We start from the raw sequence: 287,164 nt of genomic DNA, 5'->3' as shown, positions 1-287,164 counted from the left end.
CTCTTCACCCCTCTCTTGTCAGGCGGAAGATACAAAAGCCTGAAAGCATCTACTACCCAGGCTCAAGGACAACTTCTATTCTGTTATCAGACTATCGATCAGTTCCCTGGTATGAGATTTGGATTCCTGACCTGACAATCTCCCTCATCCTGGTCCTTGCATTTTATCGTCTGCCTGCTCTGTAATTTTCTCTGAAACGGCAACACTCTGCTGCGCTCTCTGGTAGTTTTCTCTTGTGCTACCCCGATGGATGGCATGCAACACAGTGTCTTCCAGTAACACGAGAGATGCTGCAAGTCCAGAGCGACACACACGGAATGCTGGAGGAACTCAGCAGGTCAGGCAGCGTCTATGTGAAGTCGATGTTTCAGGCTGAGACCTTTCACTAGTGGACATGATGGTAAGAAACGATTTACCAGTTTAAATTGTCATCTTCCAAAACCTCTCTCTCCTGGCTGATCTCTGATTTCACCAGCACCTCAGCCCACACCATTCCATAAAGTGAAAGTGAAGTTTATTTCATATACACAGGGTGATGAAAATCTTTCTTACACATAACACCAGATAAACAGCATTCATAAGAAAAACATATACACAAATTTTTACAAGACAGAACACAATCAGAACATTTATATTTTAATACAAAGTGCTAGGATGGAAGGGTTAGACTGATCTTAGAGTAAATTGAAAGGTCAGCACCACATTGTGGGCTGAAGGGCCTCTACTGTGCTGTCCTGTTCACAAGGTCCAAGATTGTTTAGTGTCATTTCGGTGCACAGGTTAAATGAGAACAAAATAATTGTTACTCCAGATCTCATGCAACACAAAAAACCCCCACAATAACTATAAATACATAAGATAGCTTATATACAGAGATAGATTGTATGTACATAAAGTGATGCTAGGCACAGGTGTGTCTCTACTGCCTGAAAATGATAAACCTGGTTCTAGGTTCAATGTTCTGTGTGAAACTGAGGTAGTGATTGGGAAAGTTCCACTTGGTTCAGGAACCTAATGGTTGAGGGGAAGTAGCTGTTCCTGATTCTGGTGCAGTGACTTCTGTGTCTCCTGCCCCTTGGCCACTGCGAGAAGGCATTCAAAGTCAAAGTAAAGTTATTATCAAAGTAATAATAACATTTACTACTTTGAGGTTTATGCTCTTGCAAGCACTTACAGGAGAAAAAGAAATACAAATTTACAGGAACGACTTGCGTACACAGACAAAGACTGACAAACAACCAGTGTGCAGAAGAAGACAGACAGTGCAAATGAAAAAAAACTGAGAACATGAGTTGTAAGAGTGTTTGAAAGTGAGTCTGCAGGTTGTGGAATCAGCTCAGAGTTGTGGTGAGTGTGGTTCGGGAGCTTGGTGATTGCAGGGTGATAACTGTTCCCAACTTGATGGCGTGGTACCTAAGGCCACCAGGTACCACCTCCTGCCCAATGGAGTGTTGGTGATTGCAGGGTGATAACTGTTCCCAACTTGATGGCGTGGTACCTAAGGCCACCAGGTACCACCTCCTGCCCAATGGAGTGAAGTGCATGGCCCGGGCGGTGGAGATCTTTGATGATGGGTGCTGCCTTCTTGAGCAGGCACCACCTGTACATACTTCTGATGCTCTGGGAAAGGGGTCGTGACTGTTGTGGAAACCATTAACTCCATCCCCTCCAAATTCTGGACCCTGGTTCTCCACACACCCATGGATCCTCTGCACCACGCCAGTCCATCTTGACCCAAAACATCTGCAATTCCACCACACACACAGTGGCTGATTTTGTCCAGATTCCAGTGTCTGTCATCTTTGCTGTCTCACCCCTCCCTCCCCCACCTCGGCTAATCTGTAGAGACCCTCAACTTGTGAGGCCATAAGAAATAAGAGCAGAGTTAGCCATTTGGCCCGTCGAACCTACCCCTCCATTCCACCATGGCTGACTTATTACTGTATGTCTCTTAACCCCATTCTCCGGCCTTCTCCCTATTGCCCTTACTAATTCAGAGCCTATCAAACTCCACTTTAACTATACTCACGTGACTTACTGTCCATAGAATCTGTGGTTTAAAAAAAAACACGGATTCACCACCTTCTGGCTAAATAAATTACTCCTCATTTCTGTTCTAAAGGCATTTCCCTCTGCTCTGGTCTGTTCTCTCTAGACTCACCCACTTTTAGATATATCCTCTTCACACCCACTCAACACAGAAGTACAGCATAGAAACAGCCCTTCGGCCCATCTAGTCCCATGCCAAAATTGTTTAAACTGCCTACTCCCATTGCCCTGCACCAGTAACATCCATATACCTATCAAAACTTCTCCTAAATGTTGAAATCGAACCTGGATCCACCACTTGTACTGGCGGCTCATTCCACCCTCTCACCTCCCTCTGAGTGAAGAAGTTTCCCCTCATGTTCCCCTCAAGCATTTCACCTTTCACCCTTAACCCATGACCTCTAATTGTAGTCCCACCCAACCTCAGTGGAAAAAGCCTGCTTGCATTTACCCTATCTATCCCCCTCACAATTTTGTATACCGATATCAAATCTCCCCCCAGTCTTCTACATTCTAAAGACTACTGTTCAATCTTCCTTGTTACTCAGGTCCTCCAGACTGGAAACATCCTTGTGAATTTTCTCTGAACTATTTCAACCTTGTTTGTTTAGAGAAAGTTTTAACTGCCCCGGCTCGTCCCGTTATGTTAAATTATGGGAAATCAGCCCCGTGTTGACAGCGTGCTCTTTGAGAGCGCCTAGTCTGTGATGGGTTAACGTGAACTTCCTCTGAGAATGAGGTATTGAAGATCCGGTCTCTACAAAGTGGTTTTTTTCCCAGTAAGATGTATTAGAAGCGGAGACTGACAGCCGGAGTGAATACGAAGAAATGAATTAGTTTGGATGTGTGGGGGGAAGAGAGAGAGAATCGGAGCAGTGGTCACAGAGGGATAGAGAGAGCGGAGCTGCGGGGAGAGATACAGAGCGAGAGACGACGCGGGGTGGGAGGTGGGGATCCGCAGTGCAAAGGGGGAGCCCTCCCCCCCCCCTCCCCGGGTTGCAGGGCAAGGCAAGAGGGAGCTCCGTGCGAGGGAGGGAGTCGGACACCGCACCGCCGGTGGGGCCGGAGCTATCTACAGCCGCGTCGCGGGAGCCCGGGCTGAGAAACCATGAGGAAGACGGCGGCGCCCAGCAAGCGGGGTGAGTGTGGAGCGGCGGCAGCCGGGTGGATAGAGCGGGGATCTCCCGAGGCCCCGGCGCAGGCGGATGCCGTCTGCGAGGCTCGGCGTCCGTCGTCTGGGCTGCAGCCTGGTGTCTGGAGGCTAGATTCTGAGGTCCAGTGTCGGCGGTTGTCTGAAGCCCAGGCTGGTGACCAAGCGTTTGGGGTCCGGTGTCTGGGACTGATCTCGAGGTGTCTGGCGTCTGAGGTTTGAGTGCCGGCTGAGGATCCGGTGTCTGGGCCCTGGGGTCCGGTGCATGAGCCCGCTGGTCCACTATTCGGTGCCTAAGTCCCTGGGCAGGGTGTCTGAGAGTATGGAGCCTTGGGAGTCCAGTGTCTGAGCTCCTGGGTCCGATGTCTGACTGTCCGGAGCCCAGGATCCAGAGTCTGATTGTCTAGACTCCTAGTTCTGCGTCTGGGGCAGGGTCGGGAACGGGAGGTCTGGAGTCTGAGACGGGATGTCTGGGTGTAGATGCAGCACCCTCGGTGGTTGTGTGGTCCTGGGGCTTGGGAACTGGACACAGATCCCGGTGGTCTGTCCCATCTGGAACTGGTATGCGGGGTTAAGCTCAGCTCCTCCCGTCCGTGCGTGGGTTTCCCAGGTTTACGATGTCTGTCTTTGGAGGGTAAGGTCCATGTGTGGGGTCCAGAAGTCTGGGATGTTGCGGGGTGGGGGGGGGGGGGTGTCAAAGATAGGTTGGGTGAGCTCGGTATTTTCTCTTTGAAAGGAGGGGGATGAGAGGTGACTTCTTACAAGTGTTCAAGTAGGACATGATAAGAGGCACCGATACAGAATTCCCCACCCCCAGGAAAGACATAGATGATACAAGGGGGAATAATTTTAAAGTGATTAGAGGAACGTCTGAGGTAGTTTTTTCCCCACAGAGGAACACACTGCCAAGGGTGTTGGTAGAGGCATTAGGGGCATCTTAGATAGATAGAAAAATGGAGGGACTATGTGGGAGGGAAGGGGTTAGACTGATTGTGGAGTAGGTTAAAGGGTCAGCACAACATTGTGGGCCGAATGGCCTGTATTGTACTCTTCTATTTCTGTGTCAGTATCCCAGAACTGTCCAGGGTCCTGGGACAGGCTCATCCACTGGCAGGGTGAATCCAGCGGGGCTGGAGTTGGAGGAGGTGCGATTGTCTGGGATTGATCCTTGTCCAGCGATCTGTGAAGAAGATTCCGGCGGGAACGGCCCCCTGGGGATCTGACTGTCTGGAGCAGGAGGCCAAGGAGCCAGTTTTTGGGACTTGTGGTCTGGGTCAGGAGCTGGTGGTCTTATGTTCCGGTGTCCAGTTCTAGTGAGCACTAGGGTCCGACTTCACCACCCCTCGGTCCACTCCCCTGAAAATGACCCCTTAAGAAAAGATTTGGATTTTATTTTTGAGGGATCAGATGGGAAAAGACTTTAGGAAAATACTAGGAATTCCTCTTGGTTCTTACCCTGAAGTCCTCCGAGTGGACAGCAGGGCAGTGAAGGTGCTGCTTGGCACTCTGGTGGTCTTCATTGGTCAAAGCACGGAGTTGTCTGTTACGTTGCAGTTGTACGAGATGTTGGTAAGACCACATTTGTGTTCTGTGTTGGTCACTCCACTCTGCTACAGGAATTATGTCTTTAGGATGGAGAGAGGGCAGGATTGATTTTCAAGACTTGAGGGACTAAGTTAGGGAGAGAGAGGGTAAGCACGTTGAGACTTTATTCCTTGGAGAATGAGGGGTGACCTTGCAGAGGAGTTTCAAATCTCGAGGGGGTGAATGCACACAGTCTGTTTCCAGGGTTGGGGAATCAAGAGCTAAAGGCCAGAGGTTTAAGGTGAGAGGGGAAAGATTTAATAGGAACCTGAGGAACAAGTTCTTCACCCAGAGGGTGGTCTGTGTGTGGACGGGCTGCCAGAGGAAGTGGTCAAAGCAGCTGCATTAACAACATTTACAAGGTACTCGGGAAAGTACATTGATGGGAAAGGTTATTAAGATTAGCTTGATTTGTCACACGTACATCGAAACATACACTGAAATGTGTCGCTTGCTGTCGGAGGGTGTGCTGGGGCAGCCCGCAGTGTCACATGCTTCCGGTACCAACGCAACAGACGCACAACTCACTAACCCTAACCCTTACATCACTGCAATGCGGGAGGGAACCGGAGCACCCGGAGGAAACCCACGTGGTCATGGGGAGAACGTACAAACTCCCTACAGACAGCAGCGGGATCTGGCATTACCTAACCACTGCGCTATATATGTGGGGCCGAACGTGGGCATATAGTAACGCGGGCTGGCATGCTCCAGTTGGGCTGAAAGGCCTGTTTTTGTGCCGTGTGACCCTATGTCCTGGATGTCTGGTCTGACAGGGAACACAAGAAGGGAACCAACCCCCTGCCCAGCTGGAGAAGAGCGGCTGGATCCGGAAGTACTGTGGGAGGGGGATATTCCGGGACGTATGGAAGAGCCGCTACTTGATGCTGAAGCTGGATCAGGTGTACATTTCGGAGAAGGAGGTAGGGCACAGGCTCGGAGTCCTGGGACCAGTGCAAAAGCTGGAGACGGTCGGGACTAATGCAGACTTTACCCCACGGTAGGGGGGTGGTGAACTGTCCTAGGGTGGGGAGTAGGACCTTGGCTGTATTGTCCACCCTCCCCAACCCTGCCTGGACTTGCCTGCCTTCCCTGGGTTCCTGGGCTCGACCACTCCACAGTGAGCAGGATCTGTGATGGGCTTCCTGAAGAGAGGCTGTAACTGACGAGCTCAGTCTCGGGCTGGGGCCAAGCTCAGATTTACAGGCACTCCCTCTCACTCAACTCTCCCTCGTTCACTCCTACGTTCTTTCTCCCTCCATCACTCTCAACCCTCTCTTCGTTCCCTCTTTCCATCCCTCCTCTCTCCTCCGCTCACCCTTTCCCTCCCTTATCCCCACAACCCCTCTCCCAGCCCCTCCTTCCCCTTGCCCCACGCCATCTCTCTCCCTCTCCCAGCCCTTCCCCTCCTTCCCCCTCCCTCTCTCCACCTCCCCAGCCTTCCCCTTTTTGTTTCTAACCCCCCCCCCCACAGAGGAGCCCGGATGTTGTTGTCACCCTGAGTCCTTCTGTTACTGGGCCCCCTTGTCAGCATTCGTCCCCTATCCCGACTGCCCCTAGTGGGGGTGAGCCACCTGCTGTCCGTGTGGGGAAGGTGCTCCGGCTTCGGTCAGATCAGGCCAGGCGGGGGTACGGACCCAGTGACAAGGGTAGGAACCTCTGTGTCCCCTATTCCTCAGTGGCCTGCACCCAGCGGAGACACCAAACCCACCGGCCCTGGTCAGGAAGGACAAGGAAGCCAGTCAAGATGGGCAGAGATTGTCGGCTCTACCAGGCACACACCAAAACACACAGAAGCAAGAACATACATATTTGTACACATACACAAAAGTGAAGTCATGCACAAACCTTTTACAGCAAGAGTGTCTCTCTTTCACACGTACATGCAACATGCAGTGAAATGTGCCACTCGTGTCAGCGGCCAACTGGGGCAGCCCGCGAGTGTGGCCAGTGCAGCATGCCCCCCCCGACCTGTACGTCTCTGGACGAGAGAAGCCCACACAGTCTCGGGGAGAGCGTACAGACAGCCCTGAGAATTCAACCCCAGTCACTGCTGCTGCCAAGCCTTGTGCACAGAAACACACGCGTGTACACACGTATCTGCATCCACACGCACACACAAACCGGGCAGATCTGCAAATGTACACAAAATGTGTACACACATTGACCTACACCCCCAGCCAGTAACCCACCCCCCCCCCCCAGATTTATCATTTCCTGTCAGCCACCTTCTGTACAGACACTCCTGTGTCCAGTGTCATTTCGTGGACATACAATCTTATTTATTTCAATATGTATTTATATTTACTGTGTTTTTATTATTGTTGTGTTCTTTATCTCATTGTGGTTTTATTGCATTTTGTGTTACAGTTACTTTGTTCTCCTTTACACTTGTTTACTGGATATCACATGAAACCAATCTTGAATCACACACGCAAACAGATGCAGTCACCAGGTAAACACAGACACAAACACAGATAGAGGCACATGTACAGATGCAGGCAGTCACACGGAAACATTACAGGCACACGCAGACACTACAGGCACACACGCACCCTCACACAAACACCCACACGACACAGAAATACTGAGTTCACACGCACCAGAATGCTACAGCCGACTATAATGAGCAGAAGGGCCGACAAACTCGAACTGCTCGTGAGTCAAGATTTATTTTTACAACGCAGCTTGCGCCTCTGAGGTTTTGCTGCGAGACGGAGAGCGGCCGCCAGGAAGTGAGCAGCTCTAGCCTCTGAAACCGCATCTCGTTCAACAGCTAAATATAACGGAGAGGGACGTGTGTGGGCAGCAGCGCGCCCCGTCGCGGAACACCCCCGCACCTGAGACACACTCTCCAACCCCTCCTCCCTCCACTGTCAGCGCCCTTACCTAAAGCAAGGTATCCCGATCACTCGCCGTTACCTCGGGTTTTGACCACCACATCAGCGGCCGGAGTCCGTAGAGTTTGTTACTGTTAGATTTAACACCCCTCCCTCCCGTACAACCCTCCTTGCCTCCGTAACCCCCTCCTTCCCTTACAGTTTTCCTTGTCTAGCCCCTACACCACTCCCCGTCTCTGTGACCCCCCTCCGCCCCTATAAACCCTTCCTGTATCTGTAACACCCCCTTGGCCCCTCCCCCGTCTCTGTGACCCCCTATGGCACCTCCACATCTGGACCTTATATCCCGCCTCCTTCTCTATGCCCTCCTTTTTGCCCCTATATACCCTCCCTGTATCTGTAACCCCACCCCCATAAATCTTCTGGTCTCTGTAAATTCCTCCGGTCCACTCCTCCCCATCCCTTTATTTCTCTATGGCTCCTAGACCCCACTCCAGCTCCTCCAACCCTCCCCCACCCCTCCAACTCTCCCCGTCTCTGTAACCCCCGCCCTCCTATACTTCCTTCTCTTAGTGACCCCCTCCGGTACCCTATACCCTTCCCCGTCTCTGTGACCCCCTCCGGTTCCCTATACCCTTTCGCATCTCTGTGACCCCTTCCATCCCCTAAACCCCTCCCCGCCTCTACATCATTCTACTATCGCTACCCCCAACCGTACATAGTGGATATCCCGCCCTAGTTTTGATTTGGGGTTGAATTTTAGGCCGGGGGGGATTGGTAATTTTTGGAGGGAGGAGGGAGTGGGCATTTTTCAGGGGAGGGGGAGTGGGTAATTTTCGGGGGAGAGGGTGAGGGGTGTTTTTCGGGAGAGAGGGTGAGTGGGTGATTTTCGGGGGGGAGGGGGAGTGGGTAATTTTCCGGGGGAGAGGGGGAGTGGGTAATTTTCAGAAGGAGAGGGTGAGTGGGGTGATTTTCAGGGGAGAAGGGGAGTGGGTGATTTTCGGAAGGAGAGGGGGAGTGGGTGATTTTCGGGGGAGAGGGGAGTGGGTAATTTTCAGGGGAGAGGGTGAGTGGGTGATTTTCGGGGGAGAAGGGAAGGGGTGATTTTCGGAAGGAGAGGGTGAGTGGGTGATTTTCGGGAGGGAGATAGGGGAGTGGGTGATTTTCGGAAGGAGGGGAGTGGGTGATTTTCGGGGGAGAAGGGGAGTGGGTAATTTTCAGAAGGAGAGGGTGAGTGGGTGATTTTCGGGGGAGAAGGGGAGTGGGGTGATTTTCGGAAGGAGAGGGGGAGTGGGTGATTTTCGGAAGGAGGGGGAGTGGGAGATTTTCGGGGGAGAAGGGGAGTGGGTAATTTTCAGGGGGAGAGCGTGAGTGGGTGATTTTCGGGGAGAAGGGGAGTGGGTGATTTTCGGGAAGGAGAGGGTGAGTGGGTGATTTCGGGGGGGAGGGTGAGTGGGTGATTTTCGGGGGAGAAGGGGAGTGGGTAATTTTCAGAAGGAGAGGGTGAGTGGGTGATTTTCGGGGGAGAAGGGGAGTGGGTGATTTTCGGAAGGAGAGGGGGAGTGGGTGATTTTCGGAAGGAGGGGGAGTGGGTGATTTTCGGGGGAAAGGGGAGTGGGTAATTTTCAGAAGGAGGAGGGTGAGTGGGTGATTTTTGGGGGAGAAGGGGAGTGGGTAATTTTCAGAAGGAGAGGGTGAGTGGGTGATTTTCGGGGAGAAGGGAGTGGGTGATTTTTGGAAGGAGAGGGGGAGTGGGTGATTTTCGGAAGGAGGGGTAGTGGGTGATTTTCGGGGGAGAAGGGGAGTGGGTAATTTTCAGAAGGAGAGGGTGAGTGGGTGATTTTCGGGGGAGAAGGGGAGTGGGTGATTTTCGGAAGGAGAGGGGGAGTGGGTGATTTTCGGAAGGAGGGGGAGTGGGTGATTTTCGGGGGAGAAGGGGAGTGGGTGATTTTCGGAAGGAGAGGGGGAGTGGGTGATTTTCGGGGGAGAAGGGGAGTGGGTAATTTCAGAAGGAGAGGGTGAGTGGGTGATTTTCGGAAGGAGAGGGGGAGTGGGTGATTTTCGGGGGAGAAGGGGAGTGGGTAATTTTCAGGGGAGAGGGGGGAGTGGGTGATTTTCGGAAGGAGAGGGGGAGTGGGTAATTTTCCAGGGGAGAGGGGGAGTGGGTGATTTTTGGAAGGAGAGGGGGAGTGGGTGATTTTCGGGGGAGAAGGGGAGTGGGTAATTTTCAGGGGAGAGGGTAAGTGGGTGATTTTCGGGGGAGAAGGGGAGTGGGTGATTTTCGGAAGGAGAGGGGGAGTGGGTGATTTTCAGGGGGAGAGGGTGAGTGGGTGATTTTCGGGGGAGAAGGGGAGTGGGTGATTTTTGGAAGGAGAGGGGGAGTGGGTGATTTTCGGGGAGAAGGGGAGTGGGTAATTTTCAGGGGGAGAGGGTGAGCGGGTGATTTTCGGGGGAGAAGGGGGGTGGGTGATTTTCGGAAGGAGAGGGAGAGTGGGTGATTTTCGGGGGAGAAGGGGAGTGGGTAATTTTCAGGGGGAGAGGGTGAGTGGGTGATTTTCGGGGGAGAAGGGGAGTGGGTAATTTTCAGGGGGAGAGGGTGAGTGGGTGATTTTCGGGGGAGAAGGGGAGTGGCTGATTTTCGGAAGGAGAGGGGGAGTGGGTGATTTTCGGGGGAGAAGGGGAGTGGGTAATTTTCAGAAGGAGAGGGTGAGTGGGTGATTTTCGGGGGAGAAGGGGAGTGGGTGATTTTCGAAGGAGAGGGGGAGTGGGTGATTTCGGAAGGAGAAGGGGAGTGGGTGATTTTCGGAAGGAGAGGGGGAGTGGGTGATTTTCGGAAGCAGAAGGGGAGTGGGTAATTTTCAGGGGAGAGGGGGAGTGGGTGATTTTCGGAAGGAGAGGGGGAGTGGGTAATTTTCCAGGGGAGAGGGGGAGTGGGTGATTTTCGGAAGGAGAGGGGGAGTGGGTGATTTTCGGGGGAGAAGGGGAGTGGGTGATTTTCGGAAGGAGAGGGGGAGTGGGTGATTTTCGGAAGGAGGGGGAGTGGGAGATTTTCGGGGGAGAAGGGAGTGGGTAATTTTCAGGGGGGAGAGCGTGAGTGGGTGATTTTCGGGGGAGAAGGGGAGTGGGTGATTTTTGGAAGGAGAGGGTGAGTGGGTGATTTTCGGGGGGGAGGGTGAGTGGGTGATTTTCGGGGGAGAAGGGGAGTGGGTAATTTTCAGAAGGAGAGGGTGAGTGGGTGATTTTCGGGGGAGAAGGGGAGTGGGTGATTTTCGGAAGGAGAGGGGAGTGGGTGATTTTCGGAAGGAGGGGGAGTGGGTGATTTTCGGGGGAAAGGGGAGTGGGTAATTTTCAGAAGGAGAGGGTGAGTGGGTGATTTTTGGGGGAGAAGGGGAGTGGGTAATTTTCAGAAGGAGAGGGTGAGTGGGTGATTTTCGGGGGGAGAAGGGGGAGTGGGTGATTTTTGGAAGGAGAGGGGGAGTGGGTGATTTTCGGAAGGAGGGGTAGTGGGTGATTTTCGGGGGAGAAGGGGAGTGGGTAATTTCAGAAGGAGAGGGTGAGTGGGTGATTTTCGGGGGAGAAGGGGAGTGGGTGATTTTCGGAAGGAGAGGGGGAGTGGGTGATTTTCGGAAGGAGGGGGAGTGGGTGATTTTCGGGGGAGAAGGGGAGTGGGTGATTTTCGGAAGGAGAGGGGGAGTGGGTGATTTTCGGGGGAGAAGGGGAGTGGGTAATTTTCAGAAGGAGAGGGTGAGTGGGTGATTTTCGGAAGGAGAGGGGGAGTGGGTGATTTTCGGGGGAGAAGGGGAGTGGGTAATTTTCAGGGGAGAGGGGAGTGGGTGATTTTCGGAAGGAGAGGGGGAGTGGGTAATTTCCAGGGGAGAGGGGGAGTGGGTGATTTTTGGAAGGAGAGGGGGAGTGGGTGATTTTCGGGGGAGAAGGGGAGTGGGTAATTTTCAGGGGAGAGGGTAAGTGGGTGATTTTCGGGGGAGAAGGGGAGTGGGTGATTTTCGGAAGGAGAGGGGGAGTGGGTGATTTTCAGGGGGAGAGGGTGAGTGGGTGATTTTCGGGGGAGAAGGGGAGTGGGTGATTTTTGGAAGGAGAGGGGAGTGGGTGATTTTCGGGGGAGAAGGGGAGTGGGTAATTTTCAGGGGGAGAGGGTGAGCGGGTGATTTTCGGGGGAGAAGGGGGGTGGGTGATTTTCGGAAGGAGAGGGAGAGTGGGTGATTTTCGGGGGAGAAGGGGAGTGGGTAATTTTCAGGGGGAGAGGGTGAGTGGGTGATTTTCGGGGGAGAAGGGGAGTGGGTAATTTTCAGGGGGAGAGGGTGAGTGGGTGATTTTCGGGGGAGAAGGGGAGTGGCTGATTTTCGGAAGGAGAGGGGAGTGGGTGATTTTCGGGGGAGAAGGGGAGTGGGTAATTTCAGAAGGAGAGGGTGAGTGGGTGATTTTCGGGGGAGAAGGGGAGTGGGTGATTTTCGGAAGGAGAGGGGAGTGGGTGATTTTCGGAAGGAGAAGGGGGAGTGGGGTGATTTTCGGAAGGAGAGGGGGAGTGGGTGATTTTCGGAAGCAGAAGGGGAGTGGGTAATTTTCAGGGGGAGAGGGTCAGTGGGTGATTTTCGGGGGAGAAGGGGAGTGGGTGATTTTCGGAAGGAGAGGGGGAGTGGGTGATTTTCGGGGGAGAAGGGGAGTGGGTGATTTTCAGGGGGGGAGGGTGAGTGGGTGATTTTCGAGGGAGAAGGGGAGTGGGGTGATTTTCGGGGAGAACGGGAGTGGGTAATTTTCAGGGGAGAGGGTCAGTGGGTGATTTTCGGGGGAGAAGGGGAGTGGGTAATTTTCAGGGGGAGAGGGTGAGTGGGTGATTTTCGGGGGAGAGGGTGAGTGGGTGATTTTCGGAAGGAGAGGGTGAGTGGGTGATTTTCGGAAGGAGAGGGGGAGTGGGTGATTTTCGGAAGGAGGGGGAGTGGGTGATTTTCGGGGGAAAGGGGAGTGGGTAATTTTCAGAAGGAGAGGGTGAGTGGGTGATTTTTGGGGGAGAAGGGGAGTGGGTAATTTTCAGAAGGAGAGGGTGAGTGGGTGATTTTCGGGGGGAGAAGGGGAGTGGGTGATTTTTGGAAGGAGAGGGGGAGTGGGTGATTTTCGGAAGGAGGGGTAGTGGGTGATTTTCGGGGGAGAAGGGGAGTGGGTAATTTTCAGAAGGAGAGGGTGAGTGGGTGATTTTCGGGGGAGAAGGGGAGTGGGTGATTTTCGGAAGGAGAGGGGGAGTGGGTGATTTTCGGAAGGAGGGGGAGTGGGTGATTTTCGGGGGAGAAGGGGAGTGGGTGATTTTCGGAAGGAGAGGGGGAGTGGGTGATTTTCGGGGGAGAAGGGGAGTGGGTAATTTTCAGAAGGAGAGGGTGAGTGGGTGATTTTCGGAAGGAGAGGGGGAGTGGGTGATTTTCGGGGGAGAAGGGGAGTGGGTAATTTTCAGGGGAGAGGGTGGAGTGGGTGATTTTCGGGGGAGAAGGGGAGTGGGTGATTTTCGGAAGGAGAGGGGGAGTGGGTGATTTTCGGGGGAGAAGGGGAGTGGGTAATTTTCAGAAGGAGAGGGTGAGTGGGTGATTTTCGGAAGGAGAGGGGGAGTGGGTGATTTTCGGGGGAGAAGGGGAGTGGGTAATTTTCAGGGGAGAGGGGGAGTGGGTGATTTTCGGAAGGAGAGGGGGAGTGGGTAATTTTCCAGGGGAGAGGGGGAGTGGGTGATTTTCGGAAGGAGAGGGGGAGTGGGTGATTTTCGGGGGAGAAGGGGAGTGGGTAATTTTCAGGGGGAGAGGGTAAGTGGGTGATTTTCGGGGGAGAAGGGGAGTGGGTGATTTTCGGAAGGAGAGGGGGAGTGGGTGATTTTCAGGGGGAGAGGGTGAGTGGGTGATTTTCGGGGGAGAAGGGGAGTGGGTGATTTTTGGAAGGAGAGGGGGAGTGGGTGATTTTCGGGGGAGAAGGGGAGTGGGTAATTTTCAGGGGGAGAGGGTGAGCGGGTGATTTTCGGGGGAGAAGGGGGGTGGGTGATTTTTGGAAGGAGAGGGAGAGTGGGTGATTTTCGGGGGAGAAGGGGAGTGGGTAATTTTCAGGGGGAGAGGGTGAGTGGGTGATTTTCGGGGGAGAAGGGGAGTGGGTAATTTTCAGGGGGAGAGGGTGAGTGGGTGATTTTCGGGGGAGAAGGGGAGTGGCTGATTTTCGGAAGGAGAGGGGGAGTGGGTGATTTTCGGGGGAGAAGGGGAGTGGGTAATTTTCAGAAGGAGAGGGTGAGTGGGTGATTTTCGGGGGAGAAGGGGAGTGGGTGATTTTCGGAAGGAGAGGGGGAGTGGGTGATTTTCGGAAGGAGAAGGGGAGTGGGTGATTTTCGGAAGGAGAGGGGGAGTGGGTGATTTTCGGAAGGAGAAGGGGAGTGGGTAATTTTCAGGGGGAGAGGGTCAGTGGGTGATTTTCGGGGGAGAAGGAGTGGGTGATTTTCGGAAGGAGAGGGGGAGTGGGTGATTTTCGGGGGAGAAGGGGAGTGGGTGATTTTCAGGGGGGGAGGGTGAGTGGGTGATTTTCGAGGGAGAAGGGGAGTGGGTGATTTTCGGGGGAGAACGGGAGTGGGTAATTTTCAGGGGGAGAGGGTCAGTGGGTGATTTTCGGGGGAGAAGGGGAGTGGGTAATTTTCAGGGGGAGAGGGTGAGTGGGTGATTTTCGGGGGAGAGGGTGAGTGGGTGATTTTCGGAAGGAGAGGGTGAGTGGGTGATTTTCGGAAGGAGAGGGGGGAGTGGGTGATTTTCGGAAGGAGAGGGGGGTGTGGGTGATTTTCGGGGGAGAAGGGGAGTGGGTGATTTTCGGGGGAGAGGGTGAGTGGGTGATTTTCAGGGGGAGAGGGTGAGTGGGTGATTTTCAGAATGAGAGGGTGAGTGGGTGATTTTCGGGGGAGAAGGGGAGTGGGTGATTTTCGGGGGAGAAGGGGAGTGGGTGATTTTCGGAAGGAGAGGGTGAGTGGGTGATTTTCAGAAGGAGAGGGGGAGTGGGTGATTTTCGGAAGGAGAGGGTGAGTGGGTGATTTTCAGGGGGAGAGGGTGAGTGGGTGATTTTCAGAATGAGAGGGTGAGTGGGTGATTTTCGGGGGAGAAGGGGAGTGGGTGATTTTCGGGGGAGAAGGGGAGTGGGTGATTTTCGGAAGGAGAGGGTGAGTGGGTGATTTTCAGAAGGAGAGGGTGAGTGGGTGATTTTCGGAAGGAGAGGGGGAGTGGGTGATTTTCGGGGGAGAAGGGGAGTGGGTAATTTTCAGGGGAGAGGGGGAGTGGGTGATTTTCGGGGGAGAAGGGGAGTGGGTGATTTTCGGAAGGAGAGGGGGAGTGGGTGATTTTCGGGGGAGAAGGGGAGTGGGTAATTTTCAGAAGGAGAGGGTGAGTGGGTGATTTTCGGAAGGAGAGGGGGAGTGGGTGATTTTCGGGGGAGAAGGGGAGTGGGTAATTTTCAGGGGAGAGGGGGAGTGGGTGATTTTCGGAAGGAGAGGGGGAGTGGGTAATTTTCCAGGGGAGAGGGGGAGTGGGTGATTTTCGGAAGGAGAGGGGGAGTGGGTGATTTTCGGGGGAGAAGGGGAGTGGGTAATTTTCAGGGGGAGAGGGTAAGTGGGTGATTTTCGGGGGAGAAGGGGAGTGGGTGATTTTCGGAAGGAGAGGGGGAGTGGGTGATTTTCAGGGGGAGAGGGTGAGTGGGTGATTTTCGGGGGAGAAGGGGAGTGGGTGATTTTTGGAAGGAGAGGGGGAGTGGGTGATTTTCGGGGGAGAAGGGGAGTGGGTAATTTTCAGGGGGAGAGGGTGAGCGGGTGATTTTCGGGGGAGAAGGGGGGTGGGTGATTTTTGGAAGGAGAGGGAGAGTGGGTGATTTTCGGGGGAGAAGGGGAGTGGGTAATTTTCAGGGGGAGAGGGTGAGTGGGTGATTTTCGGGGGAGAAGGGGAGTGGGTAATTTTCAGGGGGAGAGGGTGAGTGGGTGATTTTCGGGGGAGAAGGGGAGTGGCTGATTTTCGGAAGGAGAGGGGGAGTGGGTGATTTTCGGGGGAGAAGGGGAGTGGGTAATTTTCAGAAGGAGAGGGTGAGTGGGTGATTTTCGGGGGAGAAGGGGAGTGGGTGATTTTCGGAAGGAGAGGGGGAGTGGGTGATTTTCGGAAGGAGAAGGGGAGTGGGTGATTTTCGGAAGGAGAGGGGGAGTGGGTGATTTTCGGAAGGAGAAGGGGAGTGGGTAATTTTCAGGGGGAGAGGGTCAGTGGGTGATTTTCGGGGGAGAAGGAGTGGGTGATTTTCGGAAGGAGAGGGGGAGTGGGTGATTTTCGGGGGAGAAGGGGAGTGGGTGATTTTCAGGGGGGGAGGGTGAGTGGGTGATTTTCGAGGGAGAAGGGGAGTGGGTGATTTTCGGGGGAGAACGGGAGTGGGTAATTTTCAGGGGGAGAGGGTCAGTGGGTGATTTTCGGGGGAGAAGGGGAGTGGGTAATTTTCAGGGGGAGAGGGTGAGTGGGTGATTTTCGGGGGAGAGGGTGAGTGGGTGATTTTCGGAAGGAGAGGGTGAGTGGGTGATTTTCGGAAGGAGAGGGGGAGTGGGTGATTTTCGGAAGGAGAGGGGGTGTGGGTGATTTTCGGGGGAGAAGGGGAGTGGGTGATTTTCGGGGGAGAGGGTGAGTGGGTGATTTTCAGGGGGAGAGGGTGAGTGGGTGATTTTCAGAATGAGAGGGTGAGTGGGTGATTTTCGGGGGAGAAGGGGAGTGGGTGATTTTCGGGGGAGAAGGGGAGTGGGTGATTTTCGGAAGGAGAGGGTGAGTGGGTGATTTTCAGAAGGAGAGGGGGAGTGGGTGATTTTCGGAAGGAGAGGGTGAGTGGGTGATTTTCAGAAGGAGAGGGGGAGTGGGTGATTTTCGGAAGGAGAGGGGGAGTGGGTGATTTTCGGGGGAGAAGGGGAGTGGGTGATTTTCAGGGGGGAGGGTGAGTGGGTGATTTTCGAGGGAGAAGGGGAGTGGGTGATTTTCGGGGGAGAACGGGAGTGGGTAATTTTCAGGGGGAGAGGGTCAGTGGGTGATTTTCGGGGGAGAAGGGGAGTGGGTAATTTTCAGGGGGAGAGGGTGAGTGGGTGATTTTCGGGGGAGAGGGTGAGTGGGTGATTTTCGGAAGGAGAGGGTGAGTGGGTGATTTTCGGAAGGAGAGGGGGAGTGGGTGATTTTCGGAAGGAGAGGGGGTGTGGGTGATTTTCGGGGGAGAAGGGGAGTGAGTGATTTTCGGGGGAGAGGGTGAGTGGGTGATTTTCAGGGGGAGAGGGTGAGTGGGTGATTTTCGGAATGAGAGGGTGAGTGGGTGATTTTCGGGGGAGAAGGGGAGTGGGTGATTTTCGGGGGAGAAGGGGAGTGGGTGATTTTCGGAAGGAGAGGGTGAGTGGGTGATTTTCAGAAGGAGAGGGGGAGTGGGTGATTTTCGGAAGGAGAGGGGGAGTGGGTGATTTTCGGAAGGAGAGGGTGAGTGGGTGATTTTCGGGGAGAAGGGGAGTGGGTGATTTTCGGGGGAGAAGGGGAGTGGGTAATTTTCAGGGGGAGAGGGTGAGTGGGTGATTTTCGGGGGAGAAGGGGAGTGGGTGATTTTCGGGGGAGAAGGGGAGTGGGTGATTTTCGGGGGAGAGGGGGAGTGGGTGATTTTCGGGGGAGAGGGTGAGTGGGTGATTTTCGGGGGAGAAGGGGAGTGAGTGATTTTCGGGGGAGAGGGGGAGTGGGTGATTTTTGGGGGAGAGGGTGAGTGGGTGATTTTCGGGGGGAGAGGGTGAGTGGGTGATTTTCAGGGGGAGAGGGTGAGTGGGTGATTTTCGGGGGGAGAGGGGGAGTGGGTGATTTTCTGGGGAGAGGGTGAGTGGGTGATTTTCGGGGGAGAAGGGGAGTGGGTGATTTTCGGGGGAGAGGGGGAGTGGGTGATTTTCAGGGGGAGAGGGGGAGTGGGTGATTTTCGGGGGAGAGGGTGAGTGGGTGATTTTCGGGGGAGAAGGGGAGTGGGTGATTTTCGGTGGAGAAGGGGAGTGGGTGATTTTCGGGGGAGAAGGGGAGTGGGTGATTTTCGGGGGAGAAGGGGAGTGGGTGATTTTCGGGGGGGAGGGGGAGTGGGTAATTTTCCGGGGGAGAGGGGGAGTGGGTAATTTTCAGAAGGAGAGTGTGAGTGGGTGATTTTCAGGGGAGAAGGGGAGTGGGTGATTTTCGGGGAGTGGGTGATTTTCGGGGGAGAAGGGGAGTGGGTGATTTTCGGGGGGGAGGGGGAGTGGGTAATTTTTCGGGGGAGAGGGGGAGTGGGTAATTTTCAGAAGGAGAGGGTGAGTGGGTGATTTTCGGGGGAGAAGTGGAGTGGGTAATTTTCAGAAGGAGAAGGGGAGTGGGTAATTTTCAGGGGGAGAGGGTGAGTGGGTGATTTTCGGGGGAGAAGGGGAGTGGGTAATTTTCAGGGGGAGAGGGTGAGTGGGTGATTTTCGGGGGAGAAGGGGAGTGGGTAATTTTCAGGGGGAGAGGGTGAGTGGGTGATTTTCGGGGGAGAAGGGGAGTGGGTGATTTTCGGAAGGAGAGGGGGAGTGGGTGATTTTCGGGGGAGAAGGGGAGTGGGTAATTTTCCAGGGGAGAGGGGGAGTGGGTAATTTTCGGGGGAGAAGGGGAGTGGGCAGCCTCTGGGTGTGACGGTGACCGATGTTCCCCCTAGCTGAAGGACGAGAAGGCGGCGCTAGAGAGGTTTGACCTGGCCGACTACGAGAAATGCGAGGAGCTACGCAAATCGAAGAGTCGCAGCAAGAAAAACCACAGCAAATTCACGCTGATCCGCAGCCGGCATCCTGGGAACACGGTGAGATCCCCGCACCGGTCCGGACGGCCTCTGACCTCGGTCTCGGTGCCTGTCCCTATGGGAGGGGCGGTGGGGACAGGCAGTACGATAGGGTGGGTAGTGTTGGTGCGGTGGGAGGGTGTGATGCGGGGGAAACGCGTGCCTTGGGAGTAGCTTTTGTGATATAGGGCTGTACTGTACTTCCAATGACTCCCCACCCTCTCGGTCTCGCTACAGGCGCCCAACCTCATTTTTCTGGCGCTAAGTCCCGAGGAGAAAGAGTCCTGGATTAACGCCATCAGCACCGCCCTCAGCCGGGCCAAGAATCGCATCCTCGATGAGGTAATCTGTTCCCTGTATTGAAAGCATGATGTGAGCTTCACTCTGTGTCTGACCCTGGGAGTGTGTGATGGGACGGTGTGGAGGGAGTTTCACTCTGTGTCTGACCCCGGGAGTGTGTGATGGGACGGTGTGGAGGGAGTTTCACTCTATGTCTGACCCCGGGAGTGTGTGATGGGACGGTGTAGAGGAAGCTTCACTCTGTGTCTGACCCCGGGAGTGTGTGATGGGACGGTGTGGAGGGAGTTTCACTCTGTGTCTGACCCGGGAGTGTGTGATGGGACGGTGTGGAGGGGGCTTCACTCTGTGTCTGACCCCGGGAGTGTGTGATGGGACGGTGTGGAGGGAGTTTCACTCTGTGTCTGACCCCGGGAGTGTGTGATGGGACGGTGCGGAGGGAGCTTCACTCTGTGTCTGACCCCGGGAGTGTGTGATGGGACGGTGCGGAGGGAGCTTCACTCTGTGTCTGACCCCGGGAGTGTGTGATGGGACGGTGCGGAGGGAGCTTCACTCTGTGTCTGACCCCGGGAGAGTGTGATGGGACGGTGCGGAGGGAGCTTCACTCTGTGTCTGACCCCGGGAGTGTGTGATGGGACGGTGCGGAGGGAGCTTCACTCTGTGTCTGACCCCGGGAGTGTGTGATGGGACGGTGCGGAGGGAGCTTCACTCTGTGTCTGACCCCGGGAGTGTGTGATGGGACGGTGCGGAGGGAGCTTCACTCTGTGTCTGACCCCGGGAGTGTGTGATGGGACGGTGCGGAGGGAGTTTCACTCTGTGTCTGACCCCGGGAGTGTGTGATGGGACGGTGCGGAGGGAGATTCACTCTGTGTCTGACCCCGGGAGTGTGTGATGGGACGGTGCGGAGGGAGCTTCACTCTGTGTCTGACCCCGGGAGTGTGTGATGGGACGGTGCGGAGGGAGCTTCACTCTGTGTCTGACCCCGGGAGTGTGTGATGGGACGGTGCGGAGGGAGCTTCACTCTGTGTCTGACCCCGGGAGTGTGTGATGGGACGGTGCGGAGGGAGCTTCACTCTGTGTCTGACCCCGGGAGTGTGTGATGGGACGGTGCGGAGGGAGCTTCACTCTGTGTCTGACCCCGGGAGTGTGTGATGGGACGGTGCGGAGGGAGTTTCACTCTGTGTCTGACCCCGGGAGTGTGTGATGGGACGGTGCGGAGGGAGTTTCACTCTGTGTCTGACCCCGGGAGTGTGTGATGGGACGGTGCGGAGGGAGTTTCACTCTGTGTCTGACCCCGGGAGTGTGTGATGGGACGGTGCGGAGGGAGCTTCACTCTGTGTCTGACCCCGGGAGTGTGTGATGGGACGGTGCGGAGGGAGCTTCACTCTGTGTCTGACCCCGGGAGTGTGTGATGGGACGGTGCGGAGGGAGCTTCACTCTGTGTCTGACCCCGGGAGTGTGTGATGGGACGGTGCGGAGGGAGCTTCACTCTGTGTCTGACCCCGGGAGTGTGTGATGGGACGGTGCGGAGGGAGCTTCACTCTGTGTCTGACCCCGGGAGTGTGTGATGGGACGGTGCGGAGGGAGCTTCACTCTGTGTCTGACCCCGGGAGTGTGTGATGGGACGGTGCGGAGGGAGCTTCACTCTGTGTCTGACCCCGGGAGTGTGTGATGGGACGGTGCGGAGGGAGCTTCACTCTGTGTCTGACCCCGGGAGTGTGTGATGGGACGGTGTAGAGGGAGTTTCACTCTGTGTCTGACCCCGGGAGTGTGTGATGGGACGGTGTAGAGAGAGTTTCACTCTGTGTCTGACCCCGGGAGTGTGTGATGGGACGGTGTGGAGGGAGCTTCACTCTGTGTCTGACCCCGGGAGTGTGTGATGGGACGGTGTGGAGGGAGCTTCACTCTGTGTCTGACCCTGGGAGTGTGTGATGGGACGGTGTAGAGGGAGTTTCACTCTGTGTCTGACCCCGGGAGTGTGTGATGGGACGGTGTAGAGAGAGTTTCACTCTGTGTCTGACCCCGGGAGTGTGTGATGGGACGGTGTGGAGGGAGCTTCACTCTGTGTCTGACCCCGGGAGTGTGTGATGGGACGGTGTGGAGGGAGTTTCACTCTGTGTCTGACCCTGGGAGTGTGTGATGGGACGGTGTGGAGGGAGTTTCACTCTGTGTCTGACCCTGGGAGCACGCCATGTTGGTGTCGGAAGCAAGCCGACACTTGCGGGCTGCCCCCAGCATGTCCTTGGACTGTGATGCATTTATTTTGATGGACATGTGACAAAATATTTATAATTGCACACATCAGGGTTAAAGTTCAAAGTTATATATACAGCGGCATGCAGAAGTTTGGGCACCCCTGGTCAAAATTTCTGTTACTGTGAATAGTTAAGTGAGTGGAAGATGAACTGATCTCCAAAAGTCATAAAGTTAAAGATGAAACGTTCTTTTCAACATTTTAAGCAAGATTAGTGTATTACTTTTGTTTTGTACAATTTTAGAGTGGAAAAAAAGGAAAGGAGCACCTTGCAAAAGTTTGGGCACCCCAAGAGATTTGAGCTCTCAGATAACTTTTACCAAGGTCTCAGACCTTAATTAGCTTGTTAGGGCTGTGGCTTGTTCACAGTCATCATTAGGAAAGGCCAGGTGATGCAAATTTCAAAGCTTTATAAATATCCTGACTCCTCAAACCTTGTCCCAACAATCAGCAGCCATGGGCACCTCTAAGCAGCTGCCTAACACTCTGAAAATTAAAATAAATGATGCCCACAAAGTAGGAGAAGGCTAGAAGAAGATAGCAAAGCGTTTTCAGGTAGCCGTTTCCTCAGTTTGCAATGTAATTAAGAAATGGCAGTTAACAGGAATGGTGGAGGTCCAGTTGAGGTCTGGAAGACCAAGAAAACTTTCCGAGAGAACTGCTTGTAGGATTGCTAGAACGGCAAATCAAAACCCCCGTTTGAGTGCAAAAGACCTTCAGGAAGATTTAGCAGACTCTGGAGTGGTGGTGCACTGTTCTACTGTGCAGCGACACCTGCACAAATATGACCTTCATGGAAGAGTCATCAGAAGAAAACCTTTCCTGCATCCTCACCACAAAATTCAGCGTCAGAAGTTTGCAAAGGAACATCTAAACAAGCCTGACGTATTTTGGAAACAAGTCCTGTGGACTGATGAAGTTAAAATAGAACTTTTTGGCTGCAATGTTTGTATGTTTGGAGAAAAAAGGGTGCAGAATTTCATGAAAAGAACACTTCTCCAACTGTTAATCACGGGGGCGGATCGATCACACATTGGGTTTGTGTTGCAGCCAGTGACACAGGGAACATTTCACTGATAGAGGGAAGAATGAATTCAATTAAATACCAGCAAATTCTGGAAGCAAACATCACACCGTCTGTGAAAAAGCTGAAGATGAAGAGAGGATGGTTTCCACAACAGGATAATGATCCTAAACACACCTCAAATGGACTACCTCAAGTGAGGCCATTGCCCTCACAGTCCCCCAACCTAAACATCATCGAAAATCTGTGGGTAGACCTCAAAAGAGCAGTGTATGCAAGACTGCCCAAGAATCTCACAGAACTAGAAGCCTTTCACAAGGAAGAATGGGCGAAAGTCCCCCAAACAAGAATTGAAAGACTCTTAGCTGGCTACAGAAAGTGTTTACAAGCTGTGATACTTGCTAAAGGTGGTGACCATGCAGGGTGCCCAAACTTTTGCTTTGGGCCCTTTTCCTTTTTTGTTATTTTGAAACTGTAAAAGATGGAAATAAAAAAAAAAGTAAACTTGCTTAAAACATTAAATAAATGTTTCATCTTTAACTTTATGCCTTTTTAAATCAGTTCATCTTTTACTCGCTTAGCTATTCACAGTAACAGAAATTCTGACCAGGGGTGCCCAGGCATTTGCATGCCACTGTACCTATCAAACATTATGTACTGCCGAGATTCATTTTCTCGTGAGCCATTCGCAATACAACGTAAAACTACATACAAGGATGGACAAGCAACCAACATGCAAATGAAAACAAACTGCAAATTCACAAAGAAATGATAATAGTCAGTAAACAACACCACAAGAACATGTTTTGGGCAGCAAAGCTCCTCCATCTCTGGTGTTTTCAGGGCTTCCCTCACCGTGTCAGGAGCTTCCTCTCGGTTTTCACTGCTGTCGGTCGTGCAAGTCCCAGTGGAGACTCAGGAATACCGTCTCACTCTGTTGTAGGATTCTTCATTGCTGTTTCCGTAACAATTTTGTTTCACCAGCCCTGAGCTGAACCCCCGAACCTGGAGGACCGGTGGGCCACTCCTAGTCTGACCTCTACCCTTTGACCTGTTTGGCATGGGTGACTCTACCAAGAGCCAAAGCGTAAGGTCCTGACTCCAGCCAACATAGCTCTTGGGGTCATTGAGGCACGAAAGCCTCTAAACCCTACGAGGTGGAGGTCCTGTTGGAGGAACACAAGCTGTAGGGCTGCTGAAAGCGAGTCCATGCAGAGAGCTGGAGTGAGTGAAGGAGCCCAAACCTGGTGGTGGGGGTCCTGAGGCTCCTGTACCTCCTTCCCGATGGTTGAGGGGTAATAACTGCTCCTGGAGCTGCCGGTGTGGGTCCTGAGGCTCCTGTACCTCCTTCCCGATGGTTGAGGGGTAATAACGGCTCCTGGAGCTGCCGGTGTGGGTCCTGAGGCTCCTGTACCTCCTTCCTGATGGTTGAGGGGTAATAACGGCTCCTGGAGCTGCCGGTGTGGGTCCTGAGGCTCCTGTACCTCCTTCCTGATGGTTGAGGGGTAATAACGGCTCCTGGAGCTGCCGGTGTGGGTCCTGAGGCTCCTGTACCTCCTTCCCGATTTCAGTGGCGAGGAGAGAGCGTGGCCTGGGTGGCGTGAGTCCTTGAGGGACGATCATCATCATCAGAAAACATTCCCTCCGGATGTGGAGACACGAGCCCTCGACTGTCACAGAGGGACAGGGACACACACGACCGCTCAGAGACACAGACCCACCACACACCGCCGAGCGCAGCCCTAACCCTCTGTGCTTGTGATTGTCAGGTGACCGTCGACGAAGAGAGTTTCTTAGCTCATCCGACGCGGGACAGAGCGAAGATCCAGCACTCGCGGCGCCCACCCACCCGTGGGCACCTGACAGCAGTGGTGAGTGGGCCGAGGTGTGGGCGTGGCTATGGCTTGGGTTTAGTGGGTGGGGAGGAGGATTGGGCCTCGGGTCACTCAACATCCCCCCCACGGGGCACCCCCAGGCCTAATCCTCAGAGCAACAAGATCGGACGTGATTGACAGGTGTCCCCGGCACTCGCCGGGTCACATGATCACAGCCCCACCTCGTCATTGGTTACCCATTCAGGGCTGTGGCGGCTCGCAGGGTTCCTGAGCACTGCTGTCGTTTCCCATGCGGCGCTCCCTCAGACGGCCCGCTTTCCTCTGCCCGCCTTCCGACTCCGCAATCCTCGCTCCCTCATCCCTGCACACTGCAATCCTGCGTGGTCCTCGCTCCCTCGATCCGCACCTTCCTCCTGCAGTACGCTCCCTCGTCCTCTCACCCTCCTCTGCACTACAGTCCCTCATCCCCTCACCCTCCTCTGCACTACACTCCCTCGTCCCCTCACCCTCCTCTGCACTACACTCCCTCATCCCCTCACCCTCCTCTGCACTACACTCCCTCGTCCCCTCACCCTCCTCTGCACTACACTCCCTCATCCCCTCACCCTCCTCTGCCTGGCACTCCACAGATCTGACCAGCCACTATCTTGGGCCCTTCCACCCAGCCAGTCATCCCAAACTCCTGCTCCCCACCCCCCCCCCCCCCCATGCTGTCCTCGCAGTGGGAAGTTCGGCCACTGACGAAGCCGCTCTCTGCAGGCCTCCACCTCCACGTCGGACGGGATGCTGACCCTTGACCTAATCCAGGAGGATGACGCCGGGCAGCGGCTGGACACCGACCCCGAGGCGCCGTCCCCCGCGGGCCTCGGGCGCCAGCGGCACTCGGCCGCCTCGCTGGACCGGGACGCCCTCCCTTCGCCGCGGAGCCCGGGCATGGCCAAGCGGAGCAAGTGCGCGTCGGAGGAGACCCTGCTGGGCCCCGGAGCCGGCGGTGCCCGCACGGGCCCTGCGGCGTCTCGGGGCAGCACGGAGGGCGAGCGGCTCGCCCGGATCCGGGACCTCGTCGCCCTCAAGTTGCAGAGGACTCAGATGCTGCTGCTGGAGTCGGGGCCTCGGCGGCACGGCCTGGGCTCCGAGCCCGACGCCCTGCGGCAGGCCCAGGGGCTGCTGGCCGAGGCCTTGTCCAACTGGAGCCAGGCCAAGCGGGTGCTGGAGGAGATCAAGGAACTGAGGCAGCTATGCGGGGAGACGGAGCTCAGCACGGCCGGCCGCCCGGCCTGATGTGGACGGAGCGAGTGGGGGAGGAGGCCCCGGTCCTGTGGGCGGGGCCTGCCTCCACAGGGGCGGGGCTTTCATATCGAGGGCGGTCCCATTGGCCGGGGGCGGGGCCTGTGACTGGGGGCGGGGACCTCATGTGGGTGGGTGGTCCCATCTCTGTGGAGGCAGGGCCCCTGAATTGGGGCGTGGTCTATCTCCAGCAGGCGGGGCTTTCGCGGTGACGTGTGTGAAGGGGCGTGGCCTGTGGGCAGGGGCGAGACCTCAGAGTAAAAGCAGGGTCTTTGTGAAGTGGAATCAGTGAGGGTGCACAGGAGCTGATGGGCAGAGTGGCCTCTTCCTCTCTCTTCCTGTTTTCTACCCTCTTCCTCATCCTCCATAGACTGTAAAATGTGACACTGCCCAGGACAGTAAACTCCTTCCCCTAATACCCCCTACCCAATATTACCTCCCATCCCCTCGCCCACTGGAACGGGCTCTAGCAGAGCTGGTGCTTACTGGACTGGCTGGCCAGGAGAAATGGAAACTTGCTTTAATTTCATCGGGAGGGTATTTGGTGAAGGTTGGAGTGGGGTTAGAGGGTGGTAGGGTGCAACCCCTGCCCCATATTGCCGACCCTTTTGAACTGTGGGAGCAGCATCTCTCTCAGATACCTATCGAGTCTTTTCTCAACCTCCTTTGCAAGAACCCCGCTGCTCCGCAGGGAATCCTGCCCCAGAAACACTGCAGTTAGAATTAGCGCTTCATCTCTCAGGGACACGAATGCCCTCTCTGTAGTTAAGCATTTTGGCCCAGCCCTCCAGGATTTTGTGCAGGCAATCACTGACAGTTCTGCAAGCCCACCTCGCATGCCTCCAGCCCCCTGCCTCTGCACACCCTCGTGGTTTCAGGAGCCCTGAACAATGGGTCACTCTCCAAAATAACCCCTCCCCAACCTTCCTTCTCACGCAGGTCCTGCGCTCAGTGAGCATGTTCCTCCCTCCCCAGCTCCCCTCTTCAACCAGCCTCCAGATCCCTGCATCGTTGTGAGGGAGTCTGTGGGAAGTGAGTGTTGGAGAGGGGCTGGTTGCTTCTTTGGGACGGGGGAGCACAGTACTGAAGCACTCTCTACTCTGAAGTTGTGCAGCAGTACTCTCTTCCCCCTCACAGAATGGAAACGTGGGTATTGAGTTAAGAGTCCCACCAAAAGATAAGTATGACTGACCCTGTTACCTACATGAAACTCCACCTGGTCTCCCCTTCACCCCCTCACCCCTCCCCACTACGGACGTTTCCAACTATTGCTCCCTCCTGCTCTCTGTACACAACACAGATATGCCACACTCAGGGGTAGCTGGGGGCAGTGACAAAACAGACAGTCCAGGGCAATAAGTTGTGAAACAGAATGGAAGGTGGGGGGAGAATTGGCGTGCTGTGAAAATGTTGTCTGGGGCAGGAGGAGAACATTTAAAACAGGGGCTACTGAGGGGAAAGGCCCCTACCCTTCCATTGCTAAAACAAAAAGCCGTTCAGTGTTAGTGTGGTGCTATTAATGCTCTGGGCTTTGTTTGAAGCCTGCTGGATCTGGCTGCACTGAACTCTCTGTCGGGTACCAGTGAACCCTGGTGCATTCCCGAAGAAAGAAAGACGGACTGGACAAATACGAGAGAGAAAGAGAGCAGCCAATACTGCCGGGCCAACTAAAACCCAGTGTTATGAGCTCATGAAGCAACCTTCTGCGCAGATATTTTTGGTTTGAAGTTGTGGTTTTAATACGAGTAAATTAAAAACTGAATTTAAAAGGAAAAACAAAGCAGTTTTTACCCTGTCTTGGGTTGAAAGAAGGCGTTTGCACAATCTTTCAATTAACTTGCAGTGCGTAATGAGTTAGTCTGTATGAACAGAATGCAGGATGAACTTTTCACTGTACAATAATAAACTCGTTCCAATGTCTCTTCGTCAGTAACTGGAGGAACTCAACAGGTCAAGCAGCATCTCGGAAGAAAGAGTCAACGTTTCGGGCTGAGACCCTTTATCAATCTGTTGTTAGGTTGAGGGTGTAGTTACAGATACTGGCCTGTAGGGGGAGGACGAGCTGGAGTGCCTCTGCTGGTAGGAGGGTGTAATTACAACGTGACATGTTTACATAGAACTTCACCATTATAAGTGAAGCTGAATTCAATTTAAATCACTTTATTGTTATCATGTGTACAGTGAAAGATTGTTTTACAAGCCATCTCTATGGATCACTTTATCACAACGGTGCATTCAGGCGGTACAAGGGAAAACAGTAACAGTGCAGAGCAGTTAGCTCGACGTTATTACAGCTGGGGGCTTTCCAGAGTTCGGAATTCATTCCTGTTTCGTTCTGCATGGAGTTTCTGTGGAATGTATGGGTTTCCTCTGGGTGCTCCAGTTTCCTCCCACAGTCCACAGGTCAATCGGTCACTGTAAATTGTCCCGCGATTAGGTTAGGGTTAATCAGATCTGTCGGGGGGGGGGGGGGGGGTGTCATGGCTTGAAGGGATGGAAGGGCCTGCCCTGCATTGTATCGCTACAGTAAAATAACAATCCGTATTGGTGTTGCAACTGCAGGCAGGCAGTAAAGAGGAAGGGCAAGACAAGGTAGAACGCACAAGCGAGTCTATGCAGCAGCATTCATAAAAAGACATAAATTAACACAACTTTTACAATTAGAACAAAAAAAGGTCAATTTTAGGGAAAAGTGGTCATAGTGTCGCCCACTCCCCCGCCTTCTCACCATAACCTTTGATGCCCTGGCTACTCAGATACCGATCAATCTCTGCCTTAAATACACCCAATGACTTGTCCTCCACTGCCACCTGTGCAGTATCTAGGGTTGTGCCAATTGGTTCAAGAACCGAATGGTTGCTGTTCCTGATCCTGGTGGTGTGGGACCTCCGGCTTCTGTACCTCCTGCCCGATGGGAGAGGATGGCCTGGCCTGGATGGTGGGGATCTTTGACGATGGACGTTGCCTTTGTGAGGCAGCACCTCCTGTAGACACGACCGATGGTGAGGAGGGATGTGCCCCTGATGTAGTGGGCTGAGTCCGTGACTCTCCGCAGCTTCTTGTGTTCCTGCACATTCGAATTAACAGAGCATGATCTGACCAGCCGGGATATTTTCAACCGGGCATCTCTTAAAGTTTGTTAGTGTTTGGGTGAAAAGCCAAACCTCCTTAACCTCCTGAGGAAGTAAGATGCCGTCGTGCCTTCCATGTGATTGGTTCAAAGTACATATAATAAATCCCCATATACAACCCCGAGATCTGTTTCCTTGCAGGCATACTCAGTAAATCCAAGAACCACAATAGAATGGATGAAAGACCACACTCAGCAGGATGGACAAACAACCGATGTGCAAATACAAAACAAAAAAAAAAACAATAAATAAATAAACAATAAATATCAAGAACACGCGATGAAGAGCCCTTGGAAGTGAGTCCATAGGTTGTGGGAACAGTTCAGTGATGGAACGAGTGAAGCTGAGTGATGTTATCCCCTCGGGTCCAAGTCCCAGAAATTTCCAAAGTCAAGTTTATTGTCATATTCACAGGTCCATGTAAAGACAGGTGCAATAAAAACACCCCCAAGGTCTGTGTGTCCTTGGCTGGAGCCTGGAGGCAGCCTATCCTGAGGAGTGAGTGAGTGTGTGTGTGTGTTTACGCATTTCTCTTCACGCAGATGGGGGGGGGGGTAAAGCTGTTAGTTTTGCTGAACATTATGGGAATGCTACATTGGTGCTGGAACGTGTTCTCACTGTGACCATGTGAGTTTCCTCCCACACTCCAAAGACGTACCAGTTAGTGAGTTGTGGGCATGCTGTGATGGTGACCCTCAGCACATCCTCGGACTGTGCTGGTTGTCAATGCAAACGGTGCGTTTCGCTGCCCGTTGCAATGTAGATGTGATAGATATCGAATCTGAGTCTGAAAGCATCGCAAAGCCGTACCGTCAGACTCACAACACTCACAAGAAAAAGACACAAATTAACAACTTAAATAATACAAGAAAGAATTCAATTAGAATCAAGCTCTATGCTTAAATGTGGAACCCTATTGTAATTAATTTTCAGGATTCACCCAGTAACACTCGATTGTTTAATATCATTTCCAGTACACAAGTGTAAAGGGGAATGAAATAATTGTCACTCCAGATATGATGTAGCACAAAAAAAATCAGATAAAGAAAACAACAATAATAAAAAACACAATAAATATAAATATATAAGATAGCTCAAACACGTTGATTGATTGTTTGTCCATAAAGTGTTGCTAGGTGCAGGAGTGTCTGTACACAAGGTGACTGACAGGAAATTATCGATAAAGTAGTGGGGGTAGGGTGTGTGGAGGGGAGGGTTAGTGGGTGGAGGTGTTGATCAGCCTCACTGCTTGGGGAAAGTAACTGTTTTTGAGTCTGGTGGTCCTGGTGTGGATGCTACACAGACTCCTCCCCGATGGGAGTGGGACAAACAGTCCATGAGCAGGGAGGGTGGGATCCTTCCTGATGTTACCGGCACCTTTCTGTATATATTCCTGTGCTTGAGAGCGGGTAGGCTGGTGCATTGGGCAGTTTTGATAACTCTTTGTAGAGCCTTCCTGTCCACCACAGTGCGGTTTCTGTACCAAGCAGCTTGTCTTACTCGTTCTGCAACTGTGCATAAGAGAACCAAAAAACAGCTGTGAACGCATTCATTGCAGTAACTCGATCTTTAGAGGCACTGACACATCTCCGCTTCGAGGCCGCAGCTTGGCTCTCAGCTGCATATTGTGCATATGGAAATCAAAATAATCTGGAAATCTGAAATAAAAACAAAATGCTGGAAGTACTCGGCAGACCAGGCAGCACCCGTAGAGGGAGAAACATATCAGGTGAAGGCCAGTTATTAGTACTGGGAAGGAGACAAAAACATTAGAATGAGGCTGCAGGAAGGGATAGGTGCAGAGGAGATTCACAAGGATGTTGCCTGGATTGGGGAGCATGCCTTATGAGAATAGGTTGAGTGAACTCGGCCTTTTCTCCTTGGAGCAACGGAGGATGAGAGGTGACCTGATAGAGGTGTACAAGATGATGAGAGGCGTCGATTGTGTGGATAGTCAGAGGCTTTTTCCCAGAGCTGAAATGGCTAGCATGAGAGGGCATAGTTTTAAGGTGCTGGGGAGTAGGTACAGAGGAGATGTCAGGGGTAAGGTTTTTTTACACAGAGAGTGGTGAGTGCGTGGAATGGACTGCCAGCAGTGGTGGTGGAGGTGGATACGATAGGGTCTTTTAAGAGACTCCTGGATGGATACATGGAGCTTAGAAAAATTGAAGGTTATGGGTAAGCCCAGGTAGTTCTAAGGAAAAGATATGTTCGGCACAGCTTTGTGGACCGAAGGGCCTGTATTGTGCTGTAGGTTTTCTATGTTTCTTAAGATGACAACAGAATCCAGGTCAGCTGGGAAAGTTGGCATGGAATGGAATTTGGTTTAGACGAGTGGAAGGTGTTGCGTTTTGGGAAGTGAAATCAAGCCAAGACCCACATGGTAAATGCAAGTGCTGTACAAGAGAGACACATGGGCCATTAACACATACACTCATTCAGAATTATACAGCCCCACAACAGAGAAATAGGCCCTTCAGCCCATCTAGTCCATGCAAAGCTGTCATTCTGCCTAGTCCTATCTACCTGCGTTTGGACCATATCCCTCTAAACCTCTCCTATCCATGTACTTATCCAAAGATGCATTGAACCCCTATCCACCACTTCTGCTTGCAGCTCGATCTCACCACCCTCTGAGTGAAGAAGTTCCCCCTTATGTTCTTCTTAAACATTTCACCTTTCACCCTTAACCCACGACCTCTATTTGTAGTCTCAGGGCAAAGACCTTGCTTGCATTTACCCTTTCCATAACCGTATAATGCTTGAGTTGCGTTGTTCTCTGATACTGACGGTCCGTTTGCAAACGTTTCATCACCATATGAGGCCAGAGTCTTGGAGACAGCATCGTAGGGTGATTTTTGTACACCTCCACCAGATCCTCCCTCATTTCCCTATGCTCTAGGTGGATGCAGGTTTGATTGCAATATTTAACAGGTACATGGATGGGAGGGATATGGTCAACAGCTTATACCGTTCAGTTGACCATAGTTCTCCAATTCTTCTATACCAACAGAAGACAATTTAAAAAGCCATAAGGGGGGAGAAGATGAAATATGAAGGTAAGCTAGCCAATAATATTAAAAAGGATACTAAAGATTTTTTAGATATATCAGGAGTAAAGGAGAGGTGAGAGTAGATATCGGACCACTGGAGAATGATGTTGGAGAGGTAGTAATGGGGAGAAGGAAATTGCCAATGAACTCGTTAAGTATTTTGCATCAGTCTTCACTGTGGAAGATGCTAGAGCAGTATGAAGTTCCAGAGTGTCAGAGGGCAGAAGTGAGTGCAGTTGCTATTACTAGGGAGAAGGTGCTCGGGAAACGGAAAGTAGGTAAGTCACCTGGACCAGACAGACTACCCTCTTCAGAAGCTGAAGAGATTGTGGAGGCATTAGTAATGATCTTTCAAGAATCACTAGATTCTGGCATGGGTCCGGAGGTCTGAAAAATTGCAAATGAAACTCCACTCTTCAGGAAGGGAGGGAGGCAGAAGAAAGGAAATTATAGGCCTATTAGTCTGACCTCAGTGGTTGGGAAGATGTTGGAGTCAGTTATTAAGGATGTGGTTTCAGGGTTCTTGGAGACAGATGATAAAATAGGCTGTAGACAGCATAGTTTCCTCAAGTGAGAAATCTTGCCTGACAAACCGATGGAATTCTTTGAGAAAACACAGATGGTAGTTTGCCTCCCAGGTGCCAGGGTCTGTGATGTTTCTGAACGCATCTACAGTATCCTGAAAAGGGAGGGTGAGCAGCCAGGATTCATGGTACATATTGGTACCAATGACGTAATTAGAAAAAGGGGGGAGGTCCTGAAAAAAATATATAGGGAGTTAAGAAAGAAGCTAAAAAGCAGGACTCTAGGGATTGCTGCCTGTGCCACGCGACGGTGAAGACAGGAATAGAATGAGGAGGCAGGTAAACGTGTGGCTGAAGAATTCGATCGGGGACAGGGATTCAGATTTCTGGATAATTGAGATCTCTTTGAGAGCAGGTGTGACCTGGACAAAGGAGATGGGTTACACTTGAATCCCAGAGGGACCAATATTCCTGTGAGCAGGTTTACTGGAGCTGTTGGGAGTGGTTTAAACTAATAGACAATAGACAGTAGGTGCAGGAGTAGGCCATTCAGCCCTTCTAGCCAGCAGCGCCATTCACTGTGATCATGGCTGATCATACACAATCAGTACCCCGTTCCTGCCCTCTCCCCATATCCCTTGACCCCGCTATCTATAAGAGCTCTATCTAACTCTCTCTTGGATGCATCCAGAGACTTGGCCTCCACTGCCTTCTGGGGCAGAGCATTCCACATATCCACCACTCTGGGTGAAAAAGTTTTTCCGCATCTCTGTTCTAAATGGCCTACCCCTTATTCTTAAACTGTGGCCTCTAGTTCTGGACTCACCCATCAGCGAAAACATGCTTCCTGCCTCCAGTGTGTCCAATCCCTTAATAATCTTATATGTTTCAATCAGATCCCCTCTCATCCTTCTAAATTCCAGTGTATACAAGCCCAGTCGCTCCAATCTTTCAACATATGACAGTCCCGCCATTCCGGGAATTAACCTTGTGAACCTACGCTGCACTCCCTCAATAGCAAGAATGTCCTTCCTCAAATTTGGAGACCAAAACTGCACACAATACTCCAGGTGGGGTCTCACCAGGGCCCTGTACAGCTGCAGAAGGACCTCTTTACTCCTATACTCAATTCCTCTTGTTATAAAGGCCAGCATGCCATTAGCTTTCTTCACTGCCTGCTGTACCTGCATGCTTGCTTTCATTGACTGATGTACAAGAACACCTAGATCTCGTTGTGCTTCCCCTTTTCCTAACTTGACTCCATTTAGATAGTAATCTGCCTTCCTGTTCTTGCCACCAAAGTGGATAACCTCACATTTATCCACATTAAACTGCATCTGCCATACATTTGCCCACTCACCCAACCTGTCCAAGTCACCCTGCATTCTCATAACATCTTCCTGACATTTTACACTGCCACCCAGCTTTGTGTCATCAGCAAATTTGCTAATGTTACTTTTAATCCCTTCATCTAAATCATTAATGTATATTGTAAACAGCTGCGGTCCCAGCACCGAACCTTGCGGTACCCCACTGGTCACAGTCTGCCATTTCGAAAGGGACCCGTTAATCGCTACTCTTTGTTCCCCATCAGCCAGCCAATTTTCAATCCATGTCAGTACTCTGCCCCCAATACCATGTGCCCTAATTTTGCCCACTAATCTCCTATGTGGGACTTTATCAAAAGTTTTCTGGAAGTCCAGGTACACAACATCCACTGGTTCTCCCTTGTCCATTTTCATAGTTACATCCTCAAAAAACTCCAGAAGATTAGTCAAGCATGATTTTTCCTTCATAAATCCATGCTGACTCGGACTGATCCTTCTACTGCTATCCAAATGTGTCATAATTTCCTCTTTTATAATTGACTCCAGCATCTTTCCCACCACTGACATCAGGCTAACTGGTCTATAATTCCCTGTTTTCTCTCTCCCTCCTTTCTTGAAAAGTGAGACAACATTAGCCACCCTCCAATCAGCAGGAACTGTTCCTGAATCTATAGAACATTGGAAAATGATTACCAATGCATCCACAATTTCTAGAGCCACCTCTTTAAGTACCCTGGGACGCAGACCATCAGGTCCCGGGGACTTATCAGCCTTCAGACTCAACAGTCTATCCAACACCGTTTCTTGCCTAATATAAATTTCCTTCAGTTCATCCTTTACCCTAGTTCCTTTGGCCACTATTACATCTGGGAGATTGTTTGTGTCTTCCCTAGTGAAGACAGATCCAAAGTACCTGTTCAACTCAGCTCCCATTTCCTTGTTCCCCATAATAAATTCACCCGTTTCTGTCTTCAATGGCCCAATTTTGGTCTTAACTATTTTTTTGCTATTCACATACCTAAAGAAGCTTTTACTATCCTCCTTTATATTCTTGGCTAGTTTACCTTCGTACCTCATTTTTTCTTGGCGTATTGCCTTTTTTGTTATCTTCTGTTGCTCTTTAAAAGCTTCCCAGTCCTCCGGTTTCCCGCTCATCTTTGCTATGTTATACTTCTCTTTTATTTTTATACTGCCCTTTACTTCCCTCGTCAGCCACGACCGCCCCTTACTCCCCTTAGGATCTTTCTTCCTCTTTGGAATGAACCGATCCTGCACCTTCTGCATTATTCCCAGAAATACCTGCCATTTTTGTTCCACTGTCTTCCCTGCTAGGGTATTGTTCCATTGAACTTTGGCCAGCTCCTCCCTCATAGCTCCATAGTTCCCTTTGTTCAACTGTAATACTGACACATCCGATTTTCCCTTCTCCTTCTCAAATTGTAGGTTAAAACATATCATATTATGGTCACTACCTCCTAATGGCTCCTTTACCTCGAGGTCCCTGATCAAATCCGGTTCATTGCACAGCACTAAATCTGGAATTGCCTTCTCCCTGGTAGGCTCCAGTACAAGCTGCTCTAAGAATCCATCTCGGAGGCACTCCACAAACTCCCTTTCTTGGGGTCCAGTACCATCCTGATTCTCCCAGTCTACCTGCATGTTGAAATCCCCCATGACAACTGTATCATTACCTTTGCGACATGCCAATTTTAACTCTTCATTCAACTTACACCCTACATCCAGACTGCTGTTTGGGGGCCTGTAGATAACTCCCATTAGGGTCTTTCTACCCTTAGAATTTCTCAGTTCTATCCATACTGACTCTACGCCCCCTGTTTCTATGTCCCCCCTCGCAAGGGACTGAATATCATTCCTCACCAACAGAGCCACCCCACCCCCTCTGCCAGTCAGTCTGTCCTTTTGATAAGATGTATATCCTTGAATATTCATTTCCCAGGCCCTGTCCGCTGGAAGCCATGTCTCAGTTATTCCCACAACGTCGTAGTTGCCAATTTCCAACTGAGCCTCAAGCTCATCTACTTTATTCCTTATAATATGGCAGCTGGATGGGAACCAGGATGATAGAGCTGAGGGTGAGCCAGTAGGTTTACAAGGAAATGATGTGATATGAATGTAAGGAAGGACAAGCCAATGATTGGGTACAACGGCAGACAGAGCAAAGAGTTAAATTGTACCACAGAAGCAAAATTCAAAAGGGCGAAGAATGCAGGACTGAAGGAGTGGTGTTTAAATGCGCGTAGCATTGGGAATACGGTGGACAAACTCATGGCGTGACGAGAGATCGGTCGGTATGACGTGGGCATCACTGAGCCATGGCTGAAAGAAAGCCGTAGCTAGGTGCTTAGCATCAAAGGATATACTTTATATCGGACGGACCGGCAGGAAGGCATCGCCGGTGGTGGTGAGGCTCTGTTGGTAAAAGATGGAATTACATCTTCAGAAAGAAGTGACGTAGGGTCAGAGAATGTTGAATCTTTGTGGGTGGAGTTAAGAAACTGCAAGGTGAGAAAAACCATTATGGGAATAATCATTTATAGGCCTCCACATACTAGTTAAGATGCGAGGTTGCGATTGCAAAGGGAGCTAGAAAAAGCGTGTAATAAGAGTAATGATACATTGAGACTTCAATATTTAAGGGGATTGGGAAAATCAGGTTAGCGTTGGATTTTAAGAGAGGGAATTTGTTGAATGCCTATGAGATGGCTTTTTTAAAAAATATTATTTATTTATTGAATTTTAGAAATTACAAAGAATAAATGTGATAATAAAATAGTAAGAAAAATGATATTAACCCTCCCCCCTCCCCTTAACCCTCCCCCCCTTAACCCTTATCTAAAGAAAGAGAAAAAAAAAGAAAGAAAAGAGAAGAAAGATTGCCTGGATATCGGAGGATCCCCACATGCTCCATGGAGTTCAAAATAATTTTGATATTTATTTTCACTTTCCCCAATTACTATAATTTTATCTTCAAAGGACCTATGTATCTAATCCTATCTTTTGTAAGTATGGTGACCAAATTTTCAAAAATAGCTCATATTCATTTCTTAAATTATACGTAATTTTTTCAAGTGGAATACAACTATGTATTTCATTATTCCAACAATCCATAGTTAAATTTAAATCAGATTTCCAAGTAACTGCGATAACTTTTTTGGCTACTGCCAAAGCAATTTTTATAAATTTTTTCTGATACTTATTCAATTTAAATTTTGTTATTGTCCCTTCAATGTCTCCTAGTAAAAATAATAATGGACTATGTGGAAGTTGTACTCCAATAATTTGTTCCAATAAAAGTCTTAAATTAATCCAAAATGGTTGAATTTTAGAACAAGACCAAGTAGAATGTAAAAAAGTACCAATTTCTTGTTTACATCGAAAACATTGGTCAGACATATTTGAATTTAATCTATTGTGAAATTTTACCCCTTACCAATGGAATGTAACCCCTGGGTCGCCTCAGGCATCGCTCAGCTCGTTCTCGTCTAGGGGGAGCAGCCTTCGGCCCCGCCAAACTGGGTAATCAGCTGGTGTGGATGCTGTGTGATGTCCCCGCCTCGCCCAACAAACAGACAGTACACCTTATGCGATTAAATGAGTACAATTTATAAAGATGACTATAACTAAGCGATTACTAATGATACAGTATATATGAATAAGAGAAAAAAAAGAAAAGGCGCCAAACTTATCAAAGTCCAAACCACTTCGTGCACAACCGTTGGAGCTCAATTACTGAAGTCTTCTGGCATTCGATCCCCTCCGACTTCCTCGACCCGCCTCCTGGGACCCCCACGGTGGTCGACCAGTCGCTCCACACTCCTCTGTCTCCGTCTCCTCTCCTCACCGAAAACCTTGGGCCGGGGACCCCCCGCTCGGGGTCCGTACCGTCGCCCAGCTTCCAGCACCCCGTCCTCTCTCTCTCACTCCATCGCGCCGACTCCCCAAAATCCCCACCAACAATCAGTTTACAGTCCCAAACAAGCTTCCAGCACTTATCATAACAAAGACGCTAGCATTCCTACTATTAACACAGGTGCCAGCATTCCTACTTTTAAAAAACAAAGACGCCATTTTGATTACATACACAGTAACAAAGAAAAAGAAAAAAACCCCCGTTACAGTACCAATTTCTTGTTTACATCGAAAACATTGGTCAGACATATTTGAATTTAATCTATTGTGAAATTTTACCCCTTACCAATGGAAATTATAATCAATGTCGATTAGCAACTCAATTTTGACGGTCAATAAATGGGATAAAATATTTAGGTATTAGAGTTAATAATGATGTTAAAAATTTATATAAACAAAATTATTTGCCATTATTAAAAAGAAATAAAAGAGGATCTTGATAAATGGATGATGTTACCAATAACATTAATAGGTAGAGTTAATGTTGTAAAAATGAATATATTTCCTAGATTGCAATATTTATTTCAAACTTTACCAATTTAATTACCTCAGAAGTTTTTTCAAGAACTGAATAAATATGTAAGGAAATTTCTTTGGAAAGGAAAGATGTCAAGAATGTCATTAGAAAAATTGACATGTAAATTTGATTTAGGAGGGTTACAACTTCCAAACTTTAAGAATTATTATAAAGCAAATCAACTTAGATTTATTGCGTCTTTTTTTGATGAAGAAAAACCGGCATGGATTAGAATAGAATTAGATAAGATATGAGAAAACATACCAGAAGATTTTATATATAAATGGGAATCCAAATGGATACGGGAAAAAAAAGAATCTCCTATATTAAGACATTTGATTGATTTATGGAATAAGGTAAATATGGACGATGAGATAAAGAAATCTTTATTAGCAAAAAGGACCTTAATTCAAAATAGGCTTATTCCTTTTACAATGGATAATAAACTTTTACATAATTGGTTTCAAAAGGGGATTAAATATATAGGTGACTGTTTTGAAGGAGGTATATTGATGTCGTTTGATCAATTAAAAAATAAATATCAAATATCAAATAACACTCTTTTCTGTTATTTTCAATTAAAAGCCTATTTACGAGAAAAGCTGGGACAAACAATGTTGATGCCAAAACCTAGTGAAATAGAAATATTAATTCAGAAAGGAAAAATTTAAAAATTTACATCTTGTATGTATAATTTGATTCAAAAGCAGACAATTAAATTAGGAATTCATAAATCAAGACAAAAATGGGAATCTGATCTGAATGTTAAAATTGATGGAAAAAATTGGTCAAGATTATGTTCTGATAGTATGAGAAATACAATAAATGTTCGACTTAGATTAATACAATATAATTTTTTACATCAATTATATATAACACCCCAGAAAATAAATGAGATGGCTTTTTAAAGCAGCTTGTGCTTGAGCCTACTCGGGGAAGGTTATCTTAGATTGGGTGTTGTGTAATAACCCAGATCTTATTAGGGAGCTTAATGTAAAGGATCCCTTAGCAGACAGTGATCATAATATGATTTAAATCATGCTGCAATTTGAGAGGGAGAAGCATGATTAAGGGAATGGAATAAAGGGAATCACAGAGACATGAGAGAGGGGCTTGCCCTGGTGGACTGGAGGAGGATACTGACGGGGATGACGGCAGAGCAGAGATGGCTGAAGTTTCTGGGAATAGTTCACAAGGTGCAGGATAGGTATGTCCCGCAGAAGTTGTTCTCAAGTGGCAGGGCCAGGCAACCATGGCCTAAAGGGAAGTTGAGGACTGCATAAAGGCCAAGGAAAGGGCATATAAGGTAGCAAAAATGAGTGGGAAGTGGAATGATTGGGAAAGTTTTAAAATCCAACTAAAAAAAAGACAACTAAAAAAAAGCTATAAGAAGGCAGAAGATTAAATATGAGGGCAGACTAGCCAATAATAGAAAGCAGGGTACTTTGCATCAGTCTTCACTGTGGAAGACACTAGCAGTGTGCCAGAGGTCTGTGAGTGTCAGGGAGCAGGAATGAGAGCCATTGCTATTACAAAGGAAAAAGTGCAAGGCAAACTGAAAGGTCTTACGGTGGATAAATCACTTGGACCAGATGGACTGCAGCCCAGAGTCCTGAGAGAGGTTGCTGGAGAGATAACTGATGCGTTGGTCATGATCTTTCAAGAATCACTTGATTCTGGCATGGTCCCAGAGGACTGGAAAATTGCAAATGTCACTCCAATCTTTAAGAAGCGAGGAAGGCAAAAGAAAGGAAATTATAGGCCAGTTAGCCTGACCTCAGTGGTTGGGAAAGTGTTGGAGTCTATTATTCAGAATGAGGTTTCGGGGTACTTGGAGACCAATGATAAAATAAGTCAAAATCAGCCTGGTTTGTGTAAAAGGAAATCCTGCCTGACGAATCTGTTAAGAGTTCTTTGAGGAAGTAACAAGCAGGGCGGACAAAGGAGAGGCAGTGGATGTCACTTAACGTGGATTTTCAGAAGGCGTTTGATAAGGTGCCACACATGAGGCTGCCTAACAAGACAAGATCCTGTGGCATTATGGGAAAGTTACTGGCAGTGACAGAGGAAGGGCCGACAGGCAGGAGGCAGCCAGTGGGGACAAAGGGGACTTTCTCTGGTGGGCTGTTGGTGTTCCACAGGGGTCCGTGTTGGGACCGATTCTTTTTATGCTGTATGTCAATGATATAGATGACTGAATTGATGACTTTGTGGCCAAGTTCATGGACGATAAGAAGATCGGTGGAGGGGCAGGTAGTTTTGAGGAAGTAGGAGGCTACAGAAGGACTTGGACGGAGAAGTGGGCAAAGAAGTGGCAGTTGGATTACAGCCAGAAGGAAAAAAAAACATAAACTATTTTCTAAATGTGCAGATAATTCAAAAATCTGAGGTGCAAAGGGACCTGGCAGTCCTGGTGCAGGATTCCCTGAAGGTTACCTTGCAGGTGGTGAGGAAGGCAAATGCAATGTCATTTCAGGAGGACTGGAATATAAAAGCAGGGATGTAACGCTGAGGTTTTAAAACAGACTGGCGAGGCCTCACTTGGGAGTGTTGTGAGCAGTTTTGGTGACCTTATCTACTAAAGGATGTGCTGACACTGGAGAGGGTTCAGAGGAGGTTCACAACAATGAGAGGGTTACCCTTTGATGGCTCTGGGCCTGTACTTGCTGGAATTCGGAAGAATTGGAGGGACCTCATTGAAAGAGTGGATGTAGAAAGTCTATTTCCTTCAGTGGGTGAGCCCGACAGCAGAGGGCACAGCCTCAGAACAGAGGGATCCATGTAGAACGGAGATGAAGAGGGATTTCTTTATCCAGAGGGTGGTAAATGTGTTGTCAAGGACGGCTGTGGAGGCCAGGACATTGAGTGTATTCGTTCAAGGTGGTAGCTGATAGGTTCCTGATTAGTTAGGCCATGAAAGGTTACGGGGAGAGGGCAGGAGAATGCGGTTGAAAGAGAAATGGATCAGCCATAATGAAGTGGCAGAGAAGACACAAGTAGAGAAAGCTTGTAGACAGTGTGAGAGGGAGGATAGGCAGGTGATGGAGAAGGGACGCACTCAGACTGAAGGCTTGAGGTGTGTCTATTTTAATGCAAGGAATATTATGAACAAAGAGGATGAGCTTAGAGCGTGGATCAGCACTTGGAGCTGTGATGTTGTGGCCATTACAGAGACTTGGATGGCTCAGGGGCAGGAATGGTTACTTCGAGTGCCAAGCTTTAGATGTTTCAGAGAGGACAGGGAGGGAGGCAAAAGAGGTGGGGGTGTGGCACTGCTGATCAGAGATAGTGTCACAGCTGCAGAAAAGGAGGAAGTAATGGAAAGATTGTCTACAGACTCTCTGTGGGTGGAAGTTAGGAACAGAAAGGGGTCAATAACTCTACTGGGTGTTTTTATAGACCACCCAATAGTAACAGGGCATCGAGGAACAGATAGGGAGACAGATTCTGGAAAGGTGTAATGATAACAGGGTTGTCGTGGTGGGAGATTTTAATTTCCCAAATATCGATTGGCATGTTCCTAGCGTGAGGGGTTTAGATGGGGTGGAGTTTGTTATGTGTGTTCAAGAAGGTTTCTTGACACAATATGTAGATAAGCCTACAAGAGGAGGGGCTGTACTTGATCTGGTATTGGGAAATGAACCTGGTCAGGTGTCAGATCTCTCAGTGGGAGAGCATTTTGGAGATAGTGATCACAAGTCTATCTCCTTTACAATAGCATTGGAGAGGGATAGGAACAGACAAGTTAGAAAAGCGTTTAATTGGAGTAAGGGGAATTATGAGGCTATCAGGCAGGAACTTGGAAGCTTAAACTGGGAACAGATGTTCTCAGGGAAATGTACGGAAGAAATGTGACAAATGTGGTTTTTTTTGGTGTTCTCTCGCTGTGCAGCATCTGATTGGCCTCTTTGGGAACTAGTTCTCTTTGGGAACTAGTTGACTTGATCAGCATTTCTGATCTGGCTATTGTTCACGATTCCCCTTAATAAAAAAATAAATGTTCAGGGGATATTTGCATGGGGCTCTGAGACAGAGACAGGATGGTAGGGTACAGGAACCATGGAGTGCAAAGGCTGTTGTAAATCTAGTCAAGAAGAAAAGAAGAACTTATGAAAGGTTCAAAAAACTAGGTAATGATAGAGATCTAGAAGATTATAAGGCAAACAGGAAGGAGCTTAAGAATGAAATTAGGAGAGCCAGAAGGAGCCATGAGAAGGCCTTGGCGGACAGGATTAAGGAAAACCTCAAGGCATTCTACAAGTATGTGAAGAGAAAGAGGATAAGACATGAGAGAATAGGACCAATCAAGTGTGACAGTGGGAAAGTGTGTATGGAACCAGAGGAGATAGCAGAGGTACTTAGTGAATACTTGCTTCAGTATTCACTATGGAAAAGCACCTTGGTGATTGTAGTGCTGACTTGCAGCAGACTGAAAAGCTTGAGCATGTAGATATTAAGGAAGAGGATGTGCTGGAGCTTTTGGAAAGCATCAAGCTGGATAAGTCACTGGGACTGGACGAGATGTACCCCAGGCTACTGTGGGAGGTGATGGAGGAGATTGCTGAGCCTCTGGCAATGACCTTTGCATCATCAACGGGGACGGGAGAGGTTCCGGAGGATTGGAGGGTTGTGGATGTTGTTCCCTTATTCAAGAAAGGGAGTAGAGATAGCCCAGGAAATTATAGGCCAGTGAGTCTTACTTCAGTGGTTGGTAAGATGATGGAGAAGATCCTGAGAGGCAGGATTTATGAACATTTGGAGAGGTATAATATGATTAGGAATAGTCAGCACGGCTTTGTCAAGGGTAGGTCGTGCCTTACGAGCCTGATAGAATTTTTTGAGGTTGTGACTAAACACATTGATGAAGGAAGAGCAGTAGATGTAGTGTATATGGATTTCAGCAAGGCATTTGATAAGCTACTCCATGCAAAGCTTATTAAGAAAGTAAGGAGGCATGGGATCCAAGGGGACATTGCTTTGTGGATCCAGAACTGGCTTGCCCACAGAAGGCAAAGAGTGGTTGTAGACGGGTCATATTCTGCATGGAGGCCGGTGACCAGTGGAGTACCTCAGGGATCTGTTCTAGGACCTTTACTCTTTGAAATTTTTATAAATGACCTGGATGAGGAAGTGGAGGGATGGGTTAGTAAATTTGCTGATGACACAAAGGTTGGAGGTGTTGTGGATAGCGTGAAGGGCTGTCAGAGGTTACAGTGGGACATTGATAGGATGCAAAACTGGGCTGAGAAGTGGCAGATGAAGTTCAACCCAGATAAGTGTGAAGTAGGTCAAATATGATGGCAGAATATAGCATTAATGGTAAGACTCTTGGCAGTGTGGAGGATCAGAGGGATCTTGAGGCCCGAGTCCATAGGACATTCAAAGCAGCTGTGCAGGTTGAAGGCAGACAGTGCATTGGCCTTCATCAATCATGGGATTGAGTTTAGGAGCCGAGAGGTGATGTTGCAGCTATTTAGGACCCTGGTCAGACCCCACTTGGAGTACTGTGCTCAGTTCTGGTCGCCTCACTATAGGAAGGATGTGGAAACCATAGAAAGTGTGTAGAGGAGATTTACAAGGATGTTGCCTGGATTGGGGAGCATGCCTTATGAGAATAGGTTGAGTGAACTCGGCCTTTTCTCCTTGGAGCGACGGAGGATGAGAGGTGACCTGATAGAGGCGTACAGGATAATGAGAGGCATTGATCGTGTGGACAGTCAGAGGCTTTTTCCCAGGGCTGAAATGGCTAGCACAAGAGGACACAGTTTTAAGGTGCTTGGAAGTAGGTACAGAGGAGATGTCAGGGTAAATTTTTTTACACAGAGAGTGGTGAGTGTGTGGAATGGGCTGTTGGTGGAGCGGATAGGGTCCTTTAAGAGACTCCTGGGTAGGAACTTAGAGCTAAGAAAAATAGAGGGCTATGGGTAATTTTTAAGGTTAGGACATGTTCGGCACAGCTTTGTGGGCCAAAGGGCCTGTAATGTGTTTTTTACATTTCTAAGACTCAATGAGCCCAATGGCCTAATTCTGCTACTGACAATATGATCTTATGCTCTCAGTGCAGGTTAAAAGGACTAGGCAGAATAGACTAGATGGGCCAAAGTGCCTGGTTCTGTGCTGTAGCATTCTATGACTATAAGGAAAGCCTGGATAATCTAGAATCGTTTCCCCTGGAGTGAAGGAGGCTGAGGGCTGACCTTGTAGAAATGAGGAGGGCTGTAGATAAGGTGAATGGTCAGTTCTAACTCCCCCAGGGTGGGAGAGATGAAATCAGAGGGCAAAGTTTAAGATTTAAAATTTTAAGGTTTTTAAGTCACTTTTATTATCATTTCAACCATAACTGCTGGTACAGTACACAGTAAAAACAAAACAACGTTCCTCCAGGACCCTGGTGCTACAGGAACACTACACTAGACTATATGAGACAGCACAGAACTACGTTAGACTTCAGACCTACACGGGACTACATAAAGTGCACAAAACAGCGAAAGACAGTACAATAATTAATAAACAAGACTATAGGCGCAGTAAAGGGTAAATTACAATATAATAATAAATGATGTCAATGTAAACACAATATAAACAATGTTTTAGCAGGAATTGAGAAAGAAATGAGCAAAAATTGCAAAGGGAGTGGAGTGGTGTGTGTGTGTGTGCGTGCATGCGTGTGTAAGGTTTAGAGGGCGACGTAGGCATTAGCTCAGGTAGATATCTTGGATAGCATCGACTATTTGGGCCGAATGGCCTGTTTCCGTGCTGTATTACTCTGTGACAAAGGGAGTATCCCTGGAAGGTAATACAAACAAGTTTATCGGCTGATAGGTTATGGAGAGAGGGAAGCTCCCCACAGATGCGTCCCAGGCAAACCGTTCCACTGGCAGCGCAGTGCTCCTCTTCCTTGTCCCCTCCACGGAGTGGCGCTTCCTGCTCACGCCTCACTGCCCCTCCCGCAATGTGGGGCTCACTCAACAAACTCCTTCAAGCACCTACACTCCATCCACAAGAAGCATTTCCCGGGGGCCTTCCATTTAAATTCCTGTTCCGACATGACGGCCACTCTCAGGATGGAAGCAACACCTCATATTCTGCCTGGGTAGCCTCCAACCTGCATGAACACAGATTTACGCCCCATTCTCATTTTCCATTCCCCTCTCTGCCCCCTTATTCCTTTCCCTTTTCCTCCTTCCGTTTCTTCCACGATCCATTCCCCTGTCCTATCAAATTCCTTCTTCAGCCCTTAGCTCTTCCAACTATCACCCGACTTCATACCCTCCCGCACCTGCCAGCTTGTCTTAACCCCACTTTCTCCCCCACCATCTTATTCTGGCTTCTTCCCCCTTCCTTTCCAGTCCTGATGAAGGGCCTCGGCCCGAAACGTCGACTTTTTTATTCCTCTCCATAGATGCTGCCTGACCTTGTGTGTCCATGATTTCCAGCACCTACAGAATCTCTTGTGCGACTATCCCTCTATTTTCGACCCTGCAACAGAGCGGTGCTCCCTCAATCTATTAGCCGGGGATTCCTCACTGGAGAAGACCCCACACAGTACAGAGGAAGATTTCTGTTTCCTTGAAGAGCAGCCCGCCGAGGAAGGGGTTAACCCCTAACCTGTGGGGCGGAGCCGGTTGTACTCTCCTCTCCTTATATGGCGTGAAGCTCCCCGGCGCATGTGATTGGAGCAGAATGGGTGAATGGCAGCAGGGTGGGCGGAGTAAATGAAACGTCATCCGCCTCTGGACCATGTCTGGAGGCGAGCATCCGGGGGAGGGGGGTAATTCACGAAAAATGCCCCCAGATAGCCCAGCGTGCGGCGTTCCCTCTGTACGGCCCCTTTCACACTGCAGAGCTCCTTCCCTACCGTAGCGCCCTCCGAACACCCCTACTGTTGCCTCACTCCCTCATCAGTCCCTCTCACACTGCAGCGCTCCCACAGTACAGCTCTCCCTCGGTATTTACCACCCATTGTGTTCCGCTCCCTCTTCACCACCCCTCCCACTGCGTGGCGCTCCCTCATTCCCCCCCCCCCCACACAGCACGGCGATCCCTCCCCACTACAGCCGCGGTGCCCTCACCCCGCCGCTCCTCCCAAGGGTTTTGACTGGAGGTGGGGCAGTGGATATTGACTCCATTAAAGCATTTGACTGGTATCTTCAAGAAGGGCCGATTCCGTTTATTGAGAGCGCGAACCAGGCTTCCCCGGCCCCCTGAGCCACACCGCCCGGTCACCCACGGGTTACCCCTAGCCTAAAAGGACTGCGGGAGGCAACCCCCACATATGGAGGGAACTCTCTTACAGAGGGCGCCGGAATCGAGCTCCGAGCGGTATTAACTGTTCCGCTACCGTAGCGCCCCAAGACGCTTGGTCATCCGGATTCAGCTCTGGGTAGTGGTGTTATTCTGAAGTGAAGTCCGTGGTCAGTTCTGCAGGGATCCGCGCTGAGATCCCTGTTATTTGTGATGTATCTACCGCACGGTAGCCGGTTCGATTCCCGCGACCGTGTAGGTTTCCGCCGGGAGCCCCGGTTTCCTCTCACGGTCCAAAGACGTACGAGTTCGCGGGTTAATTGGTCACGTGGGTGTAATTGGGCCTGTTACCCTGCTGTTTCTCTACGTAAATTTGGACAAATAAATTGGTAGAAAACGGAGGCGGTTACACACAAAATGCTGAAGAAACTCAACAGGTCAGGCAGCACCTATGGAGGGAGTTAAACACGTGTCCCCGCTTTACACCACTTCGCTTTTACAAAAGACCTACATTAGTAACCAGTTTTCGCATTACAAAGAGGATTTTCGCTTTTACGAAAATTTTTCCCATATTAATTAATGGTTATTCACTTTACGCCATTTCGGCTTAAGAAACGTTTCATGGGAATGCTCCACCTTTGTAAAGGGGGGACACCTGCAAACGGTTAATGTTTCTGCCCGAGACCCTTCATCTTGGACTGAAAGTCACTCTATTCCCCTCTGTAGATGCTGCCTGACCTGCTGAGTTCGTCCAGCATTCTGTGCATGTTGCTCTGGATGTAGGCGGGCGGGTCAGTGACACAAAAATTGCCGGAGCTGGACAGTCCCGGGAAATACTGTAGATCAGTTGCAAATATGGATAGAGAATTGGCAGCAGGAGGTTAATATGAGGCGTTGCACTTTGGGAGGTCAAATGTAGGAGGAAAGTGGCAGGACCCTGAAGGTGTGCCTCTCCCTCCCCTCTGGCCTCTTACCTCTTGCCTTACCTGCCTATCCACTCCCCTAGATGCTGCCTGACCTGCTGAGTTCCTCCAGCATTTTGTGTGTGTGTGTTGCTCTGGACTGTTGGCCTGCGAGTCCAGTGCTCTCTGAAAGTGCCCACACAGATATATGGAGCAACGTTGCCTGGGGTTGAGTACAAGAGTCAGAAAGTTTTGTTTCAGCTGTATAAAACTTTGGTTAGGCCATACTTGGAACACAAGAGATTCTGCAGATGTTGGCAATCCAGAGCAACACACACACACACACACACACACACACACACACACACACACACACACACACACACACACACACACACACACACACACACACACACACACACACACACACAACTCTGCAGGTCAGGCAGCATCTATGGAGATGAATAAACAGTCGACATTTCAGGCCGAGACCTAATTGGAAAGGAAGGGGGAAGACAACAGAATAAGAAAGTGGGTGGGGGAGAGGAGGGAGGACAAGCTAGAAGGTGATAGATGAAGGAACACGTGGTCGAAGAGTTGGAGGGCAGCTGAGATCAGGGAAAGTGAGAGAGGGTCTCACTGCAGTCCCATCAAAGGGAAGATCTATACTTTTTTCAGGGTAGGCATCCCTCAAAGAGAATTCACAGTGAAGCAGAAAATCACAAGCACAAGAGTTTCTGCAGATGTTTTAAATTCAAAGCAGCACACACAAAATGCTGGAGGAACTCAGCAGGTCAGGCAGCATCTGTGGAGATGAACAAACAGTCACCGTTTCGGGCCAGATCTGGTCACCCCGCCATGGGAGAGGGTGTAGAAATGGTTCAGCAGGACACTGGTTGGGTTTGAAGGCTTGAGCTACAAGGACAGGTTGGACAAAACAGGCTTGTTTTCTCTGGAAAGGTGGAGGCTGAGGGCAGATCCAATTTAATCAAAGTAAACTTTATTGATAATAAAAAAATATTTTCAAGAATAAACCGTACAATGCCTTTCCATTGATAGACAATGTGTTGAAGAAGGGTCTCGGCCTGAAACGTTGACTGTTTATTCATTTCCATGGACGCTGCCTGACCTGCTGAGTTCCTCCAGCATTTTGTGTGTTACTCTAGATTACCAGCATCCGCAGAATCTCTTGTTTTTACAATGTGTTTAGTGCAGTATTACTTTCCTTAAAACCAATAGGAGTGTTGGCACTCAAGTGCCCCCTGGGGGTGGTACACCACTACAATGATTTGGGGGCTTCCTTACCCAATGTGACCCCTTCCTCTCAGTTGTGGTCCTGCCCCTCCGAGCCCTTGAGGTGGCTGAATCAAGCTTCAGGATATTCCTCAGCACTGAGCACATCTATGTGAAATGCTGTCGCAGGAAAGTGACATTGATCATCAGGTACCCTCACCACCCAGGACATGCTCTCTTCTCATCTCTGCCATCAGGAAGAAGGTACTGGAGCCTCGGGACTCACATCACCAGGTTCAGGAACAGTTATTACCCCTCAACCATCAGGCTCTTGAACCAGAGGGGATAACTTCACTCATCATCACTTACCCCATCATTGAAATGTTCCCACAACCTATAGACTCATTTTCAAGGACTCTTCATGCCGCGTTCTCGATTTATTGCTTATTTATTTATTTTATTTATTTATTTTTTTGTTTGCCCAGTTTGTTGTCTTTCGCAAGTTGGTTGAATGCCCAAGTTGGTGTGGTCCTGTTATTACTGAGTACGCCCACAAGACAATGAATCTCAGGGTTGTGTAGATAGATAGATAGATAGATAGATACTTTATTCATCCCCATGGGGAAATTCAACTTTTTTTCCAATGTGTACGAGGACATGTATGCACTCTGATAATGAATTTACTTTGAACTTGGAGCGTAGTCACGCAGCCTGGAGCGCACTGGTCAACAGCTTTCTATTGACATCTCGCTATTAGACATACCCAAGGGCACCTTTCACAGGTTATAGATCTGGGCGCTACGGTGGTCATGTGACACTATCACAGCTCCGTCGTAAGAGTTCAGAGTTCAGTCCCGGCATCCTCTGTACGTTCTCCACATGGAATGCGTGGGCCTTCTCCCGGGTGACCCACTTCCCTCCCACAGTCCAAAGGCGTACTGGGCAGGTGAATTGGCCGTTGTAAGTTGTCCTGTGATTAGGTTGGGGTTAAATCGGGGTTTTGGGGGGTTGCTGGGGTGGGATAGCTCAAAGGGCTGGAAGGGCCTACTCTGCACTGTATCACTAAATAAATTATTAGTCTTGTGAGAGAAATTGATGAAGTATCTGTTCAGAGTCTGTTTTCCAGGTAGAAATGTCAAGCACTGAAGGTGAGAGGGTGAAAGGTCGAGTAGTGGGTGCCTGGGACAGGCTGGTACTGGGGCTGGACACCATACTGGTGCAAAGAGTCATTTGGACAAGTGCATGAAATGGATTATGCCCAGCTTCCAGAATGTACCTTCTTCTCTTTGCTACCATCATGGCGGAGGGACAGGAGCCTGAAGACACAACACAATGATTCAGGAACAGCTTCTTCCCCTCCACCATCAGATCTCTGAATGAACATTGAACCCATGTCCTCCAAGAGGACCACACCCTTGTTGTAGGGTTTGGAGGCTTGCATACCTCAACGACCCAGAGAGCAATGCTGGCTGGAGTCAGGGCCTTGTGCTTTGGCTCTTGGGAGGGTCACCCATGCCAAAGAGGTCAAAGGGTAGAGGCCAGACTTAGAGTGGCCCACTGTTTTGGGGGGTCAGCTGAGGGCTAACAACCCTGACTGGCAAAACAAAATTGTTGTGGAAACAGCAATGGAGAATTCTACATCTGAGTGTGACGGTATTCGAGTCTCCACCCGGGACTTGCATGTCTGACAGTGGTGAAAACCGAGAGGAAGCTCCTGACACAATGAAGACACCAGAGATGGAGGAGCTTTGCTGCCCGAAACACCAGCAGTGTAACAGGCAGTAAGTAAATATGTAACTAATGAACACCACCTCAGTATTATTCACTCTCTTTCTGCTCTAATTTTATTTAATTTTCTTTTTTATATATACTTATTGTAACTTACAGTTTTTACTGCAATGTACTGCTGCCACAAAACAACAAGTTTCATTACAAACATTAACAGTTTGCTTGCATCTTTGGAAACAGCTCTATTTCCATCTTTAATATCTCTATTTTTCCCTTTCGGAGTTCTTTTGATGACCCTGACCTGGAGTTACACGCTGAATTTGGTTCTTTGCAGGAATGGGACCCGTTCTCTGGGTTTCAGGACTGGCCATTGTTTAGCACACCAAGGGTTCGGCCTGAGAGTCCAGCTCGGATTCGGAAGCCTAGGATCTCGGGGCTCTGGAGCCAGGCGGTTCGAGAGATGGTGTCACGTCAAGAGAGTCAGACGGGAGAGTCGGGGTATCTGCTGTGGGGCCATGGAGACCCGGGATCTTTGCGATCTTCAGGCACAGAGCTCGAAAAAAGCAATGTAATGGACTTTTAACATCGTAAACCAGGGAGCTGTTTGTTATGTCTCCCTGCTCGCTGGGAGAATGGAGACTCCTCTTTCTCGCTTACTAGGGAGAGAGAGGATCTGTGGTATGTCGAATGCCGGGTGAAATGTGAAGTCTTTGGGGTAGCTGCAAGTCTGTGTCTTTGCTGTTGCTCACGCTGAGTGCTCGGTGACGGACGCCGATGCTTTCTTTTGCTGGTGAGGGGAAGGGGTATTGTTCCTTGCTGCCACTTATGCGTGGGAGGGAGGGGAGCTGGGGTTCTAACATTCAGCTGTCGTTCATTCTTTGGGGGAACTCCCCTGTTTTCGTGGATGTTTGTGAAGAAAAAGAATTTCAGAATGTATATTGCATACATTTCTCTGACATTAAATGTACCTTTGAAATGCCAGTGATATTAAACCTAATTCTGATTCCAATGCCATTGTGGTTGGCACCTTCACTGTGAGCTGAAGGGCCTGCTCCTGGACCCTCTCGTCCGAGATTCCCCTGAGACTGGGAGTGTGTACGCGCAGCTGAGCAGAGTGGAATGGCCTTGTGGTCAGTGGGCCGCAGGACCTGTTCCAAGACCCACCATCTAACTTATGTACAGCCCTCATGACCTTCTCTACCTCTCAGCCTCTGACTCCTCAGGAGCGAAGGTCCGTGTGGATGTGGGCCGGCGACTCCCCCAGTGAGTCTGGAGTTCCAGGCCTTCCATTTCGTTGAGTCTGGAGTCAATGTCAAAGGTCAGAGCCTGAAGCTCAGTTGGAAGTCAGGGGCTGATGGCCTAGGCTGTGGGCCTGCCAATTCACTGGAGGGTGGAGGCCCACAGGAGGCCTGACTGTGTGGGTGTGGGTGGGAGGGAGGGACAGAGAGGGAAAAGGTGGTTGTTTCAATGTTATTTTGTTGTGGCTTCTATCGTTCTGCTGAACACTGTTGGCCTGTTAATATTGGCACCAGAATGTGTGGCAGGCAACTCTTGTAGGCTGCCCCCTTGGGTTGTGTTCAAAGTTCGAAGTAAATTAATTATCCAAGCACATAATCTGTAGGTCACCATATACACTCCGAGATTGGCTCATTGGAAACTAAAAAGGAACACAACGGAATCAATGTAAAACCACAGACGTCAAAGACGGACAAACAACCAATGTGTAAAAGACAATAAACTGTGCAAATACAGAAAGAGAAAAAGACAAAATAACAACAATAAACAAGCAATAAATATTGAGAACGTGAATTGAACGGTCCTGGAAAGTGAGTACTTGGGTTATGGAATCGGTTCAGAGTTGAGGTGAGTGAAGTGATCCACGCTGGTTCAGAAGCCTGATGGTTGCAGGGTAATAACTGCTCCTGAACATGGTGGTGTGCGAGCTAAGGACCGTAATAAAATGAAAGACCACACCCAACGGGACCTAACAACCAGTGTGCAAAGGTCAACAGACTATGCAAATACAAAGGAAAAAATACACAAACAGTAAATAATCAGCAGTAAATATCGAGAAGATGAGTTGAAGGTTCTTTGAGAGTGAGTCTGTAGGTTGTGGGATTAGCTCAGTGATGCAAGTAAGTCAGAAGTAAAAGAGGTGCTTCTGTGAACTGCCTGGAGGACATCACCACTGGTCTCATTGTTCACTGGTGTTACCCCGAAGCCCTTGCCCAGTTCAGCCTTTCCCTGTAACTCAGAGCCTCAAGTCCTGGCAACATCCTTGTAAATTTTCTCTGAACACTTTCAATTTTATTGACATCTTTCCCACAGGTAGGCAACCAGAATTACACAATACTCCAAACTAGGCCTCACTAAATCTTATATAATGTCAACATAACATCCTAAGGCCTGTACTCAATACTCTGATTTACAATTTACTTGTAAACTTTCATCTCTCTGTTCTGTAACACCCGCCAGCCAATCAAGAGACCCACTTGTAATCTTGGACAGACCTCAGCACTGTGCACCACGCCACCAATTGTGGAGTCTCTCACAAACTTATCAGCCAGACCTTGTACGCTCTCGTCCGGATCGGAATCACAGGATGTTAAAAAGCTGCAGGAATTTGCCAACTCAGCATCAAAGTCATCTTCAAAAGGTGATGCCTCAGAAAGGCAGCCTCCATCATTAAGACTCCCAGCGCCCAGGACGAGCCCTCTTCTCATTGCTACTGTCAAGGAGGTGGCACAGGAGCCTGAAGACAATGAATAAGAACACCTTCTTCCCCTGCATCATCAGATTTCTGAATGGACAATGAACCCATGTACACTACCTCACTATTTTCTCTCTTTTTTTATACCTATTTAACATCAGTGCCGGACTCCGGAGCGAAGGTTCCCGAGTTCGAATCCAATCGGGCCGCTCCCGGCTTTCCATCAGTGCCGGACTCCGGAGCGAAGGTTCCCGAGTTCGAATCCAATCGGGCCGCTCCCGGCTTTCCATCTGTGCCGGACTCCGGAGCGAAGGTTCCCGAGTTCGAATCCAATCGGGCCGCTCCCGGCTTTCCATCTGTGCCGGACTCCGGAGCGAAGGTTCCCGAGTTCGAATCCAATCGGGCCGCTCCCGGCTTTCCATCAGTGCCGGACTCTGGAGCGAAGGTTCCCGAGTTCGAATCCAATCAGGCCGCTCCCGGCTTTCCATCTGTGCCGGACTCTGGAGTGAAGGTTCCCGAGTTCGAATCCAATCGGGCCGCTCCCGGCTTTCCATCTGTGCCGGACTCTGGAGTGAAGGTTCCCGAGTTCGAATCCAATCGGGCCGCTCCCGGCTTTCCATCTGTGCCGGGTTGAGTGTTGAGCTTGCAGCTCGATCTCGTAAGAAAAAAACTGTGAAAAAGGATGTGGGGGACCACTCACAGAATCTCTCCTCCAAGACACCCACTTGAAAAGCTGAGGCTCTGGCAGAGTATGGCACACAAAAAAATTATATATATTTCTTATTGTATTGTACAGTTTTTAAAGTTATCATGCATTGCAATGTGTTGGTTGTCCGCCGATTTCAATGACGACGATAAAGTTTTGAGTAAGAATGACTGCGCTATAGAACCCGCGTGGGGAAACATTTGACGTGGAAAAGCCGTGGCCCTGGGGCAGTTCCGTTTTCTCGACCTCAGAAGCCCTGTTCCAGTGATACGAATGATCATCACCACTGGACACCTTGTTTACACTGGATGACTGTGATGTCTTCAGTGCCTCGCCACGCTCTTTGCTCTCCCCGAAGCACTGAAGAACCGCTTTCTCACTCTCGGTCTCATCCGCCCAGAGCACCGGAGCTGACTTCGCACGCCAGGAAAGGCACGACCCTATCTCACCGGGGCACGAAGCCAGCCCAGATACCCTCACCCGCTCTAGCCCGCCTGTCGAAGCAGTGTGGCTGCTGTCTCACACAAGCAGCTACTTGGAGCCACAGGTGAGGGCTGAGAGTCCGGTGAGGACCACAGGCCGATAAGCTGTCCCGAGGGGGACACGACAAACCCTTTCACCAGAGGTGCTACCCCTTTCTGGACACCTCATACACCCCAATGTACCGCTGCTGCAAAACAACAAACACTACAACATATTCCAGTGATAATAAACCTGATTCTGATTTCTAATGAAGATGGCATTAGTGGACCTAGCACTGATCCCTGCTGGATATCACTGGTCACAGGTCTCCAGCCTGAGAAACACATCTATCCTATCCCCTCTCTGACTCCTGCCAACACAGAATACTTTATTGTGCCCATTACCTGTATATTGTGCTGACCTTCTAACCTACTCGCAGATCAACCTTCTAACCCTTCCCTGCCAGGATTGTCGAGCATCCTTCGGTGATTCAAGCTTAGTCTGTGCTGTATTCCTTTGTATTTACTGTAGGCTCCCGCAAGAAAATGAATCTCAGGGTAGTACATGGTGGCATATATGTACTTTGACGGTAAATTTATCTTGAACTTTGAACTTTAAACGCCGGCCGAGGGCTGCAGTGCAGCCAGTGACCGCCAGGCGGCAGCGGACACCACAAACCAAAGGGGCCGAACAGTGAAGTCATTTTACTTTGAGGCGTCGCTTTCGCCTTTCACTCTCGCCGACCAAGTGCCGCCCCCTCGAACAGAGTGCCTGCCGGCTCAGGATGAGCCGCCCCCGCCCCACTCTGAGGTCCAGCAGCCTTTCTCATAACTCATTCCAGGATACGGGCGTCACCAGCATTGTGTTGCCCGTTCACCATTGTCTTCCTCTTGGAGCAGGCGCTGGAGAGGGGGCAGCAGGAATTGCACCCAGTCTGCGATAATAGTTCCAGCTTCGCAATGTGAGCGGCTGGGGGGCGGGGGAGTAATGCCCCTTTCCCCCTTGTCCTTCCCGCCCATGAGCACTGCTATTCCTCTGCGGCAGTTTATTTTTCTAGATTATGGTAGTTTTTATATGTTTTGCACTGTACTGCTGCCGCAAAACAATACACTTCACGACATTTGTCAGTGATAATAAGCCATCGGGCACATCCTACAAGAGTCGCGGCCACAAGAAAGTACTGTATCATCCAGTCCTGCCAACTGTGACCGAGCTCTCTTCTCGCTGCTGCCATCGGGAAGGGGGTTCAGGGGCCTCAGGACCCACACCACCAGGTCCAGGAACAGTTATTACCCCTCAACCATTGGGCTCTTGAACTAAGGGGGAGGGGGGGGGGGAAACCGTGACCACGTGGGTTTCCTCCGAGTGTTTAAGTTTCCTCCCACAGGACAAAGACATACCGGTTGGTAGGCTAATTGGTCATTGTAAATTGTTCTGTGATTAGGCCAAGGTTAAAACGGGGGTGGGGGGGGGGGTTGCTAGGTAGCGCAGCTCGAAGGATCGCCCTGTGTCTCAATAGATAAAGTTTGTTCTTTTTTTTTGTATTTGCACAATTTGTCCTCTTTTGCACCTTGTCAGTCTTTGTGAAGAGTTTCTCGTGAATTCTGTTGTATTTCTCTGTTCCCTGTGAATGCCTGCAAGAAAATGAATCTCACAGTTGTATATGGCGACACACACGTATTTTGAAAATTAATCTCAGGGTTGTAAATAATGACATACACATATTTTGATAATAAGTTTACTTTGGACTCTGAAATGTCCGTGACTGTTTACGTTGGAGAATTGAGGTAGACACACTCCAGGGAGATGCCCGTTGGCCAGATAGTACAACTGGGTGTGACTGTTTACATAGGAAAAATAGTGCAAGGAATTGTACAGGCCCTTTGGCCCACTATGTCTGACCTGATCCCAAAGTCAATCCAGACTAATGCTATCATCCTGCACATATTCTCTATCCCTCCGTTTCCTGTATGCTTGTGTGTCTTTCTAAATCCTTCTTAAATATCGACATTGGATCTGCCCCCACCACCTTTCCAGGAAGTGTGTTCAAGGCAGCCACCACTCTCCAATAAACAACTTGCCTTATACACATTATTTAAGCTTCCCCCTTCTCACTGTAAAGCTGAGCCCTCTAGTATGTAACATTTCTACCCCAGAAAAAATACTCTGACCCTCCACTCTATCTCCATACAGGATCAAAGTCATACGTGTCGTGAGATTTGTTTTGTGACAGCAGTACAAAGCGATACACAATACTGAAAACCTATACATTACATAGGTGTACAAGATAATGAGAGGCATCAATCGTGTGGATAGTCAGAGGCTTTTCCCAGGGCTGAAATGGCTAGCATGAGAGGGCATAGTTTTAAGTAGGTACAGAGGAGATGTCAGGGGTAAGTTTTTTACACAGAGAGTGGTGAGTGCGTGGAATGGGCTGCCGGCAACGGTGGTGGAGGTGGATACGATAGGGTCTTTTAAGAGACTCCTGGATGGATACATGGAGCTTAGAAAAATAGAGGGCTATGGGTAAGCCTAGGTAGTTCTCAGGTAAGGACATGTCCAGCACAGCTTTGTAGGCCGAAGGGCCTGTATATTGTGCTGTAGGTTTTCTATGTTTCTATTACAATTGTACATATTGTTAGGGCATATTCTGGAGTTAGGGTATATAACAAATATTAAATTCAATAGCGGCCATTCTTCAGACATGGATTGTAGATTAAATTTAAAATGCAGCGCTGGACAATAGTTTTCCTGGAGCTGTGGACACCAGTTAATTGAAAACCTGGACAATGCTGATTAATATTCATTTTGGGTGTCTGCAGTGTGGGTGCGGAGGAGGTCAGTGAAAACTACATGTAGTTCAAAGGAAGCATTGTAGGTACATTGTAACTACAGAGTTGTCCCACTGTTACCTTTCAGCTTTAGCATATAAAAATATCACGTAATATTGGGTCAAGAGGCCTTATCCTCCAAGAGTCTCATTTTGTTGAATAAAACACTTCTATATCCACTAGCTTCAGGGTCTCTCTGGTGACTTTGTTCATGTTACAAATATATATATATATAAATTAAATAAGAAGTGCAAAAAAGAAAAAGTGAGCTAGTGTAAATGGGTTGATTGTCCATTCAGAAATCTAATGGTGAATGGCTGTTCCTGAAACATTGAGTGTGTGTCTTCAGGCTCCTGTACCTCCTCCTTGATGGTAGTAATGAGAAGAAGGCTTACCTTTCATAACTTTTTAAACTTCTATCAGGTCTTCGCTCAGCTTCTGGCGCTCCTGGGAAAACAACCCATATTTATCCAACCTCTCTCTAGACAAAACTCATTCAACGTCCTAGTGAACCTCTTCTCCACCCTCTCCAAAGCCTCCAGCTCCTTCCTAATAATGGGGTAGCTAGAACTTCGCTAAGAGTGGCCTAATGAAAGGTTTATACAGCTGCCTCATAGCTTATAAACCCAAAAGACATATTTATGTATTTGGCTTCTCAGTGGAATGAGCCTTCGAGCCACACTGCCCAGCAACCCCACAACCCCAATTCACCCTAACCTAATCATCGGACAGATTACAGTGACCAATTAGCCTACCCAGCACATCTTTGGACTGCAGGAGGAAACCAGAGCACCAGGGAAACAGAAACCCAGGGAAATCTCACACATTCTGTGGGGAGGACGTACAGAGACTCCTTACAGAGGTCGCTGGAATTGAACTCTGAACCCTGGAACACTCCAAGCTGAAATAGTGTTGTACTAACCGCTGCGTTACCATGGCACCCATAGGAGAAGAATCAGGCCATTTGGCCCATCGAGCATTTATTTTCCCTCTCAACCCCATTCTCCTGCCTTCTCCCAGTAGCCTTTGATGCCCCGATTAATCAAGAACCTATCAACCAAATGGCTTGGCCTTCACGGCTGTCTGTGGCAATGAATTCCACACATTCGCCACCCTCTGGCTAAAGAAATTCCTCCTCACCTTTGGAATTTTGTTCGTATGTGTAGTTCTCTGACCCACGCAGCATCCTGGTGAAACTCTTCTGCACTCTTTCCAAAGCCTCCACACCCTATAATGGGGCACTTGGTGCTCTATGGAAGTTTTATACAGCAGCAACCTTGCTTTCTGTCCTTTACACTCAACATACATGCCTCAGCCTCCTTTACCCTCCTGCCCACTGGATCCCCCCTTTCGGGATGCTGTGGACTTGTACCCTGAAGACTCTTTTATACATCAATTTTCACCTTTCACCTGTGCACTCTCCTCTCATGTTTGACCTCCCAAAGTGCAACACCTCACACTTGTCTGGATCAAACTCCACCTGCCCAGGTTTCCAACTAACAATGCTGGAGGAACTCAGCATCGATGGAAATGAATAAACAGTCAACTTTTCGGGCGGAGACCCTTCATCAGGGCTGGAGAGAAGGGGGGGGGGGGTGACCAGAATATGAAGGTGGGGGAAGGGGAGAAATATCAGCTGGAAGGTGATAGGTGAGAGGGAAGGTGGGAGGGTGAGGCAAGGAGGATGAAGGAAGAAACTGGGAGGTGATGGAAGAGGTAAAACGGACAGAGTCAGAATTGGGTTTAATGTCACCGGCATATGTCATGAAATTTGTTAACTTTGTGGCAGCAGTTCAATGTGATACATGATAAATAAATATAAGAAAAAAACAGTTACATTAAGTATATATAAATAAGTGGGAAAAAAACAGAAATTAAAAAGTAGTGAAATGGTGTTTATGGGTTCATTGTCCATTTAGGAATCGGATGGCAGAGGGGAAGAAGCTGTTCCTGAATTGCTGAGCCTTCAGGCTCCTGTACCTCCTACCTGATGGTAACAAAATGAAGAGGGCATGTCCCGGGTGGCAGGGAACCTGAATGATGGATGTGGCCTTGCTAAGGCACTGCTCCTTGACGATGTCTTGGATACCATGGGAGAAGAAGAAGAAGGTATCTGATAGGAGAGGGGAGTGGACCGTGGGAGACAGGGAAAGAGGAGGGGAACTAGAGGAAGGTGGTGGTGAGGAGACGAGAAGAGTAAGAGTGTGGAGCCAGAATGGGGAATGGGAAAAAAGAGAAGAGGGAAGGTGAGAGACTCCAGGAAGCTGGAGAAATCGATGTTCATGCCATCAGGTTGGAGGCTACTCTGACGGAATATGAGGTGTTGCCCCTCCAGCCTGACTGTGGCCTCAGTAGAGGAGACATGGACAGACGTGCAGGAATGGGAAGTCAAACTGAAGTAGGTCTTGCATTTTGCGGTGGACAGAGTGAGGGTGCTTGATGAAGTGCCCCCCCCCCCCCCCCCCCCCATGCTCTGTCAGGTCTCACTGATGTAGAGAAGGCTGTAACGGAAGCACCAGGTAGAGCTGAGGACCTGATAGATTGCAGGTGAAGTGTCGCCTCACTTCACCAACATTTCATTCATCCTGAGCGGGGCACTTTGGTCAGATTGGTGACCGGTAATCCCCAGACCAGAGTTTCAAGTCCACCGTGAAATGTAATTCAAGGCAATTTCCAGACAGTAGTTATTGATTAGTGTTGGTGAGTACAGAAAGTTCACTCCTTAACCGTTAACTTGTCATAAAAACATAAACATGAGAGGGAAGCAGGTTCATGATTGGGTACAGTGACCCTTCCTCAGGACTGCGGGATCCAGGAGAGGGGAGGGGTCACACTGTGAAATGCGGAGCTGGAATACGGTGGCAGGAATAGGTAGATCTCCCTCCCTGCCTCCGCCACCTCTCCTCCTCCTACCAAGCTATCTTCCCTCATATCCCTAGGTCCTCCAACCCCTATTCTCTCCCATCTCTACCCTAACTCATCTCTTCTACCCTCTACCTCACACCTCCCTTCCCCTCCCACCCTCCTTATCTCACTCCTTTTCCTCCCCATCCTTTCCTTCCCCTCCCCTCCTCCTGCACCCCTCCCACTTCCATTCCCCTGTTCCTCCCCCTCCCCTCAGCTCCATTCCTGTCCTCCCTCTTCTTGCACTTTCCATCCCTCCTTATTCCACTACTCACTCCCTCTCCATTCCCTATTCCCCTCCTCTTCCTCACTCCAGCTGCTCGCTTTCCTCCCCCTCTCTACCTCACTCACTCCTCCTCCTCCTCCCTCCCTCCCAATGACAGAGTCGGAGGCAGACACCAGACTCTCAGCGGCCTCGCCCCGTCCGTCCGGCTCCCGGTACCAGCCGACGGAGACGGGAGACGAGTGGCAGGCGGATCATGGAGGCGGCGGTGATCGGGGATGCGGCTTGTGGGTCTCAGCGTTTTCCCCTTCATCACTGGGGTGGGAGAGCGGGGAGAGGGTATTGGCAGGCGCGATAGCAACCGAAGGTTAATCCGATTTTACTCAACGCGGCGGTGCTTGTCTGGCCTGAATCTGCGAGAGGAAATTACTGTCTCAACCTGACTTCAATTGGGCAAAGGATAAATATTTGTACAGGGAGCGTCTGTCTGTGTCTGACCCTGGGAGTGTGTGCTGGGATGGTGAAGAGGTGGTTTCACTTTGTGTCTGACCCGAGGAATCTGTGATGGGACGGTGTGGAGGGTTTTCACTGTGTCTGACTCTGGGACGGTGTGGAGGGGGTTTCACTGTGTCTGACTCTGGGACGGTGTGGAGGGGGATTCACTGTGTCTGACTCTGGGACGGTGTGGAGGGGGATTCACTGTGTCTGACTCTGGGACGGTGTGGAGGGTTTTCACTGTGTCTGACTCTGGGACGGTGTGGAGGGGGATTCACTGTGTCTGACTCTGGGATGGTGTGGAGGGGGATTCACTGTGTCTGACCATGGGACCGTGTGGAGGGGTTTCACTGTGTCTGACTCTGGGACGGTGTGGAGGGTTTTCACTGTGTCTGACCATGGGATGGTGTGGAGGGGGATTCACTGTGTCTGACCATGGGACGGTGTGGAGGGGTTTCACTGTGTCTGACTCTGGGATGGTGTGGAGGGGGATTCACTGTGTCTGACTCTGGGACGGTGTGGAGGGGGTTTCACTGTGTCTGACTCTGGGACGGTGTGGAGGGTTTTGACTGTGTCTGACTCTGGGACGGTGTGGAGGGGGATTCACTGTGTCTGACCATGGGACCGTGTGGAGGGGTTTCACTGTATCTGACTCTGGGACGGTGTGGAGGGGTTTCACTGTGTCTGACTCTGGGACGGTGTGGAGGGGGATTCACTGTGTCTGACTCTGGGACGGTGTGGAGGGTTTTCACTGTGTCTGACTCTGGGACGGTGTGGAGGGGGATTCACTGTGTCTGACTCTGGGATGGTGTGGAGGGGGATTCACTGTGTCTGACCATGGGATGGTGTGGAGGGGGATTCACTGTGTCTGACCATGGGACGGTGTGGAGGGGTTTCACTGTGTCTGACTCTGGGATGGTGTGGAGGGGGATTCACTGTGTCTGACTCTGGGACGGTGTGGAGGGTTTCACTGTGTCTGACTCTGGGACGGTGTGGAGGGGGATTCACTGTGTCTGACTCTGGGATGGTGTGGAGGGGGATTCACTGTTTCTGACTCTGGGATGGTGTGGAGGGGGATTCACTGTGTCTGACTCTGGGATGGTGTGGAGGGGGATTCACTGTGTCTGACTCTGGGATGGTGTGGAGGGTTTTCACTGTGTCTGACTCTGGGACGGTGTGGAGGGTTTTCACTGTGTCTGACTCTGGGACGGTGTGGAGGGGGTTTCACTGTGTCTGACTCTGGGACGGTGTGGAGGGTTTCACTGTGTCTGACTCTGGGACGGTGTGGAGGGGGATTCACTGTGTCTGACTCTGGGATGGTGTGGAGGGTTTTCACTGTGTCTGACTCTGGGACGGTGTGGAGGGGGATTCACTGTGTCTGACTCTGGGATGGTGTGGAGGGGGATTCACTGTGTCTGACTCTGGGATGGTGTGGAGGGTTTTCACTGTGTCTGACTCTGGGACGGTGTGGAGGGTTTTCACTGTGTCTGACTCTGGGACGGTGTGGAGGGGGTTTCACTGTGTCTGACTCTGGGATGGTGTGGAGGGGGTTTCACTGTGTCTGACTCTGGGATGGTGTGGAGGGGGTTTCACTGTGTCTGACTTTGGGACGGTGTGGAGGGGTTTCACTGTGTCTGACTGGGACGGTGTGGAGGGTTTCACTGTGTCTGACTCTGGGACGGTGTGGAGGGGGTTTCACTGTGTCTGACTCTGGGAGAGTGTGGAGGGGTTTCACTGTGTCTGACTGGGACGGTGTGGAGGGTTTTCACTGTGTCTGACTCTGGGACGGTGTGGAGGGTTTTCACTGTGTCTGACCCTGGGATGGTGTGGAGGGTTTTCACTGTGTCTGACTCTGGGACGGTGTGGAGGGTTTTCACTGTGTCTGACTCTGGGACGGTGTGGAGGGTTTTCACTGTGTCTGACTCTGGGACGGTGTGGAGGGGGATTCACTGTGTCTGACCATGGGACGGTGTGGAGGGAGTTTCACTGTGTCTGACCCTGGGAGAGTGTGGAGGAAGTTTCACTGTGTCTGACCCTGGGAGAGTGTGGAGGAAGTTTCACTGTGTCTGATTCTGGGAGAGTGTGGAGGGAGTTTCACTGTGTCTGATTCTGGGAGAGTGTGGAGGGAGTTTCACTGTGTCTGACTCTGGGACGATGTGGAGGGAGTTTCAGTGTGTCTGACCCTGGGACGATGTGGAGGGAGTTTCACTGTGTCTGACCCTGGGAGAGTGTGGAGGAAGTTTCACTGTGTCTGACCCTGGGAGAGTGTGGAGGGAGTTTCACTGTGTCTGATTCTGGGAGAGTGTGGAGGGAGTTTCACTGTGTCTGACTCTGGGACGATGTGGAGGGAGTTTCAGTGTGTCTGACCCTGGGACGATGTGGAGGGAGTTTCAGTGTGTGTCTGACTCTGGGATGTTGTGGAGGGAGTTTCACTGTGTCTGATTCTGGGAGAGTGTGGAGGGAGTTTCAGTGTGTCTGACCCTGGGACGATGTGGAGGGGGATTCACTGTGTCTGACTCTGGGACGGTGTGGAGGGGGATTCACTGTGTCTGACTCTGGGATGGTGTGGAGGGGGATTCACTGTGTCTGACTCTGGGATGGTGTGGAGGGTTTTCACTGTGTCTGACTCTGGGACGGTGTGGAGGGTTTTCACTGTGTCTGACTCTGGGACGGTGTGGAGGGGGTTTCACTGTGTCTGACTCTGGGATGGTGTGGAGGGGGTTTCACTGTGTCTGACTTTGGGACGGTGTGGAGGGGTTTCACTGTGTCTGACTCTGGGACGGTGTGGAGGGTTTCACTGTGTCTGACTCTGGGACGGTGTGGAGGGGGATTCACTGTGTCTGACTCTGGGACGGTGTGGAGGGTTTTCACTGTGTCTGATTCTGGGAGAGTGTGGAGGGGGTTTCACTGTGTCTGACTCTGGGACGATGTGGAGGGAGTTTCAGTGTGTCTGACCCTGGGACGATGTGGAGGGAGTTTCACTGTGTCTGACCCTGGGAGAGTGTGGAGGAAGTTTCACTGTGTCTGACCCTGGGAGAGTGTGGAGGGAGTTTCATTGTGTCTGATTCTGGGAGAGTGTGGAGGGAGTTTCAGTGTGTGTCTGACTCTGGGATGTTGTGGAGGGAGTTTCACTGTGTCTGATTCTGGGAGAGTGTGGAGGGAGTTTCAGTGTGTCTGACCCTGGGACGATGTGGAAGGAGTTTCACTGTGTCTGACTCTGGGAGAGTGTGGAGGGAGTTTCACACTGTGTCTGACTCTGGGACGATGTGGAGGGAGTTTCAGTGTGTCTGACCCTGGGATGATGTGGAGGGAGTTTCACTGTTTCTGATTCTGGGATGATGTGGAGGGAGTTTCAGTGTTTCTGATTCTGGGATGATATGGAGGGAGTTTCACTGTTTCTGATTCTGGGAGAATGTGGAGGGAGTTTCACTGTTTCTGATTCTGGGAGAGTGTGGAGTGGGTTTCACTCTGTGTCTGACCCTGGGACGATGTGGAGGGAGTTTCACTGTTTCTGATTCTGGGATGATGTGGAGGGAGTTTCACTGTTTCTGATTCTGGGAGAATGTGGAGGGAGTTTCACTGTTTCTGATTCTGGGAGAGTGTGGAGGGGGTTTCACTCTGTGTCTGACTCTGGGAGAATGTGGAGGGAGTTTCACTGTGTCTGACTCTGGGAGAGTGTGGAGGGAGTTTCACTGTGTCTTACTCTGGGACGATGCGGAGGGAGTTTCAGTGTGTCTGACCCTGGGACGATGTGGAGGGAGTTTCACTGTGTCTGACCCTGGGAGAGTGTGGAGGGAGTTTCACTGTGTCTGATTCTGGGAGAGTGTGGAGGGAGTTTCACTGTGTCTGACCCTGGGAGAGTGTGGAGGGAGTTTTACTGTGTCTGACTCTGGGACGGTGTGGAGGGGGATTCACTGTGTCTGACTCTGGGACGGTGTGGAGGGGGATTCACTGTGTCTGACTCTGGGACGGTGTGGAGGGTTTTCACTGTGTCTGACTCTGGGATGGTGTGGAGGGGGATTCACTGTGTCTGACTCTGGGATGGTGTGGAGGGTTTTCACTGTGTCTGACTCTGGGATGGTGTGGAGGGTTTTCACTGTGTCTGACTCTGGGATGGTGTGGAGGGGGATTCACTGTGTCTGACTCTGGGATGGTGTGGAGGGTTTTCACTGTGTCTGACTCTGGGATGGTGTGGAGGGGGATTCACTGTGTCTGACTCTGGGATGGTGTGGAGGGTTTTCACTGTGTCTGACTCTGGGATGGTGTGGAGGGTTTTCACTGTGTCTGACTCTGGGATGGTGTGGAGGGGGATTCACTGTGTCTGACTCTGGGATGGTGTGGAGGGTTTTCACTGTGTCTGACTCTGGGATGGTGTGGAGGGTTTTCACTGTGTCTGACTCTGGGACGGTGTGGAGGGGGTTTCACTGTGTCTGACTCTGGGACGGTGTGGAGGGTTTCACTGTGTCTGACTCTGGGACGGTGTGGAGGGGGATTCACTGTGTCTGACTCTGGGATGGTGTGGAGGGTTTTCACTGTGTCTGACTCTGGGACGGTGTGGAGGGGGATTCACTGTGTCTGACTCTGGGATGGTGTGGAGGGGGATTCACTGTGTCTGACTCTGGGATGGTGTGGAGGGTTTTCACTGTGTCTGACTCTGGGACGGTGTGGAGGGTTTTCACTGTGTCTGACTCTGGGACGGTGTGGAGGGGGTTTCACTGTGTCTGACTCTGGGATGGTGTGGAGGGGGTTTCACTGTGTCTGACTCTGGGATGGTGTGGAGGGGGTTTCACTGTGTCTGACTTTGGGACGGTGTGGAGGGGTTTCACTGTGTCTGACTGGGACGGTGTGGAGGGTTTCACTGTGTCTGACTCTGGGACGGTGTGGAGGGGGTTTCACTGTGTCTGACTCTGGGAGAGTGTGGAGGGGTTTCACTGTGTCTGACTGGGACGGTGTGGAGGGTTTTCACTGTGTCTGACTCTGGGACGGTGTGGAGGGTTTTCACTGTGTCTGACTCTGGGACGGTGTGGAGGGGGATTCACTGTGTCTGACCATGGGACGGTGTGGAGGGAGTTTCACTGTGTCTGACCCTGGGAGAGTGTGGAGGAAGTTTCACTGTGTCTGACCCTGGGAGAGTGTGGAGGAAGTTTCACTGTGTCTGATTCTGGGAGAGTGTGGAGGGAGTTTCACTGTGTCTGATTCTGGGAGAGTGTGGAGGGAGTTTCACTGTGTCTGACTCTGGGACGATGTGGAGGGAGTTTCAGTGTGTCTGACCCTGGGACGATGTGGAGGGAGTTTCACTGTGTCTGACCCTGGGAGAGTGTGGAGGAAGTTTCACTGTGTCTGACCCTGGGAGAGTGTGGAGGGAGTTTCACTGTGTCTGATTCTGGGAGAGTGTGGAGGGAGTTTCACTGTGTCTGACTCTGGGACGATGTGGAGGGAGTTTCAGTGTGTCTGACCCTGGGACGATGTGGAGGGAGTTTCAGTGTGTGTCTGACTCTGGGATGTTGTGGAGGGAGTTTCACTGTGTCTGATTCTGGGAGAGTGTGGAGGGAGTTTCAGTGTGTCTGACCCTGGGACGATGTGGAGGGGGATTCACTGTGTCTGACTCTGGGACGGTGTGGAGGGGGATTCACTGTGTCTGACTCTGGGATGGTGTGGAGGGGGATTCACTGTGTCTGACTCTGGGATGGTGTGGAGGGTTTTCACTGTGTCTGACTCTGGGACGGTGTGGAGGGTTTTCACTGTGTCTGACTCTGGGACGGTGTGGAGGGGGTTTCACTGTGTCTGACTCTGGGATGGTGTGGAGGGGGTTTCACTGTGTCTGACTTTGGGACGGTGTGGAGGGGTTTCACTGTGTCTGACTCTGGGACGGTGTGGAGGGTTTCACTGTGTCTGACTCTGGGACGGTGTGGAGGGGGATTCACTGTGTCTGACTCTGGGACGGTGTGGAGGGTTTTCACTGTGTCTGATTCTGGGAGAGTGTGGAGGGGGTTTCACTGTGTCTGACTCTGGGACGATGTGGAGGGAGTTTCAGTGTGTCTGACCCTGGGACGATGTGGAGGGAGTTTCACTGTGTCTGACCCTGGGAGAGTGTGGAGGAAGTTTCACTGTGTCTGACCCTGGGAGAGTGTGGAGGGAGTTTCATTGTGTCTGATTCTGGGAGAGTGTGGAGGGAGTTTCACTGTGTCTGACTCTGGGACGATGTGGAGGGAGTTTCAGTGTGTCTGACCCTGGGACGATGTGGAGGGAGTTTCAGTGTGTGTCTGACTCTGGGATGTTGTGGAGGGAGTTTCACTGTGTCTGATTCTGGGAGAGTGTGGAGGGAGTTTCACTGTGTCTGACTCTGGGGCGCTGTGGAGGGAGTTTCAGTGTGTCTGACCCTGGGACGATGTGGAAGGAGTTTCACTGTGTCTGACTCTGGGAGAGTGTGGAGGGAGTTTCACTCTGTGTCTGACTCTGGGACGATGTGGAGGGAGTTTCAGTGTGTCTGACCCTGGGATGATGTGGAGGGAGTTTCACTGTTTCTGATTCTGGGATGATGTGGAGGGAGTTTCAGTGTTTCTGATTCTGGGATGATATGGAGGGAGTTTCACTGTTTCTGATTCTGGGAGAATGTGGAGGGAGTTTCACTGTTTCTGATTCTGGGAGAGTGTGGAGTGGGTTTCACTCTGTGTCTGACCCTGGGACGATGTGGAGGGAGTTTCACTGTTTCTGATTCTGGGATGATGTGGAGGGAGTTTCACTGTTTCTGATTCTGGGAGAATGTGGAGGGAGTTTCACTGTTTCTGATTCTGGGAGAGTGTGGAGGGGGTTTCACTCTGTGTCTGACTCTGGGAGAATGTGGAGGGAGTTTCACTGTGTCTGACTCTGGGAGAGTGTGGAGGGAGTTTCACTGTGTCTTACTCTGGGACGATGCGGAGGGAGTTTCAGTGTGTCTGACCCTGGGACGATGTGGAGGGAGTTTCACTGTGTCTGACCCTGGGAGAGTGTGGAGGGAGTTTCACTGTGTCTGATTCTGGGAGAGTGTGGAGGGAGTTTCACTGTGTCTGACCCTGGGAGAGTGTGGAGGGAGTTTTACTGTGTCTGACTCTGGGACGGTGTGGAGGGGGATTCACTGTGTCTGACTCTGGGACGGTGTGGAGGGGGATTCACTGTGTCTGACTCTGGGACGGTGTGGAGGGTTTTCACTGTGTCTGACTCTGGGATGGTGTGGAGGGGGATTCACTGTGTCTGACTCTGGGATGGTGTGGAGGGTTTTCACTGTGTCTGACTCTGGGATGGTGTGGAGGGTTTTCACTGTGTCTGACTCTGGGATGGTGTGGAGGGGGATTCACTGTGTCTGACTCTGGGATGGTGTGGAGGGTTTTCACTGTGTCTGACTCTGGGACGGTGTGGAGGGGTTTTCACTGTGTCTGACTCTGGGACGGTGTGGAGGGTTTTCACTGTGTCTGACTCTGGGACGGTGTGGAGGGGGATTCACTGTGTCTGACCATGGGACGGTGTGGAGGGAGTTTCACTGTGTCTGACCCTGGGAGAGTGTGGAGGAAGTTTCACTGTGTCTGACCCTGGGAGAGTGTGGAGGAAGTTTCACTGTGTCTGATTCTGGGAGAGTGTGGAGGGAGTTTCACTGTGTCTGATTCTGGGAGAGTGTGGAGGGAGTTTCACTGTGTCTGACTCTGGGACGATGTGGAGGGAGTTTCAGTGTGTCTGACCCTGGGACGATGTGGAGGGAGTTTCACTGTGTCTGACCCTGGGAGTGTGTGGAGGAAGTTTCACTGTGTCTGACCCTGGGAGAGTGTGGAGGGAGTTTCATTGTGTCTGATTCTGGGAGAGTGTGGAGGGAGTTTCACTGTGTCTGACTCTGGGACGATGTGGAGGGAGTTTCAGTGTGTCTGACCCTGGGACGATGTGGAGGGAGTTTCAGTGTGTGTCTGACTCTGGGATGTTGTGGAGGGAGTTTCACTGTGTCTGATTCTGGGAGAGTGTGGAGGGAGTTTCACTGTGTCTGACTCTGGGGCGCTGTGGAGGGAGTTTCAGTGTGTCTGACCCTGGGACGATGTGGAAGGAGTTTCACTGTGTCTGACTCTGGGAGAGTGTGGAGGGAGTTTCACTCTGTGTCTGACTCTGGGACGATGTGGAGGGAGTTTCAGTGAGTCTGACCCTGGGATGATGTGGAGGGAGTTTCACTGTTTCTGATTCTGGGATGATGTGGAGGGAGTTTCAGTGTTTCTGATTCTGGGATGATGTGGAGGGAGTTTCACTGTTTCTGATTCTGGGAGAATGTGGAGGGAGTTTCACTGTTTCTGATTCTGGGAGAGTGTGGAGTGGGTTTCACTCTGTGTCTGACCCTGGGACGATGTGGAGGGAGTTTCACTGTTTCTGATTCTGGGATGATGTGGAGGGAGTTTCACTGTTTCTGATTCTGGGAGAATGTGGAGGGAGTTTCACTGTTTCTGATTCTGGGAGAGTGTGGAGGGGGTTTCACTCTGTGTCTGACTCTGGGAGAATGTGGAGGGAGTTTCACTGTGTCTGACTCTGGGAGAGTGTGGAGGGAGTTTCACTGTGTCTTACTCTGGGACGATGTGGAGGGAGTTTCAGTGTGTCTGACCCTGGGACGATGTGGAGGGAGTTTCACTGTGTCTGACCCTGGGAGAGTGTGGAGGGAGTTTCACTGTGTCTGATTCTGGGAGAGTGTGGAGGGAGTTTCACTGTGTCTGACCCTGGGAGAGTGTGGAGGGAGTTTTACTGTGTCTGACTCTGGGAGAGTGTGGAGGAATTTCTCTGCTGTAGTGATAGGGCAATCTCTCTCCGATTCCAGTGTTCCACTCGGAGCAGAGGCTACAGCAGGCTGCCAAGGTCAATGACACAGCGACGATCAGGGAGCTGATTCTGGGCAAGGTGAACATCAATGCCAGGAACTCGGTGAGTGAGTGGTCACTATTGCACACGCCAGGGTCGGACCCTGTTTTCCGGAGCCACAAAGCGGCATTCCCTTATGGAATGGTGGTGGCTTTGAGGAGATGAGGGGAGAGAGGATACAACGAGGTGGATTACAAGGGGACTGTGAGTAGGAGGCCCAAGGGCCTGTCAGTTTTGCATACCGAGAGTTCGAGGTCTCGTCATTGACCAGTCTCCTCCTAAAGGACCACGAGCTTGTCATAGGATCTGGAGGCTTGCGTGCCTCAATGACCTGGAGAGCTGTGTTGGCTGGAGTCAGGGCTTCGTGCTTTGGCTCTTGGTCGGGTCACCCATTCCAAACAGGTCAAAGGGTAGAGGCCAGACCAACAGTGGCCCACTGGTCCTCCAGCTTTGGGCTAACAACCCTGGCTGGTCAAACAAAACTGTTATGGAGCCAGCAATGAAGAATCCTATGTCTGTGTGTGACACTGTTGCTGAGCTTGCATGCCACATCTGGGGTACAATAGAGAAGATGGCCAAGGACAGGCAGAACAGAGCACCTTCACTGCTTGCGTAAGGAAAGAGATTTGTTTTATTCGTGTTCTATGGACGATGGTGGGCACACTATGTTGGCACCGGAATGTGTGGCAACCTTTGCGGGCTGCCCCCACGCGCCCTTGGGTTGCATTGGTTGTTAACACAAGCAAGACATTTCTCTGTATGTGTCGATGTGGAGGGACATCTCCTTAGAGCAGAGGTGAGGAGGAATTTCTTTAGCCAGAGGGTGGTGAATCTGTGGAATTCATTGCCACAGAGAGCTGTGGAGGACGTCACTGGGTATATTTAAAGCAGAGGTCGATACGTTCTTGATTAGTCAGGGTGATAAAGGTTACAGGATGAAGACAGGAGTTGAGAGGGGTAATAAATCAGCTGTGGTGGAGCAGATTCGATGGGCCAAGTGGCCTAATTCTACTCCTATGTCTTATGAGGGGCATAAGACAGGGTGAGTGCACACAGGCTTTACCCCAGGGTGGTGGAATCAAGAATTAGAGGCTGTAAGTTTAAGGTGAGAGAGGAGAGATTTAATAGTCACCTGAGTGGCAAATATGTTCAGACAAAGGGTGACTCGTGCATGGAATGAGGTGGCAGAGGAAGTAACCGAGGCAGCTTCAACGATGACACTTGGATAGGCTCGTGATTGGAAAAGCTTAGAAGTGATAGATCAAATAAAGGCAAATGGGACCAGCACAGATAGGGGTCATGGGGTCACACCACTAACGACAGAAGCAGCCCCATCGGCTCGTCTAGTCCACGCTGGTCTGTTCCTGTCTCCCTGCACCCAGACCATAGCCCTCCAAACGTCTCTTAAATGTTCCAACCACCCTCTCCGTTCACACTCTCACCACCCTCTGAGTGAAGATGATCCCCCTCAGGTTTCCCTTAAATATTTCACCTTTCATCCTTAACCTATGACCTCCAGTTCTAGTCTTACCCAAGCTAAGGAGATAAACCTGCAGACCACTGTAACTAAACCCCTCATAATTCTGTATACCTCTGTAAGATTTCCTCTCATTCCCGTGCTCCAGGGAATAAGCCCTTACCTATTACACAGACCCTCAAGTCCCAGCAATGTCCTTGTAAATTTTCTCTCCGCTCTTTCAATCTTATTTACATCTCTCCTGTAGGTAGGTGACCAAAACTGCACACAATACTTCAAATTAGGCCTCACCAACGTCTTGTACAACTTCAACACAGCACCCCAACTCCTGTACTCAATAATTCGATTTAAAAAGCTTTCTTTGTGACGCCGCTTTCAAGGAATTATGGACCGGTATTCCCAGATTCCTCTGTTCCACCACACTCCTCAGTGCCCCACCGTTCACTGTGTAAGACCTGGTCCTCCCAAAGTGCACTTGTCAGCAGTAAATCCCATCCGCCATTTTGCAGCTACTTTCCCGGCTGGTCCAGATGACTTTGCAAGTTTTGATACAATTCCTTGCTGTCCACTGCACCCCCCACTCCAGATGGGCTGAATGGTTTTTTTCTGTGCTCCAGTGAGAAGGGCTGCCCTCTGATACAGGGTGTGTGAAGGGAGTAGCTTGGTGGAGAATGTAGGTAGGGGTAAGAAGGTGGGTGGGGGGGGGGGGGAGATGCTGAGGCATTGTGTTTGGATATTGTGGGATGGCTGGCCCAATCAATCATAGTGAGCTTTCTGTTCCTGCCCCTTTCACCCCCCCCACACCCTTCCCCCACAGATGAATCAGACGGCCTTGCACTGGGCTGTTCTGGCCGGACACGAGGAGGCAGCCAGCCTGCTCCTAGACTACAATGCGTTGGTAGATGCTGAAGACAAGGTAAGCAGAGACCCCAGCGTGGTTTGAGGAAGGGTCCCAGAGCGTGGAGCGTCCCACGTACTCTCCTCACACAGATCTCCGCTTCCTCCTGCAGTTCGGGATGACGCCAGTGCTTCTAGCTGCCAGCCACGGCTACCTGACCATCCTGCAGACACTGGTGAAAGCTGGAGCGACGGTGACGGCCAGGAACAGGGTCAGTGTCTCCTCGGAGAGCTCAACGCTGCGTGCAGGGGATGAACGTCTGTGGCACGGCGCTGGGGGAGTGGGTCACTGAGGGACGGTGTGAGGGAGCTGGATTAACGTCAGTGGGGACAGTCAGTGAGAGAGAGTTGGGGGCGAGGAATCACTAGGGACTGTGTGGGGGAGCCGGATTATTACCTGTGGGGTTACAGGCAGTGACAGGGTCCTGGGGGAGAGGGGTCACTGAGGGACAGTGTGAGGGAGCTGGATTAATGTCAGTGCAAATATAGTCAGTAACAGAGGCCGCTGGGGGAAGGGGGGGGTTTGTGAAGGGACTGGATTAATGTTTCAGTTAAACCTATTGAATATTGAAAGACCTAGATATAGTGGGACATTTAAGACAATGTTTCCAATAACGGGGGAGTCTTGGACCAGAGGGCACAGCCTCAGAATGGAAGGACATCCCTTTCGAATAGAGATGGGGAGGAATTACTTTAGCTAGAGGGCAGTGAATCTGTGGAATTCATTGCCATGGGTAGCTGTGGAGGCCAAGTTACTGTATACTGTATACAGACAGGAAAGTGAGATTGAGAGAGGAAATAAATCAGCCATGTTGGAATTACAGGACAGACTCAATGGGCTGAGTGGCCTAATTCTGCCCCTCAGTCTTTTGGTCATGACACTGGGGGAGAGAGCTCAGCGAGGGATGGTATGAGGAAACTGGGGTAACGTCAGTGCTGTGCTCCAGAGCAGGGGAGTGTTGGTCTGATGGGGTCTTGTTCTGTACCTCTGCAGCTGGGACAGACTTTGCTCCACTGCGCTGCCCTGCAAGGACACCCCAGCATCATCCGGTATGTTGTTGAGGACCTCGAGGGGATCCCTATAGATGATCCGGACCAGGTCAGTCTCTCACCCCCATGGCCCTCATCTGTAACATATCCAGACCTCCACCCCGCCTCTGTATTAGGGAGCTCCCTCTTTCTCTTCCTCCCGTAGTCAAGGTGCTCCCTTTAACTCCACCCTCTAACCCCTCGATCTGTCCCTCCACTTTGACCTCCCACTAACCCCTCTCTGTAGTATGTGGGCAGCTCCCTCTTGTACCCAGCAGGAGCCCTCTATCCTCTCATTCCCCAAACAGGGAGCTCCTTCAACCCTCACTCATGTATTTGGGGCCTCCCCTCATACCTCTCTCCTCTTGCCATAGGAGCTCCCCCTAATCCCTCCCTATCCCCATCCTTCCAGGGGAGCTCCCTCTAACCACTCTCCACTCCCTCACAGACTCGGGAGATCCCTCTAACCACTCTCTCCCCTCCCTCACGGATCTGGAGAGCTCTCTCTAACCCATTCTGTACGGAATGAGATCCCCAGTCTAACCCTCTCCTTCCCCAGCTGGGGAGCTCCCTCATCCCTCCCACCCGAACCTGGGAAGCTCCCTCATCCCTCCCACAGGAATCTGGGGAGCTCCCTCATCCCTCCCACCCGAACCTGGGAAGCTCCCTCATCCCTCCCACCCGAACCTGGGAAGCTCCCTCATCCCTCCCACCCGAACCTGGGATGCTCCCTCATCCCTCCCACCCGAACCTGGGAAGCTCCCTCATCCCTCCCACAGGAACCTGGGAAGCTCCCTCATCCCTCCCACCCGAACCTGGGATGCTCCCTCATCCCTCCCACCCGAACCTGGGAAGCTCCCTCATCCCTCCCACAGGAATCTGGGGAGCTCCCTCATCCCTCCCACCCGAACCTGGGAAGCTCCCTCATCCCTCCCACAGGAACCTGGGAAGCTCCCTCATCCCTCCCACAGGAATCTGGGGAGCTCCCTCATCCCTCCCACCCGAACCTGGGAAGCTCCCTCATCCCTCCCACAGGAATCTGGGGAGCTTCCTCATCCCTCCCACCCGAACCTGGGAAGCTCCCTCATCCCTCCCACCCGAACCTGGGAAGCTCCCTCATCCCTCCCACCCGAACCTGGGATGCTCCCTCATCCCTCCCACCCGAACCTGGGAAGCTCCCTCATCCCTCCCACAGGAACCTGGGAAGCTCCCTCATCCCTCCCACCCGAACCTGGGAAGCTCCCTCATCCCTCCCACAGGAATCTGGGGAGCTCCCTCATCCCTCCCACCCGAACCTGGGAAGCTCCCTCATCCCTCCCACAGGAACCTGGGAAGCTCCCTCATCCCTCCCACAGGAATCTGGGGAGCTCCCTCATCCCTCCCACAGGAACCTGGGAAGCTCCCTCATCCCTCCCACAGGAATCTGAGGAGCTCCCTCATCCCTCCCACCTGAACCTGGGAAGCTCCCTCATCCCTCCCACCTGAACCTGGGAAGCTCCCTCATCCCTCCCACCTGAACCTGGGAAGCTCCCTCATCCCTCCCACCTGAACCTGGGCGTTCCCTCGTCCCTCTCTCTCAAACCCCTCCCGTGGCCGGCGCCCCACGCCTCCTCACGGGATCTTGCTTTGCAGAATGGGAAGACGCCCCTGCTGCTGGCAGCCGAGAGCGGCCACTTGGACGTGCTGAGGCTTCTCTGCGACCTGGGCTGCGATCTTCAGGCCGTCGACAAGGTACGAGGAACGTGTGGGGCGGGGCGTCGCTGTCCGCGCAGCCGCAGTGGGGGGGCGGGCCGGTGTGTCTGTGCAGCCGCACTGTGTGGGGGGGGTGGGAACTGGCGGGTCTGCGCAGCCGCACTATGTGGGGGGGGGAGGGGGGTGGGAACTGGCGGGTCTGCGCAGCCGCACTGGGGGGGGGCGGGGTGGACCTGCGGGTCTGCGCAGCCGCACGGGGGGTGGTGGACCGGCGTGTCTGCGCAGCCGCACTGTGTGGGGGGGTGGGAACTGGCGGGTCTGCGCAGCCGCACTGGGGGGTGGACCGGCGTGTCTGCGCAGCCGCAGCGCGGGAATGGCCGTTCACCGCCTCCGGTTCTTTCTCGCCCCAGGAGACCAACAGCGCCCTGCACCTGGCGACGAGACGAGGCCATGCGGAGCTGCTGCCCTACCTGATGCCGGCGATCTGCTCCGATGCACAGAATCAGGTCAGTCCGTGCTTGCTCGGTCCGCCGCTGTTTGCCTGGAAGCCACACGATCCCTCCACATCTACCCTTCAACATCTGAACCATCAGAGATGTCTTACTGATCTCACACACTCGCTCTCTTCAGAAAACACGTCGAATTCCTTTAGCTTGTGGTGCCTGAAATAGATGTTGGCACCCTGGAACTTGAAGCTGCTCACTCTTTCCAGAAAATACTGAGGTGGTGTCCATGGGTTCATTGTCTCCAGAAATCTGATGGCAGAGGGGAAGAAGCTGATCCTGAATGTGTGCCTTCTGTACCTCCTCCTTGCTGGCAGCCATGGGAAGAGGGCATGGCCTGGGTGGTGAGGGGCCCTAATGATGGACATCGCCTTTTGATGGCGGGGGGGGGGGGGCGAGTGGTAGAGGTGGGTACAGTTGTAATGTTTAAAAGATATTGGATAGTTACGTCAATTATAAAGCTTTAGAAGGATGTGGACCAAGTGCAGGCAAATGGGGCTAGTCCCGGTAAGGATGCATTGGGCCGAATGGCCTGTTTGCTGGCTGTATTACTCTATTATGACTGTACACTGTATATTGTTGAGATGCTCACTAAAGTGGAAAAGCTCAGTGGGTCAGGCAGCATCTGTGGAGGGAGAAGCAGCTTGTGATCCGGGAACTTTCCTCTCAGCTCAGCAAGAGAGGGAACAAGCCAGCTTTAAGTTGCCAAGAAATTGGGGGAGGATGGGTAGGGCAAAGGGAATATCTCCGATAGGCACTGAGTCAGGAAGGCTGCCAGGTGGCCAGGTAGAATGTAGGCTGCTGTTTCTCAGGCTGCCTCGCTGCAGCAGTGTGGGAGGCCAAGGCCGGTGGGTCAGAGTGGGAGCAGGATGGGGGATTAATGTTCTTCACCTACCCCTCTGCACCTCATAATTAATAGGATTTTATTTCTTTTCTTGTTCTGAGGGAGGACCCCAGACCCAAATTGTTAATGGGCTCTCCTCTCCTCTCCCCTCTGCTCTCCCCACCCCTTTCCCCTCCCCTTCCCCTCCCACTATCTATCAGTCTTATCATCTCTCTCTCTCTCTCTCTCTCTCTCTCTCTCTCTCTCTCTCTCTCTCTCTCTCTCTCTCTCTCTCTCTCTCTCTCTCTCCTCTCTCTCTCTCTCTCCCTCTCTCCCTCTCCCCCTCCCTCCCTCCTTCTATTCCTCTGTCTCTCCCCCTCCCCAGAAGCTGCCTGAATGCTCTCATATCTGTCCCTCAGCTGGGACTGTGTACAGTGGGACAGGGATTTTGGGAATGGTGGTATTGCTGGGGCAGAGTGGTGCTACTGAGTGTGACTGCAGTGGATGGATGGTAAGAGAAGGTGGGAGGGGTGGGAATGGTGTAGGATGGAGGGGGGAGGTGGGGTTGGGTTGGGAGATGATGAAGATCATTGGGGACGGTGGGAGTAAATGATGTTTGGTGGGGGTGTGGTGGACACTGGGGTCGTGGGTAGGAGATGCAGATCATTGGAGACAGTGGGGGTGAGGGGCAATGAAAGGGATGATGGTGGGTGGGGTGGTGGGGGTTGCAAGACAGGTGGGGTATTTGACGTTGGGTGAAGAACGGGGTGTGGTTGATAGTGGGATCATGGGTCAGTATGGGGGTAGGACGTGTGGGTTGTTGTAGACAGTGAGAGAGACGGTGGGGGTGAGGGACATTGGGGTGGAAGTAGAGTTGGAGGAACAACGGGCGAGATGATGTTGGGTAGAAAAGATGATGGACCGTGTGGGTATGGTGGACAATGGGGTGCTGGGGGACTGTGGGAATAGGAAATGTGAATTGTTGTAGACAGTGGGAGAGACTGAGAGGGTGCGGGACAGTGTTGGGGACGGTGGTGTGGACGGTTGTGGTCAGTCAGGTTGTGTGGTCGGTGGGGACTTATGAGGGGTGAACAGTGGGGTGGTGTAGACGGTGGGGGTCAGTGGGGTGGTGTAGACGGTGGGGGTCAGTGGGGTGGTGTGGACAGTGGGGGTCAGTGGGGTGGTATGGATGGTGGGGGTCAGTGGGGTGGTGTGGACAGTGGAGGTCAGTGGGGTGTTGGGGATGGTGGGGGTCATTGGGGTGGTGTGGACGGTGGGGTCATTGGGGTGGTGGACATTGGGGTCAGTGGGGTGGTGTGGACGGTGGGGGTCAATGGGGTGGTGTGGACGGTGGGGGTCATTGGGGTGGTGTGGACAGTGGGGGTCAGTGGGGTGATGTGGATGGTGGGGTCAGTAGGGTGATGTGGACGGTGGGGGTCAGTGGGGTGATGTGGACGTTGGGGTCAGTGGGGTGATGTGGACGGTGGGGGTCAGTGGGGTGGTGGGGTCGGGGGGGTCAGTGGGGTGGTGTGGACGGTGGGGGTCAGTGGGGTGATGTGGACGGTGGGGTCAGTGGGGTGATGTGGACGGTGGGGGTCAGTGGGGTGGTGTGGATGATGGGGGTCAGTGCGGTGGTGGGGGTCAGTGGGTCAGTGGGGTGGTGTGGACAGTGGGGTCAGTGGGGTGGTGTGGACGGTGGGGGTCAGTGGGGTGATGTGGACGGTGGGGGTCAGTGGGGTGGTGGGGTCGGGGGGTCAGTGGGGTGGTGGGGTCGGGGGGTCAGTGGGGTGGTGTGGACGGTGGGGGTCAGTGGGGTGGTGTGGATGGTGGGGGTCAGTGGGGTGATGTGGACGGTGGGGGTCAGTGGGGTGATGTGGACGGTGGGGTCAGTGGGGTGATGTGGATGGTGGGGGTCAGTGGGGTGGTGGGGTCGGGGGGGTCAGTGGGGTGATGTGGACGGTGGGGGTCAGTGGGGTGGTGGGGTCGGTGGGGGTCAGTGGGGTGATGTGGACGGTGGGGGTCAGTGGGGTGGTGGGGACGGGGGGGTCAGTGGGGTGGTGTGGACGGTGGGGTGGTGGGGTCGGGGGGTCAGTGGGGTGGTGTAGACGGTGGGGGTCAGTGGGGTGATGTGGACGGTGGGGTCAGTGGGGTGATGTGGACGGTGGGGGTCAGTGGGGTGATGTGGACGGTGGGGGTCAGTGGGGTGGTGTGGATGATGGGGGTCAGTGCGGTGGTGGGGGTCAGTGGGGTGGTGTGGACAGTGGGGTCAGTGGGGTGGTGTGGATGGTGGGGGTCAGTGGGGTGATGTGGACGGTGGGGGTCAGTGGGGTGGTGGGGTCGGGGGGTCAGTGGGGTGGTGTGGACGGTGGGGGTCAGTGGGGTGGTGTGGACGGTGGGGGTCAGTGGGGTGGTGGGGTCGGGGGGGTCAGTGGGGTGATGTGGACGGTGGGGTCAGTGGGGTGGTGTGGACGGTGGGGGTCAGTGGGGTGATGTGGACGGTGGCGTCAGTGGGGTGATGTGGACGGTGGGGGTCAGTGGGGTGATGTGGACGGTGGGGTCAGTGGGGTGGTGGGGTCGGGGGGTCAGTGGGGTGGTGTGGACGGTGGGGTCAGTGGGGTGATGTGGACGGTGGGGGTCAGTGGGGTGGTGGGGTCAGTGGGGTGGTGGGGTCGGGGGGTCAGTGGGGTGATGTGGACGGTGGCGTCAGTGGGGTGATGTGGACGGTGGGGGTCAGTGGGGTGATGTGGACGGTGGGTTCAGTGGGGTGATGTGGACGGTGGGGGTCAGTGGGGTGGTGGGGTCGGGGGGTCAGTGGGGTGGTGTGGACGGTGGGGTCAGTGGGGTGATGTGGATGGTGGGGGTCAGTGGGGTGATGTGGACGGTGGGGGTCAGTGGGGTGGTGGGGTCGGGGGGTCAGTGGGGTGGTGTGGACGGTGGGGTCAGTGGGGTGATGTGGATGGTGGGGGTCAGTGGGGTGATGTGGACGGTGGGGTCAGTGGGGTGATGTGGACGGTGGGGTTCAGTGGGTTGGTGGGGTCAGTGGGGTGATGTGGATGGTGGGGGTCAGTGGGGTGGTGGGGTCGGGGGGTCAGTGGGGTGGTGTGGACGGTGGGGGTCAGTGGGGTGATGTGGACGGTGGGGGTCAGTGGGGTGGTGTGGATGATGGGGGTCATTGCGGTGGTGGGGGTCAGTGGGGTGGTGTGGACAGTGGGGTCAGTGGGGTGGTGTGGATGGTGGGGGTCAGTGGGGTGATGTGGACGGTGGGGGTCAGTGGGGTGGTGGGGTCGGGGGGTCAGTGGGGTGATGTGGACGGTGGGGGTCAGTGGGGTGGTGGGGTCGGGGGGTCAGTGGGGTGATGTGGACGGTGGGGGTCAGTGGGGTGATGTGGATGGTGGGGGTCAGTGGGGTGGTGTGGACGGTGGGGTCAGTGGGGTGATGTGGATGGTGGGGGTCAGTGGGGTGATGTGGACGGTGGGGTCAGTGGGGTGGTGTGGACGGTGGGGGTCAGTGGGGTGATGTGGACGGTGGGGGTCAGTGGGGTGATGTGGACGGTGGGGGTCAGTGGGGTGGTGGGGTCGGGGGGTCAGTGGGGTGGTGTGGACGGTGGGGGTCAGTGGGGTGGTGGGGTCGGGGGGTCAGTGGGGTGATGTGGACGGTGGGGGTCAGTGGGGTGATGTGGACGGTGGGGGTCAGTGGGGTGGTGGGGTCGGGGGGTCAGTGGGGTGGTGTGGACGGTGGGGTCAGTGGGGTGATGTGGATGGTGGGGGTCAGTGGGGTGATGTGGACGGTGGGGTCAGTGGGGTGGTGTGGACGGTGGGGGTCAGTGGGGTGATGTGGACGGTGGGGGTCAGTGGGGTGATGTGGACGGTGGGGGTCAGTGGGGTGGTGTGGACGGTGGGGTCAGTGGGGTGATGTGGATGGTGGGGGTCAGTGGGGTGATGTGGACGGTGGGGGTCAGTGGGGTGGTGGGGTCGGGGGGTCAGTGGGGTGGTGTGGACGGTGGGGTCAGTGGGGTGGTGTGGACGGTGGGGTCAGTGGGGTGGTGGGGTCGGGGGGTCAGTGGGGTGGTGGGGTCGGGGGGTCAGTGGGGTGATGTGGACGGTGGCGTCAGTGGGGTGATGTGGACGGTGGGGGTCAGTGGGGTGATGTGGACGGTGGGGTCAGTGGGGTGGTGGGGTCGGGGGGTCAGTGGGGTGGTGTGGACGGTGGGGTCAGTGGGGTGATGTGGACGGTGGGGGTCAGTGGGGTGGTGGGGTCGGGGGGTCAGTGGGGTGGTGTGGACGGTGGGGGTCAGTGGGGTGATGTGGACGGTGGGGGTCAGTGGGGTGGTGTGGATGATGGGGGTCATTGCGGTGGTGGGGGTCAGTGGGGTGGTGTGGACAGTGGGGTCAGTGGGGTGGTGTGGATGGTGGGGGTCAGTGGGGTGGTGGGGGTCAGTGGGGTGGTGTGGATGGTGGGGGTCAGTGGGGTGGTGGGGACGTTGGGGTCAGTGGGGTGGTGTGGACGATGGGGACGTGTGAGTGGTGGACGATGGGGGTGTGTGAGTGGTGGACGATGGGGGTGTGTGAGGGTGGGACGATGGGGGTGTGAGTGGTGGACGATGGGGGTGTGTGAGGGTGTGGACGATGGGGACGTGTGAGTGGTGGACGATGGGGGTGTGTGAGGGTTGGACAGTGGGGACGTGTGAGTGGTGGACGATGGGGGTGTGTGAGGGTTGGACGATGGGGGTGTGAGTGGTGGACGATGGGGGTGTGTGAGGGTTGGACGGTGGGGACGTGTGAGTGGTGGACGATGGGGGTGTGTGAGTGGTGGGGATGGGGGTGTGTGAGTGGTGGACGATGGGGGTGTGTGAGGGTTGGACGATGGGGGTGTGTGATGGTGGACGATGGGGGTGTGTGAGTGGTGGACGATGGGGGTGTGTGAGGGTTGGATGGTGGGGACGTGTGAGTGGTGGACGATGGGGGTGTGTGAGTGGTGGGGATGGGGGTGTGTGAGTGGTGGACGATGGGGGTGTGTGAGGGTTGGACGATGGGGGTGTGTGAGGGTGGGATGGTGGGGACGTGTGAGTGGTGGACGATGGGGACGTGTGAGTGGTGGATGATGGGGGTGTGTGAGGGTTGGACGATGGGGACGTGTGAGTGGTGGACGATGGGGACGTGTGAGTGGTGGACGATGGGGGTGTGTGAGTGGTGGATGATGGGGGTGTGTGAGGGTTGGACGATGGGGGTGTGTGAGGGTGGGATGGTGGGGACGTGTGAGTGGTGGACGATGGGGACGTGTGAGTGGTGGATGATGGGGGTGTGTGAGTGGTGGATGATGGGGGTGTGTGAGGGTTGGACGATGGGGGTGTGTGAGTGGTGGATGATGGGGGTGTGTGAGGGTTGGACGATGGGGGTGTGTGAGGGTGGGATGGTGGGGACGTGTGAGTGGTGGACGATGGGGACGTGTGAGTGGTGGACGATGGGGGTGTGTGAGTGGTGGATGATGGGGGTGTGTGAGGGTTGGACGATGGGGGTGTGTGAGGGTGGGATGGTGGGGACGTGTGAGTGGTGGACGATGGGGACGTGTGAGTGGTGGACGATGGGGATGTGTGAGTGGTGGACGATGGGGGTGTGTGAGTGGTGGACGATGGGGGTGTGTGAGTGGTGGACGATGGGGGTGTGTGAGGGTTGGACGATGGGGGTGTGTGATGGTGGACGATGGGGGTGTGTGAGTGGTGGACGATGGGGGTGTGTGAGTGGTGGACGATGGGGATGTGTGAGTGGTGGACGATGGGGGTGTGTGAGTGGTGGACGATGGGGGTGTGTGAGGGTTGGATGATGGGGGTGTGTGAGTGGTGGATGATGGGGGTGTGTGAGTGGTGGACGATGGGGGTGTGTGAGTGGTGGACGATGGGGGTGTGTGAGGGTTGGACGATGGGGGTGTGTGATGGTGGACGATGGGGGTGTGTGAGGGTTGGACGATGGGGGTGTGTGAGTGGTGGACGATGGGGGTGTGTGAGGGTTGGACGTTGGGGACGTGTGAGTGGTGGACGATGGGGACGTGTGAGTGGTGGACGATGGGGGTGTGTGAGGGTGGGATGGTGAGGACGTGTGAGTGGTGGACGATGGGGACGTGTGAGTGGTGGACGATGGGGACGTGTGAGTGGTGGACGATGGGGGTGTGTGAGTGGTGGACGATGGGGGTGTGTGAGGGTTGGACGATGGGGGTGTGTGAGGGTTGGATGGTGTGGGTGTGTGAGGGTTGGACGATGGGGGTGTGTGAGTGGTGGACGATGGGGGTGTGTGAGTGGTGGACGATGGGGACGTGTGAGTGGTGGACGATGGGGGTGTGTGAGGGTGGGATGGTGAGGACGTGTGAGTGGTGGACGATGGAGGTGTGTGAGTGGTGGACGGTGGGGACGTGTGAGGGTTGGACGATGGGGGTGTGTGAGGGTTGGACGATGGGGGTGTGTGAGTGGTGGACGATGGGGGTGTGTGAGTGGTGGACGATGGGGACGTGTGAGTGGTGGACGATGGGGGTGTGTGAGGGTGGGATGGTGAGGACGTGTGAGTGGTGGACGATGGGGGTGTGTGAGGGTGGGATGGTGAGGACGTGTGAGTGGTGGACGATGGAGGTGTGTGAGTGGTGGACGGTGGGGACGTGTGAGGGTTGGACGATGGGGGTGTGTGAGGGTTGGACGATGGGGGTGTGTGAGTGGTGGACGATGGGGGTGTGTGAGTGGTGGACGGTGGGGACGTGTGAGGGTTGGACGATGGGGACGTGTGAGTGGTGGACGATGGGGGTGTGTGAGTGGTGGACGATGGGGGTGTGTGAGGGTTGGACGATGGGGGTGTGTGAGTGGTGGACGATGGGGGTGTGTGAGTGGTGGACGGTGGGGACGTGTGAGGGTTGGACGGTGGGGACGTGTGAGTGGTGGACGATGGGGGTGTGTGAGTGGTGGACGATGGGGGTGTGTGAGTGGTGGACGGTGGGGGTGTGTGATGGTGGGATGGTGAGGACGTGTGAGTGGTGGACGATGGGGGTGTGTGAGGGTGGGATGGTGAGGACGTGTGAGTGGTGGACGATGGGGGTGTGTGAGGGTTGGACGATGGGGGTGTGTGAGTGGTGGACGATGGGGGTGTGTGAGGGTGGGATGGTGAGGACGTGTGAGTGGTGGACGATGGGGGTGTGTGAGGGTTGGACGATGGGGGTGTGTGAGTGGTGGACGATGGGGGTGTGTGAGGGTGGGATGGTGAGGACGTGTGAGTGGTGGACGATGGGGGTGTGTGAGGGTGGGATGGTGAGGACGTGTGAGTGGTGGACGATGGGGGTGTGTGAGGGTGGGATGGTGAGGACGTGTGAGTGGTGGACGATGGGGGTGTGTGAGGGTGGGATGGTGAGGACGTGTGAGTGGTGGACGATGGGGGTGTGTGAGTGGTGGACGATGGGGGTGTGTGAGTGGTGGACGATGGGGACGTGTGAGTGGTGGACGATGGGGACGTGTGAGTGGTGGACGATGGGGGTGTGTGAGGGTGGGAGGGTGGGGACGTGTGAGTGGTGGACGATGGGGGTGTGTGAGGGTGGGATGGTGAGGACGTGTGAGTGGTGGACGATGGGGTGTGTGAGTGGTGGACGATGGGGGTGTGTGAGTGGTGGACGATGGGGACGTGTGAGTGGTGGACGATGGGGACGTGTGAGTGGTGGACGATGGGGACGTGTGAGTGGTGGACGATGGGGGTGTGTGAGTGGTGGACGATGGGGGTGTGTGAGTGGTGGACGATGGGGGTGTGTGAGGGTGGGATGGTGAGGACGTGTGAGTGGTGGACGATGGGGGTGTGTGAGTGGTGGACGATGGGGGTGTGTGAGGGTTGGATGGTGGGGACGTGTGAGTGGTGGACGATGGGGGTGTGTGAGTGGTGGACGATGGGGGTGTGTGAGTGGTGGACGATGGGGACGTGTGAGTGGTGGATGATGGGGGTGTGTGAGTGGTGGACGATGGGGACGTGTGAGTGGTGGATGATGGGGGTGTGTGAGGGTTGGACGATGGGGGTGTGTGAGTGGTGGACGATGGGGGTGTGTGAGGGTTGGATGGTGAGGACGTGTGAGTGGTGGACGATGGGGGTGTGTGAGGGTTGGATGGTGAGGACGTGTGAGTGGTGGACGATGGGGGTGTGTGAGGGTTGGATGGTGAGGACGTGTGAGTGGTGGATGATGGGGGTGTGTGAGGGTTGGACGATGGGGCTGTGTGAGTGGTGGACGATGGGGGTGTGTGAGGGTTGGATGGTGAGGACGTGTGAGTGGTGGACGATGGGGGTGTGTGAGGGTTGGATGGTGAGGACGTGTGAGTGGTGGACGATGGGGGTGTGTGAGGGTTGGACGATGGGGGTGTGTGAGTGGTGGACGATGGGGGTGTGTGAGGGTTGGATGGTGGGGACGTGTGAGTGGTGGACGATGGGGGTGTGTGAGTGGTGGACGATGGGGGTGTGTGAGTGGTGGACGATGGGGATGTGTGATGGTGGGATGGTGAGGACGTGTGAGTGGTGGACGATGGGGGTGTGTGAGTGGTGGACGATGGGGACGTGTGAGTGGTGGACGATGGGGGTGTGTGAGTGGTGGACGATGGGGACGTGTGAGTGGTGGATGATGGGGGTGTGTGAGGGTTGGACGATGGGGGTGTGTGAGTGGTGGACGATGGGGGTGTGTGAGTGGTGGACGATGGGGGTGTGTGAGGGTTGGACAGTGGGGGTGTGTGAGTGGTGGACGATGGGGGTGTGTGAGGGTGGGATGGTGAGGACGTGTGAGCGGTGGACGATGGGGACGTGTGAGTGGTGGACGATGGGGACGTGTGAGTGGTGGACGATGGGGGTGTGTGAGGGTTGGACGATGGGGGTGTGTGAGGGTTGGACGATGGGGGTGTGTGAGTGGTGGACGATGGGGGTGTGTGAGTGGTGGACGATGGGGGTGTGTGAGGGTTGGACGATGGGGGTGTGTGAGGGTTGGACGGTGGGGACGTGTGAGTGGTGGACGATGGGGGTGTGTGAGGGTTGGACGATGGGGGTGTGTGAGTGGTGGACGATGGGGGTGTGTGAGGGTTGGACGATGGGGGTGTGTGAGTGGTGGACGATGGGGGTGTGTGAGTGGTGGACGATGGGGGTGTGTGAGGGTTGGACGATGGGGATGTGTGAGGGTTGGACGGTGGGGACGTGTGAGTGGTGGACGATGGGGGTGTGTGAGGGTTGGATGGTGAGGACGTGTGAGTGGTGGATGATGGGGGTGTGTGAGGGTTGGACGATGGGGGTGTGTGAGTGGTGGACGATGGGGGTGTGTGAGGGTTGGATGGTGGGGACGTGTGAGGGTGGGATGGTGGGGACGTGTGAGGGTGGGATGGTGGGGACGTGTGAGTGGTGGACGATGGGGACGTGTGAGTGGTGGACGATGGGGGTGTGTGAGTGGTGGATGATGGGGGTGTGTGAGGGTTGGACGATGGGGGTGTGTGAGGGTGGGATGGTGGGGACGTGTGAGTGGTGGACGATGGGGACGTGTGAGTGGTGGACGATGGGGGTGTGTGAGTGGTGGACGATGGGGGGGTGTGTGAGGGTTGGACGATGGGGGTGTGTGAGTGGTGGACGATGGGGGTGTGTGAGGGTTGGACGATGGGGGTGTGTGAGGGTTGGACGATGGGGACGTGTGAGTGGTGGACGATGGGGACGTGTGAGTGGTGGACGATGGGGGTGTGTGAGTGGTGGACGATGGGGGTGTGTGAGTGGTGGACGATGGGGATGTGTGAGTGGTGGACGATGGGGGTGTGTGAGTGGTGGACGATGGGGGTGTGTGAGGGTTGGACGATGGGGGTGTGTGAGTGGTGGACGATGGGGGTGTGTGAGTGGTGGACGATGGGGATGTGTGAGTGGTGGACGATGGGGGTGTGTGAGTGGTGGACGATGGGGATGTGTGAGTGGTGGACGATGGGGGTGTGTGAGTGGTGGACGATGGGGGTGTGTGAGGGTTGGACGATGGGGGTGTGTGAGTGGTGGATGATGGGGGTGTGTGAGTGGTGGACGATGGGGGTGTGTGAGGGTTGGACGATGGGGGTGTGTGATGGTGGACGATGGGGGTGTGTGAGTGGTGGACGATGGGGGTGTGTGAGTGGTGGAGTGAGGGTTGGACGATGGGGGTGTGTGAGTGGTGGATGATGGGGGTGTGTGAGTGGTGGATGATGGGGGTGTGTGAGTGGTGGACGATGGGGGTGTGTGAGGGTTGGATGTTGGGGACGTGTGAGTGGTGGACGATGGGGACGTGTGAGTGGTGGACGATGGGGGGTGTGTGAGGGTGGGATGGTGAGGACGTGTGAGTGGTGGACGATGGGGGTGTGTGAGTGGTGGACGATGGGGGGTGTGTGAGTGGTGGACGATGGGGGGTGTGTGAGGGTTGGACGATGGGGGTGTGTGAGGGTTGGATGGTGGGGGTGTGTGAGGGTTGGACGATGGGGGTGTGTGAGTGGTGGACGATGGGGGTGTGTGAGTGGTGGACGATGGGGGTGTGTGAGTGGTGGACGATGGGGACGTGTGAGTGGTGGACGATGGGGGTGTGTGAGTGGTGGACGATGGGGGTGTGTGAGGGTGGGATGGTGAGGACGTGTGAGTGTGGTGGACGATGGGGTGTGTGAGTGGTGGACGATGGGGTGTGTGAGTGGTGACGATGGGGGGTGTGTGAGGGTTGGACGATGGGGGGTGTGTGAGTGGTGGACGATGGGGGTGTGTGAGTGGTGGACGATGGGGGTGTGTGAGGGTGGGATGGTGAGGACGTGTGAGTGGTGGACGATGGGGGTGTGTGAGGGTGGGATGGTGAGGACGTGTGAGTGGTGGACGATGGGGGTGTGTGAGTGGTGGACGATGGGGGGTGTGTGAGTGGTGGACGATGGGGGTGTGTGAGGGTGGGATGGTGAGGACGTGTGAGTGGTGGACGATGGGGGTGTGTGAGGGTGGGATGGTGAGGACGTGTGAGTGGTGGACGATGGGGACGTGTGAGTGGTGGACGATGGGGGTGGTGTGAGGGTTGGACGATGGGGGTGTGTGAGGGTTGGATGGTGGGGACGTGTGAGTGGTGGACGATGGGGGTGTGTGAGGGTGGGATGGTGAGGACGTGTGAGTGGTGGACGATGGGGGTGTGTGAGTGGTGGACGATGGGGGTGTGTGAGGGTGGGATGGTGAGGACGTGTGAGTGGTGGACGATGGGGGTGTGTGAGGGTTGGATGGTGGGGACGTGTGAGTGGTGGACGATGGGGGTGTGTGAGTGGTGGACGATGGGGGTGTGTGAGTGGTGGACGATGGGGACGTGTGAGTGGTGGATGATGGGGGGTGTGTGAGTGGTGGACGATGGGGACGTGTGAGTGGTGGATGATGGGGGTGTGTGAGGGTTGGACGATGGGGGTGTGTGAGTGGTGGACGATGGGGGTGTGTGAGGGTTGGATGGTGAGGACGTGTGAGTGGTGGACGATGGGGGTGTGTGAGGGTTGGATGGTGAGGACGTGTGAGTGGTGGATGATGGGGGTTGTGTGAGGGTTGGACGATGGGGGTGTGTGAGTGGTGGACGATGGGGGTGTGTGAGGGTTGGATGGTGAGGACGTGTGAGTGGTGGACGATGGGGGGTGTGTGAGGGTTGGATGGTGAGGACGTGTGAGTGGTGGACGATGGGGGTGTGTGAGGGTTGGACGATGGGGGTGTGTGAGTGGTGGACGATGGGGGTGTGTGAGGGTTGGATGGTGGGGACGTGTGAGTGGTGGACGATGGGGGGGTGTGTGAGTGGTGGACGATGGGGGTGTGTGAGTGGTGGGGATGGGGGTGTGTGAGTGGTGGACGATAGGGGTGTGTGAGTGGTGGACGATGGGGATGTGTGATGGTGGGATGGTGAGGACGTGTGAGTGGTGGACGATGGGGACGTGTGAGTGGTGGACGATGGGGACGTGTGAGTGGTGGACGATGGGGGTGTGTGAGTGGTGGACGATGGGGACGTGTGAGTGGTGGATGATGGGGGGTGTGTGAGTGGTGGACGATGGGGACGTGTGAGTGGTGGATGATGGGGGTGTGTGAGGGTTGGACGATGGGGGTGTGTGAGTGGTGGACGATGGGGGTGTGTGAGTGGTGGACGATGGGGGTGTGTGAGGGTTGGACAGTGGGGGGTGTGTGAGTGGTGGACGATGGGGGTGTGTGAGGGTGGGATGGTGAGGACGTGTGAGCGGTGGACGATGGGGGTGTGTGATGGTGGACGATGGGGACGTGTGATGGTGGACGATGGGGGACGTGTGAGTGGTGGACGATGGGGACGTGTGAGTGGTGGACGATGGGGGTGTGTGAGGGTTGGACGATGGGGGTGTGTGAGGGTTGGACGATGGGGGTGTGTGAGTGGTGGACGATGGGGGTATGTGAGGGTTGGACGATGGGGGGTGTGTGAGGGTTGGACGGTGGGGACGTGTGAGTGGTGGACGATGGGGGTGTGTGAGGGGTTGGACGATGGGGGGTGTGTGAGTGGTGGACGATGGGGGTGTGTGAGGGTTGGACGATGGGGGTGTGTGAGGGTTGGACGGTGGGGACGTGTGAGTGGTGGACGATGGGGGGTGTGTGAGTGGTGGACGATGGGGACGTGTGAGTGGTGGACGATGGGGGTGTGTGAGTGGTGGACGATGGGGACGTGTGAGGGTTGGACGATGGGGACGTGTGAGTGGTGGACGATGGGGGGTGTGTGAGTGGTGGACGATGGGGGTGTGTGAGTGGTGGACGATGGGGGGTGTGTGAGGGTTGGACGATGGGGGTGTGTGAGTGGTGGACGATGGGGGTGTGTGAGGGTTGGACGATGGGGGTGTGTGAGTGGGTGGACGATGGGGGTGGTGTGAGTGGTGGACGATGGGGGTGTGTGAGGGTTGGACGATGGGGGGTGTGTGAGGGTTTGGACGGTGGGGGACGTGTGAGTGGTGGACGATGGGGGTGTGTGAGTGGTGGACGATGGGGGTGTGTGAGGGTTGGACGATGGGGGTGTGTGAGTGGTGGACGATGGGGGGTGTGTGAGGGTTGGACGATGGGGGTGTGTGAGGGTTGGACGATGGGGACGTGTGAGTGGTGGACGATGGGGGGTGTGTGAGTGGTGGACGATGGGGGGTGTGTGAGGGTTGGATGGTGGGGACGTGTGAGTGGTGGACGATGGGGGTGTGTGAGTGGTGGACGATGGGGGTGTGTGAGGGTTGGACGGTGGGGACGTGTGAGTGGTGGACGATGGGGACGTGTGAGGGGTTGGATGGTGAGGACGGTGTGAGTGGTGGACGATGGGGACGTGTGAGTGGTGGACGATGGGGGTGTGTGAGTGGTGGACGATGGGGACGTGTGAGTGGTGGACGATGGGGGTGTGTGAGTGGTGGACGATGGGGGTGTGTGAGTGGTGGACGATGGGGACGTGTGAGTGGTGGACGATGGGGGTGTGTGAGTGGTGGACGATGGGGGTGTGTGAGTGGTGGACGATGGGGACGTGTGAGGGTGGGATGGTGAGGACGTGTGAGTGGTGGACGATGGGGGTGTGTGATGGTGGGATGGTGAGGACGTGTGAGTGGTGGACGATGGGGGTGTGTGAGTGGTGGACGATGGGGGGTGTGTGAGGGTTGGACGATGGGGGTGTGTGAGGGTTGGACGGTGGGGGACGTGTGAGTGGTGGACGATGGGGGTGTGTGAGTGGTGGACGATGGGGGGTGTGTGAGGGTTGGACGATGGGGGTGTGTGAGGGTTGGACGATGGGGGTGTGTGAGTGGTGGACGATGGGGACGTGTGAGGGTTGGACGATGGGGGTGTGTGAGGGTTGGACGATGGGGACGTGTGAGTGGTGGACGATGGGGGTGTGTGAGTGGTGGACGATGGGGGTGTGTGAGGGTTGGACGATGGGGACGTGTGAGGGTGGGATGGTGAGGACGTGTGAGTGGTGGACGATGGGGGTGTGTGATGGTGGGATGGTGAGGACGTGTGAGTGGTGGACGATGGGGGTGTGTGAGTGGTGGACGATGGGGGTGTGTGAGGGTTGGACGATGGGGGTGTGTGAGGGTTGGACGATGGGGGTGTGTGAGTGGTGGACGATGGGGGTGTGTGAGGGTTGGACGATGGGGGTGTGTGAGGGTTGGACGATGGGGGTGTGTGAGTGGTGGACGATGGGGGTGTGTGAGGGTGGGATGGTGAGGACGTGTGAGTGGTGGACGATGGGGGTGTGTGATGGTGGGATGGTGGAGGGACGTGTGAGTGGTGGACGATGGGGGTGTGTGAGTGGTGGACGATGGGGGTGTGTGAGGGTGGGATGGTGAGGACGTGTGAGTGGTGGACGATGGGGGTGTGTGATGGTGGGATGGTGAGGACGTGTGAGTGGTGGACGATGGGGGTGTGTGAGTGGTGGACGATGGGGGTGTGTGAGGGTTGGACGATGGGGGTGTGTGAGGGTTGGACGATGGGGGGTGTGTGAGGGTTGGACGATGGGGGTGTGTGAGTGGTGGGACGATGGGGGTGTGTGAGGGTTGGACGATGGGGGTGTGTGAGGGTTGGACGATGGGGGTGTGTGAGTGGTGGACGATGGGGGTGTGTGAGGGTGGGATGGTGAGGACGTGTGAGTGGTGGACGATGGGGGTGTGTGATGGTGGGATGGTGAGGGACGTGTGAGTGGTGGACGATGGGGGTGTGTGAGTGGTGGACGATGGGGGTGTGTGTGAGGGTTGGACGATGGGGACGTGTGAGTGGTGGACGATGGGGGTGTGTGAGTGGTGGACGATGGGGGTGTGTGAGTGGTGGACGATGGGGGTGTGTGAGGGTTGGACGATGGGGGTGTGTGAGGGTTGGACGATGGGGGTGTGTGAGTGGTGGACGATGGGGGTGTGTGAGTGGTGGACGATGGGGGTGTGTGAGGGTTGGACGATGGGGGTGTGTGAGGGTTGGACGATGGGGGTGTGTGAGTGGTGGACGATGGGGGTGTGTGAGGGTGGGATGGTGAGGACGTGTGAGTGGTGGACGATGGGGGTGTGTGATGGTGGGATGGTGAGGACGTGTGAGTGGTGGACGATGGGGGTGTGTGAGTGGTGGACGATGGGGGTGTGTGAGGGGTTGGACGATGGGGACGTGTGAGTGGTGGACGATGGGGGTGTGTGAGTGGTGGACGATGGGGGTGTGTGAGGGGTTGGACGATGGGGGTGTGTGTGAGTGGTGGACGATGGGGACGTGTGAGTGGTGGACGATGGGGGTGTGTGAGGGTTGGACGATGGGGACGTGTGAGTGGTGGACGATGGGGGGTGTGTGAGTGGTGGACGATGGGGGTGTGTGAGGGTTGGACGATGGGGGTGTGTGAGGGTTGGACGATGGGGGTGTGTGAGTGGTGGACGATGGGGGGTGTGTGAGGGTTGGACGATGGGGGTGTGTGAGTGGTGGACGATGGGGGTGTGTGAGTGGTGGACGATGGGGGTGTGTGAGGGTTGGACGATGGGGGTGTGTGAGTGGTGGACGATGGGGGGTGTGTGAGTGGTGGACGATGGGGACGTGTGAGTGGTGGACGATGGGGGGTGTGTGATGGTGGACGATGGTGACGTGTGAGTGGTGGACGATGGGGACGTGTGAGTGGTGGACGATGGGGGGTGTGTGAGTGGTGGACGATGGGGGTGTGTGAGGGTGGGATGGTGAGGACGTGTGAGTGGTGGACGATGGGGACGTGTGAGTGGTGGACGATGGGGGTGTGTGAGTGGTGGACGATGGGGGGTGTGTGAGGGTGGGATGGTGAGGACGTGTGAGTGGTGGACGATGGGGACGTGTGAGTGGTGGACGATGGGGGTGTGTGAGTGGTGGGACGATGGGGGTGTGTGAGGGTGGGATGGTGAGGACGTGTGAGTGGTGGACGATGGGGACGTGTGAGTGGTGGACGATGGGGGGTGTGTGAGTGGTGGACGATGGGGGTGTGTGAGGGTTGGATGGTGAGGACGTGTGAGTGGTGGATGATGGGGGTGTGTGAGGGTTGGACGATGGGGGTGTGTGATGGTGGACGATGGGGGGTGTGTGAGGGTTGGATGGTGAGGACGTGTGAGTGGTGGACGATGGGGGTGTGTGAGTGGTGGACGATGGGGGTGTGTGATGGTGGGATGGTGAGGACGTGTGAGTGGTGGACGATGGGGGTGTGTGAGTGGTGGACGATGGGGGTGTGTGAGGGTTGGACGATGGGGACGTGTGAGTGGTGGACGATGGGGGTGTGTGAGTGGTGGACGATGGGGGTGTGTGAGTGGTGGACGATGGGGGTGTGTGAGGGTGGGATGGTGAGGACGTGTGAGTGGTGGACGATGGGGATGTGTGAGTGGTGGACGATGGGGGTGTGTGAGTGGTGGACGATGGGGGTGTGTGAGGGTTGGACGATGGGGGTGTGTGAGTGGTGGACGATGGGGGTGTGTGAGGGTGGGATGGTGAGGACGTGTGAGTGGTGGACGATGGGGGTGTGTGAGTGGTGGACGATGGGGGTGTGTGAGGGGTTGGACGATGGGGGTGTGTGAGGGTTGGACGATGGGGGTGTGTGAGTGGTGGACGATGGGGGTGTGTGAGTGGTGGACGATGGGGGGTGTGTGAGGGTTGGACGATGGGGGTGTGTGAGGGTTGGACGATGGGGGTGTGTGAGTGGTGGACGATGGGGGTGTGTGAGGGTTTGGACGATGGGGGGTGTGTGAGTGGTGGACGATGGGGGGTGTGTGAGTGGTGGACGATGGGGGTGTGTGATGGTAGGATGGTGAGGACGTGTGAGTGGTGGACGATGGGTGTGTGTCAGTGGTGGACGATGGGGGGTGTGTGAGGGTTGGACGATGGGGGTGTGTGAGTGGTGGACGATGGGGGTGTGTGAGTGGTGGACGATGGGGGTGTGTGAGGGTTGGACGATGGGGACGTGTGAGTGGTGGACGATGGGGGGTTGTGTGAGTGGTGGACGATGGGGGTGTGTGAGGGTTGGACGATGGGGGTGTGTGAGGGTTGGACGATGGGGGTGTGTGAGTGGTGGACGATGGGGGTGTGTGAGGGTTGGACGATGGGGGTGTGTGAGTGGTGGACGATGGGGGTGTGTGAGTGGTGGACGATGGGGGTGTGTGAGGGTTGGACGATGGGGGTGTGTGAGTGGTGGACGATGGGGGTGTGTGAGTGGTGGACGATGGGGACGTGTGAGTGGGTGGACGATGGGGGTGTGTGATGGTGGACGATGGTGACGTGTGAGTGGTGGACGATGGGGACGTGTGAGTGGTGGACGATGGGGGTGTGTGAGTGGTGGACGATGGGGGGTGTGTGAGGGTGGGATGGTGAGGACGTGTGAGTGGTGGACGATGGGGACGTGTGAGTGGTGGACGATGGGGGTGTGTGAGTGGTTGACGATGGGGGGTGTGTGAGGGTGGGATGGTGAGGACGTGTGAGTGGTGGACGATGGGGACGTGTGAGTGGTGGACGATGGGGGTGTGTGAGTGGTGGACGATGGGGGTGTGTGAGGGTGGGATGGTGAGGACGTGTGAGTGGTGGACGATGGGGGTGTGTGAGTGGTGGACGATGGGGGTGTGTGATGGTGGGATGGTGAGGACGTGTGAGTGGTGGACGATGGGGGTGTGTGAGTGGTGGACGATGGGGGTGTGTGAGGGTTGGACGATGGGGACGTGTGAGTGGTGGACGATGGGGGTGTGTGAGTGGTGGACGATGGGGGTGTGTGAGTGGTGGACGATGGGGGTGTGTGAGGGTGGGATGGTGAGGACGTGTGAGTGGTGGACGATGGGGATGTGTGAGTGGTGGACGATGGGGGTGTGTGAGTGGTGGACGATGGGGGTGTGTGAGTGGTGGACGGTGGGGACGTGTGAGTGGTGGACGATGGGGGTGTGTGAGGGTTGGACGATGGGGGTGTGTGAGTGGTGGACGATGGGGGTGTGTGAGGGTTGGACGATGGGGGTGTGTGAGTGGTGGACGATGGGGGTGTGTGAGGGTGGGATGGTGAGGACGTGTGAGTGGTGGACGATGGGGGTGTTGTGAGTGGTGGACGATGGGGGGTGTGTGAGGGTTGGACGATGGGGGTGTGTGAGGGTTGGACGATGGGGGTGTGTGAGTGGTGGACGATGGGGGTGGTGTGTGAGTGGTGGACGATGGGGGTGTGTGAGTGGTGGACGATGGGGGTGTGTGAGGGTGGACGATGGGGTGTGTGAGTGGTGGACGATGGGGGTGTGTGAGGGTTGGACGATGGGGGTGTGTGAGTGGTGGACGATGGGGGTGTGTGAGTGGTGGACGATGGGGGTGTGTGAGGTGGGATGGTGAGGACGTGTGAGTGGTGGACGATGGGGGTGTGTGAGTGGTGGACGATGGGGGTGTGTGAGGGTGTGGACGATGGGGGTGTGTGAGTGGTGGGACGATGGGGGTGTGTGAGTGGTGGACGATGGGGGAGTGTGATGGTGAGGTGAGTGGACGATGGGGGTGACGTGTGAGTGGTGGACGATGGGGGTGTGTGAGTGGTGGACGATGGGTGACGTGTGAGTGGTGGACGATGGGGGGTGTGTGAGGGTGGGATGGTGAGGACGTGTGAGTGGTGGACGATGGGGACGTGTGAGTGGTGGACGATGGGGGTGTGTGAGTGGTGACGATGGGGGTGTGAGGGTGGACGTTGGGGACGTGTGAGTGGTGGACGATGGGGGTGTGTGAGGGTTGGACGATGGGGGGTGTGTGAGTGGGTGGACGATGGGGGTGTGTGAGTGGTGGACGATGGGGGTGTGTGAGTGGTGGACGATGGGGGTGTGTGAGGGTGGGATGGTGAGGACGTGTGAGTGGTGGACGATGGGGTGTGTGAGTGGTGGACGATGGGGGTGTTGTGAGGGTTGGACGATGGGGGTGTGTGAGGGTTGGACGATGGGGGTGTGTGAGTGGTGGACGATGGGGGTGTGTGAGGGTTGTTGGACGATGGGGGTGTGTGAGGGTTGGACGATGGGGTTGTGTGTGAGTGGTGGACGATGGGGGTGTGTGAGGGTTGGACGATGGGGGTGTGTGAGTGGTGGACGATGGGGGTGTGTGAGTGGTGGACGATGGGGGTGTGTGAGTGGTGGACGATGGGGGTGTGTGATGGTGGGATGGTGGAGGACGTGTGAGTGGTGGACGATGGGTGTGTGTGAGTGGTGGACGATGGGGGTGTGTGAGGGTTGGACGATGGGGGTGTGTGAGTGGTGGACGATGGGGGTGTGTGAGTGGTGGACGATGGGGGTGTGTGAGTGGTGTGGACGATGGGGACGTGTGAGTGGTGGACGATGGGGTGTGTGATGGTGGACGATGGTGACGTGTGAGTGGTGGACGATGGGGGTGTGTGAGGGTGGGATGGTGAGGACGTGTGAGTGGTGGACGATGGGGACGTTGTGAGTGGTGGACGATGGGGGTGTGTGAGTGGTGGACGATGGGGGTGTGTGAGTGGTGGGACGATGGGGACGTGTGAGTGGTGGACGATGGGGGTGTGTGATGGTGGGATGGTGAGGACGTGTGAGTGGTGGACGATGGGGACGTGTGAGTGGTGGACGATGGGGGTGTCGGTGAGTGGTGGACGATGGGGGACGTGTGAGTGGTGGACGATGGGGGTGTGTGAGGGTTGGACGATGGGGGTGTGTGAGTGGTGGACGATGGGGGTGTGTGAGTGGTGGACGATGGGGGTGTGTGAGTGGTGGACGATGGGGACGTGTGAGTGGTGGACGATGGGGGTGTGTGATGGTGGACGATGGGGACGTGTGAGGTTGGATGATGGGGACGTGTGAGTGGTGGACGATGGGGGTGTGTGTGAGTGGTGGACGATGGGGGTGTGTGAGTGGTGGACGATGGGGGTGTGTGAGTGGTGGACGATGGGGACGTGTGAGGGTTGGACGATGGGGTGTGTGTGTGGTGACGATGGGGGTGTGTGAGTGGTGGACGAGGGGGGGTTGGGACGGTGTGTGAGTGGTGGACGATGGGGGTGTGTGAGGGTTGGACGATGGGGGTGTGTGAGGGTTGGACGATGGGGACGTTGTGAGTGGTGGATGATGGGGGTGTGTGAGGGTTGGACGATGGGGACGTGTGAGTGGTGGACGATGGGGGTGTGTGAGTGGTGGACGATGGGGACGTGTGAGTGGTGGACGATGGGGACGTGTGAGGGTTGGATGGTGGGGATGGGGGTGTGTGAGTGGTGGACGATGGGGGGTGTGTGATGGTTGGATGGTGGGGATGTGTGAGTGGTGGACGATGGGGGTGTGTGAGGGTGGGATGGTGAGGACGTGTGAGGGTTGGACGATGGGGGTGTTTGAGGGTGGGATGGTGAGGACGTTGTGAGTGGTGGACGATGGGGGTGTGTGAGTGGTGGACGATGGGGGTGTGTGAGGGTGGGATGGTGAGGACGTGTGAGTGGTGGACGATGGGGGTGTGTGAGGGTTGGATGGTGGGGACGTGTGAGTGGTGGACGATGGGGGTGTGTGAGTGGTGGACGATGGGGGTGTGTGAGTGGTGGACGATGGGGACGTGTGAGTGGTGGATGATGGGGGTGTGTGAGTGGTGGACGATGGGGACGTGTGAGTGGTGGACGATGGGGGTGTGTGAGGGTTGGACGATGGGGTGTGTGAGTGGTGGACGATGGGGGTGTGTGAGGGTTGGATGGTGAGGACGTGTGAGTGGTGGACGATGGGGTTGTGTGAGGGTTGGATGGTGAGGACGTGTGAGTGGTGGATGATGGGGGTGTGTGAGGGTTGGACGATGGGGGTGTGTGAGTGGTGGACGATGGGGGTGTGTGAGTGGTGGATGATGGGGGTGTGTGAGTGGTGGACGATGGGGACGTGTGAGTGGTGGATGATGGGGGTGTGTGAGGGTTGGACGATGGGGGTGTGTGAGTGGTGGACGATGGGGGTGTGTGAGGGTTGGATGGTGAGGACGTGTGTGAGTGGTGGACGATGGGGTTGTGTGAGGGTTGGATGGTGAGGACGTGTGAGTGGTGGATGATGGGGGTGTGTGAGGGTTGGACGATGGGGCTGTGTGAGTGGTGGACGATGGGGGTGTGTGAGGGTTGGATGGTGAGGACGTGTGAGTGGTGGACGATGGGGGTGTGTGAGGGTTGGATGGTGAGGACGTGTGAGTGGTGGACGATGGGGGTGTGTGAGGGTTGGACGATGGGGGTGTGTGAGTGGTGGACGATGGGGGTGTGTGAGGGTTGGATGGTGGGGACGTGTGAGTGGTGGACGATGGGGTGTGTGAGTGGTGGACGATGGGGGTGTGTGAGTGGTGGACGATGGGGATGTGTGATGGTGGGATGGTGAGGACGTGTGAGTGGTGGACGATGGGGTGTGTGAGTGGTGGACGATGGGGACGTGTGAGTGGTGGACGATGGGGGTGTGTGAGTGGTGGACGATGGGGACGTGTGAGTGGTGGATGATGGGGGTGTGTGAGGGTTGGACGATGGGGGTGTGTGAGTGGTGGACGATGGGGGTGTGTGAGTGGTGGACGATGGGGGTGTGTGAGGGTTGGACAGTGGGGGTGTGTGAGTGGTGGACGATGGGGGTGTGTGAGGGTGGGATGGTGAGGACGTGTGAGCGGTGGACCGATGGGGACGTGTGAGTGGTGGACGATGGGGACGTGTGAGTGGTTGGACGATGGGGGTGTGTGAGGGTTGGACGATGGGGGTGTGTGAGGGTTGGACGATGGGGGTGTGTGAGTGGTGGACGATGGGGGTGTGTGAGTGGTGGACGATGGGGGTGTGTGAGGGTTGGACGATGGGGGTGTGTGAGGGTTGGACGGTGGGGACGTGTGAGTGGTGGACGATGGGGGTGTGTGAGGGTTGGACGATGGGGGTGTGTGAGTGGTGGACGATGGGGGTGTGTGAGGGTTGGACGATGGGGGTGTGTGAGTGGTGGACGATGGGGGTGTGTGAGTGGTGGACGATGGGGGTGTGTGAGGGTTGGACGATGGGGGTGTGTGAGGGTTGGACGGTGGGGACGTGTGAGTGGTGGACGATGGGGGTGTGTGAGGGTTGGATGGTGAGGACGTGTGAGTGGTGGATGATGGGGGTGTGTGAGGGTTGGACGATGGGGGTGTGTGAGTGGTGGACGATGGGGGTGTGTGAGGGTTGGATGGTGGGGACGTGTGAGGTGGGGATGGTGGGGACGTGTGAGGGTGGGATGGTGGGGACGTGTGAGTGGTGGACGATGGGGACGTGTGAGTGGTGGACGATGGGGGTGTGTGAGTGGTGGATGATGGGGGTGTGTGAGGGTTGGACGATGGGGGTGTGTGAGGGTGGGATGGTGGGGACGTGTGAGTGGTGGACGATGGGGACGTGTGAGTGGTGGACGATGGGGGTGTGTGAGTGGTGGACGATGGGGGTGTGTGAGGGTTGGACGATGGGGGTGTGTGAGTGGTGGACGATGGGGGTGTGTGAGGGTTGGACGATGGGGGTGTGTGAGGGTTGGACGATGGGGACGTGTGAGTGGTGGACGATGGGGACGTGTGAGTGGTGGACGATGGGGACGTGTGAGTGGTGGACGATGGGGGTGTGTGAGTGGTGGACGATGGGGGTGTGTGAGTGGTGGACGATGGGGGTGTGTGAGGGTTGGACGATGGGGGTGTGTGAGTGGTGGACGATGGGGGTGTGTGAGTGGTGGACGATGGGGATGTGTGAGTGGTGGACGATGGGGGTGTGTGAGTGGTGGACGATGGGGGTGTGTGAGTGGTGGACGATGGGGATGTGTGAGTGGTGGACGATGGGGGTGTGTGAGTGGTGGACGATGGGGGTGTGTGAGGGGTTGACGATGGGGGTGTGTGAGTGGTGGATGATGGGGGTGTGTGAGTGGTGGACGATGGGGGTGTGTGAGGGTTGGACGATGGGGGTGTGTGATGGTGGACGATGGGGGTGTGTGATGTGGTGGACGATGGGGGTGTGTGAGTGGTGGACGATGGGGATGTGTGAGTGGTGGACGATGGGGGTGTGTGAGTGGTGGACGATGGGGTGTGTGAGGGTTGGACGATGGGGGTGTGTGAGTGGTGGATGATGGGGGTGTGTGAGTGGTGGATGATGGGGGTGTGTGAGTGGTGGACGATGGGGGTGTGTGAGGGTTGGATGTTGGGGACGTGTGAGTGGTGGACGATGGGGACGTGTGAGTGGTGGACGATGGGGGTGTGTGAGGGTGGGATGGTGAGGACGTGTGAGTGGTGGACGATGGGGGTGTGTGAGTGGTGGACGATGGGGGTGTGTGAGTGGTGGACGATGGGGGTGTGTGAGGGTTGGACGATGGGGGTGTGTGAGGGTTGGATGGTGGGGGTGTGTGAGGGTTGGACGATGGGGGTGTGTGAGTGGTGGACGATGGGGGTGTGTGAGTGGTGGACGATGGGGGTGTGTGAGTGGTGGACGATGGGGACGTGTGAGTGGTGGACGATGGGGGTGTGTGAGTGGTGGACGATGGGGGTGTGTGAGGGTGGGATGGTGAGGACGTGTGAGTGGTGGGACGATGGGGGTGTGTGAGTGGTGGACGATGGGGGTGTGTGAGTGGTGGACGATGGGGGTGTGTGAGGGTTGGACGATGGGGGTGTGTGAGTGGTGGACGATGGGGGTGTGTGAGTGGTGGACGATGGGGGTGTGTGAGGGTGGGATGGTGAGGACGTGTGAGTGGTGGACGATGGGGGTGTGTGAGGGTGGGATGGTGAGGACGTGTGAGTGGTGGACGATGGGGGTGTGTGAGTGGTGGACGATGGGGGTGTGTGAGTGGTGGACGATGGGGGTGTGTGAGGGTGGGATGGTGAGGACGTGTGAGTGGTGGACGATGGGGTGTGTGAGGGTGGGATGGTGAGGACGTGTGAGTGGTGGACGATGGGGACGTGTGAGTGGTGGACGATGGGGGTGTGTGAGGGTTGGACGATGGGGGTGTGTGAGGGTTGGATGGTGGGGACGTGTGAGTGGTGGACGATGGGGGTGTGTGAGGGTGGGATGGTGAGGACGTGTGAGTGGTGGACGATGGGGGTGTGTGAGTGGTGGACGATGGGGGTGTGTGAGGGTGGGATGGTGAGGACGTGTGAGTGGTGGACGATGGGGGTGTGTGAGGGTTGGATGGTGGGGACGTGTGAGTGGTGGACGATGGGGGTGTGTGAGTGGTGGACGATGGGGGTGTGTGAGTGGTGGACGATGGGGACGTGTGAGTGGTGGATGATGGGGGTGTGTGAGTGGTGGACGATGGGGACGTGTGAGTGGTGGATGATGGGGGGTGTGTGAGGGTTGGACGATGGGGGTGTGTGAGTGGTGGACGATGGGGGTGTGTGAGGGTTGGATGGTGAGGACGTGTGAGTGGTGGACGATGGGGGTGTGTGAGGGTTGGATGGTGAGGACGTGTGAGTGGTGGATGATGGGGGTGTGTGAGGGTTGGACGATGGGGGTGTGTGAGTGGTGGACGATGGGGGTGTGTGAGGGTTGGATGGTGAGGACGTGTGAGTGGTGGACGATGGGGGTGTGTGAGGGTTGGATGGTGAGGACGTGTGAGTGGTGGACGATGGGGGTGTGTGAGGGTTGGACGATGGGGGTGTGTGAGTGGTGGACGATGGGGGTGTGTGAGGGTTGGATGGTGGGGACGTGTGAGTGGTGGACGATGGGGGTGTGTGAGTGGTGGACGATGGGGGTGTGTGAGTGGTGGGGATGGGGGTGTGTGAGTGGTGGACGATAGGGGTGTGTGAGTGGTGGACGATGGGGATGTGTGATGGTGGGATGGTGAGGACGTGTGAGTGGTGGACGATGGGGACGTGTGAGTGGTGGACGATGGGGACGTGTGAGTGGTGGACGATGGGGGTGTGTGAGTGGTGGACGATGGGGACGTGTGAGTGGTGGATGATGGGGGTGTGTGAGTGGTGGACGATGGGGACGTGTGAGTGGTGGATGATGGGGGTGTGTGAGGGTTGGACGATGGGGGTGTGTGAGGGTTGGACGATGGGGGTGTGTGATGGTGGACGATGGGGGTGTGTGAGGGTTGGATGGTGAGGACGTGTGAGTGGTGGACGATGGGGGTGTGTGAGTGGTGGACGATGGGGGTGTGTGATGGTGGGATGGTGAGGACGTGTGAGTGGTGGACGATGGGGGTGTGTGAGTGGTGGACGATGGGGGTGTGTGAGGGTTGGACGATGGGGACGTGTGAGTGGTGGACGATGGGGGTGTGTGAGTGGTGGACGATGGGGGTGTGTGAGTGGTGGACGATGGGGGTGTGTGAGGGTGGGATGGTGAGGACGTGTGAGTGGTGGACGATGGGGATGTGTGAGTGGTGGACGATGGGGGTGTGTGAGTGGTGGACGATGGGGGTGTGTGAGTGGTGGACGATGGGGGTGTGTGAGTGGTGGACGATGGGGACGTGTGAGTGGTGGACGATGGGGGTGTGTGAGTGGTGGACGATGGGGGTGTGTGAGGGTGGGATGGTGAGGACGTGTGAGTGGTGGACGATGGGGGTGTGTGAGTGGTGGACGATGGGGGTGTGTGAGTGGTGGACGATGGGGGTGTGTGAGGCGTTGGACGATGGGGGTGTGTGAGTGGTGGACGATGGGGGTGTGTGAGTGGTGGACGATGGGGGTGTGTGAGGGTGGGATGGTGAGGACGTGTGAGTGGTGGACGATGGGGGTGTGTGAGGGTGGGATGGTGAGGACGTGTGAGTGGTGGACGATGGGGGTGTGTGAGTGGTGGACGATGGGGGTGTGTGAGTGGTGGACGATGGGGGTGTGTGAGGTGGGATGGTGAGGACGTGTGAGTGGTGGACGATGGGGGTGTGTGAGGGTGGGATGGTGAGGACGTGTGAGTGGTGGACGATGGGGACGTGTGAGTGGTGGACGATGGGGGTGTGTGAGGGTTGGACGATGGGGGTGTGTGAGGGTTGGATGGTGGGGACGTGTGAGTGGTGGACGATGGGGGTGTGTGAGGGTGGGATGGTGAGGACGTGTGAGTGGTGGACGATGGGGGTGTGTGAGTGGTGGACGATGGGGGTGTGTGAGGGTGGGATGGTGAGGACGTGTGAGTGGTGGACGATGGGGGTGTGTGAGGGTTGGATGGTGGGGACGTGTGAGTGGTGGACGATGGGGGTGTGTGAGTGGTGGACGATGGGGGTGTGTGAGTGGTGGACGATGGGGACGTGTGAGTGGTGGATGATGGGGGTGTGTGAGTGGTGGACGATGGGGACGTGTGAGTGGTGGATGATGGGGGTGTGTGAGGGTTGGACGATGGGGGTGTGTGAGTGGTGGACGATGGGGGTGTGTGAGGGTTGGATGGTGAGGACGTGTGAGTGGTGGACGATGGGGGTGTGTGAGGGTTGGATGGTGAGGACGTGTGAGTGGTGGATGATGGGGGTGTGTGAGGGTTGGACGATGGGGGTGTGTGAGTGGTGGACGATGGGGGTGTGTGAGGGTTGGATGGTGAGGACGTGTGAGTGGTGGACGATGGGGGTGTGTGAGGGTTGGATGGTGAGGACGTGTGAGTGGTGGACGATGGGGGGTGTGTGAGGGTTGGACGATGGGGGTGTGTGAGTGGTGGACGATGGGGGTGTGTGAGGGTTGGATGGTGGGGGACGTGTGAGTGGTGGACGATGGGGGTGTGTGAGTGGTGGACGATGGGGGGTGTGTGAGTGGTGGGGATGGGGGTGTGTGAGTGGTGGACGATAGGGGTGTGTGAGTGGTGGACGATGGGGATGTGTGATGGTGGGATGGTGAGGACGTGTGAGTGGTGGACGATGGGGACGTGTGAGTGGTGGACGATGGGGACGTGTGAGTGGTGGACGATGGGGGTGTGTGAGTGGTGGACGATGGGGACGTGTGAGTGGTGGATGATGGGGGTGTGTGAGTGGTGGACGATGGGACGTGTGAGTGGTGGATGATGGGGGTGTGTGAGGGTTGGACGATGGGGGTGTGTGAGGGTTGGACGATGGGGTGTGTGATGGTGGACGATGGGGGTGTGTGAGGGTTGGATGGTGAGGACGTGTGAGTGGTGGACGATGGGGGTGTGTGAGTGGTGGACGATGGGGGTGTGTGATGGTGGGATGGTGAGGACGTGTGAGTGGTGGACGATGGGGGTGTGTGAGTGGTGGACGATGGGGGGTGTGTGAGGGTTGGACGATGGGGAACGTGTGAGTGGTGGACGATGGGGGTGTGTGAGTGGTGGACGATGGGGGTGTGTGAGTGGTGGACGATGGGGGTGTGTGAGGGTGGGATGGTGAGGACGTGTGAGTGGTGGACGATGGGGATGTGTGAGTGGTGGACGATGGGGGTGTGTGAGTGGTGGACGATGGGGGTGTGTGAGGGTTGGACGATGGGGTGTGTGAGTGGTGGACGATGGGGGTGTGTGAGGGTGGGATGGTGAGGACGTGTGAGTGGTGGACGATGGGGGTGTGTGAGTGGTGGACGATGGGGGTGTGTGAGGGTTGGACGATGGGGGTGTGTGAGGGTTGGACGATGGGGGTGTGTGAGTGGTGGACGATGGGGGTGTGTGAGGGTTGGACGATGGGGGTGTGTGAGGGTTGGACGATGGGTGTGTGAGTGTGGACGATGGGGGTGTGTGAGGGTTGGACGATGGGGGTGTGTGAGTGGTGGACGATGGGGGTGTGTGAGTGGTGGACGATGGGGGTGTGTGATGGTGGGATGGTGAGGACGTGTGAGTGGTGGACGATGGGTGTGTGTGAGTGGTGGACGATGGGGGTGTGTGAGGGTTGGACGATGGGCGTGTGTGAGTGGTGGACGATGGGGGTGTGTGAGTGGTGGACGATGGGGGTGTGTGAGGGTTGGACGATGGGGACGTGTGAGTGGTGACGATGGGGGTGTGTGAGTGGTGGACGATGGGGGTGTGTGAGGGTTGGACGATGGGGGTGTGTGAGGGTTGGACGATGGGGGTGTGTGAGTGGTGGACGATGGGGGTGTGTGAGGGTTGGACGATGGGGGTGTGTGAGTGGTGGACGATGGGGGTGTGTGAGTGGTGGACGATGGGGGTGTGTGAGTGGTGGACGATGGGGGTGTGTGAGGGTTGGACGATGGGGGTGTGTGAGTGGTGGACGATGGGGGTGTGTGAGTGGTGGACGATGGGGACGTGTGAGTGGTGGACGATGGGGGTGTGTGATGGTGGACGATGGTGACGTGTGAGTGGTGGACGATGGGGACGTGTGAGTGGTGGAACGATGGGGGTGTGTGAGTGGTGGACGATGGGGGTGTGTGAGGGTGGGATGGTGAGGACGTGTGAGTGGTGGACGATGGGGACGTGTGAGTGGTGGACGATGGGGGTGTGTGAGTGGTGGACGATGGGGGTGTGTGAGGGTGGGATGGTGAGGACGTGTGAGTGGTGGACGATGGGGACGTGTGAGTGGTGGACGATGGGGGTGTGTGAGTGGTGGACGATGGGGGTGTGTGAGGGTGGGATGGTGAGGACGTGTGAGTGGTGGACGATGGGGGTGTGTGAGTGGTGGACGATGGGGGTGTGTGATGGTGGGATGGTGAGGACGTGTGAGTGGTGGACGATGGGGGTGTGTGAGTGGTGGACGATGGGGGTGTGTGAGGGTTGGACGATGGGGACGTGTGAGTGGTGGACGATGGGGGTGTGTGAGTGGTGGACGATGGGGGTGTGTGAGTGGTGGACAATGGGGGTGTGTGAGGGTGGGATGGTGAGGACGTGTGAGTGGTGGACGATGGGGATGTGTGAGTGGTGGACGATGGGGGTGTGTGAGTGGTGGACGATGGGGGTGTGTGAGTGGTGGACGGTGGGGACGTGTGAGTGGTGGACGATGGGGGTGGGACGATGGGGGTGTGTGAGTGGTGGACGATGGGGGTGTGTGAGGGTTGGACGATGGGGGTGTGTGAGTGGTGGACGATGGGGGTGTGTGTGAGGGTGGGATGGTGAGGACGTGTGAGTGGTGGACGATGGGGGTGTGTGAGTGGTGGACGATGGGGGTGTGTGAGTGGTGGACGATGGGGGTGTGTGAGGGTTGGACGATGGGGGTGTGTGAGGGTTGGACGATGGGGGTGTGTGAGTGGTGGACGATGGGGGTGTGTGAGGGTTGGACGATGGGGGTGAGTGAGGGTTGGACGATGGGGGTGTGTGAGTGGTGGACGATGGGGGTGTGTGAGGGTTGGACGATGGGGAGTGTGTGAGTGGTGGACGATGGGGTGTGTGAGTGGTGGACGATGGGGGTGTGTGATGGTGGGACGATGGGGGTGTGTGAGTGGTGGACGATGGGGGTGTGTGAGGGTTGGACGATGGGGGTGTGTGAGTGGTGGACGATGGGGGTGTGTGAGTGGTGGACGATGGGGGTGTGTGATGGTGGGATGGTGCGGACGTGTGAGTGGTGGACGATGGGGGTGTGTGAGTGGTGGACGATGGGGGTGTGTGAGGGTTGGACGATGGGGGTGTGTGAGTGGTGGACGATGGGGGTGTGTGAGTGGTGGACGATGGGGGTGTGTGAGTGGTGGACGATGGGGGTGTGTGAGGGTTGGACGATGGGGGTGTGTGAGTGGTGGACGATGGGGGTGTGTGAGTGGTGGACGATGGGGACGTGTGAGTGGTGGACGATGGGGGTGTGTGATGGTGGACGATGGTGACGTGTGAGTGGTGGACGATGGGGACGTGTGAGTGGTGGACGATGGGGGTGTGTGAGTGGTGGACGATGGGGACGTGTGAGTGGTGGACGATGGGGGTGTGTGAGGGTTGGACGATGGGGGTGTGTGAGTGGTGGACGATGGGGGTGTGTGAGGGTTGGACGATGGGGGTGTGTGAGTGGTGGACGATGGGGGTGTGTGAGGGTGGGACGGTGAGGACGTGTGAGTGGTGGACGATGGGGGTGTGTGAGTGGTGGACGATGGGGGTGTGTGAGGGTTGGACGATGGGGGTGTGTGAGGGTTGGACGATGGGGGTGTGTGAGTGGTGGACGATGGGGGTGTGTGAGGGTTGGACGATGGGGGTGTGTGAGGGTTGGATGATGGGGGGTGTGTGAGTGGTGGACGATGGGGGTGTCTGAGGGTTGGACGATGGGGGTGTGTGAGTGGTGGACGATGGGGGTGTGTGAGTGGTGGACGATGGGGGTGTGTGATGGTGGGATGGTGAGGACGTGTGAGTGGGTGGACGATGGGTGTGTGTGAGTGGTGGACGATGGGGGTGTGTGAGGGTTGGACGATGGGGGTGTGTGAGTGGTGGACGATGGGGGTGTGTGAGTGGTGGACGATGGGGGTGTGTGAGTGGTGGACGATGGGGACGTGTGAGTGGTGGACGATGGGGGTGTGTGATGGTGGACGATGGTGACGTGTGAGTGGTGGACGATGGGGGTGTGTGAGGGTGGGATGGTGAGGACGTGTGAGTGGTGGACGATGGGGACGTGTGAGTGGTGGACGATGGGGGTGTGTGAGTGGTGGACGATGGGGGTGTGTGAGTGGTGGACGATGGGGGACGTGTGAGTGGTGGACGATGGGGGTGTGTGATGGTGGGATGGTGAGGACGTGTGAGTGGTGGACGATGGGGACGTGTGAGTGGTGGACGATGGGGGTGTGTGAGTGGTGGACGATGGGGACGTGTGAGTGGTGGACGATGGGGGTGTGTGAGGGTTGGACGATGGGGGTGTGTGTGAGTGGTGGACGATGGGGGTGTGTGAGTGGTGGACGATGGGGGTGTGTGAGTGGTGGACGATGGGGACGTGTGAGTGGGTGGACGATGGGGGTGTGTGATGGTGGACGATGGGGACGTGTGAGGGTTGGATGATGGGGACGTGTGAGTGGTGGACGATGGGGGTGTGTGAGTGGTGGACGATGGGGGTGTGTGAGTGGTGGACGATGGGGGTGTGTGAGTGGTGGACGATGGGGACGTGTGAGGGTTGGACGATGGGGACGTGTGTGTGGTGGACGATGGGGGTGTGTGAGTGGTGGACGATGGGGGTGTGTGAGTGGTGGACGATGGGGGTGTGTGAGGGTTGGACGATGGGGGTGTGTGAGGGTTGGACGATGGGGACGTGTGAGTGGTGGATGATGGGGGTGTGTGAGGGTTGGACGATGGGGACGTGTGAGTGGTGGACGATGGGGGTGTGTGAGTGGTGGACGATGGGGACGTGTGAGTGGTGGACGATGGGGACGTGTGAGGGTTGGATGGTGGGGATGGGGGTGTGTGAGTGGTGGACGATGGGGGTGTGTGATGGTTGGATGGTGGGGATGTGTGAGTGGTGGACGATGGGGGTGTGTGAGGGTGGGATGGTGAGGACGTGTGAGGGTTGGACGATGGGGGTGTTTGAGGGTGGGATGGTGAGGACGTGTGAGTGGTGGACGATGGGGGTGTGTGAGTGGTGGACGATGGGGGTGTGTGAGGGTGGGATGGTGAGGACGTGTGAGTGGTGGACGATGGGGGTGTGTGAGGGTTGGATGGTGGGGACGTGTGAGTGGTGGACGATGGGGGTGTGTGAGTGGTGGACGATGGGGGTGTGTGAGTGGTGGACGATGGGGACGTGTGAGTGGTGGATGATGGGGGTGTGTGAGTGGTGGACGATGGGGACGTGTGAGTGGTGGATGATGGGGGTGTGTGAGGGTTGGACGATGGGGGTGTGTGAGTGGTGGACGATGGGGGTGTGTGAGGGTTGGATGGTGAGGACGTGTGAGTGGTGGACGATGGGGTTGTGTGAGCGTTGGATGGTGAGGACGTGTGAGTGGTGGATGATGGGGGTGTGTGAGGGTTGGACGATGGGGGTGTGTGAGTGGTGGACGATGGGGGGTGTGTGAGGGTTGGATGGTGAGGACGTGTGAGTGGTGGACGATGGGGGTGTGTGAGGGTTGGATGGTGAGGACGTGTGAGTGGTGGACGATGGGGGTGTGTGAGGGTTGGACGATGGGGGTGTGTGAGTGGTGGACGATGGGGGTGTGTGAGGGTTGGATGGTGGGGACGTGTGAGTGGTGGACGATGGGGGTGTGTGAGTGGTGGACGATGGGGGTGTGTGAGTGGTGGGGATGGGCGTGTGTGAGTGGTGGACGATAGGGGTGTGTGAGTGGTGGACGATGGGGATGTGTGATGGTGGGATGGTGAGGACGTGTGAGTGGTGGACGATGGGGACGTGTGAGTGGTGGACGATGGGGACGTGTGAGTGGTGGACGATGGGGGTGTGTGAGTGGTGGACGATGGGGACGTGTGAGTGGTGGATGATGGGGGTGTGTGAGTGGTGGACGATGGGGACGTGTGAGTGGTGGATGATGGGGGTGTGTGAGGGTTGGACGATGGGGGTGTGTGAGTGGTGGACGATGGGGGTGTGTGAGTGGTGGACGATGGGGGTGTGTGAGTGGTGGACGATGGGGGTGTGTGAGGGTTGGACAGTGGGGGTGTGTGAGTGGTGGACGATGGGGGGTGTGTGAGGGTGGGATGGTGAGGACGTGTGAGCGGTGGACGATGGGGGTGTGTGATGGTGGACGATGGGGACGTGTGATGGTGGACGATGGGGACGTGTGAATGGTGGACGATGGGGACGTGTGAGTGGTGGACGATGGGGGTGTGTGAGGGTTGGACGATGGGGGTGTGTGAGGGTTGGACGATGGGGGTGTGTGAGTGGTGGACGATGGGGGTGTGTGAGGGTTGGACGATGGGGGTGTGTGAGGGTTGGACGGTGGGGACGTTGTGAGTGGTGGACGATGGGGGTGTGTGAGGGTTGGACGATGGGGGTGTGTGAGTGGTGGACGATGGGGGTGTGTGAGGGTTGGACGATGGGGGTGTGTGAGGGTTGGACGGTGGGGACGTGTGAGTGGTGGACGATGGGGGTGTGTGAGTGGTGGACGATGGGGACGTGTGAGTGGTGGACGATGGGGGTGTGTGTGAGTGGTGGACGATGGGGACGTGTGAGGGTTGGACGATGGGGACGTGTGAGTGGTGGACGATGGGGGTGTGTGAGTGGTGGACGATGGGGGTGTGTGAGTGGTGGACGATGGGGGTGTGTGAGGGTTGGACGATGGGGGTGTGTGAGTGGTGGACGATGGGGGTGTGTGAGGGTTGGACGATGGGGGTGTGTGAGTGGTGGACGATGGGGGTGTGTGAGGGTTGGACGATGGGGGTGTGTGAGGGTTGGACGGTGGGGACGTGTGAGTGGTGGACGATGGGGGTGTGTGAGTGGTGGACGATGGGGGTGTGTGAGGGTTGGACGATGGGGGTGTGTGAGTGGTGGACGATGGGGGTGTGTGAGGGTTGGACGATGGGGGTGTGTGAGGGTTGGACGATGGGGACGTGTGAGTGGTGGACGATGGGGGGTGTGTGAGTGGTGGACGATGGGGGTGTGTGAGGGTTGGATGGTGGGGACGTGTGAGTGGTGGACGATGGGGGTGTGTGAGTGGTGGACGAATGGGGTGTGTGAGGGGTTGGACGGTGGGGACGTGTGAGTGGTGGACGATGGGGACGTGTGAGGGTTGGATGGTGAGGACGTGTGAGTGGTGGACGATGGGGACGTGTGAGTGGTGGACGATGGGGGTGTGTGAGTGGTGGACGATGGGGACGTGTGAGTGGTGGACGATGGGGGTGTGTGAGTGGTGGACGATGGGGGTGTGTGAGTGGTGGACGATGGGGACGTGTGAGTGGTGGACGATGGGGGTGTGTGAGTGGTGGACGATGGGGGTGTGTGAGTGGTGGACGATGGGGACGTGTGAGGGTGGGATGGTGAGGACGTGTGAGTGGTGGACGATGGGGGTGTGTGATGGTGGGATGGTGAGGACGTGTGAGTGGTGGACGATGGGGGTGTGTGAGTGGTGGACGATGGGGGTGTGTGAGGGTTGGACGATGGGGGTGTGTGAGGGTTGGACGGTGGGGACTGTGTGAGTGGTGGACGATGGGGGTGTGTGAGTGGTGGACGATGGGGGTGTGTGAGGGTTGGACGATGGGGGTGTGTGAGGGTTGGACGATGGGGGTGTGTGAGTGGTGGACGATGGGGGTGTGTGAGTGGTGGACGATGGGGACGTGTGAGGGTTGGACGATGGGGGTGTGTGAGGGTTGGACGATGGGGACGTGTGAGTGGTGGACGATGGGGGTGTGTGAGTGGTGGACGATGGGGGTGTGTGAGGGTTGGACGATGGGGACGTGTGAGGGTGGGATGGTGAGGACGTGTGAGTGGTGGACGATGGGGGTGTGTGATGGTGGGATGGTGAGGACGTGTGAGTGGTGGACGATGGGGGTGTGTGAGTGGTGGACGATGGGGGTGTGTGAGGGTTGGACGATGGGGGTGTGTGAGTGGTGGACGATGGGGTTGTGTGAGGGTTGGACGATGGGGGTGTGTGAGGGTTGGACGATGGGGGTGTGTGAGTGGTGGACGATGGGGGGTGTGTGAGGGTGGGATGGTGAGGACGTGTGAGTGGTGGACGATGGGGGTGTGTGATGGTGGGATGGTGAGGACGTGTGAGTGGTGGACGATGGGGGTGTGTGAGTGGTGGACGATGGGGGTGTGTGAGGGTTGGACGATGGGGGTGTGTGAGGGTTGGACGATGGGGGTGTGTGAGTGGTGGACGATGGGGGTGTGTGAGGGTGGGATGGTGAGGACGTGTGAGTGGTGGACGATGGGGGTGTGTGATGGTGGGATGGTGAGGACGTGTGAGTGGTGGACGATGGGGGTGTGTGAGTGGTGGACGATGGGGGTGTGTGAGGGTTGGACGATGGGGACGTGTGGAGTGGTGGACGATGGGGGTGTGTGAGTGGTGGACGATGGGGGTGTGTGAGGGTTGGACGATGGGGGTGTGTGAGTGGTGGACGATGGGGACGTGTGAGTGGTGGGACGATGGGGGTGTGTGAGGGTTGGACGATGGGGACGTGTGAGTGGTGGACGATGGGGGGTGTGTGAGTGGTGGACGATGGGGGTGTGTGAGGGTTGGACGATGGGGGTGTGTGAGGGTTGGACGATGGGGGTGTGTGAGTGGTGGACGATGGGGGTGTGTGAGGGTTGGACGATGGGGGTGTGTGAGTGGTGGACGATGGGGGTGTGTGAGTGGTGGACGATGGGGGTGTGTGAGGGTTGGACGATGGGGGTGTGTGAGTGGTGGACGATGGGGGTGTGTGAGTGGTGGACGATGGGGACGTGTGAGTGGTGGACGATGGGGGTGTGTGATGGTGGACGATGGTGACGTGTGAGTGGTGGACGATGGGGACGTGTGAGTGGTGGACGATGGGGGTGTGTGAGTGGTGGACGATGGGGGTGTGTGAGGGTGGGATGGTGAGGACGTGTGAGTGGTGGACGATGGGGACGTGTGAGTGGTGGACGATGGGGGTGTGTGAGTGGTGGACGATGGGGGTGTGTGAGTGGTGGACGATGGGGGTGTGTGAGGGTGGGATGGTGAGGACGTGTGAGTGGTGGACGATGGGGACGTGTGAGTGGTGGACGATGGGGGTGTGTGAGTGGTGGACGATGGGGGTGTGTGAGGGTGGGATGGTGAGGACGTGTGAGTGGTGGACGATGGGGACGTGTGAGTGGTGGACGATGGGGGTGTGTGAGTGGTGGACGATGGGGGTGTGTGAGGGTTGGATGGTGAGGACGTGTGAGTGGTGGATGATGGGGGTGTGTGAGGGTTGGACGATGGGGGTGTGTGATGGTGGACGATGGGGGTGTGTGAGGGTTGGATGGTGAGGACGTGTGAGTGGTGGACGATGGGGGTGTGTGAGTGGTGGACGATGGGGGTGTGTGATGGTGGGATGGTGAGGACGTGTGAGTGGTGGACGATGGGGGTGTGTGAGTGGTGGACGATGGGGGTGTGTGAGGGTTGGACGATGGGGACGTGTGAGTGGTGGACGATGGGGGTGTGTGAGTGGTGGACGATGGGGGTGTGTGAGTGGTGGACGATGGGGGTGTGTGAGGGTGGGATGGTGAGGACGTGTGAGTGGTGGACGATGGGGATGTGTGAGTGGTGGACGATGGGGGTGTGTGAGTGGTGGACGATGGGGGTGTGTGAGTGGTGGACGGTGGGGACGTGTGAGTGGTGGACGATGGGGGTGTGTGAGGGTTGGACGATGGGGGTGTGTGAGTGGTGGACGATGGGGGTGTGTGAGGGTTGGACGATGGGGGTGTGTGAGTGGTGGACGATGGGGGTGTGTGAGGGTGGGATGGTGAGGACGTGTGAGTGGTGGACGATGGGGGTGTGTGAGTGGTGGACGATGGGGGTGTGTGAGGGTTGGACGATGGGGGTGTGTGAGGGTTGGACGATGGGGGTGTGTGAGTGGTGGACGATGGGGGTGTGTGAGGGTTGGACGATGGGGGTGTGTGAGGGTTGGACGATGGGGGTGTGTGAGTGGTGGACGATGGGGGTGTGTGAGGGTTGGACGATGGGGGTGTGTGAGTGGTGGACGATGGGGGTGTGTGAGTGGTGGACGATGGGGGTGTGTGAGTGGTGGACGATGGGGGTGTGTGATGGTGGGATGGTGAGGACGTGTGAGTGGTGGACGATGGGTGTGTGTGAGTGGTGGACGATGGGGGTGTGTGAGGGTTGGACGATGGGGGTGTGTGAGTGGTGGACGATGGGGGTGTGTGAGTGGTGGACGATGGGGGTGTGTGAGTGGTGGACGATGGGGACGTGTGAGTGGTGGACGATGGGGGTGTGTGATGGTGGACGATGGTGACGTGTGAGTGGTGGACGATGGGGGTGTGTGAGGGTGGGATGGTGAGGACGTGTGAGTGGTGGACGATGGGGACGTGTGAGTGGTGGACGATGGGGGTGTGTGAGTGGTGGACGATGGGGGTGTGTGAGTGGTGGACGATGGGGACGTGTGAGTGGTGGACGATGGGGGTGTGTGATGGTGGGATGGTGAGGACGTGTGAGTGGTGGACGATGGGGACGTGTGAGTGGTGGACGATGGGGGTGTGTGAGTGGTGGACGATGGGGACGTGTGAGTGGTGGACGATGGGGGTGTGTGAGGGTTGGACGATGGGGGTGTGTGAGTGGTGGACGATGGGGGTGTGTGAGTGGTGGACGATGGGGGTGTGTGAGTGGTGGACGATGGGGACGTGTGAGTGGTGGACGATGGGGGTGTGTGATGGTGGACGATGGGGACGTGTGAGGGTTGGATGATGGGGACGTGTGAGTGGTGGACGATGGGGGTGTGTGAGTGGTGGACGATGGGGGTGTGTGAGTGGTGGACGATGGGGGTGTGTGAGTGGTGGACGATGGGGACGTGTGAGGGTTGGACGATGGGGACGTGTGTGTGGTGGACGATGGGGGTGTGTGAGTGGTGGACGATGGGGGTGTGTGAGGGTTGGACGATGGGGGTGTGTGAGGGTTGGACGATGGGGACGTGTGAGTGGTGGATGATGGGGGTGTGTGAGGGTTGGACGATGGGGACGTGTGAGTGGTGGACGATGGGGGTGTGTGAGTGGTGGACGATGGGGACGTGTGAGTGGTGGACGATGGGGACGTGTGAGGGTTGGATGGTGGGGATGGGGGTGTGTGAGTGGTGGACGATGGGGGTGTGTGATGGTTGGATGGTGGGGATGTGTGAGTGGTGGACGATGGGGGTGTGTGAGGGTGGGATGGTGAGGACGTGTGAGGGTTGGACGATGGGGGTGTTTGAGGGTGGGATGGTGAGGACGTGTGAGGGTTGGACGATGGGGGTGTGTGAGTGGTGGACGATGGGGACGTGTGAGTGGTGGACGATGGGGGTGTGTGAGTGGTGGACGATGGGGGTGTGTGAGGGTGGGATGGTGAGGACGTGTGAGCGGTGGACGATGGGGGTGTGTGATGGTGGACGATGGGGACGTGTGAGTGGTGGACGATGGGGACGTGTGAGGGTTGGATGGTGGGGATGGGGGTGTGTGAGTGGTGGACGATGGGGGTGTGTGAGGGTGGGATGGTGAGGACGTGTGAGGGTTGGACGATGGGGGTGTGTGAGGGTGGGATGGTGAGGACGTGTGAGGGTTGGACGATGGGGGTGTGTGAGGGTTGGATGGTGAGGACGTGTGAGTGGTGGACGATGGGGGTGTGTGAGGGTTGGATGGTGGGGATGGGGGTGTGTGAGTGGTGGACGATGGGGGTGTGTGAGGGTTGGATGGTGAGGACGTGTGAGTGGTGGACGATGGGGGTGTGTGAGGGTGGGATGGTGAGGACGTGTGAGGGTTGGACGATGGGGGTGTGTGAGGGTGGGATGGTGAGGACGTGTGAGGGTTGGACGATGGGGGTGTGTGAGGGTTGGATGGTGAGGACGTGTGAGTGGTGGACGATGGGGACGTGTGAGTGGTGGACGATGGGGGTGTGTGAGTGGTGGACGATGGGGGTGTGTGAGTGGTGGACGATGGGGACGTGTGAGTGGTGGACGATGGGGGTGTGTGAGTGGTGGACGATGGGGACGTGTGAGTGGTGGACGATGGGGGTGTGTGAGTGGTGGATGATGGGGACGTGTGAGTGGTGGACGATGGGGACGTGTGAGTGGTGGACGATGGGGGTGTGTGAGTGGTGGACGATGGGGGTGTGTGAGGTTGGGATGGTGAGGACGTGTGAGTGGTGGACGATGGGGGTGTGTGAGTGGTGGACGATGGGGGTGTGTGAGGGTTGGACGATGGGGGTGTGTGAGTGGTGGACGATGGGGGTGTGTGAGTGGTGGACGATGGGGGTGTGTGAGTGGTGGACGATGGGGACGTGTGAGTTGTGGACGATGGGGGTGTGTGAGTGGTGGACGATGGGGGTGTGTGAGGGTGGGATGGTGAGGACGTGTGAGGGTTGGACGATGGGGACGTGTGAGTGGTGGACGATGGGGGTGTGTGAGTGGTGGACGATGGGGGTGTGTGAGGGTTGGACGATGGGGGTGTGTGAGTGGTGGACGATGGGGGTGTGTGAGTGGTGGACGATGGGGACGTGTGAGTGGTGGACGATGGGGGTGTGTGAGTGGTGGACGATGGGGACGTGTGAGTGGTGGACGATGGGGGTGTGTGAGTGGTGGACGATGGGGGTGTGTGAGGGTTGGACGATGGGGACGTGTGAGTGGTGGACGATGGGGACGTGTGAGTCGTGGACGATGGGGGTGTGTGAGTGGTGGACGATGGGGGTGTGTGAGGGTGGACGATGGGGGTGTGTGAGTGGTGGACGATGGGGACGTGTGAGTGGTGGACGATGGGGGTGTGTGAGTGGTGGACGATGGGGACGTGTGAGTGGTGGACGATGGGGGTGTGTGAGTGGTGGACGATGGGGACGTGTGAGTGGTGGACGATGGGGGTGTGTGAGGGTGGACGATGGGGGTGTGTGAGTGGTGGACGATGGGGGTGTGTGAGTGGTGGACGATGGGGGTGTGTGAGGGTGGACGATGGGGTTGTGTGAGTGGTGGACGATGGGGACGTGTGAGTGGTGGACGATGGGGACGTGTGAGTGGTGGACGATGGGGACGTGTGAGTGGTGGACGATGGGGGTGTGTGAGTGGTGGACGATGGGGGTGTGTGAGGGTTGGACGATGGGGGTGTGTGAGGGTTGGACGATGGGGGTGTGTGAGTGGTGGACGATGGGGGTGTGTGAGTGGTGGACGATGGGGACGTGTGAGTGGTGGACGATGGGGACGTGTGAGTGGTGGACGATGGGGTTGTGTGAGTGGTGGACGATGGGGGTGTGTGAGTGGTGGACGATGGGGTTGTGTGAGTGGTGGACGATGGGGACGTGTGAGTGGTGGACGATGGGGACGTGTGAGTGGTGGACGATGGGGGTGTGTGAGTGGTGGACGATGGGGACGTGTGAGTGGTGGACGATGGGGGTGTGTGAGTGGTGGACGATGGGGGTGTGTGAGTGGTGGACGATGGGGGTGTGTGAGTGGTGGACGATGGGGATGTGTGAGTGGTGGACGATGGGGATGTGTGAGTGGTGGACGATGGGGGTGTGTGAGTGGTGGATGATGGGGGTGTGTGAGGGTGGGACGATGGGGATGTGTGAGTGGTGGACGATGGGGGTGTGTGAGTGGTGGACGATGGGGACGTGTGAGGGTTGGACGATGGTGGTGTGTGAGGGTTGGACGATGGGGGTGTGTGAGTGGTGGACGATGGGGGTGTGTGAGTGGTGGACGATGGGGACGTGTGAGTGGTGGACGATGGGGGTGTGTGAGTGGTGGACGATGGGGACGTGTGAGTGGTGGACGATGGGGGTGTGTGAGTGGTGGACGATATGGACGTGTGAGTGGTGGACGATATGGACGTGTGAGTGGTGGACGATGGGGGTGTGTGATGGTGGGATGGTGAGGACGTGTGAGTGGTGGACGATGGGGGTGTGTGAGTGGTGGACGATGGGGGTGTGTGAGGGTTGGACGATGGGGGTGTGTGAGGGTTGGACGGTGGGGACGTGTGAGTGGTGGACGATGGGGGTGTGTGAGTGGTGGACGATGGGGGTGTGTGAGGGTTGGACGATGGGGGTGTGTGAGGGTTGGACGATGGGGGTGTGTGAGTGGTGGACGATGGGGGTGTGTGAGTGGTGGACGATGGGGACGTGTGAGGGTTGGACGATGGGGGTGTGTGAGGGTTGGACGATGGGGACGTGTGAGTGGTGGACGATGGGGGTGTGTGAGTGGTGGACGATGGGGGTGTGTGAGGGTTGGACGATGGGGACGTGTGAGGGTGGGATGGTGAGGACGTGTGAGTGGTGGACGATGGGGGTGTGTGATGGTGGGATGGTGAGGACGTGTGAGTGGTGGACGATGGGGGTGTGTGAGTGGTGGACGATGGGGGTGTGTGAGGGTTGGACGATGGGGGTGTGTGAGTGGTGGACGATGGGGTTGTGTGAGGGTTGGACGATGGGGGTGTGTGAGGGTTGGACGATGGGGGTGTGTGAGTGGTGGACGATGGGGGTGTGTGAGGGTGGGATGGTGAGGACGTGTGAGTGGTGGACGATGGGGGTGTGTGATGGTGGGATGGTGAGGACGTGTGAGTGGTGGACGATGGGGGTGTGTGAGTGGTGGACGATGGGGGTGTGTGAGGGTTGGACGATGGGGGTGTGTGAGGGTTGGACGATGGGGGTGTGTGAGTGGTGGACGATGGGGGTGTGTGAGGGTGGGATGGTGAGGACGTGTGAGTGGTGGACGATGGGGGTGTGTGATGGTGGGATGGTGAGGACGTGTGAGTGGTGGACGATGGGGGTGTGTGAGTGGTGGACGATGGGGGTGTGTGAGGGTTGGACGATGGGGACGTGTGAGTGGTGGACGATGGGGGTGTGTGAGTGGTGGACGATGGGGGTGTGTGAGGGTTGGACGATGGGGGTGTGTGAGTGGTGGACGATGGGGACGTGTGAGTGGTGGACGATGGGGGTGTGTGAGGGTTGGACGATGGGGACGTGTGAGTGGTGGACGATGGGGGTGTGTGAGTGGTGGACGATGGGGGTGTGTGAGGGTTGGACGATGGGGGTGTGTGAGGGTTGGACGATGGGGGTGTGTGAGTGGTGGACGATGGGGGTGTGTGAGGGTTGGACGATGGGGGTGTGTGAGTGGTGGACGATGGGGGTGTGTGAGTGGTGGACGATGGGGGTGTGTGAGGGTTGGACGATGGGGGTGTGTGAGTGGTGGACGATGGGGGTGTGTGAGTGGTGGACGATGGGGACGTGTGAGTGGTGGACGATGGGGGTGTGTGATGGTGGACGATGGTGACGTGTGAGTGGTGGACGATGGGGACGTGTGAGTGGTGGACGATGGGGCTGTGTGAGTGGTGGACGATGGGGGTGTGTGAGGGTGGGATGGTGAGGACGTGTGAGTGGTGGACGATGGGGACGTGTGAGTGGTGGACGATGGGGGTGTGTGAGTGGTGGACGATGGGGGTGTGTGAGTGGTGGACGATGGGGGTGTGTGAGGGTGGGATGGTGAGGACGTGTGAGTGGTGGACGATGGGGACGTGTGAGTGGTGGACGATGGGGGTGTGTGAGTGGTGGACGATGGGGGTGTGTGAGGGTGGGATGGTGAGGACGTGTGAGTGGTGGACGATGGGGACGTGTGAGTGGTGGACGATGGGGGTGTGTGAGTGGTGGACGATGGGGGTGTGTGAGGGTTGGATGGTGAGGACGTGTGAGTGGTGGATGATGGGGGTGTGTGAGGGTTGGACGATGGGGGTGTGTGATGGTGGACGATGGGGGTGTGTGAGGGTTGGATGGTGAGGACGTGTGAGTGGTGGACGATGGGGGTGTGTGAGTGGTGGACGATGGGGGTGTGTGATGGTGGGATGGTGAGGACGTGTGAGTGGTGGACGATGGGGGTGTGTGAGTGGTGGACGATGGGGGTGTGTGAGGGTTGGACGATGGGGACGTGTGAGTGGTGGACGATGGGGGTGTGTGAGTGGTGGACGATGGGGGTGTGTGAGTGGTGGACGATGGGGGTGTGTGAGGGTGGGATGGTGAGGACGTGTGAGTGGTGGACGATGGGGATGTGTGAGTGGTGGACGATGGGGGTGTGTGAGTGGTGGACGATGGGGGTGTGTGAGTGGTGGACGGTGGGGACGTGTGAGTGGTGGACGATGGGGGTGTGTGAGGGTTGGACGATGGGGGTGTGTGAGTGGTGGACGATGGGGGTGTGTGAGGGTTGGACGATGGGGGTGTGTGAGTGGTGGACGATGGGGGTGTGTGAGGGTGGGATGGTGAGGACGTGTGAGTGGTGGACGATGGGGGTGTGTGAGTGGTGGACGATGGGGGTGTGTGAGGGTTGGACGATGGGGGTGTGTGAGGGTTGGACGATGGGGGTGTGTGAGTGGTGGACGATGGGGGTGTGTGAGGGTTGGACGATGGGGGTGTGTGAGGGTTGGACGATGGGGGTGTGTGAGTGGTGGACGATGGGGGTGTGTGAGGGTTGGACGATGGGGGTGTGTGAGTGGTGGACGATGGGGGTGTGTGAGTGGTGGACGATGGGGGTGTGTGAGTGGTGGACGATGGGGGTGTGTGATGGTGGGATGGTGAGGACGTGTGAGTGGTGGACGATGGGTGTGTGTGAGTGGTGGACGATGGGGGTGTGTGAGGGTTGGACGATGGGGGTGTGTGAGTGGTGGACGATGGGGGTGTGTGAGTGGTGGACGATGGGGGTGTGTGAGTGGTGGACGATGGGGACGTGTGAGTGGTGGACGATGGGGGTGTGTGATGGTGGACGATGGTGACGTGTGAGTGGTGGACGATGGGGGTGTGTGAGGGTGGGATGGTGAGGACGTGTGAGTGGTGGACGATGGGGACGTGTGAGTGGTGGACGATGGGGGTGTGTGAGTGGTGGACGATGGGGGTGTGTGAGTGGTGGACGATGGGGACGTGTGAGTGGTGGACGATGGGGGTGTGTGATGGTGGGATGGTGAGGACGTGTGAGTGGTGGACGATGGGGACGTGTGAGTGGTGGACGATGGGGGTGTGTGAGTGGTGGACGATGGGGACGTGTGAGTGGTGGACGATGGGGGTGTGTGAGGGTTGGACGATGGGGGTGTGTGAGTGGTGGACGATGGGGGTGTGTGAGTGGTGGACGATGGGGGTGTGTGAGTGGTGGACGATGGGGACGTGTGAGTGGTGGACGATGGGGGTGTGTGATGGTGGACGATGGGGACGTGTGAGGGTTGGATGATGGGGACGTGTGAGTGGTGGACGATGGGGGTGTGTGAGTGGTGGACGATGGGGGTGTGTGAGTGGTGGACGATGGGGGTGTGTGAGTGGTGGACGATGGGGACGTGTGAGGGTTGGACGATGGGGACGTGTGTGTGGTGGACGATGGGGGTGTGTGAGTGGTGGACGATGGGGGTGTGTGAGGGTTGGACGATGGGGGTGTGTGAGGGTTGGACGATGGGGACGTGTGAGTGGTGGATGATGGGGGTGTGTGAGGGTTGGACGATGGGGACGTGTGAGTGGTGGACGATGGGGGTGTGTGAGTGGTGGACGATGGGGACGTGTGAGTGGTGGACGATGGGGACGTGTGAGGGTTGGATGGTGGGGATGGGGGTGTGTGAGTGGTGGACGATGGGGGTGTGTGATGGTTGGATGGTGGGGATGTGTGAGTGGTGGACGATGGGGGTGTGTGAGGGTGGGATGGTGAGGACGTGTGAGGGTTGGACGATGGGGGTGTTTGAGGGTGGGATGGTGAGGACGTGTGAGGGTTGGACGATGGGGGTGTGTGAGTGGTGGACGATGGGGACGTGTGAGTGGTGGACGATGGGGGTGTGTGAGTGGTGGACGATGGGGGTGTGTGAGGGTGGGATGGTGAGGACGTGTGAGCGGTGGACGATGGGGGTGTGTGATGGTGGACGATGGGGACGTGTGAGTGGTGGACGATGGGGACGTGTGAGGGTTGGATGGTGGGGATGGGGGTGTGTGAGTGGTGGACGATGGGGGTGTGTGAGGGTGGGATGGTGAGGACGTGTGAGGGTTGGACGATGGGGGTGTGTGAGGGTGGGATGGTGAGGACGTGTGAGGGTTGGACGATGGGGGTGTGTGAGGGTTGGATGGTGAGGACGTGTGAGTGGTGGACGATGGGGGTGTGTGAGGGTTGGATGGTGGGGATGGGGGTGTGTGAGTGGTGGACGATGGGGGTGTGTGAGGGTTGGATGGTGAGGACGTGTGAGTGGTGGACGATGGGGGTGTGTGAGGGTGGGATGGTGAGGACGTGTGAGGGTTGGACGATGGGGGTGTGTGAGGGTGGGATGGTGAGGACGTGTGAGGGTTGGACGATGGGGGTGTGTGAGGGTTGGATGGTGAGGACGTGTGAGTGGTGGACGATGGGGACGTGTGAGTGGTGGACGATGGGGGTGTGTGAGTGGTGGACGATGGGGGTGTGTGAGTGGTGGACGATGGGGACGTGTGAGTGGTGGACGATGGGGGTGTGTGAGTGGTGGACGATGGGGACGTGTGAGTGGTGGACGATGGGGGTGTGTGAGTGGTGGATGATGGGGACGTGTGAGTGGTGGACGATGGGGACGTGTGAGTGGTGGACGATGGGGGTGTGTGAGTGGTGGACGATGGGGGTGTGTGAGGTTGGGATGGTGAGGACGTGTGAGTGGTGGACGATGGGGGTGTGTGAGTGGTGGACGATGGGGGTGTGTGAGGGTTGGACGATGGGGGTGTGTGAGTGGTGGACGATGGGGGTGTGTGAGTGGTGGACGATGGGGGTGTGTGAGTGGTGGACGATGGGGACGTGTGAGTTGTGGACGATGGGGGTGTGTGAGTGGTGGACGATGGGGGTGTGTGAGGGTGGGATGGTGAGGACGTGTGAGGGTTGGACGATGGGGACGTGTGAGTGGTGGACGATGGGGGTGTGTGAGTGGTGGACGATGGGGGTGTGTGAGGGTTGGACGATGGGGGTGTGTGAGTGGTGGACGATGGGGGTGTGTGAGTGGTGGACGATGGGGACGTGTGAGTGGTGGACGATGGGGGTGTGTGAGTGGTGGACGATGGGGACGTGTGAGTGGTGGACGATGGGGGTGTGTGAGTGGTGGACGATGGGGGTGTGTGAGGGTTGGACGATGGGGACGTGTGAGTGGTGGACGATGGGGACGTGTGAGTCGTGGACGATGGGGGTGTGTGAGTGGTGGACGATGGGGGTGTGTGAGGGTGGACGATGGGGGTGTGTGAGTGGTGGACGATGGGGACGTGTGAGTGGTGGACGATGGGGGTGTGTGAGTGGTGGACGATGGGGACGTGTGAGTGGTGGACGATGGGGGTGTGTGAGTGGTGGACGATGGGGACGTGTGAGTGGTGGACGATGGGGGTGTGTGAGGGTGGACGATGGGGGTGTGTGAGTGGTGGACGATGGGGGTGTGTGAGTGGTGGACGATGGGGGTGTGTGAGGGTGGACGATGGGGTTGTGTGAGTGGTGGACGATGGGGACGTGTGAGTGGTGGACGATGGGGACGTGTGAGTGGTGGACGATGGGGACGTGTGAGTGGTGGACGATGGGGGTGTGTGAGTGGTGGACGATGGGGGTGTGTGAGGGTTGGACGATGGGGGTGTGTGAGGGTTGGACGATGGGGGTGTGTGAGTGGTGGACGATGGGGGTGTGTGAGTGGTGGACGATGGGGACGTGTGAGTGGTGGACGATGGGGACGTGTGAGTGGTGGACGATGGGGTTGTGTGAGTGGTGGACGATGGGGGTGTGTGAGTGGTGGACGATGGGGTTGTGTGAGTGGTGGACGATGGGGACGTGTGAGTGGTGGACGATGGGGACGTGTGAGTGGTGGACGATGGGGGTGTGTGAGTGGTGGACGATGGGGACGTGTGAGTGGTGGACGATGGGGGTGTGTGAGTGGTGGACGATGGGGGTGTGTGAGTGGTGGACGATGGGGGTGTGTGAGTGGTGGACGATGGGGATGTGTGAGTGGTGGACGATGGGGATGTGTGAGTGGTGGACGATGGGGGTGTGTGAGTGGTGGATGATGGGGGTGTGTGAGGGTGGGACGATGGGGATGTGTGAGTGGTGGACGATGGGGGTGTGTGAGTGGTGGACGATGGGGACGTGTGAGGGTTGGACGATGGTGGTGTGTGAGGGTTGGACGATGGGGGTGTGTGAGTGGTGGACGATGGGGGTGTGTGAGTGGTGGACGATGGGGACGTGTGAGTGGTGGACGATGGGGGTGTGTGAGTGGTGGACGATGGGGACGTGTGAGTGGTGGACGATGGGGGTGTGTGAGTGGTGGACGATATGGACGTGTGAGTGGTGGACGATATGGACGTGTGAGTGGTGGACGATGGGGGTGTGTGAGTGGTGGACGATGGGGGTGTGTGAGTGGTGGACGATGGGGACGTGTGAGTGGTGGACGATGGGGGTGTGTGAGTGGTGGACGATGGGGGTGTGTGAGTGGTGGACGATGGGGGTGTGTGAGGGTGGGATGGTGAAGACGTGTGAGTGGTGGACGATGGGGGTGTGTGAGTGGTGGACGATGGGGGTGTGTGAGGGTTGGACGATGGGGGTGTGTGAGGGTTGGATGGTGAGGACGTGTGAGTGGTGGACGATGGGGATGTGTGAGTGGTGGACGATGGGGGTGTGTGAGTGGTGGACGGTGGGGACGTGTGAGTGGTGGACGATGGGGGTGTGTGATGGTGGGATGGTGAAGACGTGTGAGTGGTGGACGATGGGGGTGTGGGAGTGGTGGACGATGGGGACGTGTGAGTGGTGGACGATGGGGGTGTGTGAGTGGTGGACGATGGGGACGTGTGAGTGGTGGACGATGGGGGTGTGTGAGTGGTGGACGATGGGGGTGTGTGAGGGTGGGATGGTGAGGACGTGTGAGTGGTGGACGATGGGGGTGTGTGAGGGTTGGACGATGGGGGTGTGTGAGGGTTGGACGATGGGGACGTGTGAGTGGTGGACGATGGGGACGTGTGAGTGGTGGACGATGGGGGTGTGTGAGTGGTGGACGATGGGGACGTGTGAGTGGTGGACGATGGGGGTGTGTGAGTGGTGGACGATGGGGGTGTGTGAGTGGTGGACGATGGGGGTGTGTGAGGGTTGGACGATGGGGGTGTGTGAGGGTTGGACGATGGGGACGTGTGAGTGGTGGACGATGGGGACGTGTGAGTGGTGGACGATGGGGGTGTGTGAGTGGTGGACTATGGGGGTGTGTGAGGTTTGGACGATGGGGGTGTGTGAGGGTTGGACGATGGGGGTGTGTGAGGGTGGGATGGTGAGGACGTGTGAGTGGTGGACGATGGGGGTGTGTGAGTGGTGGACGATGGGGGTGTGTGAGTGGTGGACGATGGGGGTGTGTGAGGGTGGACGATGGTGACGTGTGAGTGGTGGACGATGGGGGTGTGTGAGGGTTGGATGGTGAGGACGTGTGAGTGGTGGACGGTGGGGACGTGTGAGTGGTGGACGATGGGGGTGTATGAGTGGTGGACGATGGGGGTGTGTGAGGGTGGGATGGTGAGGACGTGTGAGTGGTGGACGATGGGGGTGTGTGAGTGGTGGGGATGGGGGTGTGTGAGTGGTGGACGATAGGGGTGTGTGAGTGGTGGACGATGGGGATGTGTGATGGTGGGATGGTGAGGACGTGTGAGTGGTGGACGATGGGGACGTGTGAGTGGTGGACGATGGGGACGTGTGAGTGGTGGACGATGGGGGTGTGTGAGTGGTGGACGATGGGGACGTGTGAGTGGTGGATGATGGGGGTGTGTGAGTGGTGGACGATGGGGACGTGTGAGTGGTGGATGATGGGGGTGTGTGAGGGTTGGACGATGGGGGTGTGTGAGTGGTGGACGATGGGGGTGTGTGAGTGGTGGACGATGGGGGTGTGTGAGGGTTGGACAGTGGGGGTGTGTGAGTGGTGGACGATGGGGGTGTGTGAGGGTGGGATGGTGAGGACGTGTGAGCGGTGGACGATGGGGGTGTGTGATGGTGGACGATGGGGACGTGTGATGGTGGACGATGGGGACGTGTGAATGGTGGACGATGGGGACGTGTGAGTGGTGGACGATGGGGGTGTGTGAGGGTTGGACGATGGGGGTGTGTGAGGGTTGGACGATGGGGGTGTGTGAGTGGTGGACGATGGGGGTGTGTGAGGGTTGGACGATGGGGGTGTGTGAGGGTTGGACGGTGGGGACGTGTGAGTGGTGGACGATGGGGGTGTGTGAGGGTTGGACGATGGGGGTGTGTGAGTGGTGGACGATGGGGGTGTGTGAGGGTTGGACGATGGGGGTGTGTGAGGGTTGGACGGTGGGGACGTGTGAGTGGTGGACGATGGGGGTGTGTGAGTGGTGGACGATGGGGACGTGTGAGTGGTGGACGATGGGGGTGTGTGAGTGGTGGACGATGGGGACGTGTGAGGGTTGGACGATGGGGACGTGTGAGTGGTGGACGATGGGGGTGTGTGAGTGGTGGACGATGGGGGTGTGTGAGTGGTGGACGATGGGGGTGTGTGAGTGGTGGACGATGGGGGTGTGTGAGGGTTGGACGATGGGGGTGTGTGAGTGGTGGACGATGGGGGTGTGTGAGGGTTGGACGATGGGGGTGTGTGAGTGGTGGACGATGGGGGTGTGTGAGGGTTGGACGATGGGGGTGTGTGAGGGTTGGACGGTGGGGACGTGTGAGTGGTGGACGATGGGGGTGTGTGAGTGGTGGACGATGGGGGTGTGTGAGGGTTGGACGATGGGGGTGTGTGAGTGGTGGACGATGGGGGTGTGTGAGGGTTGGACGATGGGGGTGTGTGAGGGTTGGACGATGGGGACGTGTGAGTGGTGGACGATGGGGGTGTGTGAGTGGTGGACGATGGGGGTGTGTGAGGGTTGGATGGTGGGGACGTGTGAGTGGTGGACGATGGGGGTGTGTGAGTGGTGGACGAATGGGGTGTGTGAGGGTTGGACGGTGGGGACGTGTGAGTGGTGGACGATGGGGACGTGTGAGGGTTGGATGGTGAGGACGTGTGAGTGGTGGACGATGGGGACGTGTGAGTGGTGGACGATGGGGGTGTGTGAGTGGTGGACGATGGGGACGTGTGAGTGGTGGACGATGGGGGTGTGTGAGTGGTGGACGATGGGGGTGTGTGAGTGGTGGACGATGGGGACGTGTGAGTGGTGGACGATGGGGGTGTGTGAGTGGTGGACGATGGGGGTGTGTGAGTGGTGGACGATGGGGACGTGTGAGGGTGGGATGGTGAGGACGTGTGAGTGGTGGACGATGGGGGTGTGTGATGGTGGGATGGTGAGGACGTGTGAGTGGTGGACGATGGGGGTGTGTGAGTGGTGGACGATGGGGGTGTGTGAGGGTTGGACGATGGGGGTGTGTGAGGGTTGGACGATGGGGGTGTGTGAGTGGTGGACGATGGGGGTGTGTGAGTGGTGGACGATGGGGACGTGTGAGGGTTGGACGATGGGGGTGTGTGAGGGTTGGACGATGGGGACGTGTGAGTGGTGGACGATGGGGGTGTGTGAGTGGTGGACGATGGGGGTGTGTGAGGGTTGGACGATGGGGACGTGTGAGGGTGGGATGGTGAGGACGTGTGAGTGGTGGACGATGGGGGTGTGTGATGGTGGGATGGTGAGGACGTGTGAGTGGTGGACGATGGGGGTGTGTGAGTGGTGGACGATGGGGGTGTGTGAGGGTTGGACGATGGGGGTGTGTGAGTGGTGGACGATGGGGTTGTGTGAGGGTTGGACGATGGGGGTGTGTGAGGGTTGGACGATGGGGGTGTGTGAGTGGTGGACGATGGGGGTGTGTGAGGGTGGGATGGTGAGGACGTGTGAGTGGTGGACGATGGGGGTGTGTGATGGTGGGATGGTGAGGACGTGTGAGTGGTGGACGATGGGGGTGTGTGAGTGGTGGACGATGGGGGTGTGTGAGGGTTGGACGATGGGGGTGTGTGAGGGTTGGACGATGGGGGTGTGTGAGGGTTGGACGATGGGGGTGTGTGAGTGGTGGACGATGGGGGTGTGTGAGGGTGGGATGGTGAGGACGTGTGAGTGGTGGACGATGGGGGTGTGTGATGGTGGGATGGTGAGGACGTGTGAGTGGTGGACGATGGGGGTGTGTGAGTGGTGGACGATGGGGGTGTGTGAGGGTTGGACGATGGGGACGTGTGAGTGGTGGACGATGGGGGTGTGTGAGTGGTGGACGATGGGGGTGTGTGAGGGTTGGACGATGGGGGTGTGTGAGTGGTGGACGATGGGGACGTGTGAGTGGTGGACGATGGGGGTGTGTGAGGGTTGGACGATGGGGACGTGTGAGTGGTGGACGATGGGGGTGTGTGAGTGGTGGACGATGGGGGTGTGTGAGGGTTGGACGATGGGGGTGTGTGAGGGCTGGACGATGGGGGTGTGTGAGTGGTGGAAGATGGGGGTGTGTGAGGGTTGGACGATGGGGGTGTGTGAGTGGTGGACGATGGGGGTGTGTGAGTGGTGGACGATGGGGGTGTGTGAGGGTTGGACGATGGGGGTGTGTGAGTGGTGGACGATGGGGGTGTGTGAGTGGTGGACGATGGGGACGTGTGAGTGGTGGACGATGGGGGTGTGTGATGGTGGACGATGGTGACGTGTGAGTGGTGGACGATGGGGACGTGTGAGTGGTGGACGATGGGGGTGTGTGAGTGGTGGACGATGGGGGTGTGTGAGGGTGGGATGGTGAGGACGTGTGAGTGGTGGACGATGGGGACGTGTGAGTGGTGGACGATGGGGGTGTGTGAGTGGTGGACGATGGGGGTGTGTGAGTGGTGGACGATGGGGGTGTGTGAGGGTGGGATGGTGAGGACGTGTGAGTGGTGGACGATGGGGACGTGTGAGTGGTGGACGATGGGGGTGTGTGAGTGGTGGACGATGGGGGTGTGTGAGGGTGGGATGGTGAGGACGTGTGAGTGGTGGACGATGGGGACGTGTGAGTGGTGGACGATGGGGGTGTGTGAGTGGTGGACGATGGGGGTGTGTGAGGGTTGGATGGTGAGGACGTGTGAGTGGTGGATGATGGGGGTGTGTGAGGGTTGGACGATGGGGGTGTGTGATGGTGGACGATGGGGGTGTGTGAGGGTTGGATGGTGAGGACGTGTGAGTGGTGGACGATGGGGGTGTGTGAGTGGTGGACGATGGGGGTGTGTGATGGTGGGATGGTGAGGACGTGTGAGTGGTGGACGATGGGGGTGTGTGAGTGGTGGACGATGGGGGTGTGTGAGGGTTGGACGATGGGGACGTGTGAGTGGTGGACGATGGGGGTGTGTGAGTGGTGGACGATGGGGGTGTGTGAGTGGTGGACGATGGGGGTGTGTGAGGGTGGGATGGTGAGGACGTGTGAGTGGTGGACGATGGGGATGTGTGAGTGGTGGACGATGGGGGTGTGTGAGTGGTGGACGGTGGGGGTGTGTGAGTGGTGGACGGTGGGGACGTGTGAGTGGTGGACGATGGGGGTGTGTGAGGGTTGGACGATGGGGGTGTGTGAGTGGTGGACGATGGGGGTGTGTGAGGGTTGGACGATGGGGGTGTGTGAGTGGTGGACGATGGGGGTGTGTGAGGGTGGGATGGTGAGGACGTGTGAGTGGTGGACGATGGGGGTGTGTGAGTGGTGGACGATGGGGGTGTGTGAGGGTTGGACGATGGGGGTGTGTGAGGGTTGGACGATGGGGGTGTGTGAGTGGTGGACGATGGGGGTGTGTGAGGGTTGGACGATGGGGGTGTGTGAGGGTTGGACGATGGGGGTGTGTGAGTGGTGGACGATGGGGGTGTGTGAGGGTTGGACGATGGGGGTGTGTGAGTGGTGGACGATGGGGGTGTGTGAGTGGTGGACGATGGGGGTGTGTGAGTGGTGGACGATGGGGGTGTGTGATGGTGGGATGGTGAGGACGTGTGAGTGGTGGACGATGGGTGTGTGTGAGTGGTGGACGATGGGGGTGTGTGAGGGTTGGACGATGGGGGTGTGTGAGTGGTGGACGATGGGGGTGTGTGAGTGGTGGACGATGGGGACGTGTGAGTGGTGGACGATGGGGGTGTGTGATGGTGGACGATGGTGACGTGTGAGTGGTGGACGATGGGGGTGTGTGAGGGTGGGATGGTGAGGACGTGTGAGTGGTGGACGATGGGGACGTGTGAGTGGTGGACGATGGGGGTGTGTGAGTGGTGGACGATGGGGGTGTGTGAGTGGTGGACGATGGGGACGTGTGAGTGGTGGACGATGGGGGTGTGTGATGGTGGGATGGTGAGGACGTGTGAGTGGTGGACGATGGGGACGTGTGAGTGGTGGACGATGGGGGTGTGTGAGTGGTGGACGATGGGGACGTGTGAGTGGTGGACGATGGGGGTGTGTGAGGGTTGGACGATGGGGGTGTGTGAGTGGTGGACGATGGGGGTGTGTGAGTGGTGGACGATGGGGGTGTGTGAGTGGTGGACGATGGGGACGTGTGAGTGGTGGACGATGGGGGTGTGTGATGGTGGACGATGGGGACGTGTGAGGGTTGGATGATGGGGACGTGTGAGTGGTGGACGATGGGGGTGTGTGAGTCGTGGACGATGGGGGTGTGTGAGTGGTGGACGATGGGGGTGTGTGAGTGGTGGACGATGGGGACGTGTGAGGGTTGGACGATGGGGACGTGTGTGTGGTGGACGATGGGGGTGTGTGAGTGGTGGACGATGGGGGTGTGTGAGTGGTGGACGATGGGGGTGTGTGAGGGTTGGACGATGGGGGTGTGTGAGGGTTGGACGATGGGGACGTGTGAGTGGTGGATGATGGGGGTGTGTGAGGGTTGGACGATGGGGACGTGTGAGTGGTGGACGATGGGGGTGTGTGAGTGGTGGACGATGGGGACGTGTGAGTGGTGGACGATGGGGACGTGTGAGTGGTGGACGATGGGGACGTGTGAGGGTTGGATGGTGGGGATGGGGGTGTGTGAGTGGTGGACGATGGGGGTGTGTGATGGTTGGATGGTGGGGATGTGTGAGTGGTGGACGATGGGGGTGTGTGAGGGTGGGATGGTGAGGACGTGTGAGGGTTGGACGATGGGGGTGTTTGAGGGTGGGATGGTGAGGACGTGTGAGGGTTGGACGATGGGGGTGTGTGAGTGGTGGACGATGGGGACGTGTGAGTGGTGGACGATGGGGGTGTGTGAGTGGTGGACGATGGGGGTGTGTGAGGGTGGGATGGTGAGGACGTGTGAGCGGTGGACGATGGGGGTGTGTGATGGTGGACGATGGGGACGTGTGAGTGGTGGACGATGGGGACGTGTGAGGGTTGGATGGTGGGGATGGGGGTGTGTGAGTGGTGGACGATGGGGGTGTGTGAGGGTGGGATGGTGAGGACGTGTGAGGGTTGGACGATGGGGGTGTGTGAGGGTGGGATGGTGAGGACGTGTGAGGGTTGGACGATGGGGGTGTGTGAGGGTTGGATGGTGAGGACGTGTGAGTGGTGGACGATGGGGGTGTGTGAGGGTTGGATGGTGGGGATGGGGGTGTGTGAGTGGTGGACGATGGGGGTGTGTGAGGGTTGGATGGTGAGGACGTGTGAGTGGTGGACGATGGGGGTGTGTGAGGGTGGGATGGTGAGGACGTGTGAGGGTTGGACGATGGGGGTGTGTGAGGGTGGGATGGTGAGGACGTGTGAGGGTTGGACGATGGGGGTGTGTGAGGGTTGGATGGTGAGGACGTGTGAGTGGTGGACGATGGGGACGTGTGAGTGGTGGACGATGGGGGTGTGTGAGTGGTGGACGATGGGGGTGTGTGAGTGGTGGACGATGGGGACGTGTGAGTGGTGGACGATGGGGGTGTGTGAGTGGTGGACGATGGGGACGTGTGAGTGGTGGACGATGGGGGTGTGTGAGTGGTGGATGATGGGGACGTGTGAGTGGTGGACGATGGGGACGTGTGAGTGGTGGACGATGGGGGTGTGTGAGTGGTGGACGATGGGGGTGTGTGAGGTTGGGATGGTGAGGACGTGTGAGTGGTGGACGATGGGGGTGTGTGAGTGGTGGACGATGGGGGTGTGTGAGGGTTGGACGATGGGGGTGTGTGAGTGGTGGACGATGGGGGTGTGTGAGTGGTGGACGATGGGGACGTGTGAGTTGTGGACGATGGGGGTGTGTGAGTGGTGGACGATGGGGGTGTGTGAGGGTGGGATGGTGAGGACGTGTGAGGGTTGGACGATGGGGACGTGTGAGTGGTGGACGATGGGGGTGTGTGAGTGGTGGACGATGGGGGTGTGTGAGGGTTGGACGATGGGGGTGTGTGAGTGGTGGACGATGGGGGTGTGTGAGTGGTGGACGATGGGGACGTGTGAGTGGTGGACGATGGGGGTGTGTGAGTGGTGGACGATGGGGACGTGTGAGTGGTGGACGATGGGGGTGTGTGAGTGGTGGACGATGGGGGTGTGTGAGGGTTGGACGATGGGGACGTGTGAGTGGTGGACGATGGGGACGTGTGAGTCGTGGACGATGGGGGTGTGTGAGTGGTGGACGATGGGGGTGTGTGAGGGTGGACGATGGGGGTGTGTGAGTGGTGGACGATGGGGACGTGTGAGTGGTGGACGATGGGGGTGTGTGAGTGGTGGACGATGGGGACGTGTGAGTGGTGGACGATGGGGGTGTGTGAGTGGTGGACGATGGGGACGTGTGAGTGGTGGACGATGGGGGTGTGTGAGGGTGGACGATGGGGGTGTGTGAGTGGTGGACGATGGGGGTGTGTGAGTGGTGGACGATGGGGGTGTGTGAGGGTGGACGATGGGGTTGTGTGAGTGGTGGACGATGGGGACGTGTGAGTGGTGGACGATGGGGACGTGTGAGTGGTGGACGATGGGGGTGTGTGAGTGGTGGACGATGGGGGTGTGTGAGGGTTGGACGATGGGGGTGTGTGAGGGTTGGACGATGGGGACGTGTGAGTGGTGGACGATGGGGGTGTGTGAGTGGTGGACGATGGGGGTGTGTGAGTGGTGGACGATGGGGACGTGTGAGTGGTGGACGATGGGGACGTGTGAGTGGTGGACGATGGGGTTGTGTGAGTGGTGGACGATGGGGGTGTGTGAGTGGTGGACGATGGGGTTGTGTGAGTGGTGGACGATGGGGGTGTGTGAGTGGTGGACGATGGGGACGTGTGAGTGGTGGACGATGGGGACGTGTGAGTGGTGGACGATGGGGGTGTGTGAGTGGTGGACGATGGGGACGTGTGAGTGGTGGATGATGGGGGTGTGTGAGTGGTGGACGATGGGGGTGTGTGAGTGGTGGACGATGGGGATGTGTGAGTGGTGGACGATGGGGATGTGTGAGTGGTGGACGATGGGGGTGTGTGAGTGGTGGATGATGGGGGTGTGTGAGGGTGGGACGATGGGGATGTGTGAGTGGTGGACGATGGGGGTGTGTGAGTGGTGGACGATGGGGACGTGTGAGGGTTGGACGATGGTGGTGTGTGAGGGTTGGACGATGGGGGTGTGTGAGTGGTGGACGATGGGGGTGTGTGAGTGGTGGACGATGGGGACGTGTGAGTGGTGGACGATGGGGGTGTGTGAGTGGTGGACGATGGGGACGTGTGAGTGGTGGACGATGGGGGTGTGTGAGTGGTGGACGATATGGACGTGTGAGTGGTGGACGATATGGACGTGTGAGTGGTGGACGATGGGGGTGTGTGAGTGGTGGACGATGGGGGTGTGTGAGTGGTGGACGATGGGGACGTGTGAGTGGTGGACGATGGGGGTGTGTGAGTGGTGGACGATGGGGGTGTGTGAGGGTGGGATGGTGAAGACGTGTGAGTGGTGGACGATGGGGGTGTGTGAGTGGTGGACGATGGGGGTGTGTGAGGGTTGGACGATGGGGGTGTGTGAGGGTTGGATGGTGAGGACGTGTGAGTGGTGGACGATGGGGATGTGTGAGTGGTGGACGATGGGGGTGTGTGAGTGGTGGACGGTGGGGACGTGTGAGTGGTGGACGATGGGGGTGTGTGATGGTGGGATGGTGAAGACGTGTGAGTGGTGGACGATGGGGGTGTGGGAGTGGTGGACGATGGGGACGTGTGAGTGGTGGACGATGGGGGTGTGTGAGTGGTGGACGATGGGGACGTGTGAGTGGTGGACGATGGGGGTGTGTGAGTGGTGGACGATGGGGGTGTGTGAGGGTGGGATGGTGAGGACGTGTGAGTGGTGGACGATGGGGGTGTGTGAGGGTTGGACGATGGGGGTGTGTGAGGGTTGGACGATGGGGACGTGTGAGTGGTGGACGATGGGGACGTGTGAGTGGTGGACGATGGGGGTGTGTGAGTGGTGGACGATGGGGACGTGTGAGTGGTGGACGATGGGGGTGTGTGAGTGGTGGACGATGGGGGTGTGTGAGTGGTGGACGATGGGGGTGTGTGAGGGTTGGACGATGGGGGTGTGTGAGGGTTGGACGATGGGGGTGTGTGAGGGTTGGACGATGGGGACGTGTGAGTGGTGGACGATGGGGACGTGTGAGTGGTGGACGATGGGGGTGTGTGAGGGTGGGATGGTGAGGACGTGTGAGTGGTGGACGATGGGGACGTGTGAGTGGTGGACAATGGGGGTGTGTGAGTGGTGGACAATGGGGGTGTGTGAGGTTTGGACGATGGGGGTGTGTGAGGGTTGGACGATGGGGGTGTGTGAGGGTGGGATGGTGAGGACGTGTGAGTGGTGGACGATGGGGGTGTGTGAGTGGTGGACGATGGGGGTGTGTGAGTGGTGGACGATGGGGGTGTGTGAGGGTGGACGATGGTGACGTGTGAGTGGTGGACGATGGGGGTGTGTGAGGGTTGGATGGTGAGGACGTGTGAGTGGTGGACGGTGGGGACGTGTGAGTGGTGGACGATGGGGGTGTATGAGTGGTGGACGATGGGGGTGTGTGAGGGTGGGATGGTGAGGACGTGTGAGTGGTGGACGATGGGGGTGTGTGAGTGGTGGACGATGGGGACGTGTGAGTGGTGGACGATGGGGGTGTGTGAGTGGTGGACGGTGGGGACGTGTGAGTGGTGGACGATGGGGGTGTGTGAGTGGTGGACGATGGGGGTGTGTGAGTGGTGGACGATGGGGGTGTGTGAGGGGTGGACGATGGGGACGTGTGAGTGGTGGACGATGGGGACGTGTGAGTGGTGGACGATGGGGGTGTGTGAGTGGTGGACGATGGGGACGTGTGAGGGTTGGATGGTGGGGACGTGTGAGTGGTGGACGATGGGGGTGTGTGAGGGTTGGACGATGGGGACGTGTGAGTGGTGGACGATGGGGGTGTGTGAGTGGTGGACGATGGGGACGTGTGAGGGTTGGACGATGGGGGTGTGTGAGTGGTGGACGATGGGGATGTGTGAGTGGTGGACGATGGGGATGTGTGAGTGGTGGACGATGGGGGTGTGTGAGGGTGGGACGATGGGGATGTGTGAGTGGTGGACGATGGGGGTGTGTGAGTGGTGGACGATGGGGACGTGTGAGGGTTGGATGGTGGGGACGTGTGAGTGGTGGACGATGGGGGTGTGTGAGGGTTGGACGATGGGGGCGTGTGAGTGGTGGACGATGGGGGTGTGTGAGTGGTGGACGATGGGGACGTGTGAGTGGTGGACGATGGGGACGTGTGAGGGTTGGACGATGGGGGCGTGTGAGTGGTGGACGATGGGGGTGTGTGAGTGGTGGACGGTGGGGGTGTGTGAGTGGTGGACGGTGGGGACGTGTGAGTGGTGGACGATGGGGGTGTGTGAGTGGTGGACGATGGGGACGTGTGAGTGGTGGACGATGGGGACGTGTGAGGGTTGGACGATGGGGGCGTGTGAGTGGTGGACGATGGGGGTGTGTGAGTGGTGGACGATGGGGGTGTGTGAGTGGTGGACGATGGGGACGTGTGAGTGGTGGACGATGGGGACGTGTGAGGGTTGGACGATGGGGGCGTGTGAGTGGTGGACGATGGGGGTGTGTGAGTGGTGGACGATGGGGGTGTGTGAGTGGTGGACGGTGGGGACGTGTGAGTGGTGGACGATGGGGGTGTGTGAGTGGTGGACGATGGGGGTGTGTGAGTGGTGGACGATGGGGGTGTGTGAGTGGTGGACGATGGGGACGTGTGAGTGGTGGACGATGGGGGTGTGTGAGTGGTGGACGATGGGGGTGTGTGAGGGTTGGACGATGGGGACGTGTGAGGGTTGGACGATGGGGACGTGTGAGTGGTGGACGATGGGGATGTGTGAGGGTTGGACGATGGGGACGTGTGAGTGGTGGACGATGGGGGTGTGTGAGGGTGGGATGGTGAGGACGTGTGAGTGGTGGACGATGGGGACGTGTGAGTGGTGGACGATGGGGGTGTGTGAGGGTTGGACGATGGGGGTGTGTGAGTGGTGGACGATGGGGACGTGTGAGTGGTGGACGATGGGGGTGTGTGAGTGGTGGACGATGGGGGTGTGTGAGTGGTGGACGATGGGGACGTGTGAGTGGTGGACGATGGGGGTGTGTGAGTGGTGGACGATGGGGGTGTGTGAGTGGTGGACGATGGGGACGTGTGTGTGGTGGACGATGGGGGTGTGTGAGTGGTGGACGATGGGGACGTGTGAGGGTTGGATGGTGGACGATGGGGGTGTGTGAGGGTGGGATGGTGTGGACGTGTGTGTGGGGGGGGATTGTTGGGTAGGGAAGCCGGTCAGTTGGGTGACATTCTGACCTGTAATGGGACTCTCCTGCTCTCTGACACAGGACAGACTCACGCCGCTGCACCTCGCCGCTCAGGCCGGCCACCTCAGCTGCGTGCAGATGCTTCTGGACAGCCAGTGTCAGGTCAACGCCCTCAGCTCCGTGAGTACACACGGGGGCGAGCGGGTCATGGCGTGGTGGGTGCACATGTGCAAGGCTCAGGGCTGGGTGTGCAACAGCATGGGTGCAAATGTGCAAGGCTGGCCAGAGGTGGAGAGGTTTCAGTGCACGTATGCATGGAGGCGCATGTGAGCGATAGTCTGGGAGGGAATGCAAGGCGGGAGGGTCTGTGATCACTATTGGCGTGGGCTTTTGCTTGTGTGTGCACGTTGATGATAGTGTGTGTGTGCAAGGAGCAAGTGTGCAACAGAGGCATGGCCTTAAAATTGTGGAACGGGAAATGCCGTTAACTGGATCCCAGTGGATGCGTTCCCTCCTGTCGCTGGATCCTTGGTGGAATACTCCCACTCTCTGGCTGTTGGACGGTGTGCGGAGGGGCAGGGTTGGGGGTGGGGACAGAAGCCAGATCTCTGCTTCCTGACGACTGCTCCCTTTCACACAGCAACACCTCTCCGCCCTACACTACGCCATCAGCCACGGACACCTGGAAGTTTGCCACCTTCTCATGCAAGAGGGGATCGACGTCAACGCCAAGGGAAACAAGGTGAGGCTGGAGCTCTGACTGGTGTCCCTGCACTCACGCCACCCACCCACACACACGGCAAAGACAACACGGGGTCACCTACACCCCAGGGACGCTTTAACTTCGGGAAATACAGTTAATGGCAGGACCCTCGACATTGCTGTTGTACAGAGAGACGTTTGGGGTCCAAGTCCACAGCTCCCAGAAAGTGGCCACAAGTCATAAACAAAGCTTGACTTCATTGGTTGGCACTGAGCGCAAGAGATAGGAGTTCATCTCCCTGCTAAATAAAACCCTGTTTCAGCCACACTTGGAAAATTGTGTGATTCTGGTCGTTCCACTGTGGAGGCTTTGGGAAAGGTGCAGAAGGGGTTCACCAGGATCTTACCTGAATAATAGAGGGAATGATCTATCACGAGAGGTTGGACAAACTTGGGCTGTTTTCTCTGGAGCAGCAGAAGCTGAGGGGGAGACTAGATAGAAATGTATAAGGTTATCAGAAGTAAGAGTGTTTTCCCCGGGGTTGAAAAGTCAGATACTGGGTTTAAGGTGAGAGGGGGCAGTTGTGTGGAGCAAGTTTTATACCTCGAGTAGTGAGTGACTAGAACTTTGCTCAGGCTGCACTTGGAGTACTGTGTGTAGTTCTGGTCTTCCCCCATCACAGGACAGATGTGGAGGCTTTGGAGAGGGTGCAGAAGAGTTTCACCAGGATACCGCCTGGAGGAAAGGCTACAAGCTGTGAGGAATTCTGGTTTTTTTGCAGTCAGAAGTTTATAAAATGTTGAGGGGCATAGATAAAGTCCTTTATCCCAGGGTAAAAATGTCAAGTACTAGAGGGTAAGCATTCAAGGCAAGAGGGAGAAAGTTTCCAGATGTGCGGGGCCATTAATTTTTTTTACACAGAGTGGTGGGTGCCTGGAACAGAGTGGCAGAGAAGGCAGAAATAATGTCATCTGTTAGCCAGACGCGTGAACGTTGCGGGGCATGGAGGGAATGTGGATCACATGCAGGGAGAGGGGACTTAACTTGATACTGTTCTGTGGTCTGTGTGTCAGAGGGTAACTCTGTCATCAGAGGTCCTCGCGTACAAACACTCCCAACCAATCGGACCCTCGAACTCGAATCCCGAGGTGTTCGGTTCTGGTCACCTCACTATAGGAAGGATGTGGAAGCTTTAGAGAGGGTGCAGAGGAAAGTCACCGAGATGCTGTCTGGAGTGGAGAGCATATTTTATGAGGATAGATTGAGTGAGTCAGGACTTTGCTCTTTGGAGCGAAGGAGGATAAGAGGTGACGACTGCGGTACAAGATGATCAGAGGTGTAGATCGAGTGGACAAACAGAGACTTTTTTTTAGCAGGAAATGGTTAATATGAGGGGGCAATACTGTAAGGTGATTGGAGGAGAGTATGGAAGGGAGGGAGTCAGAGGTAAGGAACTCCACAGAGGGTGTGGTGGCAGAGGCAGATACATTTAAGAGACTTGTAGATAGGCACAGGGAGGGTAGAAAAATGCAGGGCTGTGCAGGAGGGAAGGGTTAGATTGATCTTCGAGTAGGTTAAAAGGTCAGCAGGACATCGTGGCTGAAGGGCCTGTATTGCACTGCATGTTCCATGTTAATTGGCAGTGAGTGGTATGGGGGGGGGGTGAGGGAAAGGTTATCCAGGCGGAGTAAGTGATTTCACTCCCCATGCAGCAGGATCTGAGAATGGCCTCTCATTCGGCTCGAGGGAAACTAACTGTGCAGTCTTTTTTCCACAGGACCCCTGCCTTCATCTTGCTGTGAAGCATAACACCCCCCAGCTCGTCCAGCGCCTGCTCGTGGCCGGCTGCGACATCAACATCTGCGATTCCGTAGGTTTTCCATGGGTTGCCTGCGCACAGCCGCGCTCTTTGCAGGGGCTGGAGAGGTGGGGGCCACTGGGTTCGTGCCCACGGGGGCTGAGGAGGATGTGGGTTTTGGTAGTGAAGCGGGTAGAGGCACTACCTCTCAGGCCCCGAGAACCTGGTTCAGTGCCAACCTTTGGCGCAGATCTCTGTCCACGCCCGCGGTCAGTCAATCCCAATTGCTGCTTGGGTGGATGGGTGATACCAGAATCAGACTGGGATGAGATCGATTAATCACCGCATTAAGTAATTAATTAATTCCAAAACCTGCCTGTGGGTCAGTTGGCCACTGTAAATTGCATACCCCTCTGTGGAATGTATGAAGGCCAAGGGCAGTTGATGAGACAGTGGTGCAGTGGGGCAACGGGACAAGTTGGTGCGGTGGGAGAGGGGACGGAGTCGGTGCGGTGGGGGAGAGGACGGGGTCGGTGCGGTGGGGGAGGGGACGGGGTCGGTGAGGGGAGGGGATGGGGTCGGTGCGGTGAGGGGAGGGGACGGGGTCGGTGCGGTGGGAAAAGGGATGAGGTCGGTGAGGGGAGGGGACGGGGTCGGTGCGGTGGGAAAAGGGATGAGGTCGGTGAGGGGAGGGGACGGGGTCGGTGTGGTGGGGGAGGGGACGGGGTCGGTGTGGTGGGAGAGGGGACGGGGTCGGTGCGGTGGGAAAAGGGATGAGGTCGGTGAGGGGAGGGGACGGGGTCGGTGCGGTGGGAAAAGGGATGAGGTCGGTGAGGGGAGGGGACGGGGTCGGTGTGGTGGGGGAGGGGACGGGGTCAGTGTGGTGGGGGAGGGGACGGTGTCAGTGAGGGGAGGGGACGGGGTCAGTGAGGGGAGGGGACGGGGTCTGAGTAGTGGGGGAAGGGACGGGGTCAGTGCGGTGGGGAAGGGGACAAGATTGGTGTGGTGAGGGGACGGGGTCAGTGTGGTGGGGGAGGGGACGGGTTGGTGCAGTTGGAGAGTGGAGAGGGTCAGTGAGGGGAGGGGACAGGGTCGGTGTGGTGGGGGAGGGGACGGGGTCAGTGCGGTGGGAGAGGGGACGGGGTCAGTGTGGTGGGTGAGGGGACGGGGTCGGTGTGGTGGGGGAGGGGACGGGGTCAGTGAGGGGAGGGGACGGGGTCAGTGTGGTGGGTGAGGGGACGGGGTCGGTGTGGTGGGGGAGGGGACGGGGTCAGTGCGGTGGGAGAGGGGACGGGGTCAGTGTGGTGGGTGAGGGGACGGGGTCGGTGTGGTGGGGGAGGGGACGGGGTCAGTGAGGGGAGGGGACGGGGTCAGTGTGGTGGGTGAGGGGACGGGGTCGGTGTGGTGGGGGAGGGGACGGGGTCAGTGCGGTGGGAAAGGGGACGGGGTCAGTGTGGTGGGTGAGGGGACGGGGTCGGTGTGGTGGGGGAGGGGACGGGGTCAGTGCGGTGGGAAAGGGGACGGGGTCGGTGCGGTGGGGGAGGGGACGGGGTCAGTGCGGTGGGAAAGGGGACGGGGTCGGTGTGGTGGGGGAGGGGATGAGATTGGTGAGGGGAGGGGACGGGGTTGGTGCGGTGGGAGAGGGGACGGGGTCGGTGCGGCGCTGGAGGGGATAACTTCAGTGTAATGGGGGAGGGGACAAGGTGGGTAGAGCGGGTGAACCAGGGCACAAGAGGCTGTAGGTGATGGAACCCGGGACAGTGAACGATCTGCTGGAGGAATTGCATGACTCGGGAGTGGATAGGAACGGTTGACGTTTTGGGATCAGGGTGGAAAAGGTTGAGATGGGGAGGGTGCCAGTAGATGGTGTCTGACCTGCTGCGTTCCTCCAGCATTCTGTGTGCGTGTGTGTATGCTGCTGTGTATTTCCTGCATCTGCAGAGTTTCTCATGCTTGGGGCAGTAGATTGCTGGTCAGAGGAGGAGCGAAGAATAATGGGCCAAAGGTTACAGTTGGGAGACGGATGTGAAGGAGGGCGTCTTGGAGGCAGAGGTCAGAGGGTAGAAGGTGAGGATGTGGGCATGCCATCTCCATTCTGTTGTAAGGGAGCCAGGGTGAGAGCAACTGTCAAGGTCAAGTTTATTGTCAGGGACCCAAGTGTGTGTGGATAGGAGCTATGAAAAACGTACTTGTAACAGCATCTCAGGCACAGAGCTTCAGATATACTACATTCACAAGGAAAATATAAACTATACCCAGGAAAGAACACAATTAGATCTGATAGAAACAAAGTCCCTTGTGGTGCTGGGTGGTCACAGTATTGGTAAACTGTAGCAATTTGAGTTGAGTTCTGTGGTTGGTTCAAGAACAGCATGATCAATGGGGAACAGCTGTTCCCGAACCTGGTGATGTGGGACTTCAGGCTTCTGTACCTCCTGCCCAATGGGAGCTCTGAGAAGATGGCCTGGCCTGGATGGTGGGGATCTTTGACAATGGACATTACCTTCTTGAGTCAGCACCTCCTGTAGACACGACCGATGGTGAGGAGGGATAGGCCCCTGATGTAGTGGGTTGAGTCCATGACTCTCTGCAGCTTCCTACTTCCCTTTCTCCCATGGTCCATTCCCCTCTCCTGTCAGATTCCTTTTCCTCCAGCGCTTTCCCTTTTCCAGCTGTCCCCTCCCAGCTTCTCACTTCAATCATCCCCCACTTGGTCTCACCTATCTGTCCTCCTTTCTGTCCCCTTCCTTTCTGGTCCCAAATAAAGGTGGCCCAAGATGTCGACTGTTTATCCACTTCATAGATGCTGAGTTCCTCCAGCATTTTGCATGTGATGCTCTGGATTTCCAGCATGTGCAGGATCTCTCGTGTTAATGTTTGTAAATCACGGTAACCCTATAATTTCACCTCCAAATTCCCACCGACCCCCAGTAAGCATTCACCCCTTCTCAAAAAGATGAATCTCAAATTTGTATATGGTTATACCTGCTTCTGTGATAAATTTACTTTGACCTTCTGTTAACCAGAATATGACAAACTCTTTCTCCTCTGCTCTTCGGTAGGGAGTTCCCTCTGACAGAAACCTTCCCCTGCTCTCTGCTTCAAATGGGAGTCTCCTTATACGAGGGGTGATTGATAAGTTTGTGGCCCAAGGTAGAAGGAGTCAATTTAAGAAAACTTAGCACATTTGTTTTTCAACTTAATCCCCTCATCAGGAGTGATTGATAAGGTCATGGCCTAAGGTAGAAGGAGATGAGTTATTAACTTCAAATTTTCTGCATAATCACTCAGAGTTGAACTGCACGTGCATGTACCGAGAGCTGTATAACTCATCTCCTATGTTGAAAAAATACATGTGCTAGGTTTTCTAAAATTGACTCCTTCCTCTTTAGGCCATGAACTTATCAATCACCCCGCCCCCCCATATTTTATTAAACTGTGACACTTGGTTGTAGATTCTCCCACACCCACCCCTCTAGATATTTATATGTTTGCCTCTCGTTCCTCATCCAATTCAAGTCCCAGACTGTGCAACTCCCCTGCTCCTGACATTGCAACTTGTCAATTTATTAAGTTTAAAAACTAGTTTCAGTCCCGAGGGCCTAATTTGCAGGAGAGGACAGGTTTGACAGGACAGGGAAATGAGCTGCCAGTGAAGCCCTCTTGCACAGCTACGTTAGAACCTCACACAAAGGAGCTTTCAACTGCTGCCAACGAGCTTCATGATCGACCACGGGAGTGGCTGCTGGCGGGATGCCGTGCAGAAATCCTCTGCAGAGAGGGAGTGGAGGGGTGTGGGGGAAGGGGACAGATGTGAGGAGGAGAGTCCAAGGTTGCCCCAGTCTCAGAGGACAAAAGGGTTGTGGCTGGGCCGAAGCCAGCAGAGGTTACAGGCCAGCGAGGGTGGTGTGGCAGGGACTGTATGCTGTAGACTGGCTGTGGTTTCCAGTGACCTGTGGAGTGTGACCTCCCTGCTCACTGATAATACATTCTAAATCACCCAGAGCACTTCAGAGTAAGAGTTATACAAAATTATGAGGGGTACTAATGGGGTAAATTCAAGCAGGCTGGGTTAAGACATGAGGTAATAGGTTAGGGGTGGAGTGTGAAATGATGAGGGGGAGCTTGTTTGCTTAGGGTGGTGAGAGTGTAGAACGAACTGCCAGCAGGCATTGTGGGTGTGGTTTCCATTTCAACATCTAGGAGAGGTTTGGGAGAGATATGGAGGGCGGGCCGATCTGACCAGGCAGCATAATAGTTTGCATTGGAGTGGATTGGCTGAAGGGCCTGTTTTGGGGCTATGCACGCCTGTAATACACATGCATGTCTCTGAAACGCATGTATGCATAACGTGTGCCTACAAGTGACGTTCCCGAAGTCTGGAGGCTGGCTAATACTGTTCCATTGTTTAAGAAGGACAGGCGGTCAGTTTGACATCAATAGTGGGGAAGTTACTGAAGGGGATTCTGATGGACAGGATCTTCCAGCATTTGGTTAAACAGAATCTGATTAGGAGGAGTCAGTCAGCATGGCCTTGAGAAGTTCTGCAAAATGAACCCTTTAAAAGTTTTTGGAAGAGGCAACCAAAAGTATAGATGAGGATAAACACTAAATTCTGCAGACGCTGGAAATCCAGAGCAACACTTACGATATGCTGGAGGAACTCAGCAAGTCAGGCAGCATCTATGGAGGGGGATAAACAGTTAATGTTTTGGGCCCAGACCCTTCATCAGGTCTGGAAAGGAAGGGGGACTGAAGCCAGAATAAGATGGCGGGGAGGGGGAGGAGTACAAGCTGGCAGGTGATAGGTGAGGAGGAAGGTGGATGGGTGGGGGAGGGTTGATGAAATAAAAAGCTGGGAGGTGATAGGTGGAAGAGGTAAAAGGCTGAAGATGAAGGAATCTGATTGGAGAGGACAGTGGACCATGGGAGAAAGGGAAGGAGGTGGAACCATGGATTTCCCTATGTTAATGTCAACCTTTTATTTCCCCTCGTAGATGCTGCCTGACCCACTGAGTATAGCAATTGGACATTGTGTTGTAGTTGAGCTTGCGATGCTTGTGGCTTCAGTACATATCCCTGAACTATGCAACCAAAAGCTGCACACGGGGGCCCCCGTCAGGTCAAGGGCCCTGCAGGAGAGAGAGAGAGAGAAACAGGGAACGTTGCAGCTTGGTGGCCTTTTAAAACATGGAAAATCTGGAAAGGAAAGGGCAGAGAGAAGGACAAGAGTGTTCGTGATGGGACAGAGAGGCAGTGGCCCTTGGCGAGAGAGAGAGTGTGGGTGGTGGGAGAGGCTTGTTAACGTCAGATCTGGGGAAGGCGTAAGTGGGATTGAATGAAAGGGGAGAGAGGGAGTGAAATGTTGGGGCTGTGAGAAAAGAGAATAACCAGTCGTATGGGCAGCATCTGTGGGGAGGCAGAGTGGTTGTCTCCCAGTACCAGAGACCTGGGTTCAATCACGGACTCTGTGAGTGAGTGAGTGAGTGAGTGAGTGAGTGAGTGAGTGAGTGAGTGAGTGAGTGTGTGTGTGTGTGTGTGTGTGTGTGTGTGTGTGTGTGTGTGTGTGTATGTGTGTGTATTTCAATATTTTTATTAATTACTTGCATAGATTAATACAAAATACATTATGATATTATGGAAACAGAAACAAGGTTGAAATGCCCTATATCTATGAATATTAAGTTAACCATAATATTGAAAAGGTATATTTTATTCTAATCTAAAGCAACATCAAAACTCCATAACAAAAGAAAAAGAGAAAAAAAAAACAGCTGTTTGGTTAAAAGAAAAAAAATCTTGGACATATAGTGGTAAATTCAAATATATAGTAGCCATCATCATTGCTGAACAAGTTGAAGATTGTGAATGTAGTTCCAAAAAGGTCTCCATAATGTGAAAAAATCTTGTCTAGGTATAGAAATAGAACGCCTGATCTTCTCTAAATTTAAACATGACATAACATCAGTCAGCCATTGGGCATGAGTAGGCGGAGTGGCATCTTTCCATTTAAGCAACAAAACTCTTCTGGCTAAAAGAGAAATAAAAGCCAAAGTATGCAAATCATTCGGCTTAAGAGTAAAATAATTTCCTCCAACAATGCCAAAAAAGGCAGTCAGAGGGTTGGGTTTAAAGTTTACTTTAAAAAGCTCTGAGAAAGTTTGAAATTCTTCTTTCCAAAATTTATCAAGCCGTGGGCAGGACCAAAACATATGAATTAGAGAGGCCTCTTCGACATTACACCTATTACAGTATGGAGAAAATTCCGAGTAAAAACGAGAGAGCTTATCTTTAGTCATATAGGCTCTATGAACCACTTTAAATTGTAAAAGAGAATGACGTGCTCATAATGAAGAGGTGTAAACAAGTTTAAAAATTTCATTCCAAATATCCTCATCAATTGAAATCTGTAGGTCTTGTTGCCAGAGATTTTTAATTTTGTCTAACAGAATGCTTCCCGTTGTAAACAACATACTATAAATATTAGAAATAGATCCATTATGAAAAGGTTTCAGAGCAGAAATTGTATCAATTAAAATCTTATCTGGACATTTAGGTATGAAGTTGAGAACGCAATGTCTCTAATTTGTAAATATCTAAAAAAGTGAACTTTACGAAGATTATATTTAATAGATAGTTGATCAAATGAGGAAAGACCATTTCCAACAAACAGATCCTGAAAACATTTAATACCTAGTCTAGTCCACTCTTTAAAAACTACATCAGTCAAAGAAAGTTTAAAAAAAATTAGAAAAAATGGGACTAGAGAGTGAAAAACCAAATATCCCAAAGAATTTTCTAAATTGTAACCAAATCCTCAAAGAATGTTTAACTACATAATTATCAGTTAAATTACTTAAAGATAGAGGAATTGAAGAACCAAGAAGAGAAATAACAGAAAATTTATTAACAGAATTAAGTTCTGAAGGAACCCAAACCCGACAGTCATCACAATTAATATAATATAACCAAAACGTTAGGTAGCATATGTTGACTGCCCAGTAGTAAAACCGAAAATTGAGTAGGACTAATCCCCCATTTTTAAAAAAGTTTTCTGAAGATGAACTTCTTCCATAAATAAGAAGATATAATCGAGTCTAAAGAGTCAAAAAAGGATTTAGGAATAAAAACAGCTGGGGGCTTGAAATAAGTATAAAAATTTAGGCATACATTCATTTTTATAGAATTGATACGTCCAATCAGTGAAAAAGAAAGGGGGAGACCAGTCTGTTAGTACCTTCTTAACATATTCCAAAAGAGTGATAAAGTTTTCTTTAAAAAGAAATTTTTAATTCCTAGTAATTGTTATACCCAAATAAGTAAATTGATTTCTTACAATTTTAAAAGGAAGATCAGAATTGACTGATACCAGATTATTCAAAGGAAAAAGTTCACTCTTATGAAGATTATGTTTATATCCTGAGAACTGACTAAATTCAGAAAGTAAAGAAAGTACTGAGGGTAGAGAGGACTCCACATTAGAGATGTAGAGCAAAAGGTCATCAGCATAAAGCGACAACTTATGAGTGATACCCTCCTTAAAATACCCGAGATATCAACGGATTCACGAAACGCGGTGGGTAAAGGCTCAAACAACAACACACACAAAATGCTGGTGGAACACAGCAGGCCAGGCAGCATCTATAGGGAGCAGCGCTGTCGACGTTTCGGGCCGAGACCCTTCATCAGGGTAAAGGCTCTAAAGCCAAATCAAAAAGCAAAGGACTTCAAGGACATCCTTGTCTGGTACCACATTGGAGATTAAATGGTTTAGAACTCTGAGAGTTAGTAAGAACCTGTGCAGTGGGAGATAAATAAAGTAATTTAATTAGTTGAATAAAATTGGACCTTAAATTATATTTTTCCAATATTTTGAATAAATAATTCCATTCAACCCGATCAAAGGCTTTCTGAGCATCTAAAGAAGTCACGCATTCCGGTTTCCTTAGAGGGAGAATAAATAACATTCAGTAAATGACGAATGTTAAAATGAGAATAATGATTTTTAATAAATCCGGTCTGGTCATCAGAGATAATAGAAGGCAGAATGCTTTCCATCCTTTGAGCCAAAAGTTTCGATAAAATTTTAGTCTCAACATTAAGTAAAGAAATAGGTCTGTAGGAAGAGCAATCAGTTGGACCTTTATTCTTTTTGAGAATAAGTGAAATAGAGGCGTCATAAAATGATTGTGGCAACCTGCCTAATTTAAAAGAGTCAGAAAGGACAGAAAGTAAGTGAGGAATAAACAAAGGAGTAAAAGCCTTGTAGAACTCTCCAGAAAATCCATCAGGACCAGGAGCCTCCCGTGAACTCAGAGAATGGATAACCTGGGTAATTTCTTCAGAAGAAAAAGGTTGATCTAACCATTTTCAATTAATTTCAGAAAGTGAGGGAATATTTAAACGATCTAGAAAATTATTCATAGCAAAAATGGCTTTAGGAGAATTGGAGCTATACAGTTTAGAGTAAAATTCTCTAAAAGTATAGTTTATTTCTAATTGATCAGAATTTATATCACCATTTGCTTTGGAGATTTCCTTAATTTCACGTTTAACTATTAAAGTTTTAAGTTGATTAGCCAAAAGTTTGCTGGTTTTATCACCATGAACATAAAATTGACTTTTATTTTTTAAGAGTTGAGTTTCAACAGAGTAAGTTAAGAACAGATCTTATTTAGTTTTAACTTCATCACGTCTTTTATATAAGACGGGTCCTGATCAGAAGCATATTTTTGATCTAAATGTTTCAGCTGATTGGCTAAATCAGTTCTCTCCTTATTAGCTTTTTTTTCTTAATATTTGCTGGATAGGAAATAATTTGGCCTCTAATATAAGCCTTGAAAGCATCCCAAATAATAAGGCTAGAAGTGAAATCTAGCGTATTCTCTTCAAAGAAAAAAGTAATTTGACTCTCTAAAAAAAATTTTAAAGCCTTATCTGATAGTAAAATTGGATTAAAACGCCAAAATCTGTTTAATCGAGAAACACCCGGAAGATTTACAGATAAAAAGACGGGGGCATGATCTGAAACAGCAGTTTCTTTATATTTACAGGATCGAACAGAGGGTATCAAATGACTATCAACAAAAAAATTATCAATCCCGGAATAGGTATGATGAACATGAGAAAAAAAGGAATATTCTCTATTTGTTGGGTGTAAAAAACACCAAATATCAACAATGTCCCAGTTCATTAGAGAAGATTGGATATAGGAGGCAGATCTGCTAATATTCAGTTGTTTCGAAGATGAACAGTCTAAAACAGGGTCAAGACAGCAACTAAAATCCCCTCCCACGATTAACCATGATTAAAGAGTACAAATTTAAGTCTGGTAAAAAAGAAAAAAACATTCAAAAAAGCCAGGATCATCTATATTTGGAGCAAAGAAATTAGCAAAAACCATTAGTTTGTTATCTAATTTCCCTGAGACTATAACGAACCGCCCATTGGGGTCAAATATTACATCATATTGAAAAAAGGCAACTGAATTGTCAGTCAAAATTGAAGTACTTCTGGCCTTGGCTTGAAAGGAAGAATGAAGAGCTAGACCATTCCAACGCTTGAACAAATGCCCACAGTCAGATCTGTGAACATGTGTTTCTTGTAAATAAATAATTGAGGCATTCCATTTCTTAATATAGGTAAACATCTTATTGTGTTTCACAGGGTGGTTTAAATCTTTCACATTTAAACTAAGAAAATTAATTTTGTGTACAATATAAATATGTTTAAAACAGAGGTTAAACATATAAACCACTGGAATATACCAAAAATCCAAACCTTAAAATTCAAAATACTGAACCAAGCAATAGATGAGGCGGGGGATAACCAAACAGCTGATAAAAACGAAAAAGAAAGAAAATAGCCCGCTCCCGCCCACCCCCTCCCAAAGAAAAAAATCACCCAAGAGCTAATCTACTGATAAATCCCACCCCAACATCCTACCAGCAGAGCTCCAAGAGAAGAAAAGATTAGTACAAAATGAATTCCAACATAGACTAAATAACCTTCAAATGAACAAAAAAAATTCAAAACATGTTTGCAAAAATAATTATAAAGAAAACTTACTGAAGTTAAGTCTATTAATTTTCTAAACAGAAAATATAAAAAAATGAGAAGAAAAAGAAGGATTACCTATGAAAATATATCGAGAAAAAGAATTGTTCAAAGAAAAGTAATAGACAAATAAACTGCAAAAATGCAATGGATTGATCAGACAAACTGAGGGAAGAAGGTTATATGAAGCAGAAATAAACAATTAAACTTCTGGAGTTGATAGACTTATTCAAAAGAGCTAAAGAAGAATTCAAAACATCATGTTGAAAAAAAATTAACTCAGCAAAGAAAATACAATAAGAACAGAAACTAATTATAAGGGTATATGAAAATAGAAGGGAGAATTGTTCAAAAGAAAAACGTACTAAACCATTACACTGCAAACTTCCAACAACAATGAATCAGTCAAGCTAAGGAAGCGTAGTTTATATGATACAGTATTAAACAATTAATCTTCTGGACTTGATTCGGCCTGAAGAAAATCGTGCACTTCCTCAATCAAAAGAAACCACTTAGAGATCCATTTTTCAAAATGATCCTGAGGCGAGCAGGGTAATTTAGTGAAGGTTTTTAAGCCTTTGTTATATAACTCAGCCGTGACCTTTTTATACTTAAAACGTTCATTTAATACCTCGGGCGAACAATCTTCGACCAGCCTTATCTTATAATCTTCAAAGTTAATCATACCTAACCGACGAGATTGGCGAATTATAGTAACATTTGTTTGGAAGTCATGAAAAGCAGTTATCACAGGTTGAGGTTTTTGTTGAGAAGAGGGTTTATATACTGGGGCTCGGTGTGCCCGGTGGAGTATCCAAAACATCGGAAAACAAACGAGCCAACAGCTTTGCAAAAAATTCTGAAGGTCGATTGCCTTCGACCAACTCAGGAAGACCCAAAATTCATATACTGTTCCTTCTTGATCTATTCTCCAAGGCGACAATCTTTTGTCTTAAAGATTCAATGATTTTCGATTGTTTATCTCTGAACTTTTCCAACTCATCCGTCTTAGTATCGAGTCTCATTAAAGCATCTTTATGTTCTTGAATCTGAGTAGTATGTTCCTGTAAAGTTTTTTGAATAGTCTGCAGCAGAATTTCCATTTGTTTAAGCTCTGTAGTAACTTTTAAACACACATCCGAAAGTTGTTCAGACGTTTTGCTCTGAGCTTTCCGAATTAGCTCCGCAATAGCCTCCATCGTCACAGAAGGATCCTCTTCTTTTTTAGAAGTTTTAGCACAAGACATCATAATACTCCAAAAGTAAGTTTTCAAAGCAGATTGGATTCGGTAATTTAAAAAGAACGGAGCCATTCGAGAAACACGTCTACTCCATACAATGCCTGTAGGAGGAGTCTGTGTGTGTGTGTGTATGTGTGTGTGTGTGTGTATGTGTGTGTGTGTGTGTGTGTGTGTGTGTGTGTGTGTGTGTGTGTGTGTCTGTTTGTCTGCCTCTGTGTGTGTGCATGTGTCTGGTGTGTGTGAATGTGTGTGTGTCTGTGTATGTGTCTGTCTGCCTGTGCGTGTGTGTGTGTGTGCACGTGTGTCTGTGTGGTGAGGGGGTGTATGTGTGTGCATGTGTCTGGTGTGTGTGCGTGTGTGTGTGTGTGTGTGTGTGTGTGTGTGTCTGCCTCTGTGTGTGTGCGTGTGTCTGGTGTGTGTGAATGTGTGTGTGTGTGTCTGTCTGCCTGTGCGTGTGTGTGTGTGTGTGCACGTGTGTCTGTGTGGTGAGGGGGTGTATGTGTGTGCATGTGTCTGGTGTGTGTGTGTGCGTGTGTTTCTCCGTGTGACCACAGTTACTCCCATTTCTCCCACATCCCAGTGGCCACTGCAAGTTATTTACAGAATCTGTGTTGGGGGTTGGGATGTTGATGGGAATGTGGGGAGGCTTATTGTACCTGTTACCCTGCTGTATGAGTCCATAACTTCAGAAGCTTAACGGTACTTAGGTACTTAGCAATACGTCACTGTGGCTGGCCAGTTCTTTTACAAACTGTAAAGGCGGGTTATCTTGAATATTGGGAGCTTTGTAAATTGCCTGCCTGAAACATACGCGTGTGAGACACGTTCCCATGATCCTCCCTCCGACCCGCTAACCAGCTCTCCCTATCCCACCTCACCTCCTCAGAACCGTCCCCACCAACCCCCCCGTCACATAGAGTACGCTGAGGCCTCTTCCTTCTCATTGGTCTGCAGAGGCAGCAGAGTGCATTGCACGTGGCCGTGGAGAGGCGCCAGCAACCTATCGTGGAGCTGCTGCTGAGAGCCAACATCAACCTCCACCTTCAGGACCAGGTCAGGCGCCGTCCTGCTTGAACGCCCTGCCCGCGTGTCCCGGTGCTTGCCAGATGCTGCAGTCTCCCTCCCCACAACCTACCTGCACCCCTCCCGAAGCCATTGGTGCCAAACGGGGATACGTGAGTTGCGCCTGGACCTGGTGGGACCTGGATGAGTGCAGAGGGACTTGCCCTTGGGAGCCAGCCCAGATTTCTGGCTCTCAACAAAATACTCTGGCTGCTATTTTCCAGCTTGTTGGGACAAGGTGCACCACCCACCACCCCCAACCCCACCGCCGGATACAGCCACATACACTCTCACACAGAAACACAGAACACACACACACACACACACACACACACACACACACACACACACACACACACACACACACACACACACACACACACACACACACACACACACACACACACACACACACAGTCACTGTCTCACTTCCTTCTTCCTGACCTGTTTCCAGTTACCATGCTGGGGGTGGGAGATGGAAAGCAGTGAGACCCATCACTCTTACCTGGTAAAGGTGTTGGACACTGGGCTGAAGTGGGGGGGGGGGGGGGTTGGGGGTATGGGGGGAGAAACACTTCCACTGTCAGTGTATGCTGCCTCTGTGCCCAGTGACCGTGTGTGGTGTGTCGCCCAACAGCAGGGGCACACGGCGCTCGACCGGGCTGTCCGCAGTCAGCACGCTGCCCTGGCTGACATGATCATCAAAGCTGAGAGATTCCACACCCGAGCTCTGGTGAGTAGGGGCTGGGGGTGGAGGTGCAGTACGGGCAGGACAATCCCACAGTGGAATGAGGGAAGGGGGCAGAGGAGATCTTGCCAGAGAAACATCTGCTCACATGGAGGGTAACGAGATCTCCCTCCTCATCACCCCTCCTGCAGGGTGACACTCCCTCCTCAACACCCCTCCTGCAGCGTGAGATCTCTCTCCACACTACCCCTCCTGTAGCGCGAGATCTCCCTCCTCACCACCCCTCCTGCAGGGTGACACTCCCTCCTCAATACCCCTCCTGCAGCGTGAGATCTCTCTCCACACTACCCCTCCTGTAGCGCGAGATCTCCCTCCTCACCGCCCCTCCTGCAGGGTGACACTCCCTCCTCAACACCTCTCCTGCAGCGCAAGATCTCCCTCCTCAACACCCCTCCTGTAGCGCGAGATCTCACCACACCTCCTGCAGGGTGACACTCCCTCCTCAATACCCCTCCTGCAGGGTGACACTCCCTCCTCACCACCCCTCCTGCAGGGCGACACTCCCTCCTCAATACCCCTCCTGCAGGGTGACACTCCCTCCTCAACACCCCTCCTGCAGCGTGACACTCCCTCCTCACCACCCCTCCTGCAGGATGAGATCTCCCTCCTCACCACCCCTCCTGCAGGGTGAGATCTCCCTCCTCACCACCCCTCCTGCAGGGTGACACTCCCTCCTCAACACCCCTCCTGCAGGGTGACACTCCCTCCTCACCACCCCTCCTGCAGCGTGAGATCTCCCTCCTCACCACCCCTCCTGCAGGGTGACACTCCCTCCTCAATACCCCTCCTGCAGCGTGAGATTTCCCTCCTCACCACCCCTCCTGCAGGGTGACACTCCCTCCTCACCACCCCTCCTGCAGCGTGAGATCTCCCTCCTCACCACCCCTCCTGCAGGGTGACACTCCCTCCTCAACACCCCTCCTGCAGGGTGAGATCTCTCTTCACACTACCCCTCCTGCAGCGTGAGATCTCCCTCCTCACCACCCCTCCTGCAGCGTGAGATCTCCCTCCTCAATACCCCTCCTGGAGCTTGAGATCTCCCTCCTCACCACCCCTCCTGCAGGGTGACACTCCCTCCTCACCACCCCTCCTGCAGCGTGAGATCTCCCTCCTCACCACCCCTCCTGCAGGGTGACACTCCCTCCTCACCACCCCTCCTGCAGGGTGAGATCTCTCTTCACACTACCCCTCCTGTAGCGCGAGATCTCCCTCCTCACCACCCCTCCTGCAGAGTGAGATCTCCCTCCTCACCACCCCTCCTGCAGGGTGAGATCTCCCTCCTCACCACCCCTCCTGCAGCGCGAGATCTCCCTCCTCACCACCCCTCCTGCAGGGAGACACTCCCTCCTCACCACCCCTCCTGCAGCGTGAGATCTCCCTCCTCACCACCCCTCCTGCAGGGTGACACTCCCTCCTCACCACCCCTCCTGCAGCGTGAGATCTCCCTCCTCACCACCCCTCCTGCAGGGTGACACTCCCTCCTCACCACCCCTCCTGCAGGGTGAGATCTCTCTTCACACTACCCCTCCTGTAGTGCGAGAACTCCCTCCTCACCACCCCTCCTGCAGAGTGAGATCTCCCTCCTCACCACCCCTCCTGCAGGGTGAGATCTCCCTCCTCACCACCCCTCCTGCAGCGCGAGATCTCCCTCCTCACCACCCCTCCTGCAGGGAGACACTCCCTCCTCACCACCCCTCCTGCAGGGTGAGATCTCCCTCCTCACCACCCCTCCTGCAGGGCGACACTCCCTCCTCACTACCCCTCCTGAGAGGCGGCACTCCCTCCTCATTGCCCACAGTGCTCTCTCCCGTTGCTCCATGTTGCCTCCCAGTGGTCAGTCCCTGCCTGCGGGAGGGAGTCCTGCGAGCCAGCAGTGCTGTGCTGCCCGGTTTGTGCCTGGTGCCACAGCGGGAGCAGCGGGCGAGATGGACCAGGTTCGAGGAGGTGCTGGTGAACCCGAATGGAGGATAAGTAGGGGGGCAGGTTTCACGCCTCTTATGGTTGTAGGGGAAGCTGCCTGGAGAGGGGGAGAGGTGAGTTGGGGAGGATAAATTGAATTGGGTAAGGTAGAGTGAAAACTTTGTTCTGCAAACCATCCGTACCAATCATGTCATCGCATCGGTAGGACAAGTGAAAACGATAACAGAATAAAGAGTAACACTTACAGAGCGAGCGCAGTACGGACCGATGATAAGGTGAAATTGCCACAGTGAGGTAGATTGTGAGGTCAAGAGTCCATCTTATCACACTAGGGAACTGGTCAATCGGCTTAAAACAGCGGGAGAGAAGCTGTCCTTGACCCTGGGGGCAGGTGCTTTCAGGCTTTTTTGTCTTCTGTCCGGTGGGAGGGGGGAGAAGAGGGATCGTTCGGGGTGGGTGGGGGCTTTACTGAGGCAGTGAGATGTGTGGTCAGAGTCCATGGAGAGGAGGCTGGTTTCTGTGACGTGCTGAGCTGTGTCCACACCTCTCTGCACTTCCTTGAGATCATGGTCAGAGCGGTTGCCGTACCGAGCCGTGATGTAACCAGACAGGGTGCTTTCTGTGGTGCACAGACAGTGGGGGCACGCCAGAGTCCCTTAGCCTCCCAAGGTGGTCAAGGAGAGAATGGATCCTGTGGAAAGCAGCAAGGGGAGGGGCTGGGAGAGGGGGAGATGTGGTCAGTGGTGGGACCCCATTGTAACTGTGACAACGTGTCGGATTGGTGAAGGATGAGGACCAGGGGAGCCCTCTCCAATCTCACTGGGAAGGTGGGGGAGAGGGCTCCATCGGATACAGCGGTTGGAGAGCCTCATCTCTGGAGACTGTGACTGGCGGTAGGGGAGAGGGGATGGGGGTAAAGCGTTGTGAGCCCAGCTCCTGCTGCCAGTCCCCTACGTCCGATATCTCCCTCCTTCCCCCCAGGGTGCTAATGGACAGACAGAGGAGCTGGACCTGACCTTCAGACACGTGAAGGACCTGACTCGGGTGCGATCTGTGCTCTGGACTCTGGCCACCAGGCACCAGAAGCCGGGAGACTGGAAGAAGCTGGCCCAGCACTGGGGCTTCTCAGCAAAGCACATCCAGGCACTGGAAAGCCAGTGGACAGGTGAGGGACGGGGAGAGCGGCGGAAACTCCGAGGGGTGGGGAATGGAACTCTGCTGTGGTCGGCATCGATCGCTCGACAGCAGTCCTGGAAACCGCAAAGAGTGGGATTTCTCAGTGGCCAATCATTTTGATTCCTATCCCCATTCCCGTTTCGACATATCAGTCCATGGCCTCCTCTTCTGCCATGATGAGGCCACACTCAGGTTGGAGGAGCAACACCATATAATCTGTCTGGGCAGCCTCCAACCTGATGGCATGAACATTGGTTTCTCCTTCTAGTAATTTGCCCCCTCCCTCTTCTTTCTTCCCCTTTATTCCACTCTGGCCTCTGACCTCTTCTCCTCACTTGCCCATCACATCCTCCTAGTGCTTTTCCTCCTCTTTCTGCCAGGGCCACTCTCCTCTCCTCTCAGATTCCTTCCTCTCCAGCCCTTCACCTGTTCCAGCTATCACCTGCCAGCTTCTCCATCCCCCCCTCCCCACTCACCTGGCTTCTGTCACCACCCCCTAACCTTTTACTCTGGCATCTTACCCCTTCCTTTCCAGTCCTGATGAAGTGAGTGTGTGTGTGTGTAAACACGAGAGAACTCCAGGTTCTCCAGTTTCCTTCCACATCCAGGTTCAGTGGGTTAATTGCCCACTCTCCCCAATAGTGAGACCAGAATTCAGATACTGACGGGGACAGACTGCCTTGTACATGAGTTTTAAGTTTGTACGTTTTTCCTCGTGACCACAAGTTCCCCAGTCTCCTCCCACATCCCAACAACATGCATGGTTGATGGGTTAATTTCCCCGAGTTGGTGGATGAGGGGTAGAATCTCGAGGGAGGGGTGGAATTGATGGGGAAGTGTGGAGAATAGAGCACATTCGTGGGGGAGTGGGATTGTTCTATGCCCATGGGCTCCCTTTCTACGTATGTTTGAGGAGGCAGGTGTTGCGTTTGAGACAGTAGGAGAAAGTTGATTCCTGGGTTGGAGGGAGATTGATGTAGGCAGTGATTCTGAGCAGGTCAGTGCTGAGGAGGCAGAGCGGTGAGCTTTCTCACTGGGGAACTGTCGCGTTAACTGCTATGCTGTCATAGGGCGTCATGGTAGTGTAGCGGTTAGCGTGATGCTGTTAAAGCTCAGGGTGTCGGAGTTCAGAGTTCAACTCTGGTGTTATCTGTAAGGTGTTTGTACGTCTTGTCTCTGAACATGTGGGTTTCCTCCGGGTGCTCCAGGTTCTTCCTATGTTGCCGGTTAGCAGGTTAATTGGTCATTGTAAATTGTCCTGTGATTAGTCTGGGCTGCTGGGCGATGTGGCTCGTAGGGGAGGAAGGGCCTGTTCTGCTCTGCGTCATTAAAACAAAAATAAAGTAAAATAAGAACATTTGAAATCAGAGGTACAAAGGGACTTGGGAGTCCTCGTGCAGGATTCCTTAAAGGTCACCTTGCAGGCTGAGCAGGTGTAAGGAGGGCAAATGTAATGCCAGCATCCATTTTGAGAGGATTGGAATGTGGAAGCCAGGATGTAAAGCCAAGGCTTGATAAGATAACTCACACAGAACGCTGGAGGAACTCAGCAGCTCAGGCAGCATCTAGGGAAATGAATGAACAGGTGATGTTTCGGGCTTCGGGACTGGAAAGGACGGGGGGGGGGGGGTGGGGAGATGCCAGAATAAAACAGTGGGGGAGGGGAAGGAGGATGGCTAGAAGGTGATAGGTGAAGCCAGGTGGGTAGAATGGACAAAGGGCTGGGAAGGAAGGGAGGGCATTAGGAGGAGGGGACCCAAGGGGAGGTGATAGGCAGGTGAGAAGAGGTAGGGGCCAGAGTGGGCAATAGAAGAAGAGGGGAGGGGGAGGGAAAAGATGTTTTCACTGGATGGAGAAATCAATACTCATGCCACTAGGTTGGAGGCTACCAGACTGAACATAAGGTTTTCCTCAGGGTGGCCTCATCTTGGCACAAGAGGAGATCATGGACCAACATGTCGGGACGGGAATGGGAATCGGAATTAAATGTTTGGCCACCGAGAAGTTACGCTTTTGGTGGATGGAGCGGAGATGCTCTACGAAACGGTCCCCCAATTTAAGACGGGTCTCACCAATGTAGAGGAGGCCGCATCAGGAGCATCGGACACAATAGGATGACCTCAGTGGATCTACAGGTGAAGTGTTGCCTCACCTGGAAGGACTGTTTGCTGCCCTGAATGGAGGCTTGGGAGGAGGTGGACGGACAGGTGTAGTACTTAGACTGCTAGCAGTGATAAATGCTGGGAGGGACAAACGGACAAGGGAATTACAGACCCTTGCAGAATGTAGATGGGGGTAAGGGTGAGGTAAATACCTCCAGCATTTTGTGTGTGTTGCTTTGGATTTCCAGCATCTGCAGAACTTCGCATGTTTATTATAAGGCTATCTAAGATGCTGGTCAGACAACATTTGGAGTGTTGTCAGCAGCCTTGTGCCCTGAAACTAAGGAAGAATGTGCTGGTTCTAGAGGAAGTTCACAAGAATGAAAAACTTAACATTTTATGTCTGTAGGCCTGTACTTGATGGAGTTCAGAGGGATGAGGGGGAATCTCATTGAAAAATTCTGAATTTAGAAAGGCCTGGGAAGAGCAGATATGGAAAGGATATTTCCTATAGAGAGGGAGTCTAGGACCAGAGGGCACAGATGGAGTGGATGTGGAGAGAATGTTTCCTATAGTGGGGGAGTCTAGGACCAGAGGGCACAGATAGAGAGGATGTAGAGAGGTTGTTTCCTATAGTGGGGGAGTCTAGGACCAGAGGGCACAGATAGAGTGGATGTGGAGAGGATGTTTCCTATAGTGGGGGAGTCTGGGACCAGAAGACACAGATAGAGTGGATGTGGAGAGGATGTTTCCTATAGTGGGGGAGTCTAGGACCAGAGGGCATGGATAGAGTGGATGTGGAGAGGATGTTTCCTATAGTGGGGGAGTCTAGGACCAGAGGGCACGGATAGAGTGGATGTGGAGAGGAAGTTTCCTATAGAGGGGAGTCTAGGACCAGAGGGCACGGATAGAGTGGATGTGGAGAGGAAGTTTCCTATAGAGGGGAGTCTAGGACCAGAGGGCACGGATAGAGTGGATGTGGAGAGGAAGTTTCCTATAGAGGGGAGTCTAGGACCAGAGGGCATGGATAGAGTGGATGTGGAGAGGATGTTTCCTATAGTGGGGGAGTCTAGGATCAGAGGGCTCAGCCTCAGAATACAAGATGTTCCTTTGAACAGAGATGAGGAAGAATTTCTTCTTCCAGAGGGTGGTGAATCTGGAATTCATCACCACAAATGCCTGTGGAAGCTACGTGTTGGGAGTATTTAAGGCAGAGATTTTTAGGTCCGAGGTTGGAAAGGGAGATAAGGATTATGCGGCGAAAGCGGGGCAGCGTTGGGGCAATGGTTCCTAGCAGCAATCAAAATGGAAGCTGTGGAAGCAGTTCAGTGGGTCAGGCAGCGTCTGTGGACAGAAATGGAGAGTCGATGTTTGCGGTCGAGAAACTTCTGCTGAAGTCTCGCGTGCCAGCCGCTCATGACAGTGACACATTCTTCATTAAAGGTGAGAGGAGTTACTCATCTCATCCATTCTTTGTTTCCAAGGGAGTGACAGCTACAAGGAGCATGGGTATCGGATGCTACTCATCTGGCTTCATGGCATCAGCAGCCTGGGCAAGCACCCAATCAAGGAGCTGTACGAGGGCCTGGTGGAGATTGGAAGGACTGACCTGGCAGGTGAACTTAGCCTGGACTGGGAGAGCGAAAATGAACAAGCCCTTCAGCTCACCCAATTTGTGCCGAACACGATGCCAAATTCATCCACAGTAAATCCCTTTTGCCTGCCTGTGATCCATATGTCCCCATTCCCTGTGTAGTCTATCAATCTGTCTGTCTCCCCATTCCCTGTTTAGTCTATCAATGTCTGTCTCCCCATTCCCTGTGTAGTCTATCAATGTCTGTCTCCCCATTCCCTGTGTAGTCTATCAATGTGTCTGTCTCCCCATTCCCTGTGTAGTCTATCAATGTGTCTGTCTCCCCATTCCCTGTGTAGTCTATCAATGTGTCTGTCTCCCTATTCCCTGTGTAGTCTATCAATGTCTGTCTCCCCATTCCCTGTGTAGTCTATCAGTCTGTCTGTCTCCCCATTCGCTGTGTAGTCTATCAATGTGACTGTCTCCCCATTCCCTGTGTAGTCTATCAATGTGTCTGTCTCCCCATTCCCTGTGTAGTCTATCAGTCTGTCTGTCTCCCCATTCCCTGTGTAGTCTGTCAATGTGTCTGTCTCCCCATTCCCTGTGTAGTCTATCAATGTGTCTGTCTCCCCATTCCCTGTGTAGTCTATCAATGTGTCTGTCTCCCTATTCCCTGTGTAGTCTATCAATGTCTGTCTCCCCATTCCCTGTGTAGTCTATCAGTCTGTCTGTCTCCCCATTCCCTGTGTAGTCTATCAATGTGTCTGTCTCCCCATTCCCTGTGTAGTCTATCAATGTGTCTGTCTCCCTATTCCCTGTGTAGTCTATCAATGTCTGTCTCCCCATTCCCTGTGTAGTCTATCAGTCTGTCTGTCTCCCCATTCGCTGTGTAGTCTGTCAATGTGTCTGTCTCCCCATTCCCTGTGTAGTCTATCAATGTGTCTGTCTCCCCATTCCCTGTGTAGTCTATCAATGTGTCTGTCTCCCCATTCCCTGTGTAGTCTATCAATGTGTCTGTCTCCCCATTCCCTGTGTAGTCTATCAATGTGTCTGTCTCCCCATTCCCTGTGTAGTCTATCAATGTGTCTGTCTCCCTATTCCCTGTGTAGTCTATCAATGTCTGTCTCCCCATTCCCTGTGTAGTCTATCAATGTGTCTGTCTCCCCATTCCCTGTGTAGTCTATCAATGTGTCTGTCTCCCTATTCCCTGTGTAGTCTATCAATGTCTGTCTCCCCATTCCCTGTGTAGTCTATCAATGTGTCTGTCTCCCCATTCCCTGTGTAGTCTATCAATGTGTCTGTCTCCCCATTCCCTGTGTAGTCTATCAGTCTGTCTGTCTCCCCATTCCCTGTGTAGTCTATCAATGTGTCTGTCTCCCCATTCCCTGTGTAGTCTATCAGTCTGTCTGTCTCCCCATTCGCTGTGTAGTCTATCAATGTGTCTGTCTCCCCATTCCCTGTGTAGTCTATCAATGTGTCTGTCTCCCCATTCCCTGTGTAGTCTATCAATGTGTCTGTCTCCCCATTCCCTGTGTAGTCTATCAATGTGTCTGTCTCCCCATTCCCTGTGTAGTCTATCAATGTGTCTGTCTCCCCATTCCCTGTGTAGTCTATCAATGTGTCTGTCTCCCCATTCCCTGTGTAGTCTGTCAATGTGTCTGTCTCCCCATTCCCTGTGTAGTCTATCAATGTGTCTGTCTCCCCATTCCCTGTGTAGTCTATCAATGTGTCTGTCTCCCCATTCCCTGTGTAGTCTATCAATGTGTCTGTCTCCCCATTCCCTGTGTAGTCTATCAATGTGTCTGTCTCCCCATTCCCTGTGTAGTCTATCAATGTGTCTGTCTCCCCATTCCCTGTGTAGTCTATCAATGTGTCTGTCTCCCCATTCCCTGTGTAGTCTATCAATGTGTCTGTCTCCCCATTCCCTGTGTAGTCTGTCAATGTGTCTGTCTCCCCATTCCCTGTGTAGTCTATCAATGTGTCTGTCTCCCCATTCCCTGTGTAGTCTATCAATGTGTCTGTCTCCCCATTCCCTGTGTAGTCTATCAATGTGTCTGTCTCCCCATTCCCTGTGTAGTCTATCAATGTGTCTGTCTCCCCATTCCCTGTGTAGTCTATCAATGTGTCTGTCTCCCCATTCGCTGTGTAGTCTATCAATGTGTCTGTCTCCCCATTCCCTGTGTAGTCTATCAATGTGTCTGTCTCCCCATTCCCTGTGTAGTCTATCAATGTGTCTGTCTCCCCATTCCCTGTGTAGTCTATCAATGTGTCTGTCTCCCCATTCCCTGTGTAGTCTATCAATGTGTCTGTCTCCCTATTCCCTGTGTAGTCTATCAATGTCTGTCTCCCCATTCCCTGTGTAGTCTATCAATGTGTCTGTCTCCCCATTCCCTGTGTAGTCTATCAATGTGTCTGTCTCCCCATTCCCTGTGTAGTCTATCAGTCTGTCTGTCTCCCCATTCCCTGTGTAGTCTATCAATGTGTCTGTCTCCCCATTCCCTGTGTAGTCTATCAGTCTGTCTGTCTCCCCATTCGCTGTGTAGTCTATCAATGTGTCTGTCTCCCCATTCCCTGTGTAGTCTATCAATGTGTCTGTCTCCCCATTCCCTGTGTAGTCTATCAATGTGTCTGTCTCCCCATTCCCTGTGTAGTCTATCAATGTGTCTGTCTCCCCATTCCCTGTGTAGTCTATCAATGTGTCTGTCTCCCCATTCCCTGTGTAGTCTATCAATGTGTCTGTCTCCCCATTCCCTGTGTAGTCTGTCAATGTGTCTGTCTCCCCATTCCCTGTGTAGTCTATCAATGTGTCTGTCTCCCTATTCCCTGTGTAGTCTATCAATGTGTCTGTCTCCCCATTCCCTGTGTAGTCTATCAATGTGTCTGTCTCCCTATTCCCTGTGTAGTCTATCAATGTGTCTGTCTCCCCATTCCCTGTGTAGTCTTATCAATATGTCTGTCTCCCCATTCCCTGTGTAGTCTATCAATGTCTGTCTCCCCATTCCCTGTGTAGTCTATCAATGTGTCTGTCTCCCTATTCCCTGTGTAGTCTATCAATGTCTGTCTCCCCATTCGCTGTGTAGTCTATCAATGTGTCTGTCTCCCCATTCCCTGTGTAGTCTATCAATGTGTCTGTCTCCCCATTCGCTGTGTAGTCTATCAATGTGTCTGTCTCCCCATTCCCTGTGTAGTCTATCAATGTGTCTGTCTCCCCATTCCCTGTGTAGTCTATCAATGTGTCTGTCTCCCCATTCCCTGTGTAGTCTATCAATGTGTCTGTCTCCCCATTCCCTGTGTAGTCTATCAATGTGTCTGTCTCCCTATTCCCTGTGTAGTCTATCAATGTCTGTCTCCCCATTCCCTGTGTAGTCTATCAATGTGTCTGTCTCCCTATTCCCTGTGTAGTCTATCAATGTGTCTGTCTCCCCATTCGCTGTGTAGTCTATCAATGTGTCTGTCTCCCCATTCCCTGTGTAGTCTATCAATGTGTCTGTCTCCCCATTCGCTGTGTAGTCTGTCAATGTGTCTGTCTCCCCATTCCCTGTGTAGTCTTATCAATATGTCTGTCTCCCCATTCCCTGTGTAGTCTATCAATCTGTCTGTCTCCCCATTCCCTGTGTAGTCTATCAATGTCTGTCTCCCCATTCCCTGTGTAGTCTATCAATGTCTGTCTCCCCATTCCCTGTGTAGTCTATCAATGTCTGTCTCCCCATTCCCTGTGTAGTCTGTCAATGTGTCTGTCTCCCCATTCCCTGTGTAGTCTATCAATGTGTCTGTCTCCCCATTCCCTGTGTAGTCTATCAGTCTGTCTGTCTCCCCATTCCCTGTGTTGTCTATCAATGTGTCTGTCTCCCCATTCCCTGTGTAGTCTATCAATGTGTCTGTCTCCCCATTCCCTGTGTAGTCTATCAATGTGTCTGTCTCCCCATTCCCTGTGTAGTCCTATCTGTCTGTCTGTCTCTCTGTGTAGGCCTTTCCCCGTATAACTGTGAGGTTAAAGCTATTCCCTCTACATGGGCCAAACAGGAGCAATTGGGACTTGCTTGGGTGTGAATCTTGGTCAGCATGGATCAGTTCAGCTGAAGGGCCTGTTCCCATGCCCTGTGACTCCATTTGATACAACTACCCTGGACTAAATGTTCCAAATATCCTCTCGATCTGTGACCATGATAACTTTGTGAACTTCTGTTTGCTTGTGCCAAACTGTATCAATCTCTGCCATATTAGCTCTGTGGAGAGCTAGAAGGGCACCATGTCGTCCTGCCCTGGATTGCGTATGACAGGCAGTGTGCGCCGCTGTTGGAAGAAGGTCTCTGTCCTCGAGTGATCCCCCTCTCCCTCTCTCTCGATGGAGGGTGAGAGGAAGTTGGTCTTCGAGTCAGGGTGGGGGTGGGGGGAGATCATGGTCTCTACGGGGTTCGTTTGCATTTGCATTCGGTGGGGGAAGTCGATGCTTTTACTGCTGCTTGTGGTTAGGAGAGGAGGGGGGCGCTTATGGGGTTTATGTTTTGTGGATGTCTGTGAAGAGTGAGAATTGAACCATTTGACTAATCATAGCCAGCTGGGATGCAACATCCGTGATCAACCTCATCCATCTCTATCAGGTCTGGAATATTTCCCTTGTCTGAGAGCCTTTTCTTATCCCCACTTGCATTCCCTTTTAAAACAGAGAAGGCGCGTCGACAGGCGGATGTGGAGCAGGAGCCGGCCAGGAGATGCGTGGTGATGTGAGGATGGCGTTCAGGCCGAGTCTGCACCGTGTCCGAAAGATCTTGCCGAACTGTTTGGTCGGTGCAACGATTATGTCCAAAACCAAGGGGTGAGGTGATGTAAGACGGCATCAGGGAGCAAGGAATGAGAGCACCTACCTGGTCCGGCCGTCAGTCACTTCCGCCGACTGTGAATAGTTTCTCATCTCCTGATTGCTATAAATGGACTAAGGATTCTAAGAACTGGGGAAGGGTCAGTGGAAGCAAATGTACGTGGCTAAGAGTGATGGTGAACCAGCTTAGTTACATTTCATTGGCCTTCCATTGAGGAGAAAATCTCCTCAAACCTGCTCGTTACCTTCAGGTGGCAGGGAGGTGACTGTATCCAACTTGTTCTCTACCCCACGAATGCCTGATGGGTATAGAGTGCGCTTCACTCTGTGTCTGATCCCGGGAGTGTGTGATGGGACAGTGTAGAGGGAGTTTCACTCTGTGTCTGACCCCGGGAGTGTGTGATGGGACAGTGTGGAGTGCGCTTCACTCTGTGTCTGATTCTGGGAGTGTGTGATGGGACGGTGTGGAGGGAGTTTCACTCTGTGTCTGACCCTGGGAGTGTGTGATGGGACGGTGTGGAGAGAGCTTCATTCTGTGTCTGACCCCGGGAGTGTGAGATGGGACAGTGTAGGGGGAGCTTCACTGTGTGTCTGACCCCGGGAGTGTGTGATGGGACGGTGTAGAGGGAGCTTCACTCTGTGTCTGACCCCGGGAGTGTGTGATGGGACAGTGTAGAGGGAGCTTCACTCTGTGTCTGACCCCAGGAGTGTTTGATGGGACGGTGTAGAGGGAGATTCACTCTGTGTCTGACCCCGGGAGTGTGTGATGGGACAGTGTGGAGGGAGATTCACTCTGTGTCTGACCCCGGGAGTGTGTGATGGGACAGTGTAGGGGGAGCTTCACTGTGTGTCTGACCCCGGGAGTGTGTGATGGGACGGTGTAGAGGGAGCTTCACTCTGTGTCTGACCCTGGGAGTGTGTGATGGGACAGTGTAGAGGGAGCTTCACTCTGTGTCTGACCCCGGGAGTGTGTGATGGGACGGTGTGGAGGGAGTTTCACTGTGTCTGACCCCGGGAGTGTGTGATGGGACGGTGTGGAGGGAGCTTCACTCTGTGTCTGACTCCAGGAGTGTGTGAGGGAAGTTTTACTCTGTTTGAAAGGCTGTGGTTTGGAGAATCTGATGGGGAGGTCTATCCTGCATCCAGTACGACCCTTGTGCATTTCAAAAATAGTCATGGAGCTAGACTTGTGACGTGTGAAGTGGTGATATCCCTGCTGTACCACCTGTGTTAAAGTTCAGGTTCACTGTGTGAGATTGGCGCATGTGGTGTTTCGATTTACCTCAAATGTCACATCTGAAGAGACATTTAATTTTAGAGCTAAAATCTCTACTCTTCAGCCAGTTCACTCCATGTGATATCAAGGAATGGCTGAGCACCGTTTTGTATTAAATCTTCCTGGGCCCAGCGCACAGATGCAGTCACGAAGAAGGCATGACCTCCATGGGATGTTCACCTTGTCACTGATGAACCTCTACAGATGTTCTGCTGAAAGTGTCCTGACTGGATGCATAGGTCTGCTTCGACGATTGGAGTGCCCAGGAAGGTGTGGTGAGAGCAGTGGACTCTTTGTGCCCGGTATCGGTCATATCTACAGGAGGCACAGCCTCAAGAAGGCACCACCCGCACTATCTGGGCCAAGCCATCTTCTTGCAGCCCCAGAAGTCCCACATCACCAGGTTCAAGAACAGCTACTTCCCTTCAAACATTTAGTTTTTAAACCCACCAGCACAGCCCTAATCACCACAGTTTGATACAGATCACTTTGTACTTAAATGGGTTTCTTATGTTTGAATTGTTGTCTTGTAAAAGTGTGGTATAATTTGTATGTATTTCCTGTGAATGCTGCTTATCTGATGCCACGTACCCGAGATGTTGCTGTAACTTAGTTTTGGACCTGTGCATACATGGATATGTCTGTATGACAATAAAGTCAGCTTTGTCTTTGCATCCCAGGACTGGGTTGGACAACCTCCCAGCTGCTGCTCTGAGACAATGCCTCGGGCTGGATTTTCCTGCTGTCATTACTGTACCTACACATTTGTGCCCATTTTGAACTTTGCCAGAACCACTGGCTTCCAAAGCCCCGGTTCCAAGCAGGGCCCTGAGTGCCGGACTCCAGAGGTGAGAATGCCTCCCCTCAATGATAAGGGCATCAGTTGACCCAGTGAACTGCTGGGGATCAAAGGGCAGACACTCTCGCTCTCTAACCAGCACTGAGAAAGCCGGTTGGGGATATGGGAAGTTTCAAGTCTTCAGGATGGAATTTCAGGTCCTGGTATCATAGAACATAGAACACTACAGCATATTACAGGCCCTTCGGCCCACAAAGCTGTGCCACCCTTTTAACCCTTCCCTCCCATGTAGCACCCCCCACATTTTCTTTCATTCATGTTCATTCTAAGAGTTTCTTAAAAGCTTCTGATATATCTGCCTCTACACTGCCTGCCACAGCCTCCAATAGAGAAGTGGCTAATACGAGAGGGTATAATTTCAAGATGACTGGAGGGAAGTATAGGGGTAATGTCAGAGTGTTTTTTTACACAGACTGGTGGGTGCGTAGAACACACTACCAGGGCTGGGGGTAGAGGCAGATACACTAGGGACATTTAAGAGACTCTTTGATAGACACATGGATGATAGAGAAAATGGAGGGCCATGGGGGAGGGAAGGGTTAGAGTGATCTTGGAGTAGGTTAAAGGTTTGGCACAACGTTACGGGCCGAAGATGCTCAGTGCTGTCCACAAGGTGATGAAAAGCACACGGGATTAAAGGGTCAGTAAACATCTACCTACAGACACCATCCAGCACATTTACTCTTGTGCAGACTTACTGCACTGTGGCCACCAATGAAACACCCTCAAGAATTGCTTTCCACTTTCCAAAGGTGCACAAGGGGAGTTAATTCCCCCACAGACAACGTGGTCCCTTGAGATACGTTAAGAGGCCTTTAGACTTGATGCTGTTGTGTAACACTCCCTCTTAGCTCACAAAAAATAGGGGCACGATCCTTCCGTGTCAAGGCGTTGCTCCTGGAACCTCTGATCAGCAGAATTAGTTCCCCATTCTGGTGGGTAAACCCCATGTGGACACAAGGAACTATTGAATCTGCCCCCACCCCCACTGACCATCGCTCTTAGCCTTGGCCATTGTTGGGGAGAGAATTCTAATGATTACCACCCTCTGATCAGAATGCATCCTCTTGGATATGAGGCCAGTGGGGGAGAAAACATTCCCTGGTAAGTGGATTCAAACATAAAACTCTGATAATCTGCTCTCTGCCCCCATCCCATGGAAATCGGACACTTCAGCTTCTGGCCACACATGTAGAACATAAAACAGTACAGCAGCAGAACAGGCCCTTCAGCCCACAATGTTGTGCAGAACCAGCTGAAAACCAAATCAAAGATACCCAAACACTAATCCCTCCTACGTACACAGTGTCCATATCCCTCCATCTTCCTCACATTAATCTGCCTACCTAAACATCCCTTAAAAACCTCTAATGTACTTGCCTCTAACACCATACCGGGCATCCAGCACTCTCTGAGTAAAACACTTCACCCTCACATCCCAAATGAATCTACCCTCTCTCACCCTCAATGCATGCCCTCTGGTATTAGACATTCTCAACCCTGGGAAAAAAAGATACTCTCTGTCCACTCTATCTATGCCTCTTATAATCTTGTAAACCTCTATCAGATCTCCCCTCAGGCTCCGGCACTCCAGAGAAAATAACACAAGATTATCCAGCCTCTCATGCTAGCACATGCCCTGTAAACCAAACAGCATGTGGTAAACTCGCCAAGGCCTCATCATTCTTTCTATAGTGGAGCAACCAGAAACGTATGCAATGCTCTGGATGTGGCCTAATGAGAGTTTTATAAAGTTGCAACATAATCTCTTGACTTTTGAACTTAATGCCTCGACTAATAAAAACTAGCATTACATAAGCCTTCTTAACTCCCCTATTGGCCTGTGTAGCTGCTTTCATGGAGCTATGAACTTGGATTCCAAGATCTCTCTGCTCAGCAACACTGTTAAGGATCTTGCCCTTAAAGTGCACTGTTTCCTTGCATTTGTCCCACCGAGGTGTAACACACATTTATTTGGGTTAAACTCCATCTGCCATTTCTCTGCCCATATCTGTAACTGATCTATATTGTGGTGTATTCTTTGCCAGTTTTCTACAACTTCACCAATCTTGGTATCACCCACAAATTTACTAACCCACGCATCTGCATTTTCACCCAGGTCACAAATAGCAGAGGTCGCAGAACAGATCCCTGTTCTTAATCTTAATCTTCTGGATTAGCCATGCATGAGGGACTTTGTCAAATGCCTTATGAAAATCCATGCGAACAACATCCACTGTCCTACCCTCATCGATCACTCTCATCACCTTGTCAAAAAATCAAGTTGGTAACACACAACCTGACCTGCACAAAGCTCTTCCTAATAAGGCCATGAGTTTCCAAAATGCTCATATATCATATTCCTAAGAATTTTCTCCAGCAATTTTCCTACAACTGAAGTGAAACTTGTTGGTCTATTGTTCACAGGATTTTCCCTTGTTCCCTTCTTAAATAGAAGTACAACATTGACCACTCACTGGGACCTCGCCTGTGGCCAGAGAGGACACAAAAATACTGGTCAAGGGCCCAGCAATCTCGTCTCTTGCCTCCTTCAATAACCTGAGGTAAATCCCATCAGGTCCTGGAGACTTACCCACCTAATACTCATTTGGAGGCCCAACACTTCCTCCTCCTTGATCCCTAAACGCCCTAACATATTTATACACAACTTAGCATTCTTCTCCTGGTCCTCCATATCATTTCCTTGGTAAATACTGAAGCAAAGTACTCATTAGGTACCTCCCCTACTTTCTCTGCGTCCAAGCAAATGTTCCCCCTTTCTCCCTGAGTGGCCCCACCCTCTCCCTAGTAATCCTCTTAATCTTGATGTCTGTACAGATGCCTCGGGATTCACCTTCCCCCTACTTGCCAAGGACTTCTCACAGCCTCGTCCAGGCTCTCCTAATTCCCTTCTTTAGTTCAATAGTTCCAATCAATATCAGAGAAACGTATACAATACACATCCTCACATTCTTTGCCCAAAGAATGAATGACAGTTAAACATTAGAACCCCAAAGCCGCCCTTTCTTTTATTTTTTGGTTTCTTTAAACTCATGTTCTTCATTTGATTCTAATTTCAGAAGCTTTACATGCTCTTCCTTTTTTCTTCTTGACTAAAAACCGTGACTACACACCTATCCTGTACTCTGTGCAGCTGGTCTTTAAACACTCTCCACATGTCTGATGTGGACTTGCCAGAGAAAAGGTGTTCCCAATTAATGCTTCTTAGTTCCTGCCTAATGCCCTCATGATATGCCCTACCTCAATTTAAATTCAACTGCAAGGACCAATCCTACCCTTATCTATAGCTAGACTGAAAGTGAAGGAGTTGTGATCACTGTTCCCTCACTGCTCACCCGGTGAAAGGTCAATCAGCTGGCCAGGCTCATTTCCCTCCTCCACATATTGATCCATTAAACCCTCCTGGATAAACAAAAAAATATCCCATCTAAAGCCTGAAACTCACCGGGAACCGGGTCCCACATCCCTGAAACTCAACGGGAACCGGGTCCCACATCCCTGAAACTCAACGGGAACCGGGTCCCACATCCATGAAACTCACCGGGAACCGGGTCCCACATCCCTGAAACTCAACGGGAACCGGGTCCCACATCCCTGAAACTCACCGGGAATCGGGTCCCACATCCCTGAAACTCAACGGGAACCGGGTCCCACATCCCTGAAACTCACCGGGAACCGGGTCTCACATCCATGAAACTCACCGGGAACCGGGTCCCACATCCCTGAAACTCAACGGGAACCGGGTCCCACATCCCTGAAACTCACCGAGAACCGGGTCCCAGATCCCTGAAACTCAACGGGAACCGGGTCCCACATTCCTGAAACTCAACGGGAACCGGGTCCCACATCCCTGAAACTCACCGGGAACCGGGTCCCACATCCCTGAAACTCACCGGGAACCGGGTCCCAGATCCCTGAAACTCACCGAGAACCGGGTCCCAGATCCCTGAAACTCACCGGGAATCGGGTCCCACATCCCTGAAACTCAACGGGAACCGGGTCCCACATCCCTGAAACTCAACGGGAACCGGGTCCCACATCCCTGAAACTCACCGGGAATCGGGTCCCACATCCCTGAAACTCAACGGGAACCGGGTCCCACATCCATGAAACTCACCGGGAACTGGGTCCCAGATCCCTGAAACTCACCGGGAACTGGGTCCCAGATCCCTGAAACTCAACGGGAACCGGGCCCCACATTCCTGAAACTCACCGGGAACCGGGTCCCAGATCCCTGAAACTCACCGAGAACCGGGTCCCAGATCCCTGAAACTCAACGGGAACCGGGTCCCACATCCCTGAAACTCACCGGGAATCGGGTCCCACATCCCTGAAACTCAACGGGAACCGGGTCCCAGATCCCTGAAACTCACCGGGAATCGGGTCCCACATCCCTGAAACTCAACGGGAACCGGGTCCCACATCCATGAAACTCACCGGGAACCGGGTCCCACATTCCTGAAACTCAACGGGAACCGGGTCACAGATCCCTGAAACTCACCAGGAACCGAGTCCCACATTCCTGAAACTCAACGGGAACCGGGTCCCAGATCCATGAAACTCACCGGGAACCGGGTCCCACATTCCTGAAACTCACCAGGAACCGAGTCCCACATTCCTGAAACTCAACGGGAACCGGGTCCCACATCCATGAAACTCAACGGGAACCGGGTCCCAGATCCCTGAAACTCACCGGGAACCGGGTCCCACATCCCTGAAACTCACCGGGAACCGGGTCCCACATCCCTGAAACTCAACGGGAACCGGGCCCCACATCCCTGAAACTCACCGGGAACCGGGTCCCACATCCCTGAAACTCAACGAGAACCGGGTCCCAGATCCCTGAAACTCACCGAGAACCGGGTCCCACATCCCTGAAACTCAACGGGAACCGGGTCCCACATCCCTGAAACTCACCGGGAACCGGGTCCCACATCCCTGAAACTCAACGGGAACCGGGTCCCACATCCCTGAAACTCAACGGGAACCGGGTCCCACATCCATGAAACTCACCAGGAACCGAGTCCCACATTCCTGAAACTCAAAGGGAACCGGGTCCCAGATCCATGAAACTCACCGGGAACCGGGTCCCACATTCCTGAAACTCAACGGGAACCGGGTCCCAGATCCATGAAACTCAACGGGAACCGGGTCCCACATCCCTGAAACTCAACGGGAACCGGGTCCCACATCCCTGAAACTCACCGGGAACCGGGTCCCACATCCCTGAAACTCACCGGGAACTGGGTCCCACATCCCTGAAACTCAACGGGAACCGGGTCCCAGATCCCTGAAACTCACCGAGAACCGGGTCCCAGATCCCTGAAACTCAACGGGAACCGGGTCCCACATCCCTGAAACTCACCGGGAACCGGGTCCCACATCCCTGAAACTCAACGGGAACCGGGTCCCACATCCCTGAAACTCAACGGGAACCGGGTCCCACATCCATGAAACTCACCAGGAACCGAGTCCCACATTCCTGAAACTCAAAGGGAACCGGGTCCCAGATCCATGAAACTCACCGGGAACCGGGTCCCACATTCCTGAAACTCAACGGGAACCGGGTCCCAGATCCATGAAACTCAACGGGAACCGGGTCCCACATCCCTGAAACTCAACGGGAACCGGGTCCCACATCCCTGAAACTCACCGGGAACCGGGTCCCACATCCCTGAAACTCACCGGGAACTGGGTCCCACATCCCTGAAACTCAACGGGAATCGGGTCCCAGATCCCTGAAACTCAACGGGAACCGGGTCCCAGATCCATGAAACTCAACGGGAACCAGGTCCCACATTCCTGAAACTCACCAGGAACCGAGTCCCACATTCCTGAAACTCACCGGGAATCGGGTCCCACATCCCTGAAACTCACCGGGAATCGGGTCCCACATCCCTGAAACTCAACGGGAACCGGGTCCCACATCCATGAAACTCACCGGGAACCGGGTCCCACATTCCTGAAACTCAACGGGAACCGGGTCCCAGATCCATGAAACTCACCGGGAACCGGGTCCCACATTCCTGAAACTCACCAGGAACCGAGTCCCACATTCCTGAAACTCAACGGGAACCGGGTCCCAGATCCATGAAACTCAACGGGAACCGGGTCCCACATCCCTGAAACTCACCGGGAACCGGGTCCCACATTCCTGAAACTCAACGGGAACCGGGTCCCTCATCCCTGAAACTCAACGGGAACCGGGTCCCACATTCCTGAAACTCAACGGGAACCGGGTCCCACATTCCTGAAACTCAACGGGAACCGGTTTCCAAATCCCTGAAATTTGCCGGGTCCAGATTCCCATGTAACTCATCTGGGCTCCGGTTCCCCGGAAATTCTATTACAATGCTGGGTAAAATATAAAAACAAAAATAAACTTGAGCTACGCCGTGATGTTAACAGGGAGTGACGTCTACTGGTTTAGTGCGGCGGCCGGGCGTGCTGAATTACCGGAGTGTTCAGCTGGAAAGCGCTGTCAGTCGGGTCAAACGACAGACACACTCAGTAATGTTGTATGTCTTACTTATAATTACAGAAATGACAGAACTCAAAGTGCAAAGTATAGTTAATGCTCTCTCTTTTGTTACACGGAAATGCACGTAAATAAATCTGCGGTTTCCGGAAGGAAGTGTCGAAGTCACACACTTGGAAAAGTCCTTTTTAAACAACTACAAGGGGTCTTCGGAGAATGGGGAGCGGGGATGGCCGGAGAATGACAGCCCGAGGTGGTGTCCGGCGCCACGCGGAATAGTCCCTCCTCACTCCACCAGCTTGTAGCAGACTGTCTTGGTTGCCCGAATATTACTGGTCGTGTGCTACTGTCTTGGTTTCGATGCCAGCACCTCGACTATCACATCGTTCCCTCCACCTTTGGGCCCGGGACGTTATAGCGTCGGGACGCAGCGAGCTTGCCTTGCGCTGTTGGACTGTGCGGAGCCTCGGCGAGGGAGCCGTGTCCCGGAATAGGGCCGGATGGTGGTGAGGAACCTCTACGGCTTGCAAGGGTTAGCGGGGCCCTCTGAGCCGCGGGGGCCACCTCGGTGCGCCTGCGGGAAGGAAACGCCCAGGAACTCATGCCTGCCTCTATACTCCGGATAGATCTGCCGAGAAGCTCGTACGCCCTTCTGCCCGGAAGCCGGTTTGGAATGGCGTCACTTGGGGGTCTGCCGGAGGAAGACAAGCGGGAACTTCTAGCACGGGGCGAGGACGCAGCGTATCCGTGAGGAGGGAGGGCTTGGCGGGAGCCGAGGTGATCCAAGGGCCCTCTGTGATCAAGGTCCATTGTTGAGCTGCTTGGACGTCCCACAGCAGGGGCGAAGCCACGGTGGCCGTGATGATTCGGTGCGATTTGTCCAACATTTGGAACTGCTAAGAAGGGCGCCCTGTTCGCTGCCATGTCTGCAGCCGAAACTTGGGAATGTGCGTCCGATGGATCGAGGGAAGATCCCTCATTTGGAGCGGCGTTTGGATTAGAGACAAGCAGGGGTCTCCACGATTTCTTGTATAACGGGCCACTTGGGAATTTATTGGGGGGAGGGTCTAAGGGTCTGTTATCCCCCGGGACGATAGGAGCAGGATTGGGGGAGGCTTTAGATAATTTCTTGCGGACGGGGTCGGGATTGCTTTTAACGCGGTAAGTTTTGGAAGGTTTTTTCTTCGGGAGTCGGGCAGTTTCATTGTCGTCAACTTCCCTCTTCCCGGATTCGCTGGAGGTGGCGCGGTGGTGTTTGTGTTTGGACCATCCCCTGCTTGTCTTGGCAGTCGAGCTGCGCTTGACGGTGGTCGCAGTGGAAGTGGGGAGAGGTCGCCAGTTCTGGACGAGAGTTGAGGCGTTGAGGAGTGAATGTTGACTGGTGGGAGAGTACAGGTCGTGAACGTGCTGAACAGCGTCCTGCGGGTGGAGTGCGGCCACCGCCGTGACTACCTCTCGGTGGTAAACGCGTTGCTCTTGCATCTCGGCCGGGATGAATGGAAGAACTCCGTCCGTGAAAGTTGGTGGGCTTGTAACCTGAAGGAGAGTCTGTTCTGCGGGAGCCACTGGATTAGGATCACAGTAAGAGTTTGAAGATAAGCCGATGGGTCTCCTATGGCCTCGGCTTTGGTAAAGGCGTGGGACCTGCCTCCTGATGGGGATGTCTAGAGAGGGGGCATTTAAAGAACTCGGGACCACGTTTTCCATCGACTGGAAGAACCTCCTGGTGGGGGCAGTTGCCACGGGATTAGGAGGTGCTCTCTCCGTCGGGAACCTGATGCCAGACTCCTCAAAAGGCGCCCTATCCCAACGGGCAGTCGGAGTGGGGTGGCGTAGGGCTGAAGATCTGTCCGCGGGGGTTTTCAGATAATGCACGTGGTGGATGCATCGTGTGTCAGAGATTTGAGACGGGTCATCCATTAAGAGCATGGGAACACGGGTACCGGGGGTAACCAGTCTGGGGCCCCGTGAAGGGTTGGAAAATCTATTGATGGAGGCGTCCGAAATGGAACCTCGGGAATTTGATGGTGTCTTTCGGGGGGCCTTTTGAGAGAGCCTGAAATGCAGTTGCGGGACTTGCCTTGTCACAGAAGACGCTTGAGGGGCGCTGTCTGGTATGGCTTCCGGCAGTTCACCCACAGCGCTGGATGGATTGGGGTTGTGGGAACGCTCCTTTGCAGAAGCGGATGGAATGAACTTATAGAAGAGTTCTGACAAGCGCCCTTTCACAGGGGGGTGGGGACTGAGGCGTTGGGGAAGCTTAGGAGACATTTCTCCAGAGTTAGGTGGACCTTTCACTGAAGAGGATCCCCCGTTTTCGGTAAGAGAAGGGTTGAGATTGTAGATGGGGCTTGAAGATTGTCTATATCCTGTGTTGAGATTTTGGGAATGGCTTGTGTGCCTTCTATTGGAATGTTCCATATTCCCAGTGGAATATGGATTGCGTCTCCGGGAAGATTCTGATGATCTTACAATCCCAGAGGAAGATGGGTTGAGATTAAAGAAACGATTTAATGGTCTTCTATTCCCAGAGGAAGATGATCTGAGACCTTGGGAAGGGTTTAAAGATATTCTGCTCCCAGCAGAAAGCAGTCTGGAGGAAGGACGAGAAGATTGGATATCAGGGAGAGGTGGATTGAAACTTTGGGAAAGGTTTGGAGTCCTTCTGTTCTCTGGGGAAGATGGTCTGAAATTTCGGGAATGGCTTGAAGATCTTACATTTCCAAGAGACGGTGAATTGAGTCTGTTGAAAGGGTGTGAAATCGGTGCGTTCTCTGGGAAAGGTGGGTTGAGACTATGGTAAGGGTTTGAAAGCCATACGTTCTCGGGAGAAGGTGGATCCAAACGGAGGGAAGGATTTGAGAACTCTACGTTCTCGGGGGAAGGTGATCTGAGTCTGTGAGAAGGATCTGAGTACCGAACTTTCTCAGGAGGGGGAATGAGTCTGTAGGAAGGGTTTACACGCCTCCAATTTCTAGGAGGCCGTGAAGCGCGAACGCGCTGATCAGGGGGGTCTGCCCCTCCTGCTGAAACGACCCGAGGCTCGTCCCTGAGCTGAATTCCGGAGTTCAGGAATGACTTTCTATTTCCTGTTCCCGGCGGAAAAGCACCGCCGCTGGGTTTCGAACTGCGGGAACTCGCCTGTGGTTTTTTCAAGGGAGCACTCATTGACGCCCCTTGGGAACCTCTTTGAGGGTTTCTGTTCCCCGAAAGATCTTGATCTGAGATGTTGGAAGGCGTCCCACCTCTCCTACTCGGTAAAGAATTGGCAGGTTGGTTTCGGCGGGGACGGTGGGCCAGAGAGAAGGAAGCGTTGTGCTTGCGGGGACTGGGAGGGCGAGTCGGTAGAGACCTCTTGCGAATGGGCGGTTTTGGCCCATTTCTGTGGGAATACATTGAGCCGTGTCTAATCACATGGGCACTGGACCGAAGTGAATGCGGAGTGCTTCTGCTTGCAGGTAGAGGTTTAACAGGACGGGGTGGCGTTCCGTTAACTGGTATTCTTTGAGCGGGAGCGGGCACATTGGCCTTGGGTTTGCCGTTCCCGCGGAAAGAGAACGACGGGCCTTTAAGGATGTGAGGTTTTGGGGTTGCGGAAAGGGATGACGTCCGCGGTGTGGAATGCCGGACGCGCGGGAGACTCAGGGAAGCCCTTTTGGGAGAACCGCGGGAAACCGTGGAAGGTCCCTTGGAAGACACCGCGCGTACGGGCGGACGAATGAATGAGGAGGCAGGCGCCTGTTGCCCGCGGGCGTGGAGTGGCCCCCAGTGCCTCTTCGTAGAGGAAATCGGAAGCGGACTGTGCTTTACCCCGCTGATTATGTCTGGAGAGCTGACTTTCACGGATGGTTTTGGGGTTCGTCTGCTGCGAGCGTCGTTTGGTGGAGGGCTGTGGCGAGAAAGCGGGGACCTCCGACACCTCGTCGCACTCCCGTCTCTGGGCCGGACGGCATCAGCGCAGCTCTCTGCATTTCCAAGCCCGCTGGTGTCGCTTGCAGAGGGATCCCCCCTGCGAAACATTCCCTCGACCTCCCTCTGTCGTTTCGCCTCCTGCGCCTCTTTCTCTGGAGCGCGGCGGCCAGAGCTCACGTACGGCTGCGCTCCACCCTCTCTCTCCGCCCGTCCGCCGGTGAAGATGGCTTCGGGGGACAAGACAACTTCCTCCAGCGCTCCGTCCGCCTGGCCGGTGCGCTCCGATTTCAGCTGCGGGCGCTGTGGCTCCGCTGCCTCCTTCTGCCCGGCCCTCCTCCGGCAGGAAGTCAGAGAGGAACCGCAGACTTGGGGAGCCTCAGCTTTCTCCAACTCCGAGAGCGCTGCGTTCAAACGCTCGATGGCGGCTTCCAGGTTCCTCACGTCGTTCCTGGTGGGGGCTCGCCTGGAGAACTGTTCGTTCAGATTCTTCATAAGCTTTTCCAGCAGAGGAATGTCCGACTGGTTTGACGATTCAGCGGTCTCCTCAATTCTTCCCACTTCGTGTCGCTTCCCTTTGGGTGGCGAGGTTGTAGATACAAATTCTATCACCACATATTCATCGTCCACATTCTTCGGTTCGTCTTCCTGGATGTGCAAGCTCCTGCGCAGGATTCCTTTTCCCTTTGGCATGGTTAACCCTTTCCCTGGAGGCTTCCATTCATTCCCCTTCGAGGACAAATGTTCCTTTAGGACGTACGAGGTCTCGCTTCCAGCCGAGCTTTGGGTAGGTGGGTCGGCTGTCCCGTTGTCGGACTGGGCTTTGGCGGCAGAGTGTAAAGGGCCTGGGGAGCCATGTTTTTGAGGTCTTTTTGACGGGGTGGGGGAGCCATGCTGTTGAGGTCCTCTTGCTGGGATGGGAAGGCTTTGTTTTGCAAGTCCTTTTGACAAGGCGGAAGAGCGATGCTGTTGAGGTCCGTTTGAAGGCTTAGGGGAGCTATGGTTTTGAAGACCTTTTGAATGGGTGGCAAAGCCATGCTGATAAGATCCTTTTGAAGGGGTTAGGGAACGAAGCTGTTGCGGTCCAACTGGAACGATACTGGAGCCATGCTGTTGAGGTCTTTCTGAAGGGGTGAGGGAGGCACGCAGTGATACTCCATTTGAAATGGTAGGGAAGCCATGCTGTTGAGGTCCTTCTGAAGGGGGAGGAGAGCCATGTTGTTGAGGTCCACTGGAAGGGACACCAGAGCTGTGCCTCTGAGGTGCTTTGGACGGTATAGGAAAGTTGTGATTTTGTAACTCTGTGAATGAGGTGGAAAGATAATACCCTTTGGAGGGAGTGGAAAAATCACCCATCTCCATGGTTGGTGTGAAGGGGCTGACTGTCTGGAAGACCGCAGTCGGTGTGGTCGAGGTGGTGGAGTTGCCACTGTGAGTTTCGGTGGTTGAAATGGAAACTTCTGTCTGTGTCTCTGTGACTAACATTGGCGAACTGTCCTTCAGAGAATCTGGTGGCAATGTCGCCTCGGGCTCCATGGTAGTTGAGGTGAAGGTCATCTCCTCTGTCTGAGGCTCCGTGCCAAGCCCTGCAGGCGATGTCCCACTGGCGTCTGCCATAGGTGACATTTCAGGGCTCCCCTGGATCAGATCAGTCTCGATGACTTCCTGTCTAATTGTTGCCTGGTCTCTGCCCTCACCTTCCTCCTGGCTGGGAGCTTCATGAAGGAGCCCAGCGAAGGGGAAAAACATTCTTTTAACAAAGGTTTCAAAGGAGGGGAAAAGGTTTGTTTCCTGGCTGGGAGTATTTTGGAATGCCCTGGTTGCCATCTGGTAATGGTCACCCATAGAGAGCTCGCGGGAGTAATCAGCTTCAGCGGTTGTTACACTGCTGTGATCTTGCATCCCCGATTCTGCCCTCTTCTCTTTCCTCTGGAGTATTTTCTCACAAGTTGATTTGAGCTCCTTTCTTGAGTCCTGCGTCTCTCCGCCTGTCCTGTGCGCTTTGAAATTTAAGTACTTATCGAACATCTGGTGGAACAACTCCAGCTCCCGCTCTGTGTAGCCAATGCCCTTCTGGGGGTATGCCACATCCGCTGCATCGGGAGGTCCCTGGAAGGGCTGGCCCGGCCGGTGAAGGACCCCTTTTCTCATACTGCCATTGCTTTGGCTCTGCACGGTCTGAGCGGCCGCGGGCTGGGAGCCTCTTACCTCGTGCCGAACATGGTTGGTCTGCTTGCCGACGTCGTCCGCCAACATCCGTTCCAGCAGTGATGGCATGGACGCATTTTTGGCGTAGACATTGAAGATGATGTCACCCAGTGTTCTACCATTGCCGTTCAAGCTGCTTGCTTCTCCTGTAAGTAGAATTTGCCCAGATTCAGTTGGGGGTTCCAGACCAAAACCAACTCACCGTTCTATCTGGTCCACTCAGTGCCTTGTCAGAGGGCTGAGTGATTTGAGCTCCTTGGTGTGAACGTTACCAATAGCCCGTCTTGGACCAGCCTTGTAGATACTACGACCGAGAAAGCACACCAGCACGTCTGCTTCCTCAGAAGGCTAAGGAAATCTGGTAGGCTCCTGTCAGTAATTTTTACCGACGCACCACAGAAAGCATCCTAACTGGATCCATGGCTTGGTACGCAAGCAACTGCTTTGCCTGAGACCACAGGAAACTGCAGAGAGTTGTGGACACAGCTCAGCACATCACGGAAACCAGCCTCTCCTCCATGGACTGACTCTGTCTTAACTTCTTGCTGCCTCAGTAAAGCAGCTGACATAATTAATGACCCCACCCACATTCTCTATTCTCCTCTTTCCCATCAGGCAGAAGACGCACAAGCCAAGGCTCAAGGACAGCTTATTGTCGGATAGTTACATAGTTCCCTAGTAGAGTAAGACGGACCCTTGATTTCACTGTCTACCTGCATTTTACTGTTTACCTACACTGCACATTTTGGTAGCTTTTACACTTTATTTGTCCAAGACGACCACAACCTTGTCGTGGTTTGGAGGCTTGTGTGCCTCAGTGACCTGGAGAGCCATGTTGGCTGGATTCGGGGCTTTGTGCTTTGGCCCTTGGTAGGGTCAACCATGTCAAACAGGTCAAAGGGTAGAGACCAGACCCTGAGTGGTCTACCGGTCCCCCAGATTTCAGGGGTTCAGCTCAAGGCTAACAACCCTGACTGGTTAAACAAAATTGTTACGGAAGCAGCAATGAAGAATCCTTCCACATCCGAGTGTGATGGTATTCCTGAGTCTCCCTGTGGGACTTGTGTGACCAAGAGGAAGCTACTGACACGATGAAGGAAGCCCTGAACTCACCAGAGATGGAGGAGCTTCACTGCCGTCCGAAACACCGGCGGCGTAACATGCAGTAAGTAAGTTGCAATGTTATTGTTTTACCTTATTCTAGCTCAATGCACGATGTAATGATCTGATCCAGTACGCAGGACAGGCTTCTCAGTACAGTTGACAATAATAAACTAACTCAATTTTCCAGGACTGCTATAAGGAGAGCTGGATAAACTGGCACTATTTTCCCTGGAGCATAGGAAGCCCAGGGGTAAGAAAACTGAAATGAAATCCTTAGAAAGAAGTGACACTGGATTGGAAGTTGTAGAATCCTTGTGGGTAGACCCTAATGGGAGTTACAGTTGTGTACAGTTCAGGTCACTGAATTATAGGAAAGATGTCAACAAAATAGAGTACAGAGAAGATTTACTAGAATGTTACCTGGTTTCAGCACCTAAGTTACAGGGAAAGGTTGAACAAGTTAGATCTTTATTCTTTTGGAGCGTAGAAGGTTGAGGGGGGACTTGATAGAGGTATTTAAAATTATGAGGGGAATAGATAGAGTTGACGTGGATAGGCTTTTTCCATTGAGAGTAGGGGAGATTCAAACAAGAGAACATGAGTTGAGAGTTAGGGGGCAAAAGTTTAGGGGTAACACGAGGGGGAATTTCTTTACTCAGAGAGTGGTAGCTGTGTGGAACGAGCTTCCAGTAGAAGTGGTAGAGGCAGGTTCGCTATTGTCATTTAAAGTAAAATTGGATAGGTATATGGACAGGAAAGGAGTGGAGGGTTATGGGCTGAGTGTGGGCCGGTGGGACTAGGTGAGAGTAAGCGTTTGGCATGGACTAGAAGGGCCGAGATGGCCTGTTTCCGTGCTGTAATTGTTAGATGGTTATATGGTTATACGGTATACAGCCAGGACATGAGGTATAAATTACAATGGGATATTACATCAGCCTATCCACCTTCACAGACGTGGATACAGAAAGGTGCTGGAAAAGAGCCAGTAACATCATGAAGGATCCCACCCACCCTGCTCATGGGTTGTTTGTCCCACTCCCATCGGGGAGGAGGCTACGTAGCATCCACACCAGGACCACCAGACTCAAAATCAGTTACTTTCCCCGAGCAGCAAGGCTGATCAACACCTCCACCCACTAACCCTCCCCTCCACACCCACTACCCCCACTACTTTATTATTTCCTGTCTGTCATCTTATTACAGACACTCCTGTACCTAGCAGCACTTTATGTACATATAATCAATGTGTATTAGCTAGCTTATGTATTTATATTGATCGTGCTTTTTATTATCGTGTTATTTATCTTTGTGTTTTTTTGTGCTGCAGTAACAATTATTTTTTGTTTTGTACAAGGAATGACATTAAACAATCTCAACATCTGGAATCTTGAAAGATACAAAAGGCACGTGAAAAGGGCAATGTTACCATAGTCACGGGGAATTTAAAAAAGTTGGGTTGGTGCTGGATCCCAAGAGAAGGAATTTGTAGCGTGCCTGTGAGACACCCTTTAGAGAAGGTTGAGCCCACTAGGGGGCAGGCAATTGTTGTGTAATTAACCAGAGTTGACTAGGGAGCTTAAGGTAAAGGAACCTTTAGTAGAGTGGTGATAATATGATAGAATTCACCTTGCATTTTGAGAAGGAGAAACGAAAATCGGATGTGTCAGTATTACAGTGGAGTAAAGGGAATTAGAGAAGCATGGGAGAGGAGCTGGCTGAAGTTGATTGGAAGAGGACACTAGCAAGGATTTTGACAGAACAGCAATGGCTGGAGTCTCTGGTACAGGATCCATTCATCCCAAAGAAGAAGAAGTATTCTAAAGGGAGGATGAAACAACTGTGGGTGACAAAGGAAGCCAAAGACAGTGTAAAAGCAAAAGAAAGGGCATACAATATAACGAAAAATTGTGGGAAGCTAGAGGACTGGGAAGTTTTCAAGAATGTAGAAAGCAACTAAAAATACAATAAAGTGAGAAAAAATGAAATATGAAGGTACAGTAAGCTAGTTAATAATATAGGAGGATACCAGAAGTTTCTTTTCCAGAAATACAGTACAAAGAGTAAAGGAGGAGTGCGACTGGATATCGGACTGCTGGAAAATGATGCTATAGTGGTAATATTGGGGGATAAAGAAATAGCGGATGAACTTAATAAGTATTTTGCTTCTGTCTCCACTATGGAAGACGCTAGCAGTGTGCCAGAAATTCGGGAGTGCCGGGGCAGAAGTTGAGTGAAAAATGCTGTTACTGAGGAGAAAGTGCCTGGGAAGCTGAAAGAGGGTAAGTTACCTGGACCAGATGGTGAACACCCCAGCCCCAGGGTTCTGAAAGAGGCAGCTGAAGAGATTGTGGAGTCATTAGTAGTGATCTTTTAAGAATCAATCGTTTCTGGAATGGTTCTGGAGGACTGGAAGATTGCAAACGTCACCCCAGTCTTTAAGAAGGGAAGAAGGCAAAAGACAAGAGATTGTAGGCCAGTTGGCCTGATTTCAATAGTTGGTGAGATGTTAGAGCCCATTATTAATTATGAGGATTCAGGGTATTTATGAGCACATGATAAAATAGGCCAAAGTCAACATGGTTTTCTTAAGGGAAAAATATCCCTGACAAACCTGTTGAAACTCTTTGAGGAAATAACGACAGCACAGACAAAGGAGAGCCAGTGGATGTTGTGTACTTGAATTTCCAGAAGGCCTTTGACAAAATCTGGCCGTGAGGCTGCTGAACACGATAAGAGCCCATGGTATTGCAGGAAAGATGCTATCATGGATAGAAGACTGGCTGATTTGCAGGAGGCAAAGAGTTGGGATAAGGGCCTATTCTGGTTGGCTGCCGGTGACAAGCAATGTTCCTCGGGGTCGATGTTGGGGCTGCTTCTTTTCATGTATATCAGTGATTTGGATGAAGGAATTGATGGCTTTGTGGCCGGGTTTGCAGATGATATGAAGGCAGGTGGAGGGGTAGGCAGTGTATAGGAAGCAGGGAGTTTGCAGTAGGAGTTGGACAGATTAGGAGAATGCGCAAAGAAGTGGTAGATGAAATACAGTGTATGGAAGTGTGTGGTCATGCACTTTGGTAAAACAATTAAAGGTTTAGACTGATTTCTAAACGGAGAAAATTCACTATCAGAGGGACAAAGGGACTTGGGAGTCCTAGTGCAGGATTCCCTAAAGGATAACTTGCAGGAAAACAAATGCATTCATTTTGCGAGGACTAGAATATAAAAGCAAGGATTTAATGCTGAGACTTAATAAGGCATTTGTCAGGTCGCACTTAGATCATTGAAAGCAGTTTTCAGCTCCTTACCTATGGAAGGATATGCTCACATTGGAGAGGATCCAGACGAGGTCCATAGGAATGATCCCAGAAAAGAAAGAGGAGCGTTTGATGGCTGAACTCACTGGAGTTTAGAAGAATGAGGGGAGATCCCATTGAAACGTATAGAATATTGAAAGGCCTGGTAGAGTGGATGTGGAGAGGATGTTTCCAATAGTGGGAGAATCTCAGACCAGAGGGCAGAGCTCAGACTAGAGGGACGTGCATTAAGAACAGATATGAGGAGGAATTCCTTTAGCCAGAGGGTGGTGAATCTGTGAAATTCATTGCTACAGACAGCTGTGGAGACCAAGTCATTGGGTATGTTTAAAGTGGAAGTTGATAGATTCTTGATTAGTCAGAGTGTCAAAGGTTATAGGAAGAAGGCTAACAAGTCTGTCATGAAATGGTGGAGAGACTTGTTGGCCTGATTTTGCTCCTCTGTCTTATGGTCTTAGTCAGTTTATGCTGCCTCAGTAAATTAGCTAATGTAACTAAATGTTCTCTCTTCTCCCCCGTTCCATTGATACTAAAGGTTGATAGCATGTGCCACCAGGCCCAAGGACAGCTTCTACCCTGCTGTTATAAGACCACTGAATGATTTCTGAGTATGATAAGGTGGACTGGAGCACACAAGCGTGGGTTCCTTAAGGTTGTTACAGCAGGTGAGGGTAGTGGGGATACCTATTAAATGCTCCCAATGGTGTCTCAAGTAGCCTCTGACAACCAAGTCCAGCTCCCAGTCTTCACGTGTGGCTTAGCTACTAAACCCGGCAGAACCGTTTCTGCTGGCGAAGGGGCAAAGGCTGATTACTAGTGTCTAGTGACGGGAGAAGGGGCAAAGGCTGATTACTAGTGTCTAGTGACGGGAGAAGGGGCAAAGGCTGATTACTAGTGTCTAGTGACGGGAGAAGGGGCAAAGGCTGATTACTAGTGTCTAGTGACAGGAGAAGGGGCAAAGGCTGATTACTAGTGTCTTAAAACCAGTCACTTCAGGTAGATGGGCTGTTGTTGGCAGTTCATTTAGGGGAAGGAAAACTGACTGAGACCTCCGCTGCCTTGTGGCTGTACCTACTCATGGGGAAGGCTTTGGGAGTAAACCCCGAGGAAACGCCTGGAGCTGGGATCCCTATGTTGAGCTCAGTGCTGACTGGCAACTCCTGCAATGCTGCTAATGCCAAAATGTATTAGTCTCTGCCATTCCTGTGGAATCATCAACTGCACGGTGAGGGGGAGCTTGCTACATGGGCAACAGCTTGCTCTCCGTATCATTCTGCCTTGGTTTGCACAACACGTAGACATCTAGGGCACAAAATCCATGGTCAACCTCAGCCAAGAGTGCCTGAAATTACCTCAGTATCTACCTTGTCCTGACCTTGCCCCTTATCGTCTACCTTCACTGCTCTTTCCCTGTAACTGTAACGCTGTGTCCCGTTATTACTGTATCTTGTTCTACCTCAAGGCACTGGTGTGATGAAACAATCTGTATGGCCAACATGCAAAAGGAAGTTTTTCTTCCACTGTGACAACAATAATGTATATTTTCTTACCATTGTCTTTGAGCGAAGTTTGGGGTCCTCGGCTCCACGCAGCAGCTTCGGAGAGAATCTGTGGGAATGAAAAATGAACAGAAGTGATTTGAATATTGACAAAATACCGGCGCACAGAAGTGAAATGGATCAGCTCATTGAGTGGTGTCACAACAACCAATGTCGGTAGGACCAAGGAATTTATTATCGACTTCAGGAAAGGGAAGTCTTCAGAGTTCAAAGTTAAAAGTTCAAAATGCATTTATTATCGAAGTATGTACAGATTATAAGACCTTGAGATTTGTCTCATTACAGGCGGCCACAAAACAAGAAACACTTTAGTTGTACTTTTTGCTTTATGAACTGCCAGTAAGCTGTCGCCTGACTTCAGGGGCACCATCTTACACCAGAAGGGGTCAAGGGTGAGCAGTTTCAAGTTCCTGGGCATCAATATCTTTATCCTGGGCCCAACATATTGATGCAATTATGAAGAAGCGTCCTGGCAGCCATGTTCTATTAGTAGTTTGAGCAGATCACCAAAGAGTCTAACAAATTTCTACAGATACACCATGGAGGCATTCTGACTGATACCAGGTTATGGAGGCTGCAATGCACAGGGTGCAGAAAAAGCTGCAGAGGATTGTAAACTCAGCCAGCTCCATCGGTCCTCACCATGAAGACATCTTCAAAAGGCAGCTCCCATCATGAAGGACCCCCACCACCCAGAACATGCCCTCTTCTCATCTGGGAGGAGGTACAGGAGCCTGAAGACACACACTCAATGATTCAGGAATGGACAATGATCAGTCCCTCACTAATTTGCTCTCTTTTCACACTACTTATTTATTGTTTATATATTTTTGTAACATTTAGTAACTTTTTTATGTATTGCACTGTACCACTGCTGCAAAACTATAAATTTCATGACTCTTGTCAGTGATAATAAACCAGGTTTGAGTTCTGATGCTGAAAGTTCATTCATAGCCTTGGACGCAGGCTTGGAAGATATATTAGCAGGTGCATTGTTGAGGGAGCTGTGTCTCCACAGGATAGAGGGTTGTACAGTGTAAAATGCCACCAATACCTTCCTTCTCTGGAGGGGATGTAGGCACGGGGCACTTCCTACCCCTAAATCAGGAACAGATGCATCAGGGTCTAGTAGAGCAACTCGAATGTGCAGCAACATAAGATAGAAATATAGAAACATTGAAAACTTACTGCACAATACAGCTTCAGCCCACTAAATTGTGCCGAACATGTCCTTACTTTAGAAATTACCTAGGGTTACCCATAAGCTCCATGTACCTATTCAAAAGTCTCTTAAAAGACCCTATTGTGTCCACCTTCACCACCATCGTCGGTAGCCCATTCCACGCACTCACCACTCCCTGAGTAAAAAACTTACCCCTGACATCTCCTGTGTACCTACTCCCCAGCACCTTAAACCTGTGTCCTCTTGCAGCAACCATTTCAGCCCTGGGAAAAAGCCTCTGACTATCCACATGATCAGTATCTCTCTTTATCTTATACACCTCTATCGGGTCACCTCTCATCCTCCGTCACTCCAAGGCGAAAGGCCAAGTCAACCTGCACAGCAGCTTTGAGTGTCCTGTGGACTCAGACCCCAAGATCCCTCTGATCCTCCACACTGTCAAGAGTCTTACCATTAATGCTATATTCTGCCATCATATTTGACCTACAAAATGAACCACTTCACACTTAACTGCGTTGAACTTCATCTGCCACTTCTCAGCCCAGTTTTGCATCCTATCAATGTCCCACTGACAACCCTCCACACTATCCACAACATCTCCAACCTTTGTGTCATCAGCAAACTTACAAACCCATCCCCCCACTTCCTTATCCAGGTCATTTATAAAAATCACAAATAGTAAGGGTCCCAGAACAGATACCTGAGGCACACCACCGACCTCCATGCAGAATATGACCTGTCTACAACCACTCTTTGCCTTCTGTGGGCAAGCCAGTTCTGGAACCACAAAGCAATGACCCCTTGGATCCCATGCCTCCTTACTTTCTCAATAAGTCTTGCATGGGCTACTTATCAAATCCATATACACTACATCTACTGCTCTTCCTTCATCAATGTGTTTAGTCACATCCTCAAAAAATTCAATCAGGCTCATAAGGCATGATCTATCCTCGATGAAGCCATGCTGACTACTCCTAATCATATTATATATTTCCAAATGTTCACAAATCCTGCTTCTCAGGGTCTTCTCCATCAACTTACAAACCATTGAAGTAAGACTCACTGGTCTATAATTTCCTGAGCTATCTCTACTTCCTTTCTTAACCATATAACTATCACAGCACGGAAACAGGCCATTCTGGCCCTCCTAGTCCGTGCCGAACTCTTAATCTCACCTAGTCCCACCTACCCGCACTCAGCCCATAACCCTCCACTCCTTTCCTGTCCATATACCTATCCAATTTTACCTTAAATGACACAACTGAACTGGCCTCTACTACTTCTAGAGGAAGCTCATTCCACACAGCTATCACTCTCTGAGTAAAGAAATACCCCCTCGTGTTTCCCTTAAACTTTTGCCCCCTAACTCTCAAATCATGTCCTCTCGTTTGAATCTCCCCTACTCTCAATGGAAACAGCCTATTCACGTCAACTCTATCTATCCCTCTCAACATTTTAAATACCTCGATCAAATCCCCCCTCAACCTTCTACGCTCCAATGAATAGAGACCTAACTTGTTCAACTTTTCTCTGTAACTTAAGTGCTGAAACCCAGGTAACATCCTAGTAAATCGTCTCTGCACTCTCTCTAATTTATTGATATCTTCCCTATAATTCGGTGACCAGAACTGTACACAATATTCCAAATTTGGCATTACCAATGCTTGGATTCAATTCTTGAATAATGGAAAAACATCTGCAACCCTCCAATCCTCCAGAACCTCTCCCGTCCCCATTGATGATGCAAAGATCATCACCAGAGGCTCAGCAATCTCCTCCCTCGCCTCCCACGGTAGCCTGGGGTACATCCCATCCAGTCCTGGAGACTTATCCAACTTGATGGTTTTCAAAAGCTCCAGCACATCCTCTTTCTCAAGCTTTTCAGTCCATTGCAAGTCATCACTACAATCACCAAGATCATTTTCCATAGTGAATACTGAAGTATTCATTAAGTACCTCTGCTATTTCCTCCTGTTCCATACACACTTTCCCACTGTCACACTTGATAGGTCCTAATCTTCCACGTCTTATCCTTTTGCTCTTCACATACTTGTAGAATGCCTTGGGGTTTTCCTTAATCCTGCCCGTCAGGGCCTTCTCATGGCCCCTTCTGGCTCTCTGTTAGCCTTCTAGATCTCTGACATTACCTAGCTCTATGAACCTTTTGTAAGCTTTTCTTCTCTTCTTGACTAAATTTACAGCAGCCTTTGTACAGCACGGTTCCTGTACCCTACCTTAACTTCCCTGTCTCACTGGAACGTACCTATACGGAACTCCACACAAATATCCCCTGAACATTTGCCACATTTCTTCTGTACCTTTCCTTGAGAACACCTGTTCCCAATTTAAGCTTCCAAGTTCCTGCCTGGTAGTAATACAGTAGTATACAGTAATTCCCCTTACTCCAATTAAACACTTGTATAAATTGTCTGTTCCTATCTCTCTCCAATGCTATGGTAAAGGAGGTAGAATTGTGATCACTATCTCCAAAATGCTCTCCCACTGAGAGATCTGACACCTGACCAGGTTCATTTCCCAATACCAGATCAAGTACAGCCTCTCCTCTTGTAGGCTTATCTACATATTGTGTCAAGAAACCTTCCTGAACACACCTAACAAACTTCACCCCATCTAGACTCCCTGCTCTAGGGAGATGCGAATCGATATTGGAGAGTTGTAGACTGAGCACAAAGCATCAGAGACACATCCCTCCCCACCATCCATAGTATCAACGGAACTGCCTCAAAATGACAATCTATCAGCAAAGCTCCCCATCATCCGGGCCATGCCATCTTCTTGTAGCTACCCGTCGGGCAGGAGGTACAGAAGGCTGAAGTCCCACACCAGCAGGTTCATGAACAGCTGCTTTCCTTCAACCATTCGGTTCATAAACCAACTGGCACAACCTAATCACTGCCTCAGCACAGTATCGCTGTGACCACTTTGCACTATTATCTTTGTTCTAATTGCATTTCTTGCAAAAATTGTGCACGATTGTTTTGCAAAATCATACACATCTTGGCACCATGGTGGAGGAGTGGGTGCCACAGTAGTGTAGCGGTTCGCACGATGCCATTACAGCATAGGGGGCGGAGTTCAGAGTTCGATTCTGGCGACTGCTGTAAGCACGTTTGTACGTTCTCCCAGTGGAACTTGTGGGTTTCCTCCGGGTGCTCCAGTTTCTTCCCACAGTCCAAAGACCTACTGGTTGGTAGGTTAATTGGTTTTGTAAATTATCCTGTGATTAGACTTGGGTTAAAGAGGTGGGTTGCTAGTTGGCTTGACTCATTGGGCTGGAGGGTGATTTCCTGCCACTAGATCCGTGCTGTATCTCTAAATAAATAAGTGAATCATTTCATGCTTAATTTGTTTTTCTTGTGAATGCTGCTTATTTGATGCCATGTGCCTGTGATGCTGCTGTAAGTAAAGTTTTCATCACACTTATGTACAGAATAATTTGTGCATCTGACAATAAACTCGGCTTTGATCTTGATGTGTGGTCAGAGTTGACCAATCTCCAAGGGCACAACTGACATTAGTGGCCACGTTATGAAACATGCATTAAGGCAGCTTGGCTATGCTGATCACCAAGCATAGATCATTACAGCTCTGGAGCAGGCCCTTCGGCCCGCGGTGTCTGTGCTGGCCATGATGCTGAATGAAACTATTCCCACCTGCCTGCACGTGATCCGTATCTCCCCTTCCCTTCATGTTCTGACGCCCTCCTAAATGCCACTGTTGTATCTGCTTCCTTCACCGTTGCTGGCAGCATCTTCCAGGCCAGTCTCTGCTAAAGATGCCCCCTCTCATTTTAAAGCTGTGCCCTCTAGTTTTCCACACTAATTTTTATTATTCCTACTGTCCCATCAACTCCCCCCAGGTGGTCCTCACTTGGGGGGGGGGGGTGGTGTGGGGACCCACAGTCATTTGGGAAGTGGGAGGAAACGAGAGCACTGAGCAGAGGTCTGCACGGCCCCGGCGTTCAGGGTTCAAACCCTCCACCGTCTGTAAGGAAGCCGTACGCTCTCCTTGTGACTGCGTGGGTTTCCTCCTGCGTTCCACAGCCCTGCAGCCCTTCGTGTGTGTGAGCATGCTCTGCTGGCACTGGAAGCGCGGCAACTCTTGTGGGCTGCCCCCAGCACATCCTCGGACTATGTTGCTTGTTGACACATTTCACTCGATGTTTCAGTGTACACAAGACCATTACGAGAACGAGGCCATTCAGCCCATCGAGTCTACTCCACCAGTGCCTATTTATTATCCCTCTCAACCCCATTCTCCTGCCTTCTCCCCTTTATCTTTGATGCCCTGACTAATCAAGAACGTATCGATCTCCACTTTACATATACCCAATGACTTGGCCTCCCCAGCTGTCTGTGTCAAAGTATTCCACAGATTTACCACCCTCTGACTAAAGAAATTCCGTTAATGCCCCTCCTCCCCTTCTTAAACCATCCCTGATTTTTTTATTTTTCCCCCCTTCCCTCACTCTCTCTGTCCATCACTCTGCCTGTTCTCCATCTCCCTCTGGTGCTCCCCTCCCCCTTTCTTTCTCCCTGGGCCTCCCGTCCCTTCTCCAGCTCTGTATCCCTTTTCCCAATCAACTGTCCGGCTCTCAGCTTCACCCCACCTGCTCCGGTCTTCTCCTATCATTTTGCATTTCCCCCTCCACCCACTACTTTCAAATCTCTTACTATCTTTCCTTTCGGTTAGTCCTGACGAAGGGTCTCGGCCCGAAACGTCGACAGCGCTTCTCCCTATAGATGCTGCCTGGCCTGCTGTGTTTCACCAGCATTTTGTGTGTGTTGTTAAGGAAATTCTCTTCGATTCTACTCTAGTAGTACATATTTGTATTCTGAGGCTGTGCCCACTAAATGCCTGGCAGCTTCCTCATTCTCAGATGGTAAAGTACAGATAGAAAGTGTATTATGCCATCAAATGTCACATCAAATTTGTAAGGTAACATTTTACACCACCTTTATTAAAAATAAACTTGTAAGGCTACACCTTTTCTCCTCTTGCTTCCCCTGATACCGCTGACCCCCGTGTGTGTAAGAATATTAGAAATTTCAACAGCATCGTAGATGTTAATCAGATAACCAAATTGATAGCATTGCGGTTAGTTCAACGCTTTAATAGCTTGGGCCATTGGAGTTCGGAGTTCAGTATTGGCGTCCTCTCTATGTGCCTGTACATTCTCCACATGGAATACGCGGGTGTCCGCCGGGTGCCGTCCTCCACCCACAGTCCAAAGATGTACGGCTTGGTAGGTCAATTTCCAACCTTGCCATTTCTACAGCAGTTTTGCTAAAATAGCATTTATGCTCGAGGCTCAACCCAAGCATGGAGCTAGCCGGATTAGAACACGTCACATTTTAGTCAGAGGCTGATGCCACTACTCCACGGGCCGAGGTAGATTAATTAATCATTGTTAACTCTCCTGTGATTAGACTGGGGTTAAGTCGGGAGGGTTGCAGGGTGGTGTGGCTGGTTCCGCGCTGTAACTCAAAATAAAATATTAGGCAAAGATGGGAAGATGTTTTTAGTGTAGAGAAGGCTCAGCCTAATGTAAGTTTGGAGCAATCCAAACGGGTTGGCTGTCTTCATCCTGAATTTGAATTTCAAACATTTCTGTTGAGACGTTAAGCCTCCCTCTCGCCCCACCCCTCATCCTAAATCAGATATTTTGCAATATTGGCATGCGATTGAAAAAGTGGAATTGCAATGTCATTGAATTCGTTCATCTTAATGGTGCAAATATTTTGTGTTAACAAAAAAATGAGATTCCACTTCTGTAGAAAGAACACAATAATAGTCGCTTTTGTATACATTTAGAACCCTTAACATAATATACCAGTAATCCATACTGTGAAGATATTTCATAAATATGAAATGCTTCTTATAATAAGACAAAAATCAGTATTGAAGTTACATGTGCCAACAAGACTCATGGGTCACCTGCAGTCACCCAGAGAATGGAACCTGGGACTGGTGGTCCAGCAACCTGGTCCCCTCTACCAGCAACTGCCCTCTAGTACAGGGGCTCCCAGCCTTTTTTAATGCTATGGACCCTTAGTATCAACCAAGAGGTCCGTGTACCCCAGGTTGGTAAAACCCCCGCTCTGAGGGGACTCCCATTTCTTCAGAGTGGTAGCGTAGGCGCTACCTACGACGCATACCTACCTATGGAAACACCGGCTGTAGAGGTGAATGCCTATCTAGGAAGATCTAGCGAAGACACACACGCGGACAGCTAGGCCTGGATAAGGCTCTGGTTAGACGGCAATTGCCTAACATTCTGGCCACCACTCATGAGAAGGTGTAGTGATAAACCTGGTGACAGAGAATTTTTGGAAAGTCGGGATAAATTTGGTGGAGGGGAAGGGAGGGTGGCTTTTTTTTAAATAGTAGGGCGAGCGGAAGTTTAATGAAAGAACATAAAATTATTATCGATCTTGATTGGAAGTTGGGTTGATATTTCTTTCTTGCAAGGCGAGTCACCTAGGAACATGGCTACAGGAGAATTGGTAGAAGGGTTAGGATGTTTTTTGTCGGTCCAAATCAAAGTGGAGGCAGGAAGCCCTGGCCGTGTTTAAGATTCCCAAATTGGTTTAACCCGCACCCATCCGGCATGGGGGGGGGGGGGCAATGGGCTAGCATAGATTGGCTGGGATAAGTGGCCTCTCACCGTGCCCTGAACTTCCTACGACTTACCAGAGAGACAGATAGCCAAACAAGTAAAGACAGGAACATTTTGTGGGGCTCATTTCATCTTTAGGAGCCCGGGCTTGCGGATCAGTTTGGTTCGGGAGGTGGGGCTGGACTTTCACGACCGCCCCATTGCTTGTCCGTTGCCCTGGAGAGGCGTTTGAATGATACCCGTGCGCAGGGTGCTCTGGGAATTGTAGTCCGTTTACGGCGCGAGAGGAAGGAACTATTTCCGGCGTCAACGCGTTAAGCGAAATGCCTACAAATCCCGGCACCACAGGACTACAATTCCCAGAGTGCCTCTGTAAACGAGGAGCCTCCATCCCGCACCGCCATTTAATATGGAGTCATAATCTGTTACACTTGTAATAGGCAGGCAGAATCACCCACTTTAAATAAATGTTTCTCAGGATTAATTATATTTTTATAAGCGACAATGGCACTAAGACATTCAATGCACTGCAGTGATTTAATTGAGCCCGAACTCCTATTAACCACCGATAATTGCGACTTGGCTTTCCTTGCCATTCTCATTGACCCGCTTCTCACAAGATGGAGTTGAGTGATTCATAGACCAATACAGCACCCATGCCCGCCCCACAAGTCCCAATTTCCTGCCTCCAGTCCATATCCCTCTAAGAACCGCTCCTCCATGTACTCATTTAATGATACTGCCTCAACCACATATGATAACATCTCATTCCATACACTCAACACCCTCTATGTGATGTTGTTCCCACCTTCTCTCCCCACCCCCAATCACTTGTAAATCTTTCCCCTCTCACCTCAAGGGTAAAGACTGTTACCATCCCCCTATGCCTCTCATAACTTTAAACACTTCTGGAGGGTTAACCTCATTCTCCTACATTCTATGAGACATAGACTTAAGACCGCAAGACACAGGAGCAGAATTTGGCCATTCAGCCCATCGAGTCTGCTCTGCTATTCCATCAATGCTGACTTATTATTTCTCCCAGCCCTGTTCTCCTGCCTTCTCCCTGTAACCTTCGGCACCCTGACAAATCAAGAACCTATCAACCTCCGCTTTAAATATACATAATTAATACCCCCCCCCCCCCCGCAAGCCATCTGTGGTAATGAATTCCACAGATTCACCGTCTTCTGCTTAAAGAATTTCCTCCTGACCTCTTTGCTAAATGGTTGGCCCTCTATTCTGAGGCTGTGCCCTCTGGTCCTAGACTCACCCACTATAGGAAACATTCACTCCGTCTAGGCCTTACAATACTCGATAGGTTTCAATGAAATCCCCCCCCCCACCCCCATTCTTCTAAACTCCAGCAAATACAGGCCGAGGGCCATCAAATACTCCTCATACATTATCTCTTGCAAGGAATGAAAATCCAGCCTGGCCCACATCTCTCCCAAAAGTCTCTGTGACTTCAAGCCCTTTTTGCACTCTCTCCAGTTTAACCACATCTTTCTTACATAGATCTCCACAGATGCTGTCTGACCTGCAAAGTTTCTCAGCATTTTGTGTGCGTTTCTTGTAACAGAGTGACCAAACCTTTACACAGGGAGAATCTCTGAGGGGACATGGAAGATTAAGGGAAACGTATTTAAATTTTTTTTTGTGAAAGGTAGCAGTGTGGAGACTAATCTTTGGGGGTACTTAAACAGAAGGTAGCTATATCCTGATCAGGGAACCGAGGGCTGTAGGACAGTGATCATATGAAACATCTCCTCAAACCTGTCCTATTTCCTTATGCTCTTGATTAGGAAGGACATCAAAGGTTACGGGGAGAAGGCACGGGGATGGTATTGAGAAGGATGATAAATCAGCAATGATCGAATGGCAGAGAAGACTCGATGTGCCGAATGGTCTAATTCTGCTCCTATGCCTTGTCTTAGAAACATGAGATTCTGGTGACAGTTGAACTCCAAAAGCAGCACACAGAAAATGCTGGAGGGACTCAGCAGGCCAGGTATCATCCACAGAAATGAGCTGTCGATATTTTGGACCAAAATCCTTCTTCGAGTCCCAAAACAGCAAATGTTTATTAATTTCCATGGACGCTGCCTGACCTGCTGAGCTCTCCCAGCAATTGGCATATGTTCCCATGTCTTATGGTTTTCACACAGCAGGAAAACTGACCCTTCGGCCCATCAGAAAGATCCTGACCATCAAGCAGCCTTCTACTCCAATTTGAGTTTCCTCTCATATGGCCACACTGCCACGTACGGTCTCAAGTCCAACTGTAAAAGATGGGTTGTGGCACGGGAATCCCGTAAAAACCCGGAGTTACAAAAACACCAACAGAAGCTCAAAGACCTCATCCCTGGGAGATGAAGGACCAAGAAGATGGGCTGCACTTGGGGAAAACTTTTTAAAAAACTGGCCCAGGATAGAGGACTGTGGCAAACTGCTGTCAGTGTCCGTGCCAGTAGGGGGGGGTGATGGGACTCATATGCCAACAAGGACCCACCCAGTTTGGACCTTTCTTTCCTCACCTCCCGTCAGGCAGAAGGTACGAAATTCTGAAAGCATGTATCACCAGGCTCCAGGACAGCTTCTATCCTGTTGTTATAAGACTATGAACAGTCCCCTAGTACATGAGGTCAGACTTCACAATCTACTCGCTGTGGCCTTTGCATCTTATTGTCTCCCTGCACTTTCTCTGTCCTCCAAGAGGACAATAACCTTGTCGTAGGGTTTGGAGGCTTGCGTGCCTCAATGACCTGGAGAGCGATGTTGGCTGGAGTCAGGGCTTCGTGCTTTGGCCCTTGGTAGGGTCACCCATGTCAAGCAGGTCAAAGGGTAGAGGCCAGACTAAGAGCGGTCCACCAGCCCTCCGGCAAACCCTGACTGGCAAAACAAAATTGTTACAGAAACAGCAATGAAGTTTTCTTCTAAATCTGAGTGTGACAGTATTCCCGAGTCTCCACCCGGGACTTGCATGACCAAGAGGAAGCTACTGACACGATGAAGGAAGCCCTGAACACCACCAGAGATGGAGGAGCTTCATTGCTGCCTTAATGGGCGAGAGGGAAAACACACTTTCTGTGACAGAATATTCTGCATTGTTATTGCTTTCCCCGCTACTGCCTCAATATGCTGATGTAATGGAATTATCAGTGTGGATGTCATACAATAGTTTTCCAATTTACCTGTGTAAATGTGGCAATAACGAAGCAATTTGACTCCCACACTCCCTGCTTTTCCTAGTAGCCACCTACACTAGGGAATATTTATAGAGGCCAATTAACCTACTAATCGACACCAGGGTGCCAAAATAAACCCACAGATGCTAGAAATTTAGCGGAAAAAAAAAATGCTGGAAACATCCACACATTATATTGTGCGCATTTCTGGTCACCTACCTACAGGAAACATATGAATAGGATTGAAAAAAATAGAGAAAGTTTACAAGGGTGTTGCAGGGAAGGGTTGAATAGGTTAGGACTTTATTCCCTGGAGTGTAGGAGAATGAGGGGAGATTTAAAAAGAGGTAAACAGAATTATGAGGGGTATAGATAAGGAAAACACAAGCAGGCTTTTTCCACTGATGGTGGGGGAGAGTAGAACTAAAGGTCATGGGTTGAGGGTGATGGGTGAAATGTTTAAAGGGAACTTCTTAAGAGGGTGGTGAGAGTGTGGAACAAGCTGCCAGTGTGAGTGGTCGATGCAGGTTTAATTGCAACATCTAGGTGAAGTTTGGATAAATACGTGGATGGGAGGGGTATGGAGGGCTATGGTCAATGGCACTAGGCAGAATAACCATTCAGCATGGACTAGATGGGCCAAATGGCCCATGTCTGCACTGTAGTGCTCTATAACAATCAGGTCAGATAGCAGCACCTTAACTGCCATCGACATGTATAAAGGTGCTGGAAAAAGGCCAGTAACATCACAAAGGATCCCACTCCCATCAGGGAGGCTACATAGCATCAGACTCAAGAACAGTCACTTACCCCAAGCAGCAAGGCTGATCAACACCCCCAACCACCACGACTTAGTCATTTCCTGTCAGCCACCTCAAATATAGCTTAGTTCACTTTATGGACATAAACTCCATCTGTGTAAATAAGCTATGTTATGCATTTGTATTTAGTGTGTTTTTATTATGCATTCTTTTATCTTATTGTGTTATTTTCTGTGACGCACCGGATCTGGAGTAACAATTATTTACACTTGTGTTCTGGAAATGACGTCAAACAATCTTGAATAGTTCAAAAAGATGGTGCAGTAGCTCTGGGAGTTTGAGCTGTCACTAACCTTGATGTGCCAAGCAGTCTTAGGATTGATGGTAACCAATCTGTAGGCAGCTGGTATCGATGCTCTGAAGAACTCTGCTTTCTGGGGTGACAAACCTTTTAGAAAATGTACACCCAAATTGGCAATAATCTAAAAAATCACCTCACGAGCCAAGGTAATTTTAAGTAGGGATTATCAATGATGAATAAAATTAGTAATATTATGGATATTAAGGAGCAGGATGTTGCCTATTAATGTTTTCATTGCTTTACTATTAATAAAAGATTGAAATAAAAACAGCATTTTAGAAAATCTGTTCAAATATTAATATCAATCTTTTAAAGACAATTGGTAAATATCATCTCTAAATAGCATTGTTATTGTAATCATTTCCTACCTAAATACAATGTGTGCATGAAGTCTGTGAGGATTTCAAAATGTATCACCCAATGGCACATTCTTGTAACTGCCTAGCTGATGAAAACATCTCGCTGCTCTCGGATTGTAAAAATTCATTCACTTAGCTAAAATCATTGTGATTTTTTTCCTTTATTATGGGTGGGGTATATAGAATTGAGGAGGTAGTACTGAATGGGTCAACAAAACTCTAGTGTACCATCATAGGTTCATCATCCCAGTACAGAATATTTGCCTCCATTGGTCAGAACACCAAGTTTAAAAGTTGGAAATTCATGTTACACTTACAGAAACTTTTGGTTAGGCCAGTTGGAGTACTGGGACTCATCAGGGTGAGGGGTCTCAGCCCAAAGTGGTGACTGTTTATTCTTCTCCATCGACACAGCCTGACCTGCTGAGTTCCTTCAGCATTTTGCTGCATACAGCTCCCATTACTGGAAGGATGCAGATCAAGTGCATACACCAAAAAAACCCACTTCCTCATCTGCATCTGTCTCCATCACCCATGGTATTGCAAGGGGACACCAACAACAGTGGTATGGAACTCAGCAGGTCAGGCAGCATCTATGAAGAGGAATTAACAGCCCACGTTTCAGGCTTAGACCCAGCATCAGGACTGTTTTTTTCCCTATCAGATTCCTTTTTCAACCCTTTACCTCTTCCACCTGTCACCTCTCTTATTTCATCCCCCCCCACCCATCTTTCCCCTTACATGGTTTTACCCATCACCTGCAAACTGGTACCCCCTTCCACTCTCCCACCCCAAAACACTCCAGTCCTGATGAAGGGTTTTGGCCCAAAATGTCTATGTTATCCCTCTCTGTAGATGCTGCACGACTTGCTGAGTTCTTCCAGAACTAATGTGTGGCTCTGGATTTCCGGCACCTGCAGAGTTGCTTGTGTTGGCATAGACCACCAATCCACTGGACTATCAATATTGTTGCACATTATTCCTCATGCTGACAGGTTTAGAGAAGAGGTGGGAGGAGGCTGAATTGAGTCGAAAAATGCCGAGGTGTATAGGTCGGGTAAAACACCCAGCCTGTTTCTATATCCACTCCACTCTCGTTTGTTTCAGATGCCTCACTTCATTTGATTCTGTGAAACCTCAGTCGACACTTCCTCAGAGAGGCTAGAAATTTTACTGAAACATTTGGAACTTTATTTTGTGCAACTTTTGAGTTTATATATAAACAAAAACGGCATTATGTTTACAGCACAAAACAGACCCAGAGATGTTCCCAGGAGGCTCTATTTTCACGGTTTAATGAAAATTGCAACCACCCTCCACCCCAAATAATTAAAAATTAAAATACAGGGGTAGAGAGGAAGGTCAACTAGTCACATTTGGCGGGCAAGGTCGTGGCAAGTACAAACAAGTTCTAGTTTACCACTAGGGAAGGGTCTGGTGCAGAAGGGAACGCACACCCCTGCAGGGAGCTGACACATGCAAATGAATGTCCTGGGAATATCCCTGGAAGTAGTAATTGGAGAAACATTCACAGACTGCTACAGCGTAACTGCCTGGGCTGAGATATATATATGCCGAAGCAAAATAATGCTTCAAATTCATTATTCCAAATTTAAAAATTCTACCATGGCTTCATCCAAATACAGTATATCCTAAAACCAAAAAAACTATTCTTCCAAAAACAATTTTGAACACAAAAAGAGGGGCAGGGAGGCTGTTCTCTTCTTAAAAAGGCGACCAACCAGACAATTTACAAAAATGTTCTTTAAAAAAAAAATTGGGAGTGTGTCACTCTGAGCACTGTTAGAATTATAACAGGTAGCACGTTGAAGAGAAGGGCAGGTGTAGAGTGGTGGGGTAGGAAGCTGTACAGAACATTGTCTTTCGCTCAAAAGGATTGCTAGACTCAACCAGGCCAAAGTTTATTTATTTGTTTTTGTTATTATTTAGAGATACAGCACCATACAGGCTCTTCTACCCATCGAGCCGCACTGCCCAGCGACCCTAGCTTAATTACAGGACAATTTACAATAACCAATTAACCTACTAACCAGTACATCTTTTGACTGCAAGAGGAAACCTTAGCACTCGGAGGAAACCCACGTGTTCACAGGGAAGAATGTACAAACTCTTTACAGATGAGGTTGGAATTGAACTCCAACGCCTTTAGCTGGAATAATGTAGTGCTAACCGCTACACTACCATATTGGGGCAGATAGGTAGTTATGGGAAGGATAGCCTGTGTCTGGGCTCCACCTCAAGTGAGAGAGAATTAAAAAAAAAAAGCTATTTCTTGGCTGTCACTTCCAGAATCAGTGCATCTGCACAATTCCTTTGGGGAAAAGCATTAAAAATATCATCTGTGACACACACAAGCACCAGCAGAATTATCACCCCGCAGTTTCTCAATTTTGATTTGCAAGAACCCCTAAATCCTGCAGGCAGGGGAGTGAATTCCAACAGTGCTCAGGTGTTTTAAGGGGACATCTACAAAACAAAAGCCCCCCCCCCCCCCACACACAATCTACGGATACAAAACCCCATCCCTACACGCGATTTAACTGTCTGTGCCTGTAGAGGAATCCTTAACAGGTTAAAAATGTGATTTCAATGGGAGTTGAAGGAGGTCAGGAGCAATCTATGGAGACAGGACTTTACGAAAGGATACAGCCAGCCGCACCTTGTGTCTTAAACCAGAAGTCTGAAATCAAATAAACTGTTTGCCATAGAAGGCTACACCACAAATATATCACGTTCATTCTACACTCCCTGAAAGATTTGTTAGGGTGTTCCTAGATTTAATGATTTGATAGTTACAAAAAAAAATACACTAGGAACAGAAGAGTATGAACTTATTAGCTAGACAACTGGCTATAAGCACACAAGCCACCCGCATTACCAGCAGCAAGCTGTAGCTGCATCATCTGTCCCCAGCCAAACATGGCCATCTAGTCCCCTCTCCTCGATTGGAAACTATACAGGATTTGGATTTTCTTCCTAGAAGCGGAAGAAAAATGTATATTTTTAAAAAGATGTGTTCATCTGGAGGAAAACGTAGCTCTTGTGGGAAATGCTTCTTGAACATGGACTCTGAAACTCTGGAGGCTGATCACTGGTCTATGTCAGACCAACCAGAGTCCCAGCTAGCCAAGGTGAGGAATCTCACCTGCAGGGGAATGGAAAGCTAGAAGTTTAAAACAAAACTGGGGAGAAATTTATTGAGAATACACACAAGGTAAAAGGTGTTTTGGGAAATTTATTTAAGGTGAGTGGACTTTGTCTTTTTTTTCCCTGTGATTTCCAGTGTCAACATTTATATTGATGATTTACCAGTGTGAGGAGTGTAATCTGCTCTCAGTGGTGCACTACAGCACCTCTCCTGGCAGGAGAATGGAACTGCAGCATGACGGTTTACATAGCAAATGCAGACAGGTAACTGTTCAGAGAAAATAAAGCAATTGTATAGTGCTTTGAAATATGCATTGAACCCCAATTTGCTTTTCACTGCATCTTCACCACTTCTGAACCTTCCCCACTGGGAACACACACATATGCACACACACAATAGAACTAAATCTTTAGAATTTCACTTTGCATGAACTTTGAGTATGGTTTTCACACAGCTCCGAAGAAAGGCTTTGCAAATAATAAAAAACTACACAAATGAATCCAGGACTTTGCTATTAAAACTGGAATGGTTTTTTAAAAAAAGTACAACAAAATAATTTCCTTTCCCTCCGACCCCAGGTTCCTCCTCTGCACCCCTTTCAACTCCAATTGTGACAGTTACTACTTCAACCGTAGCAAGTATGTTACGATGTTGTATTGCGGTAAAAACAGGCGCTTGGTCACACCCGGAGGGAACTACTCATCCTCTTCGCCTTCATCTTCCGCCTCTCGTTTCCGTTTCTGTCCCTGAGCGGCCAAGTCTTTTGAGGGAAGACAGAAAAAGCAAAAATGTCAGGTCAGTGCACGGACAAAGGGCTGCTGTAACCCATCAGGTTTCACCCCTAACAACCCTTCCAAAGGAGACACAGAGAGCAGTTCATTGTCACAAAAATCTGAGAGTTTCCTGGCAGCATTTATGTAACTTGGGTGTTGCATGCCAGTTTATTGTCATTTAAACATACATGTATACCACCAAAAAAAGTTCCCCCAGACCAAGGTGCACAACAGTACATGTAACTAACACAAATTTAAAGTAATATTACCACTAGTAAATTAACAAAAAGGTGTATTTATGACAAGTTAAAAAGAGTATAATGTTACTGGTGATTCACATGTGATGGGACCTGGGTGGTGACGAGGAGTTCAGCAGTTTCATAGCCTGTAGGAGGAAGCCGTTTCCTATCCTAACAGTTTTTGTCCTAATGCTATGTTACCTCCTGCCTGATGGTAGGGGTTCAAAGAGATCACTGGACAATTGGGAAGGATCACTGACAATGCTAAGGGCCCTGTCTGTGTACACAGCGCTCCTGATAAATGCCTTGGATAGGTGGAAGAGACTCTGATGATCCCCTCAGCAGTCCATGCAATCCTCTGTAGGGACTTGTGGTCAGATTCCTTGCAATCCTTATGCCAGATGGTGATGCAGTTAGTCAGGACACCCTCGATGGTGCCCATGCAAAAATTGGTTAGAATGGGGAAGAGAAATGGGGGCAACTGGAGCTGAGGTTTCAGGGCACATTGGAAGTTCAAATGCAACTCCAAATGGATCATGATGGCCACACATGGGGGAAGGGCCTTCCAGTGTTAAATTTTGCCAACCTCCAACAGTATAGCGAAGTGAGACCCAACACTGCATAGGCAGTGGACAGTTTGTGTTTTGACTGCAGTTAGGGTTACAGGCTTTGTGGGTAACAAGTGCAGCTGCAAACAGGGTATACTTGAATTTTTAACCAAGGTGGTAGATTTGGAACAAGTAGTGGAAGCTGATGTCACTGTAGCCGTCAAAATAGTCATGAAGGAACTATAATACCCAAAGGAAAATTTCTTGGGATTAGAGAAAAATCACCAGGTAGTGGGTTAGTCCCATGGTTGTAGCAAAGAGCCTGCATGGCATATCCCCTCTGTCAGTGTCAGAGCAAATTCAGAAATTATAAGTGCAAAGGGACTTGGGAGGCCTATTGCAGGATTCCCCAAAGATTAAGTAGGTGGCAAGGAAGGCAAATGCAATGCTAGTGTTCATTTTCAAAGGTTTAGAATAAAAGAGCAAGGATGTAATGCTGAAGCTTTATAAAGGCACTGGTCAGACAGCATTTGGGAGTATTGTGAACAATTTTGGGCACCTTATCTAAGAAAGCATGTGATGACACTGGAGAGGGTCCAGAGGAGGCTTATATGAATGAAAGGGCTAACATACGAGGAGCATATGATGGCCTTGGGCCTGTACTCCCTGGAGTTAAGAAATGGGTGAGGAAGGTGAAGGAAGGTCTCAATGAAACCTACTGAATATGACCCAGACTTCCAGGTCATCAAGGGAATGGTCTCTCGACAAAAAACGTAAACTGCCCCAAAGCCGAAATTAGACAAATATTTAAAATTGAATAACTATATTAATAAAAAGGGCAAGGATATTGTCTAAGAACAAGAGTAAAAAGTCTGCCCAGAAGGTTGATAAAAATAAAGAGACGCAGCAAGATGACGGGCCTAGCTCCCCCACGGCTAGCCTAGACGGAGATAATGAGGAAGAATCAGTGAATTTGACTTTGATTCTCAAAGAGATTCGCGAGTTCTGACAAGATAACAGCAAACAGTTGGAAGATATTAAAGGAGAAATAGTAAACACTAATTTGAGGTTAGACGAAGCCGAAGCGAGGACTGTAGCGACTGAGGCTGCAAGAGCAGCTCCAGTGGAAGCTAACAGACCAAGAAAGCTGCTCAAGAAGGGAAAATGTGAGGATCTACGGAGTTCCCAAAGGAGCTGAAGGTAAATCCGGATTGATGATTCCCTTCGTGGAGAAGCAGCTTAGAGAGAGTCTTGATATACCGGACGCAAAAGACCTACAGATAGAAAGGGCTCAACGTGCGTTAGCTCCGCTACCCCCGACAGGCGCCCATCCCAGATCAATTGTAGTCAGATTCCTCAGCTACAGAATGAAGGAAGAGGTGCTTAAACGTGCATGGCAAAAGAAAGGTTTCATGTTGAGCAACTGTAAAATCAGTTTAGACCACGATTACGCTCCGGAGATCCTTACCAGACAGAAGGAATATGCGGAAACACGGAGAGTCCTGAAGGAAAACAGTATCAGATTCCAGACCCTGCATCCAGCTCGGTTAAGAGTCTTTTACAACAAAGGGATAAAAGTACAGTAGAAGAGGCAACAACAGACATGGCGGACCGAGGATCATCTATAAAAGTTATCACCCAACCGGAGTCGTTACTGGAGAGGATTCGGCAAAAGTCATGGCAGCCAGCGAGGGGAGGACGCTACACGAGAACCAGAGTGTCAAATTACAAGGAAATGCTGCAAATATTCAGACACAAACGTACAGAGAATATAAATTAAGTAAATGACTGGAAAGAGTAAATCGGACTTGAAGGTAAAATGAAAGTTGGTAACTGAAAATAAACTAGATGGAATAACTTGAATATAGCAATATGGTCGAGACATAAAAAGGAGAGAATTCTCTATGATTATTCACACTGCAGAGGGCCCTCTAATGCAGGGTGTAGAGGTATTCCCTCTGAACTGAAGCGGGTTGGTGCTCAGGCCTTATTGTTGGAAGTTGGGAAAAATTTTCAAATGTTATTTGTTCAAAAGTGTCTAGGGGTGGTTGTATCCATAACCACTCACATGAAAAAATTCAATGCACAAAAATTAGCAGACCTTCAAGGAAAATTAAAACAACTTCAAGTTGAAGATAGCAATAAAATTAATTCTAATTTAAAACAGGAAATTAAGAAATTATAAAGTGAAACTGATGATATTTATACATTGGAAACACAAAGAAATTTTCTTTACTTGAGACAAAAGAATTATGAAGGAGGTGGTAAATCAGCTAGATTATTAGCATACAAGACAATAGACAATAGGTGCAGAAGTAGACCATTTGGTCCTTCGAGCCTGCACCGCCATTCTGAGATCATGGCTGATCATCTACTATCAATACCCGGTTCCTGCCTTGTCTCCATATCCCTTTATTCCCCTATCCATAAGATACCTATCTAGCTCCTTCTTGAAAGCATCCAGAGAATTGGCCTCCACTGCCTTCCGAGGCAGTGCATTCCAGACCCCCACAACTCTCTGGGAGAAGTAGTTTTTCCTTAACTCTGTCCTAAATGATCTACCCCTTATTCTCAAACCATGCCCTCTGGTACTGGACTCTCCCAGCATCTGGAACATATTTCCTGCCTCTATCTTGTCCAATCCCTTAATAATCTTATATGTTGCAATCAGATCTCCTCTCAATTTCCTTAATTCCAGCGTGTACAAGCCCAGTCTCTCTAACCTCTCTGCGTAAGACAGTCCAGACATCCCAGGAATTAACCTCGTGAATCTACGCTGCACTTCCTCTACAGTCAGGATGTCCTTCCTTAACCCTGGAGACCAAAACTGTACACAATACTCCAGGTGTGGTCTCACCAGGGCCCTGTACAAATGCAAAAGGATTTCCTTGCTCTTGTACTCAATTCCCTTTGTAATAAAGGCCAACATTCCATTAGCCTTCTTCACTGCCTGCTGCACTTGCTCATTCACCTTCAGTGACTGATGAACAAGGACTCCTAGATCTCTTTGTATTTCTCCCTTACCTAACTCTACACCGTTCAGATAATAATCTGCCTTCCTGTTCTTACTCCCAAAGTGGATAACCTCACACTTATTCACATTAAACGTCATCTGCCAAGTATCTGCCCACTCACTCAGCCTATCCAAGTCACCCTGAATTCTCATAACATCCTCATCACATGTCACACTGCCACCCAGCTTAGTATCATCAGCAAACTTGCTGATGTTATTCTCAATGCCTTCATCTAAATCGATTATGTAAATCGTAAACAGCTGTGGTCCCAATACCGAGCCCTGTGGCACCCCACTAGTTACCACCTGTCATTCCGAGAAACACCCATTCACCGTTACCCTTTGCTTTCTATCTGCCAACCAGTTTTCTATCCATGTCAATATCTTCCCCCCAATGCCATGAGCTCTGATTTTACCCACCAATCTCCTATGTGGGACCTTATCAAATGCCTTCTGAAAATCGAGGTACACTACATCCACTGGATCTCCCTGGTCTAACTTCCTGGTTACATCCTCGAAAAACTCCAATAGATTAGTCAAGCATGATTTGCCCTTGGTAAATCCATGCTGGCTCGGCCCAATCCTATCATTGTTATCTAGATATGCCACTATTTTATCTTTAATAATGGACTCTAGCATCTTCCCCACTACTGATGTTAGGCTGACAGGTCAATAGTTCTCTGTTTTCTCCCTCCCTCCTTTCTTAAAAAGTGGGATAACATTAGCCATTCTCCAATCCTCAGGAACTGATCCTGAATCTAAGGAACATTGGAAAATGATTACCAATGTATCCGCAATTTCCAGGGCCACCTCCTTTAGTACCCTAGGATGCAGACCATCTGGACCTGGGGATTTGTCAGCCTTCAGTCCCATCAGTCTACTCATCACCGTTTCCTTCCTAATGTCAATCTGTTTCATTTCCTCTGTTACCCTATGTCCTTGGCCCATCCATACATCTGGGAGATTGCTTGTGTCTTCCTTAGTGAAAACAGATCTAAAGTACTTATTAAATTCTTCTGCCATTTCTCTGTTTCCCATAACAATTTCACCCAATTCATTCTTCAAGGGCCCAACATTGTTCTTAACTATTTTCTTTCTCTTCACATACCTAAAAAAGCTACATAAGTTACGTAAACAACAAGCAGATAATACAATTTACAAAATAAAGAATCCAAAGACAAAGCTGGTGGAGCGCACAATAAGGAAAATTCAAGAGAGTTTTGAAACATTATCGAGAACTGTACTCTCAACCCCGGGCCTCAAATGAGCCCTACATAGACACTTTACTGAATCCTTTAGATCTACCCAAGCTCACAGATTTACAAAACAAATGCCTATTAGAACCAGTAACTGTTAAAGAACTGAACATGGCCATCTCCAGATTAAAGACCGGAAAGTCTCCAGGTTCTGATGGGTTTACCTCAGAGTGGTACAAATTGCTGAAGTCACAGTTAGTCCCATTGCTACTAAACACCTTTAATTGGATATTACAGAGAGGAGAAATTCCACCTTCCTGGAGAGAAGCGATTATTTCAGTTATTCCTAAGTGAACACTGACTTCTCTAACTTCCATTAATACCCCTCCTCCCCTTCTTACCCCATCCCTGACATATTTAGTTGTTTGCCTGTTCTCCATCTCCCTCTGGTGCTTCCCCCCTCCCCCTTTCTTTCTCCCAAGGCCTCCCGTCCCACGATCCTTTCCCTTCTTCAGCTCTGTATCACTTTTGCCAATCACCTTTCCAGCTCTTAGCTTCATCCCACCCCCTCCGGTCTTCTCCTATCATTTTGCATTTCTCCCCCCCCCCCCCCCCCACTACTTTCAAATCTCTTAATATCTTTCCTTTCAGTTAGTCCTGACGAAGGGTCTCAGCCCGAAATGTCGACAGTGCTTCTCCTTATAGATGCTGCCTGGCCTGCTGTGTTCCACCAGCAGTTTGTGTGTTGTTTGAATTTCCAGCATCTGCAGATTTCCTTGTGTTTGAAAGATAAACTAGAATGTGGCAATTACCAGCCAGTCAGCATTCTTAATTTAGATTACAAATTATTTACATCTATATTAGTGCGCAGACTGGAAAAGTTTTTACCTGACCTCATCCACTTAGACCAGACTGGATTTATTCAACAAAGACAAACTCAGGACAACATAAGGAGAACTTTACACATACTAGAACAAGTTACTAAGAGTGGGACAGAGACAATGATAGTGGGGCTAGATGCTGAGAAAGCTTTTGATTCAGTTAGTTGGGCATTCCTATATAAAGTGTTAGGAAGATTTGGCTTTCAAGAAAAGTTTATTAAAGTAATCCAGACTTTATATGACAGTCCCACAGCTCGAATTAAGATAAATGGAGACCTCTCTGACTCCTTTATTTTAGAGAGAGGAACTAGACAGGGATGCCCAATTTCTCCTCTCCTTTTTGCGCTATACATTGAACCACTTGCCCAACTAATCAGACAGAGCGAAATTGTAAAAGGTATTAAGGTGGCAGGGATTGAACAGAAAATGGCATTATTTGCAGATGACGTTTTAGTCTATCTGAGTGAACCAGAAAAATCATTTTATAGGATTGTTTACACTGTTGGATGAGTTCGGGAAAGTATCAGGTTATAAAATAAATGTAAAGAAAACGCAGGTTATGTCCCTAAATTATACAGTATCCAAAAAACTGCAGGATACACATGATCTTGATTGGGAAGCTAAATCATTAAAATATTTAGGAATAACACTGCCAAAGGATCTTTCAACGTTATCACAGGTAAATTATGGGCCATTAATTTCAAAGATAAAAGCAGATATACATAGATGGAATTTTATACCCTTTTTAAGTTTAAATTCAAGGATAAATACTATAAAAATGAATATTCTCCCTTGGTTACTCTATCTTTTCCGGACTTTACCTGTAGAGGTGGATGATAATCAATTCAGGGAATGGGACAAATGGATTTCCCGCTTTATCTGGCAAGGAAAGAAACCTAGAATTCGATTTAACACCTTACAGTTAGGGAAGGAAGGAGGAGGTATGGCACATCCTTGCTTGAGAAATTATTTTTATGCTTCACAGATAACCCCTCTGTTATACTGGTGTAATAAGGAATATAAGGCTAGATGGAAGGAAATAGAATTTGGATTGATTGACAGTTTTCCTCTGCAGGCCTCAATAGCAGACAAAGGATTGATAGCCCGATTGGAAAAGTCTAAAAACAGCTGGATAAATCTTACATTAAAAGTATGGCAGAAGGTGGCTAATTCATGTGGAATTAATAACATGTTAAAACTTTTTAGATGGTGTGCATATGATACCGAATTTCTTCCCAACAGAGTAGATAAAAGATTTGAACTATGGATAAAGAAAGCTCTTACAACCTCTCTCACTTACACAAAAAAAAAAAGAGTATTACAAAGTTTCCAATCCTTACAGGACAAACATGGCCTAGAACATAATGACCTTTTTTTTTTATATAAAGGTACCTTCAAATACGACATTATGTTAGCCAGAGTTATAGACATACAGATTTATCAACAGTAGAATTAGAATTTTTCAAGATTCTGAATTTGGCTTACAGTTCAATGCCAAGTAAATCAATTTCTCGATTATACAATGTACTCTTACGTGCTAAAAATGAAAACACATTGTATATTAAAGAGAAGTGGGAGAAAGAAGCGAGGTTGGTACTTTCAGAGGAGGTTTGGCTGAAAATATGCAGCTTTCAGTGGTCTTCAACTAACTCTTTGATTTGGAGAGAAGATTGTTGAAAAATTTTAAGATACTTCAAGACCCCATATCAGGAAAAATATAAAGACACAAACATGACGTGTTGGAGAAGGTGTGGCTCCAAGGAGGCAAATCATTTCCATATTTTCTGGGATTGCCCTAAATTAAGTTTATATTGGAAAGGTATTCATAGAACTTTAGGTCAGGTATTTAAGACCCAGATACCTCTGAACTTTGAGACGTTCTTATTTGGGACATGTACTGTTTTTGGATCAGAAGAAAGACAAAGTTGCTACAGGTGCTCTTAGTGGCAAGTAAGAAATCAATCACCAGAAAGTGGCCCAAATTTATCACCTACATTAGAAGATTGGCATGAAATTATTTTGGAAATATTTAAAATGGAAAAGATGACCTACTCTTTGAGAATTCAAAAAGAAAAATTTAATCAAATTTGGAATAAATGGATTGAATTTATAACATAACCCCAAGCGAGCAGACCCTGGAGGACTCTCCTAATGATTTGTACTGCTTTTCTCAATGTAAGCACCCTTGGTTCGTTGTTTACTGTTTTTTTTGAAATTAGGGAATTAACACAAGTAAAGGAAAAGATTTGGGAAAGGGGAAAAACATGAATAAATTAAAATTAAGTAAGTACATAGGGATTGGATAATTATGTTTGGGGGCAGGAGCAACATGAACCAGTTAGGATACAAAATCCTACATGGTAGTTACATAGGGTTACATATAATATTTGGACCAGAAGTAATGGTTCAGAAGAGATACATGGAAATTATTATTAATCCACTATTATTACTATTTTTCTTAACAATTATTGTCATTGCTTAGTCTAATAGGGTGGAATTACAACTGCACATAATTATCTTTTAAGTGCCTTATTACTTTTTATATTATCTCAATGTGTACTTATGTATACAAAATTATAGATTAAAATTAAATTTAATTTTTTTAAAAAAAGAAACCTACTGAATATTGAAAGACCTAGATAGAGTGGAGGTGGAGATGATTTTTTCCCCCAATAGTGGGGGAGTCATCACCACAGGGCACAGCCTCAGAATAGGAGGACATCCTTTGGAACAGAAATGAAAAGAAATTCCTTTAATTAGAGGGTGGTGAATCTGTGGAATTCATTTGCCATAGACAGTTGTGAAAGCCAAGCTATTGGGTAGGGTATATTTAAAAATCGGTACTTGACAAGTTCATAATTAGTAAGGACACCAAAGGTTACAGGAAGAATTTGGAGAATAAGGTCGGGAGGGGAAAAACTCCCAACCACCACTACTTCATTTCCTGACAGTCACCGGACACTAGACACTGCCTAGCCTCACTTTATGGACATACAATTTTATGTATGGTTGCAAGAAAGTTTGTGAACCCTTTGCTATTACCTGGTTTTAATTACTCATAAAAACGTGGTCTGACCTTCATCCAGTCACAATGGATAAACGTAATCTGCCCAAACTAATAACACAAAATGGTATTCTTCTCATCAATACTGAGTACATCATTTAAGCAATCACAGTCTAGGTTCATAAAAAAAAAATGTATGTGAACCTCTGGGTAATGCCTTCTTCAAAAGCTTATGTGGAGTCAGCTGTTTCAGTCAATGAGATGAGATCGGAGGTGTGGGTTGTGAGAGGGGTCCCGCCCGAATAAAAAAAGACACCAAATCAGATTACTGACAGAGCCTGCTCTTCTCAAGAAAGATCCATTTATATGCACCATGTCTCCATCAAAACAACTTTCAGAGGACCTTAGAATTGTAGAGATGCATGGAGCTGGAAACAGCTACAAAAGCATTTCTAAAGACCTGAGTTTTCATCAGTCCACAGTAAGAGAAATTGTCTACAAATGGAGGAAACTCAGTACTGTTGCTACTCTCCCTAGGAGTGGGGATCCCACAAAGATCACACCAAGAGCACAATGTGCAATATTGAAGGAGATGAAAAAGAAGGGGAACAGCAAAGACCTGTAGAAATCTCCAGAACTTGCTGGAATCTCTGTTCACGGAAGGACACCACAGAGGAAACCATTGCTCTTTAAAAAAAGTACTGTATACCTAAGTTTGCAAAAGACTGCTTGGACAGTCCACAACACTTCTGGGACATTGTTCTTTGGACAGATTAGACAAAAGTTTAAACTGCTGGTAGAAATACACCTCTGCTATGTTGGGAGTAACACCAACACAAAACCCATCCCAATTGTGAAGCACGATGGAAAAATCATCATGGTTTGGGGCTGCTTTGCTGTCTCAAGGCCTGGAGAGTGCAATCATTGAGGGAACAATTAATTCAAAATTGTATATAGACATTTTAAAGGAGAATGTTAGGGTAGCGGTTATCACTTGAAGCTTATTAGAAGTTGGATGATGCAACAAGACAATGATCCAAAACACAAGAGTAAATCAACAACAGAATGGTTAAAGAGAAGAAAAGTTGAGTTTGGGATGGCCAAGTCAGAGTCCAGACTTTAACCCAATTGAGATACTACAGTATCACCTGAAGACAGCTGTTCACGCAAGCTATCCGAGAAATACTGATGACTGAAACAGTTTTGTATGGAGGAATGGTCTAAAATTCTTCTTCTTTACCATTGTGCAAGTCTGATCAGCAGCTACAGGAAATGTTTGGTAGTGATTATTGCTGCCAAAGGAGGTTCTACCTATTAAATACAAGGGCTCACATACTTTCCAGTCTGGACTGTGAACGATTAAACGATGTGTTCAATAAAGACACTAAGGATACAATTTGTTAGTTTAGGTAGATTGTGTATTATGATTTAGATGTAGATCAGTAATTAATGAAGAAAACCAGGTAATTGCAAAAGGTTCAGATTTTTTTCTTGCAACTATATATAAGCCATCTTATGTTTTTACAATTATTGTGTTCCCCATCTTCTTGCATTTTTTGTTTTACCTGTATCAGATCCCGAGTAACAATTATTTTGTTCTTCTTTACACTTGTGTATGGGAGATGACATGCAACAATCTTGAATCATGAAACCAGCCACGACCAAATGGCAGGTCAGATTCAAGCACACACAATGGTTTTTAAGTCACAAAGTTACCTTGATCACCTTCCTCTCCCTCTTCTCCTTCATGAACATAATCGTCATCATCTTCATCATCCTGGAATAAATAGAATTGAATTTCATTTATGCAGCACCTTTGACAATCTAAGATAGTTGTGGCCCAGGCTCAACCTTAATGATCTATATACATGAGTCTGCAGATCTCTTTGCTTCTGGGTTTTTTTTTTACCATTTAGAAATACAGGGGATTCCAGTTAATTGGACCATTAGCTAATCGGAGCAGCCATTTATTTGAGGTAACTCAAAGATTAAAAAAAAATCAAGAAAATAGCCAAGATTTCCTTTGTTTATTTGGGATATTATGTCATTTAATTGGGACAGGTGACTGTTGCCCCAAAACAGTTTCTATCTAGTGTCATTTACATTCACTTGTGCGGCTATGCTTAGAGCATCAGTTGGGTGCACTTCTGTTCAAAAGGTAGTGATTTTTGTCACTGATAGTTGGCGAGAAATAAACAGTAAGACAATTCAGAACTGTTTTATTCACTGCAGTTTCAAGCATTTAGGCTTGGAGATGCCAAAAATGACGGAGTGAAAATGAAAAGGTTTCATTACCTCAACAAGTGAAAAATGACAGAATTTGATGACATCGACAATGTCTTGAATGTTAGAATGAAAATGAAGATAGAGGATGCAATTGTGGAGAGCATTTTATGAAGACAGCCCTAGATTTGCACTATGTGTCTGCACCGTTTTGCTAAATTTACATTCAAAAGACTCCGATGAATTCCTCCATCTACAAGTATCAGGAACTATAGAGTTTTATAGTACTGCTGCAGCTTTGGTAGTGTTCTAATTTACTTTGTATTTCAGTTAAATACACGATTGTTACTCAGTTTCCTTTTTTAAAAAAACATTTCAACTCTTTCCATGAAACTTCAGATAACTGGGACAGCCACTTTAGTTGGGCCAAAATGTACTGGTCCTGAAATGTCCCAATTAACTGGAATCCACTGTACTCTGCTTTATCTTTTAAGGTCGACTTGACCATGGGAGTCCCCCGAGAAGGTAGTTGGGGGTGAACCAGAGGGGTCATGTGGCCCAATTGCTGCTCCTGTTTCTTAAGTGTTCAGTGGACCCCTCTGTTTCAGCACCAGGTACTAGAAGCCAACCTGAATTTCTTCTTTTAGGAGATAGGATAATCCGACCTCCTCCGCTTCCTCGGGCTCGTCATCCTCCTCTTCTTCGTCATCCTCCTCCTCTTCATCTTCTTCCTCGTCCTCATCCTCCTCGTAGTAACCCCCTGCTGCTGCCGCTCCATCTTCGTCCTCTTCGTCTTCCTCTGCAGAGGAAACGTTAAGATATTTTACCTGAACTTACCTCTGGAAGGCCACAAGTCAAAGGAGCAAAATTAGGACTATTCAGTCCATCAAGTCTGCTCTGCCATTTGATAAGGGCTGATTTATTTTCCCTCTCAACCCCATTCTCCTGCCTTTTTCCTGTAAAGTTTGACGCCCTTACTCCAGCCTCTGCTTTAAATATACACAATGGCTTGGCTTCCACAGCCACCTGTGACAATGAATTCTACTGATTCAGCCTGTGGTTAAAGAAATTACTTTTTATTACTGTTCTAAAGGAAGATCCTTCTATTTGAGGCTGTGTCCATTGGTCCTAGACTTTCCCCACTATTAGAAATATCCTCTCCATGGCCAGATGGTTAAAATAAACTGTAGCGTGAAAACGATATTATGACCTGAGTAGACAACTTAGTCAGCATGGGTAAGCTGCGCCAAACGGACTTTCTGTACTGTATAAAGGTTAGTTTTCTTTGTCACATCAGAACAGTGAGACGCATTCTTTCTGTTAACAATCCACACAGTTAGAGGATGTGGGGACAAACGCAAGTTTCACTGTGCTTCTGGTGCCAACATAGCATGCAACTAATTCTAACCCATACATCTCCGGGAAGTGAGGGGTAACTGGAGCATGGGTGCGACACCCACACAGTCCCAGGGAGAGCATACAACCAGAGGCAGGAATTGAACTCCGATCTCTGGTGCTGTGAAGTGTTATGCTGGCTGCTATGCTAATGTGCTGCTATCTACCAACTATAACTCAGAGCCTGGAAAATTGAATACAATAAACCCCAGAGCAGCTTTGGACAAGGCTTCGTTTGCTTTAGGGGAAAGAGTGGGGGAGAAATACCAACCTGGCGAGACAGCAGAGAAATCCAGCTCCCTAAGCCAATGACCAAAGATGGTTCAATCTAGGTTGACACCTAGGAGGGGACTTGTTTATGGAGATACAGTGTGGATTAGGTTACACCATCCAGCAACTCTAGTGCAATCATGGGAAAATTTACAAAACCTACTAACCGATGCACCTTTGGACTGCGGGTGGAAACCAGAGCAGCTGGAGAAAACCCAAGCATTCCACGGGAAGGACACGCAAAATCCCTGCAGGTGTCAGAATTGAACTTCAATGCCCCAAGCCGCAAGAGTGTTGCACTAACCGCTATGCTACCATAGTGCCTGAACCTTCAGACTGAACAGATATGGAGAAGGAGCCAGCTGGCACAGGTGGTTCTAGCAAACAGGGTTCGATCCTGACCATCTGTGTGGAGTCTCCCCTCGGGGGATGTAGGTGCTCAGATCACATCCCAAATGAATTGGGATGAAGGGACACACCTCCTTGATGCACAACTGTGTGACTCAAAGACGTGAGAGCTCGTAGGTTAATTGGTCACGACCAAGTGGGTGAGTAGATGGGGAATGGGAGGAATAGAGCATTACAGCACAGTACAGCCCTTTGGCCCACCTTTTAACCTACTCCATTTGCTCCCACATAGCCCTCCATTTTTCCAATCATCCATGTGCTTATCCAAGAGCCTCTTGTGTCCCATCTGCCTGTACCACCACCTCCAGCAGCATATTCACACCCACCCACCATATTTTCCTCCAGTCACCTTAAAATTATGCTGCAAAGTATTAGCCATTTCTGCACTGGGAAAAACAGCACTGCATATCAATGGCTCATACACACCTTGATAAAGATGGAAAGAATGCAGAGAAAATTTACAAGGATATAGCTGGTACTTGAGGACCTGAGTTATAGTAAAAACATAGTAGAGGTTAGGACTTTATTCCCTGGAACTGAGGAGAATGGTGGTGGTGGGGGGGGGGTGAAATTTGATAAGAGGTATACAAAATCCGGTTCCAAGGTTGTCAAGCCGAGGAGTGGTAGTGGGGACAAGCTCCCACTGCTTAAAAAGTGCTCCTCATGGCGTGCGTCTCAAATAGCCTCTGGCAACCAAGTCCAACTCCTGGCCTTCTCGTGTGGCTTAGCCTGCAAGCCTAGCGGAACTGTTTCTACTGACAGGAGAAGGGGCGAAGGTGGGTCCTGGCACCTTAAAACCAGTGCTTCGGGTAGATGGAGCTCGTCAGCCTGGGAAGGCAGTCCATCTAAGAGAAGGAAAACTGATTTTAAACCTCTGCTGCCTTGCGGCCATACCCAATCATGGGAAAGGCTTCGGGAGTAAACCCTGAGCCGGAGTCCCTAAGGCAGTCCGATGTTACATTCAACCTCGTTCTGGCAACTCCTGCGACGATGCCGGTGTCAAGCTGTATCAGCCCCTGCCTTTCCCTTGGACAGCATCGGTGGCGTGGAGAGGGGAGACTTGCTGCATGGGCAACTGCCGATCTCTCATAAAACCTTGCCCAGGCCTGCGCCCTGGAGAGGACACTCCAGTGTCGCCTCACCGCGGCTTCAAAACACGGAAAGCAGCAGTCTACTGGTTATAAGCCTGCGCTCGATTGGCATAGAGCAAGGCGCCAGGGGTTGCTTTCGACGGAGGGAGAGGCCATCGTGCGGAGCAAGAGACAGGACTGGTTCGAGGCAAGCGCGAATGAGCTCAATGCGACCATCGAGGAGAAGCACAAACACCAACCCACTCAGGCAGCGTTGCAAGCGTTGAGGACAGCTAGGTACAACGCACAGAAGACAGCCAGATGCTGTGCAAATGGCTACTGGCTACAACTATGCGAAAGCATCCAGTTATCAGTCGACACAGGCAGCATTCGCGGAATGTGTGAGAGGATCAAGAAAGCCATCGGTCCAACCCAGAGCAAGACAGCTCCACTGAAATCCAGGACAGGCGAGGTCATCAAAGACAAAAGAAAGCAGATGGAGAGGTGGGTGGAGCACTACTCCGAACTCTACTCCAAGGAAAATGATATCTCGGACATCGCGTTAGCCACCGTGGAATGCCTACCGGTCATGGAGGAGCTGGACGTACTGCCGACTGCTGAAGAGCTGAGCAGAGCCATCGACAGATTACCCACTGGAAAGGCACCAGGGTTGGATGGCATCCCACCAGAGGTCATCAAGTGTGCAAAGGGAGTTCTGCTCAACCACCTGCTGGAACTACTCTGTCAGTGCTGGGGGGGGGGGGGAACAGTGCCGCAAGACATTGAGAGACTGCAACATTGTCACCCTCTATAAGAACAAGGGGGACAGAACAACTACAGAGGAATCTCGCTGCTGAACATTGTTGGGAAGGTCTTCGCCCGCGTGGTCCTGGGCAAACTACAGGGGAGAAAAAAAAGAAGAAAAAAAAGAAAAGGAAAAAAAAAAATTGCTGAAAGGGTATACCCTGAATCTCAGTGCGGTTTCAGGTCAGAACGTTCCACAATCGACATGATCTTCTCTCTTCAACAGCTGCAAGAGAAATGCCAAGAGCAAAGACAACCACTCTACGTCGCTTTAAATCGACCTCACAAAGGCATTCGACCTTGTTAGTAGGACGGTTTGTTTAAAATCCTCGCCAGGATTGGTTGTCCTCCGAGGCTCCTCAAGATAGTCCATTCGTTTCATGCGGATATGAAAGGCGTCATTCAATTTGACGGCTCTTCTTCAGAGGCTTTCAACATCTGCAGCGGTGTGAAGCAGGGCTGTGTGCTTGCTCCCAACCTATTCGGCATCTTCTTTGCAGTCATGCTGAAACATGCGTTTGGAACTTCAACCGATGGAGTTTACCTTCATACCAGATCAGACGGAAGGCTGTTCAGTCTGTCCCGGCTGAGGGCAAAATCCAAGGTCCGTGAAGTACTCATCAGCGACCTATGGACAACCTCTCAAGAGCCTGCCAGGAATTCAGCCTAACCATTAGTCTGAAGATGACCAACATGATGGGCCAAGGCGTTGAACAACCCCCCGTCATCAACATCAACAATTACGAGCTGGAGGTAGTCCACGAATTCATATACCTCGGCTCCACCATCACGGACAAGCCTCTCCCTGGACTCCAAGATCAACAGGCGGATCGGATGAGCAGCCACCACATTCGCCAGGCTGACCAAGAGAGCCTGGGAGAACAGAAAGCTAATTACGAACACCAAAATTGCAGTCTACAGGGCATGCGTCCTCAGCAAACTGCTCTACCGCAGCGAGACCTGGAGCCTCTACTCCAGGCAGGAGCGACGTCTCAATGCCTTCCACCTTCACAGCCTGAGATGCGTTCTGGGCATCAAATGGACCGACCGGGTCACCAACACCGAAGTCCTTACCCAGCCTCTTCACCCTTCTCCACCAACGCCGACTCCGCTGGCTGGGACACGTACATCGCATGCCGGACGGGAAGATTCCGAAAGACCTACTGTACGGGGAACTGACCACCGGCAAGAGAGCACGGGGACGTCCTCATCTTCATTTCAAAGACGTCTGCAAAAGGGACATGAAGTCAATGGACCTGGACGTCAAAAGATGGGAAGACGTCGCGAACGATCGCTCACGCTGGAGACGAGAACTACAGCCCTCTGTGGAGCGAGGAGAAGAGAAACTGAGGCTTGCAGCCAAGGAAAAGTGCGCTCGCTGAAAAGACAACAACACGGCAACATTGGAGGAGAGTGTCTTCAAATGCAATCGCTGCAACCGAGACTGTCACTCCCATGTGGGCCTGTACAGCCACAACAGACGCTGCACCACCATCAGCAGCTGAATCAAAACTCTCCAGACGCAGATCCATGGTCTATCAAGACCGACGGATGCCACACACATACAAAATTCTGAGGGGGATACGGTAATTTGAATCAGGCTTTCCCCCCCCACTGAGGGTGGGCGAGACTAGAATATGAGGTCATAGGTAAAAACTAAAATATTTAAGCGGAACCTGAGGGGGAACTTCTTCACTTGGGAGGGTGGCGTGAGCTGTTGGCAGAAGTGGGGGGGGGGGGGGGGAGATGTGGGTTCAATTGCAACATTCAGAGAAAACCTGCAGAAGGTTGTAAACTCAGCCAGCTCCATTATAGGCACTCCCCAACATCGAGAACACCTTCAAAAGAGATGCTTCAAACAGGCAGCATCCATCATTAAGGTCTGCCACCACATTACTTACTGCCTGCTACTCTGCTAGTGCTCAGGGCTGCAATGAAGGATCTCCATCACTGTCTACCCTTGGCCATCACACAGAGATGTAGAAAGCTTCTTCATTGCTGTTTCCATAACAATTTTGTTTGACTGGTCGGGTTTTCACCCCGAGCTGAATCCTCAAACCTGTGGGACCAATGGACCAATTCAGTCTGTCCTCCACCCTTTGATGCCTATGGCATCAGTGACCCTGACTTTATAGCATAAAGTCCTGACTCCAGCCAATATAGCTCTCCGGGTCATTGAGGTACGCAAGCCTCCAAAACACGACAAAGTTGTGGTTCTCTTGAAGGACCGCCCAGGACATACCCACGTCTCATTGCTACCACTGAGGTGGTGGTGCAGGAACTTGAAGACACACACTTAATGTTTCAGGAACAGTTTCTTCTCTCCGCCATCAGATTTCTGAATGGACAATGAACACTACATCTTCCTCTCCCCCTTTTTACACTACTTAAACTTTTAATATACATTTATTACAATTTTTAGTTTAAAAAAAATTATGTAGTGAATTGTACTGTGGCCACAAAAACAACAAATTTCATATATACCAGTGACATTAAACTGGATCTTGATTCTGAAGTTTGGATAAATACATGGATGGGAGGAACATGGAAGGTTTTGTCCCAGGTTCGGGTCAATGGAACTAACAGTTCAGCATGAACCAGATGGGCCGAAGGGCTTAGTTCTGTGCTTATGGTGCTCTATGACCTCTCATCCCCCTCCACTCCACAAAGAAAACCCTACTTGTTCAGCTAAAGAAACTAGAGCAGGGTTGGCACAGACAGGTGGTTGGTGGTGGGCTCAGAGTCAGTGGACCAAGACTGAGACAGAAAGTGCCCACCCCACCCTACCAATGCCCTAGTTTCAAGACAATCATCTCTTACCCTCGTCATCGGACTCCGGAGCCTCCTGATCATCTCGGTCAAAGCCGTCCAGGTAGGTGATGTGGGGGAGGAGCTTGAAAATGTTCTCCCTGTAGTCACTGGGATTGGAGATGTCACAGTTATACAGATCCAAGCTCTTCAAATGCTTCAGGTTTTTCTGAAGTTTGAAAAAGAAAGGTATTGCCATTAATGTTAACCAGAGACAGCCTACAGGACTTTTAATATGGAATTAGATGTTTGGGCTGGTTTTAAAGTTAACCTTCAAATACATCAATCTTGAGGGATCTGGCATCAGATACGATGTGCTTGAGGGGCTAAGATATACAAAGGAATGCAGGAAATAAAGGAATTTTTAATGTTCTCCCCATGACTGCATGTCTTCTCCACATGCTCTGCTTTCCTCTCACATTTGAAGACATACAGATTAGGAGGTTAATTGGTCACATGGGTGTTATCGAGTGGCACATCTTCATTGAGACTGTAAAGTAGAAAATGCAAGTGTGTTAACGGCAGGAGTCCTTGGCAGGAAAAAAGGTTGGGAGCCCCTGTATTAGAGGAACTCAGCAGGTCAGGTAGCATTAACAACCAAATGCAACTCAGTTTGAGGAGACTGAGCTCAAGCTGGTGTCCTCTGTAAGAAACTTTGCATGTTCTTCCCATATCAAGCGAACCCAAGTATGTTCTGGGGGTGGCCTGCAAGTGGCCTGCAAGTGCTATCATAGCACACCCACAACTTACTAGCGGGTTTGTCTTTGGAACGTGGGAGGAAACCAGAGCACCTGAATAAACCCACGAAGTCAAAGGTCACACTCTTTACAGAGAGCAGTGGGAATTGGACCCCTATTGCTGGTACTGGCAAATGCTTACACTAACCACCATGCTACCATGCAGCCCTGTCACTGTGGTCAGATGTCACCATAAAGCTGTAGTCATTTACCCAGTTTCCACCCTACAGTCAAACCACGGTGCCCTTCCAACATCAATCAACAAGACTGAAAGCATACAGAGACAATTTACAACAGTGCTGTCAGGTCCTGAGGATCTGAGTCACAGAGAAACATTGAAAAGGTTAGGACTTTATTCCCTGGAGTGCAATAGAATGAAATCGGATGGAGGTATACAAAATATTGAAGAGTAGAGATTGGGTAAATGCATGCATTTACCACAGAGATTGGGTGAGACTAGAACTGAAGGTAAAATATTTAAAGGGACATGAGGGTGATCTTCTTCACTCAGAGGATGGTGAGAGTGTGGAACGAGCCGCTAATGGAAGTGGTGGATGTGGATTTGATTTCACCATTTAAGAGACTATCGGTTAAGTACAAGGATGGGAAGGGTATGGAGGGTTGTGGTCCAGATACAGTTCAATGGGGCTAGGCAGAATAACAGTTCAGCACGTAAAAGGTCCAAAAGGACCCATTTCTGTGCTATAGTACTCTATGACTATGAACAGAAGTAGAGCTGAGCTTGCATCAGTCACCTACCAGAGGCTCCACTGTGCTGTAGTCTTTTATCTTATTGCTGCTGAGGTTGAGGTACACAAGGTTGGGACACTTCTCCGTTAGTAACTCCAACCCTCCTGAGATGGAATTGTCACTGAGCTCCAGCTGTGGGGGAAAGAAAAAGGACATCAGCAGTTTGTAAAACCTCTATTTTCTTAAAATCAGCACAACTCCTACAAATTTGATAAGCTTCTATTGATGCACAGTGGAGAGTATACCCACTGGTTGCATCATAGCCTGGTATGGAAACACCAATGCCCAAGAATGGAAAAGCCTACAGAAAGTAGGGTCCAGCAGAATCCTCCCCACCATTGAGCACACCTACATGGAGCTCTGTCGCAAGAGAACAGCATCTATCAATAAGGACCCTCACCATCCAGGCCATGCTCTCTTGGGAAGGAGTTACAGCAGCCACAGGACCCACACTACCAGGTTCAGAAACAGTTATTACCCCTTCAACCATCAGGACCCTGAACCAGCATAGAAGCATCACTCACCAACACTCTGAACCGATTCCACCAACCTATATACTCACTCACAAGGACTCATCTCGGTATTATTTATTTGCATAATTTGCCTTAGTTTGCACATTGGTTGTCTGTCTTTATGTATAGATTTTCATAAATTCTATGAATTTATTTTCCTGTAAATGCCTGTAAGAAAATGAATCTGAAGGTAGTATATAGTAACATATACATACTTGGATAATAAGTTTACTTTGACTTTGAACTTGGAGCTTTATGGACATTGCCAGATGCTCTTGGAAAGTGTGTGAATTGACAATGGGGAGAGTAAACAAGCTGAGCGCTTTCTTCCCTTCTCACCTGTTCATCACCCCCCCCCCCCCAGTTCCTCTCCTCCTTCCCTTTCTTCACACAGTCCACTCTACTAATCAGATTCCTCCTCCTGCCATCTTCCACCGATCACCTTCCAGACCTAATGAAGGGTCTCAGCCCAAAACACTGACTCTTTATTTCCCTCTGTAGACGCTTGTTGAGTTCCTCCAGCAAATCCAGGCTATTCTCTTTCCATATATCCCACCCAAGCAATGGATGCCAGAACTTGTACTGCAGAACCCTGGAAGTAAAAGGCCCTCACACCTTTAAACAACAGACAAAGTGATAGAAGAACTCAGCAGGTCAGGCAGCATCTATGGAGCCTGTTTCAGGTCAAGATCCTTCATCAGGACTGAAAAGAAGAGGGACAATAGTCAGAAAGGTGGTGGGTGCTCCAACACTTCCCAGGACAAGCCATCTTCTCATTGCCACCATCAAGATGGTGGCACAGGAGCCCGAAGACACACAGTCAACACTTTAACAACAGCTTCTTCCCTCTGCCAGATTTCTGAATGGACAATGAACTCAGGAACACTGCCTCAGTAATGTTTTTCTTTGGATCTGTTCATTTTGCACTACTTAATTTTCTTATTATGTATTGCTGCCGCAAAACAAATTTCATGACATACGTCAACGATACTAAACCTGATTCTGATCCCGGGTCTTGTCAAGGAGCAGGTCAGTAGATGCTGCCTGACGCACTGAGATCCTTCAGCATTTTGTGTGTTGCTGCTTCTATCTGAGATGCTGGTTAGGTTGCCAACCTAAGTTGTAGTCAGTGTAGCACCCACACCCCAAGATCACCTGTGCTGTATCCCAAAGACATTTCACAATTTCCAGCCCCCCCCCCCCCCCCAACCACACCTGTTCATCCAACAACCCATGGTCACCTCTGTTCTGTCCATTCAGAGCAAGGATGATGAAAGTTAGCTTCCCTCAATAAGCCCTGGTCTGGCCAACACCCCATATCTGTAAGCCTACCTTCCCAAAACCTTCTCAATTCTCACAGCAGTTACTGACAGCACAGCTATCAAAACTATAGTCTCCTGGAGACGGTGCCCACTTTGAATAAAAAGTATTTTAGAGATACAGTGCAGAACCTTTGAGCCACACCACCCAGCAACCCACCAATTTAACCCTAGCTTAATCGAGTTTAATTTACAATGACCAATTAACCTACTATGCAGATCACAAACAAGAGAAATTCTGCAGATGCTGGAAATCTGAGCGACACACACAAAATACTGCAAGAACTCCAGCAGGCCAGGCAGTATCTACGGAAAAAAAAGTACAGTTGACATTTCAGGCCAGAGACCCTTCAGCTGGACTAGAGAAGGGGGAGTCTGATAGCTGGAGATAGAAAGCCATGGAAGAAAGAAAGGAGGGGGTGGGGAAGAACACAAGAAGGCGATGGTTAGGCAAGGAGACAAGGTGAAGGGGGGGGGAGAAACGGGAATAGTGAAGGAGGGGTCGAGGGAATGGGAGGTGGAATTAAAATGGGTGGCTACTGGGAGATCCCACTTCTTCCCATTCCGATAAGTATGATGAGGCCACACTCAGGTTGGAGGAACAACACCTTATATTCCGTCTGGATAGCCTCCAACCTGATGGCATGAACACTGATTTCTTGAACTTCTGGTAATGCCACCCCCCACCCTCTCCTGCACCAGTCCCCATCCCTTTTTCCACCTCTCACCTTATCTCCTTGCCCAATCATCTCCCTCTGGTGCTCCACGCTTTTCTTTCTTCCATGGCCTTGTATCCCCACCTATCAGACTCCCCTTTTCCAGCCCTGTACCTCTTTCACCAATCAGCTTCCCAGCTGCTTATTTCATCTCTCCCCCTCCTGGTTTCACCCATCACCTGTGTTTCTCTCTCCCCTCCTCCACCTTTTTTCCCCACCAGTCCTGGTGAAGGGTCTCAGCCCAAAATGTCTGTGGGCTATGGGATGTTATTTAGTGCATGGAGGATAAGATGGGGGAGCGTGCCCATGTGATGCATGAGGAGTTTGATGAAAATTATGTTGCTAGGGAGTTACCCTTGTGGACATAGCCCACAGGGGTATACAACCCAGGGGAAATCTCAAGCCTCCACCCAAATAATGGGGAACGAGGAACAAGATCTTGCTGCACCTTTATTTTGCTCTTTGTGCCAGAGCTGCGGTGAGAGATTTGGAGCATTTGTGTGCTATTCTGGAATGGATCTCGCCAGCAGTCCTCTTCAGATTTATTTATCACATGGACATCAAAATATACAGTGAAATGCGTTGTTTGAGTTAACCCGAGGATTTGACCATCATGGGTTTGACCTTCTTGCCTTGATTTTCGAACTCGCACAGACCTGTGACCCTGGTGACCAGAGGTTCACTGGCCTTCGTGACTGCTTTGAGCCATTTCCTCTGGACTCACCAACTTTGGTCTTTGTCCTTCAGGCTGGCACCTCTGGGTGGGAGAGGGGCTTGTTTTGCTGCTGCTATGTGTTCTGAAAACATGATGGGTATGTTATGTTGGCACCAGAATGTGTTGGTTGTTAACACAAGTGACGCATTTAACTGTACATGTGATAAATAGATAATCAGGTGTTATCTGTCCATTACACCAGTTAGACACCTCTGATGATATTAGCACCACTGAGGAGAGGGAAGAAATAAGCAAGTGCCATCTCCCTCCACAGACTTGGAAACACAGCTTTCTCCGCCCAGCTCACTGCCCGCATCCACCTTTTCAAAACCCCTTGCTGCGAGAGCTCACCTTTAACAGTTTATGGAGGTTTGGGAGTTTGGAGAGAGACTTGAGTCCCACGTTGATCATACTGAGATACTCCAGCTCCTTAAATCCATCACCAAAGCCATCGATCTCCCCTTCGTTGCTGCGACAATTGTCAATTACTAACTCTGCCACCTGGAATGGGGAAAGAAAAAAAATAGCAGTACAACTTATTTTGAGCTCCATGAAGCAATTTCAGTAATCTTTGCCAGCACATACATAGCAACACCTTTGCAGTCTCATCTTCAACGTATCTGCCAAATCCCTTCTAACAACTCTCCATCAAAATATTAAAGACAAGAGATTCTGTAATGCAAACAAAATGCTACAGGAACTCAGTAAGTTGGGCAGCATCTACGGAGAGGAATGAAGAGATGATGTTTTGGTACAAGACCCTTCATCTGGACTTGGAAAGGAAGGGGGGGGGGGGGTGAAGCCAGAATAAACACTTGTGTGTGGGGGGGTTAAAGAGAGGTAGGATGAAGCAAGAAGTTGGGAGGCGACAGACTGAAGAAAAAGTGCCAAAGAAAGAAGAATGTGATAGGAGACAACAGTAGACCATGGGAGAAAGGAAAGGAGGATGGGAACCAGAAAGGAGGTGATATGCAGGTGAGGGGAGTCAGGAATTTATACGTTCTCCCTGTGACTGCATTGGGTTTTGTCTGGTGCTCTGGTTTCCTTCAACAATCCAAAGACACACTGATCAGGGATAGCAAGTTTTGGGCATGCTAGGTTGGCACTAGAAGTGTGGCAACATTGGCAGGCTACCCCAGCACATTCCCAGAGTGCATTGGTTGTTGAGGCAAATGACACAGTTCACCATGTATTTCGAAGTTTCAATGTACATGGGAACAAAAGTTATCTGTTAATTTCTCTTAGAATAGCCAAAGTCTTTTCCAGTGTAGGGGAGACTAAAAGTACAAGGCAAACGACACGTTTCAATATGATAAAAAAAAAGCCTACTTTCAATCTGATGGAGTGTATTTCATTGGTCTCAGCTCTTACCCTGTAACCATCAGTAGACATGCATTCCAAGGCCCCCCCATTGCTCCACACTCCACCACTCACTGTGCACCCCTTGCTTTACTCCCTGCCCGATGCACAGCCTTGTCTTCAAATTCCATGCATCATCCTTTGAGCCATCGGACTGCCCCATTGACTTTCACCCCAGCTGCCTTGCTTGACATCAGCTACTCCACCCACTTCTGTGCCAAATGCAAGCACCCTTTAAGGTCAAGGATGAACGATAAGCTTTATTTTTCACTGTGTGGTTTGGTATACATGTGGCTTGTTGCTAGTATCGTCAACCAACACAGTTGGGAGACATGCTGTGGGCAGACTGCAAGTGTCGCCATGTTTCTGGAGCCAACACAGCATGTCCACAACTTACCAACCCTAACCTGTACTCCTTTAGAATACAGGAGGAAATTGGAGTACCTGGAGGAAACCTGCAGTCACTGGCAGAAGGTACAAGTTCGTTACGGACAGTAGTGGGAATTGAAACTCAATCGTGACTGCTGGTGCTGTAAAGGTTTGTGCTAACTGCCACACTACCCTGCTGCCCTTTATTCGTAGCGCCAGCAGTAGAGTCGAGAAGCAGACGTTGCTAAACTTGCACAGTGTTAATTTCAAGGCAGCTCTACTGATACGTGACAAATAACTCAAGGTGACGTGGCTATGTTAGTGCCAAGACCTGTGGCTTCCCACCACAATGACTGAGCAACATAACATGATTCACTAAGAGTGTCTAAGAACGCAGCAGTACGTAGACAGTATGTATTGGGAGAGATCGCCTGTACCCCCTCATTCCTCAGAAATCAGGCTGAATTAACAGGAGAACAAAATGTTGGCACCCTGAAAGGTGCCACCCGTCAGTTCTTAAAAGATTAAACGGGACATGGCAAAGCCCTCCCCACCATCCAGGCCAATCTCTCCTCAGTACTACCACCATCAGGACTGAGGTAGGTCCCACACCACCAGATTCAGCAGCAGTTATTACCCTTCAACCATCAGGCTCCTGAACCTCACTCACAACTCTGAACGGACTCCAAAAGCTACTGACTTGCTTTCAAGGTTCCACAACTCATCTATTTTATCTGCACAATGGCTGTTTGTCAGTCATTAAGTATATATATATATATATATTTAAAATAAATTGTTGCATTTCTTTATTTTTCATAAATGCCTGCAAGAAAATGAATCTCAAGGTAGCACATGGTAACATATACATTAATAAATTTTACTTGAGATTGATAGGATCTTGATTTGTCAGGGTATCAACGGTTATGAGAAGGCAGGAGAATGTGCTCGAGGGGGAAAATAAATCATGTGATGGGCCAAATGCTCTAATCCCACTTCTATACCTCATGGTCTCTCATAAATATGTATTCACTTTCTCTTTCTATCTAAAGCACTTTCTTTCTCTCTACACCCTTCTTTCACTTATTTTTTTCCTCTTGCTTTCCTCGCCCCTTTCTCAGGGAAAGGAAGGATGTGGGTAGGAAGAAGGTATTTAGTTTAATTTGGTATTGTGTTACAGGGTTAAAGGGGGATAATAAATCAGCCATGATGGAATGGTGGAGCAGACTCAATGGGCTGAATGGCCCAATTCTGTACCTATGTCTTATGCCTTTGGCAAAGATGCACCCACCTCACAGAAATTAAACACACTTAATATTCAATTTGATACTGGGTGGACATCTTGCTATGGAACACCGGAATTGGAATCCAAGGACATTCTAATCTGTTAAGGTTACCAAGCAAAACAATAAAACTGCTGACCAGAGATCTGCTTTCTCTAAACAGACTGAGGCCTTAAGGTAGAACTTCAAGCAATTAATGCATGGTGCATTGAATGCAGGGACTGACCCATTGGAGTTGGGGTTAGTAATATCCCTGCTGGTGAAATGCTTGATCCCATTTAGCAGAACTGGTCAGCCAGAGAACCTCAATAGCAGAGGGATCTAATGTGCCCTATGGTGCTGTCTATGGGACTTTACAATGGCTATTGTGATGGCAAGCAAGGAAATGGAAAGCTTTAGACATGTTCAGTATTAATGGCTATTTCCTAATCCTAAATATATGCGAATACACTTCATTCATGGGAGAGCAGTTAGTCATTAATGAAAGTGCATGAGGTCAATGAACAATAAGGAAACATGTCAAACAACTTTCAAGAGAAAGGCATGAATGAGTTAAAGGAACACTCGAAAAGGGGAGCTTTTGATTAAAGCACTGTGCCATTAAATCTCATCGATATGTAAACACTTGGCTCAAAATCTGGTCACAATGGATGGGATGGACTCCAGACTTTCAGTCCACTGTCACCTAGAGATCTACAGGAGCCCTTCATAACTCAAGAGACCAGGAGGTGGAGGCAGGATTGCAAAGAAGATTAACCTCAAAACAAGGAATGATTAATTCTGGAAATCTCGAACTGGAATTGAGTACGCCAAGGGGACAGATACAAAGCCGGCAAATTTCCACAGAAGGGAATAAACAGTCGACATTTTGGGCTGAGGCCCTTCATCACTCTGGGAAGTAAGAGGGCAAAAGCCAGATTCTGAAGACTTCTACGTTATTTTGTCCTGATGAAGGGTTATGGTCCAAAATGTCAACTGGTTATTCCTCCTTATAGATGCTGCCTGAGCTGCTGAGTTCCTCCAGCATTTTGTGTGTTGTTCTAGATTTCCAGCAGCTGCACAATCTCTTGTGTTTAAGGCAAATTTCTCTATTCTGGGCATTTGAGACACTGCTCCCAGCAACACTGTTGAGTTTATTCAAGGACTGTGGACCTTGAAGATCAGAATTCTCAAGCACTCTGGATGAAGACAAACAAGGGAACAACTTGGCTCACCCAACAGTAATTCTGATGAACATGCAGCAAGCAGTTTTAACTTTTGAACTTCAACCTGGTAAAGTAAAATTTTCAAAGTACACATAGGTCACCATATACAACCCTGAGATTCATTTTCTTGCTGGCATGCATGTAAATCCAAGAAACACAATAGAATCAATGAATGACCACACCCAACAGGACAAACAACCAATGAGGCAAAAACAAACTCTGCAAATACAAAAGGTAATATAATAATAAACAATATCAAAACATGAGATGAAGAGTCTTTGAAAGTGAGTCCACAGGTTGTGGTAACAGTTCAGTAATGGGACGAGTGAAGTTGCCCCCCAGTTCAAGATCCTGATGGTCGAGGAGTACCAACTGCTCCTAAACCTGGTGATGTGGGTCCTGAGGCTCTTGCATCTCCTTACCGATGGCAACAGCAAGAAGACTGGAATGGTGGTGGACACTGCTTTCCTGTAATAGAGCTCCACATAGATGCACTCAATGGTGGGGAGAGCTCTGCCCATCATTAGAATGCAGTATCCACTTCTTTTTGTTGATTTTGAGTTAAGTAGCAAAAAAACTCATTATACCTGATCTGTTGAAATAGACGAGTCATCTTCTGAAAGGCTTTAAGAATAAAAACTCTGCCTCCAATGGCTTATTTCATTAGGAGCTCATGTGGTGAAAGTCTGTGATAGCCACAGGGCCAAACAACCTTCTTTCATCCAGGACTGCCACCTTTGTCCTATCCATCCACATCTTTACCATGGTCCTCATGCTGCATAAGTACCAACATCATCAGGCAAGCACTAACGTGGAATCCCCAGGGAAAGTGATGACGTGACCTTGAAGCTGATACCAAAATGGTGGGCTACACATAGGAACAACTTGAAAGACTGGCCCAGGACAAAGGACTCCAGTGAGCTACTGTTGACAGCCTGTGCCTCAGTAGGAGTGATGGGCTTAACTCAACACAACACCTGGTGTTCCTATTTTATTCCTCAACACCTCCCTCCATTCCACTACTCAGCCACACTCCCGGTACTGTACACCAGACAGTTGACATGCCATTCTGTCTGTATTTCTTGGGAATGTGGGAAGAAATTTCATAAGTTTGTCCCCAAGGCACTGGGAAACATGACCACAAAGGGCAGGATTAAGAAAGTTAGGTGTGTACTAAGGGGTAAAAATTGATGATGGGTTGAGTTGCTGAAAAAGCGATGAGTAGGCTACATGGTAACTTTTTTAAAAAAAAACAATTGAATTGATTTTATAATTATTGAATTGGAAGCATTTAATGGTCTCAACAAGAGAATTTGATCTTGAGTGAGTTTGGACCCTTTGTGACACTTATTGAGTAGTAGGATAAGTTATACAGATTAGATTAACTTTGTTTACTACAAGTACATGGTAACATACGGTGAAATGTGTCGCTTGCATCAACGACCAGTACAGTCTGAGGATGTGCTGGGGGCAGCCTGCACGTGTCATCGTGTTTCTGTTGCCAGTGTAGTATGCCCACACTAACTCTAACCCATATGTCTTTGGAATGTGGGAGGAAACCAGAGAACCCAGAGGAAACCCACACACACACACACACACACACACACACACACAGAGGATGTACCTACTAACAAAGGACTCTGGAATTGAACTCCGAATTCTGTCTGGAGCTGTAATAGTGTTGTGCTGCCATGGCACCACTAATGTGTATGTGACCTACTCAGTTGAGTTCCAAGATGTTTCACTGTGCACCAGCTGGTATTTAATCCCATTGCCAATGCTCTGCCCAACTTTTTACCTAATCTTTATCTTGTGAGCCTTGCATAACCTTCCTTACGATCCACAACACCGCCAACTGGAGTTCGGATTTCAATTACGGCACCATTTGTAAGGTGTTTGTATGTCCTTCCTATGAATTTGGGTCTCCTCCGGGTACTCTGTTTTCCTCTCCCATTCCAAAGGTGTACCAGTTAGTAGGTTAATTGGGAAATTGTTCTGGGATGAGGCTAGGGGTAACTAAGTATTGCTGGGTTGGACTGGAAGGGTCCGTTTCAGGCTGTATCACTAACCAACAGGCTAAATAAATAAACTTACTAATCATAGCTTCTGCATTCATATCCAAGTTGTTAGTAAGCCAATTTTGGATCCATTTAGCCAGTTCATCCTAGGGTTGGCATGGTAGTGTAGCAGCTAGCACAAAGCTTCAGAGTGCCAGCAATTACCAATCAGGGTTCTATTCCCGTCGCTCTCTGTAAGGAGTTGTTGTCCATTGTTGTTAACCAAAACCCTAAGACAAGGACCTTTACCTCACCGAAGAGCTTGTTGTTACCTGAAAACGTTCCATTTCATGGTTTTCCGTAATGAAAAGCCAGGTCAATTTGTCAAGAAATGCAAATTGAAAAACTTTTCAGAACGTAGGTCTTTCAGCCCTTTGGCCTGTGATGTTGTGACAACTTAACTAAGATAAACCTAACCCTTTCTTCCCACAAGCCCTCCACTTTTTTCCTCTTTTACCCTAGATTTGGTAGTAGTTTCACACACGTCCTGATTGGGGGGGGGGGGGGGGGGGGGGGGGAGAGAGAGAGATTTTGTATCTTTAGATATTAGTGTATTCTGTGAGGGAGTTTGCATTACCAGAACAGCTGCAAAATGTGGGGGTCGGCTATTAAAGGGGGCATTTAAGGAGTTTATTCTGTTGGCAAGCAGGGAGGTATTGAGAAGAGGACAAGGCTGGAAAATGAGGGTCCTTAGTGATGGATGCCAAATTTAGTTTTATTGCTTGCCTTGCAATTTTCTGAATCAGAATCTGGTTTATCATCACCCGCATTATGTCATGAGATTTGTTTATGGCAGCGGTACAGTGCAATACATATTTTAAAAATGTAAGTTACAATCAGATTTTTTTTATTTAAAAAGTAGTACAAAAATGTAAGGTGGTGTTCACGGTCCATTCAGAAACTGATGAGGGGAAGAAGCCGTTACTAAAATGTTGAGTGAGAGTCTTCAGGTCCCTGGACCTCCCTGATGGTAGGAACGAGAAGAGGATATGTCCTGCATGATGAGGAATATCAATGAGGATGCCACCACCTTTTGAAGATGTCCTTGATGATGAAAAGGCTAGTACGTTTGATGGAGCTGGCTAAGTTTACAACCCTCTGCAGCTTTTTCCAATCTTGTGCATTGATGCTTCTACCAGATGATGCAACCAATCAGAATACACTCCACAGTCTGTCTTTGGTCTCCTCAAGCTCCTAATGAAACAAGCCATTGGAGGCAGAGTTTATACTCCTAAAGCCTTTCAGAAAATAACTTGTCTATTTTAACAGATCAGGTATAGTGAGTCTTTTTTTTTGCTACTTAACTCAAAATCTACAAAAAGAAGTGGATACTGCATTCTAATGATGGGCAGAGCTCTCCCCACCATTGAGTGCATCTATGTGGAGCTCTATTACAGGAAAGCAGTGTCCACCACATAAATAGTATTTACGTCTACTACGCGAAGATCCTTCCTCTCCAGGGGATAAGGTCTTTAAAGCTTTTGTTGGCATTTCTGTATATCTGGGTGTTTGTTTTAAAAAAAAACCCACGAGATGTTGTTAGCCCCACGACTTACCCTCCTCCTTGTGCAGCTGAGCTTGGGACTGTCCTTAGTGGAGTGAGAGCATCATGGCTGTTGTACATTTAATATTTCAGTAATATTTGAGCAATCTTGTAAATATGTTGCTGATTAAGCATTGTTTGTTTAAACAATTCATTGTGAGTTATATGTATAAATAGGAGAAATGCATACATTTTCACGCTACCACGTGATGCCCGCGTGCACTGCTTAGCATAAAACACGAAGTCAGACTCACATTTTGGTTTCCCGTGTCTTCCCTTGAATTAGTTTGATGTTTTAAAGTTACAAAATGTAACAGTGGCTCAAATGGAAGGGCCAATTTCCAAGTAGTGTGACTCACAATTCCAGAATGTTCTCCTTACTCTTACCTCTTAAACCACACCTTTTGTCACATGCCCCGTCAACTTCTCAATGGCAAATTTGGTTTTGTCAAATGCTTTTTTGATATTTTAGTGTCTGCATGCATAAACAACGCTGTTGAGTTGAGTGCATAAATATTCATCTAACACCATCTAGACCTATGCACTACACCTGGTCACCCTGTAGAGGAAATGAGCTGAAGCTACAGTCAAAGACAGCATGGCCAAAGGAAGCAATTCCCAAGACAGCACTCTAGAGAAATTTCAGAGATGCGTGAAACCCTGAACTAGTCTTAAACTCCGGTAAGCCAAATTATTTTCTCCAGAAGAGCACTTTAGGATCACGAGAGTCAGAAAGCAAAGAAACAGGCCTGTTTCAGTTCACCACGGTGACATGCTATGCTTTAGGGTTCAATTCTTGCCACTGTCTGGGAAGAGCGTGTACTTTCTCACAATGAATGTGCTTGTTTCCTGTTTCCTCCCACGTTCCCAAGATGTACCGGTTAGTGTTAATGGGGAACACACACAAAATGCTGGTGGAACACAGCAGGCCAGGCAGCATCTATAAAGAGAAGCACTGGCGACGTTTCGGGCCGAGACCCTTTGTCGGGGTTAATGGGGATGCTGGAAGCATGGAAGCACATCCTTGGACTACGTTGGTCATTGACACAAACTACACATTTCACTTTATGTTTTGATGTACACGTGGCAAATGAAGTTAATATTTAATCTTCAAACCTTATCCAATCATCAAGTATTGATCTACACTCCTCCCACAGCAACCCTATTTTATTCTCCCATTCACCCGTATGATTTACCAAGGCCAATTAACCTTCTGAGCTGCAAGAATTTGGGACTTTGAAGGAAAATGAAGTATCTGGACAGACAACACTGGAGGGTAGGATTGAACCCAGGACACTTGAGGGTAGGATAGCCAGAACACCTCACTGGCCAAGGTCTACAGAAGGCTAAGAATGATTCCAGGAATGACAGGGTTAATATACGAGCATTTGATGGCTCTGGCCCTATACTAGCTGCAGTTTAGAAAAGTGTGTGTGGGGATGGGGGTGGGGGTGGGGGAAGAGGGTGAAATTTCACTGAAACCTACCAGATATTGAAAGGCTGAGATAAGTGGACATGTAGAGGATGCTTCAAATGGGGACAGTGCCTAGGACCAGAGGGCACAGCCTCAGAATAGAAGGACGTCCCTTCTAACGGAGATGAGGAGGAATATCTTTTCACCGAGGCCGGTGAATCTGTGGAATTTACTGACAAAGGTGGCTGTGGAGGCCAAGTCATTGGGTGCATCTAAAGCAGAGGTTGATAGGTCCCTGATTTGTAAGGGTGTGAAAGGTAACGGGGAGAATGGAGAGCAGACTGGATGGGCCAAATGGCCACATTCTGCTCCTATGTCTTTATCTGACCAAAGGCCTTGGGATAATTCCAATCCTCTCCTTGCCTAAAGGCACAAGTTGAAGGCCAGAACTAGGAACTTCGGCCATTTTCCTCACCCCATAGGACAGAAGCTGCTTTATCACCTGACAATGGTGATTCCTCTGTCCAGGCAAAGGTCAAACCAGACAGCACTATTTCCAGATGATTCAGGTCCACGATGAGCACTAGCCATTATAGCTAGCAGATGTCTACAGACCTACTTTTGAGAGCACTGTGATCGGTGCATCACTTCCGGTTGGTGGTACCAACACACAGGATCAGAAAAGCTGGAGGAGGTTCTACGTTCAGACAGCATGGGCACCGGCCATTGAGAACACTTTCAAAGTCAGTGCCTCAAGAAGGCAGGGCCCCTCGCGATCTAGGAAATGCCCTCCTCTCATTACTACCGTTAGGAAGCAGGTACAGGACTCTTCTGAGCCACACTCAAATGTGTTAAGAACAGCTTCTTCCCCCTTCGCCATCAGATTTCTGAACTGTCCACCACTTTTTGTGCTACTTTTTTGTTTTTCAAATATTTCATTGCAACTTGCAACTGTTTTGTTTTGCAATATGTCCGTGACAGTAAAACGGATTCAACGGTAAGCAAAAGCCAGCTCAAGACGATTTTGAATAAATCTAAACACAAGGCTATTATAATCTTCGATTCACAAAGCAATTGCATTATTCCTCACTCTCCAGAAAGCAATGCCGGATGTGAACAGACCAATGTGGGTTCCAGGCCAAGAAATTAATTCTTCAATCATTTTGAACTATGATAGTCTTGCTTCTATTTATTTAGATACTACACGAACAGGCCCTTCCAAACCAATGAGACCAGCAACACACCTAGTCAACCCTCGGCTAATCACAGGAGTATTTACAATGGACAATCAGTCAACCCTCGGCTTATCACAGGACTATTTACAATGGCCAATCATCCCATTAACCAGTATGTCTTTGGACTGCGGGAGGAAACCCACAAGGTAATGGGGAGAATGTACAAACTCCTTACAGATGGCGCCAGAATTGAGCTCTGAAACTCTGCAACAGTGTCGTTCTACTGTGGTCAATGCCGACACATTTATATCGTTTAGGAAATGGCTCAGGCTTATGAGCTGCCTTCAGCTCAAGAAATCTTTGGAAAACGAGGGTGAAGAAATTAAAACAGGATGTACAAAACTGACTGAGGGCTGACAGGAAGGGCGGGTGTGTGGGGCAATATGGGATGCTAAAAAGATGGGTGGTAAAGAGAGCAGGAGAAATCTGCATTAATAACCCAGTGCATTACTGCATACAGAGTTGTAAATACTTAAGATCATTGGATTTCTGTAAAAGGTAGCCCACGGTTGAAGATGTCCACAAGGGGGAAAAAACGTTATTTCTTTGGATTCAAAACAATCTCCCTTTTCTTGTTACAACTTTAAATGAACAATGTGCATTTTTTTGCATTAAAAAAAGCATACAAATCAAGGTCGTGCCCCCTTAAAGATTAAATTACCAGAACAGTCCTTGGCACATTCCAATAAACTTATGCAAAACAAAAACTCAGCATCGTTCCAAGACAGCAGGATCTATTTCATCCTTGTTTGTACCATCAAATCTCTCATTCGAGCGGGACGGTAGGTTAAGCTGGATTGGAGATATCCAGCATAACATTTTAAATTATTCCAGCTGGAATGCGACCCACAAAACATCAGGAAACAACAATGAGGCGATGAAAACTCGAGGTGTACCTTTTCTTTCAAAGAAAATGGAAGGAAACGATCCGTGATCTGGGCGGGGGGAGGGGTGAAATTTATTATGAACTGGGTAGTGAGGTTAAAAAGAATCCCCTTCCAACGCAAACAAGTTCAAGTTCTGGTTAGAGTAATGGTGCAGAACTGAAAGTTTTCCTCTTCCAAAAGGAAAAATAAATAAAGTTTAAACTAATTACGTATGCTCCCCCCTCCAAGAAAGCCCCAAAAATTATATAAAATAGGGAATGTAAAGGCCAAGTGAGTTTTAAAAGTAACTATTGCACTCCGCGTGCTTGCACTAGAGGGGTAAGAAGGTGAGTTTTCTGGTGAACGAGAGGTATAAATTCTAAACACAGTGACATGTGGTGCTAATGCTCACTCCATTAATGTGTAATAAAGCCTCTACCTCGCCTGGGTTCCTGTTCCTCAGCTCCAGGTTGATCCTTTTCTTCATTTCCAGGTTCATCCTTTTCTTCATCTCCATTTTTTTGCTTGCTTTTTTTTCCCAAAAACAAACTTTAAAAAAAAATTTCCTCTTTCCTTCTCTTTCCCCAGCCAAGGACAAACAGCCTTTATCTTCCCTCAGTTACTCAGCCTCCATTACACTCACAGCTCAGCCTGCGTATCCCGCCCGCCGGCTACTCTCCCATTGGCCACTGCCGCAGCTTCCTCATGCCCATTAGTCAAAAACGTCCAGAACATCCAAGATTCCAGCTTATGATTGGTCAATCATCAAGTCTATAAATTGGAGAGGGTGGGAAAAGGTGTCCTGCGATGAAGCAACGGCTGCTGGAGGTTACCCATTTCTGATTGGTCTGTTAATCAGTCAGTTATCCACTGAGCTACACCATTGGGTGGGAGATTGAGAAACGACGTTCTATTGCTCAATATCGATGTCACTCAGTAGATTTCGTAGTCCTGCCCAGTAGTTTAAATTCTATTGGTTAGAGTGGCAGACTGAGGACAGATAGCACGTACAATAGGTGCAGACGGATGTCAATCGAGATTAAAGTAGGCGTTTCCGCCCGCCACCGTTCGAAGAAGCGCCAAAGCTGGAGGGGTCAATGGATTGGGGAATAGTGGAGACCCCTCCCGGGCGAAGTCGGCGCCCGGTAGCGTCGAACAATGGAGGATGAGGACGGAGCTGTCATGGCTGAAGAGAAGAAGGCTAGTGTCCGATATTATTTGCCAATTAAGGTGTACTGAGGAAAAAAAAGTCCACCTTTTGTGTTTTAGAGGAGGCGGTGAAGGAATTTACTTCGCAGTTTGACCCTGTTCTGAGGAGTTTACCCCCTTTTCTATTCATACATTTTAAGTGGGTATTTCCAGACAAAAACCTCTCCAACACCCCGAACCAAGTGTGCAAAAAGTTTGGGGAAGTGTTGTAGAGCTTTACAATGTGAGGGAAGGAAATATTTGAAAAGTAGATTTGTGCAAAATCCCCTTCCTCAGTAAGATTTTAAATATCTTCAATGCAGATATATCTTGAAAGGTTTGTAGAGGGCAGACCCCAAGCATGATTAATATTGCACTTTAATTACGTACGTTAGAAGCATAAACTGTAGGAAGGGTATGGAAGTTGCAGTAAGATTTGCCAACAATAGTTGCAAGGGTGAGGGGTTTTATAGCCCATTGGCCCACCAAATCCATGCCTGCCTTTTTGCTTGTTTGTATTTGGGTCTGATGCTTTGGAGACGAGACTGCAAGTGCCTGAAATTTTTTTTTTGAGATACAACGTGGAACAGGCCATTCCTGTCCAAAGAGCTGTGCCACCCAGCAACCCATCAATTTAACCTTGGCCTAATCACAGGATAATTTACAATGACCAATACTAACTGGTGTGTCTTTAGACTGTGGGAGGAAACTGGAGTACCCAGAGGAAACCCACGCACACGGATGCCAGAATTGAATTCCCAACTCCAATGCCCTGAGCTGTAATAATAGCATTGCACTAACTACTGTGCTACTATGGCACCCAAGTGACAAACAACCTGCTGGAGGAACTCTGGGTCGGGCAGCATCTCAAGAGTTACGTGTATATCAAAACATATAGTGGACTGGGTCATTTGCTTCAACCATCAACAATCTGCTGGGGGCAGCCTGCAAGTGTTGCCACACAATCTAGCGCTAGCATAGCAAACCCACAATGTTTTGCAGAATGACACTAACAAAAGAAGCCCCTTCCCATTCCCCCCATACTCCACCCTTGCAATTTAACCCCAGATAGGTTGCATCTGGGTCTTCAGCCCACGTCCATGGACTCTTAAACGTGCAGATATCAGCCCTCCAGCTTTGGACTTCACCCCAGGACTGGCTGATCATAGGATTGACCTCCAGGCCTCAACTTCTGGATTCACACAGACCTCTGACCCTGGTGACCAGGGCCCTCGTGATTCCTTTGGTCCTCTGCTTTCTGTAGATCTGTGAAGAAAATGGAATTCTTGGTGTTACGGGTTGAAACTGTGCAGAAGGACTGATAGTGGGAACCCTGTCAGTCCTGATGCACGATTTCAACCCAAAACGTCAGCAGTTCCTTTCCTCCCACTGAGTTTCTCCAGAAGACTGTTTGTTTCTCTTATACCTTGCCTTTTTAAGTGCCTGTCCAACATTGATTGTATTTGATTCCACATCCTCCTCTGGTAGTGCATTCCCAATATCAACCACCCTCTGTGTACTTCAGAATCTGGTTTATTATCACTCAGTAGCCACTTTAACAGGTACACTTGACAATCTGTTTGTTAATGCAAATATCTAATCAGTCAATCATGTGAAACAACTTAATGCAATAAAGCATGCAGACATGCTGAAGAGGTTCAGTCGTTATTTGGCCCAAACATCAGAAAGGGAGACAAATGTGATCTAAGTAACTTTGACCGTGGAATGATTGTTGGTGCCAGACACTACCTCAGGAACTGCTGACCTCTTGGGAGTTTCATGCACAACAGTTTCCAGAGTTTACAAAGAATAGTCCAAAAAATGAAAAAAAAACTTCTAGTGAGTGGTAGTTCTGTCGGAGAAAACGCATTATTAATGAGAGTAATCAAAGGAGAATGGCCAGACTGGGTCAAGCTGACAGAAAGGCAGCAGTAACTCAAATGACCATGTGTCACAGCAATGGGGTGCAGAAGAGTATCTGAATGTATTGATTATCGAACCTTGAAGTGGATGGGGTACAGCAGCAGAAAACCACAAACATACACTCAGTTGCTGCTATATTAGGTTCAGGAGGTACCTAATAAAGTGGCCACTGAGTGTAAGTTGTGAAATTGTTGTTTTGAGGTGGCAGTACAATGCAATATGTAAATTGTATATGTTACAATAAGAAAAACTTAAGTAGGGCAAAAAGAGAGCAAACATAGTAAGGTGGCGTTCATGGACTGTTCAGAAATCTGATGGTGGAGGGGAAGAAGTTGTTTCTAAAACTGTGAGTGTGTGTCTCCGCTTCCTGATGGTAGCAATGAGAAGAGGGCACGTTCTGGATGGTGAGGGTCCTTCACGATGGACACCACCTTCTTGAGACACTGCCATTCTGAAGATGTCCTCGATGTTGGGAAGGCCAGTGGCCATGATGGAACTGGCTGCATTTACTTACCCTTTCGGTCCCCCTTAAAACTCCTTCCCCTCACTTTAAAATATGTCTGCTGGTTTTTAATACCTGGTATCACGCCAGAAAGGACTTTTGACTGTCCCATTTCAGATTAGTTTATTGTTGTATACATATCAGACTGCAGTGAAATTCCTTGCTCATGTGAAGCTCACAGTGAAAACATTCTATTAAGAAAGACCATGACTCAGAGTTTTCTTCATCAATCATGACTGATTTATAATCCCTCTCAATCCCATTCTCCTGCTTTAACTCTGTAACTTTTGATATCCCATCAACCTCCACTTTAAATGTGCCCAACGACTTGGCCTCTACAACCATCTGTGGCAATGAATTCCACAGATTCACTACCCTCTAACTAAAGAAATGCTTCCTCAACTCTGTTCTAAATGGACAACCTTCTATTCTGAAACTGCGCTCTGTGGTCTTAGACTCCCCCACTTTAGGAAACAGCTTTTCCACTTCAACTCTCTCTAGGCTTTTCAATAATCAATAGGTGTTAATGAGATCCCCGTTCATTTTTCTAAACTCCAGTGAGTACAGGCCCAGAGCCATGAAATGCTGCTCATGCCACACATGCCAGTGCCAATATAGCATGCCCACCATGTTCCACAGAGCACACAAGCAACAACAACAACAACAACAGGAACAAAATAGCAACCCCTTATCTCTCTCCTACCAATCCACCTATGCACCCACACAGACAGTCCTCCAGGCACAGAGCAGGCTGTCTCCGGGCCTCCAGTGGACTTGAGGATTCACAGACATTGGGCCTTTAACTTCTCCAGCAGACTTGCAGACCCAGGGCTTTGGCCATTCTGTCTTGACTGCCAGACTTATGATCGGCCTTTGGCCTTTGATCCTGGGATTCGCCAAAGTCAGCGAATGAGGAGTACAAACCCCTGAGTCCTCACTCCTGTATTCATTTCAGAAGGAATGCTAATATATTATTTACTTAATTATTTGTTGGTTTCAAAGGTTAATTTTATTATCAAGGTATGTACGCAGAATACAACTCTGAGATTCGCCTTCTCCGGAAAGCCACAAAATACAGAAAACCCATGGAAGTCATTGTGCCCCCCCCCCCCCACATGGAAAAGAAAAAGAAACAAAACTTGCAAACCCCAAAGCCTCCAAACTCTCCCTCGAACAAAAACTAACAGATCACTCACCCGGACATGGCAGCTAGAACATCAAACCCCTAACCCCCAACCTTTCCTTCGCACCAAAACTAACAGATTGCCCACCCAGAAACGGCAGCTAAAAAATCAAACCCCTAACTGCCAAGGTCCTCCCACAGAAAAAAAACAGCAACAATAACATCCAACAACCAACCACTCCCTCACCCAAAAAAATTGCCCATCCACCAATCAGCAACAAGAAAGAAAACAGGAAAACTGAAGGAGACCAATACGAACTACACCAATAATCACATATGTCTCGGAATTTCGAAAACATCTTCCATCAGCATCGAGGAGAGTGACAGCTCGAACTTAGTCCTTCCATGGGGCTTTCATCTGCTGAGAAGTGGCCTCCCAATCGCCGGCCAGACATGGCTTCCAATGGGAGTAGGTATGCTTAGGTCCTCTCAACAACAACCCTATTCAATCTTTCACCGTGTAACAAATACTTCGTGCTCCTGTTATCTTTGCTAAGTGTCCTTTCCACAGTAAGTTCACTTGCCATGTCCTGGTCTACTCACTCAGTAATTATCCCCTCTTTAAATCCTCCTTACTCACAATCTGGGAAATGATTAATAATTGAGTAAGCCTTTAAGATTCTGTATGCACAGGGGTGGGAAGATCTGCCTCCTTCTTGAGGCCTTGGTTTAATGTCTTGTGCAAAAGGAATTACTTCATATAGAGTGTCAAATCAAAGTGGAGTTTATTGTTGTAATTCTGCATAAGTGAAATGTAAGACTCACTTGCAGCAGCTTCACAGACACAGCAACAGATAAGCTGCATTCATAGAGTCATAGAGGACTACAACACTGAAACAGGCATTTCTGCCCATCTAGTCTGTGCCAAAATATCATTCTGCCTAATCCCATTGACTTGCCTCTGAACCTTGTCCTTCATATCCTTCCTATCTGTGTACTTATCCCAATTGATCTTACAAACCCACATCCACCACTTCTGCTGGTAGCTCATTCCACCCCCTGAGTGAGGAATTTGCCCCCGCAGGTTCCCCTTGAAACATTTCACCTTCCACCCTTAACCCATGACTTCTATCTAGTTGTTGTCTCAACCAACCTCCACAGCTGTTTGCATTATCCTATCTATACCCCTCATAATTTTGTATGTTTTTATCGAATCTCTCCTCATCCTTCTACACTCCAGGGAATAAAGTCCTAACCTAATCAAATTTTCCCAAAACTCAGGTCTTCAAATTCACAAGAAAAAAATAAACACAACTTTTACAAAAATGCAGGAGCACAATTAGAACAAAAACACACACACAACATGCTGGAGGAACTCAGCAAGTCAATGAGGCATCTATGGAGGGGAATAAACAGTTGACATAATAAATGTCAGGCCAGATGGATTGAAGAACAGGGTGTCAGGACTGGAGGCAAGTCCTGGGCTGGTTCTGCTCACAGCTCTGTGACGTTTACTCCATTCTTGGTGGTGCTGAGGCTGAGTCTGTGGCCTGCTCTGGGCTTTGCTCCTGTGAGATTTCATTCTGAATGCTGTTGGTTGTTTTTATTGTTTGCATGTTTTTTTTTCTCTCTCTGCGCATTGGGTGTTGGTCTTTTTAAATTGAGTTCTTTCAAGTTCCTTGTTTGTGGCTGCCTGTGAGAAGACAAATCTCAAGGCTGCATAATTTATACATCTTTGATAATAAATATACTTTGAACTTTGACATTTCAGGCCTTCATCAGGACTGAACAAAGGTTTTGGCCTGAAGCCTCAACTGTTTGTTCCCCTCCATAGATGCTTCCCAAGTTACAGGCAGAAGGCACAAAGCCAGGTGGTCGGATTCCTCCAGTGCTGCTCTGATGCATCAGATTAGATATTAGGCCTCCTCAAGTTTAAGATAATTGGTTGAGCATGCTAGGGCTTTTTCTCTTTAGAGCAAAGGAGGATGAGAGGTGATTTGCTAGAGGTGTACAAGATGATAAGAGGCATAGATAGTGGACAACCAAAGTCTTTTTCCCAGGGTGGAAGTGAGGGGGCTTAGGCAGGGATGTCAGAGGTAAGTTATTTACGTGGAGAGTGGTCAGTGCATGGAATGCACTGCCCTGGGTGGTAGTACAGACAGATACATTAGGGACATTTAAGAAGCTCTCAGATAGACATGGATAATAAAATAATTAGAGGCTTTGGTAGAAGGGAAGGTTTAGATTGATCTTAGGGTAAAAGGTTGGCACAACAGTGTGGGCCAAAGGGCCTGTACTGTGCTGCAATATTCTATGTTCTGTGTCCTGGTTTTGGACTTGATTCCACAGTCCATTTACTCAAGAGGCACGAGTATTACCTACTAAGCCACTGTTACCATGAAAGGTTAGAAGACAGATTGAGGTTGACACTAGGTGCTCCCTGTGGAGAATTGTTAGACAGGACACCGCCTGTCTTAACAATATAGGTTTTGTTGCAGAGCCAAAATACAGGACTGAAGAATCTTGTTACAAGCTTTGCTCCTATCAAATCTCATTCAGGATTTCACTGGGTGTCAATATCTCAGGGACCTAACCTGGACCCAACATATAGATGCAGCTATATAGAAAGCAAAACAGTGTCTATATTTCATTTGGAGTTAGAAGAGATTTGACATGTTACCAAAAACACTTGCAAATTTCTACAGATGTACTATGGAGAACTTTTGAACTGGCTGCATCACCGTCAGGTATGGGGATCTATTACACAGGATCAAAGTAAGTTGCAGGGTGTTGTAAACTCAGTCAGCTCCATCATGGGCACTAGCCTCCGCAGTATAAGACCATAAACTATAGGAGAAGAATTAGACCACTTGGCCCATCATGTCTGTTCTGTCATTTCATCATGGCGGATCCAATTTCCCCCTCAGCCCCAATCTCCTGTCTTTTCCCTGTATCCGTTCATGGCCTAACCAATTAAAAATTTATCAATCTGCCTTAAATATACATACAGATTGCACAATTGAGAGCATCCTGATTGGCTGCATCACTGCAGAGAGTGGTGCGGACAGCCCAGCGCATCTGTAGTTGTGAACTTCCCATGATTCAGGACATTTACAAGGACAGGTGAGTAAAAAGGGGACCCAAGCCATCCCAACCACAATCTATTCCAGCTGCTACCATCCGGGAAGTGGTACCACAGCATAAAAGCCAGGACCAACAGGCTCTGGGACAGCTTCTTCCACCAGGCCATCAGACTGATGAGCTCACACTGGTTTGAGTGTACTCTATAATACATTGACTGTTCTATTTATTATAAACTATTACTGTATAGATTACTGTGATTACACATGGCACATTTAGATGGAGACGTAACAAAGATTTTTACTCCTTATGTATGTGAAGGATGTAAGAAATATAGTCAATGCAATTCTAAAATAGTCTCTATTCTGAGGCTGTATCCTCTGGTCTTACACCATAGGAGATATCCTCTCCACATCCATTCTGTCAAGTCATTTCACCAATCAATACATCTCAATGAGGTCACCCCTCATTCTTCTAAATTCTAGTGAATACAGACCCAGAGCATTCAAATACTTTGCATATGACAAGCCATTTAATCTTAGAATAATTTTTGTGAACCTCCTTTGAACCCTCTCCAGTTTCAATACATCCTTTCTAAGGGGCCCAAACCTGCTCACAATAGCAAACAATAAAAACAAACCTGCTCACTGGGGCCTCACCAGAGCTTTATAAAGTTTCAATATTACATTATTATATTCCGCTGCTGAGGCCTCTATTAGTCAGAGTTGTCCATGGGTATTGCGTCCCTGCTGTCTAGATATACAAGCCTGGACAGTATGATATGGAGAGCAAGCTGTTGCCCATGTAGCAAGCTCCCCCTCTCCATGCATTTAATAAACTCAAAGGAACGGCAAAGACCGGTACAGTTTGATACCAGCAGTGTCACAAGGGTTGCCAGTCAGCATTGAATTCAATGTAGGACTGCCTTAGGGACTTCACTCCAGATTTTCCCTCGGAGTTTAGTCCCGAAGCCTTCCCCACGCATGGGTTCCCCAAAACCAGTAACTCGGCTTTATCCAAATCAGTAGAAACAGTTCTGCCGGACTTAGTAGCTAAGCCACACATGAAGGCCAGGAGCTGGACTTTGTTGTCAGAGGCTATTTGAGATGCACGCCATTGGGAACATTTAATAGCTAGTGGGAGCTTGTCCCCATTACCATCCCTGGCTATAACAACCTTAAAGAACTTTTATATTATAGTCCTCTTGCATCCAACATTGCATTTGTGTTCCTCACCACAGACTCGGAATCCAGTACACGGACTCCGAAGTCCCTGTGTGCCATAGTTTTTGTATTTTCTCTCCATTTAGGAAATGTCATCCCTTTCATTTCTTCTACTAAAGTGCATGGCCATAACTTCCCAACACTGTATTCCATCTGCCATTTCTTTGTCCATTCTCTTGAACTGTCTGCCATCTGTATGTTATTTATTTGCTCAAAATTACCTTCCCTTCCACCTATCTTCATATCGCCAGCAAGCTTTGCAACAAAGCTATCAAATCCATCATCCTTTTACATATGATGTAAGAGAATTGGTCCCAACAGGGACTCCTATGGAATGCCACTAGTCACTGGAAGCCAGCCAGAAAAGGCTCCCTTCATTTCCATTCTGCTTTCTGCCAATCAACCACTGCTTTATCCATGCTAGAATCTTTCCTGTAATACCATGGACTCGTAGCTTGTTAATCAGCCTTCTGAAAATCCAAGAACAACATCAAGTGATTCTCCTTTGTCTACTCCGCTTGTAATTTCTTCAAAGAATTCCAACAGATTTATCAAGCAAGATTTTCCCATGAGAAAACTGTGCTGACTGCAGCCTATTTTATCATGTGCCTCCAAGTACCCTGAGACCTCATCCTTAATAATTGATTCCAACATCTTCCCAACCACTGAGTTCAGACTAACTGGCCTATAGTTTCCTTTCTTCTGCCTGTCTCCCTTCTTGAAGAGTGGAGTAACATTTGCAATTTTCCAGGCTTTCAGAACCATTGAAGAATCTAGTAATTCTTGAAAGATCAATAGTAATGCTTCCACAATTTCTTCAGCTACCTCTTTCAGAACTCTGGGATGTAGACCATCTGATCCAGCTGACTTAACTACCTTTAGACCTTTCAGTTTCCCAAGAATCTTCTATCTAGTTATGGTAACCACATATTTTATGCCTCCCAACACCTGGAACTTCCACCATATTATTAGTGTCTTCCACAGTCAAGACTGATGCAGAGTACTTACTCAGTTCATCCACCATTTCAGTGTCCCCCGTTACTACCTTCCAGCATTGTTGATAGTGGTCTGATATCCACTCTGGTCTCTCCTTTACACTTTATGTATCTGAAGAAACTTTTGGTATTCTCTGTAATATTATTAGCTAGTTTCCATCTTTACCTTCTTAATCACTTTTTTAGTTGCCTTCTGTTGGTTTTTAAAAGTTTCCTAATTCTCTAACTTCCCACTAATTTTTGCTCTATTATATGCCCTCTCTTTGGCGTTGACTTCTCTTTTTAGCAATGGTTGTTTCATTTTCCATTTAAATACTTCTTCGTCTTTGGGATGTATATATGCTGTGACTTCCGATTTGCTTCCAGAAATTCCAATCATTGCTGTTTTGCTATCATCCCTGCCAGTGTTCTTTTCCAATCAAATCTGGCCAGCTCCTCTCTCATCCTCTGTAATTCCCTTTATTCCACTATAATACTGATACATTGGATTTTAGCTACTTCTCCTCAAATTTTGGAGTGAATTTGATCATATTCCCCTAAGGGTTCTTTTACTTTAAGGTCTCTAATCAATTTTGGTTCATAGCACAACACCCAATTCAGAATAGCTGATCTTCTAGTGTGCTCAACCATGAACTCCACTAAAACGTCATCTCATAGGCACTCTAGAAATTCCCTCCACTCTAATCTAGCACCAGCATGAATTCTCAATCTACTTGTATATTGAAGTCTCCAATGACTTTGCCTTTTTGCCATGCATTTTCTATCTCCCGTAATTTATAGGCCATATTCTTACTACTGTTTGGGGTGGGGGTGGGGGGGTTGTCTGAATGCAACTCCTATCAGGGTCTTTTTACCCCTGCAGTTCCTTAGCGCTACCCGCAATGATTCAACACCATCCAACCCTATGATACCTCTTTCTAATGATTTAATTTCATTTTTTATCAGTAGAGCAATGCTACCCCCTCTGCCTTCCTGCCTGTCCTTTTCATGTACATCCTTGGACTTTAAGCTGCCAGCTATAATGTAGGACATCTTCAAAGAGTGGTGCCTCAGAAAGGTGGCCTCCATCATTAAGGATCCCCATCACCCAGAACATGCCCTTTTTTCATTGCTATCATTAGGAAGGAGGTACAGAAACTAAAGGCAAAAAATCAACAATTCAGGAACAGCTTCTTTCCCTCTGCCATTAGTTTTCTGAATGTTCCTGAACACTACCTAACTACATTTTTATTTCCTATTTTTTGCACTACTTACTTAATTTCACTATTTAATATGTGTACATACTCACTGTAATTCAAGTTTATTGCCGCAAAGTTAATAAATTTCACAACATGTGCTGGTGGTATTAAATCTGGTTCTGATTCTTATGAAGTACCTAACAGTGACTAAAGAAGTAAATCTGAAGTGCAGAAATGTTAGCGATTAGAGAGATTACCTTTATTTGTCACATGAATATTGAAACTTTAGAGTGAAATTCATCAATTGCATCAAATCAAGTGAAATCAGTGAGTACTGTGCAGAGCGGTCACCAGGCCTCTGGTGCTAACGTAACATCCTCACGACTAACCCTAACCTGACTGTTCACCAGACGCTGGTCAGAGAACACGTAGATAGCGCAAAGCTGCCGAATATCACATCTGCAGCTTTGGCCTGTCACTGACTAGGGACAGAAGAGTACAGTGCAGGAGCAAGCCTGTGCCAACCACGATGTGAAGTTCAACTAATCTTTCCTGCCTGCACGTGATCCCTATCCCTCCATTCCCTGTACATTAAAGGAAAGATTTTAAAGATCAGCTTTATTTGTCCTATGCACATTGAAACATACAGTGAAATGCTTAATTTGCATCAAATCAGATTAAAACAGTGAGGATTGTACTGAGCAGCCTACAAATGTTACCACCTTCCAGCAATTCCTGCCGCATTCTGTAAGGGGTTCGTATGTTGTCCCTGTGACAACATGGACACTCCAGTTTCCTCTCACATTCCAAAAACTAACTAGGGTTAGTGAGATGTGGGGCGGCTACGTTGGTGGCGGAAAAATGGCAACACTTGCGGGCGGAGCCCAGCACATCCTTAGACTGTGTTGGTCGTTGATGCATATGGTACATTTCACTGTATATTTCAATCTACAACTAAAGCTAATCCTGAACAGGTCCTCCTTTCTAATCCTCCTCCACCACTAGTCACAAAGCTTTTCCAACCTTGCTCCTGCCTTAAACCCGTCTACCTACTTGTAATCATCTGGTCTTACACAAACTTCACGTTCCTAGCCTCTGGAGCAGTATATACAGTAAATTAATTAGCTTGTTCCATTGCACTCAAATCATAGCTTCTAACTTATAAAGTGTCATTGAGGTCCATGCTAGCAAAGAAATCACCATTATGGGGCAGTATAGTTCCACACATAATCCAGTTCCAAACTGAAATGTAGATTTGGTTTTTTTAAAAACATTAAAGTAATTGTAATGATTGGTTGAGCTTTTCTTGATATTTCTGATAAAAAATTTTCTTAACCCCTCACCCCCAACCCAAATCTTCCTCCTTTTTATAGAATTGTCCTTCCACGAGTGGGTGAATTATTTTCGGTCCACAGGACCATATTATGGAACAAGGAAAGGCATCTTACATATATACCCCTCTGGCTCGTGGCAGCTGATAAACTCAGCAGGTCAGGCAGCTTCTGGTGAAAGAGAAACAGTTAACGTCTCAGGACTGAAACGCTGTGTCAGAATTGATAACTTGATTGTTTCTCTTGCGGTGATAGTTCAAGTCAAAATGATTGTCTACATCATATTTCCTAATGATTTCACCAGCATTCTTTTATGGGTGGCAGTAATTAGGTATCATTGTAATTGAAGGAATTAATTAGTAAGGGTGTCAGCGGCTATGGGGAGAATGCAGGGGAATGGGGTTGAGAGGGAAAATAAATTTGCTGTGATTGAATTGTAGAAATAGCAATGGGCTGAATTCTGCTGCTATGCCTTATGGTCTATGGTCTAAGAAAAGATGATATTGAATTTACACGTAGCAAATTCACACTAATAGCAACATCGTGATGACCAAATAATACTCATTAGTATTGTTCAAAGTGCTATTGGTCATTGGAGGAAAAAGGTTTCTTAAAATCAAAACCTATACCTGGTACAAACCTAATAGTCTACCAGGCACAGATGATCCCTACCCTCCTGGATGCTTCTGAGACCTGTACTACCTACAGCAGCATCTCAAAGCATTAAAGATCAGCTTCAGAATCAGGTTTAATATCACCAGCATATACAGTATTGTGAAATTTGTTGTCTTTGCAGCAATTGTACAATGCAATACATAATAATAGAAAACACAAAGTGCAATAAGTGTGTGTGTGTGTGTGTGTGTGTGTGTGTGTATATATATAAATAGTTAAATAAGTAATGCAAAATAGAAATAAAGAAGTAGTGAGGGGTTGTTCATGGGTTCAATGTCCATTCAGAAATCAGATGGCAGAGGGAAAGAAGCTGTTCCTGAATCGTTGAGTGTGTGTCTTCAGGCTCCTGTACCTCCTTCCTGATGGTAACGAAGAGAACAAGGTATTTCCTGGTGATGGGGGTCCTTAATAATGGACGCTGCCTTTTTGAGACATTGCTCCTCGAAGATGTCCTGGGTACTATGGAGGCTAGTGCCCATGATGGAGCTGAATATGTTTACAACTCTGCAGCTTATTTTGATCCTGTGCCGTAGCACACTGCACCCTCCCCCCCCCCCCCCCATACCAGAAAGTGATGCAGCCAGTTAGAATGTTTTCCATGGTACATCTGCAGAAATTTGTGAGTATCTTCGGTGGCATATCAAATTTCATCAGACTCCTAATGAAATATAGCCGCTGTCATGCCTTCTTTGTAGCTGCATCAATATGTTTGGCCCAGGATAGATCCTCAGAGATATGGACACCCAGAAACTTGAAACTGTTCACTTTTTCCATTTTTGATCCCTCTGTTTGTGTTTGTTTTCTTGTCTTACCCTTTTGAAAGTCCACAGTCTTACTGTGTTGAATGCAAGGTTGTTGCTGTGACACCATTCAACTAGCTGATATATCTCACTCTTGTAGGCCTTCTTGTCACCATCTGAAATTCTGCCAACAATACTTATGTGTCAGCAAATTTATAAATGGCATTTGAGCTGTGCCTGGCCACCCAGTCGTGGGTGAGAGAGAGTAGAGTAGTGAACTAAGCACACATCCCTGAGGTGTGCCAGTGTTGATTGTCAGCGAGGTGGAGATGTTAATTCCGATCTGTACAGATTGTGATCTTCTAGTTAGGAAGTTGAGGATCCAGTTACAAAGGGAGGTACAGACGCCCAAGTTTTGAAGCTTTTCAACCAGAACCCTCGGAATAATTGTGTTAAATGCTGAGCTGTAGTCAATAAACAGCACCTTGACATAGGTATTTGTATTGGCCGGGTGATCCAATGAGATCGCATCTGCTGTAGATCTGTTGTGGTGATGGGTAGTGGTTCAGGTCCTAAACAGGAGTTGATTCTAGCCATAACCAATGTCTCAAAGCGCTTCATCACACGTAGATGTGAGTGCAACTGGGCAATAGTTGTTAAGGCAGCTCACCCAGCTCTTCTTGGGCCCTGGTATAATTGTTGCCCATTTCAAACAGGTGGGAATTTCTGAATGTAGCATTGAGAGATTGAAAATTTCTTTGAGCACCCCTACCAGTTGGTTGGCACAAGTTTTTAGAACCCTTCTAGGTACAGCATTGGGGCCTGTCGCTTTGCAAGGGTTCACCCTCTTGAAAGACATCGGCCTCTGAGATTGAGATTACAGTGTCACTGTGCTGCAGGGATCCTCACAGCTGTAGTTTTATTTTACCTTTCAAAGTTTGCATAAAAGGTGTTGAACTCATTAGGGAAGTGAAGCATCACGGCCATTCTTGTTGTTAGGTTTCGTTTTGTAGGAAGTAATAGCCTGTAAACCCTGCCAGAGGTGATGTCATTAGACAATAGACAATAGGTGCAGAAGTAGACCATTCGGCCCTTCGAGCCTGCACCGCCATTTTGAGATCATGGCTGATCAATTCCTATCAATACCCGGTTCCTGCCTTGTCCCCATATCCCTTGATTCCCCTATCCATAAGATACCTATCTAGCTCCTTCTTGAAAGCATCCAGAGAATTGGCCTCCACTACCTTCTGAGGCAGTGCATTCCAGACCCCTACAACTCTCTGGGAGAAGAAGTTTTTCCTTAACTCTGTCCTAAATGACCTACCCCTTATTCTCAAACCATGCCCTCTGGTACTGGACTCTCCCAGCATCTGGAACATATTTCCTGCCTCTATCTTGTCCTTAATAATCTTATATGTTTCAATCAGATCCCCTCTCAATCTCCTTAATTCCAGCGTGTACAAGCCCAGTCTCTCTAACCTCTCTGCGTAAGACAGTCCAGACATCCCAGGAATTAACCTCGTGAATCTACACTGCACTTCCTCTACAGCCAGGATGTCCTTCCTTAACCCTGGAGACCAAAACTGTACACAATACTCCAGGTGTGGTCTCACCAGGGCTCTGTACAAATGCAAAAGGATTTCCTTGCTCTTGTACTCAATTCCCTTTGTAATAAAGGCCAACATTCCATTAGCCTTCTTCACTGCCTGCTGCACTTGCTCATTCACCTTCAGTGACTGATGAACAAGGACTCCGAGATCTCTTTGTATTACTCCCTTACTCAACTCTATACCGTTCAGATAATAATCTGACTTCCTGTTCTTACTCCCAAAGTGGATAACCTCACACTTATTCACATTAAACGCCATCTGCCAAGTATCTGCCCACTCACCCAGCCTATCCATGTCACCCTGAATTCTCCTAACATCCTCATCACATGTCACACTGCCACCCAGCTTAGTATGATCAGCAAATTTGCTGATGTTATTTTCTATGCCTTCATCCAAATCGTTAACGTAAATGATAAACAGCTGTGGTCCCAATACCGAGCCCTGTGGCACCCCACTAGTCACCACCTGCCATTTTGAGAAACACCCATTCACCGCTACCCTTTGCTTTCTATCTGCCAACCAGTTTTCTATCCATGTCAATGCCTTCCCCCCGATGCCCTGAGCTTTGATTTTACCCACCAATCTTCTATGTGGGACCTTATCAAATGCCTTCTGAAAATCGAGGTACACTACATCCACTGGATCTCCCCCGTCTAACTTCCTGGTTACATCCTCGAAAAACTCCAACAGATTAGTCAAGCATGATTAACCCTTGGTAAGTCCATGCTGGCTCGGCCCAATCCTATCACTGCTATCTAGATATGCCACTATTTCATCCTTAATAATGGACTCTGGCATCTTTCCCACCACCGGCAGGCTGACAGGTCGATAGTTCTCTGTTTTCTCCCTCCCTCCTTTCTTAAAAAGTGGGATAACATTAGCCATTCTCCAATCCTCAGGAACTGATCCTGAATCTAAGGAACATTGGAAAATGATTACCAATGCATCCGCAATTTCCAGGGCCACCTCCTTTAGTACCCTAGGGTGCAGACCATCTGGACCTGGGAATTTGTCAGCCTTCAGTCCCCCATCAGTCTTCTCATCACCGTTTCCTTCCGAATGTCAATCTGTTTCATTTCCTCTGTTACCCTATGTCCTTGGCCCATCCATACATCTGGGAGATTGCTTGTGTCTTCCTTAGTGAAAACATCTGGTTCCGCCTGCAACCTCGTTCAGAATTGTTCCTTTGCTCTTGAGACAGGCCTCCTGAAGTCGTACCTGGTCTTCTTGTATCGTCTTAGGTCACTAAACTTGAATGCCACAGTTCTAGCCCTCAGCAGACTATGAGTCCTGGTTCACCAAGACTTGTGATTTGGTTATGTACGGTATGTATTCATTGGCACATAGTCATCCACACAGGTTTTAATGAAGTCAGTGGCAGCTGTGGCGTACTCATTCAGATTCAAAGATGAATCCCTCAATACAGACCAGTCAAAGCAGTGCCATAAGCAGTCCTTGTCCAACCCTTCTTGGCCCTTGGTAGTTGTGCTGCAGTCTTCAGTCTCTGCCTATACTCGGAGAGTAGAAGTACAGCCAGGTGATTTGACTTTCCAAAGTGAAGGCGTGGTGCAGCACAGTAAGTACTCTTGATGGTGGTGTAACAGTTGTCCAGTGCGTTGTTTCCTCTGGTACTGCAATGATTTATTGGTAATAATTATTTAGAGACTTTTTCAACCTGGCCTGGTTAAAATCCCCCAAAATGAAGAGGAAGGCATCAGGATGCGCTCCTGATTATTACGTTGCTCAATTTGTCTAGAGCCTGATTGGCACTGTGGGATGTACACCATTACCAAGATGATCACAGAAATATCCCATGGCAGATAAAATGGACAAGACTTGATCACGAGATGTTCTAGGTTGGGTGAGTAGGACTGGAACAGCATCGCAACACCTGTTCACACGAGGAGTGATCACAAAGTATACTCCATCTCCTCTGCCTTTGAAAGACTCAGCAGTCCTATCTTGGTGGTGTATTGTGAAACCATCAAGCTGCATCCAGAACAGAGGGAGGTAACCAAGATTCCATGAAACAAAAAATGCAATTGCTTTCAATGTCCCTTTGGTACAGCAATCTAGCTTTGAGATCTTTGATTTTATTTACCAGCAAGATGTTGTTTGCCAGCAAGTTTGTCAGTATGTTTGCCAGCAAGATGGTTGGTATTGGGAGTCGAAAGTCAGACTCTCTTCGAGCAGCTTTAAAGATTGGCTTTAGCTTTATTTGTCACATGTACGTTAAAACTTTCAGTAAAATATGTCATTTGCTTCAGAGACCAACACAGACCAAGGATTGTGCTGGGGGAACCCTGCAAGTGTCACGGCACCAACAGAGCATGCCCACAACTTACTAAGCTAGCAAAGGGAAGGAGTGTCTTACACCTCCTTTGGTAGAGACGTAGCTCCACCCCACCACCCTCCTGTAATCAGCACCTAGTCTACTACTTAATTAAGTCTTTTTGTAACCACCATTCTACTATTAAAATGTAACTGGACGTGGAGAGGATGTTTCCTATAGTGGGGGAATCTAGGACCAGAGGGCATAGCCTTGTAACAGAAATACGTCCCTTTAGAACAGAGATGAGGAGGAATTTCTTCAGCCATAGGGTGGTGAATCTGTGGAATTCATTGCCACAGGCAGCTATGGAGGCCAAGTCATTGGGTTCATTTAAAGTGGAGGTTGATAGGTTCTTAATTAGTAAGGGCATCAAATACTACATGAAAGGGGTTGAGAGGAATAATAAATTAGCCCTGATAGAATGCTGGAGCAAACTCATTGGGCCAAATGGCCTAATTCTGCACCTATGTCTTATGGTCTAATGGAGGCTGTATCAAATTCATGCTCAGGTAGATCAGCATTATCTAGTCTCCTAGTCCACACCAGTTTTTTGGTAGGTTGCCTGTTCTTTCAAACACCAGCTCTGTGTGGCCTTTCAGTTTGCTTCTACAGCCTGACCCATGCATGCTTCTCAATAGGAAAGGAGTAGGTAGGATGGTGTGGACCCATGGGTCAGAAGGAAAAGGAGCGGATCCTGTCTACTCTCTCGCCCCACTAGCCACTACTTACCCCATCTTTGAAGAGCCCTCACCTTCCGCAGAGCACCCATGAAAACAAAGTTGAAGCAAATTATCCCAAAGGACAGTATGAGAAAATCTTGGCCAAGGATGTCAGCAGCAAATTCTCCTCGCAAATAGTTGAATGGAATCTTTTATGTGGATTTGTGATTTTGGATTGGGCTTTGGTTTAACATTTCATTCAAAGGTATTTGTGTAACTTGCAAATGGCTTTGAAGATATTTCTTGTTGGAAATTTCCCACTGGCTTCTAAATCAGGTTATAGGGAGTTAAGAACCTGGGTAGGGAAAGACAGGTAAATCCTAATATGGATTAACACTCAGTGGCCACTTTATTAGGTCCAGGAGTGGACCCAGTATGGTCTTCTGCTACTGCAGCCCATGCATTCAGAGATGCTGTTTTGCACACCACTATTGTAAGGCATGTTTATTTAAGTTACTGTCGCCTTCCTGTCAGCTTGAATCAGTCTGGCCATTCTTCTCTGAGCTCTCTCGTGTTCAAGGCATTTTCACCCACAGAACTAGATGTTCTTTTTTGTTTTCAGATCATTTTCTGTAAACTCTCTACTTGTGTGTGAAAATTCCAGGAGATCAGCAGTTTTTGAGATACTCAAACCATCCCGTCTGGCACCAACAATCAAACTGTCAAAGTTACTTAGATCACAAGTCTTCCCCGTTCTCATGTTTGATCTGAACAAAACTGAACCTCTTAACCACGTCTGCATGCTTTTATGCATTGAGCTGCTGCCACATGATGGGGTGATTAAATATTTGCATTAACATACAGGTGTATCTAATAAAGTGACTACTAAGAGTACATATAAGGAGTTGAAGTCCTCGCAAGAAACAGCATACATAATGAAGGTAGATCCATGAACAAAGCTGGGAAGGAAATCTACTCATGGTTGGAACAGAAATTTGCAGATGACATTATGGTTGTTGGTGGTGTGGATCTTGGGGTCCCTCAAAGTTGCCATGTAGGTTGATAGGGTGGTTAAGAAGGCATATGGTGTGTTAATCTTCAGTAGTTGGAGGATTGAGTTAAAAAGTTGTAAGGTAATGTTGCAGCTCTATAAAACTCTGGCTAGACTACACTTGGAGTATTGTGTTTAGTTCTGGTCACTTCATTGTAGGAATGTTATGGAAGGTGCAAAGGAGATGTACCAGAATGCTATTTGCATTCGAGACCATGTCTTATGAGTGGGAAGTGTAGATGGAGTTGATGGATGAGAGGCTGGTTTGTGATCTTAATTGTACCTGCAGTCAAACAAGGCACATAATGATTTTTTTTCCAATGCATTTGCCTGACCATACCAGATGCCACAACCTGGCATCAAGAGCTGGAAATCGGTGTACATGTTGCTGCCATCGCCATATGATAAGAAGACACCAAAGTATTTTCTTTTTGGCACATTTATAAGATCTGGTGCAGATCTGAAATTAAAGGATGAAAAAAAAGTAACTTTCCTGTAAGTAATGAGAGAGTTTGCAGTTTCAAGGCAGTGGGCCAGAAGATCTTGGAGAAACAGCCCAGGAGCAGAAAGTTTCAGAGACGGTGACTGGATGGAGTGTAACTTTGCACTGCCCGTGGGAGGGGCTGTGTTTATGCACCGAGACCACAGGCTGTGTATAAAGTGGGTGATGTAAAATAGTCTGGAACATATCTCAAAACTCTCCGCTGCATTCAGTTAATGATTAGGAAATGTGACAGTGACTGAGAGAAAGGGAGGATGATAGGGACACAGTACAGTATAGAGTATATGCACATAATATGCAGAAGAAATTATAGCATCTGAGCGATACATGCTTACTTAGTAAAACAGTGAAAGAATTAGAAATATGTTTCCAGAGTGATAGAGAAAGGGGGGAGAAGGCAAGAGTGGAAAAGGCAGTAAGAAAATAGACTTAGAAAAAACAGGATCAAAATACCTATGTGGGAATTTTTATTTATTTTGAGAAAAGTTCAAATATATGGTAAGAAAAGTGACGGAAAGAAGAACTTAAAATAACTACAAGGCATTGCACAATCGTGCTGCTGTTCCAGTAAACACCTAGCTCCCTGTGTCCAGTTCACCCTGTGCTGAATGAGACAGGGGGCACAAACACTACTGTTCACTGCATTTCTTGGGGGGGTGCCGAAGAACTGAGAGATCTGCAGCTGTTTGCGACGTTCCTGCAGCTCTCTTCCAATCTGATGTTTGTGACTATGGAGTTAAACAGATGCTTCGTTATCCTTTACCTTCTGGTTCTGTGGAAAGGTAAGGACGGTTTTTACTCTCTACCGCACTCTGTGTTGTCAAATCACTTTCCTGTTCTCTGCCTTCCTGTCAGTGGACCTCATTTCCCTCCTTACTTTTAACATCTCCCTTTTCATTGTAAGTTTTGATGTGCATGTGATAAGTAATTCTGGATCTGAATCTGACATTCATATTCTTCCCTTAAGTCCTTTTTTTCTCTGATAAGGAAAGAGGATAAAAATGAATGAGCTCTTGTACACTCAATAGCCACTTTAGTAGGCACCTCCTTTAGCTATTAAGTGGCCACTGAGTGAATGTTCATGGTTTTCTGCTGCTGTAGCCCATCCACTTCAAAGTTTTACCTGTTATGTGTTTGGAGATGCTCTTCTGACACCTCTGTCATAACCTGTGGTCATTTGAGTTACTGTCGCCTTCCTGTTAGCATGAACCAGTCTGGTCATTCTCCTCTGATGTTTCTCATTAACAAGGCATTTTTGCAGAACTGTCATTCACAGGATTTTTTTTTGTTTTTCACACCATTCACCGTAAACCCTCGAGACTCTTGTGTGTGAAAATCCCTGGAGGTCAGCAGTTTCTGAGATATTCATAAGGGATGCGAGAGTTCCTGGTTAATTTAACTCTCCCTGGCTCAGCACACCATATTCATCCCACAACTGGATCAAAGTTCAAGAAGTTCAAAGTTCAGAGTAAATTTATTATCGAAGTATGTATACAGTCAGTGTCCATTTTATTACGTACCTCCTGCACCTGATAAAGTGACCACTGATTATACTGTATGTTCGTGGTGTAATGCTGCAGTAGCCCATCCGTTTCAAGGTTTGATGTGCTGTGTGTTCATGCCAATGTCTGATTATTTGAGTTACATCCACCTACTTGTCAGCTTGAACCAGTCTGGCCATTCTCCTCTGAGCTCTGTCATCAACAAGGCATTTCCACCCACAGAACTGCCACTCACTGGATGTTTTATTTTTGTTTTTTGCACCATTCTCTAAACTCTAGAGATTGTGTATGAGATACTCAAACCACCCTGTCTGGCATCAACAATCATTCCACGATCAAAGTCACTTAGATCACCTTCCTTTCCTATTCTGACGTTTAGTTTTGAATAACAACTGAACCATTTGACCAAGTCTGCATGCTTTCATGCATTGAATTGCTGCCACATGATTGGCTGATTAGATATTTGCATTAACAAACAGGTGAATCTAATGAAGTGGCCAGTGAGTATTTCCCTAAGGTATAAAGGCTGTTTTTATTTAAAATAGGGCATGGGATGGGTATGGAATACTATGGTCCAGATGTGGGTCAACGGGACTAGGCTGAGTAACTAGACAGGCTGAAGTGCCTGTTTCTGTGCTGTAGTCCTCTACAACTCTATATTAAATGTGTAAGTTGTTAATCAAAACAGCGATAGTGAGTATCTCCATGCTGATGGGCTGAGCTCAATGGGTTAAATTATTTGGAGAAGTAGCTGTAGAGGCAGAGTCAGTGACGCTAACAATCAAATGCGCGGAATTTGGATAAGTAGACATATAATTCAATTGAAAGAATTTGCAGATGCTGGAAATCTGAAATAAAACAGGAAGGGCTGGAAACACTGAGCAGGTCATGCAGCATCTGGGAGAAAAGCTTATTTCATCAGACCTAGAAAAACCCTAGACCTGGGTGCCACAGTAGCGTAGTGGTTAGTGCGACACTGTTACAGCTTGGGGCATTGCAGTTTGAAGTTCAATTCTAGCACTGTCTGAAAGGAGTTTGTATAGTCTCCCTGTGACTATTCCAGGTGCTTTGGTTTCCTCCCACAGTCCAAAGATGCGCCGGTTAGTAAGTTAATCGGTTAAATAGGTGGGTTGCTGGGTGGTCTATAACAAGGGTTCCCAACCTTGTTTATGCCATGGACCCCTACCATTAACCGAGGTTGGGTGGCACGGTAGTGTAGTTGTTAGCACAACCAGCAACACATGTTCAGTTCCCACTGGTGCCTGTAAGGAGCCTGCATATTCTTCCTGTGACTGTGTGGGTTTCTTCAGGGTGCTCTGGTTTCCCCCCTCAGTCCAAAAGTGTACCGGCTAGAAGGCTAACTGGCTAAGTAGGTGGTGCCAGTTCCACGCTGTATCCCTAAATAAATAAATTTTTAAAAAATTAATAAACAGAAGTTCAAAGACCTATGTTGTAAATTATAATAGAAGAGGGATCTCGATTCCGATTCGGATTCATGTATTTATCACAAGTGCATCGAAATGTAGTGAAGTGTTCGTTGGTGTTAACAAACGAAGTATGTGCTGTGGCCAGCCCACTAGTGTCGCCACACAATGTAGCCTTCTCACAATGTTCAGCAGAACAACAGCAGCAAAACAAGCCCCCTTCCATCCACCCACCCATTAACACACACAGACAGTTCTCTGACCCCAGGACAGGACAGGCCTTAAGCCTCCACAGGACTCATGGACTTGCAGACTTGCAGATCCGGGGCTTCGGCCACCGGGCAACAACTTCTGGACTTGGGACTTCAATCTTCAGTATTGACCCCAGAACTCACTGATGATGGGACCTTGAACTCCAGGCCCCAAACGCCAGACTTGCTGACAGATGGAGAAAACTAAAGTAATTACTGTGATAGGATGATGGCAAGAGTGATACAGGTGGTGTTGATAGAGCTGAGTGAGTGTAATGAAGGCTTTTTAGTTGTAGCTATTCTGTGCAGAGAGGCAATAAATGTGAACAGAAGGAAGAGAGACGAGCTACAGCACTGGAACCGTGAAGTGCAGAACACAGCAAGATTCAAGCAACACACACAAAATGCTGGTGGAACGCAGCAGGCCAGGCAGCATCTATAGGAAGAAGTACAGACAATGTTTAGGGCCGAGACCCTTCGTCAGGACTCTGAAAGGAAAGATACTAAGAGATTTGAGAGGGGGAGGGGGAGATCCGAACTGATAGGAGAAGACAGGAGGGGGTGGGATGAAGCTAGGAACTGGGAAGTAGATTGGCAAAAGGGATACACAGCTGGAGGAGGGAGAGGATCATGGGACGGGAGGCCTAGGGAGAAAGAAAGGGGGAGGGGAGTACCAGAGGGAGATGGAGAACAGGGAAAGAGTGATTGTGAGAGGGGCAGAAAGAGAAAAAAGAGAGAGAAGAAAAAAGGGAAAAATAATAAATAAGGGATGGGGGTAAGAACGGGAGGTGGGGCATTAACAGAAGTGAGAGAAGTCAATGTTCGTGCCATCAGGTTGGATGCTACCCAGACAGAATGTAAGGTGTTGTTCCTCCAACCTGAGTGTGGCTTCATCTTGACAGTAGAGGAGGCCATGGATAGACATATCAGAATGGGAATGGGATGTGGAATTAAAATGTGTGGCCACTGGGAGATCCTGCTTTCTCTGGTGGACAGAGCATAGTTGTTCAATGAAACGGTCTCCCAGCCTGCGTCGGGTCTCATCAATATATAGAAGGCCACACTGGGAGCACCAGACGCAGTATATCACACCAGCCGACTCACAGGTGAAGTGTCGTCTCACCTGGAAGGACTGTCAGGAGCAACACACACAAAATGTTGGTGGAATGCAGCAGGCCAGGCAGCATCTATAGGAAGAAGTACAGTCGACGTTTCGGGCTGAGACCATTCGTCAGGACTAGCAACACACACAAAATGCTGGAGGAACTCAGCATTTATGGAAATTAATAAACAGTCGCTGTTTAGGGGTGAGATCCTTCGTCTCAGTTCTGATCATGGCTTTTGGCCCGAAACATTAACTGTTTTTCTCTGCTCTTCCTCCAGCATTTTATGCAGGTTACTCTGGATTTCCAGCACCTGCAGAATCGCTTGTGTCAGTAAAATGCTTTGTTTTCGTTAACAACAAACACACCCAAGGAAGTGCTGGAGGCAGCCCGCGGGTATTGTCACACATTCTGGTGCAACATAATGCTTTGCAGACCACAACAACAGCAAAACAAGCCTTGTTCCTCCCTCCCACCTACGCACATACACAATCCTATAACCCCAGGACAGACCTCTGGTCCCCAGACTCCAGCAGATGGGGCCAGCATCTGCAGAAACCTGAAATCAAAGGGGTGGAAATGCTTACCCAGTTGGGTAGCATCTGTGGAGAGTGGAAAAACTGGGTAAATCATGACCTTGCTTCAGAATCAGCCAGTTCTGGCACGCAGTTTTGAATTCTTTGGATGCATCAAGCACTGATAAAGTTGGATGATTGCCCAGGATTAATGGCTCGGCAGCAGCATCAGTGGACTGCTGCAGTGATTTAGATGGTGTCCCAATAAAAGGCTGATTCAGAAGCGGCTACACTTGCTTGTGACTTGCACAACAGCCTTTCCATAAGACTGATGCACCTGACCTTTCCATTGGTAGAGGACCAGGGAGGAGATCTGCCAGAATGACCTCCGTGAGATATCCATTCAGTGGCCAGTGCTCTAGTGAAGTCTTGTATGAACCCATATACAAGGCAAGCTTGGACCAATAAATGTGGGTCCGGGTTGAGAGAAATTAAACTGGTAAGAGAGGGAGTTTATATAGGTAATGTTGTGATTAAGGGGCTCAGCTGCTCTGTTGGTCAGAGTTTTATCAGTATTACTAGGATCACACCCTTCAGAATTCTATTAAACATCAAGTAGCAGCTATAAATATGTTCATTTTCTACCTGGCTAACCCCCAATTTGATAAAATGAACATCGATTCCTCTACTTATGGTCATTTTCATACCCTTCTCTTTCTTTTAATTCCCCATTCTTGTTCCCCTCTCAGCCTTTCTCTTCTCCTCACCTGGCCATCACCTTTTTCCTTTCTCCAATGGCTGGCTGTTCCTCCTATCAGCTTCCTTCTCCTTTGGCCCTTACCTCTTCCACCCACCCTCCTCCCAGCTTTTCACTTCATCCCCACCCACATTTACCCTCACCTAGTCTCGCCTATCACATGCCAGCTTGTACTCCTTCCCCTCCTTTCACCTTCTTATTTTGGACTTCTTCCCCCTTCCTTTCTGGTCCTGATGAAGGGTCTCAGGCTGAAACATCGACTGTTTATTCATTTCCTTCGCTGCCTGACCTTCTGAGTTCCTCCAGCATTTTGTGTGTGCAACTATGCTCCGTTTCTCTATAATTTGAACTCCAAAGTTGGGGTAGCTTTGCAGCTGTGCTGGAAAGGAGCTGTTTATACAGGACATTAGTCTCATCTCATTGCTGTCACCACTACCCTCTCCCACAAAGATTTGGGTGGTCGTCCAAAATGGACTTCAAGAAACCAGGCGATGTGGTGGAAGCCTCATTAAGATTTTGTGTCCTGTTTTATTTGTCATGTGAAGCACTTCTGTGTTTATAGCTTCATGTTGCTGGCTATTTTGGTGGTCGGCATGTTGGCAGGAGCAGGGGTATTCGGGAGGGCAGGCAGGGATTGAATGAGCCAGAATTGAGGAGCTCAGGTTTCGTGAGGTGGGGATTGGGGTGTGATATTGATTATTTTTGTAACCAATTGAATGGGTGTGGAGTTCAAGCAAAACATACTTCATCTAGGATCGCAAACACAAGGAAATCTGCAGACGCTGGAAATTCAAGCAACACACACAAAATGCTGGTGGAACGCAGCAGGCCTGGCAGTATCTATAGGAAGAAGTACAGTCAAGGTTTCGGGCTGAGACCCTTCATCAGGACTAACTGAAAGAAGAGATAGTAAGAGATTTGAAAGTGGGATGAGGAGGGGGAGGTCCTAAATTGTAGAAGACAGGAGGGGGAAGGATGAAGCTAAGAGCTGGAAAGGTGATTGGCAAAAGGGATACACAAAAGGGATTTGGAGGGAGAGGATCATGGGATGGGAGGCCTAGGGAGCAAGAAAGGGGGAGGGGAGCACCAGAGGGAGATGGAGAGCAGGCAGAGTGATTGTGAGAGGGACAGAGAGAGAAAAAAGAGAGAGGAAGAAGAAGAAAAAAAAGGGGGAAATAAATAAAGGATGAGGTAAGAAGGGGAGGGGGGCATTAATGGAAGTTAGAGAAATCAATGTTCGTGCCGTCAGATTGGAGGCTACCCAGCTGGTATATAAGGTGTTGTTCCTCCATTCTGAGTGTGGCTTCATCTTGACAGTAGAGGAGGCCATGGATAGACATATTAGAATGGGAATGGGACGTGGAATTAACATGTATGGCCACTGGGAGATCCTGCTTTCTCTGGCAGACAGAGCGTAGGTGTTCAGCGAAATGGTCTCCCAGTCTGTGTTGGGTCTCACCAATATATAAAAGGCCACACCGGGAGCACCGGACACAGTATACCACACCAGCCGACTCACAGATTAAGTGTCGCCTCACCTGGAAGGACTGTCTGGGGCCCTGAATGGTGGTGAGGGAGGAAGTGTAAGGGCAGGTGTAGCACTTGTTCCGCTTACAAGGATAAGTGCCAGGAGGGAGATTGGTGGGAAGGGATGGGGGGACGAATGGACAAAGGAGTTGTGTAGGGAGCAATCCCTGCGGAAAGCAGAAAGGGGGGGGGGGGAGGGAAAGATGTGCTTGGTGGTGGGATCCCGTTGGAGGTGGCGGAAGTTACGGAGAATTATATGTTGGACCCGGAGGCTGGTGGGGTGGTGGGTGAGGACAAGGGGAACCCTATCCCGAGTGGGGTGGTGGGAGAATGGGGTGAGAGCAGAAGTGCATGAAATGGGAGAGATGCATTTGAGAGCAGAGTTGATGGTAGAGGAAGGGAAGCCCCTTTCTTTAAAAAAGGAAGACATCTCCTTCGTCCTGGAATGAAAAGCCTCATCCTGAGAGCAGATGTGGTGGAGACGGAGGAATTGTGAGAAGCGGATGGCATTTTTGCAAGAGACAAGGTGGGAAGAGGAATAGTTCAGGTAGCTGTGACAGTCCGTAGGCTTATAGTAGATATCAGTAGATAAGCCGTCTCCAGAGATAGAGACAGAAAGAACAAGAAAGGGGAGGGAGGTGTTGGAAATGGACCAGGTAAATTTGAGGGCAGGGTGAAAGTTGGAGGCAAATTTAATGAAGTCAACGAGCTCAGCATGCGTGGAGGAGGCAGCGCCAATGCAGTCGTCGATGTAGCGAAGGAAAAGTGGGGGACAGATACCAGTATAGGCTTGGAACATGAACTGTTCGACAAAGCCAACAAAAAGGCAGGCATAGCTGGGACCCATATGGGTGCACATGGCTACACCTTTGGTTTGGAGGAAGTGGGAGAAGCCAAAGGAGAAATTATTAAGAGTAAGGGCTAATTCCGCTAGACGGAGGAGAGTGGTGGTAGAGGGGAACTGGTTAGGTCTGGAATGCAAAAAGAAGTGGAGAGCTTTGAAACCTTCCTGGTGGGGGATGGAGGTATATAGGGAATGGACATCCATGGTAAAAATAAGACTGTGGGGGCCAGGGAACCTGCCTGACCAGGTAGACCCATTGTTACAACTTACTCCTGCCCCACCGAACTCATTTCTGCATACCTTGACACTGTTTTATCCCCCCTTGTTCAATCCCTTTCCACCTATGTTTGTGACACTTCTTATGCTTTGGATTTTTTTCAATGATTTCAAGTTCCCTGGCCCCCATCATCTTGTTTTCACCATAGATGTCCAGTCCCTATATACCTCCCTCCCCTTTCTTGATCTTACCACTCTCTGAGTAAAGAAGTTCCCCCTTGTGTTACCCCTAAACTTTTAACTCATGTCCTCTTGTTTACATCTCCTCTACTCTCAATGGAAAAAGCCTATCCACGTCAACTCTATCTATCCCCTTCATAATTTTAAATACCTCTATCAAGTCCTTAATCTTCCTCAAATAACAGGAAAAATTGAAAACTAAACCTACCTTACCTCGCCTGTTTCCGCCTAAGACCGTTGAGCCAAAGCCCTTAAGCCTTCACTCTGCTCCTGGCTCACTCCGCTGCCCACAAAACGACGCTGCCCGCTGTATAAGGCTGTGTTCCTTTTAAATCTTCCACGCTTCACTGCCCGATGTCATTGGCCTGCGCAGTCCTGCCTCTCTTAACTCCGATGAGAAGAAGAAAAAATCAAAATGGCTGTGGCCGCACTCCCACTCCGATTCTCAGACTTCCTTCTCCAAATTTATTTTCCCCTTTTTCTTCTTTTTTCTCCCTCTGTTGCTCTCACAATCACTCCTTGCCTGCTCTCCATCTCCATCTGGTGCTCCCCTCCCACTTTCTTTCTCCCTAGGTCTCCCGTCCCATGATCCTCTCCCTCCTCCAGCTGTGTATCCCTTTTGCTAATCTACTTCTGTGGTGAACTACATATACCTGTCTGGACACACCCCCCATGCTGACTGCTCCTGTGGCTCCTCCCACAGACCCCTGTATAAAGGTGATTGGAGGCACTGCTCCTCCCTCAGTCTCCAGGATGTTGTGTGATGCCTCTTGCTGCTGATAGTGCTCTCTCTTCCAGCTAATAAAAGCCTATCTCTCGCCTCACGTCTCCGAGAGTTATTGATGGTGCATCAACTTCCCAGCTCTTAGCTTCATCCCTCCCCCTCCTGTCTTCTATCATTTCGGATCTCCCCCTCCCCCTCCCACTTTCAAATCTCTTACTATCTCTTCTTTCAGTTAGTCCTGACGAAGGGTCTCGGCCTGAAACCTCGACTGTACTTCTCCCTATAGATACTGCCTGGCCTGCTGCATTCCACCAGCATTTTGTGTGTGTTGCTTCATCTAGGATCAACCTTATTGTCCATGTACATTTTACAAGCAGAATGGTGGTGCCTGGAACAGGTTGGTGGTGGGAGCAGTGAAAGGAAGGATATAGTCTGTGTGAGGGTAGGTGGCATTAGTTTGTATTGGCATTGTGGTAGGCATAGATATTGTTGGCCAAAGTCCTGTTCTTGTACGGTACTGTTCTATTTTCTTTGATGTGGTGCATTGGTGCAACATGCAACAAAAAACATTTAAAAGAATAAAGTTTCTCCTCCTATGGTTCACTCTCCTCTCCAATCAGATTCCGTCATGTCCACCCCTTTACCTCTCCCACCCAGCTGGCTTCACCTATCACCTTTACCTCTCCCACCCAGCTGGCTTCACCTATCACCTTTACCTCTCCCACCCAGCTGGCTTCACCTATCACCTTTACCTCTCCCACCCAGCTGGCTTCACCTATCACCTTCTAGCTGTCCTCCTTCTCCTCTCCCCACCTTCTTATTCTGGCTTCTTCCCCCTTCCTCTCCAGATCAGAAGAAGCGTCACAGCCCGAAACACGGACTGTTTGTTCATTTCCACAGATGCTGCCTGCTCATTTCCTCCAGCATTTGGGGTTTGACACGACAGCATTTTCTGTGTGTTCTTCTGGATTTCCAGCGTCTGCAGAATCTCTTGTGTTTAAGAATAAAGAATTATATTAAAAATGGTTGAAGTATGGATATGGAATAAAAAGTGCATAAATGCATAAACAACATTATAAAGAGTGGTTTAAAATGTTTGCAGTGCAGTGACAGGGGTAACAGTTAGAGGGGGGGAAGGGCTAACTAGAATGGTTGATCAGATTAACTGCCTGGGCAAGAAGTTTTTAAGATGGAGTGAAGTTTTTGTTTTAATAGCCCTATAGCACGTCTCAGAGGCACAAAGTACCCTTGCATTAGCATTCCAGCTTTTTGAGGTGACCTTTGGCATTGTGCTGACCTGACTCCTGGTCTTCATGCCTGCTTCTTGGAGCTGTTATTGGCAGGCCAAGATGCAGCCGGATGTCACATCTGGAGCTAGGTCATGCAATACCTCCTCAAGAAATCCAGATGGACAGGAAGGATGTGGATACTATAGAGGGAGTGCAGAGGAGATTTACAAGGATGTTGCCTGGATTGGAGAGAATGCCTTATGAGAATAGGTTGAATGAACTTGGCTTTTTCTCATTGGCACAACAGAGGATGAGAGGTGACCTGATAGAGGTGTATAAGATGATAAGAGACATTGATCATGTGGATAGCTAGAGACTTTTTCCCAGGGCTGAAATGGCTAACATAAGGGGGCATAGTTTTGTACTTGGAAATAGGTACCAAGGGGGATGTCAGAGGTAAGTTTTTCACACAGAGTGTGGGTGTGTGGAATGCACTGCCAGCAAAAGTGGTAGAGGCAGATGCAATAGGGTTTTTTAAGAGACTCAGATAGCTACATGAAGCTTAGTAAAATAGAGGGCTATGCAGTAGGGAAATTCTAGGCAGCCTCTAGAGTTGATTACATGGTCAGCACAACATTGTGGGCCGAAGGGCCTGTAATGTGCTGTAGATTTCTGTGGTCTATGATCGATATTGACACGTGCTTTGCGGTCGCTGATGTGAAACCCTGAGACAAGAGCAGAGCAGTGCATCTGTTCTCTGTCCTGTTGTAGTCGTTCTAAACCAGAATGGATCACTTTACTCACCTCGACTCTGAGCTGATTTCACAACATGCAGACTCACTTCCAAGGACTCTGCAACACTTGTTCTCGGTTCTTTTAAAAATTTGCTCTATTTGTCTTCTTTTGTGCATTGGTTGTTTGTCAGTCTTTGTTTATTTATAGATGTAATAAATTCTATTGTATTTCTTTATTTTCCTGTGAATACCTGCAAGAAAATGAATCTCAAGGTAGTACTTTGATAATAAATTTACTTTGTTGATAGGGTAGTTAACTTTCTGCTCTAGAGTGGACACAGCCTGGTTCATCATGTGCATAGCCTCCCCTCCACTGACAGTATCAAGAAGATGGCATCTAACATAACGGATCCCTACCATCCAGATCATGCCCTCCTCTTGCTGCTACCGTCGGCCAAGTGTTTAAAAGGGCAACACGGTAGCGTAATGCTACTACAGTGCCAGCGACCTGGGTTCAATTCCCACCAGTGTCTGTAAGGAGTTTGTACATTCTCCCTGTGACTGTGTGGGATTCCTCTAGATGCTCCGTTTTCCTCCCACATTCTAAAGGCATATGGGTTAGTATGTCATGTGGGTATAATTCGACAGCATAGGTTCACTGGGCCAGAAGAAGCTGTATGTTTACCTAAAATAAAAACCTGAAGTCCCACATCCCCAGGTTCAGGAGCAGCTATCCTCCTACACTTATCAGGCTCTTGAACTGACCTGCATAACTCTAATCCTACCTCAGCAATGCACCGTCTCTCACATTGCTATGGACATCCCTCTAGTTGTCTTTAGTTTGCCCTCATTCTTTGTTTTGCAAGTCATTTCCTCACGCTCCTGTATTATTTACATTTTGTGTGTTATCTGAACGTATACTCAGGTGGGGTAATTTATTAACTTCTTGTTGATGCAAGTATCTAATCGGCCAATCATGCGGCAGCAACTCAGTGAGCATGCAGACATGGTCAAGAGGTTCAGTTGTTGTTCAGACCAAACATCAGAACAGGGAGGAAATGTGATCTAAATGACTTTGGCCGTGGAATGATTGTTGTTGCTAGATGGGGTTTATTGAAGATTTCAGAAACTGCTGATTTGCAGATTTCACACTCAACAGTCTCTAGAGTTTATAGAGAACGGGTGTGAAAAGCAAAAACATCCAGTGAGCAGCAGTTCTGTGGGCAAAAAAAGAAAGCCTTTTTAATGAGAGAGCTCAGAGGAGAATGGCCATACTGGTTCAGGCTGACAGGAACTCAGATGTCCAAGTGTTACACCATTGGTGTGTGGAAGAGCATGTCTGAATGCACAACATGTTGAACCTTGCAGTGGATGGAAACAGCAGCAGAAGACCATGAACATACACTCAGTGACTAGTCCTGTATATGTGACAATGAATTCCACAGATTCACCACCCTGTGGCTAAAGAAATATTTCCTTATCACTGTTCTAAATGGATGCCCTTCTAGTCTGAGACTGTGCTCTCTGGTGCTAGGCTTCCCCATAACAGAAAACTTCTCTCCACATCCACTCTATCTAGGCCTTTCAGTATTCAATATGCTTCAACAAATTCCCCCCCCCCCCCCCATTCTTCTAAACTCCAGCGAGTACAGGAGATGCCAAATAAAATGGCCACTGAGTGTATATTGCCTGTGATTCCAGTGCAGGCAAGCTTTTCATAGTTGCTGTACCTCGCCATACTTGTGCACATAGTAATAAACTTGGCTGTGACTTCTGGGGTGTGGATACTGATGACTGTGTGGTCGTTTTGCAGCTGAAGACACAGGTGAATATAATGTGTGTGAACAACATTAATTTCCACTCCTCGTCAGTGCTTTGTGGAAAAAATAAGCAAGCTCGTGTCTAACTTGTTACATAATGGAATTGATTTTGTGCTTTCAGTGGAAGTCCCTTTGGTTTGATTGTCACTCTGGTGTTGTGACCGAGAAAGTAGCCCAGATTGGCTCTGTGCCTTTCATAGTTTGTACGCTGACTACAGGAACACAGGGTCCATTGAATATTACTGTGGATACCAAATGTTCTGGCACTTAAAGGGGCATATTTATCTATCTCTCTCCCTTTCCTTCCCCTCCCACTGCCCTCCCCCTCTCTTCCCTCCCTCCCTCTCTCTCCCCTCTCTCTCTCTCCTCTCTCTTTCACTCTCTCTCCTTTCTCTTGACTGTAAAGAACATAAAACAGTTCAGCACAGTACAGGCCCATGATGTTGTGCTGACTCCTTAACCTACTCTTCTCTCCCTCTCCATTTCTCTAAAAATATAAACATCCCTAACACATCTACCTCTGCCACCACCCCTGGCAACATACTCCACGCACCCACCACTCTGTAAAAAAAATCTTACCTCTGACATCCCCCTTTACTTTCCTCGAATCACCTCTGCCTAGCCATTTCTGCCCTGGGAGAAAGTTTCTGGCTATCCATTTGATCTATGCCTCTTGCTGATAGTTTTGTAGAGCTGCAACATTACCTTGTGGCTCTTGAACTCAGTTCCTTGACTAATGAAGACCAACACACTAAACGATTTTTCAACCACTCTGTCAAATTGCAGGGTGACTTTGAGAGATCTATGGACCTGGATCATAGCTCAGTGGGGGTAGGCGAGGGGTTGAGAGTAGAGGGGGATAGAAAGAGAGTGAGAGAGATAAAATTTCATGGAGCATTTGAAATTTGAGCCGATCCTGATCCTGTCCACACCTGATGTACACAAACAAGTGCTCAGTAAAATGATCTAGACCAAACACTGCACGGTTCATTTATTTTCCTTCCCCTCTAGTCAAGGGGTGGAGATATTGAAAGGCCAGGATATAGTGGATGTGGAAGGGATACTTCCAATTGGGTGCTAGGAGAAGAGATCACAGCTTCAGAATAGAAAGATACCCCTTTAGAACAGAGATGAGGAGTAATTTCTTTAGCCAAAGGGTGGTGAATCAGTGGTGAGGCTGTGGAGGCCAAGTCATTGGGTATATTTAAAGTGGAGGTTGATAGGCACCAAAGGTTATGGGGAAAAGATAGGAGAATGGGGTTGAAAAGAAAAATAAATTAGCCTTGATGTAACAGCAGAGCAGAAGATGGGCCAACTGACCTAATTCTTCTCCTATGTGTTATGGCCTTAAGGATGGTGAGAGCAAAGTTTTTGTAAAGCTCTTTAAAAAGGTACAATGCTCCAAAATGCTGGCAGTGTTATTGGTATTGGATTATTGTTGCATGTACCAGATACAGTGAAAAGCTTTTGTTTTGTGTGCCCTCCAGACAAATCATCCCATGTGTAAGTACATCAAGGAAGTAAAAAGAAAACTGAATGACAGTAAGCATTGCAGTTATAGAACAAGTGCAGTGGAGGCAGACAAAGTGCAAGGATCATGACAGGGGAGATTGGGAGATCAAGAGTTTGTCCTTTGGCGTATGAGATGTCCATTCAAGAGTCTGATAACAGGGACAGAAGTTGTCTGTGATTTTGGTGGTACAGTGCCTATAAAAAGTATTCAGCCCCCCCGAAAGTTTTCATGTTTTATTGTTTTACGACATTGAATCACAGTGGATTTAATTGGGCTTTTTTGACACTGATCAACAGGAAAAAGTCTCTTTTGTGTCAAAGTGAAAGCAGATCTCTACGAATTCATAATTACAAATATAAAACACTAAATAATTGATAGCTTAAGTATTCACCCCCTTTTAATCTGACACACCAAATCATCACCAATTCCCCCAAATGGTTTTAGAATTTCTATAATTAGTTAAATGGAGATCTGTTTTTTGGAGACCTGTGTTCAGTCAAGGTGTTTTGATTGATTGTAGTAAAGATACACCTGTATCTGGAAGGGCCAACTGCTGGTGAGTCAGTATCCTGGCAAAAACTACACCATGAAGACAAAAGAATATGGCTCATCTGTAAATCTGCCTAGAGCAGGCTGTTCTCAAAAACTGAGTGACCCTGCAAGAAGGGGACTAGTGAGGGAGGCCACCAAGAGATCAATGACAACTCTGGAGGAGTTACAAACTTCAGTGGCCGAGATGGGAGAGACTGTGCATACAATTGTTGCCAAGGTGCTTCACCAGTTGCAGAGAGAAAGCCAGTGTTGAAAAAACCTCTCATGAAATCTCAGCTAGAGTTTGCCAGAGGGCATGTGGGAGATTCTGAAGTCAGCTGGAAAAAGGTTCTATGGTCTGATGAAACCAAAATTGAGCATTTTGACCATCAGACTGAACACTATGTTTGGTGTAAGCCAAACACCATACATTATCAAAAACACACCGTCCCTACTGTGAAACATGGTGGTGGCTGCATCATGCTGTGGGGATGCTTCACTGCAGCAGGCCCTGGAAGGCATGCAGAGGTAGAGGGTAAAATGAATGCAGCAAAATACAGGGAAACCCTGGAGGAAAACCTGATGCAGTCTGCCAGAGAACAGTGACTTGGGAGAAAATTTGTTTTCCAGCAAGACAATGACCCCAAGCATAAAGCCAAAGCTACACAGGAAAATCTTAAAAATAACAAAATTAATGCCCTGGAGTGGCCAATTGAGAATTTGTGGGTGGACTTGAAAAGGGCTGTTTACTCACAATCCTCATGCAATCTGAAAGAGCTTGAGCAGTTTTGTAAAGAAGAATGGGGAAAAATTGCAGTGTCCAGATGTACAAAGCTGATAGAGACCTATCCACACAGACTCAAGGCTTTAATTGCTGCCAAAGGTGCATCTACTAAATACTGACTTGAAGGGAGGGAGTACTTAAGCAATTAATTATTTTGTGTTTTATGTTTGTAATTAATTCAGATCACTTTGTAGAGATCTGTTTTCACTTTGACATGAAAGAGACCAGTGTCAAAAAATGCCAAATTAAGACAGACAGACATACTTTATTGATCCTGGGGGAAATTGGGTTTTGCTACAGTCGCATCAACCAAGAATAGGTAGAAATATAGCAATATAAAACCCATAAATACTTAAATAATAATAGGTAATTTATGCCAAGTGGAAATTAGTCCAGGACTAGCCTATTGGCTCAGGGTGTCTGACACTCCGAGGGAGGAGCTGTAAAGTTTGATGGCCACAGGCAGGAATGACTTCCTATAACGCTCAGTGTTGCATCTCGGTGGAATGAGTCTCTGGCTGAATGTACTCCTGTGCCTAACCAGTACATTATGGAGTGGATGGGAGACATTGTCCAAGATGGCATGCAACTTGGATAGCATCCTCTTTTCAGACACCACCGTCAGAGAGTCCAGTTCCACCCCCACAACATCACTGGCTTTACGAATAAGTTTGTTGATTCTGTTGGTGTCTGCTACTCTCAGCCTGCTGCCCGAGCACACAACAGCAAACATAATAGCACTGGCCACCACAGCCTCGTAGAACATCCTCAGCATCATCCGGCAGATGTTAAAGGACCTCAGTCTCCTCAGCAAATAGAGATGGCTCTGACCCTTCTTGTAGACAGCCTCAGTGTTCTTTGACCAGTCCAGTTTATTGTCCATTCATATCCCCAGGTATTTGTAATCCTCCACCATGTCCACCTGACCCCTTGGATGGAAACAGGGGTCACTGGTGCCTTAGCCCTCCTCAGGTTCACCACCAGCTCCTTAGTCTTTTTCACATTAAGCTGCAGATGATTCTGCTCACACCATGTGACAAAGTTTCCCACAGTAGCCCTGTACTCAGCCTCATTTCCCTTGCTGATGCATCCAACTATGGCAGAGTCATCAGAAAACTTCTGAAGATGGCAAGACTCTGTGCAGTAGTTGAAGTCCAAGGTGTAGATGGTGAAGAGAAAGGGAGACAGGACAGTCCCCTGTGGAGCCCCAGTGCTGCTGACCACTCTGTCTGACACACAGTGTTGCAAGCGCACGTACTGTGGTCTTCCAGTCAGGTAATCAATAATCCATGACACCAGGGAAGCATCCACCTGCATCACTGTCAGCGTCTCACCCAGCAGAGCAGGGTGGATGGTATTGAACGCACTGGAGAAGTTAAAAAACATGACCCTCACAGTGCTCGCCGGCTTGTCCAGGTGGGCGTAGACACAGTTCTGCAACTCCTAGTCGGGGCTGGTAGGCGAACTGGAGAGGGTCTAAGTGTGGCCTAACCATAGGCCGGAGCTGCTCTAGAACAAGACTCTCCAGGGTCTTCATGATGTGGGAGGTCAATGCCACCGGTCTGCAGTCATTGTAGCCACTGGGGCGTGGCGTCTTCGGTACAGGGACGAGGCAGGACGTCTTCCACAGCACAGGAACCCTCTGGAGACTCAGGCTCAGGTTAAAGACATGGTGGGGGGCACAGGCTTTGAGCACCCTGGGGCTGACACCATCCGGGCCTGCAGCCTTGCTTGGATGGAGACGTTTCAGCTGTCTTCGCACCTGTTCAGCTGTGAAGCCCACTGTGGTGGTTTCAGGTGGGGGAGGGGTGTAGTCATGAGAGTAGGGTGGGGTTCTGTGAGGAGGGGAGAGTGGAGTATGTGTTGGTTGGGGGCCGACAACAGACGAATCATGTGGGGGATGGGCAGGGGCCACAGTGTCAAATATGTTGAAGAACAGGTTAAGTTCGTTGGCCCTGTCCACACTGCCTTCAACTCATCTGTTGCTAGTTTGCCGGAACCCAGTGATGGTCCTCATCCCACTCCAGACCCCTCTCATGTTGTTCTGCTGGAGTTTCCACTCAATCTTCCTCCTATACCTGTCTTTAGCCTCCCTGATCTTGGCTTTTAAATCCACTGTGATTCAATGTTGTAAAACAATAAAACATGAAAATTCCAAGGGGGGATGGTGAACACTTTTTATAGGTACTGTACGTATGTGCTCTTGGGCATTTGCTTCTTCTGTGTGATGAGGTGAGAAGAAAATAGAAAAGGAACAATCTGTGCAGATCGGAAATAATATCTCCATCTCGCTGACAATCAACACTGGCGCACCTCAGGGATATGTGCTAAGATCACTGTTCTACTCACTCTACACCATGACTCAAATGCCACCTATAAATTTGCTGATGGTACAACTATTATTGGCAGAATTTCAGATGGTGTTGAGAGGACATACAGAGGTGAGATATAGCAGCTAGTTGTGTGGTGTCGCAGCAACAACCTTGCATTCAATGTCAGTAAGACCAAAGAGCTGATTGTGGACTTCAGAAAGGGTAAGACACCAGTCTTCACAGAGGGATCAGAAGTGGAAAAGGTGAGTAGTTTCAGGTTCCTGGGTGTCAGTATCTCTGAGGATCTAACCTGGACCCAACATACTGATGCAGCTATAAAGAAGGCACGACAGCAGCTATATTTCATTATGAGTTTGAAAAGATTTGGTATTTCTCCAAAATCACTTGAAAATTTCTGCAAATGTACCATGGAGAGCATTCTAACTGGCTGCATCACCATCTAGTATGGGGATGGGGTGGGGGGGATTGGGTTTGAGGAAGAAGCTACTCCACAGGATCGAAGTAAGCTTCAGAGAGTTGTAAACTTAGTCAACTCCATCATGAGCACTAGCCTCTGTAGTATACAGGACGTCTTCAAGAAGTGATACCTTAAAAAAGGTGGTATCTATCATTAAGTACCCCCATCACCCAGGTCATTGCATGTCCTCATTGTCTCCATTAGGAAGGAGGTACAGAAGCGTAAAGGCACACCCTCAATGATTCAGGAAGAGCTTCTTACTCTCTCATCTGATTCCTGAATGGACATTGAACCCATGAACACTACCTTACTACTTTTTAAAAAATTTCTATTTTTGCACTGTTTATTTAATTTAATTATTATATATATTTAGTGTAATTCACAGTTTCCCCCCTCTATTATTATGTATTGTGTGGTACCGCTGCCACAAAGTTAACAAATTTTATGACATATGCTAGTGATATGAAACGGATTCTGATTCTGACAAGGATGGGATGAGTCCTGCTTTTCCAAGGTAGTGGGAAGGGCAGGTGGAGTTAATGGAGGGGAGGCTCACTCTCTGAAGCTACATATGGGCTGGGAAGGAATGATGGGAGATTACATGGTTACAGGCAAAATTGGGTGTCTACAGTAGGTCTGTTGAAAATGTTTACAATGACTGCTTCAGCCTGAAATGTTGACATAGAAGTATGACAACAGGAATTTGAACAGGAAGTGCGTGCTTGCTCAAGGTTTTCAGAAAAAACATCTCTGCCGGCACACACCTAAGCCAAACAGTAACACTCCATTTACCTCAGTAACGTTTGAACTCACTCGGGGCTCAGAGAAAATGCAGCACCTTTCAAGCCACCATTGCTAAACATCTGGCAGCAGCCTCCTATACAAATAACTCTTTACTTTGGAAGAGAATTACTCACTCTTTCCATTAGTGCCCTGAGGTAAGAAATAAATCACTGATTGAGGGCACTACTAGGATCGCAGCACGTGTTTCCCCAAAATAAATATACGCGCTGAACAGCTGTGATATTTTTTCTGCTTGTAAATTTATCTTGAAGGAAAGCTCCAGGTAGCTGAGTGAAACGGGATATTGCAGCTCTGGTTACTCCTGCAGAGTAATCAGTCAATGGAGATTTTTGGTGACGCAGCTAAATTGTGAGCCTGGGCCCAGAAATCAAACAGAGGCTTGTTCTCTTCCAACAGTAGACGGTCTGTCATAGCCATCTCCGTCCACACCCTCTCTCCCCACACAGGAAGAACTCACCCCACCCACACTAAATACACCGTCATGATTAGAGGTCTGCAAGAGCACTGAGAGCTCTCGTTATATTTTTAACATCTAACTTTGGCCTGGATTTCTCGTGTTATTGTTTTGCAGGATGCTCTACTCGTATTAAGCACTGTCATTTCAATGGCATTGTGACTTTCCTCCTACGTGGCTTAACAGCTCAAAGCTCCTGTCTAGTAAACAGGAGATCCTAGGTTCACCTCCCAGCGGAGCATTTAATTTAGGGTGGCATGGTTAACGTAACACTATTTCAGCACCAAAGACCTGGGTTCAATTTCCACCACTGTCTGTAAGCTCTCCCGTGACTCCGTGAGTTTCCTCCCGGTGCTATGGTTTCCTCCCACGTTGCAAAGATGTATGGGTTACTAGGTTAATTGCTCATGTGGGTGTAATTGGGTGGGCCAGAAGACCCTGCCACCATGCTGTATCTTTAAATAAAAATAAGTAAGTAAATAAAATAATCCGGTTCCTTTATGTGCCACAGCTCAGTGATCATTGTAGCATTTGGCACAGTCTTATGCAACGTTCTTCAAAGCAATGCTAGAAAATTCTAACGTGACAAACAGTACTTGTGTCACTCCCAAGAGTTGAGACTTCAGTGGATGAAATAACCAACTTTAGCATAAAGCGGGTGGAACATTAATAGTCCTCCTCTACTGCCACGATGAGGCCACTCTCAGGTTGGAGGAGCATCAACTCACGTTCTAACTGTGTAGCCTCCAATCTGTCCAACATTAATTTCTCTAACCTGGTAAATTCTCCCCTGCTTCTCATTTTTTTTTTCCAATTCCCCATTCTGACTCAGCTCTCACCCCTTCTGTTATCTGCACCTCCCTCTGGTGCCCCTCCTCCTTCCCATTTTCCCATGGTCCACTGTCCCCTCCTATCTGAGGCCTTCTTCTTCAGCCCTTTATCTCATAGCTTCTCACTTCTTCCCCCCCCCCCCACTACTCACCTTCCCTCTCATCTGGCTTCATGTATCACACGCCAGCTTGTACTCCCCCCTCCCCCCCCCACTTCTTATTCTGGTTTCTTACCCTTTCTTTTCCAGTCTTGGCCTGAAACATCAAATGTTTATTCCTCTGCTGAGTTCCTCCAGCATTTTGTACGTGTTACTCTGGATTTCCAGCATCTGAATAACAGCCTTTACTTTGTGGTAGACTTGTACTTCTGTCTTGTAGATTTAAACCCCATCTCGAGACTTGAACACGTAATCCAGGCAGACCTTTCTCATTTAGGTTTAGATTCAAATTTATTTATCAAACTTCAAAGTAGGTTTATTATCAAAGTACACATATGTCACCATATACAACCCTGAGAATCGTTCTCTTGTGGGCTTACTTATTAAATCCAATAGCCGTAACAAAATCAATGGAAGACTGCAGCAAGTAGGCTTAGAACCAATATGCAAAAGACAACAAACTGTGCAAATACAGAAAGAAAGAAATAATAAATAAAGAAGCAAATGAATAAATAAGAAGCAATAACATGGAGAACATGAGATGAAAGTCCTTGTAAGTGAGTCCATAGGTTGTGGGAATAGTTCTGAGATGGGGCAAGTGAAGTTGAGTGAAGTTATCCTTCTAGTTCAAGAACCTGATAGCTGAGGGGTAATAACTGTTCTTAAACCTGGTGGTGTGAGTCCTGAGGTTCCCATACCACCTTCTTGATGGCAGCAGCAAGAAGAGAGCATGATCTGGGTGGTGGGGGTCCCTGATGATAGATGCTGCTTTGTGTAGATGTACTCAATGAGGGAGATGGCTTTACCTTTGATGGACTGGGCCATATCCACAACTTTTTGAAGGGTGTTGGTGTTTCCATGCCAAGCTGTGATGCAGCCAGTTGATATACTCTCCACCAAACATCTATAGAAGTTTGTCGAAGTTTTAGATGTCATACTAAATCTTCGCAAACTCCTTAGGAAGTAGAGGCACTGCCTTGCCGCCTTCTAATTGTACTTACTTGCTGGGCCCAGAACAGGTCCTCCAAAATGATAACAGAGAGGAATTTAAAGTTACTGACCCTCTCCACCTCTGATCCCCTGATGACGACTGGTTCACGGAACTCTGGTTTCCTGCTTCTGAAGTCAATAAATAGTTCATTGGTCTTGCTGACATTGAGTGAGAAGTTGTTGTTGTGTCACCACTCAGCCAGATTTTCAATCTCCCTCCTATGTACTGATTTGTCACCACCTTTGATTCAGTCTATGATAGTGGTGTTGTCAGCAAACTTGAATGTGGCATTGAAGTTGTGCTTAGCCACACAGTCACAAGTGCAAAGCAAGTGTGTGTGTGGGAGGGGGTCTAAGGACAAAGCCTTGTGGTGCACCTGTGCTGATGGAGATTGTGGAGGAGATGTTGTTACAATAGACAATAGACAATAGGTGCAGAAGTAGACCATTCGGCCCTTCGAGCCTGCACCGCCATTTTGAGATCATGGCTGATCAATTCCTATCAATACCCGGTTCCTGCCTTGTCCCCATATCCCTTGATTCCCCTATCCATAAGATACCTATCTAGCTCCTTCTTGAAAGCATCCAGAGAATTGGCCTCCACTACCTTCTGAGGCAGTGGATTCCAGACCCCCCACAACTCTCTGGGAGAAGAAGCTTTTCCTTAACTCTGTCCTAAATGACCTACCCCTTATTCTCAAACCATGCCCTCTGGTACTGGACTCTCCCAGCATCTGGAACATATTTCCTGCCTCTATCTTGTCCAATCCCTTAATAATCTTATATGTTTCAATCAGATCCCCTCTCAATCTCCTTAATTCCAGCATGTACAAGCCCAGTCTCTCTAACCTCTCTGCGTAAGACAGTCCAGACATCCCAGGAATTAACCTCGTGAATCTACACTGCACTTCCTCTACAGCCAGGATGTCCTTCCTTAACCCTGGAGACCAAAACTGTACACAATACTCCAGGTGTGGTCTCACCAGGGCTCTGTACAAATGCAAAAGGATTTCCTTGCTCTTGTACTCAATTCCCTTTGTAATAAAGGCCAACATTCCATTAGCCTTCTTCACTGCCTGCTGCACTTGCTCATTCACCTTCAGTGACTGATGAACAAGGACTCCTAGATCTCTTTGTATTACTCCCTTACTCAACTCTATACTGTTCAGATAATAATCTGACTTCCTGTTCTTACTCCCAAAGTGGATAACCTCACACTTATTCACATTAAACGCCATCTGCCAAGTATCTGCCCACTCACCCAGCCTATCCAAGTCACTGAATTATTGTGACTGAATTCTCCTAACATCCTCATCACATGTCACACTGCTACCCAGCTTAGTATGATCAGCAAATTTGCTGATGTTATTTTCTATGCCTTCATCCAAATCGTTAACGTAAATGGTAAACAGCTGTGGTCCCAATACCGAGCCCTGTGGCACCCCACTAGTCACCACCTGCCATTCCGAGAAACACCCATTCACCGCTACCCTTTGCTTTCTATCTGCCAACCAGTTTTCTATCCATGTCAATGCCTTCCCCCCGATGCCCTGAGCTTTGATTTTACCCACCAATCTTCTATGTGGGACCTTATCAAATGCCTTCTGAAAATCGAGGTACACTACATCCACTGGATCTCCCCCGTCTAACTTCCTGGTTACATCCTCGAAAAACTCCAACAGATTAGTCAAGCATGATTTACCATTGCTAAATCCATGCTGGCTCGGCCCAATCCTATCACTGCTATCTAGATATGCCACTATTTCATCCTTAATAATGGACTCTAGCATCTTTCCCACCACCGGCAGGCTGACAGGTCGATAGTTCTCTGTTTTCTCCCTCCCTCCTTTCTTAAAAAGTGGGATAACATTAGCCATTCTCCAATCCTCAGGAACTGATCCTGAATCTAAGGAACATTGGAAAATGATTACCAATGCATCCGCAATTTCCAGGGCCTCCTCCTTTAGTACCTAGGGTGCAGACCATCTGGACCTGGGGATTTGTCAGCCTTCAGTCCCATCAGTCTTCTCATCACCGTTTCCTTCCAAATGTCAATCTGTTTCATTTCCTCTGTTACCCTATGTCCTTGGCCCATCCATACATCTGGGAGATTGCTTGTGTCTTCCTTAGTGAAAACAGTGCCAAACCAAACTGTCTGTGGTCTGCAAGTGAAGAAATCGAGGATTCAATTGAACAAGGAGGTATTGAGGCCAAGCTCTTGAAGCTTATTGATCAGTTTTCAGAGGATAATAATTGAATGGCAATGTAGTTGATAAAGAGCATCCTGATGTATGTATCTTCACTGTCCAGATGTTGAGTGAAGAGCCAATGAAATGGCATCTGCTGTGGATTTCTTCTGCCAGTAGGCAAACTGGAGTGGATCCACGTCCCTTCACAGGCAGGAGTTGATATGTTTAATCACCAATGTCGTAAAACAGTTCATCACAGTAGATGCAAGTGCTACTGGATGATAGTCATTGAGGCAGAATCTTAGGCGCTGGTATAATTGAAGCCTGCTTGAAGCAGCTGGGTACCACTGGCTGCTGGAACGAGAGGTTAAGGATATTGGTGAACTCTCCATCAGTTGGTCAGCACAGGTCTTTAGTACCTGACCAGATACCCATTTGGGCCGGATGCTTTCTTTGGATTCACCCTCCTGAAGGATGCTCACACATCAGCTTCAGAGACTGAAATCACAGGATGATCGGGGGCTATGGTGTTCGTGATGATTCCTTCAAGTTTCCTATGTGTGTTTTGTCATGTACATCAAAAGCATACACAGAAATGTGTCATTCAATTTAACATCCAACACAACCTAGGGATGTGCTGGCGACAGCCTGCGAGTGGGCTCAACCTGAGATATAGGGAAAAATTTAGTATTTTATTCCCTAGAATGTAGAAGATTGAGGGGAGATTTAATAGAGATATACAAAATTATGAGGGGTATATTGTAGACAAGGTAAATCCAAGAGGCTCTTCCCACTGGAGTTGGGTGAGGTCATGAATTAATGGTGAAAGTTGAAATATTTAAGGGGAACCTGCGGAGGAACTTCTTCACTCAGAGGGTAGTGAGAGTGTGGAACGAGCTGCCAGTGCAAGTGTTGGATGTAATTTGATTTCAGCATTTAAGAGAAATTTGGATAGGTGCATATATGAGAGGGGTATGGAGGACTGTTGCCTGGATGCAGGTCAATGGGACTAGATGGGCCAAAGGGCCAGTTACTGTGCTGTACTTTTCTATAAATCTATGACTGTAAAAACAGCTGTAATAGTGAAGCACTCTCTCAGTATGGGAGTCCCAGTCAATATGGGGAAAGTTAAAATCACTTACAATAACAACCTCATGTTGCATGCAACAGCCTGCGATCTCTCTGCAAATTTGTCCCTCTAAATCCTGCAGACTGTAGGGTGGTCTGTAATATAGCCCCATTAACGTGGTCATACCTTTCTTATTCCTCAGTTCTACCCATAACACCTCACTAGATGAGTTCTCCAGTCTGTCCTGACTGAGCACTGCTGCAAAATTTTCCCTGAGTAGTAACATCATGCCTCCTGCTAAATCCCTCCCACGCTGTCATGTTGATGCACCATCAATAACTCACTCTGAGACGTAAGAAGCGAGATATCGGCTTTTATTGACTGGAAGAATGAACAACACTACATCCTGGAGAATGAGGCCGGGCACAGGCCTCAATCGCCTTTATACAGGGGTCTGTGGGAGGAGCCACAGGAGCAGTCAGCGGGGGTCTGTGGGAGGAGCCACAGGAGCAGTCAGCAGGGGTCTGTGGGAGGAGCCACAGGAGCAGTCAGCGGGGGTCTGTGGGAGGAGCCACAGGAGCAGTCAGCAGGGGTCTGTGGGAGGAGCCACAGGAGCAGTCCAGACAGGGGTCTGTGGGAGGAGCCACAGGAGCAGTCAGCAGGGGTCTGTGGGAGGAGCCACAGGAGCAGTCCAGACAGGTATATGTAGTTCACCACACATGTCTAAAACAAGGGGACCCTGGAATATTGAGCTGCCAGTCCTGTCCCTCCTGTAACCAAGTCTCACTAATGGGTACAACAGCATAATTCCATGTGTTGATTCATGCTCTAAGCTCATCCGCCTTTCCTACGATACTTCTTGCATTGAAATATGTGCAGCTCAGGACATTAGTCACATCTTGCTCAACATTTTGATTCCTGACTTTGAGGCATTAACAACATCTGTCTCCACAACCTCGCCACTATCTGTTCAGACACTTTGATTTCCATCCCCCTGCAGCTCTAGTTTAAATCTGCTCCTCGACCACCCCCACCCCTCCCCCACCCTTGTGCAGCACTAACAAACCTTCCCGCTAGGATATTTGTCCCCCTCTAGTTTAGATGCAAACTCTTTCTTCTGTACAGGTCCCACCTTCCCTGGAAAAATCTGACACCCTCCTTCCTGAGTAGGCTACGGTCAATTATGGATAACTCTGAACATCCTCTACATAGCACCATCCAGAGACAGAGAAGCAGTTTCAGCGACAGGTTACTATCGATGCAATGCTCCTCAGACAGGATGAAGAGGTCAATACTCCCCAATACCATTAGGCTTTACAATTCTACCGCCAGGACTTAAGAACTTTTTAAAAGCTATTATTAATGCTTTTTGAGATAGTGATTTAGATGCATATCATATTTTTTACTGAGTTAAGTATTGTATGTAATTAGTTTTGCTACAACAAGTGTATGGGACATTGGAAAAAAGTTGAATTTCCCCATGGGGATGAATAAAGTATCTATCTATCTATCTATCTATACCAACTCCTCAGCCATGTGTTGAACTGTATAATCTTCCTATTTCTTGCCTCACTAGCACATGGCATGGGTAGTAATCATGAAATTGCACCTTTTAACTTAGCACCTAACTCCATGAACTCACTTTGCAGAACCTTGTTACACTTCCTACCCATGTCATTGGTAACGACATGGACCGTGTCCCCTGGCAGTTCACCCTTCCACTTGTGTATGCTGAGGACTTGACCCAACATCTCCTGGTCCCTTGCACCTGGGAGGTAACATACGATCCGGGAATCTAATTCTCATCCACAGAACCTCCTTTCTATGAATCTCCTATCACCACAGGTTGCCTCTTTTCTTCTGAGTCACAGAGCCAGCCTCAGTGCCAGAGTCCTGACTGCTGTGACTTTCCTCTTCCAGGTCATCCCCTCGCGACAGTTTCCAAAGTGATAGACCTGTTGTTGAGGGGAACAGCCACAGCAGTACTCTGTATTGACTGCCCATCCCCTTCCCTCTCTTGACGGTCACTCAGTTACCTCACTAAGTCCTACCTATCACCACCTCAGATCCTGAATGATCCAGAGTTCATCCAGTTCCAGCTCCAACTCCTTAACACGGATTGTTGGAAGCTGCAGCTGGATGCTCCTTTCAGTTGTAGTCGTCAGGGACGCTGGAGGTCTCCTCGCCTTCCCACGTCCCACAAGAGGAGCTTTCCACTATCTTCTGGCATCCCTACTGTTATAGTTGTGCAAATATAAAGAAGAAAAGCCAATAAATAAACTGTGGGGGAGAAATCTACCTACGGCGTTTTCACCTTCTCTCTCTCAAGCCTCTCCTTGTTGAAGCCTCGAAAAGCTAAAGCCTCAGAATCCCCACTGTAACACTGTCCACTGCAACCATTTGTTTGGATGAGGGGTTAAATTATAGGATTTAGCCTACTGCTTTGGAGAATGTCCAAATTTAAAATAGCATTGTTAAATCTAGACTTGTCAGGAAGCAAATTTTGTCAATAAATGTTGATTTCACTTCAAGCAGCTCAACAAAAAGCTCCATCATTAGTTATTAGAATTTATTAATAGGCTTGCTGCTATGTCCAACAGTGTCTGTTATTATGCAAACTCAGCCAGCTCCATCATGGATCCTAGCCTATTCAGCATCAAGGACATCTTCAAAGGGTGATGCCTCAATAAGGCAGCATCCATCACTGACGACCTCCATCACCCAGGACGTGCCCGCTTCTCATTTTTACCATCAGGGAGGAGGTACAGAAGCCTGAAGACACACACTCAATATTTTAGGAACTTATTCCCCTTCACCATCAGATTTCTGAATAGGCAATGAACTTGTGTACACTACCTCACTATTTGTTTTGCTCTCTTTTTGCACTGCTTACTTAATTTAATTTATATATATAAATTATATATACATGTATTATATATACTTGGAAGATTAGGACCTATCAAGTGTGACAGTGGGAAAATGTGTATGGAACCGGAGGAAATAGCAGAGGTACTTAGTGAATACTTTACTTCAGTATTCATTACGGAAAAGGATCTTGGTGATTGTAGTGCTGACTTGCAGCAGATTGAAAAACTTGAGCATGTAGATATTAAGAAAGAGGATGTGCTGGAGCTTTTGGAAAGCATCAAGTTGGATAAGTTGCTGGGACCGGACAAAATGTATCCCAGGCTACTGTGGGAGGCGAGGGAGGAGATTGCTGAGCCTCTGGCGATGATCTTTGCATCATTAACGGGGACGGGAGAGTCTCCCGAGGATTGGAGGGTTGCAAATGTTGTTCCTTTATTCAAGAAAGGGAATAGAGATAACCCAGGAAATTATGGACCGGTGAGTCTTACCTCAATGGTTGGTAAGTTGATAGAGAAGATCCTGAGAGGCAGGATTTATGAACATTTGGAGAGGTATAATATGATTAGGAGTAGTCAGCATGACTTTGTAAAAGGCAGGTTGTGCCTTACGAGCCTGATTGAATTTTTTGAGGATGTGACTAAACACATTGATGAAGGAAGAGCAGTAGATGTAGTGTATATGGATTTCAGCAAGGCATTTGATAAGGTACCCCATGCAAGACTTATTGAGAAAGTAAGGAGGCATGGGATCCAAGGGGTCATTGCTTTGTGGATCCAGAACTGGCTTGCCCACAGAAGGCAAAGAGTGGTTGCAGACGGGTTATATTCTGCATGGAGGTCGGTCACCAGTGGAGTACCTCAGGGATCTGTTCTGGGACCCTTACTCTTAGTGATTTTTATAAATGACCTGGATGAGGAAGTGGAGGGATGGGTTAGTAAGTTTGCTGATGACACAAAGGTTTGAGGTGTTGTGGAGGGCTGTCAGAGGTTACGGCGGGACATTGAGAGGATGTAAAACTGGGCTGAGAAGTGGCAGATGGAGTTCAACCCAGATAAGTGTGGTGGTTCATTTTGGTAGGTCAAATATGATGACAGATTCTTGGCAGTGTGGAGGATCAGAGGGATCTCGGGGTCGGAGTCCATAGGACACTCAAAGCAGCTGCGCAGGTTGACTCTGTGGTTAAGAAGGCGTATGGTGTATTGGCCTTCATCAATTCGTGGAATTGAATTTAGGAGCCGAGAGGTAATGTTGCAGCTATATAGGAACCTGGTCAGACCCCACTTGGAGTACTGTGCTCAGTTCTGGTCGCCTCACTACAGGAAGGATGTGGAAGCCATAGAAAGGGTGCAGAGGAGATTTACAAGGATGTTGCCTGGATTGGGGAGCATGCCTTATGAGAATAGGTTGAGTGAACGCAGTCTTTTCTCCTTGGAGCAAGGGAGGATGAGAGGTGACTTGTTAGAGGTGTACAAGATGATGAGAGGCATTGATCATGTGGATAATCAGTGGCTTTTTCCCAGGGCTGAAATGGTTGCCACAAGAGGACACAGGTTTAAGGTGCTGGGGAGTAGGTACAGAGGAGATGTCAGGGGTAAGTTTTTTATGCAGAGAGTGGTGAGTGTGTGGAATGGGCTGCCGGCAACGGTGGTGGAGGCGGATACAATAGGGTCTTTTAAGAGGCTTTTAGATAGGTACATGGAACTTAGTAAAACAGAGGGCTATAGGTAAGCCTAGTAATTTCTAAGGTAGGGACGTGTTCGGCACAACTTTGTGGGCTGAAAGGCCTGTATTGTGCTGTAGATTTTCTATGTTTCTATATACTTATTGTAATTTATAGTTTTTATAATTATGTATTGCAATGTACTGCTGCTGCAAAACAACAAGTTTCATGACATACACCAGTGATATTAAACCCGATTCTGAATTATGAATCTCTTATTTCCATGCAGTTGACTTTTATAACAACTCCTTGTAAATGAAATGAAATCTTAGAATATAATTATTCCACAAATAATATAATTAGGGTGTTAAAATTATGCATTGTAACTGAAGTTACCATACAAATATAAACACTAAAAATATGTTTACTAAAATTATATTTAATGGAATCGGTTATTATCAAACTTATTATCAAAGTAGGTCAATGTTACCTTGAGCATTTTCTTGCAGGCATTTACAGGAAATAAGGAAATACAATGGAATTTATGAAAACCTATATAAAGAGATTAACAAACAACTAATTTGCAAAAGAAGGCAAATTATGCAAATAAAATTAAATAAGACTGAGAATGAGTTGTGAAGAGTCCTGGAAAGTGAGTCTGTAGAGTATGGGATCAGTTCAGTGCTGTGCTGAGTGAAGTTATTCCCCCCGGTTCAAGAGCCTGAGGGGTAATAACTGTTCCTGAACATGGTGGTGTTCACCATGTACCACTGTACCACACAATCATAGGTAATAAGCTTAAAGTTCTCTTTACGTAGGCACAGCATGTGAAGTTACTTGATTTTAATGTTGAAGTGCTTCAGATATATAGTATTTTAAAAAAGTTGAATATGTATAAAATACTTATGTCTCCAGTTCTGGAACATGCTGCTAACTGTAGGAAAATTCTCAAAATGAAAGCCAGCAACTGTTAGTGATTATCTTTGCACTTCATTAATGCTCAGAGTCAGAATCAGGTTTAATAACTCTGCCGCACGTCATGAAATTTGTTGGTTTGTGGTAGCAGTAGAGTGCAAGATAGAAAAATAATCAGTGCCAATATACTATAAAAGAATTAGTGCCGATCAGGAGCAAAAATAGGGAGGGTGTGTTCATGGGTTAGTTTATTACATTGCAATTCATAATAATAAAAATCCTGTAAATTACAGTTAGATATATATATATGTACTGCAAAAAGAGATAAAAATAGTGAGACAGTGCGTTCACTGTCCATTCAGAGATCTAATGGCAGAGATGAAAAAGCTGTTCCTAAAACATTGAGTGTGTGTCTTCAGGCTCCTGTACCTCCTCCTTGATGGAAGAGGGCATGCCCTGGGTGATGGGGTCCTTAATGATGGATGCCACCTTTTTAAGTCATCATCTTTTGAAGGGGTCCTTGACTAGTACCCTTGATGGAGCTGGCTGAGTTTACAACTTTCTGTAGATATTTCAAATCCTGTTCAGTGATCCCTCCATATCCCAGACGGTGATGCAATCATTAGAATACTCTTCATGGTGTGTACGTTGAAATTTGTTAGAGTCTTTGTTGACGTACCAAATCTCAAACTCCCAATGAAAATAGCCACTTATGTGCCTTCTACGTTGCTTTGTTCACAGCAAAACTAAGTTGAACGGGGAACTGAGGTCACCTGGATTGAAAAGGCAGATCAGATAGGGTAATTGGTATCTGGGGGATGAACCATTTTCCACAACTGTCATTATTGTAGCCTCAATTATATGTGGTAGTAATCTGTGAACAGCTGATCTTGTGTCATAGCTTCTAAACTCCCGAGACATAAATCTCCTTTTAATTCCAGATTATGTGATGGCATGTTTGGTGGTCACAGAGAATTTAGAAATTTCACGAAAATAAAGAATTTCATCAATGTCTGTCAAACAGTCAAGTGATTTATATCGTACAGGTTGTCTGGGAAGCTACAGAAGGTCTTTATTCATGCTCTGTGGCATAGAGCTCTATAGCGTAGAAACAGGCCTTTGACCCACCTAGTCCATGCCTAACTATTAATTTGCCTCGTCCCATCAATCTGCACCTGGATCATAGCCATATCTCTCCCATCCATGTACCTACCCAAATTTCTCATAAATGTTGAAATCAAGCTTGCATCTCCCACTTCCATTGGCAGCTCGTTCCACACTCTCACCACCCTCCGAGTGTGGAGGTTCCCCTTCATTTCACCTTTCACCCTTAGCCCATGACCTCTAGTTCTAGTCACATCCAACCTTAGTGGAAAATGCCTGCTTGCATTTACCCTATCTACAAGATCATATAAAAACAGAATTAGTCCATTTGGTCCATTGAGTCTGCTCGGACATTTCATCGTGCTGATTTGTTGTCCTTCTCAACTCTATTCTCCTGCTTTCTGTCCAAAACCTTTGATACCCTGTCTAATCACAAATCCATCAACCTGTGCTTTAAATATACCCAATTACTTGGCCTCCATAGCTGTCCATAGCAATGAATTTCACAGATTCACCACCCTCCAACTAAAGAAAATTTTCCCCATCTCCATTCTATAGAGCTGCCCTTGTACTCTGAGACTTTGCCCTCTAGTCCTAGATTCCTCCATTAAACATCCTCTCCACATCCACTCCAGCTAGATATTCTCTCATAGTTTTGTATATCTCTATCAAATCTCTCCTCATTCTCTTATGCTCCAAGAAATAAAGAGTGCAACCAGTGGTAATTTCTAAACACAAGATTCTACAGATGCTGGAAATCCAGATCGATACACACAAAATGTTGGAGGGACTCAGCATCTATGGAAATAAATAAGCAGTTGACATTTCAGACCAAGACCCTTCTTCTGGACTGGAAAGGAAGGGAGAAGATACCGGAATAAAAAGATAGGGGGTAGGGAAAGGATACAAAGCTAAAAGAAGGTATCTGATAGGTAATTCAGATGGTGTGAGAGACATCTGGGTAAATACCTTACATCAGATCATACAATGATGCTCAAAACAGTCTTCCTGTTTAATTTCCGCATTTCCTAATCCAGCTAAGTCCTAAACAAGCTCTCTTGCAGATGCATCGCCAGTTCCATGTGCTCACATATTGTTTTTCAAAAGGAGACACTTAACCTTTCCCAGATCTCTCCTTCTCTGATATAAGTATTCAATTAATCCGCTTTAGTTACCAGAATTACTTGTAGCATTTCACAAAAATCTCCTGCCGGCTCGAAAGTAACAACCCCCCCCCCCCCCCAATTTATTATTGTGTCTAATTCGATCTTAATGCTTCAATGCCTGCTTTGTAATTGTACATTCATCCCAGACGATATGTTTACAATATTTTAGAATTTTTATTTCCTTTACAGTTTCCTGACTAATATTTCATGATGGAAAGTCCACGTTTGTCAGAGTTACAGAGAATTTAAAAAGCAAATGTGCAGTTTTTATTTAATTTAGGGGAACAACACAGAACAGGCCATTCTGACCCCATGAGCCGTACTGCCTTGCAACCCTTGCCTAATCACAGGACAATTTACAATGCCTGGTTAACCTACTAACCAGAACATCTTTGGACTGTGGGAGGAAACTAGAGCACCCAGAGAAAACCCACACAGTCATGGGGAGGTTGTACAAACTCCTGATGGCGTCAGAACAGAACTCTGAATTTGACGCCCCAAGCAGTAGTAGTGTTGCACTAACCACTACGCTACCATGGCAACCCCCTGATAAAAGTATAAGATCATGAGACATCGGAGCAGAATTAGGTCATTTGGCCCATCAAGTCTGCTCTGCCATTCAATCATGGCTGATTTATTATCCCCCTGAACTCTATTCTCCTCCCTTCTGCCCGTAATCTTTGATGCCCTTACTAATCGAGAAGCTATCAACATTTTGAAACAATTTCTAATGATGCCATGAGCAGGGCATTTATGTTTTGTCTTGCAACTTTGACCCAAATTCCACCAAAGCATCCAGAAAAGTCATTCCTTGGTCATTGTACGCAGCTTCTGTTTTAGTATGGGAGGCATTTCCTTGCTATCTCAATAAATTTCTCTTGGATTAATGCACGCAAAATGCTGGAGGAATTCAGCAGGTCAGGCAGAGTGGAATAAAGAATTGACATTTCAGGCTGAGATCTTGGCCCAAAACGTTGACTCTTTACTCCTCTCCATAGATACTGCTTGACCTGCTGACTTCCTCCAGCATTGTGTGTGTGTTGCTCTGGATTCTGCACATCTGCACAATCTCCAGTGTTTGTTCTTTCTCTTGGATATATTCGTCCAACTGGGTTAAATCATAGTATTTAGGTCAGGTCCACCCAAGTATTTAGCACCTCAAAAATAGATCTGAAAAAAAAACCTTCATCAAATTTCAGTGGTAAAATTAGGCACACTTTGGGCCACAGAATGCTTCGTAGAAGAAACCAAGAGTAAAGTGCACAATCCTTGTGCTAAATCTAACACAAACAAATTTTCAGATTTTTGGAGCTGTGCCTGTGCACTGAGCTATGAACGGGATACACAGAGTTATAAAGTATTTGAAAACCAAATGTGCAGTTTTCTCGCCTGACAAAAGTATAAGACCATAAGACATAGGAGCAGAATTAGGCCATTCATCCCATCAAGTCTGCAACAGCATTCTATCATGGCTGATTTATTGTCCCTCTCAATCTCCTTCTCCTGCCTTCTCCCTGCAACCTTTGATGTCATTACTAATCAAGAACCCATCAATGTATAGAAGCACCATCTGCTGATGCCATGGCCAAGACATTCTATTTTATTGTATATCTTCAGAATCTTTAGAAGGACTTTTATAATGGAGCAGCCAGCTTGAGGAGATCCTCTTTGTAATTTTTCAGTTTACTCCCCCTTGGGTTAGTGTTTAGTGTGATGCTATTACGGCTTGGGACACTCTGGAGTTTGGGGTTCAATTCTGGCACTACCTGCAAGGAGTTTGTCCATTCTCCCTGTGACCACGTAGGTTTCCTCTGG

General features: G+C 50.4%; 4 protein-coding genes across 9 annotated transcripts in view; 3 read left to right on the top strand and 1 right to left on the bottom strand.

Moving 5' to 3' along the window:
• The first annotated feature begins 2,903 nt into the window (after positions 1 to 2,903).
• LOC140735731 (pleckstrin homology domain-containing family O member 1-like) lies at positions 2,904 to 27,067 on the top strand. 3 transcript variants are annotated; one of them, XM_073061157.1, is made up of 6 exons: positions 2,904 to 3,189; positions 5,562 to 5,706; positions 18,331 to 18,471; positions 18,688 to 18,792; positions 23,795 to 23,896; positions 24,620 to 27,067. In XM_073061157.1, the coding sequence occupies exons 1-6, from the start codon at positions 3,158 to 3,160 to the stop codon at positions 25,139 to 25,141; spliced, it is 1,047 nt and encodes a 348-aa protein (XP_072917258.1). In that variant the 5' UTR covers positions 2,904 to 3,157; the 3' UTR covers positions 25,142 to 27,067. The 3 variants fall into 3 exon arrangements, with proteins under 3 accessions (XP_072917258.1, XP_072917260.1, XP_072917259.1); XM_073061159.1 differs by lacking the exon at positions 2,904 to 3,189 and adding an exon at positions 3,908 to 5,145 and having other exon boundaries at positions 5,560 to 5,706; XM_073061158.1 differs by lacking the exons at positions 2,904 to 3,189; positions 5,562 to 5,706 and adding an exon at positions 7,249 to 7,441.
• A 32,538-nt stretch (positions 27,068 to 59,605) lies between these two features.
• On the top strand, positions 59,606 to 163,437 carry LOC140735730 (ankyrin repeat and death domain-containing protein 1A-like). Of its 3 annotated transcripts, XM_073061155.1 has the most exons (15): positions 59,609 to 59,940; positions 68,887 to 68,990; positions 71,222 to 71,320; positions 71,415 to 71,513; positions 72,296 to 72,400; positions 73,963 to 74,061; positions 74,433 to 74,528; positions 134,311 to 134,409; positions 134,870 to 134,971; positions 136,710 to 136,802; positions 148,982 to 149,080; positions 149,727 to 149,822; positions 152,739 to 152,922; positions 156,520 to 156,651; positions 161,275 to 163,437. In XM_073061155.1, exons 1-15 carry the CDS (start codon positions 59,727 to 59,729, stop codon positions 161,334 to 161,336), a joined length of 1,683 nt encoding a protein of 560 aa, XP_072917256.1. In that variant the 5' UTR covers positions 59,609 to 59,726; the 3' UTR covers positions 161,337 to 163,437. The 3 variants fall into 3 exon arrangements, with proteins under 3 accessions (XP_072917255.1, XP_072917256.1, XP_072917257.1); XM_073061154.1 differs by lacking the exon at positions 161,275 to 163,437 and having other exon boundaries at positions 59,606 to 59,940; positions 156,520 to 156,865; XM_073061156.1 differs by lacking the exon at positions 161,275 to 163,437 and having other exon boundaries at positions 59,690 to 59,860; positions 156,520 to 156,864.
• Positions 163,438 to 195,815: 32,378 nt separating this feature from the next.
• On the bottom strand, positions 195,816 to 233,202 carry anp32e (acidic (leucine-rich) nuclear phosphoprotein 32 family, member E). Of its 2 annotated transcripts, none has more exons than XM_073061151.1 (7): positions 232,965 to 233,202; positions 221,549 to 221,698; positions 217,945 to 218,067; positions 216,461 to 216,617; positions 210,323 to 210,492; positions 209,187 to 209,247; positions 195,816 to 198,576 (listed from the first exon to the last, which is right to left on the bottom strand). In XM_073061151.1, the coding sequence occupies exons 1-7, from the start codon at positions 233,040 to 233,042 to the stop codon at positions 198,512 to 198,514; spliced, it is 804 nt and encodes a 267-aa protein (XP_072917252.1). In that variant the 5' UTR covers positions 233,043 to 233,202; the 3' UTR covers positions 195,816 to 198,511. The 2 variants fall into 2 exon arrangements, with proteins under 2 accessions (XP_072917252.1, XP_072917253.1); XM_073061152.1 differs by having other exon boundaries at positions 210,359 to 210,492.
• Positions 233,203 to 252,824: 19,622 nt separating this feature from the next.
• itga10 (integrin, alpha 10) overlaps positions 252,825 to 287,164 on the top strand; it is a 169,206-nt gene continuing 134,866 nt past the window's right edge. Inside the window, exon 1 of the mRNA XM_073061150.1 lies at positions 252,825 to 253,420. Coding sequence (XP_072917251.1) covers positions 253,357 to 253,420 — 64 coding nt within the window. The 5' untranslated portion in view covers positions 252,825 to 253,356. The remainder of the gene's footprint in view (positions 253,421 to 287,164) is intronic.

Source organism: Hemitrygon akajei, chromosome 11 (assembly GCF_048418815.1).
Source record: "Hemitrygon akajei chromosome 11, sHemAka1.3, whole genome shotgun sequence".
In the NCBI taxonomy this organism is placed as follows: Eukaryota; Metazoa; Chordata; class Chondrichthyes; order Myliobatiformes; family Dasyatidae; genus Hemitrygon; species Hemitrygon akajei.
Note: the sequence above shows the minus strand (reverse complement) of the source record. Positions and strands in the feature narration are given on the sequence as shown.

What these genes read in the sequence shown, in the direction of transcription:
- LOC140735731 (XM_073061157.1), top strand. Translation starts at nt 3,158, where the DNA reads ATGAGGAAGACGGCGGCGCCCAGCAAGCGGGG. An exon ending in GCGGCGCCCAGCAAGCGGGG is followed by an intron (nt 3,190 to 5,561) that starts TGAGTGTGGAGC and finishes GGTCTGACAGGG; the next exon opens with AACACAAGAAGGGAACCAAC. An exon ending in GCCGGCATCCTGGGAACACG is followed by an intron (nt 18,472 to 18,687) that starts GTGAGATCCCCG and finishes GTCTCGCTACAG; the next exon opens with GCGCCCAACCTCATTTTTCT.
- LOC140735730 (XM_073061154.1), top strand. Translation starts at nt 59,727, where the DNA reads ATGACAGAGTCGGAGGCAGACACCAGACTCTCAGCGGCCTCGCCCCGT. An exon ending in ACCTCCACCTTCAGGACCAG is followed by an intron (nt 149,081 to 149,726) that starts GTCAGGCGCCGT and finishes GTCGCCCAACAG; the next exon opens with CAGGGGCACACGGCGCTCGA. An exon ending in GATTCCACACCCGAGCTCTG is followed by an intron (nt 149,823 to 152,738) that starts GTGAGTAGGGGC and finishes CCTTCCCCCCAG; the next exon opens with GGTGCTAATGGACAGACAGA.
- anp32e (XM_073061151.1), bottom strand. Translation starts at nt 233,042, where the DNA reads ATGGAGATGAAGAAAAGGATGAACCTGGAAATGAAGAAAAGGATCAAC. An exon ending in GGAACAGGAACCCAGGCGAG is followed by an intron (nt 221,699 to 232,964) that starts GTAGAGGCTTTA and finishes TCCCCATTCCAG; the next exon opens with GTGGCAGAGTTAGTAATTGA. An exon ending in TCCGGAGTCCGATGACGAGG is followed by an intron (nt 210,493 to 216,460) that starts GTAAGAGATGAT and finishes TTTCCTCTGCAG; the next exon opens with AGGAAGACGAAGAGGACGAA.